Source organism: Danio rerio, chromosome 1, assembly GCF_052040795.2.
Source record: "Danio rerio strain M-AB ecotype USA chromosome 1, GRCz13ab, whole genome shotgun sequence".
Lineage (NCBI taxonomy): Eukaryota > Metazoa > Chordata > Actinopteri > Cypriniformes > Danionidae > Danio > Danio rerio.
Window position 1 is genome coordinate 8,152,592 of NC_141021.1, and position 288,358 is coordinate 8,440,949.

Sequence of the window (288,358 nt, forward strand, 5' to 3'; positions counted from 1 at the left end):
TTTATTAGCGGTGGAACTGTTTAAAAGGGGGGTATCATGATTATTTTGTCCGATCTCTTATCAATCTTAAGAACCTATAAAGTAGTGCTGCATGTATTTTTGCTCCAAAAAGTGTTTAGTTATTAATACTTATAAGAGAAAAATGCATTTTTGAGATTTCCTCTGGAAAACGCAAGAGGCAAAATGTGGGCGGAGTCAACAGTGTTTTAATTTGGCGCAGCTTCCACCAATGAGATCAATTATGTTCTGTGATATCACTACAAATATAACAAAGGGAAAATCTTCAAATACAACCAAAAACCAAGGGTATTTTAGTTTTGCATTTTTAATTACGTTTATTTTGATTCGATTTTTAAATTAGCTATACATTTCAGTTCAGTTTCAGTTTATTTCCTTAATGGTTTTGTTGGTTTCAGTGTAGTTTTTACCATAAGAAATGGCCATATAAGGAGTTCCACACCTAATGAAATCTACTAGAGCTGTGTTAAAAAAAAAAAAAGTTAAAATTATACCCTTTAAAAACCTAAATTGTAAATATTAAAGATCTAGTGAATATTATCTATTTCATTCATTCATTTTCTTGTTGGCTTAGTCCCTTTGTTAATCTGGAGTCGCCACAGCGCCAACTTATCCGGCACGTTTTTATGCAGCGGATGCTCTTCCAGCCACAACCCATCTCTGGTATTATTTCATTCCTTTCATCTTATTAAATTAAAAAATATATATAACAAAAATAGATTTTTGACCGGAAGGGAATATAAAAAATATGCCAGAGTAATCGGGGGTTCATTTCACTGTGTTAGGGTTAAATCAAGGACTAAGATGAAGGATAGTGAATGAGTAATTGTTATTTTATTTCACACTTAAAAAATAATGCTAGCTGTTTGTCTAAACTAATTATTTAAAATGAGCTGAAACAACACAATGCTTGATTATTTTTTAAACGACAACCTAATTGTTTTATGTCCACCTAAATCTGTAAATGTTACTTTTTTGTTGTCCCAAAACAGATCAATTGTATGAAACCCACAATTTTTTACAGTGCAGTTAGTTTTTCAGTTAGTTTACATCTAGTTCTGTTTCAGTTAGTTTTAGTTTTTTATTTATTGAAAGTTTCTTTATTTCAGTTAGCTAAAATTGTGTAGTTTTAGTCTTAGTTCATTCATTCATTCATTTTCTTGTCGGCTTAGTCCCTTTATTAATCTGGGGTCACCACAGCGGAATGAACCGCCAACTTATCCAGCAAGTTTTTACGCAGCGGATGCCCTTCCAGCCGCAACCTCTCTGGGAAATAGTCTTAGTTTTCAATTATTAAAATTACCTTGCCTAAATCTTGCCTTTTTTAAGCTATTTTAAGCCAGTGATAAGTGAAGAGCATAGATGGGCGTGCTACTATGAGAAGTGGCCATATAAAAAGTTTCACCCTTACTGACATCAACTACAGCTATGTTAAACAAAAAGTAAACGCACTTACCTAAATCTTGAATATTAAAGACCTGGATATTAATTAATTATTTATTTATTTATTTATTTATTTATTTATTTATTTATTTATTTATTTATTTATTTATTTATTCATTCATTCATTCATTCATTTATTTATTTGTTAAATAATTTATTTATTGATCTATTTATTTGTTTGTTTGTTTGTTTGTTTATTTGTTCATTTATTTATTTATTTATTTATTTATTTATTTAAAGTTTGGATATACATTTTTTTCTTTCTTTTTTTTGTGCAGTCATTATAATGAAGACATATAACAACTCTACATTTAAATTAAATGTAATATCTGCAGTGGTTAAAACAAAACCTGATTTTTTTCTACTGTTTTACATTTTTAATAAACATACTGTAGTCCAGATAATTGTGTAATTTACCACATTATAAGTAAATATAGCTCATGTTGTTAGAAAAAAAAAAGTTCCCCTATTCCCATATCAGACTGTTTATTCTGTAATTTGGCATGAGTAATATGCACATTCTCCAGTCATTAACAACAATAAAACAAAGCCAGTCCACATCATAACTGTGTCAACAGCAGTGCAAGCCCAGCATCTCTCACTGGATAAATAACACACTCACGCTGTTCATAATGACCAGCATATTTCTAAAGTCTTGCAATCCATCCATTTACTTTTATTAACCATTAACCAGCATTTCGTTCCCTCTGGCTTGTTCAACTCTTCTCCCTGCATCATGATCATTGCTTTAGCACAGAAATATCCAGTCATTAATGTCTTCCACGCTCCAGAAGTCTCTAATTCTTTAAACAGATAGAGGATAGGATGAACGCCACTTGGCTCAGGTATGCGGAGGTTTGTGGTAATCAACATTTCCATTGATTGACTGTCTAGTCCCAGAAGTAATTGGTTTTAAATGCACTTTTATTTCAGTGCACTGTAATTGTATTGATTGGCTCCATGCTGGCTCTCCTAAAGTAGCCAAATATATATTTAGATTAAAAATGCTGTTTTGTAATGATTGCTTTAAAAATTATCAATAAACTGTATGTGTGTGTCTATATATATATATAGATAGATAGATAGATAGATAGATAGATAGATAGATAGATAGATAGATAGATAGATAGATAGATAGATAGATAGATAGATAGATAGATAGATAGATAGATAGATAGATAGATAGATAGATAGATAGATTTAGGAGGGCAGATAATTCTGACTTCAACTGTAGACATTTGGCGACGCAGTGGCGCAGTAGGTAGTGCTGTCGCATCACAGCAAGAAGGTCACTGGTTCGAGTCTCAGCTGGATCAGCTGGCGTTTCTGTGTGGAGTTTTCATGTTCTCCCTGCGTTCGCGTGGGTTTCCACCGGGCGCTCCGATTTCCCCCACAGTCCAAAGACATGCGGTACAGGTGAATTGGGTAGGCTAAATTGTCCATGGTGAGTGAGTGTGTAAGGATGTTTCCCAGAGATGGGTTGCAGCTGGAAGGGCATCCGCCACGTAAAACATGTGCTCGATAAGTTGGTAGTTCATTCCGCTGTGGTGACCCCAGATTAATGAAGGGACTAAGCTGAGCAAAAAAATGAATGAAGGAATGAATGCACATACATTTCTGTGTTTAATAAGCTTTTATTTTATTAATAAATATAAAAGAAAATAATTAAAACTATTAACATTTTTTAAGAAAACATACTAACCTGGTATTAAATAATAATAATTCTATTTGATTTTATTTGATTTTGACTTTTTTTTTTTTTTTTTTTTAATTACCAATGTCATGTTACACTTAGCAAAGCTGACAGTCAAGTGTTCTTACAAAAACTGCCAAAGTAATTACAGGTTTAATTATATATATATATATATATATATATATATATATATATATATATATATATATATATATATATATATATATATATATATATATATATATATATATATATATATACATATATATATATATATATATACATATATATATATATATATACATATATATATATATATATATATATATATATATATATATATATATATATATATATATATATATATATATATATATATATATATATATTATATAAAACTGTTTTTATTATACTTTTTTGTGTAAAGTTAAATTGGTGGTCAAAAAACAGAAAAAAAAAAGTTATGTCCTTTAGTCTTGTATGTGTGCGGCTGGGCATGGATCTGACAATTTTCCACTCTCTCAGTATCAGGCTTATGTTCCTTTGTTTAATTCTCACATTTGTCTGTAAAACTGAAATGTTTCAGGACAAATGTATTTTAACACAATGTGACTGACTCAGCTTTTGTCTCATTCTGCTGTCAAACTAACTGTTAAGCAGGGAAACATATTGCCTGTCAAATTCTGGACTGTGTGGCAAAGAAAACAATGTTTTACAAATAAACATGCCTAAAAAATCTGCATCATTTCGGTGAGTTTCTGTATTGAACACAGCCAAATTGTCACCGTTGTCTTCTGTTTTCTATCAAGATACTCATTATGTTTTATTTTAAGCGCACCCCTAAAATGTTACACTTGCCCCTTGTGGTTCTTTGTTGCAAAATATCACTGTGCCATATTAAAGCAATATGATTTCACTTTGAGGGCGAAAGAAACTTCAGTTCTCAAACTTGACTATTTGTAAATGTATTTGTTGACATTTACTTTACATGTTAAAATGTTTAAGTCCAACATTTTTATCACATCACAAGGTCAGGACAGACGAATATATTTTTGGAGGAAGAAAAAAAAAATCTATTTGTTGTACCAGATTAATTGCAAAGCCAGACATTGAACACTGATTTGTTGGTTGGTTGGTTGACTGGTTTGTTGGTTTGCTGATTGGTTGGTTAATTGATTGATTGATTGATGTTTAATTTATTGATTGATTGATTGATTGATTGACTAATTGATTGTTTGTTTGATTGATTGATTATTTGATTGATTGATTGATTGATTGATTGATTGATTGATTGATTGATTGATTGATTGATTGATTGATTGATTGATTGATTGATTGATTGATTGATTGATTGATTGATTGATTGATTGATTGATTGATTGAGTGCAGTATTTCCATCCACTCGTTTTTATGCACATTCTGGGATGTTGCATTTAGAAAATGCTATGTGCAATAAATTCCTCGTGTGACTTAAAATATCTGAATAACTAGAGTTATGTCCACTATCTCAAACTTAGTTTTAGTCATTTAAAAAATGCCTGGCCCAAAGTCTGTTTTAAAAACTATTTTGTTCCATACATTACCATAAGATTTGCTATGCAGACGAGCACAAGATTACAATGCAAGATGAAATGGCTGGATTTGTTACTGATGTTGTCTGGAGGCTTTTTTTTTTTTTTTTTTCTGTGCAGCTCAATGGTTATGTTGGGGAATAGAGCTACAGTGGTTTCCCTGGTTAAAGTAACTTCTAATTTATTATTCATAATATGTGCACATGATTTGATGCTTCTGCTATTTTTATAAAAAATCATTTCCGTTTAAATCTCTCCACTGCTATTGATGTAATGATTCATATTTATATTCATGATAATCCATGGTGTTTTTGGACCTTTTCGGCAGGGTATGATGTATCTGGAGGAGAGACGGCTGGTGCACAGGGATCTTGCAGCTCGTAACGTTCTGGTTAAATCTCCAAACCACATCAAGATCACTGACTTTGGCCTCGCTCGACTGCTGGACACTGATGAAAAGGAGTACAATTCAGATGGAGGGAAGGTCAGTGTTTAGAACGTGCACTGTAAAAAAATATCTGTATGTTAGCAGTTTTCCATCATTTGTGATTCAAGTTTTTTTTCCCCCTTTTATTTATGATTTTGAATTGCAGTATGGGATTTTAATCTTTCTTCCAACAAAGTTTAACCTTGACAAGTTTGAAAAACTGACTTTAAGTAACATCTTTTTAAGAGTTTAAAGTGATATACTGTCTGCACTGGTGTTGTATATCACAGTTCAAAAATCTTGTATTAAACTGCAAGTAAATTTTCAGTTATTTGACAGATTTATTCATAGATATATTATTTCTTACACGTTGTAATATTTCAAACTTCTAAAATGTTAATAAAAGTCACTTTGTTAAACTTTAGAGTCAAATTTTGAACATCGAAAGTTGACAGAGTAGAGATCAACATCCCATAATGCATAATTCACACGTGTGAATCACAAAATACAGAAACTGTTAATTAATAGATATTTATTACACTGTATATAGCCTCATAACACTTGAACAGATCAAAGCAATTCTCAATTTTAGGTGATTTTGCAACTGTATTATAAAAAAAAACCTTCATTAATCCATAAGAATGGTCCTTGCTTGATTGTACTTCTAATTTTTATCCATATTACAGTGCTGTTTCTAAGTTTGAATTTTCTTTTAGATACGTTTTAATTATACATGATTGCATTAAAGAATATATCCTGATATGAGTGGTCTTTTATGCAGATGCCTATCAAGTGGATGGCACTGGAGTGCATTCATTACAGAAAGTTCACACATCAGAGTGATGTATGGAGTTACGGTGAGTGACATTTTTCCTTTGTTCTAGTTTGCTCTTAATCAATTAGTGCAGCACACTCTACTTTTTGATGCAAACCCTTACTAACCAAGGACACACACTGATTTGCAAGTCTATACTTTTCACTACATAGGATATTTATACTATATTAAGCTCACAGTTATAATAGGTTTATATCATATTATTCTAATTATCATGGCATTTTTGGTAGAATAGGATTTGGTATTTTAACTTGCATAATGGCTGTCACAGTGAAGATTATTTTTTTTTAATTCTTCAAAGAAACTATTATAGAAAATCTCACTTTTTAAATTCATTTTTTTATCATGTTAAAATGTTTATTTATTTATTTTATTTAAATAAACTGTATTTTTGGTGCAATTTATAGTTGATAAAATATACCAAATATTATCATGAAACTTAGTATTTGGTATATTATCACAGTGATGTCATTGAAGAACAATGTTTTTAATTTTTAAAGAAACTAATGGTGAAAATTTATTTAAAAAAACACTTTTTAAAAACTTATTTAAATCAACTTTCTACCATCAAGATCCTTTTGTGGAATAAACAAAAAATATTTATTATCATTATTTTTCTTAATAAAGTGTATTTTAGTGCATGCTACAGTTACTAAAATATACCTTAAAGCTTTAAATATTATCATGACTCTTTTAGTATGACAATATTTGATATTTAAGCTGACATTTTGACTGTCACAGTGATGCCATTGAGGAACATTTTGGATTTTTCAAAGAAACAATTAGTGAAGATTTCTTCAAAGAACCACTTTTAAATAGATTTTAATCTTCTTTCTACTAGCAAGATCCTTTTATGAAATAAAAAAAAATGTTATTTATTTTTTAATTAACTGTTTTTGGTCTAGGTTACGGTCAATAAAATATACTAAAAGCTTTAAATATTATCAGGAAACTTTTAGTTAAATAGTAATAGTATTTTAGCTTGTATATTGGCTGTCTCAGTGAAGATTTTTTTGTAATTCTTCAAAGTAACTATTATAGAAAATTTCTTTAAAGAACCACTTTTTAAATTCATTTTTATCATCTAAAAATGTTTATTTATTTTCTTTTAAATAAACTGTATTTTTGGTGCAATTTACAGTTACTAAATTATACCAATTATTATCATGAAACTTTTAGTATTTGGTATTTTAGCTGGCATATTGACTGTCACAGTGATGTCATTGAAGAACAATGTTTTAACTTTTCAAAGAAACTAATAGTGAAAATTCCTTTAAAAAAATGCTGTCTTTATGCTGTATATTATTATTCAGGAGTGACTATCTGGGAGCTGATGACGTTTGGAGGAAAGCCTTACGACGGGATTCCCACACGGGACATTCCAGACATCCTGGAGAAAGGCGAACGTTTGCCTCAGCCGCCCATCTGCACCATTGACGTCTACATGGTCATGGTTAAATGTGAGTTTTATACTGTATATAACTTTGAATATAATTAAAAGTATTCCCTGCTTTTTAAATAATAAGGTATTTCAAGGAATGACAGCAAAAAACACTAACCTTAATGTCCACAATATGTACAGTCATACCAAAACCTATTCAGACACCTCACATTATCACAGTTTATTCACTATAGTTTAGAAAATGGTAATAAAATATGGGTCGACTTCATAATTAAACTGTGTCAGCACATTTTCATCTTTATGTAATGTCTGTAACTGCGATTTAAAGATACAGTAGTGTAAGATATGTAATGAGTATGTACAGTTGAAGTCAGAATTATTACCTCTTATGTTTAATTTGAATTATTTTATATTTTCCTCAATTTCTGTTTAACGAAGAGCAGATTGTTTTAACACACTTCTAAATATAAAAGTTTTAATAACTAATAACTAGTGCTGTCAAGGGATTAAAAAAAATTAACTAATAAATTACACTTTTTTTTTAATTAATCTCGATTAATCGCATTTAAAAGACTGAAACTTGTAATTTTGGCTATTCAAATGTAAAATTAATTTAAACGCAAGACAAAAATTATTTAAATTCAAAATATAATTATTTATTAGAATTTTTGTTTAACTTGTAACACAGATTTCTTCATGTAAACAACATACCCACAATAAGCCATCAAGATCCTGGCTAGACAGCCATATTTATTACAGAAATAAAACACAGGCATGTTAATGCCATTTGAATTTCAAAACAATCAATGCCAATAAAGAAAAATTTGATTTCCAAGTTGTATTCTAAGTAGACTGCAAAAAAATAAAAATAAAGCCAAAATACAGGCATTGCAGATATGGAAAATGGAAAACTATTATAATAATGATAAAGTATTGAACAAACAGTTGCACTCATTGTAAAGTTGTATTGCTGTGAGTTGAGAACATTAAATACAAAGTAAAAACAATTTTGCTCAGTCGTCCTTTACATTCATCCAGTTGCTAAGACAGTCCAGTTCAGACATCCCAATCTCCCGGAAGTTGCGGGAGTATCCCACAAATGCACAGAGACTTCCGGATGCCCGCAAATGAATGATAATCTCCCGGAAATAGCACGTTTTCCGCCCGGTCCTTAAATACGTTGCACACCCCTTTCCACTACATCCCTCCTAGCTCTCCAGGTACGTCATGTGCAACTCACCCCCACCGCTCTTCAGGTACGTCTCGCGCTCACATGCCCCTACTCGATTACGTCGCTCACTCAACCCCTGACACAGACACACACACAGAAAGACACACAAAGCGACTCCCTTCAGATTCAACAAACATGATCACTCTGGAGAGCCTGGAGACATTAATTGTTTTATACTGAAACTTGCCTTCAAAAAGTGCTTCCTTGGTCTTATCCATATTTCTTTACATGTTGAACAAACGTCCACCACAACAGGAAGTAAAAAAAACAACAACCTGCAACTGTGTTAATTATGTTATTATGTTATTATTTTTTAAACGTGTTAATTATTTCAAATGAACCACATGCGTTAATGCACTAATTTTGGCAGCACTACTAATAACTAGTTTCTTTTATTTTTGCCATGATGACAGTACTATTTCACTAGTTATTTTTCAAGATACTACTATTAAGCTTAATGTGCCATTTAAAGATTTAATTAGGCAAGTTAGGATAACTAGGCAAGTCATTGTATGTTCTGTAGCTAAAAGAAAAACAAATATAGCTTAAAAGAGCTAACAATATTGACCTTAAATGGTTTTAAAAAATCAAAAACTGCTTTTATTCTGGCCTAAATAAAACAAATTAGACTTTCTCCAGAAGAAAAAAAATATATAGAGAGGAAATGCTCTAAAAATGCTCTGTTAAACATCATTTGTACAATTTAAAATAATAATAATAATAATAATAATAATAATTTTAACTTCAGTTGTATGAATTTCAATCAAAAAAATAATCAAACAAATGTTTTCTGAGACAACTTTTTTGGTTCGACTGTATCTTGCGCTGCCGTTCGTTTTATGTCCAGCCAGTGTTGCGGACTGTGGAAATAAGCAGCTGGGCGAACGCCGGGGTTCCTCAGCAATCAAATAATCACCGAGAGATGAATTGAGACGCCGATTGAACCTATTAATTTTAATTACATTTTGACTGTAAGCTGTTGTTTGTGATTCCACTCGCTGTGACATCTGTAACCCTGCGGACAATGAAATGCGCAGTATTGATGGAGATGAAACGTGCTGTGATTGCGTGAGTAATTGCTGCTCATTTGGATAATGCGTTTGACTGTGAGAACTGAAGGACATTAATTGGGAGGAAATAAGGAGCAGGCGCTGCAAGGTGAGGCCGTGATACTTCTGTCAGAGACATAATAGAGCAGGAAGAAGAAGTCTCGTTATCTATCTATCTATCTATCTATCTATCTATCTATCTATCTATCTATCTATCTATCTATCTATCTATCTATCTATCTATCTATCTATCTATCTATCTATCTATCTATCTATCTATCTATCTATCTATCTATCTATCTATCTATCTATCTATCTATCTGTAAACTGCTTTAATCTATCTATCTGTCTATGTGTCTATCCGTTAATCCGTCTGTCTGTCCATCTGTCTGTCTTTTATTTATTTTTCTGACAACAGCTTTTGGCTAAATTATTTGCAGATTACATAACTTATTTGTCTGTTTGTATTTTGTTCCTATGTTCGTTCGTTTGTTTGTTCATTTGTTCATTCGTTCGTTCATTCGTTCGTTCATTCATTCATTCATTCATTCATTCATTCATTCATTCATTCATTCATTCATTTATTCATTCATTCATTTATTCAATCAATTATTCATTGTTTGTTTTTTGTTTTTTTATTAATCGTACTTCATTATTTATGATTAAGAAAATTAGTTTTGTCCCTGTTTGGATCTTTTTTTTTTTTTTGCCCGTCTGCATTTAAACCTTTTTTAATGTTGATTGATTGATTGATTGATTGATTGATTGATTGATTGATTGATTCATTCATTCATTCATTCATTCATTCATTCATTCATTCATCTATTTGTTGTATCGTTCGAGTCACTCGTTGATTCAGTCATTGTATCATTTTTGATTAATTCATTGATTCACTTGTTGATTCATTGATTAACTGATTGATTCATTCATTCATTGATCCCTTGTCATTTATAATTATTTTTGTTGAAACATTAATTGTATCATTATTTGATACATTCGTTGTTTCATTTATTACTTAATTTGTTAATTATTTCATTGATTTTTCATTTGATGCATTAGTTGATTCTTTCATTGTATTTCCATTGTTTTTGATTTATTTGTTGAATAATTCTTTGATTAAGTATTTAAGTAATTCATTGATTAATTTGTTGATTCATTAGTTGATTCATTGATTGACTGCTTGATTCATTCATTAATTTTTTGTATAATTTTGATCAGTTTGTTGATTCATTTATCGTATCATTATTTGATTAATTTGCTCATTCATTCATTGTATTATTCATTGATTCATTCCCTGATTCATGTGTTTATTCATTTCTTGATTAATTCATTGATTATTTGATTAATTCATTAATTTGGAGTATCATTCTTTGATTTATTTGTTGTTGTACCATTATTTAATTAATTCGTTGATTCATTGTTGGATAAATTCATTGATTCATTTGTTGAATTATTAATTGATTCATTGATTGATTAATTATTTGATTCATTTGTTGGTTCATTTGTTGATTGATCAATTGATTCTTTCGTTTATTCATTTAAGTGTTTGTATAATGACTGAATGATCACAGTATTTTGTCATAATCAAATTACTCTGTAATGGCGTTTATTTTAATAATTTGTTTATTATCAATTTAATAATTTTATTTTTCAATTTTTTTCCTGTATTTTTCCCTTATTTGTAGAGTTTAATTAATTAAATAACTAGTTTCTTCTTCCATCTATCCATCTGTTTGTTTGTTCATTCATTATTAATTCACTTATGTTCTCTAATAAAATAAGCATTTTTTCAGAGTATTTCCTATAATATTTTTTCTCCTGCAGAAAGTAAACTGCATTGCAGCTGTGTAAATGACATATGCATTCAGCACTGGCATGTCTTACTGTCTTCACCTCCAGGCTGGATGATTGATGCTGATAGTCGTCCACGTTTTAAAGAACTCGCTGCAGAGTTCAGCCGTATGGCACGAGACCCGCAGAGATACCTCGTCATACAGGTGAGAATACAGTTATTTTTATATCACATCTCACCTTGAAAATCAATACTTTGTCCTACAGCACCCATTAAACTCAAGGTGATTGCAGAGAGTGATGGTGTGTTTTTTTTCTGATCTCAGGGCGATGATAGGATGAAGCTGCCCAGCCCAAACCACAGCACATTCTTTCAGAGTCTTCTAGATGAGGAGGAGCTGGATGACCTGATGGACGCTGATGAGTACCTGGTTCCTCAGACCTGCAATATCTCTACCTCTACTTACACGTCACGCACAACAATGGATGCCAGCTGGGTGAGAATTACTTTTTTTGCTTACTTTTCAGTTCATTGGATAAAAGCATCTGTCAAATATTTAATTTAATTTATTTAATTTAATTTAATTTAATTTAATTTAATTTAATTTAATTTAATTTAATTTAATTTAATTTTATTTTATTTTATTTTATTTTATTTTTATTTATTTTATTTTATTTGTTAATTTTATTTATTTATTTAAATTCAACTTAACTTAATAACTTAATCTAATAAAATTAATTTTTTAATTTCTTAATTAAAATTTTTTTTATTATTATTAATTTAATATTTAACTTATATATTTCATTAATGTAATTTAATTTAATGTAATTTAATTTAATTTAATTTAATTATTCTTTTACATAAAATTTAATTTATTTTTAATTTATTAATTTTATTTTTTATTTAACTTAATAATTTTTTATGTATTTTATTAAATGTATTAAAATGTATTTTATTTTTTTGGTTAGTTTATTTTTTATTTATTTTATTTTATTATTTTATTATTTTTTATGTTTATTTGATTTTTTCATTTATTTTAATTATAATTATTTTTATTTTTTTGTTCTCACCAAGGCGTATTACAACAAAATACATTAAAGAAAATAATTTTTATCAGTGATCAAGAACAAAATGAAAACATTAAAGTTGCTTTATCCCAGAATAGGGACACTATAGAAAGATGTAGTTTGGGTACTTTTGATTAAGGTGATGAAAGCTTCTTTTGTTTTACCTAATAAACTGCATTGACATAGCCTAGCAACCATCCAAAATACCTTAGCAACTACATAAACAGATACATTTGGCCATTTTCCACCACGATCTTGCAATCTGACACAGAAACCTCACTCACGGTTTCTTCAGGAAATTTACTATACTATTTATTATTACAGTTTTTTTGTGGATTGTCTTTTACAAATATAGTTCTCATTCATTTATTTGTGATGCTCTTGTGCCCACCAATCAATTTAAAGGATGATGGGATAAAGCTGGCCAGTATTACCATATGATTATTATTATTAATTATCAGTTATCAAGTCTAAAAAAAAAAAAAAAAAATTCACTGATCAAGTCATCAAAATGCTGATTTATCTGACGCAAATAGTAGGTGGTTTTCTTTGTATTAAAGTAAAACAAATAAAATTTGTATTTCAATTTTGGCCAATATTTCATTTTTTTTTCTTGACCACAATAAATATTTTGTTGTAGATTAAATTCAATTTTATAGTTTGAATCAAAGTTAAACTATAAATTACAAAAAAAAAAGTTATTTTATTTTACGTTGGTTCAAAGTGTCATTTTGTATCATTGTAGTCAAGAGCGTAATGCACCTAATCTTTACTTTTGCCCCCCATATAGACTCTGAGGTGTCGTGACAGGGTTTTCAGTCCTGAAGACGGGATGGGGGCTTGTTCTCGTGATGTTCCTGCTTCAGCGAGTGCTGTGTTTGTTCCTGTGAGCACTCAAGCTGCGGGACTGAACGTTCTAGAGGAACAGCACTGTAACGGGAGCCTGAAGAAGCAGCAGCCCATGTCAGGATCAGGGGATGACTGCGATGGCCAGCGCTACAGTGCAGACCCGACCGTCTTTCTCGGTGAGAGGAGTCTGAAAAACACAGACGAAGATGGATACATGAGCCCTATGAACAAGTCAACCTCAGGTACAGTACACAGATCACTCAAATTAAGCTGTGAAATGCAACCCAGGAGTGTTGGAAATATGTGCCCAGGGCTAAATTTTTTGAGAACCAACAAATATGCACCATGGAGTATATTTGCTGGCAGTTTTTGTGTTTATAAAAATCCACTAGAGGGCGCAGTCAAATGTTTCATACATGTCATTTGAATGTAAATCCACTAGAGGCCGCTGTATATAATTCTTTACATACTAATGTCTTTTTTAGTGCGCGTTCATTGTCATTGTGCATAATATATCAGCTTGATATGGACTTACCTACATACCACCTTTCCTAAACCCAACCGATAGTGTTTTCAAAAGCACACTAGAAAAGCCATCAGAACCACATGCTGCTTTTTTGGGTTTAGTTTTTCCTAGTTTCTGGAACTTCGTCGGACTTAAACTCTAGTCTGCTGTGCTCCGTTCATGTTGAGCTACTGAGCAAACCAATCTTAAAAAAAGGTTAGGTAAAAAAAATTACAACCTAAAAATAATTCTACTTATTTTTTTTCCCTTTTTTGCTTTGTAATATATTTGCATTTAATTATAAATAAAAATTTGTATTTCTTATTTTTCTATTTCACATTTGGGTGTACTATAGTTTTTATTTTGTTAGATAAGCTAAAGATTTGGCTTTAGTACTGACTAGTCTAATGGATATGCACAAATATAATATTGTATAGCTTTCTATAAAAAAAAATGAATTTAAAAGAGAGACTTAATTATGCTGAGCACTGTATTAGTCAGTAGGTGTTTTTTTCCCCAAAAATTATTTAGTATGACTATGGAACAAGAGGAAGATGAGTAAATGATAACTAAATGTTACATATACTGTATATATAACCAGATATAAGATATTTTAAAACTATTCGATAAATCATTGCATGCCTTTTTATCCGAAATCCACTTGGCATGGGCATGATGCTTCTGGGTCTGCATGAATTAGTTTGGTGTAAATCACCACTGAAAGTCTTTTATTACACATACTCTGGTCGATAATATTGCGGTCGCTCCATTTCAGCCTCAGATAGTTTAAAACAAAAGAGTGTCTGGAGTAAAACATTAATCCAAGCATGGTGGGTTGAGTGGGACGATAAATCAATAGATTCTGAGTTCCTCCATTACAAATTTTGGCAGCAGTTAATGGTCTCATCCTTCACCTCAGAGGCTTCAAACTAAAGAGTGCCAATGAATTGTGGGTGGTTAACTAGAAGTGGGCTACCCGCTGTTTCAGTAGTTAAACTAAAGCTAGCGGGCTGTGTGTTACTAACACAAACTGACTATTAAATTACCGTATTTTAAAAGACTGTTTTACTGCACGGAGTTTGAGTGATTTGTTTAATGCCTTTTAAAGAAGTTCTCATCCAGACTTTTTACAAATTTTAAAAGTAATTTAGTTATATTTTTAAATATAACACTTTAAAATCAGAAACAGCAATACAATATGACATAATATATCATTGTGTCCTTCTATGTTGATACTATATTGATTACTATATTAATATTTACAGTTCTAATGTTTTGTTTAAGCCTTTATTCTGAAAAAAAAATAATAATAATAATTATATATATATATATATATATATATATATATATATATATATATATATATATATATATATATATATATATATATATATATGTGAGCAATATCACACGAGTAGCAGTGAGATGGCTGTATATCAGCACTGGTGGGAGGCGTGCATTGGTGTGTTGTGTCCCACCAGTCCTGATATACAGCCATATCGCACTGCTACGAGTGTGACATTATGTTTATACAACAGTTCAACGACACAAGCGTGTGTATATATTTTTAAAAAATCAAACACGGAGAGTCCAAAAACCTGTTTGTATTAGGAACTATTTTCTTCCGCCATTCATTCACATCTGCAGCTCAGGTCAGAACCGCATAAACTGTTACTAATAAGCCTACTTCACTTTAGAGCTAGTGTTTGAATGATTCTCTAGCGAAATGTCTAATGTGATGACAAAACAGAGGATTTTGCTGACATTTTAAGATTGTATGGATGAACGTGACATGAAATGTCCTTTGTCTACAGAGATATATCTTTACAGTATTACAGTCTACAGTATTTCTCTCTTGCAATCGGGATATCACAATAATTAACCCTGAAAAAAGCAGCGCAATCACCACCAGGTCACTGTTGTGTTTGCGATAAGAAAAAATGCTAAACACATACGAGTATTTCTCATTTCTTTCTGCCAACACAACACACATTCCTAATATGCGAGTCCTATCTCACACGCAATAAACTACAATTATTTGGTATAAATACAGCACTACAACATACAAAAGAGAGAGATTGACTTAGAATATCACTTACCAGTTTAACAATTATTTGATCAGCTGTAGTTAAAACACAGTTTTAATCTTCTAAGGGCTTATTATACGGTCCTGTTGCCATCTTGTGGATAGACAACTTCAAACGTCTTTGGTCTGCTCAGTATGGCAGGCTATTGGCTGCAGACATGCTGTGTCTCTATTTTAAAAATAGGCGCTATTCTTATAAATAAACTGCATGAGTGCAATCTAAACAACTACATTCTCGACTAAAAAGCCTCAAAAGTACATTATGTTGTCCAACAGCTGCAATATTTGTCAAACTGTAGAGTGTCCTCTGCTTGTTGCTGTATGTGGGTGAAGTAATTTACACAGGTGAAGAGTGAAGAGACGATACGATGCTGTTACTGGCAAAATATAACACGGCTATAAGCCAATCAGATTAAAAAACCAGACAGTACTATTGTATATCAGTTTATATTATAAATCTGTTAATTTTATGCTTGAACTGTAAAAACTGGACTGAAGCAGTTTTATTTTACTGGAACTTAATGCAGGGCGGCATGGTGGCTCAGTGGTTAGAATTGTTGCCTCGCAGCAAGAAGGTTGCTGGTTCGAATTCAAGCTGGGCCAGTTGCCATTTCTGTGGGGAGTTTGCATGTTATCCCTGTGTTGGTGTGGGTTTCCTCTGGGTGCTCCGGTTTCCCCCACAGTCCAAAGACATCTGATATAAGTGGATTAGATGTATTTAAATTGGCCATAGTATGTAAATGTGAGAGTGTAGGAGTGTTTCCCAGTACTGGGTTGTGGCTGGAAGAGCTTCCGCTATGTAAAACATATAAAGGAATAATTGGTGGTTCATTCCGATGTGGGGACCTCTGATAATCAGAGACTAAGCCGAAGGAAAATGAATAAAGGAATGGAACTTTGTAAAATCTACATTGTAGTATGCGCTATAGAAATAAAGATAAATTGAGTTGAATTGAATATCCATGGGGAACCTTCAACATTAATAGAACCCTTGCAAAGACTACACTTTTGTTATAGTAGAAAAAGGCTCTTAGAATAAAATGTTCTTAAAAAAGAGAACAAAATCACTGAAGGGTTGTTTAAGGAACTAAAAATGGTTCTTGCTGCAAAAAGCATTTATTTTCAAGCATGAATGTGTTTTGACGATAAACTAAAAGTGACACTCTCTTCTGAAAGTACTAGAGATTCTTGCTCATTTGTTATGCTGCATATTTAGTATGTGAAGGGTAATTTAATCAGCTCATTAATTCTCATTCATATTCTGAACAATAACACAAAAGAATGCAATGAATTGTAAAATGTAGGTCAGGAGACTCGTACAAATGTAGGCCGAGATGTTCCTTTTAATGTCTGCAAAATTTCCTCTCTAAAATGTGTCTGTTCTGTAGTTCTGTCTGTTTAATAGCACTCAGACCAATAATTGTTTGTACAGTGCATTCACTGCATTAAGATCTGTAATATTCATAGATTATAGATGTACATACACTGCTTTGAGAATGCTCCTGTGATTTGACACATAAGGTGCTTACATGACATGAAATTCTGATTACAAGTATATGTTTTATTTAGAGTTCTGAATTTACATTTAGACTTCAGAATATAAATAATTAAATAAATTAATTATTATTATTATTATTATTATTATTATTATTATTATTATTATATCTGGTTGACTTGAATCAAGTTATTTAATATTCCTTTTAAAATTCCAAATAATAAAAAATGATAATAATAAATAAAAAAAAATATATAAATCAATTTTATTATTATATCTGGTATAATAATAAATAAAGGAATGAATAAATAAAAAAATAAATATTATCATTAATATTATTATATCTGGTTAACTTGATTCAAGCTATTTAGCTAATATTTAGCTAATCAAGCTAATAATGGTCATTATAAATATTATAAAAAATATAATATACAATAAGTTTATACAATATAAGAAATAAAGGCAAGCAATCAGTCAAATATGCAGAATGAGAGTACGAAATTACATAAATTAATATATTAACCTATCTTTACGCTCATCCAAAACAAGTTACCTGAGAACAAGTTATAGAATCAAAATAGCAAAGAGTCCTAGACAAGATGAATTAAATATCTCGTTTAACAACTATAGTAAGATGAGACCCATCTGTAAATACTTAATGAACTGTCTGATGTGCGTTGCTCTCACCTTGGTAGGTGTGCTCAAAGCACCCGCTGACTGCCTGGAGCTCAGACCTCTGCATACACTGCAGCACATGACAGAGTGTGTGGTCATGTTATGTGTGTTTTCAGTGGTATAAAGTGTTGATGGAGATCTTTACAGAATTGCTAGGTGAAACGCCAGTGTGGACGTGGATCATTTTCATTCTAAAATGCCATTTTAAAACTAAAATGCATTAGTGTAAACAGGCCCTGAGTGTGTCTGTGGTGGTTAAATAGTCCAAGTAATCAGTGAGCATAATCTGCAGCTGTGTCTGTGAAATCAAGGGGTGATCTAGAACTGGTGTGTGAGTGCTGGGCGTGATGGGATTTGTAGTTTGGTAAAGTGGCAGATCTGCAAATGCTGGGTATCATAACAACTAAATATAAAGAAGAACACTTTGAAAGAAATTTAGAAATTATGTCTTGGTAACCAAATAAAATAAATGAATAAAAAATTAGTAAAACATATAAAGTTACATATTTAAAAACTAAAAAATAAAAGCAAAACAATCACCTAAAATTTCAAATAAAAATAAAAACTGAAGGTTAAATAAATAAATATGACATGTTGGTGTGTACACATCTATACATACTATTCTTCTTTGAAAAGCATTTGTGGTGTATACCTTGATTTCTGTACACAATGTGTCATTTTTTATCATGCTGATTTGAATTGTCCTCTGTGCCTACAGACCATCTCAGTCCTGTCGAGGAGAATCCTTTCGTAAACCATCGGAAAAATGGAAACATTACTGCACTGGACAACCCGGGTTACCACAGCACACCTGACAGAAAATCCAAAGCCGAAGAAGACGAATACATCAACGAACCCCTTTACCTCAACGCATACAACACCACCGGTGGGACAAACCTGGAGATCATGAGGCGAAATGGATCCTCCATCCCTCTACAGATGACAACAGCGACCAGCGCCGCGAGCAGCCACATTATCCTCTCCACACAACCAGGAAAAGCCCATCACCACGGCCAGGGAACACATGTTCATTTCGCCATCCCACCTGTTCAACCCCCCCAAACCAGAGCGATGAGCCAAAACGGCCAGCATTCCCAGTCTTCACACGCCGTCGAGTCCAATTCCTCAAGCATGTCCGCCAATCCCTCTTTATTATCCCAAATCTCTCTCGTCAGTCAACAGATCCAACCTTGTCTGGCGAGTCAGTCTCAAGTACCGAAATCCACAGTCCCAAATAAAAGCATATCCGGCCTTCCTGGTCACCTCGTTTACCCGGTTAACATGCTTCAAACAGGACACACTGGGACTGTAATGGCTGATAGGAAGTCCAAGAAGAATTTCGATAATCCTGATTATTGGCAGCACAGTTTGCCTCCAAAGGTGACCCAAGCGAACCCTCAAGACCCAACGCAGACGTGCAAAAGCAAACACCTGTACAGACACAGCATTCGGAGTCGTTTGGCCGTGGCTGATAACCCGGAGTTCGTATCGGAGTTTAATAAGAGACCAGGACCGGTTCTGCCACCTCCGCCATACCGGCACAGGAATACGGTTGTGTAACGTCCAGGCCCTTCAGATTCATCTACCAGCACCGTACGTTACATTGGGATTACTGAATGACTTCAGGAATTAAGGAGACTTTAAAGGGAAAACTGATCAACCAAAGTGCCTTGAAACTATTCCAAAAGCTATTCCGTGTTTTTGTATTTAAATACGAATGTAAGCAGATGTAGGTCACTTAAAGGGACAGTTCACAATATTTTGGTTTCTTTTGTTGTTTATTTACCTTCATGTTGTTCCAAAAGACACTTTATTAATTTTAGAGACATACAACCAAAATTAATAAATAAATGCAGCTAGAAGGACATTTGCTAGAGTATTTGGTGGTTCATTCCGCTGTGGTGACCCCTGATAAATCTGGGACTAAGCTGAAGGAAATTTGATGAATGAATAAATGAATGAAAAATGACTTGCCCCTCTAATGAAAGTCAATAAAAATGTAATTAAAAAAGTAATAATAAAAATTTAACGTTGCAAAACATCCTAAAATGTATTTAGGGTGCACCAAATTTTTAACCAATGAAAACTATCCAGAAAAATGTCAATACTCTACTCGTATGCGTCTCATGTACCCAAATATGTAATTCTTCGCTTCCTCATTTTAAATGCAGCTAGAAGTAATTGCTGCTACATGGGCATGTGCCTAAGTATTTGGTGGTTCATTCCGCTGTGATGACCAACTAAGCTGAAGAAAAATGAATGAATGAATGCATTAATAAATAAATAATTTCTGTCCCTCTGTTCAAAGTCAATAAAAAATAAAAACAATTAATTATAAAAGTAATAATAATAATTCAACGTTGCAAAATTCCCAAAATATCCAAATATTTATACATATTATTCAAATTGACTGACAGCCTGATTCAATTTATAATTTGTATCCGAACCAATTAATTAAAAGCAATTTAATTTTTGATTCAGTTTGAAAAAGGTATAATTTTTTTTTATTCCCAAATGTGACATTTTATATTAATTCCCAAAAAGCCAAGAAACTTATTTTTATTCTGTTTACTTTATATCAAGGTTTCAGCAAATTTTTTACCTATGAAAATGGGTGAAAAATGTCAATATTCCACTTATATTCTTCTCATGCACCCAAATACATAATTCTTGGCTTCCTCAGATTTTACATGCAGCTAGAATTAATTGCAACTAGAAGGGGATATGCCAGAGTATTTGGCGGTTCATTCCGCAGTAAGCTATTTATGTTAGAGGTGCGACAAATCTGTAACCACAGAAAATTATCCAAAAAATGAATGAAAAGCATCAATATTTCACTCATATTCCTCTCATCTACCCAAATACTTAATTCTTGGTTTCCTTAACTTTTTATGATTTTTTTTTTTACATTTTTTAGGATAATAGTTGTATTTGAGTGTAATAAAATCTGTTTTATTCTGAAAACTACTGGTAACAATAATAAAAAAAAAAATAATAATAAATAAATAAATAAATAAATAATAAAAATGGGGCTGCACAGTGGCGCAGTGGGTAGCACGTTCACCTCACAGCAAGAAGGTCGCTGGTTCGAATAATAATAATAATAATAATAATAATAATAATAATAATAATAATAATAATAATAATAGGCTTCCAATAAAAATGGTGATGAATTAATTTCAAACATCTTATAATTTGAGTTTCAAAGATGGAGAAAGTCGTACTACTGATAATATTTCTTTCAAATGTAAAATCAAATATTTACAGTTTTTACAGTATTTCTTTAAAACATACGTACAAATAAAAAGTCTCTTTCATGAAACAAAAGGCTTCCAAAGGAGGTTCAGAAATAGTGATTGATTCATTTTTAAAATATCTTATAATTTAAGTTTTAAATTGCACAAAAGTCTTGGAATGACATGAGAGTAAATTATTAAATGAATATAAAGTTAAGGATTATGAGGAAAATATACTTTTAATTTCTGTTGACGTACAGTAAGTTTAAAAGCCTTTTTGAGCACTATCCATTCACCCTATACTGCTGATGTTGATGCCTCAAGTTATTTTCTCTTCCATTTCTGACTTGTGGACACAGAGACCTACAGTATGAGCGCTTACAAGACACTTGGATTACTCTTGAATCTGAATGAGAATGAGGAAATTGTGGATTGCATTCTCTTGTACCATAGTGGATTTAATAATGGACAACACTGGATGGATACCAAGGATTATTTTCTCTCACACTCTTCTTCATGTTTTTAAATGATCTCAGCAATTTTCTCCTGGTTTTGTACTCATGTAGGAGTTATTAAACAAGGCTGAGAATGAGCACGCGGGGCAGCCAAACCACACCTTGAGCTAACGGGAATTAAGTGCCTTCCTCAATGGCACAAAAGCATCGATGGACGTGCCAATGGAGCGAATTGACCATGGATTCGTCAATCGTTATGTACATATGTGTGAAATCAATTTGAATATATACAACTGAGCCGCCAGTGTGCAAACAGACTCACCCAGACCTTGTGTTGAAAATATGTTGTTGTATTTAATTCATCACGTAGTGAATTTATAGAAAGATTGATATATATATTCAGGACGGCAATATTTACTAATGTTGGAGGGCACAATGCAAACTCAAACTACTGATCTCCAATGGAGAACTTGTTTTTTTTTTTGGTAACAGTTTAACATGAATGGGTGTTCATAAGACATCATTAAATCATGACACGACAAATGTCATAAATGTGAATGAGATTTTATGCATGCTTATTGGAGTTGACTAAGATGACAGGGTTCGAGTCCTCTAAGAAACGGTTTCAGAAGCGAAACTCAGCCATAATGGGTTCCAAAGTGCTGTACATAAAAAAACATATAATACATGAATACATACAGAAACCAAAATAGATAATCTCACAACACATGATTAAAAACTAAAGAAAATAAGTGTGCTTTCAGTAACGTCTGAAAAGACTTGGAAGTTGGAGATGTTCTTAAGTAGAGTGTAAGATTGTTCCAAAGTCTTGGAGCGGCAACTAAAAAAGCTCAATCACCTTGACATTTCAAATGTGATAGAGTCGATCCTTAGAGCGAAGAGATCTCACATGTTGGGTTAATTATCTCAGAAAGCAGGTAAGTAAATAATAGGGTGAGAATGTGGTAAAATCTAAAAATGAAAGGTCGTGAGGGCTTTTCTTTTTCTAGATTGCTTTTGAAAACACTGTCAGTTGGGTTTACGGAAGGAGGAGGGTGGTTCAGTCGATCGGTCAGTCAGTCAGTCAGTCAGTCGACAGCGGCCTCTGGTGGATATACACATGAAGAACAGGCACAAATGGCACTCACAAAATACATTTATGATCTAAAAAAGCGTACACAGTGGCCTCCGGTGGATTTGCGAAAACAAAAGCTGCAAAAAACGAAGCTTCTTTGACGTATTTCGCACTCCCCAGAAATGTATATAGGGGTACATATCATTAATGAGCCTGGGTTGACAAATACATCACAACCTGTTTCTTGTCTTTGTCATGACAACATAACCAAGATAACAAAACTTGTCATAAATCTGTCATAAACATGACTGTCATGAAGCCATTATAAATATGTTATTAATTTTATACCAGCATCATTCATATTTTTTTGCACTTCAACTACAGTGGTACAAGCTGAATTTGTCATCGAAATGTTATTAAATACTATCGACGCTGTTAAAAATTATCTAACAAAGGCTCATTCTGAAAACAAACCTCTATGTACATTTCTGGAGATCGTGAATTATGTGGCCAGAGGTTTATGGCTGCATTTCGTCTTTTTGGGCTCACCAACTGACCGCTTTCTTTCGTGTGGATGGCTTTTCCGCTGTTACTAGTTTGTCCAGTGGCTCACCACATACATCGCCTGGCTTGTAAAGTAGAGCAGAGGCGACGAGGTTCGAGTCCAGCAAAGAACAGTTTTAGAAAGCAGGGGAAACAAAAACAAAAGCCAAATAGTTAAACAAACAGGTAAATAACAGGGTGAGAGAATGATAAGATCTGAAAAAGTGGTAAAAAAAAATCAAGCGGCTTTGAGAGATTTTCTTTTTGTGTATTGCTTTTGAAAACACTGTCGGTTGGGTTTAGAGAAGTGGGTGGGCGGTGGTCAATCGGTGCATTTAAAAAAAAAAACTATCCGTTGGGTTTTGAAAAAGGAGGAAGGAGGGTCAGACAATTGCTCAGTCAGTCAGTCGACAGCGGCCTCTGATGGATATACTCAAGAAGAACATGTGCAAATGGCACTCGTGGGGGAAATTTGAGATCTGAAAAAACATACAAAAACTGCAATAAACGTACCTCCTGGGGCATACTTGGCGCCCTTCAGAAATGTATATAGGAGTACATCCATAATGATACTGGGTTGACAAATACATTAGAACCTTTGTCATGACAACTTGACATAACCAAGATAACAAAAACGTGTCATAAATCTACCATAAACATGACTGTCATGAAGCCATAATAAATATGTTATAAATTTATAACAGTGTCATTCTTTTTTTGGACTTCAACTAGAGTGGTACAAGCTGAATTTGTCATCACAATGTCAGTATTAATGACTGTGTATTTATACAAGTAACGCCGCTTTGAATGACACAATTATTATGGCCCCATGACGATAATGTTCATGACAGATTTATGACAAGTTGTTATAATAAACAATGTGATCTTTGCATTCAAAACTGAGCAAATGACACAATGCCAGTCGCCATAAGCATGTATACAATCTCATTCACATTCATTGCAGTCTTATGTACACCTCTTCAAGTAAAGTGTTTTCATTTTGTTTTCTTCTCAGTGTATCTTGACAGAAAACACTTTTTTTTTGTCTGAAATCTATTCTGCTCTCAGTGAGAGTGTATCCGTACGGTGGCCAGGGAGGAAACTGTTCATATGTTTTATAAACTGTAATGGACGTTTGTCAATTCTTATGTCGGAGTGTCATAGCGAGTAAGTTGTGACGTGCAAATTTGGTTCCATGCTAATATTATGAGATTTGCTTTCCGCTGAACAGCCATGGGAGACGTAGCTAGATTTGTTTGCCTTTTTTTCTATTTGGGTTGTACTTTTGTTTGTTTTTGGGGCTTTTCCAGAAGATGCATCTCATCTCTGTTGTAATTCTATTTGGTGGAATGACACAATAAAGGTCTTGTTTGAGATTTGGAAGTTTTCTAGAATCTGAAATGAGGGTCTTTTGTTGTGTTGTACGAACAGCATTTTGTTAATTACAAGATTAACATGTCTGAACACCTTCAGGAAGAAGTACTGCTGTTTCTGAATGGTATCACCAACCAAACTTTCTCTGCTAGTAAGTGGATCCTTATTTTTTCTTACTTCAGCCATTTTAATTTTCAAGAGTTCACACATAGCTGATGATGGATTATAAAGTTTGTTTGGCATGCTGGCCCGGCAGAGAGACTGTCCCGGCACGTTTGCAAGACGAGAGGAAAGTTTGAGCTCAGGTAGATCTCGAGAACTCCCCTGCTGTAGTAGCTAATGAACAGATAGTGATTGCTCTTAAGAGATAACTAGTTACTAGGAGCATGTCCATGGTGTCGAAGGATTTCACATAAAATTTCACTAGATATTTTTCAAGAAACTTCTTTTCAACTTAAAGTGACATTTAAAGGCTTAACTGGGTTAATTAGGTTAACTAGGCAGGTTAGAGTAATTAGGAAAGTTATTATAAAACGATGGTTTGTTATGTAGACTATCGATGAAAAAAAATATATATAGCTTAAGAGGGCTAATAATCAATAATAATATGTATAATAATAATAATAAAATGGTTTTTAAAAAATGTAATTAATTATTTAATTTTAAATATTGTCATATATATATATATATATATATATATATATATATATATATATATATATATACATACATACATACATACATACATACATACATACATACATACACACACACACACACACACATATATATATATATATATATATATATATATATATATATATATATATATATATATATATATATATATATATATGTATGTATATATATATATATAAATATATATATATATATATATATATATATATATATATATATATATATATATATATATATATATATATATATATATATATATATATATATGATTTAAACATATTCACTTATGGTTCAAATTTGAATTACCCGGATAAGCCTGTGTTATTAGCTGTTGTTATCTGGGAATAACATACATTGGAATGTCACGACGGACCAATCGGAATCAAGTATTCTAGTTATCCGTGTATTTATATTGATTAATAAATGATTCATAGTGTGGAGTTATTATAAAGTGTTATCAAAAAAGAAACTCAAAAATGTTAGGAATCAGTTGAAGTCACTTGAAATTATATTTTGTTTTTGCTTGAACTATCACTTTGGGGCAATTGTGAAGGTCCAACCTCTAGCAAGGTGTGCATAATAAAGTGTCCAGACTGCAGTAGAGTTTCATTTCTGTCCCTTTTGCGCAAAAGACAGAGCGAGCGTGAAGGAGGTGTAGCTTTACTCCAGAGAGCCAGTAAATGAATCAATCTGTCAGCGCATGCAGCTTTCTGCCATTCCCCTCAGAGAATAAATGTCTCTGGATGTTTCCGTGTCTTCTCTATCTCAAAATCACAGAAGCGCATTATCCATACTTTCAGCCAAAATACCATCACTAAAATGATTTCCTCGCTTAGACAAATGTCAGCATTATTCTGTAGGGTTCAGAATGCGTGACTCGTCCTGCTCTTCAGTGATGTATGTTTATTTGACAGGATCAGTTAGTGAAACATTGCTGTCTCGCTCTACATTGTGTATGATGATCTTCACGCGCCTGCTGAGGCTCTTTGTCCTTTTAAATGTCTCCTTTTGTGTTGGCGACCTGTAATAAATGAGCGTGCGTTTAAAAGTGGCAGCTGTGTGAGAAGATTCGGGACAGAGGGATTTCCACACTCGCACCAAAACTGAGGATCGGCTCCAAACTTTAGTGTATGTACATCTGATACACTACCTGTTATGTATCGATACAAACAGTACAGCTTAAGTCAAAGAATTTATTTATTAATTTGTTTAAATATTTCCCAAATGATGTTCAATAGAGCAAGGCATTTTTCACAGTATATCTGATAATATTTTTTCTTCTGGAGTAAGTCTTATTTTGTATTATCTCGGCTAGAATAAAAGCATTAAACCATTTTAAGGTCAATATTATTAGCCTCTTAAGCAGTATTTTTTTCAACTGTCTGTTATACATTCTTTCATTCATTTTCTTGTCGGCTTAGTCCCTTTATTAATCCAGGGTCGCCACAGTGGAATGAACCGCCAACTTATCCAGCACATTTTTATGCAGCTGATGCCCTTCCAGCCGCAACCCATCTCTGGGAAACATCCACACACACTCATTCACACACACTTATACACTACAGACAATTTAGCCTACCCAATTCACATGTACCGCTTTGGACTGTGGGGAAACCAGAGCACCCAAAGGAAACCCATGCGAATGAAAGGAGAACATGCAAACTCCACATAGAAATGCCAACTGAGCCGAGGCTCAAACCAGCAAACCAGCAATCCAGCGACCTTCTTGCTGTGAGGCATGTTTTTTTTTTATTATTTACTATTATTATTTTTATTTTAGTTATCAACACCTGCTAGTGCCACGGAGAGCACATAAAATAAATTAAAATAAAATAAAATAAAATAAAATAAAATAAAATAAAATAAAATAAAATAAAATAAAATAAAATAAAATAAAATAAAATAAAATAAAATAAAATTAAATTAAATTAAATTAAATTAAATTAAATTGGGCTACACGGTGGCTCAGCAGTTAGCACTGTCGCCTTACAGCAAGGTTGCTGTTGTGAGTTCTGGCTGGGTCAGTTGGTATTTCTGTGTGGAGTTTGCATGTTCTCCATGTGTTGGCATTGGTGTCCTCCAAGAAAACGGGTCGGGTCTCCCCACAAGTTCTAAGAGATGCACTATAGGTGAATTGAAAAACCTAAATGGGCTGTAGTGTGTATGACTGAGTGTGTATGGATGTTTCCCAGTACTGGGTTGCAGCTGGAAGGGCATCCTCTGTGTGAAACATATGCTGGATAAGTTTGTGGTTCATTCTCCTGTGAGGACCCCTATGAATAAAAGGACTAAGCAAAAAGAAAATGAATGAATGAAAATAAATTCAATCCAATTAACCAATTTAATTCAATTCTGTATATATATATATATATATATATATATATATATATATATATATATATATATATATATATATATATATATATATATATATATATATATATATATATATATATATATATATATATATATATATATATATATATATATATATATATATATATATATATATATATATATTAGGGATGTAACGGTATTGTAAATACCGTCATACCGCAATATTAATTTTTTTCGATATTACCGCAGTCGCATGACTCTGTAAAACTATAGGTCTTCTGAGAAAATTTGCTCAGGCGAATGAAGCGAACGGGAGGTACCGGAAACTACAATTCCCATCAGCCCAGGCTTGGCCATAATCCCTTGCGGTCTGTTGTCGCTACAGATCCAGTAATGCGGAAATAAGTGTGCTGCTAGAAGCGGGGATGAAAAAGAGCTGGAAAACCCTAAAGCGGGTGTTGTCGCCGCGCGCGTACTGAATAGCGGTGTTGTTGCGCGAGTTCTTATCAGCTGTGTTGTCGCGCGCATACTGAATAGCGGTGTTGTCGCGCGAGTTCTTATCAGCTGTGTTGTCGCGCGCGTTCTGATCAGCTGTACTGTCGCGCGCGTACTGTAAAGCGGGGACGGAGCGTGTGTCGTGTCGCGGGGGCACTTTTGATCATTTTGGAAGGGAACTTTCTATCCAAGACTAAAAAGGGCATGTGCACTGCACAGGTTGAGCCCTGTGTGTGCACGTGCCTGCAAGTTGGGGAATACGACTAATAATCAGTCATGGGGACTGCAGAAACACAGCACACTGTTCAGATTGATGCAGACATGAGACCTCTATCTCACTCATGGTTTGCCCTCTCAAGTGGGGGAAAGACAATGCACAACGTTACCCACTGCTGTCAACCTGGGCCAAGTCATATCTCTCTTGTCCCAGAAACCTCAGTCCCAAATGAGAGGGTTTTTTTCTGTTGCAGGGGACATTGTAAATACCCAGAGATACCAGCTTTTACCAGATTATATTTATATGATAATTTTCCTTTAATCTGTGTGTCTGTGTGTGTGTGTGTGTGTGTGTGTGTGTGTGTGTGTGTGTGTGTGTGTGTGTGTGTGTGTGTGTGTGTGTGTGTGTGTGTGTGTGTGTGTGTGTGTGTGTGTAAATAGCAAAATAGCAAGATGTGGTAGATTATCACACTGTTATTGAGCAGTGTGTGACTTTATTTGTGTGTAAAACGTGCTCTGCATGCAGGTGACAGCGCGAGTCACTTTGTGGCAGAAATATGGCTTTGGTTCCCCAGTTTAAAGCACATGGACTGTGTGTAAGGGGCTGTGGGTGATGAAGTGTGACCTTGGATTACTGCCTCTTCAAAAGCACCATCATGACTCCGCTTTATGCCCTCAGTAGGGAGTTTGATGTGCCGTTTGCGCACAATAGTACGAAATTGGATTAGAGGAGAGAGCAGACGGGAATGTGTTTTAGTGGAAGAGGAGTTTGAGCAACTGAAACATTGTGAAGAGTTAGACAAGCGTGCCTTTCTGAGTGAAAGCTCTGCCGAAGCACAAAAGAAGACCATTTTTTTTTTTGGCGGTCTACTTTTATGCTAATTTTATTTCGCTTCAAAATCCATTCACACTAAAAGTGACATTTTAATCCAAACACAATTGAGAGCAGCAGTGTGAACAGCACAAAACCGAACCTGCACGAGTGTATGGTTTAACCTTTCTACTGAAAATAATGCAGGTCCATATAAAATGTCCTCCAGTAATATTGGCACCCTTGGTAAAATGCTGGGGGAAAACGTTTTTGGGTTTAACCTTTTCGCTCACAATCTTAGTAAGAAAGAAAAAAATGAAGACGCGTGTTTGTTTTTAAATGAGAGCAGTTTCTTTTCTTTTTTCGCTTGCCGTTGTGCTGCATGATATAATTTCTTGCACTGATGGTGGACATGAGCATTTGTAAAGTTCAACAACAACAATAGCAGCTCTTTTCTTTGGTTTTACAGATTGAGGAATAAACAAGTTTAGCCTGTGTTTTCTCATATGTATAAAAAAAGGAGGTCAAAGGTAAGACATGTACTGTTCCTAGTCACATAAAAATGCAAAGCATCAGTAAAGATATTAAATATGTTGAATTCCTAAATATACAGGGGTATACCAATAATTGTGGCAGATTTATAATGTACATATACACTTCATGGCAAAAGTCTTGTCATCGATCCCAGTTTACAACAAATAATAACTTGACTTCTAGTTGATCATTTGGAAAAGTTTCAGAAGGTGGATTTTTCAGATGAATCATCTGTTGAGCTGCATCCCAATCATCACAAATACTGCAGAAGACCTACTGGAACCCACATGGACTCAAGATTATCATAGAAATCGGTCAAGTTTGGTCAAGGAAAAATCATGGTTTGGGGTTATATTCAGAATGGGGGCGTGCGAGAGATCTGCAGAGTGGATGGCAACATCAGCAGCCTAAGGTAGGATTGGGCAGCCCAGGATTGGGCAGCCCAGTCACCAGGCATGAACATTATTAAGTGTGTCTGGGGTAAGATGAAGGAGGAGGCATTGAAGATGAATCCAAAGAATCTTGATGAACTCTGGGAGTCCTGCAAGAATGCTTTCTTTCCCATTCCAGATGAATTTATTAATAAGCACGGATGTATGGATGCAGTCCTCCAAGCTCTTGGGAGTCATATACAATATTCATTATTTTTCCACTGCAGCATGACTTTATATTTTATACTGTACATTATTTCTGTTAAGTGAGAATACTTTTGTCTTAGCAAAGTCAGACTTTACTGTCCTAACTAAAGAATTGAAAATCAAGGCATGATCATATTTTATTTTGTTAAAATAAGCGTATTCTAGAGGCTTTTGCCTTTCATATAAGCCACTTCTGATACCAAATGATCAACTAGAAGTCAAGGATTTTCCAAACCTTTCAACAAAAACTTTCCCCCTTTCCCACAGCTGTAGCAATTTCTAGCCAAGAATAATTGGTCATGTGGTTATCTCTATGATCACAGATTATTAAGATGTCGGTACAGTCATACTCTTTCAGATAAAATCTCTTCGAAGTGATACATTGAACTCAAATCAAATGCAGCGCTGCACCCAAAGCAAACCTTTGCAAACTCTGCGATGACGGCACATTGCCGCGCTCACTCAGGTGAACTAGTGGACGCATCGAGTATTACTATGACAAATGTTTTATGCACCGGATGCTCTTCCAGCCCAGCACTGAGAGTACTATAAGCTGTGGTTACACAGCACTTTTCTCCCCAAAGACTTCCATTCAGACGCACGCAAAAGCAGCAGACCAGAAATGCAAGCTCATGTGACAAGTTTGGCAGTTCGCTGCTTTGCGAAGTTCAAGCTTGGTGAACGTTGACCTACGAAATCGCATCACTTGACTGTGTGAGACCAATAGAAGATCAAAACATGACCTTTCTGTACAACAAGTAAAAACATGGACCAATCACTCGCTTTTTTAAATGTTTTATCATCTTGTTTAATCCCGCCCCTTTTCACAGTGCCATACGACAGAATTCTGACTGCAGCATAATTCATGAACCCCCAGTCCTGGGAAACACCCATATACTCTCTCTCATTCATACACACACACTCTCATACATTACAGCCAATTTAGTTTATTTAATTCACCTATACCACATGATCAAAAGATTAAAGAAGTCTTATTTTCTAAAGGTGAGATGTGAGCACTCAATGATATGATGCTAAACTAAAATCAGGTTAAAAAGGAAATTACCAGGAAACAAAACTGTATTTGGTGAAATTACATCAAAGCTATTGGCCAGTGCTTTGGAGAGCTTGCACATGTGTTCTCACACTCACACTCACACTCCCTGGTGTCTTTCTTTAGCACCACCCATCGTCATCAAACACTTTCCTCCTGGCAAGGTGAAGCTCTGCTGAAGTTAGATTATTAATGAGAGACGCTGAGAGATTCAAGCAGTCAACACCAGCCAGTGTTTGAAGCGTGCATGTGTGTGTGTGGTCAGTACTGGTTCTCCCTGGTGTGAAGCGGCCACAACAACTTTTCCAAACCCAGTCAGACCAATTAATCAGATTCACTCTCAGTGGATCTCTGTGTATGTGTGTGCGTGTGTGTGTTTCATACCTCTAATCCTCTGAGATTTTGCCTAACAAACATAAAGACACATTCAAGGTCTTGTACATCATAAGAGCACCTGAACCTCTCTGTTCTATTAAAAGATCCGATTCAGACACCAAAAAGTTATTTGACTGTAAATGTGTTATGTTATATTTTTAAACAATGTAAAAATAAATAAATAAATAAATGAAAATAGTTGATAATGAAGATAAAATATTAGTTTTACTACTATGTATATTGTTTAACAGTTGCCATATTATTACTGTGAATAGCTGTGCAATATTCTGCAATAACAGCACTCTTACAGCCTCTTCACTCTTGTGTATTACTCCACCCACACAGAGTGACAGCAGGTCAATAGACTCACTAATGTTTGACAAATTGCAGCTGTTGGAGAACATAATGTACTTTTCAGGCCTTTTTAGGTGAGAACAAATTTATTTAGATTGCAACTTTGTAGTTTATTTATAAGGATTGTGCCAGTTAAAAAGTGTATAGATTCAGAGATTCAGCGTGTCTGCAGCTATCAGTGTGTCATACTGAGAAGAGCAAAGACGGTTGTGCAACAAGATGGCGAGAGAGCTGTCTAATAAGTCCTTAGGGGAGAATTTATTTTTTTTTTTTTGTATTTCAATCTACATCTGATCAAATCACTATAAAACAGGTAAGTGACATTCTAAGTCGATCTCTCTCTTTTGTATGTTGTAGTGCTATACCATATTATTCTGGTAGTTTTGGCTTTTTCAGGGTTAATTATTGTGGTCTCCCGATTGCAACAGAGAAATCTCTGTAGACTGATGGCATTTCATGCCATTTAGCCTAGCAAAATCACCTGTTTTGTCATCCCTTTAGACATTATGCTAGAGAATCATTCAAACACTAGCTCTAAAGTGACGATGGTGAAGTAGCAATGGTTTCTGCTGTTCTGACGTCAGCTGCACATGTGAACGAATGGTGGAAGGAAAAAAGGATTTTTGATACTCAATATATACTCTATATACACAATTATGCCCTCAAACTGTAGCATAAACGCAATATCACACTCAAAAAATTACTTAAAGGGGCTAATAATTTTGACCTTAAAATGTTGTTTAAAAAATTTAAAACTGCTTTTACTCTCGCTGAAATTAAACAAAAAATTCTCCAGGAGAAATTTTTTTGCAGACATACTGTGAAAATGTCCTTGCTCTGTTAAACATCATTTGGGAAATATTTAAAAAAATAAATAAATAAATAAACAGGGGGTAATAATTCTGACTTCAAATGTATATATAATGCATTTACTAACATGAATAAACATTGAACAATACATTAATGGTGGTATTTCTTCATGTTAATAATGAAAATACAGTTGTTCCAAAGCAAGGATTTGGATGTTAATAATACATTAGTAAATGTTGAACTATGAATAATAAATAAATGTGGTACAATAATTGTTCATAATAAATACATTAACTAATGACACCTTATTGTAAAGTGTGACCAAGATATTAGAGCAGAAAATTATGAAGATGTGGCTCAGGTTTACATCAATTTAACTAATAAGGGGGGAAAATAATAAAGTAAGCTCTCGCAGAGTAAAGATATTTGAACAACTCAGGATTATACTGCCAAAGAACTATTCTTCTCTCTGACAAAGCTTTGAAACTTTTATTGAATATATTCCAGGAAAATTTTTGCATTCTCTCACTGTTTTATACATCAACATATGTTCATGAGCAGAATCTGATCTGAAGAGAGAAATAAAAGCTAAATGACATCCACTTTCACTCTATAATGTAGGTCAATCTGTACTTCAAAACAATGAATAGTGAGCGAACATCTAAACATTTGATTTCAACACTATATAACTATACCTCTGGCTTACATGAATGCTATTATAATGTCAGGGACATACTGGATGCAATTAATGTTGCATTATGAACTCTCCTTGGCAAGTCATAAAGCACAGGAACTAGTGAAGAGCTGGAGATGAATAGAGCGATATCTGTGAATATGTGCAGAACTGGTGTCACTAATTAATTCTGGCGATGAGCAGCTCTGGCATGAACAGACACCATCAGGTGCGCCTCACTGGAACACAGCAGAAACCCTGAGCTCCACAGATGAACTGATTTTATTAAAAGTTAATGCCTCTGGTGACCCGAGCTGCGACACGGCAAATCATCACCATCTGCATAGCAATGAAATCTGTTCACGATCAGAATCTTACCAGCATTCAACTGCTGCCTTAAGAAAGTATTTACAAAAGCTGCTTAAAACTTTGTGCTTTTTTTATGTTCAGATTGCTGTAGTGTGCATACTGTTGCTGTTTTAACATGAAAAGACACTTAAGCAGTTTTCTTTATGAAGCCAGCGCTTCTGAATGAACCCAGCAGGCACAGGACGTCCACAAAATGTCAGATTGACATTGTACCCCAGCGTTGTGAGGACGTTGCATTTTGTTTGGAAGTGAAAATCAGGTTGATGTCAAAACCCAACAAGTCAATGTCCAACCTAAAATCAACCAAATATCAACGTCTAATAATGTTATAGCTTGATGCTTTGTAGATATTACCACTATGCCATCTATCAGACTTTGGAGTTTGGTTGCCAAACCTGATGAACAAATGTCAGTATTTGACGTCAATATGACGTTGGCTTAAGATGTTAGTTCGACATTGAATTTTGGTCACTTTCTAACAACCTAAAATCAACCAAATATCAACTTCATTTGATGTTGTTTTTGAATGTCAAAATAGCACTGTCCTTAGATGCTGGCTAGACATTGAATTTTGGTCGTACATTGATTTTTGAAGTAGGTGGGTGGGTGGGTGGATGGATGGATGGATTGACAGAGTAAGTACTGTAGGTAGATTGGTGGATGGATGGATGGATGGATGGATGGATGGATGGATGGATGGAGAAGATACTGTAGGTCGGTTAGTCTGTCGGTCGGTCTGCCAGTCGGTGGATGGATGGATGGATAGATAGAGTAGGTACTGTAGGTAGATTGGTCGGTCAGTGGATGGATGGAAAGCTAGAATAAGTACTGTAGGTCAGTCGATGGAAAGATGGATGGATGAATGGATGGATAGATGGATGGATAGATAAATAGACAGAGTAGGTACTGTAGGTAGGTAGATCAGTCGGTTGATTGGTCGATTGGCGATTGGTCGGTCGGTCGGTGGATGGATGGATAGATGGATGGATGGATGGATGGATGGATGGATGGATGGATGGATGGATGGATGGATGGATGGATGGATAGACAGACAGACAGAGTAGGTACTGTAGGTAGATCGGTCTGTCAGTTGGTGGATGGATGGATGGACGGACGGACAGGTAATTTAATTTAAGTAAAACGGTCATTAAATTCAGTTGGTGGATGGATGAATTGGATGGATATATAGATATAGATAGATAGATAGATAGATAGATAGATAGATAGATAAATAGATAGATAGATAGATAGATAGATAGATAGATAGATAGATAGATAGATAGATAGATAGATAGATAGATAGATAGACAGACAGACAGACAGACAGGCAGACAGACAGACAGACAGACAGACAGACAGAGTAGGTACTATAGGTAGATCAGTCGTTCGGTCGATGGATGGATGGATGGATGCATAATGGATGGACAGACAGACAGAGTTGGTAGACACTAGGTAGATCGGTCGGTCGGTGGGTAGATGGATGGATGGATGGATGGATGGATGGATGGATGGATGGACGGACAGACGGACGGTCGGACAGAGTAGGTACTGTAGGTTGGTCAATCGATGGATGGATGGATAGATGGATGGACAGATGGACAGAGTAGGTACTGTAGGTAGATTGGTTGGTTGGTCGGTCGGTAGGTGGATTAATGAATGGGTGGGTGGGTTGGTAGGTAGGTAGGTAGGTAGGTAAATAGATTGAGTAGGTACTCTAGGTAGATCGGTCGGTCGGTGGGTGGATGGATGGAAAATTGTGCTTATAATACCTTTTTAACTCATTATGATATAATTATTATATTACTATTAAACAAATATAGAACATCATGTTTTTATAGTTTAGCCAATGTTTTAACACCCTAAAAACTTCAACATGAATATGTAAATATCTACATGGATGAGCAAATGAGCAAACTGCATTTATTCTCAAACCCATTCATGCATGCCAAGCCTCGCTACTTTTATTTTATTATTTTTCTTTCTCAGACACTCATTGCTCTTTCTTTCAGTTGTTACGTTCCTGCGCACAGCTTTTGAATTCCGGCTTAATTAAGAGCGTAATGAAATCCTCTGTTGTTCTGGAGCCACTGCTGTGAAAGCTCTGATTCGCCCAGATTCCAAACCCCAGTCAATTAACGCAAATCCAGTTGAACAGTAAATATTAAAGCGATTAATGGTTCTGAAGGCAGGCTGCTGTCTCACATGCTGGTTTATGTTGCATGTGGCATGTGATTTTTCTCCTGTGATCTCGGCAGAGTCTCAGTTTTATGTCTGCCAGTCTATCCTCCTACTTGAAGAAATATTCAGTTCATCTCAGTGGGCATCTTGATGTCAAAATGCATCAACAAACAGGTCAAGAAATAAATTAAAAATGCAAATTGATTTGATGTCAAAACCTTGACGTCTATTTGACATCAACACATTGATGCCCTTTTGACAACCAAAGCTTCAATTCCAAGTTTTAAACTTGCGCTGAATTTTGTTTCATTGCAAGTCAATGCAAATAACACATCAACAATTCACCATAGGCTCACTCTGAAAACGTAGACCTATATACGTTTTTGGAGAGCATGAATTATGTAGCCTAAGCTACTTATGGCTGCATTTCTTCATTCAAGCAAACAATATGGGGGCGGTCTGTCGACCTTCATTTCTCGCTAACCAGCTGATCGCTTGTATGTGGAAAGCTTTTCCGCTGTTACCAGATTGTTTAGTAGCTCAACACATAAGTCAGCGCACTTGAGATGCAAAAAGGAGTTGACCGTGAAGACATGGGTTTGAGTCTGGTGAAGAACAGTTCCAAAAACTACTGCGGTAGGAGAAGCTGCGTCAATCTTTTTGTTATCTAATAAATGACTTGTGCCTCAGAAGGTAATCCTGACACGCAGGAGGCGTTTGAAGGTGTCAAACGCGGAGCACAGACGCTCTTGATTCTGAAGGTCATTAATAATATAAAAACACTTATTACTTTATGCGCATATGCAAAATGCACAATAAAATAGGTGGATGGAAACATAGCTACTGGGAAACATCCATACACACACACATGTTTGTTTTTGTGAAAAGTGGGGACATTACATAGGTTTCCATTCATTTTATACTGTCCAAACCATATATTATATTGCCCTCAACCCACCCCACCCCTAAACCCAACCATCACAGGAGAATGTGTGCAGCTTTACTCTCTGATTAAACTCATTCTGTAGGATTTATAAGCATTTTGAGAAAGGGGGACGTCACCAATGTCCTCATATTTCAACTCCTTTTTGTAATACTAGTGTCATACCTATGTCATTGTACAGATTTGTGTCCTAATATGTCACAAAAACACGTACACATGCACACACATGCACACTCACACACACACACACACACACACACACACACACACACACACACACTATGGACAATTCACCAGTACAGCACGTCTTTGGACTTGTGGTGGAAACTGGAGCACCTGGAGGAAACCCACACCAACTATAATGCAATTATATATTTGTATAATTTTTTTTTTTTTTTATCTGTGGCTAGTATGTTTTGTAAATATATAAACAGATGTTTCAACATACTCCTAACATATACATTCTCTGTGAATTTAGTTTTCAAGTTGTTACTGCAAATGCCGCATCCATAAAGCTAGAACTGCTCAACTCATAAAGATACAAAACCACTTGTGGGAGAGCAAATAGTGAGGAAACTGTACATTTTTGTGTGAACTATCCCTTTAAATCTTCAGCTGATTCACTACAAACTAAACTGCTGGGTTTTAAAGTGTATGCAAAGCGATTATAAGTTTAGAAAGTTAAATTATACAGCTGCTGTTTAACTTCATAGTACTTCATTCAGCGCGAGAGGGGGGGACTTTTACTTTGACAGGTCTTCTGAGGAACTTTCAAAAACAGGGACGGAACAGGCTGATCGGGATGCAAAGCACAACTTAAGTTTGGGATGGCTTGATTGGGGTGCTCGCTGTGCCAACGTAACGTGATAGCATTGGAATTATGTCTTCTGAAATGTACTTGTGTTGGATAATTATGCTTCTGACAGGAAGTCCCATGGAAGAGCCGGGGCGGCTAATTTCAATAAGGGTAAACAATCGCTGGCACCTCTTTTGACGGCCATGTTTTAATTAGAGGCAAATCCAACACATGCGCTGACATTACTTTGGAGAAGGACGAGAAAATGAAAGCCTGCCTGAGGTTATTTATGACTGCCAGTTGGCACAAACACATGCACATAAACAGCCCTGTCTAGAAATGGGTTTTGATGCATTATTTGTGCGTATACAGTGTCAGTCTCTGCGATTAGTTTGGGATTAAGAACTCCTTTAGCAGACTGATTCGGGGTGATACATTAGCAGTGTGATAGATTTTCTTTATTTCTATTGTACTGTGAGATTAAAAGGCTGAGTGTGAGAGAATTGTCATGTATTAATCACCTTTTTATTGCCAGTGTGTGAACAGCTTGTTTGGTGAACAGACCACAGTTTAAGATTATATTCATTAAAATCCTCTCTTCAGCTTTCCAAATGTTCACAATCTGTAACTCGGGATTGAAACAAATCTGTCTTCTCACTAAATGCCATTCAAACAAAGTAAATAAGACAATGAGGTTCATATGTCTACAGGTCCACATCTTTAGCTTTTGAAAAGTTCACACACAGTAAAAATGCAATTGCTTCATGTTGTCCCAACACAAATTGACAGTGTTGGGCAAGCTACCTAAAAAATGTAGTGAGCTAAGCTATTAGCGAGTCTATTTAAAATGTAGCTTAACTGCAGTAAATGCTAACCTCTGGGAAAAGTAGCAAGCTAAGCTAAAAGCTATTTGGCAAAAGTAGCTTAGCTACATCTAAGCTATTTTTGCGATGTTTTTTAATTAAAGCAATCTAATCTTATTCAATCAAAGCTTAGTGATCAATAAAACTGAAACATATAATGCATAATTGTTCAGTTCAATTATTTACTTCAAATAATATGCTGTATGAAATTAAAGCATATAACAGCACAAACTAAAATTTCAATAGAACCAGGTGTACACATTTAAAATACTTTAGTAATTTATTGTATGGGAAATATTTAGGAATAAGCATTATATTGTTTTGTATATCTACAACTCTTCATTAATAAATTACACTACAGTTCATGAACTAGTAATTACCATAGTATACTTTAGCCTTTACTACAGTAAAATATATATGTTTACTCACAACTATATAAATGTTTACTCACAACTATATATATATATATATATTATTTAGTATTTCATCACTGTAAGATAACCAGCAATTGATTTAAAAGACAATAAATAACTCAGTGATTGGATTTGAGTGAGGTTTATCAGTATACAATTATATATAATTTTTCCAACAATTTCATTAATTCATTCATTCATTCATTCATTCATTCATTCATTCATTTTCCTTCCACTTAGTCCCTTATTAATCAGCGGTCGTCAAAGCAGAAATGAACCACACACTACTCTGGCATTTCTTTTACGCAGCGGATGCCCTTCCAGCCACAACCCAGTACTGGGAAACATCCACTCACATTCACACACACTCAGACACTATGCTCAATTTTGCTTACCCAAATATACCTATAGCGCGTGATTTTGGACTGTGGGGGATATCGGCGCACACGAAAGAAACCCACGTGAACACGGGAAGAACATGCAAACTCCACACAGAAATGCCAACTGGCCAAGCCGAGGCTCGAACCAACGACCTTCTTGCTGTGAGGCGATTTTGCTACCCACTCCACCACCCTTTTACTCAATGTAAACAGTAAGAGAGAGAGAGGTGCTACAGTACTCTTTTTTTTTTTTTTTAGCAAATACAGGATGTTACTTCCTAAATGCATCATCCACTGCAGCAAACTTAGACATTTCCCATCATTTCATCAGCTTCTTTTAGCAAATAACCAGTGGACAATCCGCAGGCAGGAGAGTCACAGCTATTGTGACCTCTTCCCAGACACACACACACACACACACACACACACACAAACACAGACACATTCACTATTAAAGTAATGTTTTTGCAAAGATTTAACACTCTGTTACATCCTGTGGCATTTTAATATTGTAGAGCTTGACCCAAAATTGAGCAGGTTGGTATGTTTCCACCTTATTTTTAGCTGTTTGAGTTTATCGATTCCAAATGGCATCCAGGCTCAAATTCATCTGTCACTTGCTGGAAGCCAAATTAGACTGCAGACAATACCGCATGACCTCATCCTTGAAAATGAAGAACAAAACCACACAAGGTTAAAGACAACACCACTGAGATGACATTATATGAATGTGCACTTCTGTATAGGGAAGACACAAATAAGCATGGCTTGTGTTTAAACAATGTGTAGTGCTTTATTAGCCATTGAAAATTCAAAAGACACTTATTAAATCTCAGTTTTTGTCTGTTTTTGGTCAATGCCATGGTGGTTACTGAAATCTGTGTTTACATTTGCACAGTGAACCATTTCTGGTCACATTATGTTCTAAAAGGGACAAAAATACATTGCATACTGTCATCATTTACTACCTCCATTTATTCCAAACCTGTTTGAATTTCCATCATCTGGTGAACACTAAAGAAGACATTTTGAATAATGGTGAAAACAGATTCACTGGATCCCTTATGTATTCAGCGATTCACTGATTCACTTGTGTTTGTAGGCTTATCTCTGATTGTCAGTCTGTTTTGACTCCTCAGAATGATTCACTTGATCACTTATATTTTCAGAGTGATTCACTGAATCTCTTGTGTTTGCAGGCTCATCTCTGATTGTCAGTCTGTTTTGACTCTTCAGAATGATTCACTTGATCACTTATGTTTTCAGAGTGAATCACAGAATCTCTTGTGTTTGCAGGCTTATCTCTGATTGTCAGTCTGTTTTGACTCTTCAGAATGATTCAATGGATCACTTATATTTTCAGAGTGATTCACTGAATCTCTTGTGTTTGTAGGCTTATCTCTGATTGTCAGTCTGTTTTGACTCTTCGGAACGATTCAATGGATACCTTACGTTTTCAGAGTGATTCACTGAATATCTTGTGCTTGCAGGCTTATCTCTGATTGTCAGTCTGTTTTGACTCTTCGGAATGATTCAATGGATCACTTATGTTTTCAGAGTGAATCACAGAATCTCTTGTGTTTGCAGGCTTATCTCTGATTGTCAGTCTGTTTTTACTCTTCAGAATGATTAACTGGATCACTTATGTTTTCAGAGTGATTCACTGAATCTTTTGTGTTTGCAGGCTTATCTCTGATTGTCAGTCCAGAAGAAAAAAAATATTATCAGACACACTGTGAAAATGTTGGGATATATTTGAAAAAGAATAAAAATATATTTTTTTTCTAGAATAAAGCAATGAAATTAAATGGTAACTACAGAAATAATTTAACTTATTTCTCTAGAGAACAAACAAGTCTCCTCTTAAGTTTAAAGGTTAAATGCATTAGTTGCTTTTTCATAGCCAAGATGTGCACAGATTGTCCAAAATAAACAAATAAATGAAAAATAACATTGAGACCTTCCATCACCCACTACAATAGGTTGTTTAAAGCTTGTCGACGGATTTTTCTGTGAAAGATTTCTTTTTCCAAGGAAAGTCAAGCCGTTTACACACTCACGAGAGCTTCTTTCATTTCTACTGTAAGTCAGCCACAGTCTCATGTGTGTCTGTTTGTATTTCTCGTAAGAAACTAGAGAAACATTTGAAGCAAAAATAAGACAGAGCAACCTCTGAGAAATACAATCTTCTTCTATGTCAGAGTAGATTAGCATGGCTTGAATTGGAAACATCATCTGATTAGTATTTGTAGAAATCTTTGGAACTGTCTGCACTTACAATGCCACCAGGATTTGATTTCCTCCATGCTTTAGATTTCAAGCATGCCAGTTTTCCTCTTTGTTTGCCTGTCTCCATCTCCCTCTGTGGGTTTTGTCCCTGTTGTTTTTACCTCACTGTCTGACTCTAGAATAGCAAATGAGAGAGTAATCGTGTCGTCCTCTCAACTCCTCGTATCTCAGATTTCCTCACAACTGTTTTCTTCTTCAGGGTTTGTAAACCGTGAGCTTCCTACGGCTGCAGTTGTGCACAGCATACTATAGACATGCTTGAAGGTTTCATTTGAACGTTGAATCAATCTATGTTCGCCAGAATCCAGAGGTAGCAGCTCACTAGTTTATAAAACAGTCAAAAGGGAAAAGTTCAGTTGCTCAGAGGCTGCTCTTCATAGCTCAAGAAACATCTCAGTTATATATATCGATTACAACTGTCAATTTTAATTGTTCTAAAATTACCTTTAAATAAGGAATAAAGTATATTTATTTATGACATAAAAATCTATTTATTTTCTTTAGATAACAAAATGAAAAACAAACATGTATTTAAAAAAGTAAAGTTAATGTAGTTCAGATATTATTTTCTTATTAAGTGCTAAAAGAAATCTATCAATTAATCTATCTGTGTATCTATCCAACCCATCCATCCATCATCCAACCCACCCATCCAACCCATCCATCCATCCATCTATCCATCCATCCATCCATCCAACCCATCCATCCATCATCCGACCCACCCATCCATCCATCATCCGATTTGACCCATTCATCATTCAACCCATCCATTCAATCCATCCATCCAACCATCCATCCATCCATCCATCCATCCATCATTCGACCCATCCATTCAACCCATCAAACCATCAGACCCATCTATCATCCAACTTACCCACTTATTCATCCAACCATCCATCTATCATCCCACCCACCCATCCATCTATCCATCCATTCATCCATCCATCCGACATCTGACCCACCCACCCATTCATGCATCCGACCCAACCATCCATCCGTCCATTATCAGTCCATCCATCTCCGAGCCATAAATCCATCCACCATCCTAGCCATCCATCCATCCAACCTATCCATGTATCATTTACCCCCCCACCCATACATCATCCGACCCGTCCATCCATCCATTCATACATCCAACCCGTCCATTCATCATCTGACCCATTCACCCATCCATCCATCCATCCATCTGAACCATCCGACCCACCCACCCACTTACCCACCCCTCCATCCAACCATCCATCCATCCATCAATCAGACCCATCTATCATCTGACCTGTCCATCTGACACATCCATCCATCATCTGACCCACCCATCCATCCATCATCTGACCCACCAATCCATCCATCCATCCATCAATCCATCATCCAATCCACCCACCTATCCATCCATCATCCGACCCCCTGATTAAACTTAACTATATGACATTGCACACATTATACCACAACCCATTCTCTGCTCATCCATGACTAACTTTACATCTACAACATTCATGATTTCATGGTTAGTTTAGTTTATAATTTAAATTCAGTGCAGCTCAGTTTCTCAAAACAGATTTGTGACCATTTTCCATTATAATCTCACCTCTGAGCTCAATCCGTTACCAGCATTTACAAGCAGACATTCATATTTAATCTCCTTGACTAAGTCTAAGTAGTTGTTTTACACATGTCTTAAACTTGTAAAGGCATGCATGGCCATTCAGAGATAGTTCTTGTTTTATTGTTAAAGTAATGAAATGTTCTTCAAAGGCTTTTCTGCATAACACATTGAGGGATAATCACCATAATCAGACTTTCCAGCTAAATGAGAAGCGTTTGAGTCGAGTAGTACTGCATGATTATTGTTTGAGAGTTTCAACTCCTGTCTGATTATAAAGGACGGCGGAGCCAGGGGGTGGTGCTGGCCAAATGGATATCATTATGAACCTGAGAATAATGCCTTGCTCCTAACCCCGGATTGTTCCTGGAGGGCATTTCCCGCAATTAAACTTTAGATAGCGCTGTGTGCTTCATGGCCAATAAGCAAAAGGGAATTAAAGCAGCAGTTGATACTTAAAAGCTAATCATGCATCAATTTGCTTCTAGTGGAAAGTCCATTTGCAGCATGTGTGGGGGTGCTTGAAAAGTTTATTGCTGGATCAGTCATTCGGTTCATGTTGTAAAGGCTGGTTTCACATAGGAAGTTTGGCATGAGAGTTATATTACAGTTAAGTTGGTTTTAACCCTTTAACAGGCATCGTAACTGCCTGGTTGGCCTTAAAGGAACACTCCATTTTCCTTTTTTTTTAACTCCTCTAGAATTGAGCTTTACCATTTTTAAAACAGTTTTCTATTTAGATGATCTCTGGGTCTGGCGGTAACATTTTTAGCTTAGCTTAGCATACATTTTTGAAATTGAATAGACCATTAGCATCTCACTCAAAAAAATATCAAGTTTTTTGATAATAATCCTATTTAAAATGTGACTCTTCTGTACATTATGTACCAAGACATGCCCTTCCAGCCGCAACCCATCACTGGGAAACGACTTGTTGCAATTCAATGAATTAAATTCGACAAACTTAATTTATGATAGTTTTCAGTAATAAATTAAGTGTAACAAGTTCTAGGAATTTATTTATGGCAAGTATAAGTATTGTTCACTATTAATAGTGAGCAATACTTGCACTTGCCACAAAACATAAAAGTATTATTATTATTATTATTATTATTATTATATTAAAATGAAGGAAACTGTTTGTATTGTAATAAAATATATTATATTAAAATGATTATATTGAATGATTTGTAATGTTCTGTTCTATTCCATTCTTGTTTACTTAAATAAATTAATAAAACTTGTTACACCTAAAAGAACTACATTAATCTATTACTAAAAAAAAAACTGTCATAAATTAAGTTTGTCAAACTAATTTAATTGTAACAAGACAAAGTAATTTGTTTAAGTTTTCACTTTTTACAGTGTTCAGTTTTTTTAAGCTCAAAGGAATGTTTCCTTCTTCTGTTGTACACAAAATAAGATAATTCCTTCAATTTAATCAAATGCTACAAGTGGCCTGAGGGTGAGCACATTTACATTTTTGGTTGAACTGCTTTAACTATCTTTAGAGCTTAATGGAAGCAATGACTTTTTGTGTCTGAAATAATGCACTTTGTATTTCAGCCATCAGCCTTGATGAGATGTTAGTTTATATATAACCTCCTTACGTCTGTCCTGTACAAAGACTCATCAAGATGCATAATTTAGATGTCTAACAAATGCCTTTACTCTCCTCCCCTCAGTTGCTCTGTTATTTTTTTTTCTTTGCTTCTCCCGGTGCTCCTTTAGATCCCAAATATAAACTCTGACACCAATCCAATGGACAGGTTAACTGACAAGGGCTTTTGTAGCTGCTGGAGCGCCTGGGGAAATCGCCTTTACACTGGCATTGGGAAAGAGCTAATGCGCCCAGAACTGCTCTCCGAGACACATATTAGTCTACCAGAGAATACAACTTTTTAAAAAATTTTTTTTAAAGCATACAGTGTTTTTTAATTTAATTCTGGGCAGTTAATACACTAACATTACATTTAATGTAACGTTAATAAGAAACACTTCTATGTTTCTGTTTGTACAGATAGCTCTTTTATATTTGTATACACTCCCTGACAAAAGTCTTGTCCAAGTTTTAGGAACAACAAATAATATCTTGATTCTAGTTGATCATTTGGTCTCAGAAGTGGCTTAAATGAGGCAAAGGCCTCTAGATTATGCTTATTTTACCAAAATAAAATATGATCATGCATTGATTTTTAATTATTTAATTAGGACAGTAAGGTCTGACTGTGCTTAGACAAAAGTATTGTCACTTAACAGAAATAATGTACAGTACAGAACATTTAGGATTGAAATGTAATGGGCAGCACAAATGTCTTGATATCTCAGGCTATTGATGTTGCCATCCACTCTGTAGATCACTCGCACGCCCCATACTGAATGTAACCCCAAACCATGATTGTTCTTTCACCAAATTTGACAGTAGTATTTGTGATGTATGTGATGCAGTTCAACAGAGGATTCATCTGAAAAATCTATTTTCATTATAGGTCTGTTGAATTAATTATAAACTAAATGATTTAGACTGGTGCTCATAATGTTACCAAAGATTTTAATTCCCAATAAATATATTTTTTAAACTTTCTGGTCACCAAATAATCCTGTTGAAACAAATGCAGATTATTATGCAGACATATTTTAATTCTATTTTAAATTCAACCCTGATATATTCACTGACAGAAATGTTAATTGTGGAGCTAACCAGCATATTTAAAATATTTCTGAGGATCACTGAAATTGCAATGATGTATAAAGTTCAGCATTCCATTACAGAAACAAATCACACTTCAAAATATTTTAACAGAAGTATTATTATTATTATTATTATTATTATTATTATTTTTGGTCAAATAAAGACAATGAATAAGCAAAAGGAAATAAAATTAAATAAATTTGATCAAATTCAACAATTAAATAAATAGTTTCTGCTTTGCAAAAGAATAAGAAAGTCTCAATTAAATTTGAATAATAATTAAAATATAATTATATATTTTATATAACAATCTCTGTTAAATCTGCATCACATTTTTTTTTCTCCCTGTCTCACCCTGCCATAATTCAAGAGCAAGGCGAGTGTGAGGTTTTTTTTTTTTTTTTGCCTCCCTCTCCTACAATGTATCTTACTTCCTTTTTCTAAATGCTACCTTCTGTGACCTGTCTTGCCCTGTAAATTGTGATGTTTGTGTATGGTCGGGGGGTTTTATTTCACTATACGAAAGTGTATGTGACAAATAAAGGCCTGATTTGATTTAATTTGATTTGACATTACCTGAACTGACCATTAGCACATCTACAGTTTTTAACGTGTAAATAAACTAAAATATGAATATTTTAACCTCACACTAATTTCCCTCTAACCATCATGAATGCAGTCGAGAAGATGCTTGCTCTCGGTCAGTGGTGAGATCTAGAGCTGTAATAATGGCATATGCATTTCTCTCAGGCTGTGGCACTACTGCACACAAAACAGCTCATGCCAGGGTTTGGGTGTCCCCATAGGTTGCCATGGTTACCGGCGGATGGGCACAATAGACCGTCACAATGAATGCTGAGTCTGCTGGTGGACTGAAGAGATAATGGTGCTGCTGCTTCCCTCTTTGACTCTTTCTGTCTCTCTGGCCCTCTCATTCTCCCCCGAGAGACTTTTTCCTCTTTCTAATTGCACTTGAACAAGCACAAAAGTTAAATCCTACAGAAAAGTCAATCTGTGGTAACCATCTGGAGGAAAAGTTCACGTTTTAATTTTCATGGTGATTCATTGAAGTGATTTACACAATAACATGAATCAGTGGTATTTTATAAATCAGTATGATTTGTGTTTTTATTTATTTATTTTAACTTTTTATTAATTTTTATTTATTATTATTTTATTATTTAATATTTTTTTAACAAATAATATAACTAATTTATATAATATACTATTTTTATAACTAAGTACAGAGTAATTAGATATTAAAAAGTTTGCAATGTTTGTAAGTGTGTACTATTGTGACATTGTGAAGTAGGGCTGGACGATATTGGCAAAAAATCTGTATTTTTACAGATGTTTTCTGTAAAAATCTCTGTATTTTTAGGATGAATGACGGTATACGATATATAGTATTTTCCCAGAAATTGTTACTTGAGAGTTAAAGCCTTTATTAAAACTTTTTATTAAACTTTTTTTGAGCAAAATATAATTTAAACACAGGGGTTTCCCTCCCTGAGGGTCAAACAACAAAAAATAAGGTCAAAAATCTTGGTGTGACTCTGGAGTCAGATCTGAATTTCAATAGTCATGTCAAAGCAGTCAGTAAATCAGCATGCTAGCATCTCAAAAACACTGCAAGAATCAGATGCTTTGTTTTTACTAAAGATTTCGAGAAACTTGTTCATGCTTTTATCAGCAGCAGGGAGGATTACTGCCTCCTCACTGGTCTTCCCAAAAAGACAGTTGCAGCTCATCCAGAACACTACAGGCAGGATTCTAACCAGAACCAAGAAATCAAAGCACATCACACCTGTCCTCAAGTCTTTACACTGGCTCCCAGTTACATTCAGAATAGATTTTAAATTATTACTACTTGTCTATAAATCACTAAATAGCCTAGGACCTCAATACATAACAGGTGTGCTCACATATTCAGATCACTCAGATCTTTAGGATCATATAAACTAAAAATTCCAAGAGTTTTAGTCTACTTGTCTAATTAGCCTAACCCTTTAAGCTGTATAGAAGTGTCTTGAAAAGCATCTAGTAAAATATGATTTACTGTCATCATGGCAAAGATAAAATAAATCATTTAATAGAAATGCGTTATTAAAACTATTATGTTTAGAAATGTGTTAAAAAAATTCTCTCCGTTAAACAGAAATTGGGAAAAAATAAACAGGGGGCAAAATATTCACTTCAACTTTATATTTAAAATGACCAAGATTAAGCCAGTATATCTAGCACATATTGTTGTGTTACTTTTGACCCACCCGTGTGTTACTTTCATCCCTGCTGATGGGGTCAAAAGTAACGACGTGTGACTTTTGTTTAAAGTGAAGTTATATTGGAATTGCTCTACATTGGTACAAAATAACAGCTGATTTTGATAGACTGCTGTCTAAAATATATTTCTGCTAAACATGATCTTTAAAAAATCTGATCTGATCTCCCCTACTGATTGGGAAAAAATAAAATAAATCATTCATAGAAATCAACCTAAAAATATGATCTTATTATATCTATTATTTTTTGGCAGGTTGACAGATTTTCCATCATTCAAGTGCTTTGAAAGGAAAAGAGTTTGAACATACTGCCTAACATCTGCTTTTGTGTGATAAAAAGAGAGTAGATTTGGGTTTAACACAGCTTGAGAGCGAGTGAATGATGGCAGAATGTGGATTTTTGGTTGAAACAACCTTTTTGAACTAAAACAAAACAATCCCTCCTGACCTTCCTTGATATACTAAAGATAAAATAACAACCGATCATGCAGTTCTGGATTTTGTCATAACAATCTATTTATAAGTCTATTTTTTTCCTTCCTTTTCTTTTCGTCAAACGTTGTTGGTCCAACATTCTACAGTAGCCTATATTCACATTAAATATGCTCTGAATGTAGGGCTTGCTATTAATCTTGTCACATAAATAGGCTAACGTTTGATTTAATAAGTTACTTTAATTTACTGGTTAAGACTCAAGGGATCAAGTGTGTAAAGCTAAAGCTGCAAAATAAACAGCAAAGTTTTAAAATCTAGTTCCTAATCTGGCTTGAAGGTGAAAATAGACTTTAGTTTTAAAAACTTGGGGTTTGAAATAGGTTCAAAGTTATGTTTCTGTGATAGTACACTGCTAGCATGTTTAAGTTAGCCTAGGCTACATGATTTAACACTGCTATTTTGTTTGCTACCATGTTTGATTTAGCACCCTGCTATTGTGTTTTAAATCTGGTAGCGTGCAGTGTCGAGTGGGTCGAGGAGTTGTTACAGTGTAAAAAATGTATGATCAATTAGTCCTAACACCATATGTTTTTAGGTCATTGTAAATATTTAAACTAAGTTAATCATGTTCTAACTTAAAGGGCTCTATGCACAGCTAGAGTTTTAAAGCCAACGATGAAAGCTTAATGTGAGTATTTTCAATTTCACAGGTTGTTTTTACAGCATCGATGTTGTAACGTAATCACAATACATTCCTTTAAATAGACTTAAGCATTCATTTAGTTGTTTAAGCGTAAAATGAGATGAAAGACTGTTGTATCCACTAGTGCCGTCAGTAGCAACAGGCTAATGCAGAAATTTCATTGAAAACACTGAAATAAAATAAGCTGTCATATTTTAAAGACATGGCGAGGGGAAATTGAATTTAATGCAGTGCTTTTTATATGATCTGAGACCCACTTCATATTGTATATCTACCAGCCATTGAAGATTGCTGATTTTTAAAGAAATCAAATCTTAAACGTGACAATTTTGTAATGGAAAAACAGTTTACTGTAAGCCATTGGTCTGCTTGGCTGAAAATGAAAAGTCTGTGTGTATAAATCAGATTTGATAAGTATTGCAAGCTGATTTAAGTCAGTTTAACATAATATAAGCTCGATTTGTAAGGTTATTTGATTTAGCTTAAAAATTTAAGGCAACCAGGATTTTTTTTTTTTTTACAGTGTAGTGTATATTATTGTATATTGTATTATGTTGTATATAGCCTAATAACATATAGAGGAATTACCAACCTATGTCACTCATGACATCACACAAGTTCCCGGTTGCAAACAAAGACAGGTTGCAATAGCGAACATGTGGTGTTGTGTGGTAGGATGCCAAATTCAAGCTCAAAGTCCAAGATAACAAAACTTTTACCGTACACCACACTGCTTTAAATGCCAACCGCAGATGTCTTTGGCTAAAAGAGAGCTGAATGGAGCGAGGACCTAATTAAAAATGCTCTGCAGTTCTTATTTCATGTCAGGTAAGTTCTTGCTATGCTGAATAATACACATTACTCGTTTTTGATAAGTTTGATGGTAAATAAATTGTGGACACTGATTGCCAAAATTGAAATGTAAGGATGTAAGTTTACATACCCCAACACTGCCATACAGGTGCAGTTTGCTGTCAGGATGCAGTTGTTTTGCTTGTTGATTATTATCCAGGCCTTGCTCAGCTCCGTCTTCTTTCCTTGTCTTTGGCTAGGCAGAACCTCGGTTTTTAGCACTACAAAGTTTTGAATCTAGTAACCATTATTTCTTGCACATGACCACGCAGAACAAAATTGTTGGCATCCAAAGACTTGTAGGCATTCTCTCTTGTGACATAGTTGTATTTCTGATGCTGGATGCTTGGCCATTTCATCTTATCCAATATCCATTGGGAGGGTGCTATCGCAAATGGACCGGTCAGACGAACGCCGCTCACTTTAACGTTAATTTTGCCGAATAACTATGCTTATCACTGAGTGACAAGCTGTTATACACTGAAATCATTATGTAAATAATATATATATATATTATATGTAATCAATATAATACAACAACAAACGTAAATGTAAATGCTAGTGCTCCCTTTTTTTATTTATCTGTAACCTCGCTGCACGCGCATCCTGAATGTTTACAAACCAGTATTCATCTATAGGCTATTTGATTGTAACTTTAATTGTAATGCAATAATGCACACCTTTTGTAAAGCTGCTTTGAAACAATAATAATTGTAAAAAGTGCTATACAGATAAACCTGAATTGGGTGACTGACACCAGCCCGCCAGTAAAATGAAAAGAGAAGAAAGAAGAAGAAATGAATGACTTTAATTTTGAAAGACATCTAAAAGCTGTTGACGCAGCAGTCAGACGCGGTTCATAATATGTGAGATTAACACCTCCTAAATGCCTTTTGAAACGGAATGCGGTCTGTTCATTTGCGAGGGGCGAAAGTTTAGTTAAATATCAATGTTGAAATGTGGAAAACGCAAAAAAACCCCAAATCTATTACTGGCCGTGTGGACCAGGTGTGATGTGGACACGACGCGCAACCGGTACACACGCACTCATTCACGAGCATGACGAGACTTCACGCGGCCGTGATCACTCAAGATAATGCCAGCCGCAAAAGAGGTTATTAAAAAGACAATTAACTGAGCAAAGGGCATCTAACTGAGCTTATAATAGAGCATTGAAAACATGATGTTGAAGAAGATGATTGTATGACTAACATCAAACACCTGAGTTGGCTTGCCAGGTAAAAATAAAAGTAGGTCTACAGTGTACTGTGTAAAATGCTGGGTCTGAAGATCATGCTAGTCATGAGAACTTTTAAATAACAATTTGAGGCTAACACAAACACAACATGTTATTTGTTAAGAAATAAAATATCTCTTGCGTAATATGCTTTTCATGTAGACTATTAATGTTATAATAATTCTTTCAGTAATGTATTTTAAGTAAACTGTGGAGGTTTACGCATGGAATAATTTATACAGTGAACTACTGTGAAAAAAAGGCTTGTAGGAAGCCATACAAATGATACGCTGTTTTAAGCCATTGTTGCATATTTACCATGATGCTAGCATGATTTATCACACAGCTGGGATGTTTTATAATGTTATTAACGTTTCTAATTAGCAAAAGGTTAGCATGCTTTAGCACATTGTTGGCTTGTTTCTAACATGATTTAACACACTGACAGAACGATTTATTACATTCATTAATTTTCTTTTTAGGCTTAGTCCCTTTATTAATCAGGGATTGCCACAGCGGAATGAACCGCCAACTTATCCAGCAAGCCATGACTGGGAAACAACCATACACTCCCATTAACACGCATACACTACGGACAATTTAGCTTACCCAATTCACCTATACCACATGTCTTTGGACAGTGAGGAAAACAGAGCACCAGGAGGTAACTCACACCAACACGGGGTGAACATGCAGACTCCACACAGAAATGCCAACTGATGCAGCCGAGGTGACATCCCTTGATTTATTACATTGTGTTTGCATAATTTAATACTCCGCTACCATGGTTCAACATGCTATTGTATGATGAAGACAATGTTAGCATTGAAAGAGACAAAAATAAGGGCAGCATGGTGGCTTAGTGGTTAGCACTGTTGCCTCACAGCTAGAAGGTTGCTAGTTCAAGTCCCAGCTGGGCCAGTTGGCATATATGTGTGGAGTTTGTGTGCTCTTCCAGGGTTGGCGTGGGTTTCCTCCGGGTGCCGCTATAAATTCCGATGTGGCGACCTCTAATAAATAAGGGACTAAGCCAAAAGAAAATGATTGAATGAATGAGAGACCAAAATACTGTATATAATTGGGCATGAGCTACAGACGTCAGACTTAATGATCATGCTAAAATAACTCGGTGAGAATGAGAATATAGAGGAATTAAATTTGTTAGTGACAAAAACTAAGACCATAAAACACTGAGGGCATAAAAGCCCACCCGGTTGATAGGATATCCACAAAATCCATGAGAAACTGGATGGAGGGAGAAAAAGATTGACCTGAAAAAGGGGAAAAAAAGAGACTCCGCTCTCAGAAAGTCCCCCGATGAGCTTAGGCTTTGTGAAAGCATCGTTTTTTTTTGCTGACACTTACTTCAAAAGGTTTGTGCGGTGTGTCGCTGTGTTTGTAGGAGCGGCTCAGACTGAGTGTGTGTTATAAAGTGGGTGAATTGCACCTTCCGGGCTGGTCAAATAGTGGCAGCCTCTTCCATTTCAGTGAGAGCCGTGTTTGATTGTGCTTTCCCAGAACTCTTCCCTGCAGGATCTTTTGATTTGGTCTTTTCAGGACTCCTCAGAGACTCGTGCAGATCTTTGTGTGATCAGGCAGTCTGATACGCTCATCTATTTCCAGCTCTAAAGTCCAAACATACCACAGCTTTAGTTGAAACACTTTTCTGGTGCAATTGAGTTTCAGGTTTAGTTTACCTGCAGTCACTTTTGAAAGAAGTCTCATCAACACTACATAGATTTTTTTTTAAGAAATAGAGTAAAATATCATTTTAACTGCTGGGTCAGTTGGCATTTCTGTGTGGAGTTTGCATGTTCTCCCCGTGTTCGTGTGGGTTTCCTGCAGGTGCTTCCCCACAAGTTCTAAAACATGTGGGACAGGTGAACTGGGTAAGCTAAATTGTCTGTAGTGTATGTGTGTGAATGAGTGTGTATGGATGTTTCCCAGTGATGGGTTGCAGCTGGAAGGGCATTCGCTGCGTAAAATATATGCTGGATAAGTTAGCGGTTCATTCCGCTGTGGCGACCCCAGATTAATAAAGGGACTAAGCCGAAAAGAAAATGAATGAATGAATGAAATATTCCTCACTGGAATGCTGACTTGAATAACAAACAGATACATTTAAATTCTGAAACTGAATTCCTAAAAAATAACGTTGATGCAATTTTTAGTGCAGATGAGATTGTTAAACTGTACTGTAATCAAATGTGGGCCTTAAAAGTATAGTTCACCCAAAAATTTTTTTTCTCATTTACTCACTCTCTAGTGGGTTCCAGACCTGTTTGAGTTTCTTTTGTAAAGAATGTTGAAGACAGGGTCTCTGTCTAGCCATTTATTTTTATATAGTTTTTTCATTGTATAAATGTTAATGCCCAACATTATTCAAAATATCTTATTTTGTGTTTATCTGAAAAAAAAAAGCTCATGCATTAAAGGAACTTACTGAGAGGAACTAAACTGTTACTAAACATTTTTGGGTGAAGTTCCTGTAAAATTAATCTCTTACATTGATAGTTTGCCCTCACAAATGTATATTCAAATGCAGTGTTAGGGAAGATTTTTGAAGAACATACCCAATGTAAATAATTATTTCAGTTCAATTCAGTTCATCCAAAAAAAAAAAAAAAAAACTTGTTATAAAACAGTTCGACGACATAATCGTATATATAAAAAAGAAAATCAGACACGGAGAGTCTCAAATCTTTTTGTACGAGGAACTACTTTTTTCTGCCGTTCATGCACACCTGCAGCTGATGTCAGAACAGCAGAAACTGTTACTACTACACCATCATCGCATTAGAGCTAGTGTCTGAATGATTCTCTAGCGTGATATCTAAAGTGATGACAAAACAGGTTCTTATGATGCATAATCTTATGGTGCAACCGTCTTTGCTCTTCTCAGTTTGACAGGCTGGTGGCCACCAACGTGCTAAAATTTAAAATAGACACTATACTTATAAATAAACTGCATAGTTGCAATCTAAACAACTACATCCTCACCTAAAAAGCCCCATAAGTACATTATGTTGTCCAACAGCAGTAGTATTTGTCAAACTGTAGGGAGATAGTTGATCTACTTTCCCTCTCTGTGGGCTGAGTAATAAACAAGAGTGAAGAGGCTGTAAGAGTGCTGTTATTGCAGAATACTGCACGGCTATCAGCCAATTAAATTGAAGGACCAGACAGAACTGTTGTATATATACAGTATGCTGACTTAATATAACAAACATTATGATGAATCTTAAGTTTTTAGCCAAAACCCATACTGTTCACCCTCAGAAAATGTGGTATGTAATGTACAGTATACAACACACGTTGTTTGAGATTATCCTTTTAAGAAGCTCAGTATTTCAGTCAGTAAGCTTGTAATGTAGACAATGGGACCTCTTCTGTAATCTATATTCTTTCCCTCTCTCTCTTCAGACACACTCCCTGAATAAGTGTTTGCTGCATCAGCACAGGTTTTCCCTTGAAGCTCAAAAGCCAATGTAAGTAAATGGGACAAAATGTCAAAGGATTTACGATGCTATGAATTAGGTGCCTAAATGGGAACTTACAGTTTTGTACTTTACATAAATAATGCTCTATAATGGGCTCTCGAATACTGTTTGGTGACATCTTAAATGTCCACTTTAGAAAGAACAGAATTCTTATTCTAACCTGACGGCAGAGACACATTGTTCACTGGGTTTAGTGCAGCAGCAGCTGTCGTTTTTTCATTTTGGACTTGATGATCATGTTTAATGTCATTTAGTTTTCAAGTTATGAAAGAAGTTATACAAGAAATCATTTCAGTTTTCACTGTCATGCTGATTTGGTAATTAAGAGGCTTTTATGATTTACATTATGATTTAATGTTGACAATGGCTGTGCTGCTATGGTGCAAATAATTGTTCTGTTGACTTCAAAAGAACCTACAGTTAGGCATGGTTTAAACGTTTATCGTGGTTTGTAAAAGTCAAGGTATTAAAACCACAAAAAATTATATATCGTTCCTAAGGTATATGCAAAGTTTTTTTAAAGTGTTTTTTTTTCTTGTATTGTAATGAAATCTGTGTTTTTGAAACTAACGAAGACCGCAGAAGTCAGAAAAAAATATTTAGTTTGAGTTACTGTTCCAAAATATTATACTGTAAGTGTTTTCTAAAATGAAATATATTGTGTTCAATGAGGAAAGAAGTTGTTTTTACCCTGACATTTCAAAATAAATTATTTTATAGTATTCACAATATTGTGATACAGCGAAACCGTGATATTTTTATCCAAGTTTATTATATCGTCAGAAACTTATAGCAGCCCATGCCTACCTACAGTATGTCAAATTTGATGTGCTCTATCATTAATTTCTATTTATTTCATTGCATGTAGACTAGGGCTGCATGATATTAGACATGGGCCGATATATGATTCTGATGGTATGATAACCTTGGATAAAATATTACTGTTTCACAGTATTGTGATCACTGGTCTAAAATATATTCTATTCATATGTCTTGGTAAAAAACAAAACTTTTTTCCCCTTTGAATTCAATATATTTTATTTTGAGAAACATTTAAAATATGTTGGAGCAGTAAACATGTCAGACTGAATAATTCAAATGAATCATTGACTTCTGCTGTCTTTAGTTTCAAAACACAGATTTAGAGAAATGGAGAGCATCAGCTGACAGTCACGCACCGCTACATGAACTGACTGTTTTGAGGACTGCATAGGGGCAATGGCGCCTGTAATGAAAAGTAAATAAATCGGGCCATTTTTATATTTATTTCAAAGTGTTTTCTTGCCTAAATAAAATGAAAGCCCAGAACTGTTTCACATTTAAGAGCAGGGGACATCCCCTGGTGGGCCGGCAGTATAGGTTGCATATAGAGAGGATCGGCTCTTTGAAGGTTGTCACCCTTCACAGAAAGATAAAAAAATACAGGAGAAATACGGGAAAAAACCCTTATGGCATGTAAAATACGGGATAATCACAGGAAAAACAGGAGGGTTGACAGGCATGTATTATTGTCGATGAAAAATAAACTCTGTATTTAAAAAAAATAGTCGAGGCAGTGTTAAATGAACAAAAACAACAGACCAACTTGTAAAAAGAACACGAAAATTAACTTGATTTCTACCTTTCTGATTTCTTTTCTGTAAACTTTCCTTTGTTAGCTTCCTGCAGCAACTTTTTGCGTCAGTCGATTTTCCATGCCACAAATGCTGTCAATTGAGCTAAACTTGTATTGAACCCATATTTCCTTCTGTAACTGTACAGCTCGGGACATCTGCAGCGGAAGAACAAATAGTCGATCTGTTTTACTGTCACATAAATAACAAAGCAGGCTTTCGCTCAGTTGATTTCGCTTTGCTATTGAATAAAACACGGCACCTCTATTTTATCCAATGACAACTTTTGGCTTACCAGACAACTTTCAAACCCATCCAGCATCATTTGTGCCAACTCAGCACAGAGTTTGTTGAAAGATAATACATAATCATTTCCCAAAATAAGACACTTTAAATAGGAATGATAATACAGAATGGATTTTGGTTTGCCTCGTCAGTACAGTGAGACCTCATAAATCATTAATACCTGATCAGTTCACACAAATAATGTTGAAAAGTCTAATTTATCAGACACAAACTCTGAATATGATTGCGGTCTACATATTCTTGAGATTTATTAATGTGGCTTGTAGCTGCCATGCCTTTTGGCTTCGCCTGCACACTATTTTATGGACTGTTATGCAACTCATATGGGCAACTCGTTCTGATTTAATGTGCTGATTAGAAATATCTGTCCTTTATCGTTACTCAGGCATCTGTACACTTCACATAAAGTGCTTTATGATTGTCTGGGGCAAATAGACGGCCAGGTTTCTAATGGTCGGAAGCGGTTCTCCATTGCCTTTGCAATTTTGAAGAACATTCTTGTTTCATTTCGTTTCTATCTTTGATGGATGTTGTCTGGCTTTTTGGCAAGCGGACCACAGAGATTTGTGTTCGGGACTCAACAAAGCATTGGGAAGAGCTACGTTAAGCAATATTTTCTTCCCATCAATCCCCCAAATAGAGCTGAAGCTTCTTATTCTGTTTATGAAATATGAAAGGCAATGCACGGTTTATCTGACATGTCCCCCTTATGCACTTTCTTTATGGTAGGGGCAATAGCCGATGGCAGTCGCAGCGAAAGGCAACATTTCATGCTCGGTTGCCCTGAGTGGGACAAATGAGGGTGACATTGAACCCAACCGGTTTCAAAGCCTCATTAAGCTGAAACGTGTGTTCTGAATCCCAGACCTTGCTTTCCCTCGTCCAATACGATATTCTATTATAATTCCAATCTGATGTACAGCAATCCTTTTTTTCACCTTTAACATAGGCAATCAGTCACAATGCCCCCCTCCTTCCTTAAATGCCCTTTTATGCTGTGATTGCAAAGTGAATTACAATAGCAAATCATTACGGTGACCAGGCCAACTATGCAGGCATCAATATAAAAAGAATGGGAGTTAATGTACTTAACACATTATGATTCATTCATTCGTTCATCTAGGGGTGCCCAAACTTTTTTGTATAAAGGGCTAAAAGCCAAATATGAATGAGAGCCGTGGGCTGAAGGTAAATACACCAAGCTATATTACGCTAAAGTTGCCATGGATAATTTACAAGTGGCAACATCCCACTCTCTCTCGTGAAGCTGATATGGAGGTAACTGAAACTGCAATTCATCGGAACTCCGCTAGGCTTGGCTCCAAAATAGAGCAGATTTCTATTGAGCCCAATGTTAAAATAGCCAACTTTACAGCAGAAAAAAAAGGTGATTACAGCCTGGAACAAAGAACGTTTTTATTTTATATAGCTAATATTACTCTTCATGACAACTGTGATGGGGTGGATTATTTTATAACTCATCCGTTTCCTTTGAGTTTTTTTTAGTCTGCACAATTAAGGGCATGGCAACTCGAATGACAGCTAGATCTCGCTGGTCGTCGTGTCACCTCATTGATTCCGGCTGATTAGCTGCTGAACTCGACATATACATCGTATTGAAATTCAGTAATATTTTACAATAAGGTTCATTAGTTTATGCATTTACTAACATGAACTAATCATGAACAACACATTCACAGCATTTATTAATCATAATTAAACATTTACTAATGCATTATTAACAACCAAGTCCATGCTTGTTAACATTAGTTAATGCACCATGAGTTAACATGAACTAACAATGAACTACGTTTTTTTTCATTAACGTTAACTTATATGAACAAATACAGCGGTAAATGCATTGTTCATTGTTTGTTCATGTTAGTAAATGCATTAATTAACATTAACTAATGAACCTTATTGTAAAGTGTGACCTGAAATTCTTGTATACTTATCATCTCTATAGATGTATTTGTTTTATTTAAGATCATTTATTATTTATAATTTTCTTTAGACCTGTAAATCACTCCAGAATCTGACAGATTTATTTGCTGTAGGGTCTAGAACAGTCATCTGAATTGTTGTCATACAGTGTTATGCTTGGATTTCATTAATAGCCTTGCATTTACTAACACAGACTATATTTGAAGTATTTGAAACTATTTAGCATTTTCCTCCTGTTGAAAAACGTCATAAGAACAATGTTTAGAGGCTCAGTGTGTTACAACAGTGTTTTTAAAAAGGTCTAAACACTTTATTTATTTAGTATACAACCAAGCACATGTGGTCAGAACACAAACAAATTGCAGGTAATGAAGTATTAGCTGTGAAGCTTACAGAAATAGGGCTGTTGTATGGAAATTCAATGGAATGTTGTTGGTTTTTATGCTATGGAAACTTGAATAATTTATTCTGGTCGTCTTGTGTCTTGAAGACTGTTCTGTTACAGTGCTAAACATGCTGGTAATTGTATACTCTGAAAACATAATATTGACAAATATTTAGTAATTATCAAAACCGGCTGTGGGATGTTTGCGCTCTTGTCTGCTCATGGCAAATGAGTAATAAATGGAAATAAAAGCGCGATGCCTTGGGCACACTGACTCCATTTGCTTCCATTCACTCCAAACGTTGTCAGCTTTCCAGTGTTAATGTGAATGGAGTGAATGACTCTTAATGATGATGCTGTTTTCTGTTTTGCAGCATGTCTTTTTTTGGAGTAAATTCATACACTGGAGTTTTTAGCTTCTCAGTGTATGAATTAATAAGCGGACACTTCATTTAGGAAGACATTTAAAATACAAACCTTATCATCATTGATAATCATACAGAATTATAAATTAAAATAATTAAAAATTAAACTATAAATTCATCCCTTAAATTACAATTCTGAACATTTGATTGAATATAGGATATTTAATGTATCTAAAATAAACAGAATTGTCATGATAATCAATAGTCTTCAGATGATACAAAAAACACACTGCTTTGACTTGTGCGCATAACGTTATTAATTTGTATTATGATTAGAGATACACCATTTAACTGGCAAATGGTATAATGTGAGGCATTTATGAGTGAAACATACTGCAATAAATTTCAGGTTGTATTGTCTTAGATGATCTCTGTATAATCCATATTATATGACCAATGAAATGCTGTTACTCCTGCAGTTCTTTGACGCCATCTGCTGGATTAAAATGAATGTGCGTTTTTATTCAGTGTTTACACCGTTTCAGGCCTGTACTAGTATTTTTATGTTGAATTATGTCACAAAAGTATGTTGTTCAGTTGTTTGCATCATGATTATGCAGTTGTGGCTTCTTTATTCAGCCTGTGATAAAGCAAATTATCACATTTAGCGGTCAATTTATTAGGTACAACTCACTATTACTGGGTTGGTCCCCCTTTTGCCTTCAGAACTGCCTTAATCCTTTGTGGCGTAGATTCAACAAGGTACTGGAAATAGTAATCAGATTTTGGTCCATATTGAAATGATAGCATCAAGCAGTTGCTGCAGATTTGTCTGCACATCCATGATGTGAATTTCCCATTCCACCACATCCCAAAGGTGCTCTATTGGATTGAGTCATAAAGGGATGGACATGGTCAGCAACAATACTCAAGCAGGCTGTGGCTTCGACACAATGCTCGATTGGTACTAATGGGCCCAAAGTGTGCCAAGAAAATATCCCCCAAACCATTACACCACCATCACTAGCCTAAATTGTTGATACAAGGCAGGATGAATCCATGCTTTCATTAAAACCAAATTCTGACGCCTACGAATGTTGAAGCAGAAATTAAGACTCATCAGACCAGGCAATGTTTTTCCAATCTTCTATTGTCGAGTTTTGGTGCGTCTGTGCGAATTGTAGCCTCAGTTTCTTGTTCTTATCTGACAGAAGTGGCACTCATGTGGTCTTCTGCTGCTGTAGCCCATCTGCCTCAATGTTTGAAGCTTTGTGTGTTCTTCTGCATATCTCGGTTGTAACGAGTGGTTATTTGAGTTACTGGAACCAGTCTGGCCATTATCCTCTGACCTCTTGCATCAACGAGGCATTTACGCCCACAGAACTGCCACTCACTGAATATTTTCTCTTTTTCGGACCATTCTCTGTAAACCCTAGAGATGGTTGTGCATGAAAATCCCAGTAGATCGGCAGTTTCCGACCATGCCACCTTCAAAGTCACTTAAATCACCTCTCTTCCCCATTCTGATGCTCGGTTTGAACTGCAGCAGATCGTCTTGATCATTTCTACATGCCTAAATGCATTGAGTTGCTGCCAGGTAATTTGCTGATTAGAAATTTGTTTTAACGAGCAGTTGATCAGGTGTACCTAATAAATAGGCCAGTTAGTGTATATTGAGGTGGGATACGGGTCATGTTAGGGACAAATTTGGTAGTATAGGTAGGTTTAGTGATGGGTTAAAGTGAAGCAGTATAGTTTAAATGTAAATACAGAAATTAGTTACAGATGTAATTACATGCAGGTAGTTAATCAATCTTAAGTACATTGTAAAAACATTTACACATTAAGGACATTATAACAAATGATTAATTTTAGTGCAAGTACATATCAGTTAAGGCCACTTTATATGAAGTGGGACCATTTTTTTTGGTTACTAGTAAAAATTATTTAAACATTAAAAAAAAAAAATTTAAATCAGTATTAAGTTGCCCAATTTGCTGTAGTAAAACATGGAATTAAAATCAGCCATTAAAAATCATAATCATGCATAACTAATTGTGACTAAATCACTGGACTCAATCTGAGATCACATACAGTACACTAGGTAACACAGACAAACGTTATGCACTCACCTCTTTGTGTTGGGTCTTCAGACGCGGTCAGTAAACCGGCCTGTGGCGAGCCTTCACATTCTCCCACTGAGAGCAAAAAGCAACACACAGCGTTGATTTGTTAGTCACAGCGGTCGATCACAGCCTGTTATGCACAGACAGCAGGGCTTCTGAATGGATCTGGAAAATATGGAAAGCGCAGATAATTGTGTTGCCTCTAACTTGTTAAATTGATTTGCATAGCTTGTTGAACTCCCCTTCCCTGGCATTATGGAGCAACAGAGCAATATCCTAATTGTTGGATATTAAGGGATAAAATAAAATATATTTATAGGGATATAGGGATATTTCAACCTAAACTCACCATACTCACCATTAAAAGGAGAGTTCATCCATAGCTGAAAATTCTGTCACCGTTAACTCACCTTTTACTTGTTCCAAACTTGTTTTATTTTATTTATTTATTTTGGTCGGGTAATGTCTTTGGTTGCTGAAAACGTTGCATTACTAAATTATTTAGGATCTTGCAAATGTCCCTGCTGGCCACTTTCTAAGGTTTGCATTCACAAGCTCATTGAGTAAACTATAGTATTTAGTCACTGTGATTGTTTGGACTGAGAGCCAGAGATGGATTTCTGCCCGCCTTCTCCACAGGAGAGCTACTTCAAACCGATCTCTGCTATTCACACACTTGACAGACTAATGGCAGTCTTTAGAAGCAGAGCTGGGACAAATACAAATGAAATAGATTCACTTAAACAAGCTGTTTACTTTTTGGTAATTAAAGGTGACCAAACAAAACATTTACTAGATTTACTTTTTAAACCGCAGCAATTTCTTTGCTGGTACATGCAGTTTTTATATAACTGATTTGTTCTTTTTTGTATAAGATGAAAAATAAAATGAAATGTAAAAAACAAATTAAATAAATATAAATAAAATTAAATTTTTTTTTATGAAATGTAAAAAAAAAAAAACAAATTAAATAAAAAAATAACTTAAATTTAATGGAAAATCTAATTAAATTAAAATAAATGTAATTTAAATATTAAGTTAAATTAAATGTAAAAAACTAAATAACTAATAATAAAAAATAAATACATTTAATTTTAAGATTAAAATTAAGTTAAATTAAATGTAAAAAATAACTAAAATTGAAACAAATTAATTAAAATAATGAAACAAAGTAAAATGAAATAAAATTTGTTTAATGTTTATTTCAATATTCAAAATTTTATATTTTCTTTCAATGCAAACTAATTTCACATAGTGTGCCGACAAGCCTCTAAACAATTTATTCATATTTTGTTATTATTTATTCAGGAGGGTTTTCTCTACAATTAATGGAAGCAAAGTCGAAGCAAAATATTTCTTTCATAATAATTGCTCTGCAGTTTTCCCAATTGGGTTGTAAATGGAGATCTGTGTTGTTAAATGGAAGTACATTAAACAGTATGTGCGCTGTACTCCATTCCCTGGACTTTATGCTCAAATGTCAAGGATGTGATTGGAGTTTAAATGATCTTTATTAAGCTCTCAATGTCTTGCCAGACACATTCAGATCTTACAACTTTCTCTTTATTTCATTTTGAGTGATCAACAACTGTATATGATAGAACAGCTTTCATTTAATTAGAAACTTTGTTTTAGATGTTTTGAGAAATGGACTCATCACCATTGTTGGAAAGCAAAGTATTTACAATAAGATTCCACTTGAATAATCAATGAACAAAACATTTATTACACATTTTTTTTCATTGTTGTTAGTGGTAGTTATAATAAAAAATCAAGTCATTGTTAGTTCATGTTAAATAAAAGTGGGTTAACAAGAACAACATTGTAATTTTAATAATGCATTATTTAATGTTGAATTATGGTTATATTGAATTATAAATCTTGTGTTGCTCATTCTTAATTATTTAAAATCTAATAATTGATTTATTTTATCTGTCATGATATACATCATATTTTACTAGATGTTTTTGCAAGAAACTAGTATTCCGTTTAAATTGACAATTAAAGGGGAAATTAAGCACTCAGTCAAGTTTACATTATTTTGTACATTGGTTTAAACTTTTATGAAAATATATTAATGGAACTATTTAGCAGAAAATGGCATGTTTTACTATAGCTTTTAGACCTACGGCGCAGCCATCTTGGAATATCGTTGTGTCTGACGTCACAGGGTTGGTTCCGTTCCTTCAGCTGAACAGATACAGTGGAAGTAATGGACTGAACAAAGCATAATTTAACCCAATGCGTGAAGTTGTGGATATATATATATATATATATATATATATATATATATATATATATATATATATATATATATATATATATATATATATATATATATATGATGCGGCTTGCGCCCTAGGTCTAAATGATCTAGTAAAACATGTCATTTTCTGCTAAATGGTTAAATTAATCGAGTTTGTTTAATACAGTTTCATTAAAATTTAATCCAAGTGTACAAAATAAGGTAATCTTGACAGTCCACTTAAGTTTTGCTAGGTTAATTAGGCAAGTTATTGTAATTAGACAAGCCATTGTATAACAATGGTTTGTTGTATAGCTAATAATAAAAAAAAAGCTTAATGAGACTACTAATATTGACCTTAAAATGGTTTAAAATAAATAAAAACTGCTTTTATTCTAGCTTAAATAAATTAAATAAGACTTTCTCCAGAAGAAACCAATAATATCTAAAATACTGTAAAAATGTATTAAATATCACTAAATATATGAAGAGGAATAAATATTTCACAGGAAGGTTAATAATTTTGCCTTTAACTGCACAAATTGTTTGTTTTAACAACAAGAAAACAAAAGTAAAACAATCTAAAACCTTTTGTTCAGTCGTTTGACACGTTTGTTCGTGTAAGACATGGGCTCAGTTGGAGAAAATGACATGGCTTTAAAGAATATAAGTCGGTTGAAGTCGTGCACAAGAGAAAAAGAAATGGAAAAGAAAGTCTCTTGAAACACTTAACTGGATTACTCTTCATGGCCTGACTCAACAGGGCTGGAACGCCGGATAAGCCGCTGCAGATGTGACTTAACATGCAAATGATTCCAAGAATTATTTCAATAATAATGTGCACAGGTTGGAGGTAGAATACTTTTTTCAGCAGAGCATCTAGCTCAATGTCAGAGCAGTCCCTCTTGTTTGATCGCTATGGTTACGCTGACCAGTGGCCAATCGGTTTGCTTAACACAACAAAAACGTGCAATCAGTGAGTGCCAGGCTAGAGAGAGAAAGAGAGAGAGCTCAGGGACTGCACTCGTCTTCCTGCTCATCTTTCTTCATCTCTGCCTTTCATTCTCTCGGTTCGGCGTGTTTTCTTTTCCCCAGGCCTCCTCCTCCTCCTCTCTCCTTCTGCTACTGATGTCTTTTCATGTCAGTTCATGACAGGTTCACTCTTGGTTCACAGATTCTGTTTAACTGAACTGATCTGACAATTTAAGTGAATTTATATTTTTAGTGGGGGAAAAAGCAAGTTTATTTATATAGCACATTTCATACACAATGTTAGTTCAAAGTGCACTGTAAAAAAAAATGTAGTGTTCCACGCAATGTGTTCATGCTGTCCCAACACAAATCGATTAAGTTAACATAACACATTTAGGTGGATTAAACATAAAAAAAAATCAGTTTCCAAAATAAAATCTCCAGAATTGTGTTGTTTAAGCTTATATTAAATAAAAGCAATTCCACGCAAATGTCAACCTTGCCATGAAAAATATCAAGTTTTCAGCAAAATAGCGAACCCCTTTCTAACTTTTTGTTTTGTGTAGGCTTGTATTGTACGCTACTGTAAAAATACACAAAAATATCTCTGTCAATGTTTTCAAACAATTATATTTTATTTACCAAAGTCACACAAGTGGCAATTTCATATCTGTCACATCCATAACGGAGAGAATTCACATCCATAACAAAGCTTTTCCCTCATTAAATGCAATAATGTAAAATAAAATATAATAAATAATTTTTGTTCTATAGAGAGACCACTTTTATCCTTTTGAATAGCATTGTTTCTTTTGGGTCGTGCAGTTTAATTCACAGAATTTCTACAAAGTACAGTACATCCGGAAATACTTAATAGCTTTTCACTTCTTTTTTTTTTGTTTATGTTACAGCCTTATTACTAAATGGATTAAATTAATTTATAACCTCAAAATCTCCTCAAAATACCTCATAATGACAATGTGAAAAAAACATTTTTTTTTATTGTTGCAAATGTGTATATATATATATATATATATATATATATATATATATATATATATATATATATATATATATATATATATATATATATAATTGAATTTATATTCAATTGGAATTTGCCACAAGACATTTGAAGGACTCTCAAACCATTAAAAAAAAAAAAATTCTCTGGTCTGATAAGACTAAAATTGAACTCTTTGGAGTGAATTCCAGAAGTTACATATGGAGAAAACCAGGAACTGCGCATTAGGCTGATACCATCCCTACAGTGAAACGTGGTGGTGGCAGCATCATGCTGTGGGGATGTTTTCCAGCAGCAGGAACTGGAAGACTAGTCAGGATAGAGGGAAAGATGAATGCAGCAATGTACAGAGACATCCTGAATGAAAACCTGCTTCAGAGTGCTCTTGACCTCAGACTGGGGCGAAGGTTCATCTTCCAGCAGGACAATGACCCAAAGCACACCGCCAAAATATCAATGGAGTGGCTTCACAACAACTTTGTGAATGTCCTTGAGTGGCCCAGCCAGAGCCCAGACCTAAGTCCTATTGAAAATCTTTGAAGAGATCTGAAAATGGCTGTACACAGTCACTTCCCATCCAACTTGATAGAGCTTGAGAGGTACTGCAAAGAGGAATGGGCAAAAATTCCCTAAGACAGGTGTGCCAAACTTGTGGCATCATATTCAAAAAGTTGTGAGGCTGTAATTGCTGCCAAAGGTGGATCAATAAAGTATTGAGCAAAGGCTTTGAATACTGATGTACACGTGATTTTTCAGGTTTTTTATTTTTATTAAAAATTAAAAAAATATATCTTTTTTCACATTGTCAATATGGGGTATTGTGTGTAGGATTTTGAGGAAATAAATTAATTTAATCCATTTTAGAATAAGACTAACATGAAAAAGTGAAGCGCTATGACTACTTTCCTGATGCACTGTACATATACACAGAGGATGGCTTAAATCACAAAAATATTATTCATTAGGTTTACAAAATTTTTTAAAGCTAAGTGATTGCAAACAATGTACTGTATATGGGCTGAATTTAAACAAATTAAATTACTACATCTAATGTTTGTTGCAGTTCGGCTCACTTAATTACTACAAAAAATAAATAAAAAATTAAGAAGGGCTTTGCACAGCACTGTACATTACACAATGCCATATTTACATCTTCATCACCAATGTTTAGAAGTATTCGCATTAGTCATGCTTTCCACGCTTCTAGCACGTGAGTCTATGTCCCTTTAGTGATGGATCAGGCTCTTCGCAGACACCGGGAGGCTTTGCTTTGACTGACAGCTGCTGGAGCTGCGCAGCCTGAGACGCATCTCCACACTACTGCACTTGTTCTTGGCTAAATGGGCAATACAGCAGGAGTCTGTTTCATTAGTGGACTCCTCTGAGAGAGACCCACACACACAAACCCTCATTAATTAGTGCAAGCCCATCACTGGCAGCAGCCTCTGAATCACAACCAGCTCTGTTTAGCTCAAGGAAACTCTGAGCCCTTCTGAACTCGCAGTCTTAGTCTGTTTTCATAAACACCTTAAATGAACCACTTCAAACTTTTTGTTTACCTTAGTTTGTTTTTATTATATATGCATTTTTAATTGGCGCATAACTCAGACTGCATTGTTTGTGGTGTACACTGTAAAAAATGCTGGGTTACACACTGTTGATTTGTGTTGGGAACTTGAAGGAATTAAGTTAACTTTAGGTTGCAAATTTAGGTTGATTGAACATAAAACAATGAAGTTGCCCCCCAAAAAACACAATTGTGTTGGTTCAACTTGTTTTAATCAAAAGTAGTTTGAACAAACAGCAAATGTCTTTTTTTTTAGTGTATAGACATGAATCAGGACTTATTAATTTATTTTTCTTCTGCTTAGTCACCATTTATCAGGGGTAGCCACAGCGGAATGAACCGCCAACTATTCCAGCATATATTTTATATATGGAAGGATACCCTTCCAGTTGCAACCCAGTACTGAGAAACACCTAAACACTTTCGCATTCACACACACACACTCATATACTAGGCCAATTTAGTTAATCCAATTCACCAATAGAGCATGTCTTTGGACCGTTGGGGAAAATGGAGCTTCCGGGGGAAACCAACATGGGGGAACATACACAGAAATGCCAACTGGCACTCGAACCAGTGACCTTTTTGCTGTGAGGCAACAGTGCTAACCACTGAGCTACCGTGCCATTCAAATCAGGATTATTGATGTCTTATTGCTTTCGTAAGCTAACATATTGATACATGTCACATGGTGGGGTTTAAAATGGCCAAAATGTCATGAGAAAATCTGATATAAATCTAAATGGACATGTATTTGGTTGGCTTAGAGCAGGGTGTGTTCAAACTCGGTCCTGGAGGGCCGGTGTCCTGCATAGTTTAGCTCCAACTTCCTTTAACACACCTTCCTGGAAGTTTCTAGTATACCTAGTAAGAGTTTGATTAGCTGGTTCAGGTGTGTTTAATTGGGGTTGGAACTAAAATATGCAGGACACCGGCCCTCCAGGATCAAGCTTGGACACCTCTGGCTTAGAGTCCGTTTTTATTCAATAAATCCAGTCAAATGTGACAGTAAAGATTTACCTTCACCTACATATTACTTTTTAGACTCAAAAATGGATAGTTTACTTTTTTACTATGAAATACAAAGAAATGGTAATGTTGAATTAATTATATATTTTATAATTTATAACTTAAACTTTTAATGACTGCTGAAGTAAAAAACATTGTATATACATATTTAAATGTACACCACAATTATTTCAAAACAAACAAATGACTAAATTCATTAAAAAAAAATAAATATATGGCAAAATTTAACATAAAAGTTTTTATTATTTTTTTTTTACTATTTAATGTAATTAATGCATTACAATGTTAGCAACTTGAATTATATTTAGTAAATGAATATATATATATATATATATATATATATATATATATATATATATATATATATATATATATATATATATATATATATATATATATTATGTCTGTTAGCAGAGCAATGATAGTCATATAGACTGTGTCTTTGACACAATGCTTAATTGGTACCAATGGGCCCAAAGTGTGCCAAGAAAATATCCCCCACACCATTACACCACCACCTGCCTAAACCATTGATACAAGGCAGAATGGATCCATGCTTTTATGGTGTTGACGCCACATTTTGCAGAGGAATTAGAGACTTTTCAGACCAGGCAACATTTTTCTAATGTTTTATTGTCCAATTTTGGTGAGCCTGTGTGAATTGTAGCCTTAGTTTCCTGTTCTTAGTTGACAGGAGTGGCACGCGGTGTGGCCTTCTGCTGCTGTAGCACATTCGCCTCAAGGTTGGACATGTTGTGCGTTCAGAGATGCTCCTCTGCATACCTCGGTTGTAATGAGTGGTTATTTGAGTAACTTGTCTTTTTATCAGCTGGAATCAGTCTGGCCATTCTCCTCTGACCTCTGGCATCAACAAGGCATTTGTGCCCACAGAACTGCCGCTCACCGGATATTTTCTCTTTTCAGTCTCCGGATGGTTGTGCGTGAAAATCCCAGTCAGTCAGCAGTTTCTGAAATACTCAGACCAGACCAGCTGGCACCAGCAACCATGCTACGTTCAAAGTCACTTAAATCACCTTTCTTCCCCATTCTGATGCTCCGTTTGAACTAGAGCACATCATCTTGACCATGTCTACATGCCTAAATGTACTGAGTTGCTGCCCTGTGATTGGCTGATTAGAAATTTTGCTTAACAAGCAGTTGCATAGGTGTACTTAATTAAGTGTCCGGTAAATGTATATACAACAATGGTTTCCAGCACATGCACAGGTAAAACTAATGAATAATTTTTTAATATGCTTAATATATTAATACTGCTCCTTCAACAGACATTTAACTGACTATAAGGAACTTTGCAAGTACATGTCAAATTACAGTAACCCTAACCCCAACCTAACAGTCTACGTTTAACTTAGCCTACTTTTAACTTAAATTCAACAAACAGACCATCAAAATAAAGTGTGTCCACTATTTAAAGCACATAATTGTTAAGGCTAAACAAACACACAAAACATATACTAACAGTAATCACTCCTCACCAAGCTACAGTGCATTATTTGTTGTAGTTAGATGTTGTTTCAGGGATGCCAACAGGGGATTTTTTCATTGCCATGTCCTCATAGAGCAGACATCATGTTTTATGGCAGACGCAGCCCTGATTTGGACACTCAAGAGTGGCCACAGATGGCAGATCGGGCTGACCATGTGCATACTGCCTATGGAGTTGGCAAAGCGCACAACTTACAGTACGTCCTGCCATTGATGTGCTTGTGAGAATACATATGGGCAACTAGTGGTCTCCTTGCTTCTCCCTGTTGTTTATATTCAATCCCGAGACACTAAAGACTGAGGCTGTCACAATCACAGCGTCTTCCTCATTAGTGCTCAGACTGGATAACCGTGTGTTTTGATGAGCACCGAGTCTTGTCTTCGGCGGTCCTGTTGTTGAGATTCGAGTTTCACAATAGAGGGACAGAAATGAATGGCAGGTGGACATGTTTATTCCCAGCATGCCTGTTGACGGCACACAGCTGAAAGCGTCTCCCTACTGCTGTCCAAGCTGCTCTGCTTTTTGAGACATGGTCAAAGAGCGTCAGAGGAAAGTTTTCCTGCCCTTAGCAAGACACTGAGGTCACATGAAAATTCAATGATGAAGTAGAACAACAGGCTTCTAGAGGTAAACAAAAAAGTGTTCATTTTCATTAAATGTATTTAAAGTTTGTGTGAAATCAAAATGTACAATGTTTATTTTGCTAGCGCACATTGTTGTTGTTCTTTTGGTGAACAATTCATCTTTTTAAGTTAATCCACTGGAAAACCAAAAAAATCAAATTCAATCATAGTCTGATCATTCCAGACCTCCAGCTTCCACATCTTGAGTGTCAGTCCTTCTCTGTTGACGTTAGTTTGACTGTTTTAGCCACAATATTTTGAAAGATTCTTTGAAATAAAAAAGATAGATGTTAGTTTTAGGCCCCATTTACACTGATACATTTTAGTTTTAAAAAATGCAAACGTTTTGCTATGGTAACACCTTCCATCTTCACTACCTTGGAGTATTCGAGCGCAGTAAACAAAGCATTTTGGTAACGCTGAAGATGTCATTTTGGTTTTTAAACGTTGATGCTTCGAGACAGTGTGGATAGGAGAAAACGGAGACATGGCTGCAGACATTCACTAATCTAATTGGGGCTTTTTCTCAATTAGGGCTACAACAATGAATTGTTTAAAATTGATTACGTAAATTTCATAATCGATTTGTCATGTCATGCGACGCAGAGACGTTTGATTATTAAAACAACTTTAGTTGAGCGCGGAGCGGATTAAACGCACTCTGCCTCTCTTGCACGCTGATGCCAGCAGACTTTGGCGGCTCATAGACAGGACTGAGCAAAAGAACGAGCTGAGGTAACGTTAGAAGAAAGGTACATGGTGAAGCAAAGAAATCTGTGTAACCCTATTCTTTGTCATATCATCACAGTTATGCAGTGTTTTTAACCGCCCAATGCTTATTTTATGTTTTCGACATTTAAATACACACAAGTACCAGTAAAACCATACATTTAGAGTTTGTAAAACACACAAGAAAGTCCATGGAAGTCTAACAACTAATTCAAATATAATTTGCCGATGTGTAGTATTCATATCAGATTCCATCTATTTCTCTGCATGCATTTTTTGGAATAACATGAATTTACGTGCTGAATTCTGTATGTTCTGCTTTTATGTCTGGTCTTCCTCTTCGTGGTTTTTCTCTTCGTCGTCATTTTCTTCTTGGTCTGGCCTAGTCTTAATCATTGTCACTGTCTTTCTCTTGGTCTGCGTCGTCATGGTCATCGTCTTGGATTTTCTCTTCGTCGTCATCTTCTTGGTCTGCTTCGTCAGCTTCACTTTGGACCTTCGCTTGGTCATCTGATTTTCTTAGTTTTTCTCTTCATTGTCATCTTCCTCTTTTTGGTCTGGCCTTAGTCATCATTGTCCACTGTCTCTCTCTTTGTAGTCATCTTTTTGGTCTGCGTCAACTGGTCTTCATCTTGGACTTTCGCTTCGTAGTCATTTTCTTGGTCTCTGTTATCTGATCTTCAGATTTACCTTGGACTTTCGCTTCATCGTCAGCTTCTTGGTATGTGTTATCTGGTCTTCATCTTCACTTTGGACTTTTGCTTTGTCATCATCAGATATTCTTTGTTTTTCTCTTCGTCGTCTGCTTCTTCTTGGTCTGGTCTTAGTCTTCTTCATTGTCACTGTAGTCAGCTTCTTGGACCTTCATCATTTTGGAACTTCGCTTGGTTGTCATCTTTTTGGACTTTGTTATCTGATCTTCTTGTTGATCTGGTCTTAGTCTTCTTCATTGTCACTATCTACTGTCCCACTCTTTCGCTGCGTCGTCTTGGGCATCTTATTTTCATCTTGGACTTTCGCTTTATCGTCATCTTCTTGGTCTTTGTCATATTTTTTCTTGGTCTTCCTCTTCGTCGTCATCTTTTTGAACTTTGTCAACTGATCTTTTTAGTCTTTCTCTTCATCATTTTGGTTTGGTCTTAGTCTTCTTCATCATCTGTTACATCATCATTGTCTCTCTCTTTGTAGTGATCTTCTTGGACTCTCTCTGGATTTTATCTTGGAGTTTCTCTTCGTCAGCATCTTCTTGGTGTTCATCTTGGCCTTTTGTCATCATCTGCTTGGTCTTCATCTTCATCGTCTTGGTCTTCTTTGTTGTCTCCAACTTGTTCTTCTTCTGTCAGAGTCGGGGATAGAACCCGGGTCTCTGGTGTGAAAGGTGAGACACGATACCACTGAGCTACTTGGAGGTGATGAATTTGATCAATTATGCAAGATTATGTTTGCTAATATAATCATTATTATAATATTTATTATTATAATTATTATAACAGCTCATATTATTTTTTTTCACTTGATAACACCTTGCCTAAATATATTTCTATTTTTAATTCCAATTTATTAAAAGTTACAAAAATATAATATTTAAATATTAGCATTAATTTTTGCTTTCATTGCTTACTTTAAATAGAGAAAGCTCTTGGTCTTGTGGCTTGTCAGGGGTCAGTCAGGGCAGATGATAATGTAGTACATGGCATTTCATTAAGCAAGTTGGCTTTGTCTAAGTGTCACTGGACTCAGACAGATGGCCTGCTCTTACTTCTGCTCTGTGGAAGTGTCAGTCCTGCTGTTCACACAAGAATTAATTACTCTACAGTAAGCTGAGAAATAACCTGATGAGTTGGACTGGCCTTGACTCTGTGGAGTCGTGTAACAAATAAGCTTACCTATAGGTACAGACAGTGTTGACTGTTGAGATCTTGAGATCATGTGATAAATGAGCTAAGTTTTTTCATATTTCTAAAAGTTACTTAGACTTTAATTTATTAAAAAATGTTTTTAATTTTAATGATATATATATATATATATATATATATATATATATATATATATATATATATATATATATATATATATATATATATATATATATATATATTTATTTATTTTATTTTTTTTTTTTCGTGTGTGTGACCACCATTACATGTTGTGCATTTCAAAGTGTTTAAGTATTATTTAAAGTTCTTCTAAATTTGTAATTATATTTCTTGGGTTACATATACAGTTGATTTAGACTGATCTCAGAAGTAATTTTAGGACAGTTATTGCTCACTAAGCAAAGCAACAAACTGCAACTTTTGCAGTATCTAGTAGAATAACTTGTAAAATATTATGTACTGTCATGCAAGCAAAAATAAAATAAATCAGTTATTATAAATAAAATATTGAACTATTGTTGAGAAATGTGTTGAAAAAAATCTTCTCCTAGTTAAATGGTAAAGTAGAGCCATTGTGGTCCAGTGGTCAGTGCGTTGGGTCATGATGTTGACGATCCGAGTTCGAAACTCACCATAGTAATTTTTTTTCCCTCTTCATTTTTAGTGTTAAGGCATATAATACTGTTTGGGTTACTTAGGTGTACATATAAATCAGTTATTAGAAATGAGCTATTAAACTATTGTTTAGAAATTTGTTGAAAAAAATCTTATCTTATTTAAACAGACAAGGCTAAACAGCACTGCTGTGGTCCAGTGGTCTGCACGTTGTGTTATGATGCTGCTGACCCGGGTTCGAACCTCACCTGAGTATTTTTTTTTCTTTCTTTCTTTCTTCATTTCATTTTTAGTGTTAAGACTTATAATACTGTTTGGGTTACTTAGGTGTGTGTATGTATGTATGTATGTATATATATATATATATATATATATATATATATATATATATATATATATATATATATATATATATATATATATATATATATATATATATTTATTATTATTATTATTTATAATATTTATTATTATTATTATTATTATTATTATTTATTTTTTATTTATTTTTATTTTTTTATTTTTGTATGAGTGTGACCACTGTTAAATGTTGTACATTTCAAAGTCTTTTAGTTGTATTTAAAGTTCTCCTAAATTTGTAAGCAAATTGCTTGAGTTACATATACAGTTGATTGAGACTGACCTCAGAAGTAATTTTAGGACGGTTATTGCTCACTAAGCAAAGCAACTAACTGCAATTTTTGCTTATTAAGCTGCAAACACCCAAAGCATGGCTGCTTCATCAAGGTGACAACCTTCAAACTTAAGTCTTTACAAGGAACTCTTCTAAATTTTCAAACTAAAATGAGAATTAACCTAACAAGTCTTTCTAATAATTTTAAACACCTAAGATTACTTTTATTGTCAACATTTCTCTTTCTTAATTCAATCCCATCATAAAAAGCAAACTGGGAACTGCAAATCCCTGAATCAGGTAGTTGAGCCAACTCCATTCCTTCATGTTGTCCTAACAAAAAACCAAAAGTTATGGTTTACAAATGTAAGTGGACTGAACATAGAACAAATAAATTGAACTAAGAAATGACAAAAAATTTGTTGTTTCAGCTCAATTTAACCGGGTATAAAAAAAGAAAAAGAGGTACTATAACTAGTAACTATCTCCGTTTCACCCCTGGAAATAAAGTGTCATGATACTGAAGTCCTTTTATACTTACTGCAAGTCCTTTGCAATAGAAGAATTCATGCAAGATTCAAGTGAGAAAGAATATCATATAGGCTTTGAAAGAAGTGAAGGTGAAGCTTCTTTAAAGTTCTGCTGAATCGCCTGCTAAGTTATAAGGTGTGAGGAAAAAAAAGAAAAGAGTTGGGTAATTAAATGCCAGTCAAATGAATAACTGCTATGCCTGTCATACTTACGCTGTCATAAAAGCCACCGAGTGATTTTACTGTGTAAGAAAGATCAGTTATTTAGATCATCTCAGACATTTAAGAGACACGAGCAGTGTATAAATTGAGCTTTAAAGAGCAGGATCAGCTGAAGGTAACAGACTAATTCAAAAATACATCTTCAGTACGTTTATTCTGTCCACAAACATTTGCACTTTTAAAATTGAATGCAAAAATTTCTTGTCAATACAAGAAAGTTAACCAAATGTGCTCACATTATTGTACATATTTAGTAATGCATAAAACAAATTAGTTTAGAGATTCTTGCTTTCATGCAGAAGTGTAAAAAAAAAGTGTAATGGAAACAACTTCATGGTTCACTGAACAGTGTAACACATATAATTTATTGGCATTTACTGAGCAGAGCCAAGTCATTGATTTCAGTTGCATTTAAGTAATTATGGGCAAACATATGTCTGAGTAAGTCAGACGGAGGGAGCTCAGTTTATCCACGCAAGATGCACATATACCTCAGAGATCAAGAGCACATGCGGTTATTTACATATGGAAATGACGGAAAAAATGTATTTGCATATGGAAATGATTATGAATTAGTGCGGGAGTATACATACTGTTTACTCACCCCATGTTCAAGTCAACCCCCGCAAGCTCCATGGCATAATTTTAGCATATATTACATATAGTTCTGGAGCTAATGAGTCTCAGTGTTACTGTGTGTCATGTTGAAAATGACTGAGGAGAACTTGTGGGTGAAGAAAAACAATAAAGTGGTAATACAGCTATAAATAATTACATTCTAATGATGTTTTAATCATACGTATAGCTGAAATCAAAATTATTCGCTCTCCTGTAATGTTTTTTTTTTTTTTTTGTCAAATATTTTCCAAAGGATGTTTAACAGAGCAAGGGACTTTTCACAGTATTTCCTAAAGTATTTTTTTTCTTCTAGAGAAAGACTTATTTGTTTAATTTTGGCTCGAATAAAAGCAGGTCTAATTTTTTTTTTTAACCATTTTAAGGTCAAAATTAATAGCCCTTTTAAGCAACCCAAGCTTATTCTGGAAACGTAGCCCCGCGGACGTTTCTGGAGACCGCGATTTACGTGGCCGGAGGTACGTACGGCCGTGTTTAGTTTTTTCGAGCGAACGCTGCAGGGCGGTGTGGCGCCGCTCCGCTCCTCCTCTTTGCGCTCTCCGGACGACGGCTCGCCTCCAAGTGGAGGGCTTTCCCGATGCAACCAGTTTGTTCGCTTAGCTCACAGCGTTACGTCGGCGGAGCGGAGCCCCCGGAGGAGGAGGAGCCGGCCGCGGGGACAACGACCGGGATCGAGTCCGGGGAACAGCGGTTCCAGAAATCAGGTGAGACGAAAAACGGAATCCGAAAAATAAGGGCGAGAATGCGGCGGGATCCGAAAACGCGGTCGAAATCAAAGACGAGGGCTTTTGCTTTTTTTTTTTCTGGACGGCTTTTGCAAACCGTCGCTTGGGTTTATGGAAGGAGGAGGAGGAAGAGGAGGCGGCTGGGTCCGCCGATCAGGCGGCTTTTCGTGCGAGAACAGCGTGGGCGCGAACGGCGCGCCCTCCCGAGAGGCGCCCGAGAAGCAAAAAAGCGTGCACAGCGGCCTCTCGCGGATCTGCGAAAAAAAACCCCGCTCGAATACGTACCTCCCGGGACGTATCTCGCAGTCCGCAGAAACGTCAGCGGGGCTACGTTTCCACAATGAGCCCGGGTTGCTTTTAAGCAATATATATATATATATATATAATTATTATTATTATTATTTTATTTATTTTTTTTATTTGGATGTACTCACAGTATGCTATCCATGCTATAAGTGTGAGTACTCTGAATTGGGCTCAGGTACGGTTCACTTGGCCGGCAATGGACTGGTTGGAAGAGGTGTGCCAGAGTGCGGATCTATATATATATAGTGCAAAATACACACAGTGCAAATACAACGACAGCATACTCCTACAAAAACAGGACAATGTAAAATTGGCAGTTTTCTGTACCATATAAGGTTCAACTTTTACAAAAAACTTTTACAGAACTGTTCTTTAAGGAACATAATTTGTACCACTGTGTACCTTTACTTTTAAGAGTGTATTTCTAACTGGAAATGTTATTTTAGATTAATATTCACTTGCATATATTTGAAGTATTTACCGGAATATAGCAGACATTTAGATGACATATCTATAAATCACAGACACACGCACACACACAGTAGGACTGTACACAGCGAAGCTAACATGATAAATGTCATGTTTCTCATGCATGTGTTCCGATAGACAGACAGATACTGAGACATGGAGGAGGCATTAAAATATCTGACTTGTTCACCTTCTCAAGGGCGTTTTGATTGAGCACTGTTTTACGATCAATTCTAAAAGACATGGCCCATATAATATCTATATCGCTATTCCCATTCCCAGGAAATCCTTGTAGCGCAGGGAATCTGAGATTCATATAATTAAACTTCAGCGAAACGCTTCAGGAAATCAGATGTTACGCTGGTTTGCTAAATAAGAAATGTCGTCTGTCTTTGATCTTTTATTTATCGGCCTCAATACTGCAGTCATTCTTGCCGGCGTATGATAGCGCAAATCCGAAATACAGCTGTTTGTTAATCCACATCTGTGTTGACAGGTGCGCTCAGATATGCTTGCCTGACCCCGCTGACAGTTTCTTGGTTGCCAGATTGCAACCCTTGGCAGGCAGACGTCGCATGAGGGAACACGGGGTCTGATCCACACCAGGTTTTTGTGCTGAAGCGTGCATGCTTTAATCGAAAAAATATCCAGTTTTAAGCTCAGAGCAATCCGACCGCAAAATCCACCCACCGCCGCATTGAACAATAGTGCTAATTGCTCTTGTGAGGTGGGCGTGGTGGCAAAAAAAGTTTTCGCTGGCATGTCTATCAGTCCTCTGTCTCGTTTAATTGAGCATTACAAGCTTGTAATTATCTTACAAAGTGATAAAAGGCAGGCGGTACACTTTTTTTCTTCTTTGTATCCGTGTATTTAACAGCTGAAGAGAAATTACTGGTAATAATTAGCACTTAAGTGATTGATTAATGCATCTGGGCATATAAATCGGTTATTGAAGAGGAATTAAGCAATAATTAACTGGGATTTGAGGGTATTATGTTGGAAAATTGAAGATTTTTGTTATTTCCCCCTATTTTTGTGCAATAGAATAGACAGAGAAAAACTATTTATTTTGTAATTATATTATGGGATGTTGATCTCTATTATGTCAATTTTTGATTATGGAAATTCTGTTCATTTTATCAAAGTGGCTACTACAAAATTTCTAGTTGTTTGAAACGATTTGTTGGGTGGCACGGTAGCTCAGTGGTTAGCACTGTCACCTCAGCAAGAAGGTCACTGGTTTGAGTCCTGGCTGGGCTAGTGCTAGTTGTGAATAGGATGAACTAAATTTGGCTGTAGTGTATGCGTGTGAATGCGAGAGTGTGTGGGTGTTTCTCACTGCATTGTGGCTGGACGGGCATCTGCTGTGTAAAACATGATGGAATAGTTGGCGGTTCATTCCGCTGTGGTGACCCTTAATAAATAAGGGACTAAGCCGATGGAGAATGAATGAATGAATGAATGAATGAATGAAACAATGTGATTTATAATAAAATAATATATAGAGGATTTACCCACCTACGTCACACTTGATATGGCACGGGTTCCTCTTTGCAAAAAAAGACAGTTTTTTTCCCCTAATGTAAATCTTATTTGAGAAAAATGCCATTGAAAAAACATGAATCAGAAACAACTGTAACATCACACTTGGCATCATTAATATTTAGGAAAGGTCCCTTTAGAGGTACACTGTAAAATGTGTTTAGTTGACATTTAAAAAAAAAAAAAATGAGTAAGCCTGTTGCTTTTAAACAATTCGCAATGCCTTAAGGTTGAGTAAATTAACTATATGCATTATTATAAAAATTAAGTTAGGCCAACTTAACAGTTTGAAAAAAAAAACACTAATTTAAGTCAGTGTGTTGCTTTTAAGGTTATAGGTTTAATCCAGTCTAATTAATTTAGACTGTTTATATTAAAGGTTGAGATAATACCGTTGACAATTTGCCCTGTGTTGTTGAGATTGAATGCAAGATGCTGTTACAATGTAAACTTTAGCTACTTTAACTGGCAAATTCTGGCTACCTAGATTACATTGCTAAGTGTTATGATGATTTTTTTCGTGGTGGTTAATATCAATTCTTACGATTGTGGTCATACACATTAAATTTACAAAAGATACATCTACTGTTTGTCAATACTTTGAATATTCCACAGTGATGCTGCTGATAAGCTCTTTTGATGCTGATTAGCTCTTTGGAATGTTATACAAATGCGCCAGCAACAGTTGTATCACATTAGTTCACTGTATTATATGTTAACTTTAAAAAGAGTAATATTATCAACAGTAAAATAATTGATGAAAATGTAAAGAAAAAAAAATCACATTCAATTCCCAATGATATTTCAGATTTCAGATCAGCGAGCAACACTAAATATTTCATTTCATTTTTATTTTATTTTACGGACAGACATAAAATTCTCCTGGCCCTCTGCTGCTTTAGTCCCTGAAAAGCAGGACTGTTTATTGAGTATTCTATCAGGGATTCTGGAAAGCAGGAGATGATGGCTGCCACACAATCATCTTAGGCTCTCTAAAGAACTTTTCCCACTGCTAACTTTTCAAACAAGATGTAATGGGCTTTGAACCAGCCATCAAAAACGAGGGAGTGTTTTTTGTTAGCCTGAATAGTTTATGTGGATTGGGGATTCTCTGAAATATTTGTTCTGATGCTTGTTCTCTTAGACAAAAAAAAAAAATAAATAAAATCAAATAAATAAATAAATAAATTGTTTGACGCGTTAAAACCAATTTCCACCATACTAGTGCTGGTTCTCATGCTACAGACATCTGCTAACAAATAGCAGTTAATGGTCTAATAATAGGCAGTTGATAAGTAGTTAATGGTGTGTGATAATGGTAATAATGCTTAGTGTTATCTTTTTTAATACAGGTACTGTATTGCTGACAGGTTTGGAAAGCTGTTTCACAGAGGGTCAAATGTAGAGCAAAAGCCAGGATGTTTTTTATTTATTTTTTATTTTTTTTGTGAACAGCTTGAGCACTTCCAGTGAGTCAGTTTTACGCTTGGCAGAATTATTTTTTTTCAGTCTCTGAAATGGCCCTGATATTCTTCAACTCGAGAGCAGATGGCATTGGAACAATTCCTTTTGGCTTTTTCTTTGCCACAGAATGACAAGCAATTTTTAAAAGCTTTCTGGAAGCCGCACAACCTTTTTTAGCTGAACAAAGTACACATTACCTCAGTGCTGAGTAACATCAATGTGTATCTGTGGTTGTGAGTTTGAAGAGTTGTACACTGAAAGCAAAAAATGGTGTGGGATCTATGGAAAACTATTTTCATTCTTCATTTGCTGGTAAATATAACAAACTGCAAATTTTGTAAATTATTTTTGTTTTGTTTTTGGTCTATCTATCTATCTATCTATCTATCTATCTATCTATCTATCTATCTATCTATCTATCTATCTATCTATCTATCTATCTATCTATCTATCTATCTATCTATCTATCCATCTATCCATCTATCCATCTATCCATCCATCCATCCATCCATCCATCCATCCTCTTTTTTTTGCTTAGTTCCTTTATTACAGTTTTTCTCAGTCGCTTTGGTGCGTTTCTCACACGCCAGTGTATTTCTGCACAACAGTTAATGCATTTCTCAAAACAATTAGTGCAAACTGCAAAACCTAGCTGGTTACCTGCAAAAGCGCGTCACATGCTCAAAATGGATAGTTCAATCCTCAAAAGCAAGTATTGATGTCAATCAAAGTGTCAGTGTCATCAAAATGAAAATTCCTGACACCATTGTTTATGAACAAGATAGTCAAATGGCTTTGTCATGTTTTCATTATGACAGTTTACTCTGGACATTTTTTCAATGCAATAAAGTCAGATGTTGGTGACACTTCTTGAAAATGCTCAAGACAGCACTATATACTATTTGCACAGCCATTTGAAAACTACAGTAAAGTTGGACATCACTGCATTTAGTGAGGTATCTGAGTACAAGACACTGAATATGTATATTTCACATTTTTACTCTGCATTTGCTCTTTACAATCCTAATTTATTCACAGCATTGTGCAAAAGAATAAACACACCCTTATTTACAACAAACATAAACTCCCTTTGGGTTGAACTGTGCACAACTGTAAACAATATTGCAGTACATATTGGACCTGAACCTGCAACATTCACATGTCTGTAAATCATTCATGAAATTGTTCTATTTTAAAGAGATTTTCAGGAAAATAAAGTTTACAATTTTTTTTTTATAAAGTTTGGTTGACCGATTTTGACATCAAGTTCAACAGTTTTGTATGTAATGACTCAAGTAATGAAATGAAGACTATTAGTTTTATATGGAATGACTATTCAGCATTTACAAGTTTAGTTAATTTTGACTGACATGACATAAGCAAATGATAATGTTATAAACAGCAGAGAGTTAAATGAAGCAGTTGAGGCATGTCCAAAAGCATTTGCAATTTGTTGAAAGGAATGAGAAACTGCTACTAGGATGTGCACAAATGACTAATTGTTTTGACAAATGCATGACCTGTTGTGCAAATGTAAATAGTGTTGTGAGAAATGCACCAAAGCCACTGAGAAAAACTGTAATCAGGGGTCACCACAGCGGAATGAACCACCAACTTATCCAGTATATGTTTTACACAGCGGATGTCCTTCTGCTGCGACCCAGTCGTGGGAAACACCCATACACTCATGTAGGGTTGGGGCGATGTTGACCAATTTGGCATCGTACAATGTCTAATGTGAAACATTGCGATGGACAATGGCATCATCGTCATAGGCTGGGGTGGTGGTGGTGGTTGTTGTTAAATAATAATTCATTCTTAACGAATTAAATAATTGTAGTCTACCATTTTTACTACCTGACCGTGTTTAAAAGGTTTAAAATCCAGGCTTGCAGATTGCTGGTAAACATGCACCATCACCTGGACTACAATTCTAACTTCTACTTCTAATTCTACGGACTAACATTCCTGTTCCTGGATCTCCAATGGTTGCACACACACAGCTGGTAGCTGATCAAGGACTGATTACAAGCACTATTTATACAGCTCACGTTCCCACACTCTTTGCTGAGTCTTGTTTCCTGTAACATGGATGCGGCTTTCTTGCAATATTCTTCTGTAGTTTTCGATCCCTGTTTATGCTGTTTGTCTCCTACACCGACCTTTCGCCTGGGACCACGACTATTTATTGGATTACCCTCATGTACCCTATTAATAAAACCTGACTCTTAGTGTTACAAAAGTGGTGTTCACATTAATGTGTATTAATTAATTAATTAAACACATAAACGGGTTATAGTAAAATGCTTAGTGTATTGTTACCACAGTATTATTTTTTTTTGTTTTATCCTCGATTTGCGATAACATATCTGAGCTGGAATACAATTTCTGCAGACAATGTGACCTTAGTCTTTTTTTATTGTTACAAAATGTAATAATTCTTGTGAAGGCACAAGTTAAAGTTCCAGCGCTGGGCTGCTGGAGGTCACAGTGAGCAATGCTGGCACTTTAAAAACGGCGGCCAATAAAGACGACTGAATGGTCAGGTAGAGGCTTGATTTTAGACGTGCTGTAAATTCTGGCCTTTAGTATTGAAGAATCTGTCAGTGTCAGCCTCATAAATTGACCCTCACTTTCCTGAACATATGCTGCAGGAAAGAGGAATCGCTCCATTAAATGAACAAATGTGAATGGACCAGTAAATCCCCAGGGAAATGGATGATGAATCGGACAGAAAGGGAAAGGTTCGCCCACACATGAAGGTACCATTTTTGAGACTTGAAGAAAAAGTTATTGACTGTAAAGGAGCCCAAACTAACTAGTTATATCAACCCTAAGTAGATGTGCACAAATCTACATTTTAACTAGTTAGTAGGAACACCAATTGGGCACACTTTATTTTAGGTCACTTTAAAGGGACCTTGTTTATTTTTTAGCTGTTCTCTAATGTCCTTTTATGATATTAACAATATTTCTTTTTATAAAAATCATACATTTGGAAAAGAGATATTTTTGTATAGTTTCGACACACCTATTGGAACAGAACTAAGAATAGGCACGGTGGACTGTTAGCTGAAGTTAACCCCCACTGTTATGATTGGATAACAGTTCATAAATTTGAAAGTCTGCTTTTTAAAATACTATTTAAAAAGTTATTGACTCTAAAGCAGCCCAGGCAAACTCTTTACTATTACATCAATATGCATAAAGTTATGTTTTCAACTAGTTAGTAGGTATAATAATTGGGAACACTTTATTTTAGGTCTCCTTAAAGGGATTGTGTTTATTTTTGAGCTGTTCTCCTTTTATGATTTTTTTTTTCATAAAAAATGTCATACATTGTTGGCAACCATAAATGTGGAAATAAGGGAGTTTCTGTATAGTTTCAACACACTAGTTCGAACACACCTAAGTAAATGCGTGGCAGATTGTTAGCTGAAGTCAACGCCCACTGTTATGTTGTTGTTACGATTGGCTAACAGTTCACATATTTTAAAATCTTTTGTTTAAAAAGGTTATTAAAAGCAGCCCAAACTAGTTCTTAACTATTGCATCAATCTTAACTAGATATGCACAAGTCATTTTCATCCACAGTAGTTAGTAGGTGCACTAGTTTGTTAAACTTATTTTTAATTTACCAACATTAAGTCAAATAGTTTTAATAGTTCAAAACAAAAATATTTACACAAAACATCTGGGGCCTCATGTATCAACGCTGCGTATGCACAAAAACTTTGCGTACGCCAGATTTCATGCTCACTTTTGGATTTACTAACAATGAAATGAACGTGAGTGTGCGTTGGTCCACGCCAACTTCATGTCTGGCGTACATGCAATTCTTGTGTGTTTGTTTTAATTCCATTGGCGACTCCTAGAGGCAATTATGTTAAATTGCACAGTAAAAAGTATCTTTGAGCCGTGCAATGGCAGCTGTAGGGGACGGGATCATCCGCATGTCTAGCAGGTATATAAGGTTTCCATACCATGCAGTTGACCAGCCAAACATTAAAGCGCTATTTGTAGCAATCACTGTTTTTCCCAATGTAATCGGAGCAATTGACTGCACGCACATTGCTGTAAAGCATACGAATTTGCATTCGTGAATCAGAAACATTTCCATTCAATAAATGTGCACATAAAATATGATGTTCAAATGCGCTTAACAAAATACACACTCTTATTAATGATTCCCACTTGTCTTCCTAATGATGAAAAGTAGGCAAAATCTGATATGTAGTGGAGAAAAAAAAAGAAGAATGAGTTCATCAGATGCTGGATTCGAACTGAGTTCATGCTCGAACATGTAAAAACATGTTGCCATGCGCTTTACAAGCTACGCCACTAATGCTGCTATAGACACTACAAAATTTTACACCTTTACATCAAACCGTTTCTTTTTTAATTCACTCATAGCGCGCTGTTCAGATCCCACTGCGTTAACCGCGTCAGCTAATCTCATCCACTCTATTTTTTTCTTTTGTTATTAATTTGGGAGGAAAAACTTGCAAATAACACCGTTTTTCTCCAGTCTATCTCAGAAAGGAGCACCTCCAATTCACATTCTGTTCAAAGTTTCTCTTTTTGATTGCTTTTGCCATTACTTTTTTCATTTGGTTTTGCCAAAGTAGAGTCATTAACATATTCATACGGGGGAGGAGGCAGGGAGGGGTTTTACGCTCATGCACGTGCGCTCAGTATCACGTTAAGTCGATGTACAAAGAGAATATGCGTGGGATTCCGCGTACGCAGTGTTTCATACATCTGAATTGTTTACTGCGTACACAATGTTTTAGTACGATTTCAACGCAAGTCTTCATACATGAGGCCCCTGACCTCTTTATAATAAAATAGTGTTAAAGAGACTCTTAAACTTGATTAATAACATGGTATAAAGTGTGTACAACTAAGTTAAATCAACATTTGTAAGGTGTGAATAATAATAATAATAATAATGATGATACAGTAAAACTGAAACAAATTATGATAATCAGTGGCTGTGATAAACAGTGGGTGTGATGCACAAGAAAAGAAACCAAAACGTTTCTCAGAGGATGACAAGTTTATGGAGAAAAGTAAAAAGCACTGCAGTGTTTGGGTGCTCCGTGTTTGTCTGAGGTAAAAAGTCTGCCGTAATCACTGAAATGTGTCAATTCCATAAAAAGTGTGAAGCAGATTGGTTAGTTCTACTTGCATAAATTGGAGGGCCCTTGCGGCATTCGAAAAAGATGAGATGTTTTCAACTAGGAGTGCCTGGTAAATGAGCACTATTTGCACCACTTGCATAACATGTGCGCGTCACTCTTGTTTGCTCGTCGTGCAAGTTGCATGCGTCAATTGGAATTGACTAACTTACACCCTAAGCTTGTTGGTGTTGCTTCCATGGCACGCACTCAGCAGCCACATTTAATAAAACTATAGGACATCATGCTAAAACTACATACCAAATCGTTTTTTTTTTAATCGATATTGACAATGGTGTTCGGTCAATAAATATCGAAATCGATTTTATCGCCCAGCCCTGTATTAACCTATTTTTTTATAACTATGCTAATATAATCATATTACCAAGTACTATAGTAAAAACTAAAGTGTACAGTATTTATCACAGTTTATCAGTTTAAAATATAGTAAATTCTACAATTTGCTGTAGCATTCATTAAAAAAAGTATATAAAATTAAGTGATAAAGAATCTTAATTAATAAATAAGTAATATATAGAATCAAAATTAAACTGTAATTTAAATACATTTAATACATTCAAAAAATTATATAAAGTAAATAAATACTATTATTTATGTATATATATATATATATATATATATATATATATATATATATATATATATATATATATATAGAGAGAGAGAGAGAGAGAGAGAGAGAGAGAGAGAGAGAGAGAGAGAGAGAGAGGAGAGTCTAATACACTACACTATATTATGATTCATAAACATAGTATTTACCTGGCTATAAAAATATATATTGAAATGAAACGGCATTCTAACCTCATCTGAGATGTTTTACGCCTTGTTTTCATTCAATTGTGCACATTTCTGACATTCTGTCTCTGTGAAACCCCTCTGTCATATATAGCTCTGTATCAATGATGGATCAGTTTCTCATATTAATTATATTTCAGCAGGCTATTCACGCATTATATTCACCGAAATCGTCTGGAATCTCACTCAAGGCCTTGGAGCAGTTTGCCATGGCCTTTAAATTCAGAGTTGGGTCTGTTTGTGAAATTGTGAATGTGCAGAGATGACTGCAGTCAGCAGCAATGAAGCTCTCTTTCAGTGCTTAATGAGACCCACGCGCTTCTGCAGCTCGCTAAAAAAAAGATGACGATGGGGAGAATGGCGAATTTCAATGCGCAGCACATGGAATATTAACTAGCGGGAGCGCCTGTGAACAAACAGGGAGTTATTTACACATGAAGTCGGGATAAGCTCACAGTATCTACATCTTAGGCAATGGTAAACAGGAATGTTCATGAACCCCTGGTGGGAAGATACCAGTTTGCACAAAGCTTTTAGGCAAGTATGTAATGTAACTCAAATTGCATGGTTTTGCATTGCCAATAAGGAAGAGACCGCAGATTATCCTTTTCTTTTCTTTTTTTTTTTTTTTTTTTTTTTTGATATCACACCTCAACCTTGTTTCAACTGATTTGTATTTGTTTGGCATTGAAAAGAAGCTAACGTACTAAAATTACCAATGTATACAACTTTACTATGATCAACTTGTAAATCAAACAGTCAGTCAATCAATAATGCTTATTGTTTTCTTCCTGATTTCAATTTAAGAATGTATTTAAAAACTAAACAAGGATACATTCATTTGAGTAGAAACATGTACATTGTGTACAGTTAATTCATTTATTTACTTAAAAAAAAAAACATTTATTTAATTACGTTTACGCTTAGAAGAATCTAGAAGGTGGGATAAAAAAAAAACTTTAAAAAATAAACAAATTAACGTAAGAGTTTTTTTTTTTTTTTTCAATTTTAATATATTAAATAATTTTCTATTACTTCTCCAATAAACAGATCTGGTTTTAAAAAGATTTAGATATCTGTAGGTGTAAATTTAATAGAAATATTGAACTTTATTGAAAGTTTTTTTTTTAGGATTTCAGACTTGAACATGTAATAATAATAATAATAATAATAATAATTAATATATATATATATATATATATATATATATATATATATATATATATATATATATATATTTTTTTTTTTACAGTCTTGAATGTATTTTAAATAATCTACAGTATAAGGAAAACAAACTTTAATTGGGATTAAAAAATAAACCTTTATAAATTAACTAACTAAATAGATTTTTTTTTTATGTTAATTAAACCAATGATATTACAAATACAAATATATATATATATATATATATATATATATATATATATATATATATATATATATATATATATATATATATATATATATATATTTGTATTTGTAATATCATTGGTATCAAAAAATAAATAAATTAATGTCTTAAAAAATGACTTAAAAAAGGGGAAAAAAGTACATATTTATATACATAATTTTTTTAGCTACAAATATTTAAACATTTTTAAGACAAGATTAAAAAAAAAAATTCAGAATTTCTGGAACTAATTGATATTATGATTTCAATTGTGTGTTGAATAAGTCCTGTTTTATTGCATCATAAATTAATTCATTACAGTTACACCGTTTAATGCAATTTCTATGCTTATATCTAGACTTAATATTTGATAAGACGGACAGAAGTTTACTTTATGTAAAGAAATGCAAACAACCACATTTTTTTTTTACATTTTTTGCTTCCATTTTGCAAATGTATGTTCCCTTATGGGATGCATTCATTCACCTCTCAATACCTCCTGCCTTTAAATGAGTTACTCCACTACTACTAATGCTTTTTCGTATCTCTCCTCTTGATCAGCTGTCACCTTCCATCTCTCCACACTTCACAGTCCGCCTGTGAAAATCAATGTCTGTCTGTCTGCTGGATGAAATCTCTTCTGTGAGACAGGTTAACATCACACATCCAGTCCTCATGTGTCACCTGTGAATCCCAGAGCTGATTCTGAATGTGGGACAGCTCATATTAGCTCACTCAGCACTTCAGCTTGAGGGAAAAAACACACACTGACCCTCTCTGTCCTCATTCAACCTGTGCTTCTTCTTTATACCAAATGAGATTTTGTAGTCCTTTGAGCTGTATATATATATATATATATATATATATATATATATATATATATATATATATATATATATATATATATATATATATATATATATATATACACACACACTGAAAATAGTGTTGCATGCAGAACTGTTGCAAACAATTTATTTGTGTTGAATTTAAACAAACAAATTAAGTTTAATAATGTTCAACTTAATTTGTTTGTTAAAATTCAGCCCAAATACATTGTTTACAACCACTTAACTAAAAAAAATTGAGTTAATCTAAGGAATCGTCTTTGAATTTTTTTTTAGTGTATATATCTTTTTTGTTTATAAAACGGATGAATCTTATTCACTAAAAAAAAAATTCAAAGTTGATTCCATGGAATTACTATATATATATGTATATATATATATATATATATATATATATATATATATATATATATATATATATATATATATATATATATATATATATATATATATATATATTTTTTTTTTTTTTTTTTTTTTTTTTTTTAAAGTTAAGTGGTTGTAAACAAACTGAATGTAAACAAATAAATGAAGTTTAACATTACTAAATTTGGTTGTTTAAAATCAACACAAAAATTGTTTGCAACAATTAAAACTGTTATGATAGTTTTATACTTTTATTTTTTATTTTTTTAAAATAGCTTACATTAGCAAATAAAACACAAGGTAGGCCTACTGAGCAAAAAGAGGATGCCTCTCAGACAATTTTAGAGGCTGTCATTCATTCATTCATTCATTCATTCTCACCATAATCAAGGTCTTGATCCCTTGTTTATCCTCATAGCATCCATGTGGGATTAAAAAAAGAATAGCATCTTAACTCTGTCTCTCTGTCAATAAATATAATGTATAAAACTATACATTATTTGTATTAATTCATAATATCTTAAGTCTGATAAGGTTTTTATATTAATGGACAATGCACAAATATTGATGTTTTACAATATGTAACATCATATTTACAATTTTAATCTGTTAATGAATAGTGTCCATTTATTTACAGTGAATTGCATTATGGGATGTTGATCTCTGCTCTGTTGGCTTTTGTTGTTGAAAATTATGTGCTACATTTTAACAAAGCAACTTTTATTGACATTTTAGTAGTTTGAAATGTAGAAGAAATATAAATAATATATAGAGAAATAAGTCTGTAAAATAACAGAAAATGTACTGGCAGTTTACACTGTTTTTGTATTGTGATATACATCACCAACCCAGACGCACTTTAAACTATTAAATATGTTAATAAAAGTCACTTTTTGAAATTTTGTAGGTTAACATTCGTCGAAAGAAAGATCAAAATCCCATAATGCAAAATAAAAATAAAAATAAAAACATGAATCACAAAATACAGAAGACTGCAAATTGATGGATATTTTTACAGTGTAGACTACAGTATATACACATAATATATTTCGTTTTAAATGCCAGGATGTATTCACTTTTACAAAACCCCAGTGTGAGTAATGGAGTCGTGGGCTGTTTGTCCTGTTGTTTACTCACAGTATAACAGATGACTTTTCAAAGTGTGTAATATTGAGGTCTACTGCAAAAAAACAAAACAACAACAACAAAAAAAAAAAAAAACGAAAGAAGTCTGCTTTTCTAAGGTTTGTCATTGTTGAAGTTTGGAAAAATGAAACATTTTGTCTTGATAATAGCTTTAGTTTGCTGCTGTTTCCTTTTTATGTCATCCCAAAGCTGCCGTAAGAAAAGCAAGTATTAAGAAAGTAATAATAAGTTTTCAGCAATATCACCGTCCTGCAATAAATACATCCCTCTGCGAGGTTTCAGCTCCCACAAGATCCTTACTGTAGATGAGAAATCGTATTTTTTAAAGAAATGTTGGATAATCAAGAAGTCTAAATCAGTTTTTGTTCTAGTTTGTTCTGGCTGTTCCCATTGTCAACTGGTGCAATGAAAGCTTGTATAAAGTATACAGTTGAAGTCAGAATTATGAAGTCCTCGTGTATGAGATTTAAGATTTGGGACTTTAAAGTTTAAGGTTTTAAATGAAAGCGTCATACTTGACGTCATTCGCTGTGGTTTTTAATGACACGCGACTTGCATTGACAGGTGAAAACCCAACCTGCTTACACTGCAGACACAAGAACACAGATCCAATTCATATCGGGTAAATTTCCACATATGAACAAGGCCTGAATCTGATTTGAGTAAATCGGAATCCATGTGATTTGTTCCTGCTTACATGTACATGGGCCATATCCGATCTGTGCCACATGGGAGAAAACAATCGGAATTGAGTCAATTGAAGAGTGCAGTGTAAAAGACCCCATTTAAGTCAAAATACCATCTTATCCATCAGATCATTTAAATTTGTTAGTGTTTGTAGCTCGATGTCTGATAGGTGCTTCTGGGGAACCATTTTTAAATTACATTAAAAGTATTTTATTGCGAGTGTGTATAATATAGCGTTGTCCACCGTGAGGGTGATAGTACTGATATACTGCACTCTGAAGAATATATGGAGACACAGATCACCTCAGGGCTTCAATAAGATCCTATTACTGCTGCTTTCCCTTCAATACCATCAGCACATACATTATAACTATACAACAAATAAAGCCACTCGGTTATAGATCAACCCCTAAACCAAATAAATGGAGCTTCCCTGAGAACTCAACGCATTTCAGTTCCAAAGCCCCACAGACACAATCTGATCAAATAACGCTTTGTGAAAGGAAATTCACCATTTGTCTTTGTAATTATGAAATATTTGCTGTGTCTCTGTTCACTTGTTGCAACTTAAGTTACCTATAAAAGACAAAGAGCTTCTGCGGAGCACTGATCTATGAATAGAGTTAATTGAGAATAAATATATATATATATATATATATATATATATATATATATATATATATATATATATATATATATATATATATATGTATATATATATATATATATATATGTATATATATATATATATATGTATATATATATATATATATATATATATATATATATATATATATATATATATATATATATATATGTATATATATATATATATATATATATATATATATATATATATATATAGAAAAAATAATAATGTAGTTCATATTAATATATTAATAATATATATATTATATATATTGGCTTTAGTGTATGTGTGTGAATGCGGGTGTGTATGGATGTTTCCCAGTGCTGGGCGGTGGCTGAAAGGGCATCCGCTGCGTAAAAAACATTTGCTGGATTTGTTTGTGGTTCATTCCACTGTGGCGACCCCTGATTAATAAAGGGACTGAGCTGAAAAGAAAATGAATGAATGAATGAATGAATAAAAAAAGGTGCTATTTTTAGACATTTATTTTTAACCGATTCCAACGTTTTATCTTTAGAAATTAGTTTGAGTCACCATGATTTTTTAATCACAACAACTGAAAGCATCTGTTATTCTGACATATTGTTTTTTACGTATATTTTTAAGTATTTTGTATTCTAAATTAACTTTTTTTAAGCTTAACTCTCATACCAGGCACTATTGGCTAATTGAAATGCCCTTATCGACTCTTTCAATGACCTCCACATGACCATCACTGCAACATCTCTGGGACTGAGATCAGTAACTTTACCAGTCAAACATCTCTGCTTTCCTCCTCTCTCTGTCATTCTGTCTGATCTAGTAGTGCATTAGTATGAATATGCAGTAGAATCACGTCCCTCGGGATGATCCTCTGAACTGAACCTGTCTGACTGAACACACTGCTTTATACACTCCCTCATGCCAGTTAACTGTAATGGGGCCATTGCAGATCACAGAGCTCATAGTGTTTACAGTACATCCGTGTTGTGTAATGTACTTTAAACAAGTAGTTCGTTACTAAATCACAAATTAAAAAAAGAAGAAAAAAAAAAAGAAATTTAAACTAAAACTGAATCAGTTTTAAGCTACAACTACACCAACAATACTCTGCTGTCTGATATGCTGAATATGTTATGATCTGAAATATTGGTATGGCTTTTTATTGCTCTTTTTCAGTTCATCTAGCAGATTTGACAATCTAAACTCGTAAATGTCAAAATAAATGTGCAAAAGCTTTCACTGAAGCGGTACACTTTCAAAAAGTACTTTTTTTTTGTACTTTTTAGGTATTAATATGCATCTTTAATGTATAATATAATGTATAATGTATAATAATGTTCATTGTATAATGAACAATTATTGATCATTTAGGTACTAATATATAACTTTAAAGTGCAATATGGACCAGTTAGGTACTAAAATGTAAGGGGCCCAATATGGACCCTTTAGGTACTAATATGTAGCTTTAATATACCAATATGGATCTTTTAGGTAATATGCGGCTTTAAGATATAAATTAAGGTACTAATTTATATGAAGGGAACCAATATTGATCCTTTAGATCAGGGTGATCAACCCTGTTCCTGGAGATCTACCTTCCTGCAGATTTCAGCTTCAACCTTGAACAAACACACCTAAACCAATTAGTTTAGAGCTGAACAGCACTTGGTAATTACAGGCAGGTGTGTTTGATATGGGTTGCAACTGAAATCTGCAGGAAGGTAGATCTCCACCAGCAGGGTTGGTCACCCCTGCTTTAGATATTAATATATAGCTTAAGGGACCCAATATGGATCATTGAGGTACTAATTAAGGGAACCTATATGGGTCTTTTAGGTACTAATAATTAACTTATATCCACAATATGGAGTCTGTACTAATATATAACTTAAGGAAACCAATATGGATTTATTAGGCATTAATTTGTAACTTAAGGGAAGTAATATGGATCCACAAGGTACTAATACTGTATATAACCTTAGGCAACCAGTATTAATCCATCATGTACTAATATAAAACTTAAGTGAACCAATATTGATCATTTAGGTACTAATATAAAATTTAAGGGGCCCAATATAGACCCTTTAGGTACTAATGTGTAGCTTTAAGATACCAATGTTGATCCTTTAGGTACTAATGTGTAGCTTTAAGATACCAATGTGGATCCTTTAGGTAATAATGTGTAAGGTATCAATTTAGGTACAAATATATATGAAGGAAACCAACATTGATTGATCCATTGATCCTTTAGAAATTAATATATAACTTAAGGGATCCAATATGGATCATGTAAGTACAATATATATATTATGGGAACCAATTTAAATCCTGTATGTAGTAATTTATAACTTAAGGGACCAAATATGCTTTCTTTAGGTACTAATATATAACTTAAGAAAACCTATATGGATAATTTAGGTACTAATATTTAACTTGTATGTACAATCCGGAGCCTGTACTAATATATAACTTAAGGGAACTAATATGGATCCTGTATGTACTAACATACAACTTAAGGGAACCAATATGCATCCTTTAGGTACTAATATATAACTTAAGGGAGCCAATATGGATTGTTAGGTACTAATGTATAACTTGTATGTACAATACATGGCCTGCACTAATATATAATTTAAGGGAGCCAATTTGAATCCTGTATTTACTAACATAACTTAAGGGAACCAATATGCATCCTTTATGTACTAATACATAACTTAAGGGAACCAATATAGATCCTGTATGTACCAATATATAACTTAAGGGAACCAATATGGATCTAGTATGTACTAACATATAACTTAAGGAAACCAATATGGATCCTGTATGTATTAACATATAGCTTAAGGGAACCAATATGCATCCTTTAGGTACTAATATATATTCAAGGTATACAATATGGACCTTTTAGGTAATAGTTTAACCTAAGGGAACGAATATGGATCCAGGAGGTAGTAATAAATAATTTGAAGATACAGTATAATCACTAAGTATTAACTTTAAGGTACCACTATGGATCCTTTTTTGTTAGAACAAAGTGTACCTTTTTAAAGGATATGCTAGGGACAGCTTATGTATACCTTTATTTCTGAGTGAATAAAAAAAAAGATGACTTGGGTTGACTTTACGCAATGCTACTTAAACTTCTACCTACAAATCTCAATATATAAAATAGAAATTAAACACTTTTGCTTCTTTAAATTTGAATCAATCTGGACCTTAAAGTTAATATATGTATCAATCACACAAAGTTTCAGAGTAATGACCTTAATGAAGAATTAAAGTAGTTCTGACAGCAAAAGTGGGTCAGTAATTTTGTCTAAATCTAAGAACTATTGTATAATTGTACATGCAAGCATTTAAATGATTGCATCACTGAAATCTTTGGCAATTACTGTACATGGTGGCTAATGAAGTACAGTAATCAGCTCCTTCTCATCTTGCAGAGCTTCCTTTTAGCCTAATCAGTTAATGCTAGAAAAAAATAAATAAAAAGGGACCATCATCAGTTGAAGGTGATGATAATGAGGAGGTTGTGGACGGGAGAGTTTTAGTGTCTGTTAATGTCAGCTGTTCACTGAAGGACTCTCACTGGAGACTTCGATTTTCCCCAAGATCTAAGCAGAGGAATATTATCTGCTTCAGTATACTGACAAGCCCGCTCATTTGGGGTCCCTTGACTCACATATCAAACACGCTTCTCATGGAATTGATTTTTGATAACCAAAGACGTGCAAGTTAAAAGAGAGAGGTTTTAAACTGTGTGAGCTCTGACTGTTCGTTCCTGGAATTTCTCCGAAGTTTCGAGTGACCTCAGTTGATCTGCGTGTCCTTACGACTCTCACACTCCAAGCTATTAGAGATCATTTGTCTCTAGAATTGACATTAGTTGGTTAGTTTTTGCCAGGTTGGTCCATTAGTGTCGATGAGAAATATCGCTCTGACTGAATGGTCTGTTTAGGGCCACGACACACCAAAGCCCAGCTCATACTATATGATTTTTAATGATCCTAATGATTGTTGCATGTCAGACTGCACATGATTCCCATATCACACTGCAAGACCTTTATATTATATACAAGTTTTTATATTGTCAGAAAACAAAGATGCGCCAAGCACAGACACATTTCCATTCAGTCATTTAGCAGACTCTTTTGTCCACAGCGACTTACAATTGAGGAGAATTTCAGCGATATACCAAGAAGTACACAGAAAGTGACAATTTGACAGACAAGACACGCAGTAAAACATACCCGGAGTTTGACATCATGCATCCGCGACACTTTTACTCAACCATTCTAAAAACGTAGTCCCGTGGACATTTCTGGAGACCGTTAAATACGTCCTGGGAGGTACGTATTTTTGCAGTTTTTGTTTTCACAAATCCACAAGAGGCCACTGTGTGTGCTTTTTTTGTATCTCGAATATCTCTCTTGAGTGTCGTTCACGCCCACACTGTTCTCGCATAAACCCACCAGAGGCCGCTGTCGACAACCGTCTGTCTGACTGACTGAATAACTGAATGATTAACTGAGCGACCAGCCAATCGACTGACCCACCCTCCTCCTTCCTTAAACCCAACCAATTTTACCGATTGACCCATACACCCACTTACTTCCCTAAACCCAACCAACGATTTTCAAAAGCCGTCCAGAAAAAGAAAAGTCCTTGTCTGATTTTTACCACATTTTTGGATTTTACCACATTCTCACCCTGCTATTCACTTGCTTTTTTGATTTTTTTCTTACCTGATTTCTGGAACCGCTCTTCCCCAGACTCAAACCCAGTTGTCATTGTCGTGGTCAACTCCTCTCTGCGTCTCAAGTCCGCCGACGTACACAACAAGCTAACTGGACAAACTGGTTGCAGCGGGAAAGCCGTCCACATGGAGGTAAGCGCAAAAAGAAATAGCATCACACCACCCCGTAGAGTTTGCTTAAAAAATAAAATGCATATGTTCCTCCGGCTACATAATTTGCAGTCTCCAGAAACCTCCACGGGACTAAGTTTACAAAAGGATATTTATTTTTTAAATCTTGAGCTCTTAAAAGCAGCAGGACTGTGGGTGTACAACCATCGCTTTTTGTCCAGTCTGTTTCAAAGTCACCAGTTGCGTTTTCTCTAGGCACGGTTGCTTCGTCTTTGTGCAAGTGAACGGGAGCGTTTTAACATTCGTGCACATCACATCACCTGTGCGTGCGAAAGATCATCCTCTCATTCTGTATTCATCTGCTTTCTTTTGCTAGCCCGATCACAATTAGTTTTGTCAGTCATGCTGCTTCTTGATTAATCATATTTGCACACATATTGGGCCATCTGTATTGTCGTACCCTGTTTTTAAGAAAACTGCACATAAAAAATTATTTTAACCAGCTAAAGTGGCTAGTGGGAGTAGTTGTCTTACCCGCCATAGTGGAAATCTACCCGCATTTGGCGGGTGTTAATGTCAAGCCCTGTATATATATGTGTGTGTGTGCGTGTGTGTATATATATATATATATATATATATATATATATATATATATATATATAAACAGTGTCATCAAAATACTCGCAAATGCCTCACTCCATCTCCTGTTAAAAATACAGTAGATTTACCCCCGGTTTCACAAACAAGGTTTAAGGCTAGTCAAGATTAAATTGCATGTTTGAGCTGTATAAACTCAAAATAACTTGCGGTGAGATGTCTTAAAATATGTCAGTGTCATATTTTATCAGCAGGTGCACACCAGTAGTATATTTTTCTGAGGCCATTTTTATAAATGTGGCTTAAATAGCCTAATTTAACTAAGGCCTAGTCCTGGCTTAATCTAAGCCCTGTTTGTGAAACTGGGCCTTAGTGTTTAACCACGGACTCCATCCAATACATGTATACTACTTAAACATTCAAAGTACTGCCGCATTCACAGATGAATTTCATGAATTGAAACAGACGCAGATATCCTTTTCGGTGTGACTCACACAAATGGCGCTGGTTCAGTTGATATGAGGCAGATCACAGAAGATTATACTATTGTTCTGTGCTTTTAAACAGGGCTTTTAGGTATTTATAGCTTCGTTAAAATATCCTCACCAAATTGAAAGAGCAAGACAAGTGACTGAAAGAGAGTGAGAAACAAAGATCCTCAGAATATTTTGGAATAATCAAATAATTGATCTCTTATCACAAGCAGAGCTCATGAAATTACATTTTTCTGATAGACGAAATAGCCCAAAAGGATTATCATTACACCACTGAAAACGCAAGAAGGCTGAACATAACTTGAAAATGGTGTTTTTGGGGGAATTTATTCAGATGAATTGACCAAGAGATGCAATCGTGAACGGTCTAATTTAGTAATGCAAGATGCAATTATGAAAATTTGCCTTTCTGTGTTTAATAGTTAAGGGATGTTCACCCCCAAAAAACAAAAAAAATTACCTCATGATTTTCTCTGCCTTGTGTGGTTTTAAACATTTTGACACTGCACTTAAATTTGTTGAACTTTAAAGCTAATTTGATTCCTTTATGTTGTCCTAACACAAAATGATATTTTTAGCGCAGCTAAAATATTTAACGGTCAAAAATTTGGTACAAAACTCTCTTTGGCTTGGGAATGTCAAACTATCTTCATTCAGGGTTAACAGTCCATTATCCACTAACTGAGTTGATTCATTAGAGAACACAAGAGCAAATAATGACAAATTAATAATTCATCAAATTTGACATCCAAGAGCAAAATGGACCTAACATTAGCATCGACGATTGACGCTTCACAGCTGTTGTGTAAACTCCCCAGATGCTCATAAAACTCCATCATTACTCCATTAGAACATTCAGCACTAATTAAACAAGCTTTCATGTTTCAATAGTTATGCAAACATTCAGATTTGGAGTTGTGTAGGTTGTGATCACATGCTACAGGCAGGCTTTTGTATTTTAACACATTCCAACACAGTATACAGGATTTAATAGTTCTACTGTATACATTCTTATAGTCACAGTTCAAACATTGTTACTTAGGAGTCATACTTGGTAGCACATTTGCCAACCTTTATTTTGTCCTTGAATAAAACAAGTCATCAAGGTATCATGTACAGTACAAATAATAACTCTCCGGGATGTCTTTTTTGAACTAAAAGGTATCAGATTATAACTTTTTCTCGGGTCTGTGTGGGTATTTTGCTTCAAATAGTCTGCGAAATCCCTTGGGAATGTGACGCAATTGCTGAAGCTAATAGCTGGTTGGAAAAGCATTAGGAGTGAAGCAGAAGCCATCAGCGTTGAGCCCTCGAGTGGAGCACTTACTGTAACTCCAGGTTGCTCCAGGGCGATTGCGCTTATAAACTGTGTACTGAAAGTCACTTTGGATAAAAGCATCTGCTAAATGAATACTTGCAACACCTTTCCATCTGAATGTCTGAATGTGAGGATTTGGTCATTCGGGCTGTGAAGCAAGGAAAAAATAAATAAATAAAGAGAATGAACTACTTGAGTGAATCAAAATGCTGTAAAAAGCATATATATATATATATATATATATATATATATATATATATATATATATATATATATATATATATATATATATATATATATATGTATGGGGGAAATAATTCTGACTTCAACTGTATATATAGTATACAGTAGGGGAAATGGGTATTGAACAAGTTATGTTTTTCTTCCTGGGAATAATATTTCCAAAGGAGCTGTTGACATGGAATTGAACCAGATTTTGCTAAAAGCCCAAAACAATACAAACACAAAAATAAAACAAGACAAAAAAAATCTAAAAAATGTGTTCCGTGTAATAACAATGAAATGGCACAAGGAGAAAGTGCTTAACTATTGATACTTATTTAATACTTTATATAAAAGGCTTTTTTTTCCCGGTGCTGGCAGCTTAAAGGCATCTCATGTGGAGGATGAAGCACAGACTTTAACAGAATGTAAAAATCTTTTGTTGGTCTTGTCTATCAAATCTGAGCTTTATTCTATATTTTCTATTGTATTCAGTTCAGGTGATTGGCTGGGCCATTCTACAGCTTGATTTTCTTTCCCTGAAAGTTTTTGAGAGTATCCTCAGCTGTGTTTTGGATTATTGTCTTGCTGAAATGTGGTTTATCTCACAATTCTGACAATTATCTCACTATTGAGAAACAAACTTAAGTTATGATTCTGTTGTAAAAAGTCAGAATTCTGAATTAAAAGTAACAATAACTTTTTTTTACTATTACTATATATATGTATACATGTATATATAATATTAATAATATTATTAATATTAATAAAATGAATAATAATAATAATAATAATAATAATAATAATAATAATACAACTGATGATACTCACATCAATAAAGTATAATTTTTTTGACGCTGTACAACAAATAATTTTTTTACAATCTTATGGGGGTTGGGTTTAGATAGTGATAGACGCTAATAAAATACAAATAATTTGTAATATAATAAATAATATAAATACTCCTCGAGAACATGGAATTGCAGCTGTATCCTATCTAGCAACTACAGCAGAAGAGATCTGAGCTGCTGGATTAATGTCATATTTATTTATTTATTTTATTTTCTGAAATACATAAAGGAAATCAACTTTTTATCTGGACAAGAAATAGAGACAATATTCTGGTAACTTGAACTGTGTATCTTACGTGAACAAAGTTATTTTCAAAAATAATTATTATTGCCATCTTCATTGACATTTTCATGTATTCTACAAACCTTAAATTGTATGTTTTGCTTGTAGTTATGTGTATCTGAATGTCTGAAACCTTAAATAAGCGGTATTCGTTTGAAAGGAGGGATAAATTGTGATTTATGACAAGCCCTGCACACCTCTTTCTGTGCTTCAGTATGCACTGTCAGATTTGAATTTTAGCAGTAGATGACGTGTGCTCTGAACTTTCTAATCACACCGGTGTGATCGTACGATTTAGGGAACAACCAAGGCTGATCACACCAGTGTGATTGTACGCTTAAGGTTAAGTAAACAGACTTTTATCATACATTTTTTTCAGGTTTCAAATGATAATTTGTAGAAAACCTCTCATGTGAAAAAATCATGGTAAAAACACAGTCAAAACTAGCTGAAAACAATCAAAATAGAATGCATTTTCTTTCATTTTAACTGCACGTTTGTTCACCAAAGAAACCAGAATCTTTCCATAATTGCTTTAAGAGTCATATTAACAGAAATCCCACATGCACCTCATACAATGAATTTGCCCTCTATTTACACCATCAAACCATATCTGTGTCTGAGATCACCACAGAGACTGAATGACACTAGAAAGATGACTAATCAGTCAGCTTTAATTTCTTTTGAGCAGATAATGGCCAGAGAGAGTCGCTGCCCTCATCAATCACCGTCATCTACTTTCTGTCTGCGTGTCTGTGTTAATTAGTCGTCTGCGAGGGCGCGTATGTGGAGGAAAGCACTGCGGCATTACTGTGCTCATCGCTGATCAGGTCAAATCAGAACATTTATATGAAGAGCTGATGGAAATGCACTTGATAGCTGTCACGTAGATATGTTATGCTGCATATGGAGCTTGTATTGCACTCGTTATAATCAATGAGGCCTTTTACACTATGGAAAAGAATTAAAAGCATCTGTTTTTGCATTTTTATTCCAATTTATTTTTCATCTTCGGTGAGCGCTCTGTATTATACATAGATTTGATTTCAGCCAATTTCTTGTAGTTTCCATGCTAGTGTTTTTCAAGCAGGGTAAAATGGCCAATTTCATATTTCTACCCCCCAAAAAACTTGTACCATACGTGGATGGAGAATAAATTACTGTTTCCAGATAAGAACAGATGTGCTTTTGTCGCTGCTGGGCCAAATCAGACATTACTTTTTTGTGCGTGCGCTGAAAAAAACAGCTGGTTCCTGAATGAAGCCATTGCAACATTGCTAATGTTACTAAGAAGCATGTTTCTTCAAAGACTAGCCCATCTGTGCAACTTAAATTCCAATTATAGTTGGTGCGGCTGGATAATTTAAGACAAATGTTGGGATATCAATCATGGGATGTGGATATGGCTTGGCCCTATCTGCTGTTTTTGTTGTAAAGTTGAGTAGTACAAGCTTTAAACAGACATCAATATTTCGACACGAGCACATTGTGAAAATGCATCCCCCTATACGTTTCTGGAGAGCGCGAATTATGTAGCCAGAGCCACGCATGGTTGCATTTTGTTTCTAAAACGAATGCTACAGGGTGGTGTGATAATACAGAGAGGAGTTGACTGCGATAACGGCATTTGAGTCCGATTAAAAAACAGAGCGACCTCTGGTTAATTAACGAAAATAAAAACTATAAAAAAAATAAATAAATAAATTTAAAAAAAAAAAACAGTCAACAGCGGCCTCTGGGTTTACATGAGAACAGCAATGGCGTCAATGGCACTGGCGTTAGAAATTTGAGATATGAAAAAGGTGAAATAACGAAAATAAAAACTGTAAAAAAAAAAAAAAAAAGACAGTCAACAGCGGCCTCTGGGTTTACATGAGAACAGCAATGGCGTCAATGGCACTGGCTTTAGAAATTTGAGATATGAAAGGATTACCAGCAACCTCTTGTGGATTTGAGAAACAAAACTGTATACAAAAAAAAAAGTTTGTCAGTCAACAGCAGTCTCTGGTAGGTTTACACAAGAACAGCAGGTGCAAATGGCACTCACGAGAGAAATTTAAGATCTGAAAAAGGGTACACAGTCATCTGTGGTGGATTCGCAAAAACTGTAAAAAAAAAAAATAATAATAATAATTCGGTCAGTCAGTCAACAGAGGCCTCTGGTGGATTTACACAAGAACAGCCGGCCTGAATTTCACTGGTGAAAAAAATTTGAGATCTGAAAAAGTGTACATAGCAACCTCTGGTGGATTCTCAAAAACAAAAACTTGAAAAAAAAAGTCTGTCAGTCAGTCGACAGCGTCCTCTGGTGGATTTACACAAGAACAGCAGGCGCAAATGGCACCCGCGAGGGAAATTTAAGATCTGAAAAAGGGTACACAGTCACCTCTGGTGGATTCGCAAAAACTGTAAAAATCGAAATAAAAATTTGGTCTTTCAGTCAGTCAACAGTGGCCTCTGGTGGATTTACACAAGAACAGCAGGCCCAAATGGCAACTCGCGAGAAAAATTTGAGATCTGAAAAAAAATTTCCCTGCTCATCAATTAAAAGAACTGTAAGTTTTCAACTCTTCTAAGGCATACAAATAACATAATATCCTTGCAAATATTTAAGAAGCTCTTATTCCAAGATGTTAAATAAGTATCTGATGTCCCTAGAGTGTGCAAGTGAAATATAGCAAAAATACCACACAATAATGTTTTATAAGTCTTCGGAACTGCCCCTTTAAGACTTTGATCCTAATTGTGTCGTTTTGGTGACTGCTTTAAATTCAAATGAGGTGCTATTTTCAAAAAAAGGGCGGAGCTACAAATGCCCATGTGTCAGCAATGTGGCAGATTCCAAAACAGGATCCACGTCCTATGCTAATGAGGGAGAGATGGTCACTAATGTGCGGATCTTTCCCCCTCTGATGACATGTACTAAGGTATAATGTCAATCAAAATGTTTCTGAAGACAGTTTTTATCAAGTGGGTTTATAAAAACATACATTTTTACCATTAGAAGCTGGTTATATTTACTGTTTCCAAACAACCGTGTTTAAACCCCTCATTAAAGTAATTTTTACATAATAGGTCCTCTTTAAACAAACATTCACTTATTCAAGTGTAAATGTAACCAATACACCAAGCTTTATTCTTCTAAACTATGTTTTCATTACATCAAGAAGACTGCAATTTTCCCTTTCGAAATGTTCGGTTTTCTTTTTCCATTTTAAGAAATCAATGGCTATGAAGAATCCAAAATCGAGTGCCATTAACCCCTCAAACCCCTGCTGCTTGGACTGATTGTTCTCAAAGTCAAGAATTCACCTTGACATCTTTCACCTTGTAATCAAACTCAGACATTTGCCACGTTCACCAGTTTCAATCGTCTTTTCCTCCAGCGTTTGTAAACTACACAATGACCTTTTCACTGTTTCAAAATAATTAAAAGTCACCAGTGTTGTTATAACTACCAAAACAAAAACAAAAAAACATGTTTCATAGTAAACCTTAAGTTTGAGCGGTGACCTTTTTTCTGCTCAGAGTTTGCTTTATTGTTTGTTAGTGATTAAAGTGCAAGGTTTGATGGACACAGGTAAGACTAAGGGTTATCGGTATTAGTGCCTGAACGCCTGTGGGAAGTCCATGACCTCCAACGTAATCTTGATTGGTCTCAGGAGCGCTCGCTTTTCTACACCAAATGTCATAGTTTAGAAAGGAAAGGCTTTTCTGTTGGATTTCGCAGGGCTTATCGCTTGATGTTGATGTGTGTTTCTCCTGTCTGTGGGTTGTTTCTAAACAAGCACATTAAGTAAGACAGTATCTGAGATAGTTAAGTCTTAAGGTGTGTGTCACTCCAGTAGATGGACATTTTAGAATATGCTGCAGCCTTATATATTGCAGCGAGACTTGATTTGCTTTGCGGAAGCTTCCCAACCCAATTTACAAAAGTGCATTGTTTAACATCAAATGAAAAGATGCTATGTTTTTAAAAATTCACTTCGACAAAACAATTGCAAAGTGTTACATTTCAGAAGTTAAGAGTTAAGGAATCAATATTTGGTGATTTTTTTTTTTTTTTTATGAAATGGATGATTTATGATTACAAACAGATGTAGTTTGTAATCCTGATTATATTTTAAAAGGCTTTAAATGACAAAAGTTTAGAGAAACTGAACAGAACAGAAACTGTTATCACACATTTATTGAATAAAACAAATATTAACGTTATACTCAAACCCATAATTAGGCCTGCCACAATAATCAATATATCATCTTATCGCACAACACTGGAACATGACTTCAATTATTTTTGGTGATGCAATATATATCGTCCATACATAAAAACCAACTCGAGCAACATTTAGGCTGCTGGAGGCGTCTATGTCAGTGTGGTTACAAAAAAAAAAAAAAAAAACTAATATTTATACATAATATACATATTGTGTTGTTTCAGCTCATTAGTCTGTAGTCAGTATAGTTTGAAGACGCAGCAAAACTATTTTACAGAGTGAAGTTTGATTAATAAATTAGACGTATAATTGAATTAAATATATCAATTTTGATCATAGAGGCATTTAATACACAAACTACTGAAAAACAGGCTCACCCGCAATAGTCAATTGCACACTGCATGTACTGTAATTCAGGGGTCCCCACCCTCATATGACAATATGAAGCTGATTGGTCAGTTCTTGTCATGTAACTTGCAGTGCTCTTGCTGGATTCTTAAGATGTTTTCAACTGGTTGCACCGCACAAGCCACATGCCTCCATTAAAAATAACGAAGCAGAAAAATATGCGGTATGTAAACGGCTGCCATCATTTGCGATCTCCAGCAGTTGATCTTCTTGCACAGACTTGGTGGATTCACCTGATTTGTTGACAAGTAGGTTGCAGATCCATTCCTTGGCAATTCACGGGCCTTTTCTCAAGACATCTGTGTCTAACTCATTTTCCAAGCTTGTGGGTTTAATTTAGGCGCTAGAGTGACCGAAATGTAACCAAGATAATACGGTCATGTTTCTAAATAAAAGATTTTTCAAAATAAAAGATCATTTAGATTCAGATAATAAATACAAAGGAAATAATTAAGGATTTCTCATGTGGGCCGATACCAATTAATCCACGGACTGGTACCAGTCCGCGGCCGGGGGGTTGGAGACCACTGCTGTAACTGATAGTGTTGACCAACTTGTGCGAAGCTCAATTATCCTGCTTTTCACAGTAAAACGGACATAATGTTAAAGTACTGTGCTTCAAGGATTTACTCACATAAACTTGATTAATTTCTTCAAACAAATACTAATTTAGCCGAAGAAACCAATTAAATTACATCGCACAGGGGTTTGTCAACTGTTTTGAAACCAACAACCACGATAGACCCTTTTCAGCCTGATAGAGATTGTCCCAAAAGCCAAAAGCATTTTCAGTTTCAGTGGCATTTATTTATTTATTTGACCCTCTTTACGCATTTTAACGTTATTATAATTTCCCAATGGCGAATATCCAGATACAAGAGCGAGACCTCTGAGCTATGTAGTCCAAAAAACTCATTTGTCTCGGAATTCAGGAATCACGGCTGATATGGCATTTGACACACAGACCAGCAGTTTATAGTGCTGAGCTTGTACTTTCCAGAACATGGTGGACATCGAACAGGGCTGCGACAACTGACACATTAGGTTGTTATGCAGAAAGATTGTCAGATCTCATTTCATTTGTGACTTTGCCTTGTTGTTTTGGGAGGCCGAGAATTCGACCTTCATTCCGCAAGCTTGACACACAATTCTCCTGAGAATATAGCATTACTCTATCAGTGTGAGATATACACATCTTTTACCGCCAGGCTGAGCACATACACTGTACTGCACACAAGCACAGGGAAATATAATGCTTACTACAAGCTAAAACAATCCAATCTAACACATTCAAGAGTGTCAGTATGATTAGATAATGTGATATGAATATAAATTAAACGTAATATCATTAGTTATTGGGAAACCAGACAAGAGAGTAAAATACAATTCCATCTTTCTTTAAAAAACGGAGATTAGAAGCCAATTAGGAGAGCAGGCACAGAAATGGAGTACAACTTTGTGAAAGGTTAAACACTCTTAACACTCGAAAAAGGTGAACATGCCAACCTCTTGGAGTCAGGTTAAATAATATTCCCAATTAATCCTTTCCCTTGTCAAGCCAACACACTGGTCTCCTTTATATTATTCCTGTTTCATAACATTTGGGTGAAATAATAACAAAACATGCTATTTATATTGTGAAAATATGGTGTTCTATAAAAATATAAATGTTCTAGAAAATGCTAAAATCATGCTAAATCATTTTATGATTAAGCTAACAATGTTCTCATTCATTTCATGACAATAAAATCTTCAATCTTTCAAGCTTTTAAAACTTGTTTTTAAAAACGCTATTCAAAAGCAACACAGTGACCATGATAAGTTCATATCAACCTTAAATGTTATCTAGCAATGTGCTAAAATATGCTAGCAACCTCATGTTATATTAAGTTTTCAACTCGTTAAAACATGTTAGCTACATGCTAGAATATGCTAACCGCATGTTTAAACAATATGAACTTTTTTAATCTATTCAGAAGCATTATGAAACATCCAAGTTAACCTCATTGTAAATCAAGGTTTTAACACATTAAAACATGTTAGCTACATGCTTGAATTTACTGTCCACATGTTTAAACAATATTATACAAGCTAGCACTATTCTGAAATATACTAACATCATAGCAACAGGACTTTTCACATTTTGTCAGTATGCTAAAACTTGTTAACAACATGGCTACAAATATCTAAAATGCTGACAGGTATACAGCATTTTAGCATAATAGGAATCGTGTTCTACAAAATCTTAGCATTGTGCTAAATCATGTTCTAATTAAGCTAGCAATGTTTGTCCTGCTGAAAAAAAAGCTTAAACCTGCTGGTTTAGCTGGTTGACCAGCCTGGTTTTAGAGGGGTTTCAGCTATTTCCAGCCATGTCGTAGCTGGTCAGGCTGGGAAATAATCAGCTTTAACCACCTTGACCAGCCTGGTTTAAGATGGACATGTCTAGTTTTGACTGGGCTCTCAACCTGGCTAAGATCAAGCAGGTTTTAGCTAATTTCCCAGTCTGACCAACTAAGACTAGCCTGGAAATGGCTGAAACCAGCCTGGAAATGGCCAAAACCTCTCCAAAAACCAGGCTGGTTTACCAGCTAAAAACAGCTAGCCAACTTAGGCTGGTTTAAGATTTTTTTCAACAGGGTGTACATTGTATGACCTTAACATCTTTAAACTTTCAAGATTTTAAAACATATTCAAGCTATTTACAACGAACACAGTGACCATTCTAACCTAGCTAACCATATTAACCTTAAATTCTATTAAGCTTTGGGCTAAAATATGTCAGCAACATACTGCCAACATTATAAAACACTCTAGTAAGTTAACATCATGGTTAAATCAAGTTTTCAACACATTAAACCATGATATGCTAACCACACGTTTTAACAATATTTAAAAAGCTAGCATTGTCCTGAAATATGTTAACATCATAGCAACAGCACTTTTCTAAATTATGTCAGAATGCTAAAACTTGTTAGCAACATGCTAAATCATGTCATAAAAAGTTAGCTCTATTTTACTTTATTTATCTATATGACAAACTGCATGACCTTAACATTGTAAATTGCTATTATGTTATATATTATTATATTAAATGTTGTTGTCTTTCAATTATTATAACGATTCTGAAATGTTTAGCAGTAATGTGCTAAAACATGCTAGCAACAAGCTGAAACATGTTAGACGTGTGATAAAACATGCAGCATAACAGCAATTGATAAATGAACAATTTGTTTGATCACCTTATCTTTCAGTAACTTCTGTACATTTGTCTACACTTTTTTCCACCAAAGGTCTAAATGATGTCACTTCCTTTAGATTGCATTCATAAATTGATAAATAGATAATAATGATTGTTTTATATATATATATATATATATATATATATATATATATATATATATATATATATATATAAAACAATAGCTTGTTTGCTATTCATTTATTTATTTATAATAACCATGCATTTATCAGACAGGGCTGTATTTGTTTTCCCTTTGTAGACAACATTCATTAGTCAGATAAAGACAAACATAATACACAGAAATGAACCATGTGTCGTTGTTAAAAGCTTTTTGTCACTGCGAACACTGGCTCATGATTGTGCCAAATGGCTAATGGGGTGAAGCAGCATTTTCATAATGAAAACCCAAAGCAATAAGAAAGAGAAATGAGTGTTCGTGAGGACTGTGACTGCGTCTTCCATTTAAAGCCACATTCGCCATAAAAACCCAAACACAATGTACTGCTCATTAAAAGCTTCGAAAACTGGAGATATCCTACTTGTTGATATTGAAACACATTCATTGAACTGACTGTTTGTCCCTTTATGTTCATTTCTATATTGACTGTTATTAATGCAGGAAAGTTATAAATGAACTTTGTGTGAACTCCAACCAGTAGCACAGATATCAAGCTCTCCTGATTTGCATCTTGTTCTTTTATGTATGTATTTGTGCATTTATTTATTTGTTTATTTGCACCACCGTGATGCTTCGTCCCATACATAATTATTAATTTATATTGTTTGCCCCATTCCAAATATGTCTAATCATAGAAGCAGTCGTTTACTGTAGCAAGCATATTTATATATTGTTGCACATTGATCACAGGAGTAGTTCTCATTATGAGGTTCTTTCTTTCTTTCTTTCTTTCTTTCTTTCTTTCTTTCTTTCTTTCTTTCTTTCTTTCTTTCTTTCTTTCTTTCTTTCTTTCTTTCTTTCTTTGGGATATTCAAAAAACAAATGACAGGTTCACAGGTCATTATACTAAAAATAATGGTAACAATAATCAAGAAATTGAAAGTGAATATGACATTCTGAAGCAAAAAAAAAATCAGAAATGCTAGTACTTTTCTTGACATTTTTATTGTGATGTATTTGTACTTTATTTTGCTTTATAGAATAGAAAAACTGGCACACACAAAAAGGTTGAAGGAAAATAATGATAGATATCTATCAGATGGATGGATGGATGGATGTATAGATGGCAGGATAAAACGGTAGATGGATGGATTAAACAATAGATAAACAGATGTATAGGTAAAACGATGGATGCATGCATGTATGGATAGATGGATAAAATGATAGATGGATGGGTGCACTGTAAAAAGTGCTACACTCACAAAGTTGGTTCTATCTACTTTAAATAATTGCAATCTAGTTAATTTTATTTGTTTTATACCAAAAAAATAAAATTTGCTTCCTCTTTACTTAAAATATATCAGTTTTTATATAACTGTATATTTTAAATAAAACTAATGCAATTTATTTGAGTAGATTTTTGTACGTGGTTATTGTGTAGAATAAATGTTATAAAAGTGAGTTGACACAGACAATTTATTAGAGCAGCTGTCGATGTGGGCAGGTGTTCATAAAACGTGATTTTAATAGTTTGGCGTGACTCCTTTTTCATTGCCCGGGATTTAGCAGGCAGACGCAGCTTCTGCAATGGTCGACATTAACTGCTCCCAGCAGCGGATCTGATTAACACGGTAAGTTGCAAATTTAGCCGAATGATAATTGTAAAGTCATGCAAAGCTGCTGTCTTCGCTAGGCAGGTGAGGTTTTAGCTTTGTAAATTGTACTGTAGCCTCAGGTATGTTAACAGTTAGACTGCTCTCACATGGAAAGCTAAGTTGGCTAACGCTAACCAACGCTAGTTTATACTAACGATTAAAAGTGATATTATTGAGAAAAATAGTGAAAGTAGTTTTAAAACACTTAGTAGGTAAAACTAACGTTGCAGAACCGATTAACAAGGTCACTGGTGGGCGGTCGGGGTGTGGGGGTTCAGTTTGTTAGCGCTAACTTAGCTAAAGTTAGCTCACCTAAGTTATAGCAGCACATTAAGGATGGATATTAAATTCAGAAACGTATGCAACAGTTAAGTAGTGTGTGTTTAACGTAAGAGAAAGTATAACTTAAAGTTTGTGTTTTAGAGATTTAGTCCATAAGTTTTTTAATGCTGCATAGTGAATAAATTACAGATTTACAATTTATTTTAACTTAAATTACATTTACTACTGATGTTTACAGAACCATTTAAATTGTATGCACTTCATTCTAAAATGCATGATCTTGGTCTTTAGATACCAAAGTGATTTTGTTACCTGTGGATCTTCAAACTTCACATCCAGGTAAGAAAAACATTAGATACAAGTACAGCTATAATTATTTGCAGGTAAGTAAAACATTGGTAAAATTGCAAACAATAGTGGGCTCCATAGAATTAACTTACATTTGATATCTGAAGATTTTTTTTATGTGTGCAACAGTAAAAACAGTATAAAAATATCCTAATGCAGTTTCTTATTATCTGTCAGTCTTTCAATAAAGCTAACTGATAACACTGAATCACTGAACTGTCATTTGCCAGTGACATTAAATTTGAAGAAAAAGTCAATTAAATGTAGCTTTAGCAAAAATTTAATGTAAACCTTAATGTAATGTGTAAAATGGCAATGTATTTATTTATTTATTTAATAAAATTTGTATTATGACGTGCAAAGTTTGGTGCAAAATGAAGATGACAATTAAATTATAGAATTTGTATTCTATAATTTTCTTATAGCCGTTTTCAAACAGTTTTAATATCTAAAATAAATACACATTCTTATGCTTTATAAGTTGCCAAAATGAACAAAAAAATGTAATACCTAAATTTTAACAATTCTGTGATTGACAGGAAACCACAATGACATGCACTGTTACACTGAGTAAAATCACAGTTTTCTTTAAAATTTGATAACTAAAAACACCTGGAATAATGTAATTACACAACCTCTATAACCTTTTTTTTATTTTTTAAATAAAAGTTAGGTAATTTTAACTAAGGTAATTTTTAACTGATAAACTAAGGTGTTTCATCCATGCATCATTCTCACTGGACTTTTGTAACTTCACTTGTAGTTATTTTCTATTCAGTATTTAGCTATTTAATGTTGTTTGGTAGCAACCACCTGAACTCCTGTTTCTTTTTGTCTCTACCAATAGAGTTGTGAGGAATCAGAGGTGCATGCGGCTGCCCACGGGAAAAATTTGCCATCAGCCCAACACAGTTTGGATTATCATAGGACTGTCAGAGGTTTGCCAAACCTGTCAAATGCATGATGGCTCCTGTTTGGACTTACCGATGTCCTCGACTTCAAGTATCCATCAAAACTGTATACATTTAAGATGTATTAGAGACTCTTTGTGGGACTGGACATTATGCATCCAAAATCTTCATCAAAATATGCAAATCTCCTCACTGAGTTGCCTTAGATGATTTCTCAATAGGATCTGGTATTATTAATGTTTTTATTTATGTATTGTGTATGTGTAGCCACATTAATGGCCTATTTTGTAGTCACCATTAAAAGGAACATTGATTGATATTGAATACATGTTATGGTCTTTAATCCATCTTCCCATTCTTATTTAATTGTTATTGACAGGAAAGTCTGTTTATCTGTGTTTACTAGTGTATATTGTGCTTACAATATAGAAACGCCGATTTATTTTCTGAGGTTACAGCCAGAAGTCAATTAAATTCGTTTTAAATGACATATGCATGGTTAATTTTATTTAGATCATTAAGTTCATAATACTTAATTAAAATGAGTACAGTCAACATATAGCAATGTATAAGTAAGTTAAGTTTAACAAAAAAAGTAAGTTTATCTGATTTGAGTAATTTTAGAAATATTATTTGGCTCAACTTAATTTTATTGCATTTGTTTTAAGCAATGTTTTAGTGTTTAAAATACTTAAAAAGGGCTGGAAGTTGAATCAACCTAAAACGTCCGATGCAACCACTTGCCTCACTTTTTATAAGTTAGATCTAAGTAACATTTTTTACAGTGTGTATAGACACATGGATAGATGTACAGATAAAAAGATGGACAGATGTATACATGTATAGATAAAAAGATGGATAGAAAAAAGGATGGATGGATAAAACAATGGATGGATAGATATCTAAATGGATGGATAAAATGATAGATGTATGGATGCATGGATGGATAAAACAATAGATATATGAATGGATAACTAGATAGACAGATAAACAATTAGACAGATTTGTAGATAAAATGATGGATGAACGGATAGACAGATGGATAAATGAATAAAATGATAGATTGATGGATGGGTGTGTAAATAGATGGCTAGATGAATATATGGATTAACAGATGGACAGATGTATAGATAGATGAAATGATGGGGATGGATATATTACTGGGAAATAGATAGATGTATATAGATGGATAGATAAAATGGTAGATATATGGATGATAGATATCTGGATCGATGGAAAAATGGAAAAAATGGATGGGTAAAACAATAGATAGATAGATGGATAGATGGATGGATGGATGGATAAATGGATAGATAAAACGATGGATGTATGAATAAAACGATGGATGGATAGATGAATAGTATACTTTTCTAATCATTTTAACATCAGGCTTTCCCTCTTCAGTATTAAGAAACTCTATTTTGTTGATCTCAGCTCCAGCATTATTCTAATAAATTCTTAATGACCTTTCAGTTGGTTACATAAGCGTTTCTCCTTTACAGTCACAAAATGAAAAGTTCAAAAGTATCACATTTAAATGTGCTTTTTGATGTTCAGTTGCTTGGATTTCAAAAGATTATTGCATGCAAAATGTAACTTTTGTTATCCTTCTTTCTTCTCTTAAAAAAAAACAAAAAAACATTTTGGGCAGAATGTCCAAGCTTCAAAAGAAAATGCAATAAGTGTAAACAAAAGGCCAGTAGGAAAGGTAGAGGACTAAATAATTTATGATTTAACAGAACCATTTAATGATACAACTTGACTAATATGTTTTCATCTCAGACATGCATACTGATGTATGGTTCAACAAATGGTTGAATATGTGTGTCCGATCCAGCAAATCTATTTCTTTAACTGTTTGTCATTATTCTTTCCAAATGTGCAAAAGATATTTGACATATTAGGCAAATGTTATCATTGGTGAGCAAAACTTTCCAGTTGAGATAGATTTATATAATTGTATATCTATATCTTGATTGATTGACTGATTATTTCACAATTATTTCAGAAAATCAACAATCTGAAAATCTGTGTCCAAATTGATGTAGCATAATGCTAAAGTGTAGCTTATTCATATTCCTTCGACTTACCTTCCGTCTCCAACAACAGGCTGATATGCATGCACGGTCAAAAAACACTTTCATGGTCTTATAATATGCATTTATTTTTACCTAATTATCCCAGCGACTCCCATATGAATCGTTCAGCAATTTATTTGCTCCCAAACCCCTCATTAACGCGTAGCTAATCTGCGCTGGTTGGCCCGATGGCAGCCTGTTGCGATTGGTCGACAGTGTTCAGAGTGAAACAGAGTGAAGTGCCCAGCACGGCTTATCAACAATATTGAAGTAGTCAGATTGCATAGTGTATGTGTGAGCATACCTGCCAACACTACTGTTTTTCCTGGGAGTCTCACGTATTTCAAACGTATCTCCTGCCACCCTTCCGTTTTGTTATTTATCCCACAAAACGTCATAAATATCCCAAAAAAAATCGTAATTTCAACCACCAACCCTGGTCCTGCTGATTCTTCCTTTAACAAACGGTCGACGAATCCCCTGTTTTAAGCGTGTAGATTCTAGAAGCACTCATCAGAAAAATGACAGGAACAGCACAAGGCAGGGGCTTTAATGCTGAGGTATTTTTGCAAAAATAAACCTCAACACTGACTCTTTACAGTTTCATCTTTGGGTAAAGAAAATAACACTAACTTTCCCCTCACACTTGCAGTTATATCCAGCTGAGCACAGCATCTACACGACTTGATGCAACCGGGATCTGCTACAGTGTTTGTAGGCGGGGCCCAGGTTTGACCTGTGACCTGTGAGTCTCGTCACAGTTTGTTTTGTCTTCTGATTGGCCAAATGTCCACCGGGGTTTTACACTAAGGAAATTTACGTGAGAACGGCGGAAACAGTGGTGTCTGAGGCTCACGGTATGCCCATTTCCATATACGGATCTTTTATTATTCTGCTATGCCTTGGCATACCCAGATTTCCACTATAGGAAACCTTTAATGTGAAGTGAATCTTTTTTAAAGCTTGGAGGGAAAAAAAGCAAATTAGATGCATATTTATCAGATTGTTAGAGCAGCTAACTGTAGTATTGGTAACCTTGTAACCAATAATAAACAAGGCAAGAATAATGATGAAGGCAGCTGATTGCCATGTGCCTGTAATGCTCAAGTCTATTCAGCAAATGTGTTTCCGTCTCATTTAAAAAAAAAAAAAAAACATTTAAAAACAATTTTTATTCTGAATTAAGAATTTTTTAAATCAAATTTTAGAATTTATTTTACTAGTTTTTCATGTGGTAAGTCAAATTGTTAATTAAATCTTTTACATTTTATTTATTTATTTTTACATGTTTAGAATGGATATTTGATGACTGACTGTGCTCTTTTTGCTATCTTCATCTAGTTTAAAAAGATAGTTCACCCAAAAATAAACATTCTGTCATCGTTTACTCATTCTGTCACAACATTTACTTGTTTAAAACCTTTTCAATAGTACTCCATGGCATTCAGTTTTCTTCAAAATGTCTTCTTTTGTGTTCAGAGGAAATAAAACTCACAAAGATTTGGACACACTTGAGGGATAATAAACAGTAAGTAGAATTTCATTTTGGGTGTACCGTCATTTTAAACGCAAGGTCTCAGGCTTGTTGTAATGGATGTCAGGATTCAAGTGTGTGCTGCTCTCCTTCAGTTTTTGGTCACAGGCTGTCCTTCCAGGATGACAGCTGTCTATAACACTGATGTTCTGCCTGCGAATTATCCAAACCGCCCTGGACAAGTCATTGTTTAATGGCTGTTTTAGGACAGAGACATCGCAGGACAGCCTTGAACTGAGGAAAGCAACTTTTTTAAGTAATAAGAGAGGCTCAGTTCAGACGGATAAAGCACAAGTTTAAAGCAAATGTTCTGGTCAACTGGGCCAAACATTCAATAGTATCTGGATGCAGACTTGGATTTGCAAACTAAGATTGCATATTTCAGACTTGAACGCAGACACAATGCACTCAATGGAGCTAGTGATGTCACTGTGAGAGGGAGGGCTAGGGGTGGGGTTAGGTGTGGGCATTAAAAACATTGCATGTAGCTCAGATTGCAATTGGTCAAGGTACATCCAGACCCCACTCCAAACATTTGTTCTTTCAGACTGGAAGTAAGCAAGCATCCTCATTCATTCACTTGAGGGTCAGTAAACAGTCAATAGATTTTCATTTTGGGTGTACCATCCCTTTAAATGCAAGGTCTCAGGCTTGTTGTAATAGATGTCAGGATTCAAGTGTGTGTTACTTTTCTTCAGTTTTTGGGCACAGCCCGTCCTTCCAGGATGACAGCTGTCTAGAACACTGATGTTCTAATTAATGAAGAAAGAAATTGAATGAATGAATAAATAAATAAATAAATAAGTTGATAAGTTATGTAATAAATAAACCAATTAAATTAAATAAATAAATAAGTTAATTGTTTAATACATTATGAAAGAAATTAATTTAAATAAATCATAAATAAATAAATACATACATAAATAAAAATAAATAAATTAATTAAATAATGAAATAAATAATTAATTAATTAATTACTAAAAAATATATATAAAAAACTTTTTATTAGTTAATTAATTTTTTATTAATTAATAAAAAGTTAACTGGGTAACAATTATGAAAGAAATGAATTAAAATAATGAATAAATAAGTTAATTAGTTGATTAGTTAATAAATAAACAAACTAATTAAACAAAATTCTAAGTAAATAAATAAATAAATAAAATTAATAAATAAGTGAATTGGTTACTAAATTCTGAATTAAATTAAATTATAAATAAATTAAATAAATAATTAATTAAATGAATGAATAAATAAATGAATGAATGTCATCCTAAACTCTTGACTGGATGACACTGGGACACTCAGTTTATAAAATAAAAACTTTAGACAAAAAACTAAAAAAAGAGAAAAAAAATAGAATAAATAAAGTTAACATAGAAAATGCGGTCAGAAACATCTCCAAAAAGGAGTACTGGATGGAAAGCTCCAGTCAGTGAACTAAAAGTTTTGCTGAAAACAAATTCATGATCAAGGAGACCTGAAGCAAAAAACAACCTCACATGTGAGAGGTGTTCAGGTTGAGCTAGCTGTTGAAATGACCATATAATGCTCTCATTGGACACTTAAGACAAACCTTAAAAAAGCCCTTAGTTCATGAGCATGATCTGATCTGATTATTAAAGAAAGATCAAGCATGGGAAAAGTAAGGGAACGACATTACTTTTTGATTAAAACGAAGTGTTTAAAAATGAATGGTTGTTTTTCCCAGGGACTTTAAAATGCTGCAGCGAGCTTTGCACTTTGTTGGTTCCTCAATTCCCCAAATCAACATCCTAAGTTGGGCATTAAGCTGGCGTGAAACTTTAGATGAATGTTTATTTCTCAAACACGCACGGATGCCTGAAGTGATATTCTGTTCTGACAACTCTTTATGAGATAAGAATATATATGAGACACTTTTATAGCATTATTCATAAAGCTTATAAAACAGTTTTTCATGATTTCCTGAAATCGTTTTTAGAAATACATGACTTAGATTTAGATACAGCAGTTGTGTGTATGTGTTTGTACGTACTGTATATGTAGTTGAAGTCAGAATTATTGTTATTTTTAAGTTTTTAAGTTCTGTTTAACAAAAAAAAGATTTTTTTTAAACATTTCTAAACATACTAAGTTAAAGAACTAATTTCTTATAACTGATTTCTTTTATCTTTGCCATAATGACAGTACACAATATTTGACAAGGGGCCCTATCATACACAAGATACAAGATGTGACACAATTTGTTGCTATTTTCAGATCAGTGCAACAGTAATTTTCATGTTTTGCACATTGTTTATATAGCAAATCCAAAATATTTTGTGCTACTTTGTGGACGCATGGGTGTTCCGGTCTATTAATAAGTTGTGTTAAGGCACATTGCTGCCGCGTTGCTATTTTGAGGAACTGAAATAGACAGCACTGTTGACCAGGTAAAAGCTGGTCTAAAGTCCAACACAAATATCTTCACATATGAAAAAAAAAACACAAAAAAAACAAAAACAAAAACAAAACAAAGGAATCAAATGTTACAAAAAATATCATTTTTTACACTCTCAGAAATAAAGGTACGCAAACTGTCACTGGGGGGGTACCTTTTCAAAAGGTACAAATTTGTACCTAAATGGTCCATAATAATACCTCGAAAGTACATATTAGTACCTAAAAAAGTACAAAAGTGTTCCTCTTAAAATTTGTAGGTACTAATATATACTTTTGAGGGACCAATATAGACCCTTTCAGTACAAATGTGTACCTTTTGAAAAGGTACCACCGCATTGACAATTTGCGTACCTTTATTTCTGAGAGGGTACATACAGTAAATATAAAAACCACGACCTCCATGCCTCATCTTGGGGGCCTTGTTTCAGTTTACTCATGACAATTTACATTTTTATAAGGGTATTATTATTATTATTATTATTATTATTATTATTATTTATATGTATATTTATATTTGTTTAAATTAAAACAAGTTCACATTTTTCCACCTGTCGGGATTTGGCGAGGATGCATTACCATATGGGGCGTAAGAACAGGATGTGTGTTTTGATATAACTTTTTGAGCCCACTACATTATTATTGTTCATTTAGTAATTTGCTGGAAATTACAACAGAATTTAGAAATAGTTTTTAAATAAATCTTTGCGCTTAACAAATGAAATTAAATATTAAATATATAATCCATCGTTTCTTTACTCCACGAAAGTAAAGGAGTAAAAAGTAAAAGTAAAGTAAAGAGAAAGTAAAGAGGCTGAATGAAGGAGGCTGGTTTTTTTATCCTCGCACTGCAGATGGTCTGTTTAACTGTTTTCTCGCTAGTGAAGTGTGTAAATAGCAAATGCACCATGGCATGACGCAACTGACTATTAAAGGGAACGGGAGATGAGACTCTGATTGGTTTAATGCACATTGTTTTCAAATAACACCCGTAACTCATTAAGATAATAAACAGAACCCTATTAGACCATGCACCTGAGCACAAATTGTATTTTTCTATCCTTTAAAATAGCAGAAGTGGATTCGGACATGTCATACTTAAGAATTTGCGCCTAGACTGTCAAAATAGATCCCTAGATGTTTTTAAAGATACTAGTATTTACCATTAAGGGACATTTTAAGGCTTAATTAGGCAATTTATGGTAATTAGGCAAGTCAATTTATAACAGTGGTTTGTTCTGTAGATGATTAAAAACAATAGCGCTTAAGGGGGCCAATAATATTGACCTTAAAATAGTTAAAAATAAAATAAAATAAAAACTAAATAAACGAGACATTCTCCAGAAAATAAATAAATAAACAATAAAAATAAAAATAGGAAAAACAAATAGAAAATACTGTGAAAATTTCCTTACTCTGTTAAATATCACTTCAAAAATATTAGAAAAATTAAAATTAAATTACATTAAAATAACTTTTTATTTTTATAAAATATAAATAATACATTATATAAAATGCACTAAAGTTAAAATAAATACAAACTACCTGTATATTGCTAATACTAAATGAGAAAACAATTATATAAAAATGCTAATGCTCAAACATTACATATGCTGTACAGTATTCGATTGCAAAACAAAATAAATAAATAAATAAATAAAATAACTGGATCCTGTACAGAATGTATTTTTATTTTCCCTTTATTTTTTTTCTCTAGCACTCTCTACATGATGTTTCCCTCTGGCTTAGTCGAGTGTAGCCAGAGGCAAGAGTTTTCTACTCAGTGATCTGATCCATATAATGGTTCATTTAGGAGATTCAGGGCAGGAATTATCTGGATTTGAGTTTGTTAATTTGCTGCTCAGTTGATTTTACATTCCCCTTTTTCATCAGAATCACAGTCATTTATTTGCCATTTGCTCCAGACGTTTGACTTGTGTGTTGCTCAGAAGGTAACAATAAACAGAATTTGCAGTCAACAAAGAGTGTAAATACTGAATATTCAACATCATCCTCTTTGTATCCATCAGGATTTGTGTGTAAAATTCCACCTATAGGCTTTTAGCATAAAATGCTGCTTAACTTTTTCCATGCCAGCAATTTTTTTAAAAGTTGCCAGCCAGCATTTATGATGATTTCCACCTAAATTTGACTGCCCTCAGAAAATTATATGCTAGCAATAGAGCCTATATATCAAAAAAAATCTTGTCATCATGCAAAAAAAAAATAGTACAACTAGTGTATTTTCAAGATACAGTTGAAGGTGGAATTATTAGCCCCCTTTTCCCTCAACTTCGGTTTAATGGAGAGAAGATTTTTGTTTTGTTTTGTAGACAATTGGAAAAAAAAATAGCTTAAAGGGCTAATAATTTTGATCTTGAAATAGTTAAAAAAAATTAAATCTGCTTTTATTCTAGCTAATATAAAACAAACAAGACTTTTTCTAGAATAAAAAATATTATCAGACATACTGTAAAAATTTCCTTTCTCTGTTAAACATCATTTAAGAAACATTCAAAAAAATAAATAAATAAAAGGGGACTAATAATTCTGACTTTAAATGTATATAGTTGTAATATATATATATATATATATATATACGTAAATTTTTTTTTTTACATTTCTCTCTCTGTCTTTGAAATCTTTTAAGCACAGACAGAAAATGGACAGTTATTATAAATGTTAGAGTCTTGTAGCCATGAATGTCCTCACCTCACAGCCAACAGCTAAAACATTATCACCAGCAACATGCATTTAACAAAAACAACACAGACACATAATTGACATGATTTAACTTTGATTTTAATTATAAATCAGGCATTAGTGTCCAAAAATGGTTAAAGGATATATTACTTCGCTCAAATGTAGTTTTTCCCTCTAACATCATCATGTTTGTCACTTGACTACTATGAGCATGTGTGAAGTAAATCAATTGATTTGTAACTAGTTCTTGATTTCCTGATTGTAGAGATTGGAAGTGTTACAACGGGTAGTGTTTTTCAGCCAACGATAAACTTTCGGTGTAAGCTTAATGTGATTGTTCACTTTCATAAGGTTCCTTTAACAGCATCGATGTCGTGATGTAATTAAAATACAATCAGCTATATAGATTTCAGCATTAATTAAGTTGTTCAAGAGTAAAATAAGATGAAAAACGCAAGTGCCGTCAGTAGCAGAATGTTAGCACAGAAACTTTGTACTGGGGTAAGATAAATTTCCATATTTTAGAGACCAGGTGCCGGAAATTTTTATTTAATGCAGTGCTGCTTGTCTGGTCTGATATCCACTTTTTTTCCACAAATAGACTTTATTTAGACGAGCCGCCCATGTATATTAATAGCCGCCCAAGTATATTTAGTGACTTTTTTTACTATTATTATCACTCTTAAACATTTCTTTGTATCCGCCTAATGTAACCAAACTTCCGAGATCGATTAAGTAGTGGAAAATCTTCTCTCGTTTACCCGTTTCGTTCTTTGTGTGTGAGACCTGTCAACATGAAATTTGTCCAGCCTGGGTTTCTCCTAAAATGTTCGGAGTTCAACTATTGCAATCTATTTTTAAAGCTTGTATGCGTTTTGCATCTTTTATTATTAAAGACTTTTCGCTTGCTTCACAGCAAGACTGAGAGAAAAAGTAAATAATAGATTTTTGAATCTAAACAATAATCTTTTAAAAATCTGAACGATAATCTGAAAAAAAAAACTTTACTATATACTCGGAGAAAACAAAATGACTGGTCTAAACAGGTAATATATGTACACCTTTTGTAATAGTTAAACAACTCATTTTGCCTTATTTAATACACATTTTAATCTTTAATTATGATCATTTTTTTAGAGGAATTGTCTGTTTTTATTCATTTTCTGTCATTTATTTCTCATTTGCTGATTGTTTTATTAATTTGATGATGTCAATATATTGCAAATGGCTAGTTCATATACATATCTAAAATGCTTTGACATTCAAGTTTGCTTTGAACTTGACAGAGAGAGAGAGAGAGAGAGAGAGAGAGAGAGAGAGAGAGAGAGAGAGAGAGAGAGAGAGAGGCAGATTTGACCTGTCAGTGTGCACATAGCTCCTGAATAGAATAAAAGTAAGAGTAGTAGTGGATTTCTTTTTTATTTCAACCATCTTTTTTTTTTTACTTTAACCCATTGAAAAAAAAAAGTGTATAACAGTGTCATAATAAATAAAATTCATTTATTCATTTTGTTGTCGGCTTAGTCCCTCTATTAATCCGGGGTCGCCACAGCGGAATGAACCGCCAACTTATCCAGCACGTTTTTATGCAGCGGATGCCCTTCCAGCCACAACCCATCTCTGGAAAAATAAATAAAATTATTATTGAAAATTAAATGATGTTTTGTTTGTCGCATCTAGTTAACTGTTTATGTGATGTGTTTCAATCCAGTCACCACCACAGGTATATTTAAACCTGTGGGAAGCACTTTATCGTATATAAATCAGGCAGTTATCACTGATTTTGAAAGAAATCAGATCTTAAATGTGGCGTTTTTTTTTTTTTTGTTTTTTTTTGGTGCAACAATTCATTAGAATCTCTTGGGCTGGGTGACTGAAAATTAAAAATGTGTGTGCATATACCCCACAACGCTCTCCCCTAAATAATACCATGTACACACTGGATATGCATGTGTGCAATATTCACAGGATGTTCATCCATGCATCACTATGCTGGGTAAATATCATTCTGCAGCACAACATTTTGTATATCCTGCTGTTGAAGATGCAGGATTTTCCCCACTCATCCAAACAGCTTCAATCAGTTATGGCATCCCAATACCCACTGTGTGGAAACACTTACAGTAGTTGCACTCTGGACTGCTGGAGTAGATCCGTCCTCTGGGATCAGCAGTGTGGAAAAGAGGCTAATAAATGAGCCGGCTCAAGGAGCCATTGATCCCACACACCACAGACTTATTTTCACATTAATTACATTAAGCACAGCTTGGCAGTTCAAGAGAGAAGCAGCTCTGATCTCCACATCTTCATCAGCCTTACACAGGTGAGGAATGAACAGGCAAACAATATATCACTAAATCTGATATAATCATGCTTGATGTGGATTTGCCTTAAGATATTTTGCCATGTGGATCTGGAGGTCTTCTACATTAGGTTTACATTCATTCACATCAAGTTTATACTAGTTTTGGATTTTAAATTAGTTTTAGTTTTTATTTCATTTTGACTTTTTTTTTTCAAATTAAGTTGGTTTTAACTAGTTTTTAGAGGTAGATTTACTCATTTTTATTAGTTTCTATATTTTGAAATTGCTTAGTTATTAGTTTCAGTATTAATTTTTTTAGTTATTAATTAATTAATTTAGTTTTTTTTATTATTTGTTAGGTGCAAGATTTTAAATCATCAAAATAAATATTATATAATAAAAACTCAGCCATACATTTTTTTAAATGTATTCAGAGGACGCATGAACACTATCATATACCACTACCATCTAACCATCCTCAAATTAAAATACAACAGCACACAAGATATCAACCTTAAGAAAAAATATGTGTGCAAGGCTGCTTCTGAGGTTAGACACACAGTAGTGATGGGAAGTTCAGAACTTTAACACGAACCTGATCTTTTGTGACAATCCTTCAATGTTAGGAGTAAACATATCAAACACATGTGGTCAGTATGATGCAGTCATAATTTCAGTCAGCTAAAACATCACCATGATCTAAAAATTTCCTACAATTAAGTTTTGCAACCCAACTGAATCATGATTCACTTTTTAAATTTCCGTTACACCTTTTTGTCGTGATATAAACTTTTGCTTCACAAGATCCTCTCATTTAAGCCTTCGGTTTCCCCGCGGTTGTCATTTACTGTTTGTGTTCGGTTCACTGAATCACTCATGTGCAGTATTATTGGTTGACCGATTCTCAAATATGATCTCAGTGTACTTGTCATGACTGGGTATCACAAAAACAAGGGAAAGATCCAAGTGCAGCAAAACACATTTATTATCAAACAATGAAGATCCTAAAAATTACAAGGGGACAGGCAAGGTACCTAAACCTAAACAAGTAGTGCAAAATTTTAGCACAAGATTGAACCAAACCAAAACTAAACAGGAATCCAAAAACATAGTGATGATACTAAACTAAGTGAACAAACAATTAAACCAAACACAAAGATCCGGACCACAAATAAAGCAGGACAGAACTAAAACAAAACATATCAGGGCTTATAAAGAGAGAAGTAATTAGACAATGAGGAACAGCTGGAACAAAGGAGTGATCACATGACTAGGATACAAAACACAAAAACCAAAACAAAAGCCGGTGCCCTTGAAGACCATCAGAGGGCACTGCACCAGGTGTGACAGTACTGTTCTAATAACTGAATAACTCAGAATGTATTGGTTTATTTTAGGTCAGAGGGGGTTATTAGGCATGTTATAAAGTAAGTAGTTTATGTATAAGTGTGCTTACTGGAAACACAAATCATTTCAAATGATTCAGTTTAACTTGGTGAACTAGTACAACCGCTTCACTTAGAAGATCTGGTTAAAAAGAGGGATTCGTTCGCGATTGCGATAACTATTACAGAAATAAAACCTACTATTGGGCACAAATGTGTTAAAGTAATAATTTTAAGTCTCTGTATTTAATGCTGTCAATTCTACCATTTCCCCTCATCGGTTTTGTTGCGGGAGCAACAGCGAGGACTGACTGGAGGAAAATTGGCTCGATCTGGCCAATGGCAACAGGATTACAGACTCTGAGGTGCTGTACGGGTCAAACACCTGCAGCGCGAATTAAATAGATTTATTTCTAAAAGGCTTACTGTAGGCTTATACTGAATACATTTACAAAGATGGAAACTAATGTTTTTGCTATAAATTTAAGTTTTGGTTAGTTTTGTATGTACACAAAACTGTTTCAGTTGTTAAAAAAAAATCTTATTTTTAGTCCAGTTAACGAAAATTATTTTAAATATTGTTTTTTTTTTCATTAACTATAATGACATTATTTCACATTCAAAAATCACATTCATTTCTCATAATATACAGTGCGCAGCTTAAAGCTCCCATGAAATGAAAATAAAGTTTAGATGTTAGCATCAATATTGTCAGTTTTTTAGGATATCTATAAGCTAGTGTGCTCCACAACAGTGACACAATTTGCGTTTAGAAGATATCAAACTGATATAAACATGCAAGGCTTGAAGTTTGTCACTTTCACTTGGAAGTCAACGGATTGTCAACGGATTCAATGGATCAACGGTTTTATTCATGTGACCTCATACTTTAGTTTCCCATCAAATCATGACCAATCAAAAGCTCTCTAGTATCTGAAATGCCCTGCCCTTTTCAATACGCTTCTCATTTGATGCGCTAAAGCAAAATGCTATTGGCTGGTTTTAAAAAAAGGGGAGGGGCTACACTATGTCCCACCCTTCTCTTCATGTTTCAGTTAAGATATTTATAACTGCTGCTTTCTTACATTTTCCGATGATCTTGTTTTGTGTTCAACAGTAGAAAGAAACTGAAACAGGTTTGAAACAAGCGGAAGATGACAAAGAATGATGGCAGAATTTGAACTGGCCCTTTAAGAGCATTATGATTTGACAGGATTCAGCATACTATACCCAAACTTCAGGAAGGATGACGTCTGGCTCTGAACAGTGTATTGTTCCAAAGCTAGTTACAAAATTATTTGAGTTCTAGTGTGTAATTTCATCTATTTTCAAGATAATTAGGCAGTGAGAAAATTGATGTCCAGCCAGCATGTTAATGTTAATTATATACATCAGTGAGCAAAGACACAAATGAAAATCCACAGAGAATAGAGAGAGGGAGAAAAAGAGACCGTTATACAATGAATAAGTCTTTCATATGATGCTCATAGATATACATTCAGCAGTCACAATCAAAATGTTATTTAAGTAAATTAAAGTGTTTAAATACAGTAAATACCAACCTAATCCAATGCCTATTTGTTCACTCTTCATAAAGTATCTACATGCACAAAAAAAAAAAAAAAAAAAAAAAAAAACAAGCTTTGAAAATAAATGTTATTAAGTGTTTATTGACACTCACATTAAGGTCTTATGAAGTGAAACAAGGATGTGATCCATGAATTGTCCGGATAGATTTTTTGAATAACTAAGAATCACATTTCCAGCTAAAAAGCTTCAGTAGACAAAGTTACCTACATCTTGGGCTGGAAGTGAGAAATTTAATTTAATTTAATTTAATTTAATTAAGCTGCAATTTTTGTATGTAATTGCATTTTTAATTTAATTCAATTTGTATTTATTTGTGTTATTTGTATTTGTTTTTATTTAATTGTATTTATATTATTTTATTTGAATTGTTTTTTAAATTATTTTTTGTATTTAATTACATTTAAATTTAAAATGTAATTACACAGCAAAATATGGGGACCCAAAACAACTCTATGGGTGTTAATTTCAACCCTTTGAAAGTGTCTCATGGGGTCCACTCAAAACAGACTTAAATCAACACTTTCAAAAGGGTTGGCACATTGACACCGAAGAAAGGGTTAATTTTAACTCTGGGCAGAGTTAAAATATGTAACTATATTTAACACCGCCTGGTGTAATATATTGTTATTTTATTCAACTCTCTTGAGTGTAAAAATGGTAAAAAAGTCAAATAGACTGTAAATTACAAAATAAAAAACATTTTATTTGAAAACATTCACCACTTCAACAATTCATTCAGTTTTTAAAATGCAACAATGTCAAATATGCTTTAAATGTTTTATTAGTACAGACAGTATCAACAAAATATGTATGACCAGTGCTCAAAAAGGCTGTTTCAGTCCTTTGGTCCAAACTTGATGTTTCATCAGAGCAATTTGAAAGTTCAATATAGCGTCACTCATAGTTTTCTTCTGAACTCATAGTTTTCTTGTGAAATTACATTTTAAACAACTTGGCGTGCAAATCTTTCACTTCTGGTGTTTCCTTGGTCCTCCATATCAAACACAGCAGTTTAAATGAAGGTACAAATGCTGTAAACTTGTGTGAAAACAAACTGGAGCTAGGAAATCTCATCAAGCATGTCCTGTGAATGAAGTGCTTCCCAGCCACAGGATGTCCTTTATATCCATGACGATGTAGCAGCTGCTGATCACTCGTCTGGTGGTTCCTGATGCACGGATATAGGGTGATGCTCATCTAAGAACTCTTCAAGACTCCAGCATGACTAAGAAAAATGTTTGAAAACAAATTGCAATCAAATTCTATGATATATTTAAAAGAACATTTAAAGTAAATAAAACATTCAAGAAATCTAAACTCACCTTTTGAAAATCTACATGATGATCCACAACTTGACTCTCCCAGCTGGTTGAGGTGACAGGATATGGAAAAGTAGAAAAAACACATACATCACTGTTGGATCTCCAAAAACAATTAGGTTAACCACTATGACTAGAACTGGAAAAACAGGCAGCTGTCTGTCCAGAATCCTGAATTTAACACAACACTTGGAGCAACATTTAGAGGAGCTTAAAATCTTTTATATCATTTAGTGATGCTGATTTCCCCAAAATATTGGCCACAGTGTAAAAAATATTCATAAACTTACAGTTTTCTGTAAGCGTGTGCGTGCATGTGTGTGTGCGTGCATGTTTCTTTACCAGATTCAACTTGTTAGGCCCTTTCAGGTCCAGTATTGACGCCACCTTTCCTGGAGTCTAGCAGATGTTTCAGGTCCAAATAGAATCTAAAATATTAGGATAAGCAGAAGAGGAAAAGTGCAAAGCAGAGCAAAACATTATTTAAGTAACAGTTCACCCACAATACAAAACTTATCACCGTCATGTCATTTGTTATTCTCTAATGCTCTAATACCCTCTCAGCTTATTGTGAAACAAATACAGAACTTTATCAAACATACCTTCATTATTATCACCACATATGACCAAGAAGGTGTGCTTGGTCATTTCACCAACTCTGGAAATACACCATCCGTCTCTAATCAGCCACCGTCACAGGGTCTTGTGTTATTGTATAGAGAACTGTGGCTGTTAAAAAACAACAACACATTAGTATCAAACACATATGCATAACCTTCAGATAAAAGAGAGAGATGAACATCACAAAGTATGCCTCACACTTTTTCAGATATCTTTTGATTCAGATGTTGATTATTGATAATAAATCTACAAATCAAACTTGTATCATCATTAGGCTGCTCAAATATGAATCAGTTGATTAATTTTACAGACAGGTGGCTGTTTACAACGCACTAAATTGTCTTTAATAAAAAGGAAATGTTGTGTACAGTACATGCTAAGTTTAGCCTATAGTTTTAAGCACAATATCATGCGGGAGAAAAAGCTTGACTAAGATGTTCCTGACTACAGAAATAGCCTAACTTACTAACGTCAGACATCCCGAGTTGGGAAAAGTCATTTTCGGGGGATACAGAGTTGATTTGTGGAAGGGAACGTTAGCGGGAGAGATGAGAACCTGAAGAGCAATGAGATGAGTTGCGCGCGACGTACCGAAAGAGCGGTGGGGGTGACTTGCGTGCGACGTACCTGAAGAGCTGGGAGGGATGCGGTGGAGAGGGGTGTGCAAAGTGTTTAATGACCGGGCGGGAGACGCGCGATTTCCAGGAGATTATCATTCATTTGCGGGCATCTACTTAGGCATCTGGGAGTCTCTGTGCATTTGCTGGATAACGTTAACGTTAGTCCCGCAACTTCCGGGAGACTTCTGTAACGTCAAATGTCTGAGAAAGTGCAAACGCGGTCATTTAAAGACATTAATGTTAACATTCCGACTTTAATGGTTGTCAACACTTAATATAATTCAAGCGTAACTGTTAACTTACGTTATCACGCGAGTCTATGGACTAACGTTAACGTTATATGGACGGCCACGAATGAACCAGTTTAAAAGGGCCGCGGTGTTTAAAATAACCAAATTAACGTACACGAATAACAAACAATCATATGTTTCAGTCAGGAAGCCTTTTACAAGTAAGCATGTTCATTTACTCACCAGATATGTTTTAGAAACTCCAGAGCTCATGGAAACCGTCCTGTGTTGCCGTTAGCATCCGGGCAGAGTAGGCTAGGCTGCTCCGGGGATTCCCTCGCTAGTTTGCTTCAAATTAAAGGAGAAGTGTCGATTTTATTTTACAGATGGGTAACAACGCACAAAATAGCATTAAGCGTGACAGAAATGTGTTGAACATGTACATTTGATGTTTTTATGCACTATGTATGCGTGAGCATATATAAAAACATTCTTGAAAAGAAGTCAATAGTAATGCAGTTAAGATAGTTACACAAACGACCATGAATGAACCGCAGAAGTTTAAAATTGTCACTCTATTCTAAAGTTATTAACTTAACAATATGTTTACAACTGTATTTCCTTAAAGAAAGTCAGTAAAAATACTAACATTTAGGTAGTTTGACTCACCAGTTGCTGTTCTAAACCTCAGATGGAAAATGGCGTCTGGAAAATTCTTTAGTGACTGGGGCTGCATGAATTCCCGGATGTTGGAAATAACTCCACCAAGTGTAGAAAAGATAACTCCTTGATTTCGCACTGAATAAAATCAATTCTAACTCTTATTATATTCATTTATCAAAATCTAACTCTTTAACGTCAACACTTTACTCTGAAATGCTTCAACACCGAGAATTTAACTCTGATGAATTTGCTGTGTACATTTAAATTGTATTTAAATTGTATTTCATTTCAATTGATTGTATTTCATTTTTTGATTTGTATTGTTTTACTGCATTTTTAATTTTATTTATATTATTTGTATTTAATTTGCATTTTTTGAACATTTTCTTTGCATTTTATTAACATTATTTGTATTTATTTTTTATTCTCTTGTATTTAATTGTATTTGAATTATTTATTATGTATTATTTGTATTTTATTATTTTATTTTATTATTCTATTGCATTGGATTAAATTGCATTGCATTTTGATTTAATTTAATTTGTATTCAATTGTGTTATTTGTATTTATTAGCATTTTTTATTCAATTGTATTTATTTAATTTTATTTATATTTAATTATATTTTATTTGTGTTTAATTGCACTTGATTGTATTTAATTTTATTTGATTTATAATATTTTATTTTATTTAATTGAATTGCATTTTTTTTATGTTTTTTATTTTATTTAATTAATTTTATTTTATTTTTTTTATGTTTGGGGTTGGGTTAGGAGGCATATACTATCCCTTTAAGTGTTTTACCTCCCAATATTTCTCTTCTTTTCCAAGCCACCCGATTTGATAAGGCAGACCAAAACCACAAAAAATATTCATATACACAGAAGTTTTCAATTGGTCCATTTTTACTATAGCCATTGTGTTGTATCAGACTTTCCACTGCTAGTAGAAAAAAAAACTGCAGAGATTAATAAGCCATGAAGACAAAGGGGCAGAGTACATGAGATTGTGTTATGGCCATAATATGCTACATTCTTTTTTTTTTTACACTACATTCACAAATGTATTTTAATGAATGAAATAGCAGCCACACATCCATTCCTCTGCTTTTGAATTTGTTGGTGTACAAATATAACACGACGCAGTCCAGCTCACAGTGCAAGATAAAAGATAGAGAGCGAGAGAGCATATTAGTAATATATCTTAGTTAGCATATAAGTATTAATTTGAGAACATAGTAAAAATCATAATTTTCCCCATTTTCTTATCATGTTTCCAGTCCAGTTTGGAGTCCAGCCAAATAAAGTACAATAGGATAAGGGAAGACCTGATGTGGGCGCTACTGAGAGTGTACTTAAAATAGATTACTCTGGGAGCCTGGGAAGACGATCAATAGGGATGTTGATTACAATAAGCCCCCAGACACTCAGACCACACATTATTTATCCTCTGTGTCTGCTTAAAAAGAATTAGAAATCTATGGTGCATACAGCCATTAATGCATCTTATCCTTTTGTGTGAAAAAAGGCAGGCGGCATATAAAAAAAGAGGAAATCCTGCCTGAGCTTTTGAGCAAATTAATTTCCCTTTGATGGGTATTAAAAGACTAGGCACAATGCAAAAATGACGACCTCCCGTCAAGTTCATTTATGAACATCGGCGAGATGTGGAACGATTTAGCATGTGGGAGTCGAGGAAGAATCTTTTGTCAATTTGCCTTTGTAATAAGATCAATAATAGGAAGTATACTGTGGTGTAAGCATGCATAGGGACATGGGTTGGTTTGAGGCTTTTAACAAGACTACAAAATTAAATTAAAATATGTACAGTTGTTCAGCTAAATTAAAATAGAATGTCTATTATTATTATTATTATTAATAATAATTCAATTATTATGGTCTATTATTATTATTATTTTATTAATAATAATAATAATAATAATAATAATAATAATTATTATTATTATTATTATTATTATTATATATTTAGTCACCAATAAATGCCAATATTAAATAAAGTAAATAAGTTATTTTATTTCATTTATTTTTTATTTAATATAACTGAATTTTAAATTTAATTTGTATTTAATTGAATTGCATTTATTTTAATTAATAATTTTTTATTTATTTTGTATTGTTTATATTTAATGTAATTGCATTTTAATATTTTGATTTAATTTGTTTTTAATTTAATTAAATTTTACTTTATTATCTTTGTTTAATACAATATTTTTTTTACTTAATTGGTATTTAATTGCATTTTTATTTTATTTAATTTTATCCATTTAATATTATAGATTTTTTAATTTAATTTGTTTAATTGCATTTCTATTTATTTTAATTTGTATTTAATGTAATTGTATTTTTATTGTTTTAATTTAATGCATTTTTTTTATTTAATTACATTTTTATGTTATTCTCTCTCTCTTATTATATGCCATTAATAAATAGTGTAAAGTATTTTATTATTTTTTATATTTAATATAATTTAATTTAAAACACTAAAATAAACACACACATGCTCACGCACACACACACACACACACACACACACACACACACACACACACACACACACACACATACACAAACTAATCATATTAATAAATGTGAAACAGTGCAATAAATATGATGTATAAATGGTATGATTAAAAATATTCCACAAAAAAAATTAAAAAACAAAAATATATTATGTGACTTTGACGCAAACACATACACATAGAAAATAAATTAAATTATTTTAAGGACAACATTTGCATTTAGGCTTCACAAAATTAAACTATACAGTGTAAACAATATTTATTTATTATTATTATTTATTTAAAATGTGTTTTATTTAAAGGAAAATGTGGCATGAAAATATCACATTTAAACAAGCATGCACAAGAAAAAAGCTCAACTGAAATGATGTGCAAACTGAGATGGATGGACAATGCAATGAGAGAGACAGTGATGGTACATTCACACCAGATGGGGATGAAGCGTCAAGCACGAGTGATTTACATGTTAACTCAATGCAAAGATGTGAACAGACATCCTGTGGCACTATTCACGCGTTTGATGCAGCACAACACCTTTGAAAGATCTAGTGGACTCAGACATGGTGCCGAAGGAGTTTATACTGCAAATTAATTGAATGTTTCTAGTCATCTCAACATACATCAATCAAACTGACTGAAATATTAAGTTTAACTTTGTAACTTTAAAAGTTGAGTTGAAACCTGATTAACTTACTAAAATAAGTTAAAGCAACATAAAAATGTTGTGCTGACTATTTGCCAATATGTACAATAAGGATTTTGTGAAAAAAAAAAAAAAAAAATTGTGACTAAAAATTATTAGGTGGCAAGTTTTGCATTATATATTATTATATTGAGTAAAATATTGTTTATGAATTTAAATGTATGCATGTGTGTGTGTGTGCGCTTGTGTCTGTGTTTGTGTGTGACGGAGTAAGAGAGAAAGAAAAGGGCATATGACAAAAGGATGCTTATATAAAATATGTAGAAGTTTAGCAAACTTATGTGGCCTAGTTCAAACAGACTTTGAATAGGTGTTGTGATGTCACATTACACACCGGATAAGGACGTTTGTATTGATAACTTGAGGCTTTGTACATCGGATAAGCACAGTCAGTTTGCAATAATGTTTTTGAATGTAAATCTATGCAGATGGTACTCTGTGGTGTGCTGGGAACAATATCCCAAGTGTCCCAAATATACAGGAAAAAATGCAGCAATTTTAAAAAAGTTAAATTTTTTTAGCGCTATATGCTTTAATTTTCATTAAATTCAGCGATCATGGAATCGCAAAATCCTGGAGGGTCTGTTTAATGGTTGCTGATCAAGAGTTGGTTAAGGCAGTTGATCCAGATGGTCGACAATCTTTGTAACCCATCCCAACAATTTTAAATATTTTACTTAAAAACCTAACAGACATGTTTACATAGTATTTTCATCAAGTCTATCATTAATTCTCAACTCGGTGAATAATCACACACCTTGATAGAAAGTCAAGCAGGAGAAATTGTAAATTCATTGAGCAGAAGAGTTAATATCGCAGCTCTGCATTTTATTATAGGACCTGACATTTATCTAAAGCTTTCAGAGTTAAGGCTGACCGGCTTTTGACCCGAATGTCAAAATATCTAAGATCTAGCGAATAAGATAGACTTTCCCATTATTCCCTCTGCTTCCTTATAATCTCTTTTCTACACATCATCTAAAATGTCAGCACTCTCACTGAAGCACTAAAGAAAAAAAAAAACATTTGATTTTGCTGGAACTATGGAAAGAATTATAAATAATTTCAGATCTGCTGAGAGACTGTGGAAAATTAGAAGAGGAAATGTAGCAGTGAATAAATTATTATTTCAATAGGAGCTATTTAAAGTGCACCTAGTTTCCCCTTTTTAAGATTTAATATTAATATTATGGCTGTTCTGAGTGTGCCAGTTTAGGTTCAGTTCAAAACACAATTCAGATTTGTATATTGTAATGTGTTAATGAGTGTTATGTTGGGGGCGTGTACACAGCTCAATGTTTTAGGGGTGTGTTGCTTCACATGAAAATTAGTTTCAACTTCCCGCCCAACTTAACAAGGGGGGCGGAGCCAAGATCTTCCCCACTTTGTGTATGGCAACATACAGGCAGACAGAGAGAAGCAACATAAGTGAGAGGACCAGCATTCAGTCGTACATGTACAACTCAAACACAGACCAAGCAGAGACTACAAAATAATTTGTGTCTTTTTTTAGTTTTACAGCCAACTGTGTGCTAGTTTAAAGTTCCGAGCTTGCTCTTCTAACCACGCACATTGGATTAACTTTGACTGAGGCTATAACTAAAGGGCATCACAAGTCGGATGCGCCGCGACACGGCACACTAGACATGCACATTCGCATGTTATTTAAAATGAATCTATTCAGATGGCGTTCTGTGGCATGGCAGAAATATAAACAATGTCCTGAGTTGTGGCTGGATGCTGCGTTTGCAAAAAAAAAAAGAGTACACCTTTGCAAACCCAACTAAAGTTACAAACAATGGCTGCAATGAGAGTGATCATGTGGTGAACATCGATCTTGTGTTGAGCCCAATGAGCCTTGCATGTAAAAATAGAGCAAGGGTGTTCCTTTGGTGACATCGCTTTGACTCGCACACTGAAAATGGCGGATGTGAAACAACAAACTGAGGATATGGTGATGCGTGCCTGTCAATCAATATTGGTGGGCGGGGAGACCACACTCCTACATCAGGTTGTGGTCGATCTCATAGCCTCTCTAATTGGTCCATCGTTTTTATGTTGTTAAACTAAAAAAAAAAGACAGGGTGTGTTTATATCACCCCCATATAACAGTCTATACACTATACCTACACATGTCAGTCCAAACAGCTGGAAAAGTAGATTTTTCAGTGGTACAAATATATGCATTCCTGTGCAAATGTATATCACCACAATGGTAACCTAAAAAAAAAAATCTTTCAAGAAAAAAAAACAATTTTTCAAGAGAAAAGTACAGAATCAATGGCAATAATACTGCAAATGTGTCAATATTAGGCAATCCATAAACACTTTATGACAGTACTTGTGAAACAAACATCACTACTTTTTATACAGGTATGCACTTACTTATTTGTAACAACATACTTTACATGCCAATTTGCACATACAGTTGCACATATAACATGTATAGTAATGGAACTGAACATAAACTTGTCAAATGCATATTTGCATTCACTACTTACTTTACCTTTTAAAAATATATTAATTTTCTGTTTCTTGTCCTGTCTCTAATTCTGTTGCATTGTAGGAGCTGTCACGAAATAAAATTCATTTTATGTGTGAACATTCTAGGCAATAAAGCTCTTTCTGATTCTAATCCTATTAACTTATTAACAGAAGCACTTGAAAAGTCTTTCAACAAACCGGCCACTTTATTAGGTACACCTTACTATTACCGGGTTGGACCTCTTTTGCCTTTAGAATTGCCTCAATCCTTTGTGTCATAGATTTAACAAAGTACTGGAAATATTCCTCAGATTTTGGTCCATGTCAACATGATAGCATCATGCAGCAACTGCAGATTTTTCAGTCTCCTTTTTCAACACATCCCAAATGTGCTCTATTGGATTGAGTTCTGGTGACTGTGGAGGCCATTTGAGTACAGTGAATTCATTGTCATGTTCAAGAAATCAGTCAGAGATGAATCCTGCTTGACATGACATGGATCGTTATCCTGCTGGAACACTGCGGTCATGAAGGGATGGACAGCAACAATTCTCTTGGAGGCTGTGGCATTGACAAAATGCTTAATTGGTATTAATGGGCCCAAAGTGTGCCAAGAAAATATCCCCCACACCATTACACCACCACCACCACCACCACCAGCCTGAACCATTGATAAAAGGCAGGATGGATCCATGCTTTCATGTTGTTAATGAATGTTGCAGAGGAAATCGAGACTCATCTGCTATGTGATTGGCTGATTAGAAATTTGCATTAAAGAGCAGTTGGACTGGTGTACCTAATAAAGTGGCCGGTAGGTAGTCAAAAAAAAAAGTTTGACTAAAAGTTGTCAATTATTTGTTTCAATTATTATTTTTTTCACTGTTGTGGCAGTACTATCATTTTAGCATTTCTTGAAAATGCTACTATATATATATATATATATATATATATATATATATATATATATATATATATATATATATATATATATATATATATATATATACGAGATCACTGGAAATTATAACATCCCAGTAGAATCTGCACAGCATAGTTCATTAAATACTATCTACAAAGACTGAGTGCTAAAGTGCTAAACCAGCTTGAATGCCTCCGTTATCTGCATCCAGTAGACTTGACTATCATGGCTCATAGTGTATAGTTACCTTAAAAGCGTGCTCAAGATAAAGTGGCCCAGTTCAGTTTGTGTTCTGTTACGTGGTCTCCCCATTCACTCTAATAGCTCCTCCAGCTACTGAATCGTAGCCAATAACAGCAGGTGATTGCAACCCCAAGCTGTCCAATTATTTTCCTGCCCAAGTTTCTATAGAAGTCTCCAAAGTGCAATGAGTCTTAACTGCTTAAATAGATCCAAGTAATACATTGTAGAAGGATGTTTCAGGGAAATAACTTTCAGAATAAATGTGCACCCCCCTCCACCCAGCTAATTGTTTAGCTGTGCCTTTAGCTGAAATGGGGAGAACATGCAAACTCCACACAGAAATGTCATTTGGCCCAGTAGGGACTTGAACCAGGGACCTTCTTGTTGTGAAGCAACAGTGCTAACCACTGAGCCATCGCACGGTTTTGGTTAAAAAGAAATATACAAATCAGCTAAAAGTGGTGCATATTTAATGTTCACCCTACAAAAAGTAAAACGAGAAACACTATGAAAGATGGTCATTGGTTCAATTCCCAGAAAATGGAAAACGCACAATAATGATTACTATACACAGTGAGCGATGAGCCGAAAGTGCAATGATTCTGCAAGGTCATTGAAAAGTCCATTTCCTCTGACTCGGTGTGGCATAAACGGCAATAAAACTGGAGCTGACGCGAATCTCATCACGAGAGCCGGGCAAATGAACAGATGGGTCAAGTTTTGTGTTGCACCGTTGACAAATGTATCTCAGTCGAAGAGTAAATGAGGGCCGATTTAGATCAGCCGCATTAATTCTAATTACATGTGGACTGTAAGCTGTTTTGCGATTCAGGTCTTTGAAATATGAACATCCTATAAATAGAGAAATATCAGTGGAGTTGAAATGCACTTTTGATTGCCCGGGTAATTATGACTCGTTTGAATGATGCATTGTAGTGTGAACAAAGGGTGGAAATTAGTTGTGTGGAAATGAGACGCCAAGCAGAAGGGAGGCCAAGCCTACAAAATTGCTGTCAGGACATCGGGACATTTCCACTACTGCTGTCACAAGGTCAGTGAGGCATGCTAAACCCTTACAAGAGCTGAAGACAAACCATTTTGTCATTTTTTTCTGTTACTGTACATTTTAACCAGTTATTTATTATTATTATTATTATTATTATTATTTTTACCATGTTCACGGGTTTTTTGTTTTTAAGTGGTTACAAACTATTTATTTGGGCTGTGTTTAAACAAATATGTTAAGTTGAACGTTACTAAATTTAATTAGTTTGTTTAAACTCAGCCCATATACACTCACCAGCTACTTTATTAGGTACACCTTACTAGTACCAGGTTGGACTCCCTTTTGCCTTCAGAACTGCCCTAATCCTTCATGGCATTGATTCAGCAAGGTACTGAAAATGTTCCTCAGAGATTTTGGTCTATATTGACATGATAGCATCATGCATGTACTGCAGATTTGGCAGCTGCACATCCATGATACGAATCTCCCATTCCACCACATCCAAAAGGTGGCCTATTGGATTGAGCTCTGGTGACTGTGAAGGCCATTTGAGTACAGTGAACTCCATTGTGATGTTCAAGAAACCAGTCTGAGATGATTCGTGCTTTATGACATGGCATGTTATCCTGCTGGAAATAGCCATCAGAAGATGGGTACACTGTGCTCATAAAGGGATGGACATGGTAAGCAATACTCAGGTAGGCTGTGGTGTTGACACAATGCTCATTTGGTACTAACGGGGCCAAAGTGTGCTAAGAAAATATCCCCCACACCATTGCATGACCATCAGCATCCTGAACCGTTGATACAAGGCAGGATGGATCCATGTTTTTAAGTTGTTGATGCCAAATTCTGACCCTACCATTCGAATATCGCAGCAGAAATTGAGACTCATCAGACTAGGCAACGTTTCTCCAATCTTCTACTGTCCAATTTTGATGAGCCTGTGCCAATTGTAGCCTCAGTTTCTTGTTCTTAGCTGACAGGAGTGGCAGGAGTGTGCTCTTCTGCTGCTGTAGCCCATCTGCCTCAAGGTTGGATGTGTTGTGTGTTCAGAAATGCTCTTCTGCACACCTTGGTTGTAACAAGTGTTTTTTTTGAGTTACTTTTGCCTTTCTATTAGCTGGAACCAGTCTGGCCATGCTCCTCTGACATCTGTCATCAACAAGGCATTTGCACCCACAGAACTGCCAGTCACTGGATATTTTATTTTTCGGACCATTCTCTGTAAACCCTAGAGATGGCTATGCATGAAAATCCCAGTGGATCAGCAGTTTCTGAAATACTCAGACCAGCCCGTCTGGCACCGAAAACCACGTTCAAAGTCACTTAAACCACATTTCTTCCCCATTCTGATGCTCAGTTTGACCATGTCTACATGCCTCAATGCATTGAGCTGCCGCCATGTGATTGGCTGATTAGAAATTTGCGTTAAAATGCAGTTGGATAGATGTACCTAGTAAAGTGGCTGGTGAGTGTAAATGGTTTGCAACCACTTGCTATATATATATATATATATATATATATATATATATATATATATATATATATATATATATAGGAAATTCAATAAATCTTATTTTTTTCATTGTACATTTTATACAAAATTGGTAAAATAAAATAAAAACACCTCATCTGAACTTAAAGATACGTTATTATAAATCTTTCTTTCTTACATTCTGTCTAGTTGCATTTTATGCAGATATTTTTTAAATCAATTGAAAATAACTCATCGCACCTTTTGCCTTTACTATTTTCCTCGTAAATGCCGGCATTCCTCCCTTTAGGCTGAACGAATGATTCAGACAGTAAATCCAGATTGAACCAGCTTCAGAGTTTGACGAATGACAAGAAAGTCCTGGAGAAATGCCTGAAATATAACCATGCCTTATCTAGAACAAATGAAGCGCCTCCATCTATCATAAATCCATAGGAAAATGTTTTAAAAAAAGCAATGAGATCCAACACAATCAAACCTTTTCATTTGTATCGGCAGAAGATAATCTATGAAGTGTCTGAGATATTCCTCGGAAAGGCGTTGATATTCCTTTCTTCTTCTGCCTGCGGTGAGAACGGATACCATATTATATTATATTAGCCTTCATTGCAGGCATTCATCACATCTACAAGCACAAGCCGTTATCGCATCAATAATCCTGCTTCGTTACAACAATATATCTTATGGACTACTTCAGATGCAAATTTGACTCTTGGAGACAGAATAAATGGAAAGGCTGAATGGTGTTGGAGTAATAGTGTTGGGCTCATCCCGTCACGTCCTTTGAGGGAGCAGTTCTGTTAAGCGTGCCTCTGTGTCACATTCACATTCAAATATTGCTCCTGAAAAGTGCTTTCCAGATCGTAAAAATGGATAATATTGTACATCGCTCATGCCTGATCGACTCCTCTGACCGTTTCTGATGATGGTATTGTCACGTTACAGTGGCTCTGTCAAATCGGTTGAGCTGCATGTAAAATAGAAAAGATTTTTGGTGGGATGTGCACTATTTTACAATGCTATTAAAAGTTAAAAAGGCTGAATGATTTAAGGTTGTAGAGTAGAGATCAAAAATTAAATGTCCATATGTAATCTAAAATATATATCTGCCATTTTATATGAATGGTTTTTAACCTGACCTTCATAACTAACTAACTAACTAACTAACTAACTAACTAACTAACTAACTAAAGACTGGTTTATACTTCTGCATCGAGTGATCAGCGTGACCCACGGCGCCTGCCTTGCGTGTAGCTGTGCATTAATTGACCTTATTCTAAAATGCTGAAGTGCGCCTGTTTTCGAGATTGTTTTAGAACTTCCGATTCAGTCGCCTATGGGAGAAATGACTAAAAATAATAAACGACAGAAAACGGTCAAATGTTTGCATGACTATACAGACCAAGTAGAATAATGAAATAAGGAAATATCAGTTTGCAACATCAAACAGCGAAACGAGCAGTTTTTAATGTCTAAAAATGAACGGAAGTGAATGAGACCGGAAGTCTCAAGCCAAAAAGATTCAAATGGCTGTGCCCGCTCGTATGCGGAGAATAAGTTGAATACTTTTACATACTTCTCTTCTGAGTCAAGTTTCTTTGTTAATGTTTTGTTTTTTCTGAACACTACCCAAATGTACAAGTAGCTAAAACTCTCTCATTTAGAGGCGGGAACCAGCGGATGTGCAACAACTTTAATCATGAGGTAAACACAAAACAAAAGTTTTCATCTGGGGCTCCTTTCATGGGACTCGACACTTGTAAGCATTCCCTCCATCAGGCTTGCGGCTATCAGCACCGCCCACACTCATCACAGCTACTAAGCCGACCAATCACGGAGCTTGAACTATACATCATTGCGACGTGTAGTTACATTTTTCAAGAGTTGCATGTCAGCGTTGGCTTCAGCATTGGCGTCAGCCACGGTGAGGGCTATATGACCGTGCAAAGGCTGCGGCGGAGCATACACATGTAAATCGAAGTCTTTACTGTCTTTACAGCCTTACTAACTTACAACTAACTTGCTAACTAAATAAATAAATAAGAATCTTTCTTACACTGAAAATATCTAACCACTTAGTCGTGACAACATCAGTTTTAAGTTAATAATGTCCTAACTTCATTTTATATGTTATGCAAGCTTTCTTAAGTCAGTTTAATATAATTAAGTTCAAATACCCATGATGTTAATTTGATTCAGCTTAAAAACTTAAGGCAGCCGGTATTTATTTTTACAGTGCACAGACTAAATCAGATATTGTAATATTAATGTAATATTTCCTAAGAACTGAAATATTGGAATTTTATAATATTTTGAAAGATTATTGATGTAAAATGATGAAACAATTCTACTTCTGTGAGCAGAAAATATCTATAATTAATAACTACTAACCCTATTTTTTTAATTGGTGTATAATTTAAATGGTTAATAAATAAATAAATACTGTACACATATGCAGTGCATACAAAGTATTGAGCAGCACAATGTTTGATTATAAAATGAATATTAATAAAAAATGTTTCTTAAGCACTAAATTAGAATATCATAATACTCTGAAATAAATTACGATTAAAAACCTGTAATAAGTTTGGTAAGGAAGAACCCAGATTTAAAAAAAAAATAAATAAATAATAAAAATAATAATAATAGTAATATTATGAAAAATAAAATATGATAACTTTATCTATGCACCAGGCAATTTATTAGAAACACTTTTGTGTTTTACATGTTTCTTTTTTTTGTATAGCTAAGGTTATTAAATATTTATAATTAGTATATTTTGTTCTATTTTCTATCGATATATTCTTCATATCTAAAGTTTTAAATATTTTATATTTGGTTGTACTTTGTACAGATATAATGGGTGATTTGGGGAGGCTAAACTGTCACATAGTGTATGAGTGTGAATGAGTGTGTATGAGTGTGTATGGATGTTTCCCAGAGATGGGTTGCAGCTGGAAGGGCATCCACTGCGTAAAACATGTGCTGAATAAATTGGTGGTTCATTCCACTGTGGCGACCCCAGATTGATGGGGGGACTAATCCGAAAATAAAATAAATGAATGAACTTATTATTATTCATTACTATTTATAAATTTAGCTAATTTAGCTACAATAATAATAACATGAACAAATTAAAATCACTGTCCTAGCCACGGTGGTCTATAATTCAAATATTTGATATAATAATAATAATAATAATTATTATTGTTATTATTATTATTATTATTATTATTATTACTATTATTATTATTGTTGTTATTATTATTATTATTATTATTATTATTATTATTATTATTATTATTATTATTATTATTATTATTATTATTATGGTTGTTGTTGTTGTTATATGTCTTGCATTTTCTTGTAAAAACTGCTCCAATTACATAATCTGCACACACTCCGGTGTGCTATTTTTAACTCAACACATGTATCCTCCAAACACTCAATGCTAACTGACAACATACTGACTTGACTGCTTAGCAAAATCACATAAAGAAGCAGAAATGTTTGAGCAAAACGGAAAGACACACACACACGCACACTTGTAGATTCTTCTGTGTATTACTTGAGTCTAGAATGATGAAACTCTTGCCTCCTGGCAAGGTGAAGTTATGCTGATAGTGCTGCTGGATAATTTACCAAAGGAGAGAAAGAGAGAGGAAGAGAATCAGACTATTAGGCTGTGGTGAGAGAGCTGTACTCCAGGAGCAGGCTGAAGTCTAGTGTTCAGCTACACCTGTGTGTGTGTGTTTGAGATGTGTGTGACTAATTTGACAGGACACTTCTTGAGCACCCCGGGATGCTGCGGCTTCCATCACAACATTCACGAGCTGCAGACAGGCCCATCTAATCACAAAAAAAAAGTGTTCTGAAAGCCACACACCACAGCCGAGCTCTCAATCATGTGCTGATATTCTCTGAAAAATGACTTGTATTACTGGATGTCATGTTCTCTATCTTTTTTGACCAACAGCTCTCCCCCCCTCTATTTCTAGTAATGTTATCTGCAGATAAATGAACTGTTGTGCTGTTGAATGAACATTTATGACAGCATTTGCGTGAGGTTTCATCATTCTTTCACCTAAAAAAAAGTTCTATTTTCATTTCATGGTTTGAAAGAGAAAGAAAGGTAGCATTTTTGTGATATGAAGGCTGTTTTAGAAAGAAAGGAACTTAAAAAAGAATAGCAGTGTTAACAATTGGGGGTATCTTTAGGATGTGGTAAAGTTAAAGAAATGCTGCACTTTTTTAGAGGTATAGTCTCATTTTACAACTACCCCAGAGTTAAACAGGAGAGTTTTAGCATTTTTGGATCCATTCAGCCAATCTCTGGGTCTGGCGGGAGCACTTTTAGCTTGGCTTAGCACACATAATTGAACCAGATTAGACCATTACCATCTTTCTGAAAAAAAAAAAAAAAAAAAAAAAAAAAAAAAAAAAAAAATATATATATATATATATATATATATATATATATATATATATATATATATATATAAATAAGAGTTTAGATAATTTTCTCATTTAAAGCTTGACTGTGTAGTAACATCGTGTACCAAGCCAGATGAAAAACTAGAGCTGCACAATATATCAATTCAGCATCCACATTAGGCTGACCGCAAGGTCTGCAATGTTATCTTGGGATTATATAGTTTAGCATTTTATATATATAAGAGAGCAAGCACTTTTACTATTTGTAACTTCACTCAACTTGATTGAACTGTTTCATAACACAAACAACTTTTTTCATAACACAAACAACACAATTTTTGTATAAGATCTTGTTTAACTGGTTCAGGTGTGTTTTTGGAACTAAAATATGCAGGTACCGGCCCTTCGGGACTGAGTTTGGGCACCCCTGGTTTAAACAGTGACGTCTATTCAGTGTTATTTATTTTAGATTTTTTTTTTTTCAGTTTTTTTTGCCTGAGTACGATTATACTATACCTTTAAAATTGATAAAGCACCGTTTATTTCACTGTTAATGTTGCTGTATTGCATTTAGTTATAATTGTAAATTGTTCATTACATTTCATGCATAATTTGCTTCCTTATAAAATCATGCCAATCAATCGAAACTTAACAAATTGTTTCTAAATATTTAGAAACAATATTTATTTGAATAATCTGGTGAAATTGTATTTATATTGCAATTTATATTATAGAAATACAAAATATTCCAATATCAGATTTTTCCAATCTTGTGGAGCCCCATGGGAATTGAAAAGTTGGTATGTTCTTGGTCGATATGTCTGGAAACATTCCGGCGTGTATATATATATATATATATATATATATATATATATATATATATATATATATATATATATATATATATATATATATATATATATATATATATATATATATATATATATGAGCAATATCATACTAGTAGCAGTACGATATGGCTGTATATTGGCACTGCTGGAAGGAGCGCGTTGGCTTGAGGCCACAGGCAGAGTGCCTTAATGCCATATCGCACTGCTACGAGTGTATATTGTGTAGATTACAAAGAAAATCAAACACAGAGAGTCTCAAAATGCTTTTATATAAGGGGAACTAATTTCTTCTAACCGTGCAAACAGCAGAAACTGTTGTTGATTCACAAACGTCACTTCAGAGCTAGTAATTGAATGATCCTCTAGCATAATATCTAAAGTGATGACAAAACAGGTGATTTTGCTCAGACTTTAAGATTAAATTTCTAAACATCATGAAATGCCATCAGTATGTAGAGATTTCCCAGTATTTTTCTGTTGCAATCAGAATGTCACAATAATTAATTAATGAACAAGCCAAAGCAAACACTACCAGATTACTAAAGTATAACCACAGCACTACAACATACAAAAGAAAGAGATTGACTTATAGGGCTCTATCTTGACAGACCATGCGCAGAGCTCAAAACGCAGGGCGCAAACGCTTTCAGGGCATGTCAAAACGCATTTTTTGCTAATTTACGGACGGGAAAATCTGATTTGCGCCGTGGCGCATGGGCTAAAAGGGTTAATTTTATTTTCTTAATGAGTTATAGGTGTGTTTTGAGAATAAACCAATTAGAGTCTCATCTCCCATTCCCTTTAAGAGCCAGCTGCGTCGCGCCAAGAGCGCATTCGCTATTTACAGGACGCAAAGTAAGTCTAAGTGGAAAAAATGAGCATTTCACAAGCAAACAGTTAACAATTTTTTAACAGAAAAATGTTAAACAGAGCATCTACTGCGTGAGAATGAGAGATAATGGATCACTTTCACTTTCGCTCTTTGATAGGGAAACCTTTACGCACAGACATCAATTAGCCTAAAAATAATTACTTTTGTTTGTTAAGCGGAAATATTTGTTTCAAAACTATTTCTAAATTCAGTTTTAATTTCCAGCAAACTAATAAATGAATAATAATAGCAAAATGTGCTCAAAAACCTGAGTTATATCCTAAAACACATGCTGTGCCCCATATGGTCTAAAACCTGACAGGTGGGCAAATCTAAACTTGTTTTTAATAAAACAATTATAAATATGGATATAATAAATAATACTGCTAATAATAATAACATTATACAAAAGCAAATTGTTATGAATGAACTGAAAAAGCCTCCCGAGATGAAGAAGACATAAAAGCAGTGGTTTTTCATATTTATGTAGGCTAGAAAATAATATGTTTTGTAATATTTTAATCCTTTATATTTATATCCTATATCTATTCTTATTATATCCTATATATATATATATATATCCTTAATATTTAATTTTTTTCATATGTAAAGATATTTGCCTATTGCTCTCTTGTGCGTGAGTTTAGACCGGGTTAGTTTTGGTCTAATGAAAAATCTATTATAGTTTCTCAAAATAGCAACGCGCCAGCGGTCCACCTCAGAACGCTTTCCTTTTTAGACCAGAACGCCTATGGGCGCATAAATGAGCGCTAATGCATTTGCTATTTAAACAGCGTAGCGCAACGCCTCAAAACGACTCTTGCGCCAAGCTGAAACTACCAAAAGACTATTGCGCCGCGTCTTGCGCCACACTGCGCCGGGTGTATCATAGGGCACATAATGTCACCTGTTTTATAATGAGTTGTCAGCTGTAGTTTAAAATGTATGTGAAATGTATTATTATTAAATATTTAGCTAACCATCAATATAAAATGTATTTGATTTTGTCTGATCTTTTCAGCTAATGCTATGAATGCTCTACTTTTTTGCTGACTTGGTCGTGCATTCCAGATTAGTAGAGACAGACAATAAGATGGCTTACTATGTTTTGGAACCCAGCCATTGGGGTATCCATACATCACTTTATTAATATTTAGCTGTCTGATCTCATCCCTTTCCATTAACCAGATATCGATAATCTTTCATTTCCAATAAGGCGTTTAATCTGAGGCTTCTCTTGATTAACCTTCTTGACTGTTTAGTGTTGATGGTGACATGTGCAGCATCTGTACTGATTTATTAGAGCAGCTATAGGAGACAGGGAAGCACTCGCTGGGTATGTGACTGCTTGGTTTCACCTGTCAGGAGTCCAGCGACAGCTACAGTCGAGCGTGTTGTGTGGAGGTGTTCAATATGACGGCTGCTCATGTTTCTGGGAGGCGTCAGAGCTCTCGACATGTTCAGGCGCTATCATCCTTTTCTTAAACACAGATTTTTAACACTCCGAGTCCTACCTAATATATCCTTTCCCTCTTTAATATCTGATGTATCTCTCTTTTTGTGCCTGCAAATGTTTTATGTGATATTCCAGTTTTGTGCATGAATACAAGTTGCATCGCTTTGAATAGAAACAGCTTTAGATTTATTTAGATTGAAGAACTCTTCATTCTTTAATAGATGATTTATCTCTCTTTTTCTGTGTAAGGGGTTTCAGAAACCTGACTTTCTTGAATAATTGTTTTATTCGGAATTATTTGTTATTTGGCAGGTTTACAAATTAACCTGCCTGTTGGAAATCTCTGATTAAGGCTGTACTCACACTAGGTACAGTTGCCTTGAACTGTGCCGGAGCGTGATTGTCCCCCCTCCCCTCTCCCCTGCAGGCCTGTACTCACACTGCATTTTGCTCTCTGAACCTGAGCTTGTTTACTGCATCAATGATGCGACTGTTCAGTTTAACAGAAGAGAAGTGCTTTCGTTCAGCATAGTGGACATTGCTTTAGCTTTATCGTTTTAGTCATTTATGATGCGGTGACACACAGTCAAGTATTTTGCCAAACAGATCCACCACTTTTTACGCTCATAAATTATCATAAAAGTCATCATGCTGCAGGTATTAACAGGTTTGCTGAAGGTGCAGCTGACATGCAGTTTGCGTCTTTTTATGGACCGATAGTTTGTGTTCATTGAAAAGTAAGAAAGATTAATAAATCCATATGAAACTCTCCCTTAAAAGCGACTTTGCGTCTTCAGTTTTGGACTCATAATTTAGAGATGAGCTTTGCACTCACACTACAAACGTACCATGCCAAAACCCAACCAAACCACAATTTGGCGCACCTCTTCCAACTGGGCCAGGGCTGGCAAACTGAACCGTGCCTAGGCCTGATTCAGAGCACTCACTTGTCAAATGAACCAGGAAACACGTCTGGGCACAGTTTTGATAGCATAGTGTGAGTGCATCTTAGGATTCTGATTATTTTATTGATTCAGAGTCTAAATGATTCCCAGTTCCTGCTATTGTGTCAACCAACTAACCAAAGCAAACCAAAACAACCAATCCAACCCAACAACCCACCCACCCACCAACCGACCGACTGACCAACCAAACTAACCCAGCCACCCAACTCAACCACCCACCAACCAACCAACAAACCACCCCCAGGCAACCACCCAAACCCAACCAAGCACTCAAACCAACCAACCAACCGACCAACCAAACCATCCAATCTAATCCAACTCAACCCAGCCCAATCCAAGCCAACCCAGCCCACTTACACACCCACCCAAACAAAACCAAACCAACCTACCAACCAACCCACCCACCCATGCAAACCAAACCAAATCCAACCAACCCAAACCAACCAATCCAATCTAATCCAAACCAACCAACAAGTTCAATCCAAACCACCCAACTAACCAACCAATCCAATCCAACCCAACCCACTTACCCACCCACCCAAACAAAACCAAACCAACCTACCAACCAACCCACCCACCCACTCACACAAACCAAACCCAACCAACTCAAACCAACCAATCCAATCTAATCCAAACCAACCAACAAGTCTAATCCAAACCACCCAACTAACCAGCCAACCAACCAAACCATCCAATTCAACCCAATCCAACCCAACCAACTAATCCACCCACCCACTCACGCAAACCAAACCAACCAGCCCAATCTAATCCAAACCAACCAACAAATCCAATCCAATCAAAACCACCAAACCAACCAACCAACCCAACCCACTTACCCACCCACCCACCCACCCACCCACCCAAAACAACACCAAATCAACACTCACCCAAACCAACCTAAACCAATTAACCAACCAACCAAATCTAACCCAACCAAACTAACCAACCCAAACCAAACCAACAAACCAATGCAACCCAAACCAAACCAAATTAACTCAATGCAACCCAAATCAAACCAACCAACCCAACCAACCCCAGTACAACCCACCAACAATGTACTTTAAATCAAGCATAAAAATTCATAAAAATCATACGATTTGTTTTAGATTTTGGGGCATATGTGTGTTCTAAAAGAACATTAAGCGAGCTTAAATAATGTGAGGTATCACTTTAAGCTTCTTAAAGAGATGAATTAGCCCCCGATCTCAAGGCGAAATGAATGGATTGTGTGTTGTGAACTGTGGTGGCCTCTGCTCATTTGCATTATAGCACAAGTTGGCAGCTCATTAAATGTGTTGTGACAGTGGCCTGCCCGACTGGCCCATAGCCGCCAATCCACACAACAGGAGGCTGACCCAACAGCAAATTCGCGCCACGCTGTCGTCCCCTACGAACACATGTACACAATTAAGCTCTTCCGGCTGAGTCGTCAGCTTTTCATTGACCCATCTGATTGCACATAAAACCCAAATAAAAGCAACAGCTATTCGGTAGCAAGGTCCTTAAAGGGTATCATGTCTGAATCTTAAATGTCCTGCTCGGTGATGGTTGGCGCTCCCTGTGCTGTCCTTTACAGTGGCTGGCAGCAGACCTCCCTCTTTGTTAAATGGAGGTGTCCAGCTGGATGTGATGTCCCATTCATCAGCCCCAGCCCAGCCAGGTTTGATAAATGACCTGGATGCTTTCTGACTCTCTCTCTCTTTCTCTCTCACACACACACGCACACACGCACAACCATTTTTGGCAGCCCATAGAAGGAGTCCTCTCGTGTTTCTTTCAGTCATCCCAAATTACACCCTTAAACATATTTAGTACAAATATGAGGATTTGTGAACATGAGGGAAAGGGGATTGCTTCTAAATTTGCACAGTTGTTTTGTTTTGTTTTGTTGTTGTTCTAGTTGTGTTTTGTATAAATTATCTTCAATCACTGCTGCTGTTGTTTGGAAAGAATAAATTGTTCTGGCTTTTCTAATCTTCTGCCAACGGTTCGTGTAAACGTTGCTAAAGCTTACTAAGGCTTAACATGCAGACTCTGGAAAGTAGATAAAAGGAGAAAACCAGGAACTGTCAAACTCCAAAAAACAAATCCAAACTGCACAACACACACGTGCGCACACACACACACACTATTAGCTGTTTTTGCATCAGATAGACTTTCTATGAATAAATAACTTTAAAGACTGATTACTGTTGTTATATTATGTTAACTTTCCGAAGGATTGTTTTTCCAGCATTTTCACAAGTGCTTGATGTGGCACAGTTGAACTTGGCCTTAAATACCACCATCGTCCACTGCATCTGACCTTGGTTTCTGTCATATTTGAACTTAAAAAAATGGAAGGCTGGTTTAGTAAAGGGTAGGGTTCATTTTCAACCAAACAAACTTTGCAGATATATTTACCACAAATACCAGTACATCTGTGATCATCCATCATGCTGTCTTTGACCAGAGTCTTTGGCTTCCTTCAGACTGTTTATACAATATCTAAAAAGCTTTATATTTTCAAAGAAGCATGTCGTGATGCATGCATGGTTGGTTGGTTTTCCGGTTGGTTAGTTTGCTTCTTGGTTGGTTGGTTTGCTTGTTGGTTGGTTTGCTTGTAGGTTGGTTAATTTGCTAGTTGGTTGGTTGGATCGCTTGTTGGTTGGTTGGTTGGTTGGTTGGTTTGTTTGGTTGGTTTGCTTGGTTTTCTTGGTTGGTTGGTTGGTTGGTTTGCTTGTAGGTTGGTTAATTTGCTAGTTGGTTGGTTGGATCGCTTGTTGGTTGGTTGGTTGGTTGGTTGGTTAGTTTGCTTGTAGGTTGGTTGGTTGGTTTGCTTGTTGGTTGCGTAGTTGGCTGGTTGGTTGGTTAGTTTGCTTGTTGGTTGCTTAGTTTACTAATTGGTTGGTTGGTTGGTTTGCTTGTAGGTTGGTAGGTTTGCTTGTAGGTTGGTTGGTTAGTTTGTTTGTAGGTTGGTTGGTTGGTTTGCTTGTTGGTTGCATAGTTGGCTGGTTGGTTAGTTTGCTTGTTGGTTGCTTAGTTTACTAATTGGTTGGTTGGTTTGCTTTATTGGTTGCTTAGTTGGTTTGCTTGTTAATTGGTAGGTTTGCTTGTTGGTTGGTTGATTTGCTTGTTGGTTTGTTAGTTGGTTCGCTTGTTGGTTGCTTAGTTTTTCTAGTTGGTTGGTTGGTTTGCTTGTTGGTTGCTTGGTTTGCTTGTTGGTTACTTGGTTTGGTTGTTGGTTGCTTGGTAGGTTTGCTTGTTGGTTGGTAGTTTTGCTTGTTGGTTGCTTGGTTGGTCGGTTGGTTTGCTTGTTGGTTGGTTGGTTGGTTGGTTTGTTTTCTGGTTGTTTGGTTTGCTTGTTGATTGGTTGGTTGGTTAGTTTGTTTACTTGTTGCTTGGTTGAATAGATGGATAGATTGACAGATGACAGATGTTCATTGATGGCCGTACACAGCGGCTGACCATTGTGTTGGTGTGTCCCAGCCTTTAGGATGCTTTTTATTGTAAGTGGTTTGAAGTTTTCAAATGCTATAAAGAACTTTTTAGTGCCACTCACCATGTAATTATCAATCAATACATTCTCAGTGCAGTACAAACAACATACAATGGAATAAAATGTTGTTAGATTCACATAAATCTCTTTCAGATTAAACTGAACACACTGCTTGCACCACTCATTGAGGTTTTCCGTTTGAAAGTCTCACAAACATGCAAGAACTTGATTTTATTTTGCAGAAATCTTTCCACACAGGCATACTTTTCTAACGAGGCTGCTTATAAAAATCATCACATTTCCTTTTCAAACATGATTCAAAGATGCTGAAATGGCCTCTCTGAATGTAATTCCCATCAACATATTCTCTAGCCGAAGCCTTTGCAAATAATTTTTGGTGGGAGGGGGTGTATCAGTTAGCATCGCTGCGAGCTCCAAGCAATTAGCATTAGCTCTTGCTCCTAATTGGACCTGTGTCAGCTAATTATACCTCTGACGCGAGGTCTCCTGGGAGGCAGGGCTGCTAATTTCAATAAGGCTCAACAAGTACTAGCTTCTCTCTGATGCTCGTATTTTAATTAGAAGCAAGTCCTACACACCGAGTGCCTGAGAGAGGGACAGAAAATCAAAGACTTTTACGAAGCAATCTGTGACTGCCAACTGGCCACACACACACATATATACTCCCATTTTTTTTTCTGACATTTCCACTATCAAGCAAATGAGGTCAGTCTTCTGTCGACACCATCACTTCAGATGGCCACCTTACCAGATATAATCTTAATTAATTTGTTATGTTGCAATGATGTTTAATATGCAATTTTTTTTAAATGTGTTGTTGGGACAATTAGCTATTCCAACTTTAGTTCTGAAAGCTGTCACATTGTTCTCACAGAATAACAGTCACATTTAAAGGGATAGTTCATCTAGAAATGATCAAATACTCTGTTTTTTTTTTTTTTTTAGACATGTCATTAGTCAGCCATATTGGTAATACAAAACATAAACAATGCAACTATACTGAACCCAATTAGAATATTTTCGTGATTATTACTGCTGAGAATTAGGTTATTGTCATGTTTGGGCTGTTACTAATTCATCATACCAAAATAGAAAAAAAAAAAAAAAAAACATAACAAATTAAGCAGAAGAGACAGAAGAAGAAATAAACTGAGGAACAAAAGGTGATTGTGGTCTGGATTGGTTTGATCTGCATTTCTGCCAGAGCTGTTGTCAATAATGCCTGAATCACTGGGATTGTGAATGCTGTTAGTTGGTTGGTATGCTTGTTCGTTGGTGGGTTCACTTGTAGTTTGGTTAGTTTGCTTGTTGGATGCTTGGTTTGCTTGTTAGTTGGCTGCTTGGTTTGCTTGTTGGTCGGTTGCTTGGTTTAATTGTTGGTTGTTGTTTGGTTGGTTGGTTCGCTTGTTAGTTGGAAGGTTTGCTTGTTGGTTGGTTAGTTTGCTGGTTGGTTGGTTGGATCGCTTGTAGGTTCGTTTGCTTGTTGGTTGGTTGGTCGGATTGCTCGCTTGTTAGTTGGTAGGTTTGCTTGTTGGTTGGTTAATTTGCTAGTTTGTTGGTTAGTTGGATTGCTTTTAGGTTTGTTTGCTTGGTTGGTTGCTTAGTTTGCTTGGTGTTTGCTTGGTTCGCTTGTTAGTTTGTAGGTTTGCTTGTTGGTTGGTTGGTTTGCTAGTTGGTTGGTTAGTTGGATCGCTTTTAGGTTTGTTTGCTTGTTGGTTGGGTGGTTGCTTGGTTTGCTTATTAGTTGGTAGGTTTGCTTGTTAGTTGGTAGGTTTGCTTGTTGGTTGGTAGGTTTGCTTGTTGGTTGGTTAGTTTGTTAGTTGGTAGGTTTGCTTGTTGGTTGGTTGGTTTGCTAGTTGGTTGGTTAGTTGGATCACTTTTAGGTTTGTTTGCTTGTTGGTTGGTTGGTTGGTTTGCTTGTTGGTTGGGTGGTTGCTTGGTTTGCTTATTAGTTGGTAGGTTTGCTTGTTGGTTGGTTAGTTTGTTAGGTGGTAGGTTTGCTTGTTGGTTGGTTGGTTTGCTAGTTGGTTGGTTAGTTGGATCACTTTTAGGTTTGTTTGCTTGTTGGTTGGTTGGTTGGTTTGCTTGTTGGTTGGGTGGTTGCTTGGTTTGCTTATTAGTTGGTAGGTTTGCTTGTTAGTTGGTAGGTTTGCTTGTTAGTTGGTAGGTTTGCTTGTTAGTTGGTAGGTTTGCTTGTTAGTTGGTAGGTTTGCTTGTTAGTTGGTAGGTTTGCTTGTTGGTTGGTAGGTTTGCTTGTTGGTTGGTAGGTTTGCTTGTTGGTTGGTTAGTTGGATCGCTTTTAGGTTTGTTTGCTTGTTGGTTGGTTGGTTGGTTTGCTTGTTGGTTGGGTGGTTGCTTGGTTTGCTTATTAGTTTGCTTATTAGTATTATTAGTTGGTTTGCTTGTTGGCTGTTTAATAGGTTGATTTGCTTGTTGGCTGTTTAATTGGTTGATTGGTTGCTTAGTTGGTTTGCTTGTTGGTTGGTTTGCTTGTTGGTTAGTTTGTAGGTAGGTTTGCTTGTTGGTTGCTTGTTGGTTAATTTGCTTGTTGGTTGGCTGGTTGGTTGGGTTGCTAGTTTGTTGGTTGGTTTGCTTGTTGGTAGGTTGGTTGGTTGGTTTGCTTGGTAAATCATTTCAGAAAAGACTGAAAAGTTCAAGCTAATGCTTGGTGCTAAAGAGGTCATGCTAAACACAGACTTTTAATAGTAGTTTTTTGATTCAAAATGTAATTTCATTCTGAATACTGTGTAAATATTTTCCATATTTCTGTTTGTATATTAAAGGTATAATGACATGCTCCATACCTTTTAGATAATAGTTCAAAATATGCAAATGTCTTAGCCTCCCAAAGCTTATGGTGGCCGAAAACTTCACCCTTTTCTGCTTACTAATTACTTTTCTGTATGATTTAGCAGCTTCCACACAATTTGCCCATGGTTTACACAGCATAAGAGGTGGAACAGCATGTTTAGTGGTACATTAACTGACATTCCATGCTGTTGTTTACATCCCATATTGCCAGGATAGCTGTGCATACAGATACCTTACCAAATCTTGATGTAAGTGAAAAACAATATTGATTTAAAAATATAGAGACTGCAAATTGATACAAGAGCTTTTACAAGAGCAGGTCATGCATTCAATTACTATTACAACATTGAAAGTGAAAAACACACTACCTGGTTACTCTTTAGTTATATTCACAACCATTTGGGATATTGATAACTAGGTAAATAATGAAGGATTAAAAATGAGCTTTCCTTAAAGCAAGCACAATGTGAAATTAAAGCTTGGGATCTTAAGAATTATTTAACTGTTTCTGTTTTACCACATTTCAGAATAATGCGAACTTTGTTAAATATGATAAATGAGTATCCTGTAGGTTCTCCACATCAAGTATCATTCAAGTAAAAAATAAAATGGCTTAGAAATAGTTGCTAATGATCGGTCTTCCACATTTTTAGGTGGGAAAAATTGATAGATTATAGAACATAAGTATTATTATTATTATTATTATTATTATTATTAAATATTAAGATTATAAATATACGCAAGTATTTATTTTTTTCACATGAATTTCTGCAGTGTGTCATCAGAGCACTTTTTTTAAGCATAATTTAGTGCTCCAAATTTGTGCTGATGAAGTTGCTAAGAAAGATTAATTAACTGTCAAAATAGTTTTTCTGCTGAAAGCTTTACTTTCATCAGATATACTGAGCTATTTTTTACATTCAATTCTACGCACAAATATATCACGTAGACTTTTGTTTAATGCTCTTATGGCTTGAAAATGTTGAAAATGTTGTATCAATATATAAAATTTATATATATATATATATATATATATATATATATATATATATATATATATATATATATATATATATATATATATATATATATATAAAATCATTCAATGCCTATTATTATGATTATTACTGTATTATTCAATATCCGTTACTTTACATTTTTGTAGATATGCTAAGATATTTAATCAAAGTTGCATGTTATAATAATAATAGTAATAATAATAATGATGATAATAATAATAATAATAATAATAATAATAATAATAATAATAATAATAATAATAATAATAATAATAATGATGATAATGATAATAATGATAACTTATTTTATAAAATAATGTTATATAAGTTTATAAAGTTTATAAAATTACTCCATGCTTTTTATTATGGTTATCATTCATTATCCATTAATTTACACTGTTGTAAATATGCCAAAATTTAAGATATTTAAAGTTTCATGTTCTATTATTATTATTATTATTATTATTATTATTATTATTATTATTATTAATAATAATAATAATAATAATAATAATAATAATAATAATAATAATAATAATAATAATAATAATATTAATAATAATAATAATAATAAATAAAATTTAATACTTATTTTTTTATAATGATAATAATAATAAAAATAATAATAGTCTTTGCACCTGCTGATTATATGTGCATTTTACAAATGCCCTAATATTGTTTTTTGACCTGTCCCCTATTAATCAGTTTGACAGTCTAGTCTTTTACCACCTCATTCATTCTAATGAGAAATAAAATGCACTTTTTTGTTTGTTTGTGTGTTTTTAAAAGACCGCAGAAAGGGACTCTATTTCCTCAGGGAAGAAGCCCATCATCTTTTTTTCTGCCACTTCAATTCTCTGTATATCAAACAGGAATGGACCTTTTCTTCTGAATGAGTCATTATATATATATATATATATATATATATATATATATATATATATATATATATATATATATATATATATATATATATATATATATATTTTTTTTTTTTTTTTTTTTGCAAACCTACATAGATCATGTATTGTTATGATAAGTACTGTAGCATGATTGAAATTATTGATTTTAGACAGTTCTTGTGAGGACTTTAACTACTTGGGAGGAACAATAATGTAGACTTGCGCTGTTTTGGTATTTTTGGATTTTAAAAAAGAGCAAAAGTCTGACAGAAAAAAAGTATCAAGAATAATCTTGCACTCATTGTTGCCCCCTGCTGCCTATGAAAAACTGAAACAAACTCAATGGATCAATTTAATCTTCCTCGTTTCACAAACACACCATTAACTCACTCAATTACCCACCTTTCTGTTATTAAAGGAATAAATACTTTTCTCCTTTTATATTCAGATGCAGTCAATTGGTTTGAGACAAAACAAGTGTGAGGAACTCTTGCAAATATTAACAATTTAGTTAAAAACAGCATATGTTGCCATGAAAAATAAATAATGCATTTTGTGGCTGAAGTAAAAACAGCCAGTTTGTTTCTATCAATACAGTATGCCATCTATTGTGTTTATGTATTACATTTATTTATTTTTATTGTTTATTGCAGATTTTCTGGAGCAATTTCACAGAGGTAAAAAAAAAAAAACTGACTTGACCCGTTGAGTTTAGGACCCTAAGTTGAGTTGAGTTAAGGGCCCTAATAAGTTACAAAAGGACCCTAGTAGCTAATTTGTCCCATTAAGTTGAGTTATGGACCCTGAAAAGTTAACAAAAGACCCTAATGACAAATTTGACCCATTGAGTTAAGAATTATAATAAGTTCATAAAAGGATCATAATGACTAATTTGAACCACTGAGTTGAGTTAAAGACCCTACTAATTTAACAAAAGGATCTTAATGATTACTTTGACTCGTTGAGTTGAGTTAAGGATCCTAATGACTATGACCCGTTGAGTTGTGTTCAGTGAGTTAGGGACCCTAATAAGTTAACAAAAAGAATGACTAATTTGACCAGTTAAGTTGAGTCAAAGATCCTAAAGACTATGACCCGTTGAGTTGACTTAAGGACCCTAATAAGTTAACAAAAGGATCCTAATGACTACTTTGACCTGTTGAGTTGAGTTAACGACACTAATAAGTTAACAAAAGGATCCTAATGACTACTTTGACCCCTTGAGTTGAGTTAACGACACTAATAAGTTAACAAAAGAACCCAAATGAATATATTGAACCGTTGAGTTGAGCTTTATTTTCATTCTTCTACATGTGTATATATATATATTCATTCATTCATTTTCTTGTCGGCTTAGTCCCTTTATTAATCCGGGGTCGCCACAGCGGAATGAACCGCCAACTTATCCAGCAAGTTTTTACAAAGCGGATGCCCTTCTAACCGCAACCCATCTCTGGGAAACATCCACACACAATCACACTCATACACTACGGTCAATTTAGCCTACCCAGGAGCACCCGCAGGGAGAACATGCAAACTCCAGGTTCGAACCAGCGACCTAATCTGCAGCAACTACACTAACTGCAAATGCCAGTACTTTTAGCATGCTTATGGTGTTATGATCGTTTATTTGGGCAACTAATTTAATTTAAAATTATGGCCAAAATTTTTAACCTAACACTATATATATATATATATATATATATATATATATATATATATATATATATATATATATATATATATATATATATAGGAGGCTCATATATAAAAGGCTCATTTTAGAAAACTGCTGATAAAAATAACAATCATTAAACAAATGTAATAAAACAAGTCACGACACTTTTAAAAATACATGACAAAACAACATAGAGTCCTCATCCATGATAGGAGTGCTGTCATCACTTCAATATCACACAGCTCTCAGCCAATCAGATACAAGAACCAGAAAGAACTGTTGTATAGATGATCATACAGCAGTAAAGTTTTGAGCTGTACATGAAGAGATGTAAACATCTCCTCTTCCTATCTGTGACTGTGATAGTGACCGGTCCTACTTTGACATATAGATAGCACAACGAACAGAAGTGTTGATGCAGTATGGGAGAATTTCTCTCACTAGAAACAGAATGTCAAATAATGGGTCTGTTCTGCAGAGGAAGGGCACTAGAGATCTTATAAGGGAAGCGTCTGCAATAGATGCCTCTCCAGTGCTCTGTCAGTGTGACTGTGGAGTAAAAAATGAAAGGGTAGCGCATCTCACGCCCCATTAAATCTTCATTCTCTATGTGAGACAGGAATAACTCAACAGGGCATGTAAAAATCCTTTAGGTTATTTTCCATTAGCGTGCAGTCTGTGAAGTCATTGAGTTTTCTGTATATGTTTAGTATCTTCAGGCTGTTAAGATTTTTTTTTTTCATTCCCTAAAATGTTACAACTTGCCAAATTGAGTGTAGAACACTTTGTAGCTGAAAATAGGTTTAAACATAGAGATCTTATTATGGCTGTGCAATATGACCATCTATATCTAATTGTCAAAGTAAAAGGTCTTTTGTTTCATAATACACTTTATCCTTAATTTCATAATGTCACAATTATATACTGTTTACAGTAAAAGTTCTTAATCATTTGGATGAGCAATCTGAATGCAGTTACAGACATGAATCGCAGCATGGTGATATAGATGCAAGCTTGAAGGTTTAATGTTTATGCTTTGCATTTTATTTATCAATACGTGGGTGTCATATACACTCACAGGCCACTTTACTAGGTACACCTGTCCACTAGCTTGTTAACACAAATTTCTAATCAGCCAATCACATGGGAGTAACTCGATGCATTTAGGCATGTAGACATGGTCAAGACGATCTGCTGCTGTTCAAACTGAGCATCAGAATGAGGAAGAAAGGTGATTTAAGTGACTTTGAATGTGGCATGGTTGTTGGTGTCAGACGGGCTGGTCTGAGTATTTCAGAAACTGCTGATCTACTGGTATTTTCACGCACAACCATCTCTAGGGTTTATAGAGAATAGTCCAAAACAGAGCAAATATCCAGTGAGTGGCAGTTATGTTTACATAAATGCCTTGTTGATGTCAGAGGATAATGTCCAGACTGGTTTGAGAAAGACAAACAGTAACTGAAATAACCACTCGTTACAACCAAGGTATGCAAAAGAGCATCTCTGAGGGAACAACAGTTTAAACCTTGAGGCGGATGGGCTACAGCAGCAGAAGACCACATCGGGTGACACTCCTGTCAGCTAAGAACAGGAAGCTGAGGCTATAATTTGCACAGGCACACCAAAATTGGACAGTGGAAGACGGGAAAAACGTTGCCTAGTCTGAGACTCGATTTCTGCTGCGACAATTGAATGGTAGGGGTCAGAATATGGCATTGAAAACATGAAAAAATAGATTTATCTTGCCTTGATTCAATGGTTCAGGCTGGTGGTGGTGGTGTAATGGTGTGGGGGATATTTTCTTGGCACACTTTGGGCCCATTAGTACCAATTGAGCATCATGTCAACACCACAGCCTACCTGAGCTCAGTAAAGAAGGCTAGGTGGAATAGCGCTATTTACTAATGTTTTGTTGTTAAACTAAATACTTTACATATGCTATATATATATAATAATGTAAATAAATAAATAAATAATACATTCATTTAAAAATTGAAAAAAAAACAATGCATGTAGATGTTTTTTATGATTATTTTTATATGTATTTATTTGATTTAAAAAATCTGTAAATAATATAATGAATAATACTTTTTAATTCAATTTAAATAAATAAATAGACAGAACATTCACATAAATATGGGAAAAATGCATTCAGATTTTGTTACGGTAAACTCATTGTAATTCTACAATGAGTTTCTACTGATTCTACTGTAAAAAGGGCAGCTTTTATTTATTTATTTTATTTATTTGTTTGTTTGTTCGTGCATTTCTTTCTTTCTTTTTTTCTTTATTATTTATTTATTTATTTATTCATTTATTTATTTATTAGCTTTGCTTAAAAAAAATATATCTAATGCTACACTATAAAAATGATTGGGTTCCACACAATGTATTCATGTTGTCCTAGCACAAATTGATTAGGTTAACTTAACAAATTTAAGTGAATTGAGAATAAAACAAGTAAGATGTCCCCAAAAATCTCAAGGATTGTGTTATTTCAGCTCATTTTATCAAACTAGTTTGAACTATAGCAGTATTTTTTTTTATTGTGTGGATTGGATGATTGACAACAACGAATATTTACATAACTGAATAATTATACATTATAGACATGCTTCAAGCTATTTCTTGTTTATTATGCAGCTTGCAGAGCAAAGTAACCTTTTTTGACATGCATTCAGATGCTTCATAACATCATATAACTTAAAGTTACAATAAAAGGTGTTTCTTATGTCACTCATTCTCGAGGGCTATTTTATGCAGCAATTCCCAACAACCCTGTTTACAACAACAACTTCTTAATTTCATGCTTAAACGTCCCTTCCATGTTGGAGTTTATTGTTTAGTGATGTGTTGAATGTTTTTTTGTTTGGCAATATGCTATTGTTTCAGCACTGTTAGGCTAATTAATCACTCGGCTCTATCAGAATAATGAATTAACACTTTTCAGAGAAGCTGCCAAAAAACAAAGAGCTTGGGTCAGTTTACACCGCTTCCCATCACGCTGCTTGTCGAAAGCCTTAAATAAAAGTTAAATGATTGGCATTGGAAATAAAGGGTTTTAAAAAGAAGCCTACTTTAATAAAGCTTTATATGGGTGTCGGCTCAAAGTAACTCTGATTTGATTTTATGATTCATTTAAAGCAGGGGTGCCCAAAATTATTTACTTATTTTTTATGAAGGGCGAAAAACCAAACTTGATTAAGGCTAGTGGGCCTAAGATAAATATAGTTTCAGTGGATAATTTCCTAATTTATTTAATAATATTTAAATATTATATTATTTGTTTATTAAACATATAAATGATTAGAAAACATTGCTTTATATTAACTAATATGTAGTTTTTTTTTACATTTTACAATGAACTATTACAGTAAAAAACTAATTTATAAGAGAATTACACTAGTTTCGCCTTGATTTGCTCGTTGATGTCTTCTGCATAGTCCTCTATCCATTGAGTGACAGTATTTATATACAAATCTGAATCATTTTCAACATTTAATTGAAGCATTTAATTTTAGTTTGCTTTTTTGTGCCTCAGCAATATTACTAACAAATTAAAGCTGCAAGCAGCGATGAAAGGGACCTCGTACTAACAAAATATGTTACGTCAAATTAGAAATATCAATCACTGTGTTAAAAGCATTCACCCCAACCCTCTCCATCATTCTCACTCTCCTCTCAGTTGGGATGGTGGGCCAAGTCAAAGGTTGCATGGGCCAGCTTTAGCCTGCGAGCCCTACTTTGGGCATCTCTGATTTAAAGGGACAGATCACGCACCATTTAAAATGACCTTGTTATTTTCTCTCCCTCGTGTGATTGTTAAACCTTTATTAGTTTCTTTCTTCTGTTGAACACAAAATTATATAGTTTGATGAATGCTGGGTGCTGGGACCAATTGGTGTACGGCCTCTATTTCTGGCCAATACAGCTTCAGTTTGTCCTGGGAATGATGATACAAGTTCTGCACAGTGGCCAGATGGATTTTGAACCTTTCTACTGGCAGAATAGTGACCTGATGCTGGTGGAGGAAAACATTTCCTGACTCGCTCTTCCAAAACACCCCAAAGTTGCTCAACAATATTTAGATATTGTATTGGTAATATTGAAAATCTTCTTTGGGATTTCTCCACACAGTAACTCTCCTGAAGGTTACTCATACACGAAAGTGCTTTTGACTCTTCCAAGTGCACACATATGAATGAGAGACTAGGAATCGAACCTACAACATTTCTATTCTATGTTCAAGTCCCTAACCATTAAGCTACAACTGCCTGTTAAATCTGATGACATGTCTCTCTTTAGTTGTATTCCTTTGCAAAGCTCTTGTAATTGTTATATTGCCGAAAGTCATCTATATCTACTATCTAGTTTATAAAGGCATGTTTCCACTGAGTGGTATGATACGGTACAGTTCGGTACGCTTTTATAGGCGTTTCCATTGTCAAAAGGTACCTAAAAGCAAATCGAACCGTACCACTTTTTGGGTACTCTTTGCAAAGTGTACCTAGCAAGACAGAGGGGTACCAAAAGGCAGAGCTAGATGTGCTGCTGTACACTATTGGTTCACAGAGATACGTCATCAATGCATACACAAGCAGAAGAATTAAAATACACAGCCGAGACATTACAAAGTAATAATATATACATAAAATAGCAAGTCATGGTCGACTCGAGCCCAAACAAACCTTGTCGTCGTCTTGATGAACAGCCACAAACCCAGTAAGAAGAGCAGAATACCCTGTGCAACATAGTTGTTTGCAGTTGTTTACTATATCTGAAATAACGAATTATTAAGCTGATGATAATACCTGCACGTGATTATTGAAGTGCTTCTGACATCCAATGCTTTCAGAAACAAACGCGAGAGTGAAACGCGAAAAAACAAAAAAGCCGGAAAAACAAAGGTGCAAATGATTCTTTCAGCAAACTAAACCACAAACAAACTGCCTGATTTATCTATTATCATAACCTTTAGGACTATTATTAACTCGGAATGACGTAATTACTCTTTAACAGAGGTTACATGTGCTGATGAAGATTAAAGGTACAGATGAGGGGTTTGCTCTTACTGTGGGCTATATGTTGCATGTTGTTTTTGAACCCAAATGAGGGCTAAATGTATGTTGTATGTAGTTTTTCTGTAATTGGTAACATATCTGAGACTGTAAGGGTCTGTATGTGTTTGTATTTGTTGCATTTATTTTAGAAAATGGCAGACGTTACGGTAGGCTATTTCGCACTCATTCAGATCAATCATTGATCTACAGTTATAATCAAATCATGTTCAAAGAAAGGTTTGTAATGAACATTTATACACAAGTGTTTATGTATAAAGCATCTGTTTTGTGAGAAGTGTTCTCATATGATATGTGAACGACCCGTATGATTTTACTGTGACATTTCCTCGAGCGAGAATGATGTCGACTGAAACTTTCTGTTGTACACCACGCAGAACCAAAAGGATACCATTGGTACTCTTTTGGCAGTGGAAACAGTAATGTGCCACCTTTCATGGTATACATTTACAGTATGTTCTTATTTTCATCCATTGGTCCAATTTCATACATAAACATTCTTAATCTTAAACTTTTTAAGAAAATTGGTTCTTTTTCACCAAAGGGTTCACCAAAAATATAATTACTGTTGAAGCACCGCTTTGGAGCATTAATGTTTTAAAACAGCTGCTGTTCTCTCACATCATTATCTTCCTTCGCAGTTATTTCAATCCTTCTCTGTAATATTTCCTATTGAATTCTGTTGGCGGATTTACTACTTTTGCTAAGGGGTTTCACACTTAAGTATTTGCGAGTGTAGAGGATTTGGCAGCAAGTTTTCTCTCTGTGGAGATTGTGCAGGTGTGGGTCCTCGAGGCAAATGTGGCATTTATGATTTTGATTCAGTGTTTAACTTTGATTTGGCATGGTTAAACTCGTAATTGAATAAGACAGTTTTTTGTTAAACATTTGCTTTAAAGCGATAGTTCACTCCAAAATTAACATTGTCTAATCTTTACTTGCTTCAAGCCTGTTTGATTTTCCTTACTCTGTTGGTCACAGATTTTGGAAGTGTTGGAAACTAGTCATTGTGTTTTTTAATGTTATTTTCCAACAACTATGGGTTTCAATGGCTACTGGTTTCCAACATTTTCCAAAATATCATAATTTGTTTGAAGAATCTCATAAAGCTTTAGAACCCGGATGAGCAAGTGTTCATTTTTTGGTTAAACTTTCTCTTTAACAAGCCTGGGAAGTGTTCAAATAGCTACTTTTAATGTGTTTCAGGGTAGTGTATTATTGGAAAAACACACACTGTATGAATTCAGTTTGACGGCTGCTATTTTACAATAAATAAGAAGATTATCCAGCGCTGCTTAAACATAAACAGCTGTGAAACCTAAACGTGTAGTTTATTTATTTACATTTGGTTTAGTTGCGTTTTGTTTTTGATTTGAATGATGGGTGTTTTTATTTGCTTGTTTGTTTGTTTGTTTGTTTGTTTGTTTGTTTGCCAGTTTCAGAGATTTTATTTTATTATTAATATTTTTATTGTAAATAATAATACAGCTATTTATAATAAATGTATAATTTATATTACAAATTACTTTATATCGAAAAAAAAAAAACCCAACAAAACTGCTTAAACTTAAACAGAGGTCAAACCTAAACACAAGTTTATATACTTTGTTTAGATAAGTTTATTTTTTTTATTTGAATGATTATTTGATTTTCTTTCTTTCTTTCTTTCTTTCTTTCTTTCTTTCTTTCTTTCTTTCTTTCTTTCTTTCTTTCTTTCTTTCTTTCTTTCTTTCTTTCTTTCTTTCTTTCTTTCTTTCTTTATTTATTTATCAGTTTGTTTATTTGTTTTCCAGTTTCAGAGATTTTATTTTATTATAAATAATTTATTACAAATAATTATAAAACTACTCATAATCCATTTCTAATTTATATCACAAATACTTTATATTAAAAAAAAAAAAAAAACACTCAGCACTGTTTAAACATAAATAGCGGTCAAGCCTAAACATTTAGTTTAGTTTAGTTTTGTTTATTATTTGAATGATTGATTGTTTTTATTTATTTACTTACTTACTTACTTACTTACTTACTTACTTACTTACTTACTTACTTACTTACTTACTTACTTACTTACTTACTTACTTACTTACTTACTTACTTACTTACTTACTTACTTACTTACTTACTTACTTACTTACTTGTTTGTTTGTTTGTTTATTTATTAATTTATTAATTTATTTGCTTGTTTGTTTGCCAGTTTCTGAGATTGAGATTGTATTTTATTATAGATATTTTATTTAGAATTAATTTTGAAACTACTTATAATCCATTTATAATTTATATTACAAATGACTTTATATTGAAAAAAAAAAAAAAAAAAAAACACTCAGCGCTGCTTAAACATAAACAGTGGTCATACCTAAACATTTATATACTTTTAGTTAAGTTTTTTTATTTTGTTTCATTTTTTTTACTCAATTAATTTGAAATTTGATAAAATTAGTTTGTTTACAATATTGAGTAATTTTATTTTATTATAAATTAAAAATCAGGACAGCATGGTGGCTCAGTGGCTAGATTAAATAAAGTAGAATTTGTTTTTGGCAATTTTATTTCAATTGTATTTTTTATAAACAGAACAAATTGGTGGATAAATTCAATTTCCAATAAAAAATCTAAACGATCAAAATTTTTTTTTCTTTTCACCTCACAATCCTAAATTCAATACCACACCATCACTATCAAACCAGTAAAAACACTTGTTGTGTTTGAGTGTGAGAATGCATTAATGTGCAACCTTGTATACGTGTCTACATCCTGACATCACTTAATAATTGTGTCTTCTGATTCTGTGAGAATCAGCCTTGACTGTGGAAAAGAAAAAAAACTATATTTTTCTGCCTGAGAATTATTCATGTCTGCAGAGACATAGAGAGCAAACAGTTTCTTTCTTCTCCCTTTACTCTAAATACCATGTAGTTTAACAGAAAACGGGGACTAGGTTTTCCCAGTAGAGCATCCTGCTTTACTGTATGATGAAATACATGAAACACACACTTTCTAGTACAGACAGACAGCTTGCTTTAAAGCACTGACAAAAGGGTTCAGAAGGGCAGAATGCCTTTAAACAATGTCTGCTATTATTTGCACTCTTTTCATAATCTCGTATAATTCAGGTTCCTGTTTTGATATTTGCATTGTTTTGATGAAATATGTGATACAGTAAAAATGCCTCATAATATTTTCACTATTTTCTAATTTTGTTCTGTTTTTGCCTTGTATTCTAGATGATGTTTATATTTGTATATTAGCATTACTCGTGTTTCTCTTTAATTTTAATTGTGTTTGCAATTCACTTTGAATAAAAGCATAATCTAAATAAATAAGTGAATGGATTTACAGTAACATGGTGAGATTATTATTTGCTGAATTATGGCTTCTACTACACAATTATATAGCTGACTTGGCAACACACTCATTCTGAAAACTACCCCCATATACGTTTCTGGAGAAAGCAAAATACCTGTTTGGAAGAATGTTTGGCTTCGATTCGTCTGTACACAAGAAGGAAAGCTACGGGGGCGGTGTGACACCGACGCCGACGGCTTCTGTTCCTTTTTCGTGCTACCGGCTAATTCCGATGCCACTGGTGCTGCATAAAGAAAATATGGTTAATTTAAAGCAGGTCGCACACCATAAGCGCTGCACGTCACCGTTTTCAGGGAAAAGGGTGGGTTTGGTTGGTTGGTGCTTTTGAAAACACTTTTGGTTGGGTTTAGGGAAGGGGTGGATGAAGGATTGGCCGGTCAGTTAGTCAGTTGACAGCAGCCTTAGGTGGATTTATGTGAGAACAGCAGGCGTGAATGACTTTCGCAAGAGAAATTTGAGATCTCAAAAAGTGTTTACAGCGGATTTTGGTGGATTTGTGAAGACAAAAATTGCAAAGATAGGTAGATACATAGCTCCTGGAAAGTATTGCGCACTCTCCAGAAATGTATACAGGGGAACGTATTCCCAATGAGCCTGAGTTGCGTAATGATTTCTTTTAGAATTCTTTTGTACTGTTTACAGTTGTATCACTGCAAAAATGCTGTTCTTACTTCTTTTTTGTCTCTTTTCTAATCCAAATATCTTAGCATTCTTAAATCTAGAAATATTTACTAGACAGGCAAAAGTGTTGTTTTAAGAAATTAAATGCCAAAATAAAAAAAAAGAGTTTCTTCTTAAAACAAGCAAAATAATCTGTCAATGGGGTAAGCAAAATAATGTATTTTTCTTTTTTCTTTTGACATAAGATTATTTTGCTTACCCCATTGCTAGATTACATTGCTTGTTTTAAGGAGAAACTCACTTAATCTTGTCTTATAATTTCTTTAAAAACACAATGTTTTTGCTTGTCTAGAAGAGGCTTTTTGATTTAAGAATTTTAAGACATTTGGACTAGAAACAAGATAAAACATTAAGTAGGAAAAGCATTTTTTGCAGTGTAGATCAAAATGTACTAATTATTCGGTTAATATTATGATATGTAAATAGTATTCTGGGTCATACTATCTATCCTATTTGAATACATTACTCCACTGGTATCACTTATGACTAGAATAGTCTGAATGTTATTTTTCAGAACATTAGAGGGATTCTTCCACATAGGTTTGCTGTACTCAGGTGCATAGCAGGACAGTTTTCTGGCTGAAATGGGCCATGTCTGTCTGAGCCAGCAGCAGCATTTCATGCTCCAGCGCTTTATAGGTGAGACAAATGATAGTGACATTGAAGCGAATTGTCCGCAAAATCCCACTCAATCTCACTCGAAGGTACACTATGAGTTTCGGATTGTTGGGGCCAAATCTGTGAGAATTGATTATTTGCAGCATTATTACACATTGACGTTCCTTGGCTATTGTTTTAGTATTATTATTTGCTCGTTCTGATTTATACAGTTGAAGGCAAATTTATCAGCCCTCCTGTTTAATTTTATTTATATTTCAAATATTAAAGTAACTTTTTTTTTTTTTTTTTTTTAACTGAGCAAGGGAATTTTCACAGTATTTCCTATAATGTTTTTTTCTTCTGGAGAAAGTCTTCTATATATATATACATATTATTACCCCTTTATTGGATGAAACTTGCCTAATTAGACAAATGTGTCTAGCTATAATCTATTAAACCCTGAAATTCCACTTTAAGCTGGATACTAAGAAAATAACTGTTAAAACAGTTATCATGACAAAAAAAAAATGTTATAAGGAATTAGTTATTAAAACTATTATGTTGAAAAAATGTTTCTTTATGTTAAACAGCACTTGAGAAATGTAAAAAAGGATTAAAACTTTACAGGAGGGTTAGTAATTTTGTCTAGGAAATGCTTCTTTATATAAAAAATCTGTAGAAATTTGGACTAAAAACAAAGCAAAAACTTAGTATTAAATATATATATTTTTTAAAGTAAACTATTCAGGTCATTCTCCTTATGACCTCTGGTATAGGGCTGCACGATGATGGCTAAAATGAGAATAATTTATTTATTTATTTATTTGCAAAAAAAAATAAAGATCACCATTTTCTCCCGATTATCTACATAACTAAAGCACTAAGCCGAAGAAAAATTAATGAATGATGAATAAATTATAAGCAAAATCAGGATTTTGACAACAAAAAACATTTGTTGCTCATCACACTGAACTTGTGTTTTTGTGTTGGGAGGCACATCTTTTGAATGGTTTACTAACCTCCAGGAGCGTTTTGAGTTCAGCTTATGTGCCCTGCACACCCAGTGTTGCCAAATTAGCGACTTTGTTGCTAGATTTAGCGACTTTTCAAAAAAGCGACTAGCGACAAATCTAGCGACTTTGTGTGTTACTAGAGATTTTATAGACTGTCATTTGTCTGTACTGTACCGTCCCTACTCTTCTCAACGAGCTACAGGTGATGCCGCTGACCCCTCCCCCACCTCAGAGCACTGACAGGCGGCCCAGTCCTCGTACAGCAGCCTCTCCCACCTGCAGCCTGACAGCAGATCACCCCTTCTGCGTACCGACGGCAAATGATTTAGCACCGGCAGTGTGAAGTAATTTTCCCTTGTACAGTCAAACCGATCTGCTTCTCCTTTATTTTATCAATTTAATATGACCGTTTATTCTTTTCTTGTTCACAATCACAGATATTTTAAGTGAGAGTTTCAGAAGTTGTCTGAGTTTATTACGTCTGGTGCAAATTCACTACACATCTATAATAATATACTGTATTCAAACAGCAGTAAATTTAGTTAAAAGGATATGCTTACATAAAGGGTAGTGCAAATATAAATACCCTTTGTTGACCATAGGCTGTTAAACAAACAGAAATGGTAGAACGTGATGATGTCATTAATATGCAAATTAACGTGTGACGTAATCCAGCCACATTAGCAACTTTTTGAACAGAGCTTAGCTCCTTTTCATTGAAAATAGTTGGCAGCAGTGTGCACACCTCCCATTTTAACCGCGTGCTATGCCTTGCATTTTTGCAGTTGCGCCCTGTGCGCTCACAGATGAGTAAAAATAAATTAACTCTGAGCAGAAAAAGCATGCTACATCAGTCGCGTCTTTTTCAGTCTGCAATTAAATGAAAGCAGAGGCAGTGTTTGTGTTGTCTTCGGAGACTTTTAAAGATGGAAGAGAGGCTAGTGGTCACTGTTTCAAGTAACTTTACAAATCTTGAATATCACAATATTATTAAATATTACAATTATAACAATATCAACAGCAACACTCGCGCACAATATTCAGCTGATAGTCGTTGTCTAGTGACATAAAGCACACCCCGCTGCTTTTTTTCTTGTCACTAAAAAGGCAGTGTGGTGCGCCTCGCGTTATAGGAACGTAAAAGCACTTTCTGTGTGATTGGCCCCGTAGTTTGTCCAAATTTTGCACCTTTTTCAGCTTATTTAATTCGTTTCTATATGATTTAGCAGCTTTCTCGTTTCAACAGCACAAATAGGCAGAAAAATGTTCCCAGTAGTACATAAACAGTCCAATACATGCTGTTGTTTACATCTGAGTACATCGCCAGTATGGCCACACATGAATACAACTGACCAAATCTTGACATCAAGTGCAAACCCTCTATACGTGTGCATGAAGATTGTAGTGTATTGCGAAGGACTGTCTCCATTTAAAAACAACCAACACTCCTTTATGACCAGAACGTTGAGCCTGAAGGTCAAGTTTACCCTTGAGCATCTCAGCTTATCCCAGCGGTCATGCTTCTTTTGTATTTTTACAATCACCTCTATTAATCAATTTATAATTTTTTTTTTTTGTTGAAATCATATTTAAAAAAAAATTAAATGACTGATTAAAAACCGAAAATCTGTGTTGATGAACGTAAGAAATGATTTAAATTCTCTGGTCTGCAGCATCTACCACACAGCACAGTAAAAAAAAAAAAAAAAAAGACTCTTGTAATGTTTTTGCAAGGCATAAAGGATCAGATGAACATTTTAAGTAGCATTATCTCTGCATACAATGTGTTGATGATTATATTTAATTCGTTTCTATATGATTTAGCAGCTTTCTCGTTTCAACAGCACAAATAGGCAGAAAAATGTTCCCAGTAGTACATAAACAGTCCAATCCATGCTGTTGTTTACATCTGAGTACATCGCCAGTATGGCCACACATGAATACAACTGACCAAATCTTGACATCAAGTGCAAACCCTCTATACGTGTGCATGAAGATTGTAGTGTATTGCGAAGGACTGTTTCCATTTAAAACAACCAACACTCCTTTATGACCAGAACGTTGAGCCTGAAGGTCAAGTTCACCCTTGAGCATCTCAGCTTATCCCAGCGGTCATGCTTCTTTTTTTCAGAATCGTTATTTTGCTATTATTGCCATAACCTTTGGACACGGAGACGAAGAGGATGTGCTCGCTGAAAATACAAGCAGATGGAGACGAGCATAAGCTCAGTGACAGAATCAGTGTTTCGAAAAACAGACAGATGGAATGTCGAGTCCTAGTGAATAAATACAAGGACTGCTGTCATATTTTTAGAATATTAGATGTGTGAATGTTCAATCTGGGTAGATGCGGGTTAGTTCGCTGTAACCCACTCAGCTTTGACAAATACTCTTTTACTGAAGGCTTCAAGTTATTAGTAAGATTAGGAAGCGATTACATCACATTTCTCATGGTTACATGTATTACATGCAGGCCTTCTGGCTATGCTTCATAAATAAGTGTGTTTTTTTTTTATCATGCAAACTGCTGTAATCTTTCAGAAACCTAAAGGGATAGTTCACAAAAATGGTTGTTTCCTTCTTCTGTTGGACACAAAAGATATAGATATTTTGCAAAATGCTGAAAATCTGTAACCATGACTTTCATAGTATTTGTTTTCTTTCTACTATGGAAGTCAATGGTTTCTGGTCTCTAACATTTGATTTGATTTGCTTTGAATTGGATTTGATTTTGTTTTGTTTTTGATTCGAACTGATTTGAATTGGATTTGATTTTGTTTTGTTTTGTTTTGTTTTGTTTTGTTTTGTTTTGTTTTTGATTTGATCTGATCTGATCTGATTTTAATTGGATTTGATTTTAATTTACTTGTTTTGATTTGTTTTGATTTTGATTTGATTTGATTTGATTTGATTTGATTTGATTCGATTTGATTTAATTTGCTTTTGATTTTGATTTGTTTTTTATTTGATTTGGATTGGATTTGATTGGATTGGATTTGAATTTGAATTTAATTTGATTTTGATTTGTTTTTTTGAATTTGATTTGATATGATTTTGATTTTGATTTTGATTTTATTTTTAATTTTATTTTTAATTTAATTTAATTTAATTTAATTTAATTTAATTTAATTTAATTTAATTTTGATTTGTTTTATTAAAAATACACACCAGAAACAATTCTTTAAACAAAATCAATTTTGACACATTTCTTTTGTATTTTTACAATCACCTCTATTAATCAATTTATAGATTCAATTTTTTGTTGTTATTGTTGTTGAAATCATATTTTAAAAAAATTAAATGACTGATTAAAAACCGAAAATCTGTGTTGATGAACGTAAGAAATGATTTAAATTCTCTGGTCTGCAGCATCTACCACACAGCACAGTAAAAAAAAAAAAAAAGACTCTTGTAATGTTTTTGCAAGGCATAAAGGATCAGATGAACATTTTAAGTAGCATTATCTCTGCATACAATGTGTTGATGATTATACTGTTTAAAAAACACCCTGGTAGTATTTTGAAGCTCCACTTTTGAGATATACCGTACTAGCAACAATAATCAACAAATCTCTAATTTCAGGTAATAGGTGCGTTTATCAAGCCATAAACATGCTTTGGCATTATAGAAATGCACTGCTTCTACACAATATTTAATCCATCAAGCTGTAGCAATAACATTTGTGCATCTCATTTTGATTTCAGAACTTTACTATACACTACAAGTTTCGTTTTCGCAAGAGATGTGCTTCAAACTGACCTTTCCGTCTGCTAGCACAATCCAGAGATAATTAATCGAAGCGCTGAAACTCAGTTTAAAAAATCTCGCTCACTTCTGGCGTAATTGAATAATTATACAAGAAAAATCTGCAGACTGTAGCGCTGACTCAGTAGCGGTTTTACCTGAGGGAGATTCCGTGCTTTCAAGTATTTCCCCTACTGTTCCTTAGCATTGAGTCCCAGACTTGACCCGAGTCTGGAGTTTGGTACTGTCCGTCCAGTGTACCTCAGGTCAAGACCAGCTCTGTGAAATGGATAGCAGGCACCTTTAGAGCTTTTCGATACTCGGTGCTAATGTTTTTCACATTTTGTTCAGAATGATCTCATTAAGTCTTTACATCCCCTGAGATATCTAAAGGATTTCTTTCTCTTTTTATAAAGGGTTAGGCCTTTAGGTATGCATATTTCTTGATGTGGTTTCAAGTGAGTTCTTTCATCCCTGAGGGGGTAAAAAGTATTAAGCGCAGTAATTGCCGTCTGGCTTTTTTTCATCGTGTGATGTGGATTTAGGCTGCTGTTGTTGAAGAGAGGTGTATTAAATGGGTTATGTTGTTCTTTCCACATTACTGGTTGAACTTTTAAACTGGAATGTCAAGTGTGTGTGTGTGTGTGTGTGTGTGTGTGTGTGTGTGTGTGTGTGTGTGTGTGTGTGTGTGTGTGTGTGTGTGTGTGTGTGTGTGTGTGTGTGTGTGTGTGTGTGTGTGTGTGTGATAGCGGTGAAATGACTATGATCAACGTTTGTGTGTAGATAGAGCATAAAGTGTCCTAAATATACTGTGTGTTCATATTTTAAAATAAATAAAAATCTAAATTAATTTTTTTGATATGAAGCTATACAATGTTATATTTGCGCATTTACATTAGTCAATACTGAAGCAATAAGGGAGATAATCTTACTACATAACTTATGATAATGGTCCAAAAAATTAGTACACCAAAAGTCATATGCTAGAGAGGTAAACTGCGCTGACGTCATCGACTTCAATGGCTAGCATTGCACCAGATCCCCTTAAGTGGTTTCTACATTTTATGCACATATGCATCACTTTAAAAAAAAAAAAAAAGTTATTTACATTTAAGTACACAGTATTTTGGATACCCAAGCTAGGTATTTTACATTGGTTCATTTTCATATTTTTCATATGGTTCATATATGACACGCGTACAAGTTATAGCTCAAATGAAAGCTCTTGCCGGTGCTCATATGGTTCTAGCATTTTTTTTACTTGATTATATTCACATGTCAAACAGTTGTCGAATGAATTAGGGTGTTTTTATAGCGCAGAAGTGAAAACAATACATTTATGATCACTAAGCAGCCCCAGATAGCACAGACAGCTGTCATCTCTTACCTTATGCTGTGCGCTTCAGGGCCATTTCTACTCTGTTTTTGAGGTGATGTGCATAAGTAATGCTTTTATATGTCTGACGTGGTCAAAACACAGTGAATTATGTTTGATCAAACAAAAGAATAGTGAAATATGAAAACAATGATTGGTCCCTGTGGCTTGTTTAGCACCTCTCATCAGTTGGAATACAATAACTTTTGCATAGATTATGGCAGAAACCTTTTTCTTTTTTCCTATGATTACAGACATTTGCAGGAACCACCAAAATTAATTACAGCACCCTAGACCACACACAACCTAAAAGGTACACTTTCAAATTTGAGTTAATAAAAAAAAATACAAAAAATACCTCTTTTTTTATGAGGTTTATTATAACGAAGACAGCATATACAGTTATTTTAAACACTTTCAATAGTGTTTTATGAAAATTCAAAGGGTTTTCTTTAAAATGACACCTACATTTTGCATTTACAACTCTGCATGGGGACTTAAGAATCTTTTAAATTTGGGTAGGCAAAATCCAGGCGGAAATCCCAAAATAACAGCAGAGTTTAAATAAAGCAGGATAAAATGGCAACGATTGGCCTATCGCTAATGGCTAATCAGAACTCGGGTGACGGGGATTGGTGTGATTGTGAATAGGAAGAACCTGGCCTGGCTGTGACCACATATATATATATATATATATATATATATATATATATATATATATATATATATATATATATATATATATATATATATATACACTAAGCTAGAATGGCTGTAGTGTGTATGAATGAGTTTATGGGTGTTTCCCAGTACTGGATTGTGGCTGGAAGAATTCACTGCGTAAAACATATGCTGAAATAGTTGGCGGTTCATTCCGCTGTGGCGACCTCTGATAAATAAGGGACTAAGCTGAAAAAAAATGAATGGATGTATGCACGGTTGCTTGGAATTCTGTCATGTTGTTAACACAGAAATAATGGTTATTTCTAGACATTGCTAGACACCCACATGCATTTATTCATCCATAACTCTTTCATTTTAATAAATTTCATTTCAGATATCAAATGATGCACATAGGTCATGAGTTCACAAGCTCCTGTGCTACAAACAGATTTTATAAGTTAATTTTTTTTTTTTTTTAAATCTCTGGTATAAAGGCCTGCATGGTTCAGGCTCAGTTTAGAACTGGTTCTCAACCACGTTTCTGGAGGACCACCGGCTCTGCACATTTTCCATGTCTCCTTAATCAAACACACCTGATTCTGATCATCAGCTCATTAGCAGAGACTGAAAACTTTTTATGGGTGTGAGAAACGAAGGAGACAGCCAAAACAGGAAGTGTTAGTAGTTGAGAAACACTCGTTTAAAACATATTCAGACCTCTTTTTCAGCAAGCAGTTTTTCTCCAATCTAGACAGCAAGCCAGCTGACTAGGTTATGTAATAGAGATTTAGGACACTTGTTTGTATCTACAGTACACTTGCAAAAAAAAAAAAAAAAAAAAAAAAAGAGAGAGAGATTCTACTTTACAGTAATTCTACTCTTTTGTTCAAAAGTTCAAAGATACTTGTTAATTTAAAGGGAGTCAGAAGGGGAAAAAAAGAAAGTAAGAGGATGAAACATTAACAAAATGGCCCAAAGAATAATGAAGTGTTGCGTGGAGAGAGAGCAGACGCGATGAAAAGAGGAAAAGAAAGTGATTTGCGAGGAAACCCTTTACAACTCTCCCATTCTCCTCTAATGGATGACTTCCTCAGGCAATGAGGCGCCGCGGCTAGAATACCAAATGAGCTTGGTGAGTTTCGTGGAATCTTGAGGATGTTTGTTAAATTTGAGATGTGTCTCCAGGAACATCTGAGGATCATTAATAGACTATTGTTTTGCTTCCATGGGTTTCTCTGAAGTACTGATCCGTTCATTCTCTGCTAAAACTGATACACAAGTACATAAGATCTTAATTAGTCACCACATCGCAACTGTTTATTAATGTATTGTAGATGTATTGCTAAACAGAGGGTTATAAATGTCAGGGAAAATCAATCGATTCTGCTTTAAGCTTAAATTGTGTTTTATTTTTGTTTTTTGTTGTCTTTACTAATCTCATAGCCAGAGTTGAGGGTAATGCAAGTAATGTAAGTTACATAATAATATAAAATAATACATAATAATATATATGAAAGTAATAATAATAAGAATCATAATTAAAATAAAATAATAAAAATAAATAAAATGCACTGCCAACACAATTACTTTTCAGGAGATACATTTGTACATCATGTTACATTATGTTACATTATAGTTACCTAAAATTACAGTGGTGAAATAACTTCTAAATATATATATATATATATATATATATATATATATATATATATATATATATATATATATATATTTGTCGTAATAATTTTCCACCTCTTCAGAAAAAATATTTCTTCATTTGTAAACATGCAGTCATTTTTTCCATTATATAGACCTGTTTAAGTCTCTGAATCCACTGAGCCACATTTGGAGAACCTTCTTCCGTCCAACGTACTGTTTAGGGGCGTCGCTATACCCAATTTACTGGGGCATGTGCCTCAGTAAACATATCCAGTGCCCCAGTAAATGATTTGAGATATGATTTACTTCATATGTAAAGTGTGTTTATTAAGAGTGGAAATTCCAGAATAAAGACGTTATTCTCTATGTGCAACTAAACCAACGCTGCTGAAAGCAATGTAGATTAATCAAAAACCAAACTGATGAATCTCCGTGTGCGCACAAAACCATACCAACACGCCTCACTCGCTGCTCCTGCTAGAGTAGGGATCACCAAACTTGTTTCTGGAGGGCTGTTGTCCTGCAGATTTTAGCTGCACCCCTAATCAAACACACCTGAACAAGCTAATCAAGGTCTTACTAGGTATACTTGAAACCCCCAGGCAGGTGTGTTGAGGCAAGTTGGAGCTAAACCCTGCAGGGCACCGGACCTCCAGGAGCGAGATTGACCCCTGTGTTAGACCCTGACGCGCTGCTCTTCTCCTGGTGCGAGTCACGGTTGTTAACATGCAATAGAATTGTCTATAACATTTCATTCATTCATTACTTTTCTTTTCGGCTTAGTCCCTTATTTAACCTAAATTTAATGAATAAATTTATGTTATTTATTTAGAATACTAATTGTATATTAACAATAATTCTTTTATTTATTTATAATATTTTTTTGTATAAAGTGACACACACACATAGTCATCACACTCTGTCTATCATTCACACACACACACACACACCTCTCATTCACATCACGGGAGTGATATTATTAGACTGCCCGCTCCCGTCCAAAATTAAAACAGTTACCGACTGCTCCCGCGCTTTGTTTGGAAATTTTTTCCCATGCTGCAGAAATCTGGTCGGGTCCCGTGGTACAGCCACGAGAATGCAGACCTCTACTACATACTATATATTGACAATGCATAACTAGACTTTACCTGTAAACAACTGCTCTAAATAAAAATGTGGTCTGGTTATTTTATTCATTTATTTATTTTGGTAAAGCTACCCTCAAACAAATTACCATTGCTGCTTGTTTAAACTACTTTTTTCAAAAGAGTTGAAGCAATACAATTCTTCAGTTTATTTATTATTTTTTTGGACAACTTAATTGTTCTATGTTCAATCCATGTAAAATTGTAAAAACAACATAAAGGAATTGTGTGGAACTCTGCACTTTTACAGTGTACAGTACAGATATATTGTATTGTTTGGCCTTTGCATAAAACATGTTTGTTTAATTCAATTTTTTTTTTTAACAAAATATGGCGTAATATATTCTTTACAAACCCCTTTTCATTTTAAAGTACCATTTTCTGTGGTAGTCAACAGGTTCTGTAAATTGAGCTTAACTTATATTGACCCAGAGATAGGCTTTAGCATGTTGTCCTGTGGAGAGTTGATGTGTCTCATGAGGTAATTAGGAATTTCTCTTGCTCCAAAATGAGGACTGCTGCTTTCTACAGAGTTACAGTGATGGTCTAAAACTGTGGTCCTTGGTTCATTAACTCTGTCCTCAGAGAAAAACCACCAGCACACACAATCCTGTTTTAATTAGCACAAAGCTATCGCTACCCTTTGTGACTGATTAGCCTGAGTAATGACTAGCCACGCTCAAGTTCCCTCAGTGAAGCTCAAACTCTTTCCACTGACACCTGAAGCACTCAGACAGGCCCATGAGTAATATAAAATACGCTGCTAATCTCTTCAGTTTGTCTCTTGTCTGCTTTTCAGGCAAGTTTGTAGAAGCTGAATAACATTTTCAGTCAGCCACAAAAATACATAGCCTTAAATTTTTTAGACTTGTGACAACAGTCAAACAGAATCTGCAGACTTGTACTGAAATTTCTGCAGATAATTTAATAATAAAATACTGGTTTTCGCAGAATGATTTTGAGAGTACACTGATCAGAAATTATACTTGAACCAAATTTTGTCAGTTTGTTAAAACTAAAATTATTATTATTATTATTATTATTATTATTATTATTATTATTATTATTATTATTATCATCATCATCATTATTATTGCTAATAGTATATTTATTCTCAAAGTATAATTTAAAAATTAAAAATCAAAAATATTTATTGTGTTCAAGTAATGTCAACAAAAAATGACATTCACACAAAGTAAAAACTATATGTTCCCAGAATTCTGTTGAAAATGAACACTTAAATTTATATATTTTTGTTGTTGTTGTTGTTGTTGTTGATATTACTATGTTTATTTATTTAATTTTTACTTGAATTATGTACATTTAAGTTTTATGTTTTCTAAATAATGTTTATTGCATTACTTTAATTTTAATGGTGTTAAATGTGTGAATGACACTAGGAACTTCTGTATATTAGTGTGTTTCTCTTCTTCTCTGTTGTGAACATATATATATATATATATATATATATATATATATATATATATATATATATATATATATATATATACATTTCTAATCATAATAGTTTTAATAACTCATCTCTAAGAACTGATTTATTTTATCTTTGCCATGATGACAGTACATAATATTTGACTAGATATTTTTCAAGACAATTCTACAACTTAAAGTGACATTTAAAGGCTTAACTAGGTTAATTAGGTTAACTAGGCAGGTTAGGGTAATTAGGCAAGTTATTGTATAATAATGGTTTGTTCTGTAGACTATTGAAAAAATAAAATAGCTTAAAGGGGCTTATAATTTTGTCCTTTAAATGGTTCATAAAAAATTAAAAACTGCTTTATTTCTTGCCAAAATAAAACAAATAAGACTTTTTTCCAGAATAAAAAACATTATCAGACATGCTGTGAAAATTTCTTTGCCCTGTTAAACATCTTTTAAGAAATATTTAAAAATAATAAATAAATAAATTCAAAGGGGGGCTAATAATTCTGACTGTAACTGTGTGTGTGTATGTGTGTGTTTGTGTGTGTGTTTGTGTGTGTGTGTGTGTGTGTGTGTGTGTGTGTGTGTGTGTGTGTGTGTGTGTGTGTGTGCGTGTGTGTGTGCGTGTGTGTGTGCGTGCGTGTGTGTGTGTCTGTGTGTCTGTGTGTGTGTGTGTGTGTGTGTGTGTGTGCGTGTGTGTGTGTTTGTGTGTGTTCGTTTGTGTGTGTTCGTGCGTATATATATATATATATATATATATATATATATATATATATATATATATATATATATATATATATATATATATATATAGTGGCAGGGATATGAATAATGTTTGGCCTGACAAAAAGAAATGACCACTCATTTGTTCATTCTAAATGAATCAGCAATTTTTAATGAATTGCTTGAATGCATGATTCAGTGAATCACATCATCAAACAGTGACTTGCTGTTGCCATCAGTTCAGGTGTCTTATTTTCTAATCTAGGATAGGCTTAAACCAGCTATGAAAAAACACCCAAATTTGAACAGGAAAAAATACATTTGAAATTTAAAGTGTATAATTATTGCAGTTTGCTTAAATAAATTAGATCAAATAACCACAATTAAACCACTTATTAATACCTGCACCAGGCATACAAGAATTAATCAAACCTGTATTTGCTTTCTCAGTGCATATTCCAGATCTTTTGATAAGTTCATTATGATTCACAGCTTCAAAACTTGAAGCTCATTTCTCTAAAACTTTTCTGTCAATCTCACTTCAGGTATGGAAAGCGCATTTTCATATTTCTATCAGTTTCAGCTGAACAAAATCACTCCAAAGCATTACTATTTTTCAATTCAATTTATGTTGATTTCCATAGCGCTTTTACAATGTAGATTGTGTCAAAGCAGCTTAAAGTTCTAGTAAATTAAAACTTTGTCAGTCTAGTTTTCAGAGTTTAAGTGTAGTTCAGTTCAGTGTGGTTTAATTTTCACTGCTGAAAGTCCAAACACTGAAGAGCAAATACATCGATGTGCAGCTCCACAAGTCCCAAGCATAGGTTCTTTTAAAACGGTATTTGCTATTATTATTACTATTATTTAATGACTAAACACTGATCTGCAGTCACATACTGTAAAATGCACTAGGCAGGTTAGGGTAATTATGCAAGTTATTGCGTATTGATGGTTTGTTCTGTAGACTATCAAAAAAATATCTTAAAGGGGCTAATAATTTTGTCCCTAAAATGGTTCATAAAAAATAATAATAAAAACTGCTTTTATTCTTGCCGAAATACAACAAATAAGACTTTCTCCAGAAGAAAAAATATTATTGGACATACTATGAAAATTTTCTTGCTCTATTAAACATCATGTAGGGGATATAAAAAAAAAAAAACGAAAAAAATAAATAAAGTGGGGCTAATAATTCTGATGTTTTATTTAGTAAAAAAAATATTTTTAAGTTGAACCAAAATAATTCAATTCATTTGTGGTTTATAAAAACATGTTTTACCTTTAGGTAATTTTTCCCCCCTAGGTCAGAATAAATATTTTGATTAATATTAAATATTTTTTTTTCAATTTCAACCAAGTCAAGACTATAATTTGAGGGAACATTATACATTTAGCTGTAAGAAATTACTTAAATTGTTTAGGTTGTTCAAAAGCAAAACTATACTTTGTTGTTGGGGGTACAACCCAGGCTCATTCTGTAAACGTAGTCCTGCGGACGTTTCTGGAGACCGCGAAATACGTCCTGGGAGGTACGAATTTGTGCAGTTTTTGTTTACGCAAATTCGCGAGAGGCCGCTGTGTCCACTTTTTCGCATCTCGAGTGCCATTCACACCCACGCTGTTCTCGCCTAAAACCGCCGGAGGCCACTGACGAGTGACCGTCTGTCCGACTGACTGACTGACTGATTGATTGAGCGGCCAACCGGCTGACCCACCCTCCTCCTTCCTTAAACCCAACCGGTTTTATCGATTGACCCACCCGCCCGCCCACTCGCTTGCTTCCCTAAACCTAAGCAACAATTTACAAAAGCCACCCAGAAAAAGAAAAGCCCTTGTCTGATTTTGACCGTGTTTTTGGATTTGACCACATTCTCGCCCTGTTATGAACTCGTTCACTTTATTTTTTGGATTCTGTTTTTGTCTTACCTGATTTCTGGAACCGCTCTTGTCACCGTCATCGCGGTCAACTTCCCTCCAGGTCTCCACTCCGCCGACGTACACGACAAGCTAACCAGACAAACTGGTTGCGGCGGGAAAGCCCTCCACACGGAGGTGAGCTGTCTGCCGGCAAGCGCAAAGAGGAACGGCGTCACACCGCCCTGTAGCGTTTGCTTAAAAAAATGAAATGCAGCCATACGTACCTCCAGCTACGTAAATTGCGGTTTTCAGAAACGTTCGCGGGACTACGTTTTCAGAATGAGCTGAGGTTGGGTAAAAAATATAAATCCTAAATAAAAAAAATAAAAATCTACACTGGATCAAATTTAAAAAAAAATCATAAAATAAATAAATAAAGGTCTATATAGTCAACAATATTTTTACTTCATGTGAATGTCATTTTTATCTTGACTACAATAAATATATTTTAGAGATCAAGGAGATTCAATTTCAAGTATGCAATTTGGGGCACACTGAATAGCACCATTAAGAGAATCAAACCTCACATTGCAGCTAATTATCATGCCAAGATGAAATGTTTCTGCTCTGGAGCGTGCCGTTTGCGGTGGAAATTTCATAATCAAAGATTAGCATGCATAATGTTTGAAATGACTTCTGATTTACTAAATAACTTAGCAATGAGCATCCTAAAGTAGAACCAGAATACAACCGCTGTTTTAGCTCTCTGTCGTGGTGTTAATTATGTTGCAGTTCGCTTTGTGTTGATCTAATATACCGGCGCTATCGTTATCTGGTGCATTGCAGTCTTACAGAGTGATAAAATGAGGTGTGAAGGATTTAGATAATGTGTAAATTCTCTTTGAGTTGGCTTGGCGGCAGTGGATAGATCAGGGTGCAGTTGGCAGTGTCAGGTAGAGATGTAATGAATAGCCTGATTAGCTCTTTGGCAGGGACGCTCATGCAGATGGTAGGCACACTTTCCTCTGCCCTCCCCGTTCTCTCTTTTTCGACTCCAGGATCTCTCATTAATCAGTGTAATTACCAGACAAAGAAAACATATTAGGACATTTAACCCTTGTGTTCTGCTAATTTCTCATAAACGGCATGACCCACGTTCAGTAATCTCACCTGTGCCTCTATATTTGACTTTTGTGTTCGCCGGGGATTGTTTCTTGATATTGATCTGATTTGTGTTGCACAGGTCAGAGATGACTGTAATACTTTATAGTTTTTAATATATAGGTTTGCTGTTTTTCTTAACCCTTTAGCCTGAAGTATGGGTTTTCAATGTCTAACTCTGTAAGCATTCCCTCCTAAAGAAACAAATCCCCTTAAGTTTTTAACTGGGTTTCTGTAAAACTGGCTTGTAAGTCAATTTTCATGCTGGAACTCTGAGATTTGCTTGCATGTTTGCAATGACTCATAGCAAATATCATGGAATTTTAAATGGTCACTTTCACAACACTGTGTCAGCACAGCAGTATGCGATGAAACATATTGTTTCCATGTCAAAAAAGTTTTAGTCCTAACGATCCGCTTTTGCAACGATTTATCAAAATATTTTTTAAAAATATTTTTTCAGTATGTTTTCCCATGTTGTTATGACATTTTTTAATGTGTTATGCGGTTAAGCATTTTATAATGTGTTATCTTTTTTTATTCATTTATTTTCTTTTCCCTTTATTAATCCGGGGTCGCCACAGCGGAATGAACCGCCAACTTTTCCAGCACGTTTTATCCAGCTGCAACCCATCTCTGGGAAACATCCACACACACTTACTCACACTCATACACTACGGACAGTTTAGCCTACCCAATTCACCTGTACCGCATGTCTTTGGACTGTAGGGGAAACCAGAGCACCTGGAGGAAACCCACGCGAACGCAGGGAGAACATGCAAACTACACAAAGAAACGCCAACTGAATGTTGAATGTGTGTGTGCTATTGAATCTACAAGCGATATATGGAGGAATTGGAATTTCTTTGGGAAGAATAAAGTCGCATTGACAGTCTCAACGCATTCAGATTCTTCAAAGGTCGTTCTGACAGAATGGTTAACTGTAAACAGAGGGAGCACAGCGTAACCGCCAACTTTACAGGACATATTGTATTCCCTTCAGTGCTTTTGAGTTTCATCACCTCTGTGTGAGAGAGAGGTCTGTCTTTAAAGGGCATCACACCAGAGACACACACACACACCTGAAAACACTCAGGAATCTGCCGGATTGCTGCTGTCTTTTGTACCTGTGTCACTGTTGTAACACAATTCTTGTGTTAATTTAAAAAAAAAACAACAAAAAAAAACTTGCAGTTTTTTTGCAAACTCATTTTCCAATCCCAGACTGAGCTGCATGGTGTTTCTGGTGGTTTCAAGGGCATCGATGCAGAGTTGCATTGGAGTTTCTGGAATGTTGTTTTGCTGGTGAGTATTGCTGAGTTGCTAGTTTGTTTCCATTTGGCCAATGATGCCAAGTTTATGTCTGTGTTTCTTCAATTCTAGTTTGGAGTGTCCCCAGTTGGTACACACTGACAGTTTGCAATAATAACCTGTACTGTAGCCTACATATATTTATTTTCCCCATCACAAGTTTGCCGTTAAAATAAAATTGTGTACCATTTCCCACAAAAAAAAAAGTTTTTAATGAACTTTTATTGTTTTTTAATTGCATTGTGGAGTCACTGTCATGATTTTTTTTCAAGTTATCAATAATAACAACAGTAATTTTATAAAGTTTATGGATTTATATATATATATAAGTATATATATATATAAATATATATATATATATATATATATATATATATATATATATATATATATATATATATATACAAATATACAAATATGTAATGTCTGAAAAGGGGTTTTGAAAGGTGTTTTGACAGTTCAGAGCCACCGTACAAGTGAAAAGCTAAATACAGATGGTATAATTTACTTTGGAAAATGTGGCATACTTTTTTCTTTTCTATTTTCACCCTTTTTTAAGTAAATCAAATCATATCTTCAAGTTAAATCAAACATATATTTTAAGTTGTACTGAAAACCTTTGAGGGTTTTGCATATGCATTTGATGATGCTTTAATGGAATGAAACTGTGAAATATTTATTAAATTAATTCAGTTTTGGAGATTAAATTCATTGATGTCCTCATATTACAGTGAAGCTGTTACATGAAAGAAAAAAAAAAAAACAAGCATCTTACTGTACCATTCATATTTTCATTGCACACTGAGCAGCAAGCTATTGAACATTGAACAAAACAACATTTATTTCATATACAGATTTTTTTAAATCACATGCGCTCTGTCAGCAGTAAAGGTCAGGCCCCTTGAGATCAATCCAAAATGGATCTGTGTGTTAATCCTGATCTCTGTTGACAGGTGTCTTGAAATGGGCATGAGTGGCGTCGGTGGCAGATTATCTGTGCCAGCCTCACACCCGCGGCTGCCACATCCTGCATATGGAGAGTCAACTGTGCCAGGTTTGACACCCTGCCATAATTGAACTGCTCTCAACCCAGAGTAAACCCCCAGAGCCTGTGTGTTTCCTCTTCACATCTAGCTCTTCTTCTCCAAAATATACTGTTTGAGCTATTTGTTTAAGAACTGTTCATAGTAATATAATACAGTGATTATTAAAATAAATAAAGAGTGTTCAATACACTTCAGCCATCAAAGGAATTCAAATTTAAACCTATGGTTACAAAATGATCTAGGTGCAAAGTCTAAAGCGCATGGCGCCAAAGCATTAAGTGCATTTCCCAATCTGCTATTTTAAGAATGCAAACATATGCTCTGCACCGCAACGAATGGTCTAACAGGGTTGTGCTTATTCTCTTAATGAGTTATGAGTATGTTTTAAGCATAACATAGATTAAACCAATCAGAGTCTCATCTCACATTCCATTTAAGAGTCAGTTGCGTCACGCCATGACGCATATGCTATTTACATGGCGGACTTTGTAAGTGAAAAAACTGAATGTTTACTATCGAGAAAACAGTTAAACAGAGCATCTGCAGTGCGAGGATAAAGAATGAGCCTCCTTCATTCAGCCTCTTTACTGTCTCTTTACTTGACTTTTACTCTTTATTTCTTTACTTTCATGGATAAGGACATGGTGGAAACTCACTCCAGCGGACATCCATTCACCTACATATTTAGTTTAGTTTGTTAAGCTCAAAGATTTGTTTCAAAACTATTTCTAAATTCAGTTTTAATCTCCAGCAATAAATAAACAATTGATAATGTACATACAGTTGTATATACTATGTATATACAGTTGAAGTATAGATTTTCCAAATTATGTTAACAGAGCAAATTAACAGAGCAAGGAAATTTTCACAGTATGTCTTATAATATTTTTTTTCTTCTGGTGAAAGTCTTATTTGTTTTATTTCGGCTTGAATGAAAGCAGTTTTTAATTTAAAAAAAAATCCATTTTAAGGTCAAAATTATCAGCCACTTTAAGCTATTTTTATTTATTCGATAGACGCCTAATTACCCTAGCCTGCCTAGTTAACCTAATTAACCTAGTTAAGCCTTTAAATGTCACTTTAAGCTGTATAAAAGTGTCTTGAAATATCTAGTTAAATATTATTGACTGTCATCATGGCAAAGATAAAATAAATCAGTTATTAGAAATGAGTTATTAAAACTATTATGTTTAGAAATGTGTTGAAAAAGTCTTCTCTTCGTTAAACAGAAATGGGGGAAAAAATAAACGGGGTAAAATAATTCAGGGGGCTAATAATTCTGACTTCAACCAAATATATATATATATATATAACTTCTCTCAGTCATCTTTTAATCAAGCAAGTTTCTTGTGTCAGCCCAATGATTGTTTGGTGACATCACAGATCAAAGCGAGAGGTGGCAGTAACGCACCAAAAAGTTGGTTGTCGACCACCATGAAACAGGAAGAAGAAGAAATCATCATTCTCGCCATCATATGGCTTTACTTTCATCGGCTAGACACCAGCCTAACAGCTCCGTGAATGTCAGTGCCGTCACTTGATCCGCGATCAGTAAATGTAGCTTGTGTGGATTCTACTCCGCTACTTGCTTGAAATAATAGCTTCGCTACAGAAACGATATTTGATTTAGAAAATAGCAATGCTACCGCCACGCTACTGAGAAATATAGTTAAACTTGCTACTACCTAACACTGCTAATAGATACTGTATTCATAAAGCTAACAGAACTAAAACTAATATCTAAAAAATCCCAATCTTCACAGGACCTTTAAAACCTAAAATAAATGTCTCCACTGACAATACCTTATTTTATCAAGTGAAATCTGGTTTAGTAGCACAAATAAAGGTTAATATTTCCTGTTAGAGCCATTTATGGGTTGCAATTTTCTTTTGCACCACTAGAGGGTGTATATCGTATTTATGCTCTCCTAACGACGAGCTGAGGGGTATAGAAGAAGGTCAAACTAACTTTTTGACCGGCATGGCTGTGAGAACGGGTTTATATTTGTTTTGATGTTTACTTTTTAATTTTGTCAAAATGGACAATGAATGGATTGGAATATCTAACTTTATTTGCAAAGGTATGGACATTTCACTTTTTTGTTGAACCGTTCAAGCAACAAACGCGTCAGAACCAACGACCAAAATATGCGCATCTACATTTCCAAAATAAGTGTTTTTCCCACTGCATGGCTCTTAAATCCAGATTCTTCCTTCATACTCAGACTGATTCCTTCAGAATCAGACTCATTCTTCCTTCCTTCATTCATTCCTTTCTTTCTTTGTTCAGTCTTTATTTCTTTCTTTTTTTTCTTTGTCTTTCTTTATCAATCTAAGTATTGCAGTTAGCTGTGACAATATGTTTGAAGAGAGTGAATTGTGAATGCTAACACACACACACACACACACACACACACACACACACACACACACACACACACACACACACACACATTCACACACACAGCAGGCTCATAGCCAGAGGGCAATATTTCACCCTCTTGATCTGCTTTCTGTTCTCGTAGCAAATAAAGTTTACCACTAAGATTGCTTCCCGTTTCCATGGCTTGCATCCACGCACCGTGCGCTCTCCACCGATCTGTGTAAGTACCAGTGGCTTTGAATTACTTTGCTTTGAGAAGTGATGGTGTCTTTTGAAAGCTCTTTCATTCTTTCGCCCAGCAGAAATGTGGAGGAGCGAAGGCAAGAGGTGAGACAATCTTTTCAATGGAACGTTCAGCCAGAGAAATTTTTAGGGAAGAGGATTCGAGACAGCTGTTTCTTTACTCGTGTAGGGCCGTGTAATTGATTTCTCTTTTTAAGCCTTTCCTCGGAGAGCATTATGTTACAAAAGCCTTCTGTCACAGTTGTAAAGGAGTATTTTACGCTTTGCTGTGTGCCACCACAATAACAAGCAATGCTGCTGGATTTAGAAAGCTGTTGCTCATAGGGCAAGCGCAGGCCAGCGGAGCACAACAGGACGAGCTGCAGATCTGGAAAAGTGCAGCAGGGCTGTAGTTCAGGATGTGAGTTTTACACTGGTTCAAATTACACATTAGGAAGATATAACCCACGGCTTATGCAAGATAAACAGACTTTCTGAAATCCACACTGTCTCAGAGATGACACTGTTTTGCTGTTTGCAAGTCGTTTTCTCAGCTGGTGCAGACAAAACCTTTCCTGGGCCTGTGAAATTGGCAACGCAGGCTCATTTGGGGATTCTTGCTCAGGGCTACAGCATTTATGTGCCCTGGCATACGTCAGGCTGCACGTTTAGTCAACATTCTCTCGGTTACAGTTGGTCCAAAATGCAGCCGCCAGATTAATAACAGTAACTAAGAAAAGATGTCATATCTCCCCTGTCCTTGCCTCATTGCACTGGCTTCTTATATAATTCAGAGTTGATTTTAAAGTTCTTCTTTTCACTTATAAAGCATTGCACAATTCTGCCCCGGCCTATGTCATTGAACTTATTAGGCCTTATACAGCTTGTAGACCGTTTAGATCCCATGAACAGTTTCTTTTGTCTGTCCCTCGGTCTCGCTTCAAATCAAAAGGTGATCAAGCTTTCTGTGTTGCGGCCCCAAGGCGCTGGAACAGTCTCCCTCTGAACATCAGGATTTCTCCTTTATTGGATGCTTTTAAATCTAATTTAAATTTAAAGTGATCTATATATATACACAGTTGAAGTCAGAATTATTAGCCCCCTTCACATTTTTTTTCTTCTTTTTAAAATATTTTCTAAATGGTGTTTAACAGAGTAAGGGAATTTTCACAGTATGTCTGATAATATTTTTTTCTTCTGGAAAAAGTCGTATTTGTTTTATTTCAGCTAGAATAAAAGCAGTTTTAAATTTTTTGAACACCATTTTAGGGACAAAATTATTAGCCCCTTTAAGCTATATTTTTTCTCGATAGTCTACAGAACAAACCATCATTATACAATAACTTGCCTACTGTAATTACCCTAACCTGCCTAGTTACCTTAATTAACCTGTAAGCCTTGCCTTGCATACACACAATTCTATATCTCCATATGGTCTTCATATCCGGGACCAGGCCATATCCTGAGCTGCTGCTCCGCTGGTGGTCATGGGGGAGTGGAGAGCATGAGACTTATTCCAGTGACGCTCCAGCGACAGACGAGTCTTCGGTGAGGCCAGCTTCCAGCCTCCACCGCTGAGACTGCAGCTCTGCACAAGACTTTTGGCCAGCGGAGAAATTAAAATGGTCGTGGCGAACTGAGTCTGGTTTCTCTCAAGTTTTTTTTCTTCACTCTCTTAGCGGTGAAGTTTTTTTTTCCCTCTCCGCTGTCGCCACTGGCTTGCATGGTTCAGTATCGGCAGAGCCATGCATCGATGAATTTGCTCTTCAGTGTTTGGACTCTCAGTAATGATTTTAAACCACACTGAACTGAGCTAAACTGAACTGAACTTAAACACTAAAAACTGAACTATCCTGATTCAGTTACTATGACCATTTATGTGAAGCTGCTTCGACACAATCTACATTGTAAAAGCGCTATACAAATAAAGCTGAATTGAATTGAATTGAATTCATATTTATTTTTATAGCGCTTCTCCATTGGAGAGTATTTTTTACTGTGTACGCACATTTACAGCTTTGTTCATACGCAATGTTTTAGTATGAATTCAACGGAAGTCTTTGTACATGATGCCCCCGATCTTAACTTCACACAGAAATAGCAACGCGTGTGCCATGACATCACTTTGTTGCAGAGATGCTATTGGTTAAATGCCGGCAAAGTAGAACATGAAAGCAGCTTGAAGCGGAAAGCACGAGTATGTCTGCGGTCTGGAGGTATTATAAAGTAGATTATGGCAACATTGCCACAGCAAACTGTGAGATATGTAAACTTGGGATTGCAAGAGATGGAAAAAAGACTATATTTAACACAACAAACCTGGTAAGGGACCTCAAAAATAATAAATAAAATAAGGAACATACTGGATATGTTTCTTCGCTCTTCTTTATTCCTTTTATTTATTATAGAAGTATTGGATCTGGTTTCGATATCTGTATATACTCAAAATCAAATGACTCACACTCGAGGGCAAAAAAAAACCTGATTGGGACATCCCTAGCTTTAACACACATATTGCAAAATCAAAGTTGTGAATCGCAAAAACACTCCGTAAGCCACTCAAAATGGCATTAAAAATCACAACCATGACCAAGATTTACCAGTTGTAAATGCTGTAAAAGGAAGTTCTAAGCATCCTTCCGGAAGACGCTGGTCGTTATGCAGCATTGAAGAAAAAGGTCTATAAAATCAATGTGACAGGGTGGTATAATGCTGCTGAGACAAGCTATACTGCTGACCGCTTGCTTTTGTATGGTTGGCTATTCAGGTGAGATAAGTTTGCTCGGGTTTGAGTCCAGAGACGGATGGTAAACCAGGGTAAACAAAAATAACCCCCCTCCCAAAAAAGCAGTGTGAAATAGTGGTAAAAGCACATGGTCATGATGCCCTTTTTTTTTGTAAGAGTGTGATGTACAAAACTGATAAAAAATAAAATTAACTACAGTAAGTCAGAATTTGCCAGGGTTATGAAAATTTCAGGCTTGACTGTATTTACAATTGTGTCTCCAGTACTTGTGTTCCGCCATCAAGTTGCTTTTGATTGCAAGAATGTGTTGACATTGTCCATTATCTCCACTATTTATCCTCTCAAATAAGCTATTGTCTGTCTCTTTTCCTCTAACAAAGGCTCATTACTATCTCTGGCTGTCTCTGAGCCTGGAGGGAGACCCTGATAGAGTCTGAATGAAGCCCTGAGGAAGAGACAGGCATGTTAGCATGGCATCTAATTGATTCTGACTGACCTTTCTCGGGTCTGTGGAGAACTAGAGCTCGGCTAAGGACGTTCAGGTGATTTAATGCACTTGCATTGATAAGTGCAATATAATCAGAATGAAGGTCTTTCCTGCATTACCTTAAAGGGATTTATTTATTTATTTATTTACTCATTTATTTATTTATTTATTTATTTATTTATTTATTTATTTATTTATTTTTGAAAACATAATTTGATTGAAACATTTTTTTAGTTTTCTCTTTTTATGTTTTAATCAAATTGTATTTGTTAATAATAATAATAAGAATAAGAATAATAATAACAATAATAGTAATAATAATACATTATTATTATTATTATTATTATTATTATTATTATTATTATTATTATTATTGCTATTATTATTGTTATTATTAATAATACTAGTTATTGATTATTATTATTATTATTATTATTATTATTATTATTATTATTATTATTGTTAGTATTTATTTTTTATTAGTAGTAGTATTATTATCGTTGTCGTCGACATCGTCATTGTTTTTGTTTATTATTATTATTATTATTATTATTATTATTATTATTATTATTATTATTATTTTACTTAACTACGATCAAACAATTGTCGAATTATTGTGATAACCAGTAATAAATAGTAGGAGGTCACTATTCACACATATATATATATATATATATATATATATATATATATATATATATATATATATATATATATATATATATATATATATATTTTTTTTTTTTTTTTTTTTGGGAAAGTATTTAAATATTTTTTTCTACTTCATATTCTGAATTTTATCTGCAAACAACAGAGGAGAACAATTACTGTTGCATTATTAATATTGGTTTCATAAGACACATTTACTACTGTCACATAGTAAGACATCAACACCAAACAATCCAGTCCAATCAGCGATCCAATCAGTCGCATTGTCTTTCAGATTCTGTGGCTGTTTGAAACTATTAGATCTAAATTGTGTTGTAATACTTTGAATGCCTCTTATGTGAATGAGTATGAGTTCTCCCTTTGGGTGAATAGAATAATTAATAGAAAGGCTCTTAGCGCTTTAATTACAGCACACATCTGCCAGCTCCACATCTGGTGTGGTTGCCATAGCCCCAAACAATGTGTGTACTTATATTAAACACTAAAGGGAGGTAGAAGTGGGTCACGTCTGTGGCATTTTTCTTCTTTTTTTTTTCTCTCATGGCCTTCTTGAATCTAAATGGTGGACACAATTTTAACCTTCAGTTTCGAAAAGGGCTATAGTTGCTAAACAATTGTCTTTTATGGATTTACAGAGCCTAGCTTGGTCATTTCCAAGCCTGTTGTGTTCATGGACAAGCAGTAGGTCGTTTACTGGAGTACAACTAGAGTTGAACCAATTGAGAGATTGTTTTTTTTTTAATTAATTGATTAATTCATTCATTTATTTATTTATTTTTGCTCCAAACTTCCAAACTTGGTATTTTGCCATTTTTTTCTTTATTTAGTTGGTCCAAACTTGTGAAACACAATGCATTTTTAAAGTACTAAATATGTAAATGTAGATTTAAAATGAAAGTTTACCCACAAATGAAAATTGTGTCATTGTTTACTGGACTCACCGTTGCAACCCAGGCCTTATTATGGATATGTACCCCTGTATACATTTCTATAGAGTGCGAAATATGTCTCAGGAGATGTGTTTTTTTGTTTTCGCGAATCCACCAGAGGTCGCTGTCAACTGACTGACTGACAAACCGATTCGCCCACATACCTGCTTCCATAAACCCAACCGATAGTATTTTCAAAAGCACAGATTGACCCGCACACCCACTTCTCTAAACTCGATACTAAACCCAATAGTGTTTTCAAAGCACAGATTCACCCTTGTGGCAGTCTGATTTTTACCACGTTTTCAGATCTTACCACATTCTAACCCTGTTATCTACTTGTGTATTTTATTTTTGGATCTTTTGTTTATGTCTTACCTGCTTTCTGGAACCTTTATTCGCTGGACTCAAACCATCATCGTGGGGACATTGGATTTTGTTTGGAAATGAAAATTTCCAACGTCAAAGTCCAACCTAAATACAGCCAAATATCAACATCTAATCATGTTACACCTTGACGTTGTGTGGACGTTACCACTATGACATCTATCAGACGTTGGATTTTGGTTGTTTTTGGCAAATTGGAACTTTTTGATTCAGTGGTTAATTCGTATGAATTCCTATGATCTCATTTGTACAATTTAGTACGATTTGCTTATCCCCCAATGACGGTTGGGTTTAGGGGGCGGGGTTGGGTGCCACTCCTCCTTTTTAAAATTATCAATTTTTGTACCACTGAACTCATACAAATTTGTACAAATTAGCCACTAAACTGACAAAATGTAAAATAGTTATGTTTCTTCTTGAGATCAGGCTGGTATTTTAAACAATTTCTTAGAGTGAATGTAACTTTATATGTGATAATAAACAGTTAACATTTTAATATAAGGCAGTAGATAACAGCGTGAAATGTTTCTGCAGGCACAGGATGTTAACATGATGTCATAATGACGTTGTACCCCAACATCGTGGGGGCATTGAATTCTGTTTGGAAATGAAAATCGAGTTGACGTCAGAACCCAACGTCAGGCTCATGTCAATGTCCAAACTAAAATCAACCAATTATTAACATCTAATCATGTTACACCTTGACGTTGTGTAGACGTTACCACCATGACATCTATCAGACGTTGGATTTTGGTCATTTTCCAACACAGCCAAAAATCAGCCAAATATCAATGTAATTTGACGTTGTGATTGGAGGTCAAATTAATGTTGTACTTAGATGCTGTCCAGACATTTAATTTTAGTCGTTACCACTATGACATCTATTACATGTTGGATTTTGGTCACTTTCTAACACAATCTAAAGTCAACCAAATATCAACGTAATTTGACGTCATCATTTGACGTCAAAATAATGTTGTCCTTAGACACTGTCTAGACATATAATGTTGGTCGTTACAACTATGACATCAATCAGATGAACGATTTTGGTCACTTTCTAACACAACCTAAAATCAACTAAATATCAACGTAATTTGACATCATTATTGGACGTCAAAGTAATGTTGTTCTTAGACACTGTCTTAACATTAAGTTTGGTTGTTACCACTATGACATCTATCAGACGTTGGATTTTGGTCACTTTCAAACAAAAACAAAAATCAACGTACTTTGACATGGTTATACATCAAAATAACATTGCCCTGTCTAGACATTGAATTTTGGTCACCTGACATCATGACCTAAATCTAATCTAATAAGAACATCTTATGATGTTGTGTGCCTTATGGGGCTTAAACTAAAGTGTTATTGTCAAAGCTGGAAACCTGTATCCAGTGACTTCCATCGTATTTGTATTCCATCGTATTTTCTTACTCAGGAAGTCAATGGCTACAGGATTTTAGCTTTCTTTAGAATATCTCATTTTGTAATCAACCAAACAAAGAAACTTAAACAGATTTAAAAAGCACTCGAGGGAGAGTAAATAGTGAGTAAAATGTCATCTTCATTCACATTAAATAAAACACTGTATAGATAAGTCTTGTGTTTGGGCACTTTTCATTGTACCTCAAATTTAGGCAATTGCTTGTAGCATGATATCTATCTGAAACTAGAGTAAACATCTATTATTAATGTACTAGACATGGTCTTCAGTCAGCTAGAAATACAAAAATACTTACACATTTCAGAAATCTAGCTGTTTAGTGACCGAGGTAATGTAGGTCTCCAGCATCCACTTAGAGAAAATGTAGCCCATTTGTGATATGACAAGTAAACAGCCCTCATGCAGGCCACAAATCTATGAAATCCAACAGAAAGCAGGGCAATGTGAAGTTTGTTGTTCAGGATGTGATTTCACGATGTCTATATATTTTACACTAGCAGCCTTTGCTATGAGTCGCATGAGGCTCTTATACCTGAGATACATCTGCTTGCTTTGTTTATACCCTATTTCTGTGTTATGGAGTGTTTATTTCTTTTTCCTCAAAATATTCTTCGTTTACATGTCTTAATACACTCTCAGAAATCACTGGGGCAGTACCTTTTCAAAAGGTACATATTTGTACCTGAAGGGTCCATAATGGTACCTTAAAGGTACTTTTTAGGTACAATCGGGTACTAATATGTATCTTTTAAAAAGGTACTGCCCCAGTGACAGCTCCTGTACCTTTATCTCTGAAAGTGTATGCGCTATGTCGCATTAAAATACTATGGCGAAGGAGGCGAGGGAAAGTAAATAAACCACTTCGAAAGCAGAAAATTTGGTGCTTGTGAGTTTGCTGGACAGTCTTTTACTGACACTAAAAAAGGTACATCACTACCTGTTTCACTACTAGGGAGAAATGCTCTAAAACTCCTCTGCGTCCACCCCTCTCCCTAAATTTCTACATTTGACCCGCTGGCATGTTCGTGAGGTAACTTTTCCCCTCCTCCAGGCTGTTAAAGCGATACTTGTGGATCCAGACATGAGCGTGCCTGTGGTGCAAGTTTTCTCCACTGCGTCTATTATGGATTACCTGTGATAACCACATATTATGCACATATAGAGTAGACTGTAACTGCGGCTGTTCTTCCCGCATCACTCATCAGTGAACAACGCTTTCATTTTTAGAGCCAATCGCAGCCCTTTTTGTTGAGTGGGTGAAGACAATGACCAATCATAGGAGTGTAAGACCTCACTTGTCAGTGCTCAAAAAGCAGGCAGGGTAATATTTATGTATGTATGGGAGTCTTTTTCATGCGTCTTAGATGCAATTGGAAAAAAAAGAATTACTCATGTCTCATCACAAAGGAGCAAACAAAACTGACATTAAGCCTACAGTCCTTGCACAACTTGCAGTTTTATCTGTTATCTCTTTCTCTTTCTATAGTACTCAATTTAAACATGAGGTTTTGGAAACCAGAATTAAATTTAGCAGGAACGGTCAGGTCGGTTAGAAAACCGTTCTAAGCGGGTAGCAGACGAACAAAGGCTGAATGTACGGCGGGAGCGGTCAGGTGCAAAATAAAATCTTGCCGGAGCGGACACATCCAGATCTCTACCCCTAGCTGGCAAATTCAATGAAAGTTTCATGTTAAAATATTTATTGAGTAAGCCTAACGACAATCTTGTCAATAATCAAATCCCTAAGTCTGGATTTCTGCAATCCTTGATATTTGGATATTTGTAATTAAAAGGGCCATAAATAAATATAACGAAAACCGTTAGTCACAGAGTGGTTATATTTCTAGTTGACGTGGAAATTCATTACGCTTTTCATCTTAATCATATTTATGTTCAAGATTGTAATTTCTTCTTTGGAATGTTGTCAGACTCTTGTGATGTAAGACATGTCATTACCATGCATGACTGTAATGGCGGTCTGTAAACAGGATAATTAGTCATCATTTGTGCGCCCTCAAACATTTCTGTCTGCACAAATTATAAACGGATCAGTCAATTGATCCCCAGAGCCGAGTTTTAACCTCATGTTAGATCCACTGATGCTTTTTTATCCTTACACCAATGCTCAGATGTGTATATTCTCCTAAATGCGGCCTATAATTGTAGTGTGTTATAGTTCATAATGGACCAGTAATGATGATGGCATGTAATGACCTCTGAGCCCAGTAGCATTCTCATTTGACTTATAGTGTGGACTAATGCATGATTAAGATTTAAGTATTACAGTCTCTTTATTTGGTTTCTAGATTTCTCTGTGATATCTATGGTCTATTTTTTGGCAATGTTGTTGCCCCTGAAAATGAATTAGAGGTGACGATGTACAGAGAGAAAATTATTGATTAGAAATTTCAGTATATATATATATATATATATATATATATATATATATATATATATATATATATATATATATATATATATATTTATTATTATTTTTTTTTTTGGCTGATAGCTGTGATAATATTCTGCCAGTAAAAGCACTCGTCCAGCCTCTTTGCCCTTGTAAATTACTCTCCCCACATACAGCAACAAGCAGAGGACACTTTACAATTTGGCATATGTTGCAGCTGTTGTGCCACAAGATGGCGACAGAGGCCGCAAAATAAACCCTTACAAAAGGTAAAATACATCGTAATTTTAAACTGCAGCTGATCAAATCATAATAAAACTAGTAAGTGACATTCTAAGTCGATCTCTCTCTTTTTTATGTTGTAGTGCTGTATTTCTACCATAGTAATTGTAGTGTATTGAGTGTGAGATGGGACTCATCTTAAAGTCCTTAAACCGGGGATGGTCATCTGTTTTTAATGAGTCTCCTGTTTTCAATACTGCAGACTAGTTCAGTATACGGAAAGAAAGAAGAAATGCCCGCATGTGTTTAGCGTTTTTTCTTATCACAAACACAACAGTAATCTACTAGTGTTTGCTTTGCTTTGGCTTTTTCAGGGTTAATTATTGTGATCTCCCGATTGCAACAGAGAAATACTTTGAAATTTCTCTAGACTGATGGCATTTCATGTTGTTCAGCCTTATAATCTTAAAATTAACTGTTTTTACTTTAGACATTACGCTAGAGAATCATTCAAATACTAGTTCTACAGTGACTTCGGTGAAGCAACTATTTTTGTTGATCTGATGTCAGCTGCAGATGTGAATGAATGGCACAAAAAAAAAAAAAAAAAATATATATATATATATATATATATATATATATATATATATATATATATATATATATATATATATTAAATATAAATTCTAATTATTATTTTTTTTAAATAATTCTAATTATTATTTTTTAAATAAAATGATATCAATTTTAAAAATAAAAATAAATTGAGCAAAGTCAACAAATATTTGAAACAAAGCTCAAAATTATGAGATGTATAATGAATAAAACTCAATAAAATGATATACTGAAATAGAAACTTAAACTAAGACAAAAATCTAAATTGTGAAACTAATAAAATAAAAGTTTTTTTAGAAAAACAAAATACATAAATAAATGAATAAATAACTAATACAATAAAAAAATAAATTATGTTATTTAAAAAAAAAATCTTCTGAGGCATAAATGACTGGCATGAAAGGTAACAGTAGCTGTCTTGCAATCAAAACAATAACCTTATTTTATTTTCCCCATAATCATACACATAATGTGAATGAAACACCTGCAGAACATGTAGTTCCATCATTTATCCTCTGCATTTGTTCTTCATCCACCAGTATGTACCTCCTGCTCTCCATCCTCTTCCCCTCTTCTGTATATTAGTGTTATTGATCTGTGGTGCATGATGGCCTTCACAGGGCCGCTGTGAGCTGAATTGTGTCGGTCTTTCTTATTTCTCTTGTCGCAATGTGACAGAACTGCTCTGTGCAAATGCCTCGAGCTTCACTGTGGCTTTTCTAAGTTGAGATTTGTGATGTACCCAGGTCAAACTAATTTGGGGTCTTTTTTTATTCCGTCAATCAGTTTTAAAAAGGTTATTATGTGCAAATTGGCATGTAAAGTGTGTTGTCAAATAAGTGTGTATGTGTATAAAAAGTGTATAGCAAGTAGTGATGTTTGTTTCATAATTAATATCATTAAGAGTTCATGAGATGGATTGCCTGAGGGAAGAAACTGTTTTTGTTAGGGGTGTTAAAAATTAATTGTTTATTAATTCGGTATCGGTTTAGTAATAATCATAACCGGCTATTGTGTACTTACGTCATTTATCTCTTAGGTGCTATGTCGCCGTAGCTTACAATGACGAGGGAGGCGAGGGTGAGTATTTGCAATGAAACCCACACTCCAATGGGCATAAAGAATGGAGCTTACTGAACTGTGGTATTGTACTTGGGAAAATGATCACATTTCTTTAAAAATTTCAAATCAACATAATCATAGTATTTTCCCCTGGAAAATACCAATGAGGTATGAAGCAAGGTTATTTACCAAAAAAAAAAAAAATGTCTTGCTCTATATTTTAAATATATATTTTCTATATCTATATTTATGAATATATAATTGTGTATATATATCTGTAGTTTTGATTTTAATTAAGTGTGCCAACCAGTGGTGGAAAGAGTAATGAAAAAGCATACTCAAGTAAAAGTACCCTTACTTGCCCAATAATGTAGTGCAAGTAGAGTAAAAGTATCTGTTGTAAATATTACTCAAAGTATAAGTAAAAAGTAGACCTTTCAAAAGTACTCAAGAGTAGTGAGTAGTCAGTATTACGCTGTTAAAAGCTGATGCATTTACATGTAATTTGTGCAGGGATGTGTAAACGTAACATTCTGTAGTGCATTTAGTGGTCTTCCTATATTTGTTCCTTCCAACATTTCATCCATTGTTTGTTTGTGCTGTCCTTCCTTCATTGAATTGTTTGTTCATTACTTCCTTCATTCATTCGGTCCTTCCTTCTTTCCAACCTTTATTCATTCGCTCATTTATATTTTCACTCATTTCCTTCAGTAGGTCATTTGTTCATTTGTTCGTTCATTTCTTCCTTTCTTATTTTGTTCAGTTCATCCTTGAATCCTTACTTTATTTATTTGGTCATTTGTTTGTTGGTTTATATTTTTGTTCCTTTTTTCATTTGGTCCTTTGTTCTGTCCTTCCTTCATTCATTTGTTTGTTTCTTCATCCATTTGGTCCTTCCTTTGTTCTTCCCTTTAATTTGTTCACACATTCATTCGTTCTTTCATTCCTATTTTTTGTTTCTTCCTTCATTAGGTCCTTTGTTCATTCATTCGTTTGTTTTTCTCTCCCTTCCTTTCCATCCTTAGTTTGTTCAGTCCTTCCTTGAATCATTCCTTCATTCATTTGGTCCTACCTTCCTTCATTAGTTCAGTTCTTCTTTCGTTCGGTCCTCCCTTCCATTTGCAAGCAAGGCTGTATGGTGATTTTAGTCATCATGCAGTTAACACTTTTTTTTTCTTTTTTTTTTACAGTCAACAACTATTTTCTCATCAGTGACATCCAGTCTATCAAAAGTCTGTGCGTCAATGTGTGTAAAGATTTTGGACATCTTCTTGGACATGTTTAATGTTTTTAAAAAGTTTGCTGCATTTATAAAGCGCCCATGTGTTGATGTTGTTACTTTATGTTGTTACGATTTACTTTCCATGTGCGATTTGATTGGACAGGAATCAAAGGACTGATTTTTCCACTTTAGCCAATCACCATAGACAAGAAATAAATAGTTACTACAGGTTAAAGGAAAGTCGTGGAGTAAAAGTACAGATACTACACTAAAGGGACTCAAGGGAAAGTAAAAGTACACATTTTTTAAATGACTTAATAAAGTACAATTCCTGAGAAAAACTACTCAGTTGCAGTAATTTGAGTATTTGTAATTGGTTACTTTACACCACCAAAATATAGTTTAGCACTATTGTGCTCACAGCGACTTGGGTTTGATTCCCGGCTCAAGGTCCTGTGCCGATCCTTGCCCTCCCTCTGTTCCCAATGCTTTCTTGTCTGTCCCCCTCTATCCTATCCCAATAAACCCCTAAAGATAATAATAATAATAGTGTTATTTTATTTTTATTGCAATTCTGAGTGCGTATGTGCATGTGTCTGTGTGTGTGTGGAACAAATAAGAGAAAATTAAAATTGAGCTTTTTATAAATATTTAATTTAAAACTAAATCAATTTAAACTGTAAAACTTTAGAAAAGAAACTTGAACAAAATAAAGTGGAAAAAAAAACATTTATGAAAAATAAAATTTATGCTAAAATATCACCGTTCTGAATATATTGTCTATTTGTGTACATATGCTTTTTTTAAAATGTATTTGCCAGTTTGCACATACTTGCCACTGCATAAATCTTTTTGCACGTCCTTCACTTTTGATGCCTAGAGCTTTACCTCCCAAAGCAATTATACCATACTGACACAGATGTGCTGTTGACTTTTGAGAACAAATGCAGGAAAAATTGAGAAGCAAAGGCATACTGAGGGCAACACAATACAGTGTTTGAGTCCATGTGTTGTTCATTGCTGCATTTTAGCATTGGCATGCTGTGATTTAGTTATTAATGGAGCTTAAAAGAGCTGCGTTCACTTGAGTGACCTTTCAGTTCTGATGTTTTCCATCAACTCCTGTTCACATCATCTGATGAGGGCAGGAAATGAGGTTTGGCTCAGGCAATGCCACAAAGAAAAATCATTGCTGACGCTTGCATGCAAGTTTTAGCTGTTTTTATTTATGTATGTTTGTATGCACATTTTAGCTATTCTACATTTGTTGTGATGTGGTTTATTTATTTATTTGTTTGTTTGTTTGTTTGTTTGTTTGTTTGTTTGTTTGTTTGTTTGTTTGTTTATTTATTTTTTCTGCCTGCAAGTTTTAGCTGTTCTATATTTTTTTGTGATGTGGTTTTAAAATATTATTTATTTATTTATTTATTTATTTATTTATTTATTTATTTATTTATTTATTTATTTATTTATTTATTTATTTTGCCTGTACGCGTTAGCTATTCTATCATTTTTTGTGATGTGGCTAAACCTATTATTTATTTATTTATTTATTTATTTATTTATTTATTTATAATTGCACACACATTTTAGCTATTTTGCATTTATTGTGAGGTTGTAGCATTTATTTATTTATATATTTATTTATTTTGCCTCCAAGTTTTATTTATTAGTTTAATTGATTTATTTTATATTCTATATTTTTTTTTTTGTGATGTGGTTAAATATTTTATTTATTTATTTATTTATTTTTTGCATGCACATTTAAGCCATACATGTATTTTGATGTGGTAACATTTATATATTTATTTATCTATTTTTTTTATGTCAGTTTACTATATTGTTCATGTGTGTTTGTGTTATTGTACTTTAGTATTATTATTATGCCCCTTTTAATTGATCCCAACTGAAATAACATTAGTAAAGAGGCAGTTTTTCTGCTATCCTACAGAATAAGACTTTGTATTTTGTTTACATTTCTTCTCTTATTTTAGTTATTCAGTTTTCAGTTTGCCTATTCACTAGTCCAACAAGCTGGTGCTTACTCAGATCACATAAATCCACAAACCATTTATTTTAAAGAATTTAAATTGCATGAAATTGTCAAATTGCATCCCTCCAGCAACTTCATACAACAATTGAAAATGCAGTACAATCAGACTAATCAATCATTCACTTTTTACATTTAATTTACCATCAAATTACATCTCCATAGCAACTACATGCTACACGGTTATTGTACAAAATAATCAGAGCAATCATTAATTCCCTTGTAGCCTATATTTAACATTATTTCACATGAATTGTTGAATCACATCTCAAGTTTATAATAATGCTCAATCGCTTGCAGCCCTGCATTTGTTTGTCTACAATGATAAAGTCACAGCAAGGAGGGATAGCTCACAGGGAGACTTAGAAATACCCAGTTTGCTCTGGAACTGAATTACTTGCGTTCGATGCAGAAAATTCTGCTTCATGATGACCAATTTGAGAAATTCTTCTGAAAGTCACAACTTGTTAAAAAAAAAAAAAAAAAAAAAAAAAACAGTGACAAGCATTAACAGGGTTAAATTGACCAATTATCTCAATTTCCCAAATAATTTGTCCTAAATAGTATTCAAAAATAAACTTACTATGTATTAAATTGTAGTATGTTGAAGAGAGTTTTCCAAAATTTCCTTAGTTGGTCCACTGCCAGAGAAATTAAGTACTCTGGCTGCATTAAAGGAGTTATCCCCTTGTTGGTGTGGATTTCCTTTGGGTGCTCTGGTTTCCCTCACATAGACGTAGTATAGGTGAATTGAATGAACTATATTTGTCATAGTGAATGTGAGATTGTATGGGTGTCTCCAGTAATGGGTTGTGGCTGGAAGGGCATCCACTGCGTGAAACAATATTTGGCGGCTCATTCAACTGTGGCGACCCCTGATAAATCAGAGACTAAGCTGAAGGAAAATAGATAAATGAATAGCTATGTTAAAATTATCGTACATGTTTCCTAGGAGGAATCCCCACCACCATTTTCAAGTGCATTCCACTTTATCAAGTGAACGAAGAAAGCTTAAATTGACAAACCTTCAATACCTCGATTTTGATCAAGGGATTGAGTCCAGTTAATATGTCCACTCCAGAAGCTTTATGTCCCAGAATCCAATGCAATTTTCACAACGATTTTGCTTAAGGATTTAGGGCATCCCCTATAAACCCTTTTAGATGTTACACTAGTAGTGGAAACTTGTGTGATGTAATCAATCTTACTGGAAATTAAGAGAACCTGTGCAAATACCTCATTGATCTTTTGTTGTATTGTTATTTTTTGTCCGCTCACAGTCACATCATGCCGGCAGCTAGCTTTCTGCAACTCTCACATGGTCGGCCATTACCGGTCAGTACCTGGATAGAAGACCAAATGGGAAGCTAGTTTGCTGCTGGAGGTGGTGTTAGTAAGGCCAGCAGTCTTTGTGGGTCCTACCACCCCAGTATAGTGTAGGGCACTCTATACTGCTCAATGAGCGCCGTCTTTCAGATGAGATGTTAAACTGAGGTCCTGACTCTTTGTGGTCATTCAAAATCCCAGGATGTCCTTCAAAAAAAGAGTAGGGGTTTAACCCCGGCATCCTGGCCAAATTTGCCCACTAGCCTCCTCCATCATGGCCTCCTAAACTTCCCCAAATCTTAAATGGCTATACTTTTCATCCACAATTTTTTGTAACAATTAACTAACTTACTAGCTTAATAGACTAGTAAATAGCTGCCTATTATTAGTAAGTAAGTAGAAGTTGGTTTTAGGTTTAGGGTAGGATTAAAGCTAATAAACTAATGAACAATACTAATTATACAGTAGTCAATAACATTGTAAAGAATTGTGATCTAAATTAAAGTGGTACCTACAGTTGAAATCAGAAGTTTACATACACTGTATAAAAAAGCCAGATGTTTATGTGACTAAACTTTTTCTCTTTTAGGTAAGTTAGAATTATCAAATTTGTTTATGTTGTGCTTAATAGCAGAATAAAGAGAGATATTATTTTGAGAAACTGTCATAACTTTTCTTGAAAGTCAAGTTTACATACAATAAGATTATTCTGCCTCTGAAAAAGCTCAGATGATGGTGTCAAGGTTTTGGAAGTTTCTGATTGGCTAATTGACAACATTTGAGTCAACTAAAGGCACAACTGTAGAGTAGTATTTAAGGAAAGCCTCAAACACACTTCCTAGTGTGACAACATGGGGAAATCAACAAGCCAGAATCAACAAAAAAAGGCCGATTACAATTTGCTAAATTACACTGGGAAAAAGACATAGCCATAATGAACCTTGTTACATTTGGAGGAAAAAGGGGAAAAAGCTTACAAGCCTGGAACACCATCCCAACTGTGAAGTATGGGGGCGGCAGCATCTTGCTGTGGGGCTGTTTTGCTGCAGGAGGGGCTGGTCCACTTCACAGCATTGATGGCATCCTGAAGAAAGAAGATTATGTAGAAATACTAAAGCAACATCTCAAGACATCAGCCAGGAAATTAAATCTTGGCCACAAATGGGTTTTCCACACAGACCATGGCCCTAAGCATACTGCCAAATAGTTAAAATGTGCTTTAAGGACAACAGAGTGAATGTTTTGGAGTGGCCATCACAAAGCCCTGATCTCAATCATTTTTTGGGCAGAGTTGAAGCTTGTGCGATCAAGACAGCCAACAAATCTGACTCAGTTACACCAATTCTGTCTATTGTGAGAAGCTTGTGGAAGGATACCCAAAACATTTGACCTAAAAAAATACCAAAGAAATTTATGTAAACGTACAAATGTAAATGATTTAGGTTATCCTAACGGACCTTAAATAGTAAAGGTGTAGTATCAGACATTTTTTTAAAAACTGGTTATGTTCCTTTTTTAGAGTGTATGTAAACTTCTGGTTTCAACTGTATATATTTCACCTTGTTTGATAAGTATGTAATAAGATTTCCAATCCATTTAAAATTGTTGATATTAATAATCAGGTTTAATTTAATTAGAAAACTCAATTATTTCCCTTTGTCAGTTAGTGTACTCGTACCTTGAATTGCCTTTTTGAGCATTAACATTTATTTATTTTTTTGCTATCATCATGTGTGATGTATTTTCCAGAGCACTGGTTTGTACCTTCCAGATTACGAAAGACTCCTGGCATCTTTAAATGTTAGATTAAAAGTGTTTGTTGGAGCACAGAGTTGCGGGATGTATTTAGATGATGCATCACTTCTCGCTGTGTGATGCCCCACACACTAAATTTGGCTTGGTGAGATCTTGGCAAAAGCCACCGTTACATACTTGGGTGAGTTGGATGCGGTACACAGACCCTGGTATCAGCCGAAGTCGAGGAAATTTTCCATGTCCTTTGGCACAGCATGCTAATAAATGAGTTTTTGCCAGGATTTTGCCAGCGGGGTTCTCAACTTCTCACTGTTGCGACTAAATATGTTATTTCACTTTTCCTATATTTATTCTTTAGCCATGGTTTTTGGGGTTGTTGGTAGACATGGTGTTTACTTTGACCTCCTTGACCTAAAAAGAGCCTGAATTGCACCTGATTTTGCTCCTCTTGTCCTGACACAAGCTGAGATGTGTTATTATGAGGAAAGACTCGTGGAAACAGAAATAAATTAAACCAGCCGCAACCTTTTTAGTCGACTTGCATCGCAACAGCAGGAGAGCTGGAAAAGGAGCCAAAAGAGTTGGCGTCAAAAGTAACACGCGGCGCGATTGCACAAACACTTTACTTGCTCGCTTTATCTGCGCTCCTGCAGCTTTTGTGCTGTTTGTTTAGAGCAGCTGATGGAGCAGATGGCCCAGGCCCGACTGCGGAAGGTGTTTGATGGGTGGAAATAGGTGTATTTAATTACACGTCAAATCTGCCACCTCAGTATGGGCTAATGCGGGCTTTGTCTGTTCCTGTGCCCGCAGCCTCTGTTCTTTCAGCTCACCTGGCTTCTCTCCGCCAGCCAGGATGCATCTACTCAATTATTTCTTGAATGCAGAAGAAAAAAAAGGACATTTAAGAGAGATTTAGTCTTTGAGCTTTAATATACTGAAGCCAATTTCTGATACATAAGAATAAAAGTGAATCACAGCTGTTACATAAACGCATTAAGACATACCAACTTAAGCCGTAAATTAGACAACACATCAAATGTCACAATTATAAAATACTAAGTTGCAATTCTGAGATAATCATTTATTAATTTACCTTCGGCTTAAGCCCTGGTCAGATTACACAATTTTGTCACAATTTCGGCACAGTTTTCTTGACCTAGGGCAGTGGTCACCAAACTTGTTACTAGAGGGCTGTTGTCCTGCAGATTTTAGCTCCAACCCTAATCAAACACACCTGAACAAGCTAATCAAGGTCTTACTAGGTATACTTGACTACATCCAGGCAGGTGTGTTTAGGCAAGCTGGAGCTAAACCCTCCAGGGTGTCGTGTGGATTTGTAAATGACGAATAGGCATTGTGACCAGTGTTGGGGATAATGCATTGCAAAAGTAATGTATTACAGATATATATTACTTTTTCCTGTAACGCAGTAGTGTAGGGCATTACATTTACATTTAGTCATTTAGCAGACGCTTTTATCCAAAGCAACTTACAAATGAGGACAAGGAAGCAATTTACACAACTATAAGAGCAACAATGAATCAGTGCTGTAGGCAAGTTTCAGGTCTGTAAAGTCTTAGAAGGAAAGTATTAGTAAATTATTATTATTATTATTTTTTTTTTATTTTTTTTTTTGAGTACAGTTAGTGGTATATCCAGAGAGGCAATTGCAGATTAGGAAGTGAAGTGGAGACTAAATAGTTGAGTTTTTAGTCATTTCTTGAAAACAGCGAGTGACTCTGCCGTTCTGATGCAGTTAGGGAGTTCATTCCACCAACTGGGCAGATTAAAAGCGAGAGTTCGGGAAAGTGATTTTTTCCCTCTTTGGGATGGAACCACGAGGCGATGTTCATTCACAGAACGCAAGTTTCTGGAGTATACTAACACATATTCAGTAACATTTTACTCGGTACATGTTCAGTAACAAACTTTTTGGCTGCAAGACATTAATAAATAAAAGTACCGCAAGTAAGTTCTATTTCCTTCTTTGTGGTTAGTGAATATACGCATGTGTTGTCATTATTCTCCCTCTGGCTATTGGAACTTTTTACTCTGAACGTGGAATGATTTCAGTCTCTGAGGTCGAGGCTTTTGGCTCAGCCTGGTTCGCAGTAATGTTAAGCCCTGACACGCAGTGGAAGAGCGGCAAATAGATGAAAATGGCAGGAGACAGTACATTCACGTACCACATGGTGGTATTTCACGGACAAATATTGTAAGCGCAAAAAAACTGCATCTTGTCATGGCATTGGAGTTTACATATAGGCCTGTTGTGTCTAATCTGAATATACCCAAGATATTCAAAGTTTTGCCAGATAATCACTTTAACTCTACTATACTTGGCACTGAATCATATAGCAGACTGGTTTTGAAGCATGTCACCTTAGATGTTGTTCGTCATTCTTGTTTATCTAGTAGATAACTGACCAACAAAAAGTCCATTTTTAAAATTGAAATTAAGAAACTAATTATACCAAATGAAATTAGTTTTAAAAATATTTTTTTTTATTAAGAAAAATATTCATTCCTTCATTCATTCATTTTATTTTCAGCTTAGTCTCTTTATTAATTAGGGGTCGCCATAGCGGAATGAACTCCCAGCTTATGTTTTATGCAGCGGATGCCCTTCCAGCCGCAACCCAACACTGGTAAACACCCATACCACATTTTCACACACATATACTCTGCTGCCAATTAAGCTTATTCAATTCACCAATGACGCATGTTTTGTACTGTGTTTGAAACTGAAGCACCCTGAGAAAACCCGCACCAACACGGGAAGAACATACAAACTCCACACAGAAGTGCCAACTGACCGAGCCGGGGCTCAAACCAGCAACCTTCTTGCTGTGAGGCGATCGTGCTGTCCACTGCACCACCATGACGCCCCAAAATATATTGTTTTGTTTTTTTTTCTTGCTTGTGCCAGTCCACTACTCAACCATGTGGGTGGATGATTTATTTAGCTCTGTGGAAAATAATCATTTAATTAATGCTTCACTGTAATTGTATCACAAACCTCTGTCAAATATTTGCTTTTTTTTTCTTTTAATTTGTCATGAGCATCTTATTTTTCCTCAGTGCTGATGTGCTTTCATTTTCTCCATCTCACTCACGGCAAGTTCAGGCGAAGTAGTGCTTAATAAGCAACCCATGGCTGTAAAATATGCATTTAGATATAAAAGAAAATATCTTAATATTAAAAAGGAAATATACGTTTGATCTTATCAGTGTCATAATGAATGCCCTTAAATAATGTAGCCTAGTCAGCAAGCATCAGTGTTTATTGAGATTGACACAAGATTAAAAAAAATGAAATTGCTAAGACAAGAAATACTGTTAAAGCAGCACTTGTGAGTGCTTTTGGAAATAACGCTCGTCTTTGACATCACAGGATGAATGATCAGAAAGGAATGTGTAATCTGACACATTTGTTATCCACAAAAAGTTAAGATTTTATCAAGACAAAATCAAGTCCCCCAAAAAACCTGTGTAATAAGACCATAAGTGCCAACAAATAGTTAATATCCTAATAATAAGCAGGTAATAAGCCAGTTGTAAATGGTGTGAATAGTTACTTAATATAAAGTGTTACCTCTCTTCTTCTCTCTTTTTTCGTTTGTAAGATAGAATGCACTCTAAAGGTCAGTATCAGAGGCCAGAATATCCAGAAGAAGTCTAAATTGTAACTTTTCATCCAATTCAAAAGCCACGCCATTACTCGAGAAAACTTCTTCTGTGTTGGACGGCTCAAAAACATCAGTAAGTTCAATCAGCAAGTGACTGGTTCAAGCAAAGGTGACAGCATGCATCATCTCTGTTGTGCTTCTATCAAATAGGTGTTTCATTCTCCACAGCACGCTCAGCTCAGCAACGCAACCGTGTGCGTCTTATAAACACTAACACGACGAGCAAGGAGAGATATCAAGAGAACCGTGAACAAAAAAAGATGCTACCCTGAGAAAGCATCCGAAAGTGACTGGGATATGCTGCAAATGGAATTAAAATGAATACTGATGTAGTGTATCGCTTTTGGAAAATTCTACGAAGGCTTGTATGAAAACTGAAAATACTAAATGGTTTCAAGGAACACATTTGTACTGCAGGCTGACACTTCAACAGGCTTTTACAAGGGCTTATCTAAATGGTAGGCATTAAAAACCCAGGTAAACAAGATGAAACTTGCTGCAAAACACGCTGGAATGAGGATTTTAAACATTTTCTTATTATCCATCTTTGTCTGGTTGGCCTTGTGGTATAAATATTCAAGAGCACTGTTATCAACATTAGAGGATCACTGTTGAGTCCATTATTTATAGTGCATGTTAATTGTGCTCTAAAAACAAGTGTGCATTGTTAGAAAACACATGCATCTGAATATCTCACACATTTCATGGTGCATAGAGGCTTTAAGGTCTCTTTATTTCTGTAGACCAGTTTGTTATCAGATACAGTCAAATCTGTGTGTATGGATGTGGATGTAAACGTAAATGTTTCGTTGAATCGATTCCTCTTACTGAATCTGCATTGTAATACATTCCACCTAAAATATACTAAACTGAATATTTGATGCCAAAAACAGATTTCCATAGCAGTCAATAAAGCAAAAATGTAAAATGTGTTACTCGTAACGAAAAAATAGTTATAGCCATATTTTAAATGCATACTATTATCTAATAAACAAAAAGTACATATTTAATATTTGCTAAGCACTACTGAAATAAACCCTGATGAGAATCACTGGTATCTAAGGAATGCTTAGTACCTCAAAAAAAAAAAAAAAAAAATGTGTACTCATTTATGCTGAACACTGTAAGTACCAAACAGGCCGCCTCACGGGGGGAGCAGTCTTAGGAGAGTTTCCCAGACTTCCCTCTCCCCAGACACTTCCTCCACAGGGATCCTGAGGCGTTCCCAGGCCAGCCAAGAGACATAGTCCTGTGTCTTCACTAAAGCATCCTCCCGGGTTTCTGTGCCTGATGATCGGGTTGTCATGGTCCTAACCTTCGACCACCAACCATCTCAACCAACGCACTGGCCCCTTATGGCTCCCCCTGCAGGTGGTGGGCCTGCAGGAGGATGATCCCATGTCTCTCCTTCGGGCTGACCCCGACGTCTTTCGTGGAATAAAACCAAGCACACCTGGCACTCGCATATAAGCCTCAACCCCAGGCCTGGCCCCAGGATTGGGCCCTGGCTGCGCCATACCAGGCGATGTCACGGTCTTTGCTGTTATTACTCTCATAAGGGATTTTTGAACCACACTTAGTCTAACCCAGGGGTGTCTAAACTCATTCCTGGAGGGCCGGTGTCCTGGAGAGTTTAGCTCCAACCCTAATCAATATACCTATATCTTACTAGATATACTAGAAACTTCCTGGCAGGTGTGTTGAAGCAAGTTGGAGGTAAACTCTCCAGGACACCAGCCCTCCAGAACCGAGTTTGGACACCCCTGGTCTGACCTGTCACCTCAGACCTTAAATTGGGAGACCCTACTAGGGGAATAGACCCGAATAACATAGCTCTTAGGATCACTCAGGCACTCAACCCTCTCCACCAAAATAAGGTGGCGGTTCATGGAGGAGGTCTATTTAATAGGAACTATTTATATATTTAATACGCAGGCCTACTAGTATTTAATAAGTGAGTACTGGTTTCTAATAAATAGGTAGGCCTACCCATATCATCTAAGATTTTGTTTTACCCTGGTGAGTTTTTGTTTTAAAATGCACATGTTTTGTTTTGGTACACCTGGTATCCACACTACTCTGGCATCTTCGAACTACGAACATAGAGCATTTTAAAATGCATTTTAGATTTGAAATGCAAGTGTTCTGTTTTGGTGTGGACAGGCTGAATAACAAACATATTATAATGGGCAATCACTCTGACTGATCTGGACTATTGCTTATCATTCCCTGATTCGTCAAGCCCCTATCATATGACCATTAAACAGTCAGTAGACTGCAAGTATGGATGCCAGCGTATGTGCATGCCCAGAAACATGCATCATGTATTTTAGGCTATAAAGTGTGGATGGAGATCATATTTCTGAAATGCAGTAAAAAGGCCAATCTGGACAAAAATGCATGTATTCTAAGACAAAACTCTCTATATGTAGAATACTAGTAACATAAAAATAGATACTAGTATACTATTTAGTTTAAATGGCTTGCAATGGATTTGCATAATGAACTCTGAAGGCAGTCCAGAATTTTTCAATTAAATTTAATGTCACCTTTGCCTATAAGAACAGAGTTAGACCCAAGAATGATGAATCCACCAGACCACTCCTTCCTCACAGGCTCTCATAAGCCCCCCCGTCTGACTGCCACTTCCTGTCTGGCGCTCGCAGTGCTTAATGAACTGAAGTGTGGCTAATTACAGCGCTATCATTTCAAAATGGAAACTATAAACATTTCCATTAGCTCCGGCGTCATTAGCACAACAATTAGGCATCTGGGGGATTGATAAAGGATATTACTCAGTACGATGTCGCGCGCTACTATCAAGCCACACACATACCTCTGTATATCAATATCCACACGCATGGCTAATCTCCGGGCACTCCGGTGTGTGCATCTGCTGCAGTCCCTCAGGATTTGGGGCAGATGCTAATTTGTCTGCTGGAGGGAGAAACTGGTATATGGAGACACCGGGAGAGGTTCTGCGGTCCCTGATGGAGGCTGTCACAGACCACACCTGCTGAAGAGTGCCTTGATCAACATCTGAATCAGCTGCTGCGTTCAGTGAGAGCCAATGGAGAGCAATACATGATTATTTTTAAACTGTGGTTTAGTGACATGAGTGTGAAGCAATAATAAGATCAGTGAGACGATGAGCCGAGCGCTCATTGGATGTATTTTGTGGGACAGACTTAGAATGAAATGTTGTATGACTGATGTTGGATTTTATGGGCTATAATCTTGGAAAAGTGGCACATGGTGTTATTTTTATCCATAGATCTAAATTTAAAAGGTTAATTGTTTTTTATGAACTTCTTAGATGGTCTTCTCACTGGGGAAGAGCTGACTCATTGATGTGTATATACACTTTCTTTCTTTGAAGGGAGCCTAAAAGTGCAAACTGGTTGGTTGTGTATGTCAACTTGATGTCAGATTGATGTTGTTCTCCAACGTTGTGGGATGTTGCATTTTGTTTGGAAATTAAAATCGGGTCGATGTTAATATCCAATGTCGAACAAATGTATATTGGTTACTTTCCAAAGCAACCTAAAAACATGCTGTGTTTGCACCAAATGCGCAAATGAAACAAATTTGACGCACAAAATGTTCATGCGTCTATTAATGCGCAAATATCATGATTTATTCGCGTGCAAATAGACACGTGACCATTTTGAGTTTACTCACTTCATTCGCATGTGAAATTCACTTGTTAGACTTTACAATAGACACTGATTCACAGCATGGGAAGGGCTTCTGTCTGTTTGGTTACTCTAGCTTCGTTGATAATAGCTAACATGGATTTTATTGAGATGATAGCTTTGTTTATTTTCTTTAGGAACAGCATATATTTGTTTAGTGCCATGCTGACTAATAGTATCTGGATGCAGCCTTTATGATGCAAGCTGAGACTGCATCACTCAGTAATGCAATGTCAGACTCAATGCACTCAATGGAGTGAGTGACGTCACTGTGATGGGTGAGGTTAGGGGTGGGGTTAGGTGAGTGCATTAAAAAGCATTGGATGCAGCTCAGATTGCACTGCACCGAGTCTGCAGCCAGACCCCTCTCATGCTGACTGCACTATATACTTTCAGAGGTCCGCCAATCTCTGTGAGTTCATCAACTCCTCTAGAAACTATACCTGGATGATGAAGGCTTTCAGCAGTACTTCAGACTGAGCCGAGCCCAGTTTGATGAACTGTTGTCTGGTGTGGGCAAGAGGATTTCCCCTACAATAGCAAGCTAATAATTAGTTAACGCAATGCGAATGTATGCTGAAATTAAAATTTTCCAACTTAAGGGTTTTGTGCGAAACACACAATACTCGTGCTGCTTGCGCCCCCTCGTTTACGTAAAACACAATGCAGAGATACTTGCCAACACTCCAGTTTTTCCCAGGAATCTCCTGAATTTCAGACCCATGTCCCGTATTGTTCTGTCTCCCGGAATGGTACAGTCTGATTGCAGTGGCCGTCTGAAACCTGGTGCATGTTTACGCGCACCAAACCCCCTCCGCGCTCTTCAGTTTTCACGTACAAAACCCCCTGCCCCCCTGCTCATCAGTTAACGCAAATCCCCCCCCTCCCGAATCAAATGTTGGCAGGTATGGGTGCAGAATGTCTATTCATGTCTTTGCATTGACTTAACCTGTGCAGTAAATCACTCGTGCTTGACGCTTCATTCACGTCTGGTGTGAACACAGCCTAAAGCCTGGTTTACACTTGGGCGTCAACTGATCGGCGTGACCCATGCTGTAAGCCTTGTGTGTAGCTGTGCATTTATACTTCTGTGCTGTTTGTGTTGCTCTGCGATAACACTTTAGAAACGCTAGCTGGCAGTAGGTGTTTATGTTACACTGTGTCGAGTTTCTTCGCGAGTGTTTTGTTTTTTCTGAACGCTACCTTAATCTACAAGTGGCTCAATCTCACTCATTTTGAGGCTGGACTCTGTGAATGTGCAACAACTATAAACATAAGGTAAACATAAAACAAAAGTCTCCATCCGGAGCTCCTTCACGGGACTCCACACTTGTAAACACTCGCTGCATTGAGCTCGCGTGGCTCTCACCTCCACCCACACTCATCAGCGCTACCAAGCCAACCAATCACAGAGCTTGCGCTATGCATCGCTACAACATGTAGTCACGTTTTTTGAGAGGTACACGTTTGCGACTGCCATGGCAAGGGCTATGCGATCACGCGTAGGCTACACCGTGGCATATGCATGTACTTTACGTAGAAGTATAAATCAGCCTTAATGAGGTTACCGCTTGACGTTGTGTGGACGTTACCACTATGACGTCTATCAAACATTGGATTTTGGTTGCCATACCTGACGAATAAATATCAGTGTTTGACATCAATATGGCATTGGTTTAAGATGTTGGCTCGACATTGGATTTTGGCCACTTTCCAAAACAACCTGAAGTCAACAAAATATCAACTTCATTTCTAGTCATTATTGCACGTCAAAATAACATTGTCCTTAGACGCTGGTGACCTAAATAGAACCTAATATTAACATCTTATCACATTGTGTGTCTGCTGGGGTGTTACATATCATTAAAGCTGGTAAAAGAACACAATGAACAGACAATGCAACAAATAAATGTCACTTATGTTAGCTTTCTGTGCGTTTGTTTGCAACATTCTAAAATACTGTACTAGTGTTTGCATTTTCGACATGCGACTAATCAACATATTACATCACTGGTTCTTTTGTGTTGGGTTAGGGGCTCTGTACTCTGAACTAAAGCACCTCCAAAAGGCATGTACTATTCACAAATCTTACCATGATAATTGCCAAAAAGCGGGATTACCCGCTAATTTTGGATCATGCTGTTTCTGTATTACTCCATTGTAAATGATGGGATTATTCACTGCATTTATTGCTCCCAAAACCCCCCTAAAGTCACCTCCTCAGCTAATTAAATCCTGTTTCAGAGAGAGAGTTTATCAGGCCTGTTTGCTTTCTTTGCATCGGTGTGTGAAGTGCTATTAGGAGCCTGATTCTGTGGCGGCACTTTGAGTGCATCAGTTGCTAATCTCTTAATACCTGCTTGTACCTCATTTATCTCCATGGTTTTATATAGCAGTGCTTGGGGTTTTATGTTGTCACTACTGCTTGTCCTGTGAACTCATAGTCTATTATCAAGAGTGCAGTTTGCTTGTGGCATGATTGATTCATCAGTAGCTATTGATGGTAAAGGCTTTAACCAGCTCTTTGCTAAAGTCGGTTTAATCAGAGAACTGACCCCTAAACATAAAGAAACATTGAAAACAGCATGGTGTCTCAGATTGAGCCTTTGTGTTTGACTTATTTAATATGCATTATACAAAATGTTTATTTATTTATTTATTTATTTATTGCAACTTGATATGTTGCTTATGTTCCTGCCAACTCGCTTTTAGATTATTAAAAGGCCTATGTCCATTTCAACAAACAGATAAATTATTAATTCCTACAATATTTGTATTGTGTCCAATTTCATTTGACATTTTCCAACCCTTCTTTTGAGCTGTTCAGTCAAAACACTATTATATGTCAATAATGGTAAAAAATGATAAGAAAAACTTTCTTTCTGGCTTTGCTCAAATCCTGGCATTTAGGATGCCTACAATCTACTACTATGTATATTTATATACACAGTGTCAGGCACTGATTATGCCTTCAATTGTTTTCCATTTTCAGAAATGTATTATTATTATTTTTGTAGCTACTATTATTTCATTACATTTAAATTGTTTTAATGTATCTTCATTTAATTTAATTTTAATTTATTTTAATTAAATGTATCGTAATATATTTTATTTTACTTTACTTTATTTTAATTTAATTTTATTTAATTTAATTTTATTTTATTTTTATTTAATTTATTTTAAATTAATTGTATTAATTTATTTTATATATATATATATATATATATATATATATATATATATATATATATATATATAATAATAATTATTATTATTATTATTATTATTGTTATTATTATTATTATTATTATTATTATTATTATTAATGTTATTATTATTATTATTATTATTATTATTATTATTATTATTATTGTAGCTACTTTTATTTAATTCAATTTAAATTGTTTTAATTCATCTATTTCATCAATTGTAATTTGTTTTAAGGAAATGTATTTTTATAAATTTTATTTTACTTTATTTCAATTTCATTTTATTTTATTTTATTTATTTATTTATTTTAATTTAATTTATTTTATTTATTATTTTTATTTAAAAAAAACGTTTAATTTGATTAAATGTTTTATTAATTTGATCAGTTTATTTTAAATGAATATAATTATTTATATTTGTTATATTTGATTTTATTTTTTTCTAATTTTATTTGATTTTATTTCAATTTTGTTTTATTTTTATTATTTAATTTAATTTAATTTAATAAAAAAGCTGACATTTAACTAATTGAATAGACATAATCTGAGAACTGTTTAATGGAATGTAACAACTTCTGCCCCATCTCTGCTATATGCATTCACTCTAGTGCTGGCTTTACAAAGCATGCTCAATTATTGACCAGCACATTTACAACAGAAGTTCAAGTATAGAGTCATTCTTAACACACGCACACACACTTTCCATGTTTTCAGGATGAAATGATTGTTTTGCAGAAACACACAGTGTGCCAAATCCTCTGTCTCTCTCTCCACAGCTCATTGGGTCTCAGTGAAGTGCATGTAGGGCCACTTGTCCTCAAAAATGACTAGAGCTATACTTGCACTGAGAGGAGGGCTAAAACCTCTTGACTCCTCTGCTTTTCCTCTTTAGCAGTGGAGACTCTACACTTTCTAGCCGCAAACTTGTCTGGCGGTGGTCTTAGTGAGAGGCAGTGAACCCGGCGAGAGGGAACCGCAGCTCAAGAGGGCTTGTGAGCATAAAAATGCAACCATTTCATTATCCTTGCGACATGGAGTGTCCGTCTAACACACTGGCATTAGCATAATTGCAGCTTTTTATGAGGAAAATTAGCACACTGTTAGCACATGCCAGCTTTCAGTTCATTACAGTGTGTGTGAGATCATTCGCTTCAAGAGAAATTAAGGATTTGCTGATAGGAAAAATTTAGACTGAAAATATACACTATTTCAGAGCTTAACTTCAGTCTAGAAGGGTTGTGTTTTGTTGCTGTTGTTGTTGTTGTCAAAGATATTCATGTACCCAGTAATTTGAGCTAGCCTTTTTCTTGTATTGTACTTATTTAACCCAATGCATATTCACTTGTACATGTAGTAGTTTAGTTAAGTTTTAGATGTTGTGGAAATGCAATATTTAAGACATAATAGTTTGCTATACGTTATGTTAGGGATAAAATACATGCAGAAAACCTGACAGTTTTTTTTTTATTTATTTATTATTATTTTTTATAAATTTGCAACAATTTTAAAAACTTTTTCACATTGTCATTATGGGGTATTGTGTGTAGAATTTTGAGGAAATAAACTAGTTTAATCCATTTTGGAATAAGGCTGTAACATAAAAAAGGGGGAAAAGTGAAGCGCTATGAATAGTTTCCAGATGCACTGTATATTACTAAAATGTTCAGATAATGCCAAAAGTACTATAATAATTTTTCAGATAATGCAGGGATTATGTAGATCTGTTGGCGGGGGCAGATTGGCCATGCAATTCTGGCAAATGCCAAAAGGGCCGGACCTTTTTTGTGGACCAGTCGGTTTCTTAAAAAAAAAAAAAAAAAACTTTTTGTATGTATTGTTTGTAGATGTTAATATGATGATGATGATGGTAATATTATTAATAATAATTAATGTTAAGCATTTGGCCCAATCGGCAATGGTCAGCTGGTTTCGAGATGGACTATCCAATCTGACCTAATCAGAGGTTATGCGGACGTGATCAAAATCTGCAAGAATGTCAAACAAACAGTAAAACATACTAATTTATAAGAGATGGGCTGTAAAAAAAGGAAAGACGATGCTGAAAAGCTCAGAGAAAGCAAAAAAATGGCTCTTAAGTCCTAAAACATTTGCTTGATAAGTTGATACGTAAAAAAGGAATGAGTGAAACGAATGTAAATGTATACATTTGTTATAAACTGGTTGGTTTTTTTCCAGTTACTTTTTTGTAACTGTACACCAATATAAGTAGTGAATGTGCATGTCTGTGGATGGGGTTGTGTTGGTGTGGTATGTGGATGTGGCTATAGTGCCAGGGCTGTTTGTCCCAGTCCGCCCCTGTCTGTGGGTCATAATTTGATGCATTACAGATCCATATCACTTTGCCAAATCACGTCATTTAAAAGTCCTTACAACCCACAACAGTGAAACATCCAAAACCCACCAATTTATTGACAAATATGGATTTACAAATATGAAAATTACGCCATTTACGGATAAATGAACACTAGAAAGATTTTTTTATTATTTTTTTTTAAATAAGTCTTTAAATGTGAAAACCAAAAGACAATCCACTCAATTCTTAAATAAAAATGTGAAAATGATACATTCTTATAGATACAGTGTCTTGTTTGCTGTTTGATGGATTTAGAATGACGTGAGGGTGAATAGATAATGACAATATTTTTATTTTTGGGTGAACTGTTTTGTTGACCTGCATATTTCTTTAAGGCACGCTTCAGTTGCAAATGTGCAGCCTACCTAATAGCAGCTGTCAACACAGTGTCGGCAAGAAGAAGAGGTTATCAGATAGCATTACCCTACGGTGTATTTGTGACAGAGGACTTTCTCCAACACCACTGCCGCTGCGGGCTGTGTGTCATTTTGATGAACACTGAGAGAAGTGCAGTGCCACACTCTTCCTGCTCGCAACTTAGACAGTCACTTATGACTTTTATGACACTGATGCCATTTAATGCATCATAACCAGCTGATATTCAATTTCAGACCCCGAGATGCAGTGTGTTTTCTATTGATCAAATCTGCTGGGATTCGAAGTTGGAGAGGGCCTTTGGAAATGGTTTACGGTGGATTAAAGCATGGTGCAACACTTTGTCACTTTTATCAGGACTTGAGTGACCGTTATAGAGAGACTCGAATCCATCCTTTAATAAGGTGTAAGCGTAATTGGCCGTTTCTTCAACTGTGGACGCTTTTGGCACTGTCAACTTTTTTTTTTTTTGGAAAATACTTTCTTAATTCCTCATTTTAAATTTGTTTTTTTATACTGTTCATAATAATCATAATCATAATCATAATAATAATAATAATAATAATAATGATAATAATAATAATGTATTTATAAACATACTAAATTTACTGCTATTGTTTTTGTTGTTGTTGTTAATAATAATAATAATAATAATAATAATAATAATAATATAATGATGCATTATTATAACTATTATTACATTTACTGCTATTGTTTTTGTTAATAAATAACAATAATAATAATAAAAACTATTATTATTATTAATATTATTATGAAGAGTATATGAAAAACAACTACCAAATCTTACAATTTATTAACAATTTTAATAATACATTCTGCAAAAGGATAAAAAATTGACTTACTGTATAAATAATTACCTGGAATGCTGACATTATTACAATATGTTGACTCTTTTTGCATTATTTGGCAAATTAACAACTTGAATAAATGACAAAAAACATCCTGTTCACATCTTTTTTATTCTTTATTTTCTTTCTTTTTCCCCCCTGTGATTGTTGCCTTGATAATCAAGTACTCTAGGTTTTGGTCAAACTGTATTGGGAAAGAAAAATGTGTTGGAAATAATGGTAAAACTATAGACTTGTATTTTATTTTATTTTATTCAACAATAACCATGTTTCAAAATAAATATTTTGGAAATAATGGAAAAAAACTATAGAAGTGTATTTGAATTAAATTTTTTAACCATTTTTATACCAATTTTATACTATTTTTAATATTAATTATGTTTATTTGCTTATTATTAATTAATTAATTTATTTAATTAGTGATTATTGTTATTTATTTATTACATTTCAAAATAAACATGTTGAAAATAATGGCAAAACTATAGAAGTGTATTTGAATTTATTTATTTAGTTATTTATTTATTTATTTATTTATTTATTTATTTATTATTTTTATTATTATACTTATTATTATTATTATTATTATTTTATTATTTATTTCACTTTTTAAAATTAATTTTAATTCTTTATTTAATTTTTTTAGCATTAACCATGTTTCAAAATAAATGAAATAATAAATAAATGGTTTCAAAACTATAGAAATGTATTTTAATTTAATTTTATTTAATTTTATCAAATGTTTTATTTTTATTTTATTTTATTTTAATTTAGTCAACATTAACCAGTTTTTTAAAATAAATGTTTGTTGCAAGCCATTCTCACAAGTATGCCACTATACATTACTAACATACCAAGACCGTGTTAATGCTATGCGACAAGTAGAAATCTGTTAAAGTATCCATTGACAAAAAAAAAATTGCCTGTAGTTGAGGAATTTCCCTATCCTCCAGTTTTTTCAGCGAATCTTGTTAGTTTTGGTTGCTTGCAGCAGTTTTGACATTTGTTCTTGTCTGCAGTCACATAAATGTGAGTGTGGCTGAGTTGTTGCGAGATATAAACACGATTCCTTTAGCGTATAAAATGCTATTACAACTTTGAAAAGTAAGAAGGTGGTTTTACCTTGTGCTGCACTGACTCATGTCTCGAAATCAGGCTGTAGATTATAGATGGATCATCAGCTGTGCCAAAGACTTTGAATTATGGGAGGCTTTTAGGTCTTACTGACGTGCATCGTCGTCTGAGAAGATCAAGAGATTGGAAAAGATTCTGTTCAAAAGCATTAACCTTCAAGAAAGTCACAGGAGAAGTAATAATAATAATATTAATAAAATAAATGTCTCTAAAATGTCAAAAGATCACAGCAAGATCTTTATTTTTAGAATATGTGCGAATTATTAATTCCTAACAATCCATTTCCTGGAATAGTGTAATTATTAATGTGTTCAATCATACTTTACTTCAGAGCAGTAATGTATTTTGCATTGTAACCCCCCACACACACAAAAAGCAAGCAAACCCAACAGATCACACTTGCACTTAAACATCCCCTACCTTTCCATTCACCCCTTTATGGGTGACAATTAAAAGCTCTGTTTTGAAGTAAGTCCATTATGACGGATTTGTGTAGCAGATCAGAGCTCTTGCCTCCAGTTCATGCCTGTATTAAAACGGCCATTCAGTGGTGTTTAATTTATGAGGCTTTTCAAATTGTTTCCCTTTATGGATTTTTAATATCTGCCTGTGACAGATGGTTTTGGGCAAATATGCGCAGCGTCATATCGCCCACCACAGGAGCAGAACAAACAGATTGCATTAAACAGTCGCAATGACATTTATATTGTTTTGGCTTTGATTGAAATGCAGAGTGAGTTGTTTTGACTGCTCGCTGCTCCTCAACTTTCACAGCTCGGGATATCAAAAAAGGTCTTTGCAAGCGTCGCCCCAGACAGAACCCCAACCATTTCCAAGACTTTGAGCTTCAATAAAATCAACAACAACACCAGAGTTTTCAAAGTCGATGATGCCAAATGTCTACAGCGAGAAACAGCGTGATTGATGTCTTGCTGTATTAAATGATAACGCTGTCCAGATTGTACTTAGCACAATTACAGCAGCGCAGATGGGCTACTTTATCAAGAAAATAGTTTGAGCATTATGCCAAACTACATAGTCTTCTTAGTGGAAAATGGGATTCGTTTTGGCGTTTTATGCATTTATGCGTTCTGGCTAATTATGCATATATGCGGCTTGTTTGTTAGCCTTGTGGATGATTAGCAGGAATTGGCTTATTTATGTCATTCAAGGATCTTGATGATGATGATGAACATTGTTCTCATGCTGGTCTCATTGCTGGTATTAAGCACAATTTGCATGATGGCCTAATAACAAAGTCTTCATTCGTCATTGAGCGTTTTGGCCAATACATGGTAATTACGGATCCATTAGTGTTTGTGCAGAGGATCTTATCAGGTAAACAGATAACATACTGCATGTGGTATTGAGTTATATTGACGTGGTAATCCTGCACTGACATTGTTGAGAATCATATGCAAGTCCAATATACATGCGAACAAAGCTGAAGGCAAAATTATCATTAAACATCCTGTGATTGTTATTTTTTTTATTAGTAAATATTTCCCTAAGGATTTTCAATGGACAATGGGAGTTTTCAATGTACATCCTATATTATTATTATTATGAATATTATTATTATTATTATTATTATTATTATTATCATTATTATTATTATTATTATTATTATTAGTAGTAGTAGTAGTAGTAGTAGTATATATATATATATATATATATATATATATATATATATATATATATATATATATATATATATATATAGTTTATTATTAGTGTATTATTATTATTAATATTATTATTATTTATTTATTTATTTATTTATTTATTTATTTATTTATTTTATTTTTTTTTTTTCTGAAGAAAGCCTATTTTTAATTTGGCTGGAATAAAAGCAGTTATTATTATTATTTTTATTATTATTATCATTATTATTAATATTATTAGTAGTAGTAGTAGTAGTAGCAGTAGTAATAGTGGTATTTATTTTTTCTGAAAAAAGTCTAATTATAATTTGGCTGGAATAAAAGCAGTTTATTATTATTACTATTATTATTATTATTATTATTATTATTATTATTATTATTATTATTATTATTATTATTATTATTAATATTAATATTATTAATATTATTATTATTATTATTATTATTATTATTATTATTATATTAATTAATTTTAATTAATTAATTAGGCCAATTCCTTCTATACACACTCATTCACAAACCAATTTATTTTATTTTATTTACCTATAGCGCTAGTCTTTAGACTGGAGCACCTGAAGGAAACCCACAGCAACTTGGGGAGAACATGCAAACTCTACACAGAAATGCCAGCTGGGACTTGAACCAGCAATCTTCTTGTTATGAGGCAACAGTGCTAACCACTGAGCCACCATGTCACCAGATTATGTTACTATAATTATTTTATTATTTTTATTATTATACGTTTATATTATTATACCACCTTACGATTGATTTTTTCCAATTGGCTAAAGTACAAAACTGAATTGCTTAGTTGAACAAATTAGCTTAGTTTAACCTTTTAAATTGCACTTTAAGTTCAATACTAGTATCTTGCAAATTAACTAGTAAAATATTTTGCTCCATTGTTGGGGTAAAGACAAAATCAATTAGTAACTAGAAAATAGTTATTAGTACTGTTTTGTTTAAACAAAATGTGTTGATCAAATATTCTCACTGTAAACAGCCTTTTAGTAAATACTTTTAAAATAATAACATTTCATGGGAGAGTTTATATTTTTGCCTTCAACTTTGTGTAAATGGCAAGGCCTGATTTAAAGAAATGTGAAAAATCTTAATGAATATTTTTATTTTAAATCAACCGCAAGCCACATTCCAAAACACCTGCAACATAGATAAACTTTAAAAGAAATGTTGTGAATATTTTTATGCCAGCTTGAGGGCACTATAGATCATATGTTGTTTGGACAAACAACCACTTTTTTTTTTCAAAGGAGTTATAAAAAATCAATTTAAAAAACAAAAAAGCTAGTTCATCTGAAAATGAAGTTAACTCACCCTCAGGCCATCCAAGATGTTGGTGACTTGCTACTTTGTTAATTAATTTGTTTTGTTTGTTTGCTTGTTTGTTTCTTTCTTTCTTTGTTTTGTTCATATATTTTCTATCGGCTTAGTCCAAGGATGGGCAAACTTGATCCTCGAGGGCCGGTGTCCCTGCAGAATTTTGTTCCAACACTAGTCAAACACACCTGAACAAACTTATCAGTGTCTTCAAGATCACTTGAACTCTGTTTGAATAGGGTTGGAGCTAAACAGTGCAGGACACCGGCCCTCCAGGACCGAGATTGCCCACCCCTGGCTTAGTCCCTTTATTCATTAGGGGTCGCCACAGCGAAAGAACTTCCAATTATTCCAGCAAATGTTTTACGCAGCGGATGCCCTTCCAGCTGCAACCCAGTACTGGGAAAAAGCCATACTTTCTCACATTCACACACAATCATAAACTATGACCAATTTAGCCTAACCAATTCACCTATAGAGCATGTCTTTGGACTGTGGGGGAAACCTGAGCACACAGAGGAAACCCATGCGGACACATGGAGAACATGCAAACTCCACACAGAAAGGCCAACTGGCCCAGCTTGGACTTAAACCAGCGACTTTCTGGCTGTGAGGCGAGAGTGCTAACCTCTTAGCTACCGTGCCGCCCATATGTAAGTCTCAAGTCCTTCCTATTTGTCCAATATTCATTCTTATAGTCAATATTAAAGCAAGGCAAACTTACTAATGTCAAAGTAAAACAACTTAATGTGCAGTTAAAATAAACACTCCAGCTAATTCCAAATTCAATTTAGATAAAGCCCTTTAAATTATCCTCATTGCCATCAGTCTTGTGTAGCAAGGCCACTACAATGTTTGTTACAAGCTTTCAATGGAACCAGGCCTTTTTTTTTCTTCTTCTTCTTCTTTTCTTTTTTTTTTTTTTTTGGCCCATGATGTGTGCCAAGATGTTGACATATTAGCATCCAAATCCAACTGCCAGTTCACCATAGCTCTAAACATGATCAGGTGGTCTAGGAAGGTATTAAATCTGTCCAAGTCCTTTTCATTGTGTAATTAATTTGGGAAATAGATATTTGCTAAATTCTAGCCTCGTTTGATTAGCAAGTGCCTGGGCCTGTTGATAAATTAAAATGCAGGACTGGAGGAAGGAAAAGAGTTTTCAGTCAAGGGTTTGCAGATCACCTAGGGCTTCACAATAGAACTGCAGAGTGTTTGTGAGATTGCTAAAATACTCTTGGCAAATTAAAATAATTGAAAAATATGTTTTATACATATAATTATAGTATTTGTAAATATGCTATTATTTATTTATTTATTTATTTATTTATTTATTTATTTATTTATTTATTTATTTATCTATCTATTTATTTATTTATTTATTTATTTATGTATTTATTTATTTATTTATTTATTTATTTATTTATTTATTTATTTATTTATCATTTCATTATTATTATTATTATTATTATTATTATTATTATTATTATTATTATTAGTAGTAGTAGTAGTAGTAGTAGTATTAGTATTATTATTTATTTATTTATTTATTTTTATTATTATTTTATTTACTGCAACTTTATTGTATCATTATTGGCTGTTGTTGTCGTTGTTGTTCATGTGTATATATTTGTATGTATCTATGCATTATTCACTTATTTCTTACAGTTTTAGTGTATTATTTATTTATTTATTATTTTTTTATTTTTTTATTTATTTATTTATATATTTTTATTTATTTACCTCCCACAATGACCTCTATTATTATTATTATTATTATTATTATTATTATTATTATTATTATTATTATTATTATTATTATTATTATTATTATTATTATTGTTGTTGTTGTTGTTGTTAATAATATTTATTTATTTATTCATTTATTTATTTATGTATTTATTACAGCTTTATTGTATTATTATCGGTCATTATTGTTTTTGTTTGTTTGTTTGTTTGTTTGTTTGTGTGTGCATTTTTATGTATTTATTTATTTACTATTGTATTATTATTGGTTGTCGTCATTGTTATTTGTTTGTTTGTTTGTTTAATTATTGTTCCCACAATAAACTTTCTTCTTCTTCTTCTTCTTACTATTATTATTATTATTATTATTATTATTATTATTATTATTATTATTATTATTATTATTATTATTAATAATAATAATAATAATAATAATAATAATAATAATAAAAATAATAACAACAACAACAACAAGAATTTTTAAGAATTGTTAAGTACATCATTAATATAAGCAAGTAAGTGTGACTTTTGCTCACAGTTTATTTTCATTTGATTATTGACTAGGAATGCTGCAGAAGAAGTAAAACACATAACAGACTTCAATCAGATGAAGATCAGCCTGTGGTTCGGTATATACTTGTGTACGCTGTGCTATTGATGTACAGTCAGAGGGTTGTGAAATGCCCACCGGGTTAAAGCAGTGTGTGTGGAATACTAAATGACTCAAGTTTTTGCATGACACATTTCAATCGTCAGCTGGAAGGATTCACACTTTACAGCCAATGTTTTAATGAATGTGTAGGGTTGGTATTGATTCTGCAGTAAAACCCAGTTAAAGCACATCTCCTGCATGGACAATAATGATTTGCATCATCAGTCCCCGTGTGGCTCTATTTGCTGACACGGGTGCCACTTTTTTGAGGCACTCAGATGAATTTTTTATGACTGCAGAAGCCGTCGCGACCAGCATGATGAAACTGGCCTGAGACTCTGTTTTCTGATGATTCTGATACAGATGTTTGACTGAAAGGATTTGTGTTTGTGTTACTCAGGCCAGAGTGATTATGTGATATGAAGACATTTGTGCTCCACAATAAATACATTTCATGAATGGCAAATAGAAAGCAAATGTAGAGTGTGAACACTCATCTATACAATTTTCACTTCCATTTATTTATGACAAAAACATTATTATTATTATTATTATTATTATTTTTTTTTTTTTTAATTATTATTATTAAAAAGACCCTTATTAAAGTATTACTAAAGAAAGATTTTGTTAATTTTGAATTTATATAATATTTTAATAAAGTAATTATCTATCTATCTAATTATTTATTTATTTATTTATTTATTTATTTATTTATTTATTTATTAAATATTTTTTTATCTTTTTATTTATTACTGTAATAAATACATATGGTATTATTATTATTATTATTATTATTATTAATATTTTAATTATAATTTCTTCTTCTAAGTTTTTATTAAAAGCAATTATTATTTTTTTATTTTTTATTTTTTATTTATTTAAAACTAATACCTATTGCATTATTATTATTATTATTATTATTATTATTATTATTATTATTATTATTATTATTATTATTATTATTATTGTAGACAAATCAAAAATAGCTAAAAAAGATTTAGTTGTTTTTGTATTTACAATGCATTTTAATAAATTGAATATTATAATTATTTATTTTCCATTATTTATTATTATATATATTTATATATATATATATATATATATTTTTTTTTTTTTTTTTTTTTTGTATATTTTTCCTCCAATTACTGTTTAACGGAGAAAAATTTTTTTCAGCACATTTCTAAACATAATAGTTTGATAACTCTTTTATAATAACTGATTTATTTTATCTTTTGTCTTGATGACAGTAAAAATATTTTACTAGATATATTACAAGACACTTCTATACAGCTTAAAGTGACATTTAAATTCTTAACTAGGTTAATTAGGTTAACTAGGCAGGTTATGGTAATTAGGCAAGTTACTGTATAACGATGGTTTGTTCTGTGGACTATTGAAAAAATATATCTTAAAGGGGCTAATAATTTTGACCTTGTTTTTTTTTTTTTTTTAATAAAAACTGCTTTTATTCTAGCTGAAATAAAACAAATAAGACTTTCTCCAGAAGAAAAAATATTATCAGACATAGTGTGAAAATTTCATTGCTCTGTTAAACATAAATTGGGAAAAAAGAAAAAGAAAATCTGGGGGTGTGGGGGGGTCTAATACTGCACTGGACTGGACTTCAACTTTACATGCATACATACAAACATGCATGAATAAGATAACAACTGAAGTGTATTGTTATCATTGTTAGCATCAATAACCTGTTAACCTATTTGACCAAATATGTAATTAGCAACATATTACAAATTAAAAAAAAAAAAAAAAACACTTTACTGTACTGCATGGCATGTGTACATACTGGATCTTTTTCCAGGAGGAAAAATAATAAATGGAATTTTGCTGAGAACTCTATTAAACCTCCTGAACTACGCCGCAGCGTCTGTATCTTCCTGAAGGGCAGGTATGATGATTGCTTTGACCTGATACAATCAGGCCTCAACATCCTGACAGAAATATTTTGTTTTCAAGAACTAGTGTTGGAAATAGTCGCCACATAACGGGTCAATTGATAAATCGAAAACAGTTTATGAGATATATAATGGCTGGCTGGCAGGTCTCTTGCACCAAAGTTCACCTGCTCACTCACTTGTATTTATTTAACATTTTTAAAAATATATATTTATTCATTCATTCATTCATTAGTTCCTTCGTTCGTTCGTTCGTTTATTTTGTTTATTTATTTATTTATTTATTTATTTATTTATTTATTTATTTATTTATTTATTTATTTATTTATTTATTTACTTATTTATTTATTTATTTATTTATTTATTTATTTATTTAACATTTATTTATTAATTTATTTTTGATGTATTTGTTAAAATATTGAATATTTGTTTATTAAACATTTATAATTTATTTGTTAAGTATTTAATTTATGTAACATCTATATTTATTTAATATTGATTTATTTATTTATCATGAATCTATTTATTTGTTACTTTGACATCTGTATTTGTTTAAAATATTTAATATTTATTTATTAAAACATTAAATATATTTATTAAATATTTAATTTATTCAACATCTGTATTTATTTAACATTTATTTATTTATTATGAATCTGTATTTATTTATTCATTTATTTATTTAACATTTGTGTTTGCTTAACATTTTTATTTTATATTTATTAAAACATATTTAATATTTATTTATTAAAACATTTAACATTTATTTATTAAATATTTTATTGAACATCTGTATTTATTTAACATTTGTATTTAGTCATTCATTTTTTATTATATTTATTTATTTGTCTGCTTGTTTAACATTTTTTTATCATATTTTTATTTATTTGTTTATTTATTGATTTATTTACTTGTTTATTTATTTGGCCTGTGATAAAAGCAGTTTGTATCAGAGAAATGCACATTTAAGCATTTAGCATGGTTTTGCATTAATGATAGATTCAGTTTACTTTAAAGTAGATGTGTTTAAAGAGAAATTAATGAAAACTGCTTATAATGTATAGCCACAATTCTGAAATGAGTCATTTTTCTATAAATAGATAGAAATGTTACTTTTTATATGCATTTAAATATACTACAGGTCTGTTAAATGTATGATTTTGACTGGCTATTAAACAATAAGAGCCAATCATCAATGATAACCATTTTCTTTTAAACAATTAGTTTCCTTAACAATTTTATGTTGATTAACTATTTTATATACCGTACATATTCCTGCATGAACTATTTTTGTTTTAATATTTTTCAAGTGCATATGGAGAAATTAATGATCTGAATAAGAATGTATTTTTTTCTATCAGTTACTACAACAATAGAGTCGATCATGTATCCTCTTTGGCATATTTATTTTAGTAGATGTGAACAGCTTTTAGAGTAAATCTCTGAGCTGCTGTCTCGTAATCACAGCAATTTTGCAGCATCATTAAATGATGATCAAATGATAAACAGTTTTAAATTGTACATCCAGATGTGCAGAGTAATTGAGTACACCTTCAGTATTTCAAACAGCAGCTGTACTTTTAAAGCAAACCACAGTGTTACAGATAAAATCTTTATATATATATATATATATATATATATATATATATATATATATATATATATATATATATATATATATATATATATATATATATATATATATATATATATATATATATATATATATATATAATCTTGTGTTATTATTTTGGGGGTGCCATGTGTGATTACCGACAGTCTATTTTGGAGCCAGATCAGTCTCAGAAATAAAACATTTACAATATAATATGCATATATAATTCACATTTACAAAATTCAATTATTTTATACAAAAATCAATTGCTAAATTTTAAACACAATTCACAAACATGCTAGTTCAATTCGTTATTCAAAACACAATTAATAAATATACAAATTCGATTTGTAAATTCAAACGTAATTTATAAATATGCAAAACACAATTTGTAAATTCAAAAAACAATTAGTAAATTCAGAAAACATATCATAAATATGCAAATCCAATGCGTAAACTCACAACCCAATTCATAAATGCACAAATCCAATTTGTAAATTCAGAACACATCATAAATATGCAAATCCAATTCTTAAATTGAAACACAATTCGTAAATGCACAAATTCAATCTGTAAATTCAGAACACAATTCATACATACACAAATCCAATTTGTAAATTCAGAACACTATTCAGAAATATGCAAATCCACTTTGTAAATTCAAAACACAGTTCGTTAATGGACAAATCCAATTCAAAATTCAAACAAAATGTCCATGTTGAAAATTGAAACACAATTGGAAAATGCAAAGCATACCTCATAAATACAAAACACAATTCGTAAATGGAAAACACAATTCATAAATTCAAAACACAATTCCTAAATACAGAACAAAATTCGTAAATGAAAAACACAATTTATAAATTCAAAACACAATTCATAAATGGAAAACAATTCGTAAATTCAAAACACAATTCGTAAATACAGAACAGAATTTGTAAATTAAAACACAATTCATAAATTCAAAACACAATTCATAAATTCAGAACACAATTCATAAATTCAGAACACAATTTATAAATTCTGAACAAAATTCGTAAATGGGAAACACAATTCGTAAATGGAAAACACAATTTGTAAATTCAAAACAAAATTTGTTAAGGCAAAACATTTATTCATTCATTCATTTTCTTTTTGGTTTAGTCCCTTTACCAATCTGGGCCAACCTATCCAGCAAATGTTAAACGCAGCGGATGCCCTTACAGCTGCAACCCATTTCTGGGAAATATCCATACACACTCATACACTACAGACAATTTAGCTTACCCAATTCATCTGTACCGCATGTCTTTGGGCTGTGGGGGAAACCGAAGCACCCGAAGGAAGACCATGTGAACGCAGGGGAGAACATGCAATCTCCACACAGAAACGCCAACTGACCCAGCTGAGGCTCGAACCAGCAAACTTTTGCTGTGAGTCGACAGCACTACCTACTGCACCAACGTGTCGCCTAAATGCAAAACACAATTCGTAAATTCAAAAAACAATTCGTAAATACACAAATCAAATTCGTATATTCAAAACAATTTGTGAATTGAAAACACAAATTGTAATTCAAACACAATTTGTAAATGTACAAGTCCAGTTCGAAAAAGGAAACACAATTCGCAAATAGAAAACACAATTCGTAAATTCAAAACAAAATTTGTAAAATCAATACATAATTCATAAATACAAAACACAATTTGTTTATTCAAAACACAATTCGTTATTACACAAATCAAATCCATGTATTCAAAACAGTTTGTAAATTCAAAACACAAATTGTAAATTCAAACACAATTCGTAAATACAAAAATCAAATTCGTAAATACAAGACAATTCATAAATTCAAAACATAATTCGAAAATACACAAAACACAATTCATAAATACACAAATCCAATTTGTATATTCAGAACACATATTGTAAATTCGAACACAATTTGTAAATATGCAAATCATAATTGTAATTTCAAACACAATTCGTAAATTCAAAACAATTTGTAAAAACAAAACAATTCATAAATGCACACATCCAATTAATTTGGGAATAATGAATATGTATGATTTTTACTTGTGAGTTCACAAATCATGTTTCAAATGTACATATTGGTTTTGTGAATTTATGTATTGTGTTTTGAATTTACAAATTGGATTTTGTAAATTGTGCTGTGCATATATGAGTTTTATTTTTGCAAGCATTATTTTTGAGACTGATCTGACTCCATAGTCTATAAGCACATTATTTGTAACATTTTCATATTATTTTGTAAAGCATCATCAAGGCTCAGAGATTTTATCTTTCATTTGAGTACAGCGCTTCGCCTAATCTAATTGTGCGTCACGTAAAGAGATGGAAGTGTTTCTCTGGCCTCCTGAGATTATTGGCACACGGGTGTTTAATGGCTTCTTTGATGACAGTGTAATGTCTACTTCCCGCCACCATTTCTCTGTGGCTTCTCTCTACACAGCCTTGACTCATAGCCTTCATAAGCAGCTAATATGATAATAAAGCCCATAACTTTAATTGCACACCGTTCACAGATCATATGCTCTCCATCACTGTCCTCCATCACACACTTCTCCGATAGGGAATAATGCTTGGATCCAGATCAATTTCTTATGGTGGTTATTGGATACTATATAGTAACCATATACTGTAGCAAGTAACCATATGGAAAATAATATTGTTATTTATTATATAGCTATCTTTCTAGCTGTCTAGCTGTCTGTCTTTCTGTCTGCCTGTCCATCCATCCATTCCTCCATCTATCCATCCATCTCTCTGTTCATCTCTCCATCCATCCCACCATCCTTCCATTGTGCCATCCATCCCCATTGCCATCCATTCAACCGTCCTTCAATCCATACATCCATTCTGTCATCTCTCCATCCCTCCATCCATCAATCCATTCATTTATTTTATCTCCCATTCATTCACCCATTCATCCATCCATCCATCCATCCATCCATCCATCCATCCATCCATTCAACCATCCCTCTGTCCCTCTGTCCCTCCATTCATCCATCCATCCATCCATCCATCCATCTTTTAATCCCTCCCTCCATCCATACATCCATCCAACCACCTATCCCTCCACCCATCTATAAATCTCTGTCCATCTATCCATCAATCGATTCTGCCACCCATTCATCCATCCATCCATCTATCCAACCACCTATCGATCCACCCATCTATAAATCTCTGTCTATCTATCCATCAATCCATTCTGCCATCCCCCCATCCATCTATCCCACCATCCATCCATCCACCCATCCATCCATTCTGCCATTCCTCACTCCATCCATCTTTGCCCATCCATCAATCCATCTATTCAACCATCCATCCTCCTCTCTCTTCATCCATTCATTTTGCCATCCATCCATCCCTCCATTCATTCATCCATTCTGACATCTCTCATCCATCTATCTATCCATCCATCTCTCTGTCCATATATTCATCTATTCTGCAAACTATCCATCCATCTCTCTGTCCATCAATCCATCCATTTATTTCTCCATTTATCGATTCATCCATCCATATCTCTGTTAATCCATCCATTCTGCTATCCCTTCATCCATAAATACATTTATTCATTCTGACATCTCTCATCCATCTGTCTGTCCATCCATCCATCCATTCATTTATTCATTCATCTTTCTGTCCATCCATTCATCTATTCTGCAGACCATCCATCCATCTCTTTGTCCAACCATCAATTCTTGCATTCCTCCATCCATCCATCCAACCATCCATCCATCCATCTACCCATCCCACCGTTCATCCATCCCGAAATCCATCCATCTATTCTGCCATCCCTCCCTCCAGCCATCCTTCCATCTGTCAATATGCCCATCCCTCCATCTATCCCACCATCCATTCATCCTCCCATTCACCTATCCCACCATACATCCATCCCACAATCCATCCATTTATCCATTCTGCCATCCCTCTCTCCCTCCATACATCCATTCGTTCATACTTACATCCATCCATTAACCAATCCATATATCCATCCATCCATCCCTCCATCCCTCTCTCTGTTCATCCATCCATTCTGCCATCCTTCCATTCATAATCCCATTCATCAATTCTGTCATCTTCTGTCTTCAATTCCTCCGTCCGTCCATCCATCCATCCATCCATCCTTGCATCCATCCATCTCTGTTCATCAATCCATCCTTTCTGCCATCCCTCTATTCATTAGTCCATTCATTTATCCATCAATCATACATCCATTATTCTATCCATCCACTCCTCCATCCACATATATATCCATCAGTGTGTGCTTATGACATTTTTTGAAATGGTTAATATTAAAATATATTTTGTTCTTTCATCAATAACATTAATCGTTAATAATTATATTTAATAATTACATCTATATTATCTGCATTAGTGAACTTTTCTATTCTTATTAAAGACTTATTGAAAATTGAATGTCAATACAGTAGCGAGTTTGTTTGCAACTGTTTTTTATGCACGTACTATGTGCTCTTGTTGTTTAACTCCATTAGGACCAAAGCCAAAATAAACAAAGCAAAATGCAAAAAAAATCTAACTTTTCCATCCATTCCTCATCTGCTCACCATCTAAACACACATATGTGTTGAATAAATAGCAACCACAGGCACCATCTCTTCGCAGTGTCTGTCACGTTAATGAAAATAGTCATGTTCATTAGAAGAAAAAAAAGTGGTTGAAAGCTTGGAGCGGAGGAATCAAATTCTTACCTAGTACTTAAAATCTTATGTCCACCCCTTGGTTTTGAAAGCCAATATGCTTCTTAAGCTTTGCCTTGAGTGTCCTCATATGTATGCGCATTTACAAGCCCCATGTTGTGCATTAATTCAATGGCCTTCATATGTGTTTCATTTTCACGGTCTTGGCTGCTCGATTGATGATCATGCAGGATTCATTTTTCATTGACACCGAGCTCATTTGGAGTTAAGTATATTGAATTTACTTAAGAAATATATGCACATTGATTGCCTTGAGATTTTCAAGTATTTTTTTTTAGATTGATAAAACCTAATACATGTTATGAAAATATTATGTTTGTATTAGTAACTAGAACATGTGTGAGATTGTTGACACTAGCTTATTCTGCCCTATACATTTCTGAAGCTCGCGAATTATGTAGTTAGAAGTACGTATGGCCGGATTTTGTCTTTAAAAAAAACGCTACAAGGCTGTGTGATGCTGTTCCTTTTCATTCTTACCAGCTGATCGCTTTGCCTGTGAAGCTCTAAACTGAGCTCAGGTACATTCTATTTTCAATGATCATTTTTGAGATGTTTCAGCATCTTAATTGGAGTTCACCTGTGGTAAATTCAGTTAATTGGACATGATTTGAAATGGCATACATCTGTCTATATAATGTCCAGGGTTGACAGTGCATGTCAAAGCACAAACCAAGAATGAAGACAAAGGAATTGTCTGTAGACCTCAGAGACAGGATTGTCTCAAGGCACAAGGCTGGGGAAGTTTACAGAAAAATTTCTGCCGCTCTGAAAGTTCCAATAAGCACAGCGGCCTCCATCATTCATAAGTGGAAGATTTCTGGAACCACCAGGACTCTTTCTAGAGCTGGCCGGCCATTTAAGATGAGTGATCGGGGGAGAAGGGCCTTAGTCAGGGAGGTGATTAATAACTCAATGGTCACTCTGTCTGAGCTCCAGCCTTCTTCTGTGGAGAGAGGAGAACCTGACAGAAGGACAACCATCTGTGCAGCAATCCACCAATCAGACCTGTATGGTAGAGTGGCCAGACTGAAGCCACACCCTGCCTGGAATTTGCCAAAAAGCATCTGAAGGACTGTCAGACCACAATAAACAAAATTCTCTGGTCTGATGAGAATAAAATTTAACTCTTTGGAGTGCATGCCAGGCGAAAACCACGCACTGCTAATCACCAGCCTGATACCATCCCTACAGTAAAGCATGGTGGTGGCAGCATCATGCTGTGGGGATGTTTTTCAGCAGCAGGAACTAGAAGACTAGTCAGGATAGAGGGAAAGAAAAATGCAGCAATGTACAGAGACATCCTGAATGAAAATCTGCTTCAGAGTGCTCTTGACCTCAGACTGGGGTGACGGTTCATCTTCCAGCAGGACAATGACCCAAAGCACAGTGCCAAAATATCAATGGAGTGGCTTCACAAAAACTGTGTGAATGTCTGTGAGTGGCCTAGCCAGAGCCCAGATCTAAATCCTATTGAACACGTCTGGAGAGATCTGAAAATGGCTGTACACCATCGCTTTTCATACAACCTGATAGAGCATGAGAGGTACTGCAAAGAGGAATGAGCAAAAATTCCCAAAGACAGGTGCGCCAAGCTTGAGGCATGTTATTCAAAAAGACTTGAGGCTGTAATGGCTGCCAAAGGTGCATCAACAAAGTATTGAGCAAAGGCTGTGCATAATGATGTACATATGATTTTTTCACATCGTCATATGAGGTATTGTGTGTAGGATTTTGAGAAAATAAATTAATTTTATCCATTTTGGAATAAGGCTTTAACATAAAAAAATGTGAAAACAGTGAAGCGCTTTGAATACTTTCTGTATGCATTGTATACTGTAAGCCACTGATGCTTTACCATGTTTTCTTATATTTTAGTGTATACCAGATCAGTTTGTGCATGCAAAAGGTCTGCAAAGCTCATTATCTTCTGCAAAAGGGATGTATACGATATAACAGACAAGAGTGCCTAAAATCTGCCTAAATACCACGTGCATCAATCTTAATTTAGATTTTTTTTTTCTTGTTTTCGAACTGTCACCTGTCAAGATGTCACTGTATATATTAACTGCTTTCAAAATCTGCCTCGGGGCAATATTAATGTTGTTGTATCATGCCATACAATTCTACCACATTGTTTCCAAATATATTGTCTCCAAGTGCAGCCAAGACGAGGGTGGATATTCAATGCTCTCACTGCTGCATAAAGTACAGGCAGCTCTCATTGTCCATCTCTTTGTTTCTAGTAAAAACAAAATTCAAAGCAAAAAAAAAAAATTACATTCTTAATATGTTGTAAAAATAGATTCATTACTTTAAAAAGATAAATAAATAAATGTGATGTTACTGGCATCACAGTAAGTGGGGCAGTGGGTACGTTCGCCACACAGCAAGAAGGTCACTGGTTCAAGCCTCGGCTGGGTCAGTTAGCATTTCTGTGTGAAGTTTGCATGTTCTCCTTGTGTTCGCGTGGGTTTCGTCCGGGTGGTCTGCGGTTTCCCCCACAAGTCCAAAGACGTGATACAGGTGAATTGGGTATGCTAAAATTGACCGTAGTGTATAAATGTGTGTGAATGAGTGTGTATGGATGTTTCCCAGTGATGTGTAGCAGCTGGAAAGGCATCCATTGCGTAAAACATATGCTGGATAAGTTGGCAGTTCATTCCGCTGTGGTGACTCCAGATTAATAAAGGGATATCTGCTTAATAAAGGGATATTTGTAGTTTGTTCAAACTACAAATTTAAAATCAGCTGAAACCACACGATTCTTGAGGTCTTTTTGGGGACAGCCTAATTGTTTTACGTTCAATCAACTTAAATTAGTAAAAACTTTAAGAAGTTAACTTAATTCCTTTATGTTGTCCTAACATAAATCAATTGTGTGGAATAGGGTTGGCAATCGAAAATCAATTTCGATGCTGCAATCGAATACTTAGATCAAGAATCGCATACTTGCTATAAAATTGAAATTCCGATTCCTGTTATCAATTCCTGTACGTGTGCACATTTTTAATTTTGTCATTTGACAATCTGCCAGGAATTTCCATGCTGGTGAGCATCTTGAATTAGCTGTCATCTAAACATTATTGTGATCTAACATGGAATGCAACAAGCTCAAAAGGCTACAATGGCAAGGCTAAGTGTGATCATTACAATTACAATTTAATCACAACCAACATGCAAAGCATTTGCGGTTGGTTCACAAACTTCAAATTAAAAGAATAAACCAGGCAGGGGCATCCTAAGACAACATTCTGGAATACCCGGGGGGACGAGGGAGGGTGTGTCCAGAATGTGCTGTTAGCCTGGAAAGCAAATGTTGTCAGGGCTTTGTCACTTTTGTTCCACGATACTTTCATCCCCACTCTCCCCTATTTTATTTTTTACAATGGAATTAAACTAGGAATTGATAAGAATCGAAATTGATAAGCTCAATTGAAATTAGAATCAGAATCAATAAAATTCCAACAATACTCAATCCTAGTGTGAAACCCAGCATTTTTTACTGTGTTGAAATCATTTTTTAATAATTATGCACAGAGTTCATTTACTTAATAATTTTAAGTCATTACTACCTTTTACACATACAGACCTTTCCGGAAAATGACCGCAAATTTTCCAAAAAGATCTGTATGTGTGAACAGGCCCTTTTTGAAAATATCGGTAAATTAGTTTCATCAATTTTCCGTAAAGAGAAGTTGTAACATTACCGGTAATTTTCTGGAATGCTGTGCTGTGTGAACGCAGAAGAAAGATGCCGGAAAGAGCATGTTCACATCTAGAACGCGCTGACTTGAGATGTCTACTTTAGCCAATCAAAACATTCAGACGCTTTCACATCTACGGTGATTATGAAGATTAAAACCTTTGAGTATTTTTTCCTGACACATTTAGCTGCTAGATGTTTGTCAGATAACATTTCTGTTACTTCTTAATGCCAAATTGGTAAAAATACCAATAAAATGCTTATGATAAGCCGTTGTTTGTTTACCTTCAAGCTCTGACGCGTGTGCACGTAAAGCAGCCGGTGAACGCCAGCACACACACACATTTTATGATTCTCGACATGCAAAAGTGTTTTCATCGAAGTTGTTCACAATACTGATCCATCACCAGAGTTTGTAATGTAGTTAAATGTTTACAAATATAAGCGCAGCCGTTTCGAGCTCACTTCTGGTTAATTATGTCAGAATTTACCGGGATTTTGGAATGGATGTGTGATTGGTCTTTTCTGTAAAAATACCGTAACGTCCTTACCTGTGTGAACAGCGCTTTTTTAAATTTACCTGTATAGTCGTTACGGAAATTTTCTGGATATTTTCTGGTATTACTATGTGAAAGGGGCCAATGATAAGTTTACTCACTATTTTAAGTCAAGACAATCAGCTAATCGGATTTTACAGGGCATGTTTTGTTCACAATGTCCAGACAAAGGCTTAATGGACATAACTTCTTAAACATTTAAAATTGGGATCTCACTGTTGCACATTTGCAATGTTTTGATTTGATAAACAGGAAGTGTTTTTTTTTTTTTTTCAAAACTGTTCTATGAAAAACAAAAAATGTTTCCCGTCTTTATTTTTAACAGTGTGCTTGAAAGAAGAGTGACATTATATATTTTTTAATGAACACTTATGTCAAACATTAATTGCACCATCAACACCCAGTTTTCATGTGTTCGATTTCAGTGGAATGACTTGGTTAAATGTGTGACATCGGACAATGCTGTACAACAAATAAATCCAGCTTACCGATAATGAGGGATAAAAGCTGATGAATGACTTCCAGGTGATTAATGATATTAAAGATTTGCGGTGGTTCTCTCTGACCGATTGGTCGCGTTATTTGCATGGCTGTTTGTTTTAGTCTCAACCGTGGCAAACTGCCATGTTGGCTGAATATACATAATAATCTCTAGCGGGATCAATGGAACAAAATTGCGGGGTAATTAAAAATTGATTATAAACCACAAGGAGAACTTGAAATGATGGATATCGAGATGTTAATGTCAAAAAAGGATGTTAGGGTTCACAAAACATGAGCGTTCTCTAATAAGGGATATATGTTGAACTTTACACCTTTAAAATCTATCGCCATGCTCACATTTGTAAATCTCTTTAATGGTGTTGGGAGGAAGTGATGTGGCTTGCATTTCAAACTGATATTATCCCGATATAGAAAAAAGCATATTAATAATAAATTAGTTACATTAGTAGGCGGCAGAATATTTAAAACTAGCTTCAAACGCTGCTTCACTTTTTAAAAAGGCGTCCTCTGAAAACCGAAGTATAAAAAAAAAAAAGAAATCTTGTGGCAAAATCCAGTGAAGATGAAAATAAACAAGATGCCAGCATCTTCTGCTGCTCTGATGAAAAATACAGAAAATATTTCAACATTATATAACATGCAGAATCAACACAGATGCCTACACACTGGCCAGTAATCAATGGAGATGATATATATATATATATATATATATATATATATATATATATATATATATATATATATATATATATATATATATATATATATATACAGACTAAATAAACTCAAAAATAAACATGCTTGACTAAATGACTGGTTTGTTAGCAGTGTGTGAAACATAATCCTTCACATGAATCCCTATGTGCTTTTATAGCGTTTGTTTGCTGTGAAGCTCTTTTTTTTTCTTGAAGTGATATAGTGTTTGCTTTACTCTAGGCATCTGATGGACATGACGGAGTGCAGCTCAACCATTTGTCTCAATTACAGGCCAAATACCTCTGAAAAAGGCAGTGAGTGGCATCTAATGGAGTCCTGATTGGTACGTTTGGACTTTGTGTTTGTCTCTGATTGTTGTGTCCATGGCCAATGAACTGTTTGGTTCTGTTCCTTTTCTCTCTCGGTTTTCTCTTGCTCACCATTCGCAGATAAAGCCAGCAGAATAGAAGGAATTTGCAGTCTTGTTTTTGACATTAGAGTTTGGATCTGTGTATTTTAAAAATGTAGAAAGTTAATCAAATGTTATGAATTGGTCATTTGATGGACAGTACTATTCGAGTCTCAGACCACTATTATTTTTGTTAACAAAAATGGTTTTAAGCAGTGTTAGGGGTAATTAGTTGTGAATTAATTAGCTAATGTAAATGAAACAGTAAAGTAAGAGATTACTTGTTCCTTTTTTATTTCATTTTTAATTAAAGTTACTGATATTATGCTTGCCCTAAATACTGTAAACAAATCTAACTTTTGTATATATAAATTAATTTTGAGAAACAGTAATTTATTTATTCATTTGCCTTAGGATGAGTCTCTTTATTTCAAGAGTTCACTTTGCTGATGATTGATTATAAAGCTTGTTTGGCATGCTGTCCTGGGAGAAAGCCCTTGAGCTCATAAGATCCTCAAGCCCGGGGCTCCCTCCTGTTTGCAAGGCGAGAGGGGAGTTTGAGCTCAGGTAGATCTCGTAAACTCCCCTGCTGTAGTAGCTAATGAACAGTGATTGCTCTTAAGAGATAACTACTTACTAGGTGCATGTCTATGGTGTATTTATATCCCTGTGTTTAGTTAGTCCCCTGTCTGGTCTTAAACATCATTCCTGTGAAGTTCTCCCTGTGATTCTTGCGTGGATATGTCCAGTGCTTGTAGTAAGTGTCTTTGTTAATAAATACGTGTTTTGAAAACACCTGTGATTTCAGTGCATCACTATAGTAGAGAATGAAAACGTGACAGTATGTCTGCATTTTCTTTAGGGCGGTATGACGCAGATCCTTTTTGCGCTTACCAGCTGGCCGCTGACTTCCATATAGACTGCTTTCCTGCTTTTACCAGTTTGTCCAGTAGCTCGCCATGTATGTCAGTAGACTTGAGGTGCAGAGAGAAGAAATGGTTGAAATGGCAATGGCAAAGAATTGTTTCAGAACGCAGGTAAGACAAAAAAAGAAGCCAAAACATGAAATAAACAAGTAAATACCAAATCTAAAAACATGGTAAAAAAACAACATGGTTTTGAAAACAATTTTGTTTGGGTTTAGGGAAGCGGGAGGATGGGTCAAATGATGTTTTTGAAAACACTATTGGTTGGGTTGATTGGGAAAATTTGAGATCTAAAAAAATCGTACTCAGCAGTGGATTTGCGAAAACTGCAAAGAAACGTACCTCCTGGGATGTATTTGGCGCTCTAAATGTATATAGCAGACGTTTTCATAATGAGCCTGGGTTGAAAATCTAACACAAATAGCAATTTTTACTCTATAAATCAATCTTGATGGTTATACTGTGTAAGACTTTTTTTTTCCAACGTCAAACTTCTAAGTAGCAAAGTATATCTTACAGTACATATAACTTCCTTGACAGATGTCTGAGTCAGAGTAAGCTAGCATTGCAATTTATGCATCTAAACAAGAAAATTTTCGCAACCATTTACTCAGACTTTGTAATAGCTATCCACCGTCCTCCTCCATTATTTATCTAAATATAATTGCTCCAAAAAAATAAATATCCAAGCTTTATATTTGTCTAACAGTGCGCTGAAGTCCCATGTGGCCGCAGCTTCTCAATTTTCCAGCAACCCCACGATCCTCTGCTGCCAGACGAACCCTTGCTCTATCTACAGCTGTGAAGCTCTGTTCTCTATACAGCCCAACGCTGACATTATTTATTCATGCGCTGCTGAGCGGAAGTCAGATCTGAAACACAGGAGGCACGAGCGGCTCATGAAAGAGCTGCTGCTAGTTACTCATTCATTCACTGTGGTAGAAAACCTCAAACGCTGATCTAAATGAATGCAACAATGCATGAGTAAAGCGTGGGTCCCCGAAGAGGGGAAATACATTTAGTGTTAAGGTGGAGGCTTTCAGGTACATCCACCCCTCTTGTTTATTGAAGAAGAAAATATACAGTTTCTGAGGTTCTCTGTAAATCTGAGAGTCAGTCATTGGTTTATAGGCATCCCGATTCTGTAGACAAAATAACATTCAAATTCCTACCAAGGGCCCTATCATACACCTGGTGCAATAAGGCGCAAGACATGTTTTGGCATGATTTGTTGCTTTTTTCAGACCAGCGCAATCCTTATTTTCACGTTTTCCGCCACATTGTTTAAATAGCAAATCCATTTGTGCCACTTTTTTGGACTCATGGGTGTTCCAGTCTATAAAGGAGGTGTGTTAAGGCTCATTGCTATTTTGAGGAACTGAAATAGACTGCGCCATTGACCATCTAAACCTGACCCTTAATACTTTTGTGCCATGCACTTTAGACTTTGCACCTAGATCATTAAAATAGAGCTCATACTGTAGGCTTTGATAGATTGTTAGTAAATGTTGTTGCTGTTCGACCACCATCTCCACGCCAGATAAATACGATCCAACCCCGGATACCAGATCTTGTCAGAAAATGTCAGATACTCCAGGTATATGGACAACAAGTCAGCGGAGTTTCAAGTTTCCAAACCTGTTAACCAGTTTTCAACTGAATTAACAGTCTCCTATCAATATAGGAGTTGACTGAGAAAATCAGAGAGCAGCAGAAGCAGGAGACAAATGATATGATGATAAAGAAAGAGCTGAGTTTATTGAATAATCTTAGTTGCGTATGATTCAATGGTCAGACAAAGTATGAATGCAACAAGTGTTGTTATACCACAAGCAACAGCAATGGGAAATAACTGCTTTAAAACAATGTCCAGAGACAATAAGACCTTTAAATGAGGACATTCTCTTATCTCGTACTCATGAAAACAAGTGTCGCTTAAATCCACAGTCATATGATCAACCCAGGCTCATTCTGAAAACTTAGTCCAGCGGACGTTTCTGGAGACCGCGAAATAAGTCACGGGAGGTACGTATTTGTGCAGTTTTTGTTTTCTCGAATCCGCGGGAGGCCGCTGTGCATGCATTTTCGTATCTCGAACGTCTCTCGCGAGTGACTCCCTTAAACTGACCACAAATATTTCAGGAGTTCGCATTTAAATATTGCTTGATAAAATTAGCAGGTTTGGCATGCTGTCCTGCAAGAGAACCCTGAGCTTGGAGATAATTGAGCCCAGGGCTCCCACCTGGTCAGTGAGCAAGTAAGAAGGTACAAGAAGGTTGGAGGGTGGTTCTTCAAAAATGAAGATGAAGTAACCTGGCTAAAGAACTGACTGTGGAGCACTCCAGAGCAACCGGAAACTGACTCGTCTATTGTCTTTTAGATGGGGGAATGTAAAGTGCATCCAGAAAGTATTGATAGTGCTTCACTTTTTCCAAATTTTTTATGTTACAGCCTTATTCCAAAATAGATTAAAGTAATTTTTTTCCTCAAAATTCTACACACAAAACCTCACAATGAGCATGTGAAAAAAGATTTTTTAAATTGTTTCAAATTTGTTACAAATAAAAAAGCTGAAAAATCACATACATCACAGCCTTTTTGAGCAACTGTTTTAAGCAATTGTTGCAATGAGGATTTTAAGGTAAGGTTTAAGTTATTATTAGGTATTATTTATTATTATTAGGTATTATTTAAGGTATTATTATTATTATTATTAATAATAATAATAATAAAAATACAACAATAAGGAATAGTTAGTGGGTTTCTGTTGACTAATATTGTTACCTAATTTCAGTGTGAAAGGCTTTTCTTTTATTAAATGATAGGTATTGAAAGTTGTGAAGTTGTAGCGCTCTGACTCATGTTTCTGACTGTTAATTTGTTTGCGGCATCTATTAAGTGAGGGTCTCTTGCTCTCTAATGCATGTGGCTTTAACATCACTTTCATTTGCCTGTCTTATTGAATTTACTACGCTTCCATTAAACCTGATTGCATTTTCGTGTCACCTCTAAACAGTATCAGGGGAGATTTTATTAAAAAAAAAAGAGAGAAAAGAGCCTCCATTACCTTGCAATTTAGCAGTGGCATCTTGATGCATGAACCGTGGAGGTACACAATTGAATTGTTTACTGAAAATGTGGGGGAAAAATGCCTTTTCCAGGACTTTTTGCATTATGACCATTCTTTCTGTTCCTCATGTTCTCTCTAATGCTGTTTTTCTTTCATTTAACTTGAATAGGGAATGTCAAAAATGAAACCTCCACATTTACCTAAGTTATGTTTTTTTTTTTCTTTTTTTTTTCAAGCAGCATCTACACATTTACACTACAAACACTTAATGTTGCTTTTATTTTTTTTTCAATTTTATATTTTTAAAATAATAATATTAATATTTCATTTTTATTTTTAAAATAATAATAATAATAAGAATAATAATACAACAACAACAATAATAATAAGAATAATAAGAATAAGAATAAGAATAATAATAATAATAATAATAATAATAATAATAATAACAATAGTGTTGTTGTTGGTGGTGGTGGTTAATTTATTAATAATAATAACAATTATTATTATTATTATTATTATTATTATTATTATTATTATTATTATTATAAAAATAAGTATTATTTTTATTATTATTATTATTATTATTATTATTATTATTATTGTTATTATTATAAAAATAAGTATTGTTGTTATTATTATTATTATTATTATTATTATTATTATTGTTATTATTATTAATATTATTATTACTGTTATTATTATTATTATTATTATTATTATTATTATTGTTGTTGTTGTTGTTGTTGTTGTTGTTGTTATCATTATTATTATTATTATTATGTTGTTGTTGTTGTTGTTGTTGTTGTTGTTATCCATTGGATCACTGGTTTAAAACTAACACTAGAACAATTGTGACCAAATTTCAAAACAGCCAACATAACAGTGTTATTAAGCATCTAATTAGTTAGTTATGAAATACATTAAATAATATTTGAAGTGTGAATCAGTCTTGATCATTAAAAACATATACTGCTTATCTGTCAAGCCTACATCATAATGTTATATCCGACTCTTATAATTTTAAAGAGATTCAAAAGCCTCTTATTTATGCTAATGGAAGATATCTGGAGATTGAAGCAAGTCCCTGTGAGTTTGTTTTTGCTGCTGTAGGTCCAGCTGGTGTGTGTCGGCTCCCAGAAGTCATTATGTATGTGCAACACGGTACTGCAGATTCACCCAAGCATACAGGTGGTGGACAGATTGTATCTGCACCTCAATAACAAGTCTTTTCACCTCTATAGAGACTCTTCTCAGTCACTGCAGAACGATAGACATGGACAACAGATGATCTCGATATAAGCCCAAAGCTTTTCCGTCTTTTACAGATCTAGAGATCCCTTGAGGAGTAACAGATAACTGTGATCTAGATGCTAGACAAAAAAAAAATCCTATTGGGTGTATGTGCTGATAATAAAACAGATTATATATTGGATTTCGATTATATCTTGGTTTATTTTTTAGAATCTAAACATGCTATTAAAATGGACAGCTGAGTTACCAATGGCGGTTTTCTTAATACAGGTTAATTCTGAAAATGTACCTCATATACATTTCTGGTGATTGCTAATTTTGTAGCCAGAAGAATGTATGGCTGCATTTTGTCTTTAAAATGAACACTACGGGCGGTTTGATGCTGTTCCTTTTTGTGCTTACCAGCTTACGGCTTACCTCCATGTGGACAGCTTTCCTGCTGTTACCCGTTTGCCCAGTGGCTCACAGCATACGTTGACGGACTTGAGATGCAGAGAGGAGCTGATCGCCATGATGGGGTTCGAATCTGGATAAGAACGGTTCCAGAAAGCAGGCATTGTGTAGGTTCCATTGTGCAGTTATTCATTTGTTACGTTTAGTAACACCTCGAGTTCGTTGTCTGTCCACAAAAATACTTCTCTTGCTTTCTTTGCCATCGCATTCATTGTTCAACTGGCGTTTGTTGACTAACAATAATGAAATGCCGAGCGAGACACACACTTCCTGTTTATACTAGAAAGCGCATGCCCAGAGTGCACAAATTGTCACGTGATATACGTTTTTGGTGGCGTAGTGTGGACGGAGATACGTTCAGAAACACTAGATGAAACCAACCCAAGCTCATTCTGGAAACGTAGCCCTGCAGACCTTTCTGGAGACTGCGATTTAGTTTTTTTCGAGCGAACGTTGCGGGCGGTGTGGCGCCGCTCCGCTCCTCCTCTTCGCGCTCGCCGGCTGACGGCTCGCCTCCGAGTGGAGGGCTTTCCCAATGCAACCAGTTTGTCCGCTCAGCTCACAGCGTTGCGTTGCGGAGCGGAGGCCCCGGAGGAGGAGCCGGCTGCGGGGACGACGACCGGGATCGAGTCCGGGGAACAGCAGTTCCAGAAATCAGGTAAGATGAAAAATGGAATCCGAAAAATAAGGGCGAGAACGTGGCGGGATCCGAAAATGCTGTTGAAATCGAAGATGAGGGCTTTTGCTTTTTCACGCGAGAACAGCACAGGCGTGAACGGCGCGCGCTCCCACACACAGCGCAGCCGCACAGCGGCCTCTCGCTGATTCGCGAAAACAAAAACCGCTGGAATACGTACCTCCCGGGACGTATCTCACGGTCCGCAGAAATGTCTACGGGGCTACGTTTCCACAATGAGCCCGGGTTGGATGAAACGGTAGTGTGGGTGCGGATCGTTTTTGATCTAAAACGCCGTTTTAAAAATAAAACGCACTAGGGGCCTTAGTCTGGCACACTATGCACTGTGTACTTATGCACTTACAAACTCAACAGCATAGTATATGTCTGTAGTGTCATCCTAAACACTAACACACAATGTTTTTTCACTTAGCAGAAATTTAAACCGTTTCCCTGATGACGTTTGATGCTTGCCAAATTAGTGAAATAAATGACCAAACTACCAAATAATACCATAGCCATGAGTATAACCGCATGCATCAGGAGACGGGATAATCACTCTAGTAGGGAAATTTTGCTTTCACAATCCAAAATAAATAAAGTAATCCAACATCAGTGCTCAAAAGCTCCGCCCCTTACATTATGTGAGCAAAGCAGCGGCTGTTCAGTGCCTGAAGTGTCCAACATTCCACACTTCATTTTAATGGTTGAACAAGTGCATTACATGGGTATTTAAAGTGCTCCAATTCTTTGGAAGATGTACAGAGCTGGTGGTCCTCCAGGAACGTGGTTGAGAAACAGTGCCCTTGTGGATATTTCTCAAATTACAAAAGACAGAGGCTTACTACAGTTTGACTGGATGGCAAGGTTCCAGGCTTCTCATTTGGTAAGCCATGTTTAAAACCTTTAGGATAAAAGGAAATTGAACAACTCGGACATGGAGTATGATTGAATTATGATCACAGGGAACACTGATCATAATTAAATAATTTTTATTCATCTTAAATCGTCATGATGACGCCTCTTATGCAAAAGAGTGCTTGATTGCTTGAGGCGAAGATGGTACAATGCATTGCGTAATTGGATTTTATAGCTGATGATGGCTTTTTGGTTGAGCCTGCGGTGGATTATCTACATGCTAATTTGTGAAATGCAGTTAAAATGCACTCAGGGTGACTGTACTGTTGATCTGTTGAGACTGCAAATCGTCTCAGTGCAATCAATGCCAATTCAGGACTGTGAATACTCATTAAGTATTTTGTTTCACTTTCTCAAAAGAAAATTAAATAAATTGCTGCCTTAAAGGTGCTGTATGTATGTTTGACACCCAGTTGTTGAACTAGGTATTGCACTCCTGGTTTAAAACACACAAGATTGCCAGATTGATGACATAAACAGGAGCGAGTCTGACTATCGAGCCTATGTAAACCTTAGGTGAGCAGGTTATATTGTAAATGTCATGTCATTTTATTTCAGTTATGTTAAATAAAAGCTAAATAACAGAAATTTATATTTTGGAAACAACAGAATAAACTGACAACAATCACCTCAGGTACACCTCATGTGCTTTGTTCAGTGTTAAATGCTAACAATGTGAGTTTTAATGTCAGTTGACATGACATTTAATACCATATACTGAACGCAGCAACAGATGCTGCCAGTTCAAGCCAACATATATCAGTGATTCAGCATGTTCATTTAACCCCTTCAGACCCTGTGTCCATTACAATGGACATCACGACATCCCATTTTTCTGAAATTTGGAATATAATTCAGGTCTGAAGGGGTTAACAATGTTAAAGAGGTTTCATATGTATTAATTAGATTATAAACCTTACCATTTCGCTGGAGTGCAGTAAGTGCACTATTCCGTGCTTCTGAATAGCTGTATTTAAATAAATGTCGTGTTTTGTCTGGTGAAAACAGCCAAATTGCTTATCACTGCGTATCTCGTCACATTGTTGGGACACAGGGTTACAATATAACCTGCTCACCTAAGGTAATATTTATATTTATATTATTTTTATATATTATTATAATTTTTATATTTATATTTATAATATTTATATTATTTGCTAATTAATATCGTCATGTGGAACTCTGAATCTGCATCTCATCACGGAGTTTGCTACTGAATGTTGCGTTTCGATCATGGACACATGCTTTGAGAGCCTTTCTGACTGGATAAATGACATACGTGACATACCTTTTTAATCAAGGCAACCCAGGATACTGAAATATAATTGGCTAAACATACAGGGAGGGTTAAAGGGACCAAAATAAAGACAGACGTTCCAGAATATCTGACTTCAGCATTGTCTTTCAGAAAAACAAGAATGTTAACTTAGCATTTAGCCTTAACTTTATTAATAAAAAAAAAAAAAAGAAAAGCCCTAGCCTGATTTTTATCACATTTTCAGATTTTACCACATTCTCACCCTGTTATTTATTTGTTTATTTTATTTCTGTTTTTGTCTTATCCGCTTTCTGGAACCATTCTTCACTAGACTTAAACCCCGTCATTGTGGTCAACTCCTCTCTGTGTCTAAAGTCCACCGACCTGCATGGCGAGCTTCTGGACAAACTGGTTACAGTTGGAAAGCCGTCCATATGGAGGTAAGCGGTCAGCTGTAAGCAGGAAAAGGAAAGCCGTCATACCTTCCCGTAGCATTCATTTTCAAAACAAAATGCAACCATACAGTATGTACTTCTGGCTACATAATTCGCCATCTCCAGAAATGTATATAGGGCTACGTTTTCGGAATTAGACAATGTTGGATTCTAGCCGGATTAAGCTTGACTTGTACAGAACCTAGAATATTCCTTTAAATATGAACAAACTTTATAATTTTGCATTAATAGCACATTCGCAACTTACAAAAACAGCATCATCCATTGTTTTTCTCCGCTCTTTCAAACACAAGACCAGCCTGACATTGTCAGCCTCCCTGCCCTGGGATTGAAGGTCCAATGTTCGTTAAGCAAAAGTGAAATTTCTATCATTTTCATTCCACTACTTGCCTCTGAGATAGTTCATCGTGTGGGCGGTAATTACAGAGGAAGTCAGGGAGCATGTTTGGAGAAAAACAAAAAGAGAGAGAGACAGAGCTCCTCCACTCCTCCATTTGCATTGTTGGAGGACTGTACTTAAACTTTGCGACGTAATTACAGGGGACTGCCCGCATAAAGTGTATAGACTGATAGAGGATGAACTCTGACTGCCTGTGAACAAGAAAATTGTTTGTTCTGTGACTCCTAATGTGCTTTCATTAAAAGTAAGGTTGCATGAAGAGTGAGTAATCACTTAGCGGATGCTTTTAACAAGGACAATCACCTCTGTTGGACTCCTTATGTGGACTCAAATTGCCAGCTTTCTCATTTGGGCAACTGAACTTTATGCACTCTGTTACGCAAGCTCCAAAAAAAGTTGCTATACATTATATGAGATGACATCTTTACTGTTTGCATATTATTATTATTATTATTATTATTATTATTATTATTATTATTGTAAGGAATTAGTTCAATTGCAATCGAATAATCATTTGAACAGGGATTCAAAAGAATTTACTCTTTAAATCCAAACAAACGAATCTTCCAGCCATCCTTCAAACAACAGTTTGCTTTAATTACAGCTATTGCTACCAAAAAAAAAAAAAAAAAAAAAAAAAAACATTTATGTTTAAGCAGAGTAGCAAGATGGAAGTTTAGACATTAGATTTAAAAATATGCACAGGCACCTTTCTTTTTACAAAACTACACTTTATTGACTAATCTTACAGAAATTAACACCTAACACAAACACACATTCATACATGTTAAGAGTAAAGGAAGAAAAAAAGTTTAAGAGAATTTAATGATGGAAAACCTCTGATTTTGTAAGACCAAATCAAGCGAATCAAAAATAATCAATTAAACTCTTTAGGGTTGCAATTAGTTTGCACCAGTTCAGATGGAGGTGTTACTTCTGTTCCTTGTGTGATGTGAAGAAACTACCTCTGAGCATGTGGCTATTGTTCTTTGTCCTTGCGAGGCTCAAAGTAGGGTGGACTCAGTCGTTTCAAGTTTTGAAAGTGGCAAAAAGGCGAGTAAACTTAACCAGACTCTTGGCAGAAAAGAAAGAAAGAAAGAAAGAAAGGAAGGAAGATAGGGAGGGAGGGAGGGAGGAAGGAAGAAAGAAAAAAAGAAAGAAAGAAAGGAAGAAAGAAAGAAAGAAAGAAAGAAAGAAAGAAAGAAAGAAAGAAAGAAAGAAAGAAAGAAAGAAAGAAAGAAAGAAAGAAAGAAAGAAAGGTATTGAGATGGAAATGTCTGAGCTGTACCCCATTTTGTCTGGGTCTCGCCTGCTCCTTGGAGTCCTCTGGGGTTCTCTGTGTTGGGTTCAAGTCTTTCTCTGGTCTGGGCCTTCTTCTCTGGCCTGGGGTTTTTCCTGGCTTAGTGTTTCTTCTTCTGGAGGTTCCTTTTTCTTTGGGGTTTTTCTGTTTCTGGTCGGTGGCCTTAGGCACATGCTTTTATAAGGATGGTTTGTACCCACCCTCCAGGGCCAAGTTGACCAATGAGAAGTTAAACTTCCCTGAGGCATGTTTTATAGTCCTTTGTTCAGAAGTGTAGTGATTTGCATAGGTATTTTGATGTAGACTGAGGCAGAAATGTTCACGTTTCTTAAAATGTTAATATGTTGCACACATATTAAGATGAAATGTAAACCATTGTTCAGTACACCAAATTAGCTTTGCAGGGACATCAAACAGGAAACTCCTCACAGAGTTTCCTCCTCACGCGAGGAAACTCCTCACAGAGTTTCACGGTTTATTTTGCAGAGTCCCACTCAGCTGTCATTCGTCCTTAATTTAATTTATGATTATAAGCAATAAGATATAAGCAAAAAGCTGCACTTTTATTTTGAATGGTGACACCCACAGACATTGTCACTCACTAAATATAAATCAGAGATAAGACTTTCTCATACATTGCCTTTGGCTTATGTGTTATAGGCTTTACATTATAGAGAGAAATAACAGATAAACCAGGACTGCTGTTTAGTAAATTTCCTGACTGATAAACAGCTCTTGTTAAAAGTTAACTGGCTTTCACTTTCGTTATTGACATGAAACACACATTTACCGAAATGACATCCCGTTCTACTCCTAATTCTCTCTTCATATAGCCATATATGCCTATTACATATCCGTAATACACTGTGATTATAGCCTGGTTCAGATCATACTGCTTTCTCACTACAATCGGTCCGCTCAAGAGTTTGTTTTAGTCGACCCGAGACTACCTCATTCAGGCGATCTCGGACTTGTTTTGGTGCGAATCTGAGCATGATTGCTAGATTCACATATGCCAAACGAATCGTGCTACCTGGGAAAATGCACCAGGTTGCAAAACAAGAGTCTTGGTGTGAAAGCACCCTTAGTATCGCAAGTGCTAAGACAGCAGAAATAGAATAGGAAAAAACACATAAAACTGGGCGGGGTTTTGACACAAAGTCCCTCCCTGAAAAATCAGAAGTCATCAATAAAAATTTGACAGAAGCAAGAACATATTCTCTTTCTGACAGCCTATATGGAACTGAAATTAAGATTTGATAATAGGAAAAATGCTAGAGGAGAAATGGTCGTGCCCAACTGAGCCTGGTCTCTCTAGAGGTTTTTTCCTTCACTTTCGTCAACGTTTTATTCCTTACCACTGTTGCCACTGGTTTGCTTGGTTTAGGACTTGTGGAGCTGCGCATCGATGGATTCAGTGTTTGGATTTTCAGCAGTGAAAATTAAACCACACTAAAATGACCTAAACATAACTTCAACTGAAAACTGGACTGACACAGTTTTAATTTTAATTTGCTTTGACACAATCCACATTGTAAAAGCGCTATAGAGATAAAGATGAATTTTATTAAATTAAATTGAATAATGGGCGCTTGTTTTCTTATACAAACTTCAAGCACTGAATCAGTCTGGAATATCTGACCAATCAGAAAACAGTAGGCTTCTAGTCTGTCTATTGCTCTATTGTTCTACTGTTCTACTGCTATTACTAGGCTCTAAATGGGCGACGTTTAGAATGACCTTGGTTGATTTTAGACATTTTCAAACATTTGTTTCAGTGAGAAAAGAGGTGATGCGTCAATGTATATTACATGAAAATGAAAGTGTTTTTGGGACCTTGGTTCCACATAAAACTAATAAAACAGGGAGACTTTTTCACTCTTAAAAGCTTGAAGTCTATACAAGTCCTATGTTCAGTGGCATTTTAGCATTGTTCATAACACTTGCCATAAAAAAAAAAACCTTCTAACGTAAGGCAACAGCATAATACCTTGCCCTTTATTCTAACAACAGATTATTTAGTAGGTTTTTTAATGCTTGTTTTACTGTGTGTTTAACAGCATATGTAGGCAGCAGACAAGTCAGCTCACAAGTTTATGCTAATGATTATGTAAAAATGCCTTTCTTTTTTTTGCCTTTTATTGTAATGAAGTGCATAATGTCCATCCACATCCCTTCTGCTAATGTAATAACATAAAAATGTTCATATTCTAGATATTTATGTGAGGGTAAAGTTATATAATGACTTTTTCTCTCTTCTAAATGTATTCATCCACACTGCCGGAGATATCATAGCAGTTCTTGTCATTGCTTTGATTTCAGAAAAAGAAAGATATCGATAAAAAATGCATTCATGAAATTTATTTGAGGTATAATTATTTAGTCTCATTGTTATTGTTTGTTGTCTTCATTGGAGTGTGCTGAGGCTGTTAATGAAATATTAATTAGATATTCAGTGCTTCAAATTGTGCCAGGCACTGGTTGCAATCGTTGATCATTTATCTGCCAAGATTTTTAATTAAAAGTAAACATTAGTTTCTTAATGTTATAACAGAGATAGGTGATTCCAATTTACCCGTGTTTTCTAGAAAAAAAGTGTTTTAGTTTTTTGTGCAAAATTCAGTTAATTTAATATGCATATTTGTATTTTTGCATTTGTATTGATGTATAAGCAAGCTAAAAAGTCTATACACTCAAATTATTTCTGCTTCATGTTCAAACTGCTTATTTAAAATATGCTGAAACAACAATTTGAGATTTTTTTAACAACATCATTTTTTTCCACTTACATTTGTTACAATAACTTTGAAACAACATTTTTTGAAGGGTTACACTGCTCCGCCATCCAACACCCCCCAATACCACCGGTTCCCAACACCACCCACCTCCTGCTCTCCACTTTTCGTGCGCAACACCTCTCCATCCTCGGATAACATGACATAACATCCACGCGGTTTACAAATTAAGCACTGGGATCCACTAACTTATTTCCTACCGCACCCCTGAGAAAATACTTCTCTGTGTCAGAAGATCATCAAGGACTTTTAAAAAAATTTGGAGACCTTTTCTGGTGTAGCTACCTTACATGCTTTAATATATAATATATTTATTTGTTTTATATTTCTTAAATTTTTGTTTATTTCTTTCTTCCTCTCTTTGGAGCTAATGACATGCCAAAACAATATACTTTTGAATTGTGCTAATTTGAATTATTAACAATTGTAATTAATAAAACTGAATATTTATATGCTATTAAACATGTTATGAATTTCTTAACTTGAATTTGAATTTCTTATCTTTAATATTGAACATCTAAATTGAAAGACAACTGACTTTTTGAAGTCAGATTTTTATAGACGTATTTCCAAACGTCAGGTTCTGAATTCATAGATTGCAGATATTGGGTGGGAAATTCAGATTGTCATATTCAGATCGCACAGAAAGTAGGTAAGGGATGATCTACAGGGAGGAGTAGATGGTCAAACTAAGCATTTCGGCCAATCACAGAGCTGCGCAAGTCTGCTATTGTTTGTTTGGCTCAGGGGGAAGGGGCTTCGCTAGGGCACTTCAGCTCATTTTGGAAGGGCACTTTCTTTCCAAGACTAAAAAGGGCATATGCACTGCACAGGTTGAGCCCTATGAGTGCACGTGCCTGATCTGCAATCTATGAATTCAGAACCAAGAGAATCTTAAGTCTGGAAATGCATCTATAAAAAATTTACTTTATTTTAAATTTCAAATGTTTAAGTTAAGAAATTCAAATTCGAAACATGCTTAGTAGCATATAAATATTCAGTATTATTTAACTACAATTGTTAATAATTCAAATTAGCGCAATTAAATTTCAGATTGTTTTGGCATATTATTAGCTCCATACGCTCTTTCTTTTTTTGCCTTTGATTAACCTGAAAAATGCTGTTAATGTTTGTACAAAAAATGCTGTTAATGTTTGTTCAATTTGACATGATACAATATAATTGTTTTACATATATTTAGAAACAAAGAATTTTAAAAAGTTGATTTGTCAACAACAAAAGTTGACAGAGGTCAACATACCTTAATGGAATAAATTACAACCATAAATAAATGAATAGCACTTGTGAATCACAAAACACTTAAACTGTTCAGTTTGCATGTTCTCGCCGTGTTGGCGTGGGTTTCCTCTGGATGCTCCGGTTTCCCTTCACAGTCCATGTACTATAGGTGAATCTGGAATAACTAAATTGGCCATAATGTATGAGTGCGTGTGTAAGTGTATGGGTGTTTCCCAGTGCATTTCCAGGAAAATGAATGAAATTGGTTTGAAAGGCAGTCATACATCAGCCTGTTAGTTTTCTTCGCTAATGTTTCAGGGAAATGTGTGCAAACAACGGAAAGCAGTGTGAGTGAATAAGTTTCAGTATCATATCGAGTGTTTTTTTGTTTGTTTGTTTGTTTTGGAGGAGTACTGATGTATAGGAGAGCCGTCTGAATGGTTACCACAGGAAAAGTAGACAGGGACAGTCATTACTCTTCCTTATTGCTTTGGTTTTCATTTGGGAAACGCTTCCACACTCCATTAGGTATTTGGCACAATCATGACCCAACTAAAACTGACAACGGGCTTTGATTGCCAGTCATAATTTACTCTTTTAATATCCTATTAGACTTTATCAAACAAATAAATATTGCCTGTGTGTAAGGGCGAAATACGTAACTTTTCAAATTCTCATTATACGAGGGGAAATGAAAAACAGCATGTTCTTTGATTAGTGTTCGCAGTTGCGTGCATGTAAATACGGGATCAAGCACACATTTTTGTTTCATTATTTCTTTCGTTTCTGGATGGACACTGATGTATGGTGCAGTCAAATTTATGTAAACTAAGCTAAAATAACCTGATTAAATTATTAAATGTGCTTAAATTATACATGGTTCATGTGTTCTGCAACAAATTATGCAGTCATTAATGCAATAAATGGCCATCGATTGTCATAGTACATTCTGAATGCCTGAATTTATTAATAAACTTAAGGACATTTTTAAATATAATGTTTTAAGTTTACAATAAGCTGATTTGGGTATGTGCTGATACTTAAATATTTCATCAAATGATTCTTGTTTTGAATATGGTTTGTTAACTATTATTGCATTTTTTTACATTTAATTTACTTTAATTTAATTTACTTTAATTTTATTTTGTTTTATTTTATTTTATTTTATTTTATTTTATTTTATTTTATTTCATTTTATTTTATTTTATTTTATTTTATTTTATTTTATTTTATTTTATTTATTCATTTATTCATTCATTTTCTTGTCGGCTTAGTCCCTTTATTAATCCGGGGACGCCACAGCAGAATGAACCGCCAACTTATGCAGCAGGTTTTTACGCAGCAGATGGCCTGCCACAACCCATCTCTAGGAAATATTTTTATTTATTTTATTTTAATTTAATTTTATTTTATTTCTTATTTTATTTTGATTTATTTATTTTTGTTTGTTTGTTAGTTGATTCATTTAATTTTTTTATTATTATAGTATTATTATTTATTTATTTATTATTATTTTTAATTTAATTTTATTTTATTTTATTTAATAATTTATTTGTTTTATTTTATTATTTTAATAAAACTATTTATTTTAAATATTTTTTATATTTAAATATGTTTATTTATTTTAAGATATTTTATTGTATTATTATTATTATTATTTAATTGTGTTTATTTATTTATTTATTTTTTATTTTAATATTTTCATAAAACTGTTTATTTTATTATTATTTTTTTTTTATTTATTATTTCGATTTAATTTTTATTAAATTCTTGTGTTTTATTATTTACTTGTTTATTTTATTATTTTAATTTATTTTTTATTATATTATTTTTTAATTTTTATTTATTTTATTTCATTTCTTTATATTTTATTTTTAGCATATTATTTTGATCTTTTCATCTGCAAATAAAGTGAGTTGTGAATAGGATTTTACGATTTTAACTTGTGTTTATAAAACTCATAACTTGTCGTTTTGTTTTGAGTTTTGTTTTTATTTTTTGTTTTTTGTTTTGTGTTTTGTTTTGTTTTGTGTTTTTTTTTTGTTTAGATTTTTGTTTTGTGTTTTGTTGTTCTTTTTCTTGTTTTGTTCTTTGTCTTAAAATAATTATATAGTTGCCTGCATGACAACCTAATTCATATAGATTAAAAAACATTAAAACATTATTTAGAAATATTAATAGAAAATGGTACATTATTTATTAATTTATTTACAAACTTTAGTCAATTTTGGCGTTATTTTAAAATGACTTGTTCACTTGATTAAATTATATTTTTAAATGTATTTTATTTTGTTTGTGCATTTATTTTATTTTAAGATTAATTTAAAATGGTTTTTGTTTATTTTTTTCTTTTAAAGTGTTTTTTTATTTTAAGATTGTTTTATTTTACTTTAAAGTTTGTTTTTATTTATGTTGATGTTTTTTATTTATTTTATTTATTCATGTTTCTTTTACACAAGCTTAGTATGTATTTATTTTAAAGTGTTAGATTATGTATTTATTTATTTAGTTGTTTATTGTTTTATTTATATACATTTTTATTCAATTTTTATTATTCATGATTATTTTACGCAAGCTTACATTATTTATCCTAAAGTTTTTTATTATTTGTTTTAATAATATTTATACTTTTAATGCTGTAATCATCTACCAACTTTTTCAATAACTTTTTAATGTTGTATGCTTTTATCTCCAAACTTTTTCTCAGACCCCCTTGCTCTCCCTTTTGGGCTCCCATGTATAATTTTGTATTTAAAAAAAGGCAAAGGTGTGTGAAGAGACTCGAATCATAAACTGTAATCTGTATACAACACAACCGAACAAGCAGACGCGAGTTAAACAGAACTGATCTGATAAAATCTGTATTACTGAGGACACACAGTGAACATCTCGTCTCCAGTGTGTTTGAGCGCATGCCGTACAAATGTACCTGAGAGAGCGGATGGAGATGTTGACAGCCTGAGAGCTGTGGTTGATGTAATTAGAGAGATAATAAGTTTGTGGTGTGTGGGATCAATGGCTCCTTTAGTCGGCTCCCATTCATTTGCCTCTTTTTCCACACCATCCATCAGACCAGACATATCTGCACAACAATACAGCCATGAACATTGTCGCAGTCAAAAGTTAGTACATTGATTGATTAATTAATTAATTTATTCAATACTTTATATGTTTAGCAAAAATATTTTTAAAATAGGAAATTATTATATTTCATTCATTTTGTCATTGCTCTGTTTGTTTGCTTGTTTGTTTTCTTTTTTATCTTTTTTTCTTTTATCTTTTTTCTTTTTAAATTACCTGCCCAAAAGTAATCTTATCTATCTATCCATTCATCCATCCGATATCCTAATGTCTTGTTTGAAACTTGAAACCAGATTTTTATCTGGCTTGTTGATTTACCTAAACTTGGTTTAATAAAAAAAAAATATTAAGCACTTTTATATTATTTTAAACAGTATTTTTACTTGTATTTTATTAAATTTTATATTTTAGTTTTATTTAATTATATTGTATTTTGAAGTTTATTTTTATTTTATATTTCATAGTATATTTTTACTTCACTTGTATTTTTATTTAATTTTATATCTTATTTCTATTAATTATATTATAAATTTAAAGCTTATTTTTATATAGTTTTTGTTTTATAGTATATTTTTACTTCACAAAAATACATGTGTATTTTATTTAATTTCATATTTTATTTCCATTTAATGATATAATATTTTAAAGTTTATTTTTATTTTGTTCTATTTTTTATTTTGTAGTGTATTTTTTACTTCACAAAATGCATTTGTATTTTATTTAATTTCATATTTTATTTCTATTTAATTATATTACATTTTAAAGTTTATTTTTATTTTGTTTTATCTTTATTTTATAGTATTGTTTTACTTCACAAAAAAATGCATTTGTATTTCATTTAATTTCATATTTTATATTTTATTTCTATTTAATTATAATATATTTTTAAGTTTATTTTTCATTTTTGTATTTTGAAGTTTAATTTAATTTTTATATTTACTTATAGTTTATTTTTGCTTTATTTTACTTTTTTACAGACGGAAATCCATTTATAGCAGCAATGCTCCAGTATGCTCCAACAGAACATTAAAAAGTGCCAAATACTCTGTCACAATACTAATGTGGGTGTTTTTAAGGTCAGGCCAAAAGACCCTCAACTTCATTGACATTTTCATCTCTTGAAAAGACTGAGAACTGATTCCTAACCCTAAGCATGAGTGCTAACAGTTATGCATAATTTAACAAGCACCCTTTATAAGAATAATAATCATCATCATTATTATTATCTGTTCTCTTTACAGACATGATCATACAGAAAACATACAGCTCATATTCCCTCTCCAGCAGCTCTTTTCAAATTCATATTCTACAGACATCAGCCTCTTTGTAAATTCCAACCTTATTTTATTCAGCTGTAAATCAATATTTCAAACATAAGATCATTCCTCTTGGACTCTACAGAATCCTCCAAACAACAGTTAAAGCACTCATTAAAAACAGCTTCATCTTTAAAACTGCATTGAATGAGCCACATCTGAAGTTAATATATGTCACCTTTAATCCCACATCTATTGGATTATAGGGCTCTTTATAGTTTCAGCTTCCTTCAGTGTGTAATGTTGCTGTTTGTGTGTAATGTAAAGTCTCTCCAGCATGAGTTATTCTATATTGCATAATATATCTAAACTTCCTCAATTGTGTTTTCTTACGGGAATGTAAACTTCACTGTATATTATATTTAAATATTTACTTCACCAGGGTCCTGGCTTGGTTAGGTTGTGTTCAATTTTATTATTTTATTATTATGCTTTTCAACAAATACAGAGTACATACAGCAGGTTTAACAATAAATCCAGTCATCCATCTTTACTGATTTACATAGAACAGGCTGGTTTAATAAGAGCTTTTAAGCACTTTAATATTGATGATTTTGATGTATTTTAAGCATGTTAATCAAAGCCCAGGTCAGTAAGCAGTATAAGTGTTAGAAATAAGTATATTTTATTCTATTCTAAGTCAATTTAAGTTTTTACTAAAGTTTTGATTCTATTTTTATTTAGTTTTTAATATTTATTTCTATTTTAATAATTTTTTTACGTTTATCTTTTATTTCTTTTTAAGTTATTTTTTTTTATTTTATTAAAACAAAGATTATTTTAAATTTAAAATTCATTTTTATAGTTTTGTAATATTTATTTTTATTTTATTTTATTTTAAAGTTTGAACTTTTATTTTAATGTAATGTTTGTTTTTATTTAATTTGATCGTTTATTTAATTTATTTTTATTTCAATTTAAAGTCCTTTATTTTATAAAAAATATTAATTTTAAAAACTTTTAAAAGTTTAGTTTTTATTTAATTTTTATTTCAAGTTTAAATATTTTTTTTATTTTTTTTATTTTTGTTTTTTTTATTTTTTATTTAAAGTTTATTTTTACTTTACAAAAAATGCATTTGTATTTTCAGTGGGTAAAAAAGGAAAAATTGAAAAATAAAGTTATAAAGGCACTCCAGCAGGAGTTATTCACGTACTCTTTCTGAACTGTTTTTTTAAGGATTTTGGTTTATTTAAATCACATTAAACAAAGCCCTTGCCAGTAAACAGCATAAGTGTTATAAATAAATGTATTTTGTTTAATTTTAAAGTTTATTCTTTCTATTATTTCTTACTTTTTCTAAATGTTATTTTTAATTTAATTTATTATTATTATTTAACATCCAATTTTATTGTATAGTTTATTTTATTTTAAAGTTTATTTTTCAATTAATTCTAAAGTTTATTTTTGTTCTAATAAAATAAAAATAAAATAAAGCTATTCACGCACTCTTTCTTAACTTCATCAATTGTACATCAGTGTTTCTTACAGGAATGTAAACACAGTATCCTCAAATTAAATAATTACCTCCCAAATGTCGAGGTCTGGTTAAGTTGTGTTTGTTGTTTTTTTTTTTTTTTTTTTTTTTTTATACCCTTCTCAACAAAGACAAAGTACAGCATGTTTCAAGATAACAGTAATCAAATAATAAACTTAAGGCTTCTAGTAATGCAGAAAAAAAAAGTTTTTTATTATTTTTTTTATTATTACACTTTAAGTATAAACAGTTGAAGTCTTTTTTTTTTTGTTGTTTAAATATTTCCCAAATGATGTTTAACAGAGCGAATTAAATGTTCACAGTATATCTGATAATATTTATTTTTTCTTCTGGAGAAAGTCTTATTTGTTTTATTTCGGCTTGAATAAAAGCAGTTTTAATTTTTTTTTTAAACAGTTTGAGGTCAAAATTATTAGCCCCCTTACGTCCGTGTCTGGAGCGAAGTGACGCCATGCTACTTTTCAGTCTAGTGGATTTTTTTCAAACATGCCGAGCCTTACCAGCATTTGATGACAAGTGTCCACTCTCATGGACTGCAGGCTTTAAATGAGATGAAATGCTCAAGAACCACTAAAAACATGGGCTGACATGTGATGTTCATTGTAATGGACACAGGGTCCAAAGGGTTTTTAAGGACCTGTTAGGAACAAAAATGTACCTTTTGAAAATGTGACAGATTTTGTACCTTTATTTCAGTAAGTGTATATAAAGAGCATTATACTTGACGCCAATAGCGTAGTGGTTAAGTGCATCAGCAGATAGCACCATGGTGCTCACAACGACAAGTTTGATTCCCAGTTTGAGGCCCTCTCTCTGCTCCCAATGCTTTCCTGTCTGTTCTCTATTCTATCCCAATAAAAGGTAAAAAACCTCCAAAAAAATATTTATATAACTCATTAATTAATTCATTCATTCATTCATTCATTCATTTATTATGTATATGATACTTTGAATGAACAGATTGGCATTTCCTTCACATTAAACTTTAATTTTGCATCTTGTGTTTTCCTGGCCTGTGTGCTGTGCTAACAGATTCTAGTTACAGGTTTAGATCGACACATTTAAATGTTTACAAAGTCACAACAAGCAATTCAGTTTGATGATCCTTATCACTCTGACTTCCAAATTGCATCTATTTCCACTAAATGAATTTGTTGACTGCACTCAACTGAATGGGCAGCTCTGCTTGACTGATTGATATATGAACTCATTTGCTTGCTAACTGATGTATTGCTGTATGATTTATTTTGTCGGGGTGAGGCAGACTATGTTTCGTTCATGAACATATTTATTGGTGGATGGGGAAAATGATCTAGAAACTGTCCGGTGTACAGATACACTGTGTTTGCAGTATTTTGGTTTGATTGACTGACCTGGGAACAGAAGCTTTTGATGAGTTTGCATGTTTTTAACCTTGATTATTTTGTAGCAACTTTGGCAAACTTAATGTTAGTTTTTTTTTTGTTTGTTTGTTTTTTCATTGGGTTAATGATGAATTGTGTACTTAATAAGTGACACACTCACAACAAGTTTGTAAAGACAAAAGCAAAGTGTATCATTTATGCTCAATAGTCACAGCAGGCAGAATTGGGGAAAAAATTAATGACTTGAAAATTATTTTAAAAAGTATAGGAAACCACAGTATATGCATTTTTATTATTCTGTGCTTTCTTTTAACCTGTTACCGAATTTATACATAAAACAAATATAATTAAAATAATTCATTACTGCTTTTGGGGCTTACAGGGAAATGCGTTTAATTTCAGTTTAAATATATGTGAATTATATTTACAGAAAAATGTAATAATAATAATAATATTAATAACCTTTCAAATGTTCGAGGCCAGTAAATATAGGTTCATATATTATATTTATGCTGGCTTCATCAGAGGAAGACTGCATTTATTGAATTATAAAAGACCAATTAATTTGAACTGTAATATTTTGTTCGAATTTCAAAAAAATATCTATTACTTTCCATATAATCAAATTTTTTTTAAATGTTAATGTTAATAAAAAATAATTATACTGTATAAATATAATAATAGTAATAATAATAATAATAATAATAATAATAATAATAATAACAATAATACTAGTATACAAACACACATACCCACATAATATTTAATTATGTATTTATTACCAAAATAACTATATTCTTAGGATGGCATTTATTTATTTATTTATTTATTTATTCATTATTACTTAGGATGTCATTTATTTATTTATTTATTTATTTATTTATTTATTTATTTATTTATTTATTTATTTATTTATTTATCAATTTATTTATTAATTTATTTATTTATTATTTTAACAAAATAATATTTTCAAGATGATTTTTTTTTCATTTTTTAATTAATTAATTAACTAATGTATTTATTTATTTATTTATTTATTTATTTAATTTACCAAAATAACAATATTCTCAAGATGGCACTATTATTTTATGTATTTTCATATTTATTTATTAATTTACCAAAGTAATGATATTGTTTAATTATTTATTTATTTATTTATTTATTTATTTATTTATTTATTTATTTATTTAACCAAAATGACAATATACTCAAGATGGTATTATTTATTTATTTATTTATTTATTTATTTATTTATTTATTTATTTATTTTACAAAAAAATAACAATATTTTCAAGATGGCACTTTATTTATTTATTTATTTATTTATTTTACCAAAATAACAATAATTTTAAGATAAGTTAATTTATTTATTTATCTATCCATCCATCCATTTATACATCCATCCATCCATACATACATACCAAAATAACAATATTCTTAAGATGACATTGCTTAAGGCAAAATGCAAAACTAATTAAAGATCAATCCATTTTAAAGTTGAATGTAAAATATTGCATTTATTCAACTTTTATTACATCCCTAAATACTTTTAGTTTTAAAAACAATAATTTTAATAGAAAAAGAAATCTTAAAATTAGAAATATTTTAACTCTATAAATTGGAGTTGCATTGTATACAAAAAATAAAATAAAATAAAATCAAATCAAACCCTACCCCCAACCTTATGTTCTTAAAAAGGAAAATGTACATTTTAATGCTTGAACCATGAAGGAGCCTTCTGTGACCTTTAAACAAAGAGGTCCAAAGAGTTAAGAGTATAAACAATAAATATCCCACATCACCAAATATATACGTTTAAAAATAGTAACATATAGTCTTTGGCTTTTGTTTAAACACAGTTTCTCCTGCAGAACTATATAAATCATTTAAATACAGAACGTTATAAAGAGCAGAATGCCTTATCAAAGAAGGTGGTCTTGAACTTGACAGTCTTGGTTTGGGCTCTCAAAGATTCATCCCACAATTGAATTCTCACCCTCTGTCAAACACCATTATTAAATACGAGCCGAGATCTCCAGAGCAGAACACCCACAGCTTCATGGAGAAACACAAAGCACATAATGAGAGCTTCTTCAAGCACAGAAAGCCTGATGTGGTGCTGTGCTGGAGATATTGTTTAGTCTCCCACAGTTCAGCTTGTGGATGGAGGCTGTATCTGGACTTATTCTGCCAGCGGTGTGTGTTTTCGAGGTTATCGGTCCTTCAAATCATCCATGAGATGATCCTACTGTGTTCGCCCACTGCGGCTTCACCTCCGTGCTCTCCTCTATTGAGGAATGGATGCTTGATAGTATGGAGCCAGATCAGTCTCAAAAAAAAATACATTTACAAAATAAAATTCATACAAAATTCACATTTACAAAATTATATTCGTAAATACACAAATCCATCTGCTAAAGTCACAACTCACCAATACGCAAATTCAATCCATGAATTCAAAAACGCATTTTACAAATATGAAAATCCAATTAGTAAATTAAAAATACAATTGGTAAATACTGTACACAAAACACATTTGCACATTTAAAATTGAATTTGTTAATATACAAATCCTTTTTGTAATTCAAAACCTAATTCATAAATATGCAAAAACTATTTGTAAATTCAAAACAATTTAATCCAAAACATAAATCCAATTTGGGAATTTAAAACGCAATTCATAAATACACAAATTCAAATCATTCATTAATTAATTTTCTTTTACTTAGTCCCTTTATTAATCAGGTGTCGCCACAACGGATTAAACCGCTAACTTATCCAGCATATGTTTTACGCAGTGGATGCCCTTTCAGCTGCAACCCATCTCTGGAAAACACCCATAAACTCTCATGCATACACATACACTACATACAATTTTGTTATTCAATTCAACTATACCGCATGTCTTTGGACTGTGGGAGAAACCGGAGAACCCGGAGGAAACTCACGCCAAGACGGGGAGAACATGCAAACTCCACACTGAAATGCCAACTGACCCAGCAGAGGCACGAACCAGCGACCTTCTTGCTGTGAGGTGACATCGCTACCCACTACACCGGCCACAAATTCAATTAGTGAATTTATAATACAGTTCATAAATAAATACAAAATACAATTTGTAAATTTAAGACACAATTTGTAAATCAAATAAAATATGGAAATTTTATTTATAAATTTAAAGCCCAATTTGTAAACACAAAAAACCATTTGCTAAATTCAAATCACAATTCATAAATATGCAAATTCAAAACAAAATGTGTGAATACACAAATCCAGTTCGTAAATTCCAAACACAATTTATAAATGTGTAAATACAATTTTTTAATTCAAAACACAATTCATTAATATTCAATTTATTTTTGTAAATTCAAAACAAAGCTCATAAATGTACAAATACAATTTGTAAATTCAAAACACAATTCGTTAATATGCAAATTCAATTTGTAAATTCAAAACACAATAAATACACAAATCCAATTTGTAAATTCAAAACTCCATGCGTAAATATACAAATCCTATTAGTAAATTCAAAACACAATTTGTAAATACACTAATCCAATTAATTTATTCATTCATTTTTTTTTTTTGGGCTTAGTCCTTTTATTAATCTGTGGTCACCGCAGCAGAATGAACCGCCAACTTATCCAGCACATGTTTTTATGCAGCGGGTGCCCTTCCGCTCTCATTTACACACATAAACTACGGACAATTTAGCCTACCCAATTCACCTTCACCGCATGTCATTGGACTGTAAGGGAAAGCGGAGCACCCGGAGGAAACCCACACAAACGCGAGGAGACATTAATCCAATTCATAAATTTGAAAACACAATTCATAAATACACAAATATAATTAATAAATTCAGAACTTTTAAATATGCAAATCCTAGTTGTAAGTTTAAAACACAATTCATAGATATGCAAATCCAATACATGAATTCAAAACACATTTTGTAGGTTCAAACACAATTCGTAAATATGTAAATCTAATTCGGAAATTCAAAGCATGATTTGTAAATTCAACCACAATTCAAAAATGTACACATACAGTACAATTAATTTAGGGAAATATTTTTTTATTTTTACTTGTGAATTCACAAATCGTGTTTTGAATTTTCATATTGGATATGTGTGTTTATGAACTATGTTTTGAATTTACAAACTGGATTTAGTACATGTGAGTTGTGCTGTGCATGTATGAGTTTTATTTTTGTAGATGTATTATTTTTGAGACTAATCTGACTCCATATAGCCGTGTTCACAGAGAGCGCAGCTGCCTCGTTTTAAAAGGAATCCATTTCCAAACCTCATGTGCAACATGACTGGGGAACTGCTAGGAAAATGAGTTATTATGGCACGATGGGAAAAAACATCATGAGGTGGACTGATGTTATTTGTTAAAGAAGAGGGGAGGATGGTTAAATTCATCAAGGGTGGTTTGTTTGTTCGATTGAATAAATCTTTTGTAAATGTGCTACTTCGTTTAAGGGTGTTGAGAGAAAACAGGTTTGTGATAACTTGTTTAGAGCATCAAATGAAGGAGTGAGATTGGAGAAATTTGCAATTGCACAACTAACAATGTAAAATAGGTGTTTAGTTTTATTTGTTAAGATGCTGTTAGGCTTAGTGGGTATTTTTACATGACCTGCACTGCGTGTGGAAATGCTCTGAAGTAACACGCACATAAACACACTTATAAATGACATACTTTATTTCATATTGTAAAAAACACTTATTATATTGTCTTGCCTAACCAGAAACCCAACCTTACAAAAAACAATGGGCAAATTTTGACATAAAAATGTTTATAACATTCCTTAAACCATACATATGCAAATCCAATTTGTGAATTTAAAACACAATTCATAAATATACAAATCTACTTTGTGTCCATATAAATAAGTACGCACAGACAGACACACACAGAGATGCATTTATATTTTGATTATTTCATATTTTGAAAAATAGAAATTATTTTACATATTATAAAGTATCTTTAAAAAGCACCTATTTTACCCCTTTTTCAAGATTTAAGATAAGTCTTTTGTGTCTCCAGATTGCGTCTGTAAAGTTTCAGTTCAAAACACTTATCATATTATTTATTATACTTTTTGAATATGGGAATTTTCAGCTCTAAACACACTGTAGTTGTTTTGTTCCCTGTGCCTTTATACACATTAAAATCCACAAAGCTATGGATATCCGTTATGTTAATGTACAAAATAAGCCTGATTTAACGTCCACAACCCAGGATTGAAGCGTCTTTTTTATAATTGTACTGATATGCAGCTGTGGTGACGAATTACAGCGATTTTACTGTATTTTATTACAAACATGCACTTTTTAAAAACATTTTAAACTTATAAAATTCATTCTTAAGGTGCAGATGATCACAGAGAGCTGAACAGATCTTTTAATCCCAGTTGCTTTGCTCAAGTCCTGTCATTGTCGAGACATGTTATTACGCAACTGTCAATCAATTCTGTGGGCGGGGAAACCGCACTCCTATGTCACGTTGTGGTCTGCCTCAAAATGGGAGGGATTTAGATTCCTTTTTTACATCAAGAAATTTGAAAAAAGAGACTTATTGTGTTTAAATCACCCCAATATGACTGTAGACACACTGTACCTAAACACAGTTCTGTCCAAACAGCTCACAAAAAATATTTTCATTATACCTACACTTTAATGTAATGCTTATAATGTTTTATGTTAACTTTATATTTACTTTAGGAATAGTAAATTAAATGGCTACAGTTATATTAATAATTTAAACAAAATTAAACTAAAAATTATAAACAGTTATATCAGCTTGTTTCAACATCAGTAAGAATACTTTAGCCACATATTTTTTTTTTTCATCACTAATGTTTTCTAAAGCAGGTCGCACACCAGAAGCGCCGCTTGGCGCCGCGACACGGCGCGTACATGACAGATTAAAGTATCGCACACCAGACGCGCACATTCGAATGATATTTAACATGAAACTAATCAGATGGCGCTCTGTGGCGCGGCTGAAAAATGAACTGCGTCCTGAGCCGTCGCCGGGCGCCGCCGACAGCCGCCGACTTGCGGCGCCGGTGTGTGTATCCTGATAGGAACCTATGTTTAGAATTCTAAAATACATGGCGCTGCGTGGCGCTGCGCGGCGCGCCGCCGAGCGGCGCTTCTGGTGTGCGACCTGCTTAAGGGTGCACTCACACTTGGTACAGTTGCCTTGAACCGAGACAGGTGGCCTTCTTGCTGTGAGGCGACAGCACTCCCTACAGTGTCACCGTGTCGCCTTTAATTATATTGTTTTTTAATTATTTTTAGTCATTTGGGATGTGGTGACAGACAGTCAAATATTTCACCGAACAGATCCACCACTTTTGACGCTGATAAATTAGCATAAAGTCATCATGCTGCATGTATTAGGAGGATTGCTAAAGGTGGCAGCTGACATGCAGCGAGGGGTTTGCCTCTTCAATAAACTACAACAGTTAGCATTCATTAAAGAGTAAGAATGATTAATAAATCCATATGAAACGGTCCCTTAAAGTGACATCACATCTTCAGTTTTGAGCTCAGATGCTCTTTGCACTCACACTAAAAGCGTACTGCATCAAAGGCCAACCAAACCGCACTCTGGCACACCACACAACCAAGCCAGGACCGGCTAACTGAACCGCACGGTTCGGATGGCACAGTGGGAGTGCACCCTATTTTTTTTTTCTTTGCAAAATTGTTACATCCCTTCTATTAATTATATACAGGCCCGTGCAGAGACTATCCAAAGGGCATGTGCAGGAATTTTTTTTAAGAGAAGGGGGGTGCACTGTAAAAAATTTGACCTTAAATTCACAGTAAATTACTGGCTAATAATTGCATTACTTTCACAGTAAATTACTGTATGTAAATTCACAGTAAATTATTGTGAGGTAGTTCACAGTAATTTACTGTGGTTTTGTCACATTAAATTATTGTGAAATTACAACCATATATTGTAACTTTACAGTAGATAATAAAGTCTGTTACTGTAATTTCACAGTATTATCTTGTAGAATTAACTATATTTTACTGTGAATTTGCAAAACGATTACTGTGATTTAGCAGTAGGTTGCAGTTTAAATACCTGATTTAACTGTAAAGTTACAGTTATATCCCGGATTACTGTAATTTAACAGTTTGGTGCTGTAAAATTTCAAAGCAATTTTAGGTCACACAAAAATGAAAATTTTATCTTGATTTACTCACCCTCAGATTGTTCCAGCTCTGTTAAAATGATTTTTTTTGTTAAACACAGGAATAAAAATATCAAATTTTCCTCTTTGTGTCCAAACAACCTGAGGATGCGTAAATGACGACAGAATCTTCATTTTTGGGTGATCTGAAAAGACTCTAAAATCAAAATAAAAACAAACACACATACATTTTACAGATTTATTTAACAGCTTAATGACATCTGTGTAAACATTTCAGAAAACTTTCAAAAGGTGAAGGTGAAGCCTCAAAAAATACTATAAGAACATATTAATAAAAAAATCTGACATCATATGTAGCATACATATAAAAAGCAGTGCTTCAGAGTGCTCTCTCTCTCATTTTATATATATATATATATATATATATATATATATATATATACACATACATACATACATACACACATGAGAGAAAGAGAAAAAACTTCTTGCTAAATTAGGCAGTCGTCTATTCAAGGTCAATCTTTTTCCTTATAATTTTACACACTTGCTGGTTGATGTGTCTTCTCTGCTTCTTTGACTTCGTCTGTCTTCCATCTCCAAACTGGTGCCCAAAAAGCACCTATAAGCAAAAGGGCAGACAAACAGTTAGCTTCATACAACACTACTGGGACACTACTGCTGCACTAGAGAGCAAAATTACTGTTAGCTCAGTTTGAACATGCTGACAATACTGTAGCTCAGTCAAACTGCAATCATTTAAACAAAAACATCTGAAAAACATTTCCATCACAAACACAAAATAAAGAACAGTCCAACAACAAATAGTGGTTTTAATGACCTAGGCAGAGCATTTTAAAACAGTTGATTTGATTTACACCTTCTGTTTACAGACTATAATCTAATGCTGGGTTCACACTTATTGCAAAGTTAACACATGCATCACAGTACTTGCTCTTGAATACTAGCAGGATGTTTCTTGCATCAAGCTAATTTTTCATGATTTAAATATTAGGAAGATTTTGCAAAAAAAACTTGATTGAAGTGATACAGCACTTGTGTTGTATTCATTTCAATCAAGTTTTTTGCAAATATTTCAAATATTTTTCAACGTTTTTTGAGTTTCACTTAATTTGTGCTGCCCAGTAAAAATTTCCCACTATTTATGCATTTGCAATGATTTGTATGTAATCCACTCACCTGAATAGGTAACTTCACATATGATATAAGAGCCCCATCCTTTTAAAGACAGCTTCCCCTCTGGTCTCCAGCACAGACAAACAAATTGTGTCTGCAACACGGCCCTTTATAACAAGGGGACAAGGGGAGTCATGACTTGTGCTCCTATACATTCCTTGTTTAACCCCCCCCAAAACAAGCCCTCAGTTACAATATTTATTGTAGACATTACCTTAAATTCCAGAGTGCAAAAGGCATCTTCAGCATACTTCAGTTTCAGACCAGATCCAAAGTCTGTTGTGAAATCCAGGTGAGGTCCCATGACCACTCGACCCTCCGAGTCCAAGGAATAAGACTAAAAGGAGGAAAGAAGGACTAAATTAGAGGTGTTTGTGAATAATTAAATTTGTTTGTAGAAACAAAGTTGACATTCCATGCTCTGCCTATTAAAAACCAAGCAAACAAACACACATGCCCAGTAAAATTGCTAATAAAAATAAAAACTATAGTTTAAAAAAATCTTTGTCTAATATTTACTACTACTGGAGGTACTGGTGGAACTTCTGGAAGAAGAAAAAGAGTTTGTACAAGAAACTGCTCACAACAAATCTGTGAAAAACCTGACATTTAAAAATCTAATAAAAAATGAGGAAGGCATCAACATTACCTTTAATAATCAAGCGAGGGGTGATTGGTAGCATCAGTGTTTCAACATCAATGGCTGTGGCTGCAAAAAAATATGAATATAATAAGAGTAGAATAAGACTCAATCTAACACACGCACACACATACACATACTCTCTCTCTCTCTCTCTCTCTCTCTCTCTCTCTCTCTCTCTCTCTCTCTCTCTATATATATATATATATATATATATATATATATATATATATATATATATATATATATATATATATAGGTTTAGATTGTGATAATGAATTTAGGTTATATTTGTGTGCTCAGAATTTACACTCACCTCACACTTCAGCTATTATCAGGTACACCTGAACACCAAAAAATAAAATCTACAGTTAGTGACAATATACAATTAGTTCTCATTAGTAACAGTTAAATGTTAGCACTGCATTAACACCAGTGAGAGATATACAATATGTACTGTATTAGTGTTAGTTTAAAAGAATACAACTGAATTGTATTATAAGCCTAATTTTATAAAACAGTTAAGACTTGTTTCATAATGAGTTTAGTTTATTTAACTAACTTAACGTTAACGTTACAGTGAACAAAATTAACGTAACGTTACATGATGGTGACTAACCGTAACGTTAACTTAAGTGAAGGTCAGAGCTTACCTTAACTTTAGTCATTTCACCTTTACTTCAGTCTTGTACTGAAACAGAAAATGCAGTTAACAAGAAGTTAATTAAAGAAAATTCCCTTTCTTTTTTCAGGAACTAACGTTAACGTTATGCTAATACCTCAGAAAACACTACAATCACCATCTGGCGTCGTTAATTTCTTGTTTTAAAAAAAGGCGCGCTTAAACCCTGTACGTTCGAGTACAACTGAAGTACTCGGTAAATTCCTGTTAAATGACATGCACTATACAGAAATACACATACAACAATCATTTAACGGACAAAAGTCATATTTTAACACTTACCGAGGATGAATCCGTTGGGTGAAGAGACGACGGCGTTGTCTGTGGTGATGGCGCTTGTTTGCGGTCGAGTCGAGTCAGTTCTGTTAAATGAATCGGCTCCTTTAAGTGAACAGTAAAGAGTCGAATTCGGCTCCTTTAAGTGAACAGTAAAGAGTCGAATTCCCCTGAAAACGATTCCGTTTTGTATAATATTGTAAGACGCAAACATATAATTCATTAATATTTCATAATATTGCTTGATTCGTGTACTGCTTGTACACGAATTGCTTGTTGATGACTAAGAGCTCATGAACACGTCTGATAAAATATCTGAATCTGATTCAATGTCACACGAGTCCTGAACCGAAGCAGTGCACAAGTAATATATTGATTGAAATATAAAGTTAATTATTTTCTTCGCCATTCAAAATATTACATATCTCTGATTTTAACAATAAGAATAAAGTTCGATTGGAGTGTATTGAGAATTATTATTTTTTTACTCCCAGGATTCATTTTGCACCAAGCTGCATCAAGCTGTAATGGTGGATGAGAAGGCACATAATATTATAAATATTGCTTGTAATATGTAATGAAATAAAGTTTTAACACTTTTTCATGCGAGAATGTAGTTCTTCAAAACTCAAATCTGTGGATTGTTAGTAAAGATTGTGTGTAATTTTAAGTGTGTTTTGCCGGTAGCGGAGATCTATGACCTCCAGGCGGCAACGGCGCTCATTACTCATGTATCCGCCAAGAGGCGCCTGTCTTCAGGCTAGACATTGGGACAATTGCCCCGTCTTCGATGGCTCTATTTGCGTCCGAAAATGAAGTTTTAACTGTTTTTCATGATACAATGTAGTTGTTTAAAACTCTAATCTGTGGTTTATTTATATAGATAAAATAATAATAATAATTTATATATATATATATATATATATATATATATATATATATATATATATATATATATATATATATATATAAATATATTTAATTCTGAGATTAGTGACCTCCAGGCGATGACAGGTGCCCAATACTCATGAAACCGTCTAAAGCAGACATTTACCCTGACATTAAAATAATTGTTGGCTGTTTAACAGTCTTTGGTTTCATTAATTAATTACTTTTTATTCCAGTTTATTATGTTTTGGCTAAGCACACAGTTGTTCATTAAATATTATTTCCTATTCTATGTTAACTGTATAAAATTAAATAAAGGTGCAGTACAACCAAAAAGATGTTGGTAACCAAATCGTTTTGGGGGCTATAACATTCTGTTATTATCTGTTAAAAGTTCATTTGTATTAATTTCTACGTTGAATTAAAAAAGGTTTGAATTTCTATAACTAACGTGCAAAAGATATAGCCCTTTTCACAGTAATTTGCTGTAATCATGCTACCTGCCGTAATTTCACAATAAAATTATGAATACAACATATTACTGTGAATTTTTCAGTTAAATACTGTGAAGGGATACTAATGTAATTTACTGTGAAAAATTACAGTAACTTGTTGTGAAAACCTGGAAATTTTTTACAGTGTGGGGTTATGGGGGTGTTAAAAGCACAAAATCAAAAGTAAAGGGTTGTTGTCACACGCGTACTGAAGAGCGGTGTTGTCGCGCGCGTTCTGATCAGCAGTGTTGTCACGCACGTATTGTAAGGGGGGAGGGGGGAAGGGGTGCGCGCGCGCATGTACTCAAGAGCGGTGTTGTCGCGCGCCTACTGCAGGGCGGTATGTGTCGCAGGGGCACTTTTGATCATTTTGGAATGGCACTTTCTATCCGAGACTAAAAAGGGCATGTGCACTGCACAGGTTGAGCCCTATGTGTGCATGTGCCTGATTATATAACATGGTAGTTGTAAAAATTACCTGATCGTTCTGAAAAAAAATTATATAATGCACAGGATTTTATCACAACCTTACAACAGTTGTAAGCTCATTTCAAGATATTAAGTGAGGATTGTGAGAAATAGTCAGAACTGGAAACAAAATAATAACATAATCTTGCAACTGGAAAAATAAAGTAATTTTAAGAAAAGTAAGAAAAAAGCACACAAAAAAATCACCTCAGTGACCTCAAGAGGGAGATGAAGACAATATTAAAATTTTTAGTTATCTCTGAAATAAGTCCCGCTTAAACTATTTAAATAAACCGTTAGAAAAATTAACCTCGAACAAAAATAAAAAATAAAAAAAGAAAAAAAAAGAAAGAAAGAAAGGAATTGCTAGTTCATATCCCGCCATTCTGAATTCATATCATGCAATTCGAACGTGTTTTTGTGAGTTTTAAAGTCACACAACAGGCTCTCATATGAGACTCAATCTCAATTGTCTCCCATAGTAAGTGCCTTGCAGTTTCTCCATGTTTTCGCTACCCAAGGGACAAAGAGAAAATATTTTCTTGTATCATCAACACAGACTGCACAGATCTTCAGTTTGTCTTTTGCAGTGTGTTTGCTAGTTCAGCTAGAACTGCTGCAGAGATTTGATTGTGGAAAACAGGACTGATTTCAGCTGAAGTCCTAATCAGACATTCTGTCTGATCATCTGTCCCTGATAGTAAAGCACGTTCTCATCGCAGACGCGCTCAAAGTCAAATGCATACATTATAGTTTAATGCAAAAACATAAATAAATGAATAAAGATTTATATGAGTGCAGGGAATAAATAAGAGCTTTATGATCAAATCGCTCCCAAGTCTCTTTCAGACTGACAGCCATTAATTCACTGATGGGCGGCTGCTGGGTACTGCGCACAAATTGCTGTCAGTGCGATGAAAAAAGCTATTTATTTCCATGTTTTCTGGATTATAAATCACTTTTTATATCATTTGAAATGGTCTGCCACTTATGTTCCTAAATTAAATTACTTAATTTAATTAATTTAATGGTAATGTATAAATTAATATATTTATTAAATATTGTAGTTTGTTTTACACCACAATTTGCAAACAAGTCAGTGTAATATTTGCTTGTATTAATTTACTTCACATTGGTGCTTTAAACTAAATAAATAAATAAAAATTGCTCAATTTAATAAAGGGACTTTTATTGAAATATTTGATAGAAACAGACATCAATGTCTCAATATTTTATATATTTTTGTATTGATTATTGTAGTATTCTCACAATACAATTTGCAAACATTTCAGTGTATTATTTGCTTATTTATTTTATTATTTATTTATTTTCCATTGCTGCGTTTAAATAAATAAATAAATAAAATAAAAATAGCTCAGTTTAAAAAGGGACTTTTATTGTCGTTTTTGATAGAACAGACATCAATGTCTCAATTTTTGTATTGTATTTTACAATCACTTGCGATTGTAATATTTAGTTGTAATAATTTATATTTCAATGCTGCTTTTAAATAAGCAAGTAAATAAATAAATAAATAAATAAATAAATAAATAAAATAGCCCAGTTTAACAAAATGACTTTTATTGTCCTTTTTGACAGAACAGACATCAATGTTCCAATATTGTATATATTTTTATTGATTATTCTGGTATATTTTACAATGCAGTTTGCAAACAATTCAGTTTAATGTTAGCTTGTATTTATTTTTCACTGCTGCTTAAAAATAATAATAATAATAAATGATAATAATATAAATGTAAAAATAAATAAAATAAAATAAAAATAAAATAAAATAGCCCAGTTTAACAAAGGGACTTTGTCATTTTTGACAAAACAGACATCAATGTTCCAAAATGTGATTCAGCATTAAAAATAAATGGAAAACACTCATAAATCCCAAGATAAAGGAAATTAATATGCGAATAAAATACTGAAATGCAATAAAACTACTTGTTTTCTGGGAGTATTCTTTAAAGTGTACTTCTTATAATCTACAAATAAACTATAAAAAATTTTATTAATACAACATTTATGAAATTAGTCACAATAAAACATAATTGCAACTTTTTTGTCCACTCAAATGTATATTTAACAAAACAGTGGGCCATAATATTTTTAATAATACTATTCAAGCTATTTTAATTGTTGGTTGCTAATCAGTGAGAGAAGAGACTTTTAACAAGTATGAAATATTATTAGAAATAAAATATACCATGGCGGCATGGTGGATCAGTGGTTAGCACTGTCGCCTCACAGCAAGAAGGTTGCTGTTTCGAGTTCCGACTGGGCCAGTTGGCATTTCTGTGTGGAGTTTGCATGTTCTCACCATGTTGGCGTGGGTTGTTTCCTTCTGGTTTCCCCCCACAAGTCCAAAGACATGTGCTATAGGTGAATTGATTAAACTAAATTGGTATGTTTGTGTGAATGTGAGAGTGTATGGTTGTTTCCCAGTACTGGATTGTGGAAGGGCATGCACTGCGTCAAACATATGCTTTAATAGTTTGCAGTTCATTCCGCTGTGGTGATTGCTGATAAATAAGGGACTAAGCCGAAGGAAAATTTCCAATACCCAAACTTTAGGTAGCCTGTTCCTGTGAGCTTTCATTCAACAACCTACTGCAATCCCTAATGTTTATCCAAACCCGCACTTAATATTTGAAGGAAGCATGTTACTAAATGTTTTATGCTAATTAGTTTCATATTAGAAGCACGGAATGCCATTTCGTACCATCTTGGAATAAAACATTGCAGTGCTGACTTGACCAAAAAAAAACCCAGCTTGAATATTTATGTAGATGAGCGCCGCAGTCTTCCAATTACCCCGACGGATCAGCTCTACTAATAGATGCAGAAGGTCAGGATCCGGAGACTAGATTTGGTGGATTAAACAGGCTGATTGGATTGGTCACCCCTGGATGGTCCGGTTTGAAAAGAGCTGAGGTGTCATGCTTGTAGATTAGAAAGCAACACGACTAAAAAAAAAAATAGTCCCTTTATGTGGGATAAAATATTTCATGTTTGTGCTTTTTTTTTTTTTTTTTTTAAATGAGGGAAGCAAAGAGATCGGCATGAACCAGAAACCTTCTTGCTGTGAGTTGACTGGCTAACCACTGAGCCTCTGTGCCACCCCCTACTACTATCACTTTATCTGTGTACAGTATTTTGTTGCATGTTTAGATGCAGTTTAAAGTAATATCATTAGCCAATTATAAATATGCTCTTGCTGAAAAATGATTATAGCTACTATATTCATTTTGATGAACACATATACATATTTTATGTGTAAACAGTGGTCAATGTTTTCCTTTAACACTGTCTGTTTCATCCTAATCTTTGTCCTTTGTGTGGATCTCTTTTGAAAGCAGCTGGGATTATTGACATTTACTCATGTAAATTTTGTGAAAGGTATTGTTTTATGCCTGAGTAGTGACATTTCTGAGGATGTGGTGAAATTGCTTCATGAAACAGCAGATAGAACAGGGGAGTCTTTTTCTGTGCTCGTAGGGTCTGGAATATTTTGACTCGCAGGTCAGATGTTGGTCAGCGTTGGCTTGGGAAAGCCAACTGTAAATGTCAAGCCACGTCATTTTTTGAAGAAATTTGTAATTAAAAAAGCTTTACCTGAGTTCAATGCAAATGCTTAAACAGCTATGTCAACATTTATTTTTCTTTTTTATTCAACTATTTAGCATGCAGTGCAGCGAAAAAAAAGCATCCTTAAGTCGATATATTCAACTGAAGGTCAATACATTTTAATATTGTTTTCATTTCCCTGGGAAACAGTATCAAAATTAATAGGTGTAAAAATAATATTAAAAATTACTTCTCTCATATGTAAAATTGTGAAACTAAATTAAGACTAGGACATATTATTGCAATTTAAATAACTGTTTTGTGTTTTAAAAAGCAGTTGATTACTTACTCCATTCTTCATTTTGTATTTTTTCATTTATTTATTTATTTATTTATTTATTTATTTATTTGCTAATTTATTTGCTAATTTATTTGCTTATTTATTTGCTTATTTATTTATTTGTTTGTTTGCTTTTTTATTTTATTTTGTTATTTATGTAATTTATTTTTATTTATGTAAAATTATTTATGTGAAATTATTTATTTATTTTTATCCGCTGTGAAAAACATGGGTATATTTCGCTGTAGCGAGGTGACCCCTGATTAATAAGGAATTAAGCTGAAGGAGGAAGGAAATATTTATTTATTTATTTGTTTGTTTGTTTGTTTTTTTTTTTTTTATTAAATCATTTATTTGTTTGTTTGCTTATTTATTTATTTTATTAATTAATTTTATTATTTATTTTATTTTTATTTATATATTCGCTCCAAAAAAAAAACATATGCCAAAGAAGTTGGGGGTACATTTCACTGTAGCAAGGCAACCCCTTGATAAATAAAGGACTAAGCCAAAGGCGGAAGGAAATTTATTTAATTATTTATTTATTTATTTATTTATTTATTTATTTGTTTGTTTGTTTGTTTGTTTGTTTGTTTGTTTGTTTTTAAACCCTCTCAAGGCCACTCTCAGGGTGTTTCATGCAACGTTTAAGAAATGTTGACCCAATATTATCAGTTGCTGTCAAAAATGACACCTGTCTGCCATGAAACGACATCTTCTGCTTACTATAGAATGAGAAATTGCCGTCTGTAACTCAGACACATCATTAACACTGTTGGAAATATCTGAATCTCGCATATTTTTAAAAGCACAATGTCAAAGTGACCGCTTGAATCATATCACCCTTCTCCCGCAACACATGTGCACAGCAAATTTAAACAACAATCTTTCCCCAGTGTGCATTTTGTCATCCGCGACAGCTGTGAGTGAGTGACAACTGTGCTGTCAGTCACCTGTCAGTTTGAAAGGCTTTGGGGGAGAGAGATACCGCTGAAGTGAAAGACCCTTGCGTGAGATATCTGTTGAATACTCTAGAAACTGTCACGACTAGAAAGAAAATACAGTAGTAAGATCAGGTAATACTTATTGCAGTTTTTTGTTACACACATTTATCACCTTTAAGTGTAATGCATCTATTTGAATTCATGAAAACAAAATGTATTGTTCATTTAAGACAAGGAGGCTCAGTGGTTAGCACTGTTGCCTCACAGCAAGAAGGTTGCTAGTTCGAATCCCGGCTGGGTCAGTTGGGATCTCAGTGTGCAGTTTTTCAGGGGCGATTTTTGGGGATTTTCATTTTAGGGGGTGATTTATTTGGATTTTCATTTTAGGGGGCTCAGCTCCTTATAAGGTAAAAAAAAAATAATAATACAATTTTTTTTATATATATATATATATATATATATATATATATATATATATATATATATATATATATATATATATATATATATATATATATATATGTATGTATGTATGTATGTATGTATGTATGTATGTATGTATATATATATATATATATATATATATATATATATATATATATATATATATATATATATATATATATATGTATATATATATGTATGTATATCTATATATATATATATATATATATATATATATATATATATATATATATATATATATATATATATATATATATATATGTAAAGTGTAAAGTAAACTAAAATCACAAAATATAGAGCAAGGCATATATATATATATATGTGTATATATATATATATATATATATATATATATATATATATATATATATATATATATATATATATATATATATATATATATATATATATATATATATATATATATGATAAAAATATTTTAATGCCTTGCTCTATATTCCCTCTATATTTATATGCCTTGCTCAGTGGTTAGCACTGTTGCCTCACAGCAAGAAGGTTGCTAGTTCGAATCCCGGCTGGGTCAGTTGGGATCTCAGTGTGCAGTTTTTCAGGGGCGATTTTTGGGGATTTTCATTTTAGGGGGTGATTTATTTGGATTTTCATTTTAGGGGGCTCAGCTCCTTATAAGGTAAAAAAAAAATAATAATACAATTTTTATTTATATATATATATGTATGTATGTATGTATATATATATATATATATATATATATATATGATAAAAATATTTTAATGCCTTGCTCTATATTTTGTGATTTTAATTTACTTTACACTTTACTTTTCGTTAATTTTACTTTACTTTTTACTTTACACTTTACTTTTTTACTTTAGATTTTACTTTACTTCATTCTTTACATAACTTTACACTTTAGTGTACTTTTTACTGTACATTTTGCTTTACTTTTTACTTTATACTTTACATAACTTTACAAAACTTTTTCACTTTACTTTACACTTTTCTTTAGACTATACTTAACGTTACTTTTTTACTTTCACTTTACTTTACTATACACTTTAATTTACACTACTTTACATTTTGATTTTACTTTACACTTTAAAATTTACTTTTTCTTTACTTTTACTTTACACTTTACTGTACGCTACACTTTACTTTTGCTTTACAGTTTACTTTTACTTTACACTTTACTGTACTTTACTTTGTACTTTACATAACTTTATTTTACTTTTACTTTACTTAACAGTTTACTTTTGCTTTACACTTTACTTTACACTTTACTTTACACTTTACTTTTACTTTACACTTTAATTTACTTTACACTTTACTTTACTTCACACTTTACTAAGCTCAGTAACTATGATCAACAATAACATGATCAACAATACAAATGATCAATTGTCATTGTCTTGTTTTGAATATATAACATTTTAAGGTAGAATTGTCATATTTTTATACTACCCTCCATTAAATATGATCTTTGAAGTAATAATAATAATTGTTTTCAGAAGAAGCAAAATGGCACACAAACCTGATTAGAAAAGTTGTAAATTTACACACACACACACACACACACACACACACACACACACACACTGACAAAAGCATATTCAGTTGCCATAATTGGTCAAAAAATGTGACCCCAATATCATAAATGAATATCTGGTGATGCATTCTAAGGAGCTGTCACAATTTCAGTGATTGCCCTCATACACCTTTATATCCATCTACCCTCCTCTAAACGACTCACACACGCATTTTAATCCACCATTAGCATAAAGCCATAAATCATTGAAGAGGAGGCCAACTAAGTATTATGACACAGTGACCTAGAGATGCTGTGAAGGTAGCGAGCAAGATGGGAGGATGGAGGAAAAAAAAGGAAGGTAATGTAGAGATGCCCTTACCTTTGCCCTCCCAAACACTTCACATTCTGATTAGATGTCACACACATTTAAAAGTCTGGGAGGGAATGTAACGAGACAGGGCCCAGCACGTAGCACTGATGCACACCTCTACAGGAATGCCCTTGAGGAAAGTGTAAGTGGGCGGATATGTTGTATATGTTGCCAATGCAATGTATTTATTATTTATGACACACAGTCTGAGTGAAGAACTGTCAGTGAACTTGTCAGTGGATTTTGGACACTTCAAACTGAATTGTCCGGTATTGAGTGTGAACAAAACTTATCTTTGGTGAACTCAGGGGACTTTTGGAAACATTAATTTATTTTATCTTAGTTTTTTTATTTAGATTTGTTTAAATGCTTGAAAATACTTGTGTTAAATGTGCAAGTTTTTCCCAAAGATGGGTTGTGGCTGGAAGGGCATCCGCTGCATAAAAACGTGCTGGATAAGTTGGCGGTTCATTCCGCTGTGGCGACCCCAGACTAATAAAGGAACTAAGCCAAAAAGAAAATGAGTGAATGAATGTGCAAGTATATTTTGCCACTTCCGAATACCAGAAGTGTTCAGTATATGTTCGTTTCAGAGCAAAAAAAAATAGCCAACAATGTATTACCTAAAATATATTTTTATAAACATGCATATACACATATATTTTCTTTAGATAAATTTTTTTGGCCTGTTTATATATATATATATATATATATATATATATATATATATATATATATATATATATATATATATATATATATATATATATATATATATATATATATATATATATATATATATATATATATATATATATATATATATATATATATATATATAAATATAAATACTTTGCTTTTTAACAGCACAAGAACATCTTTATTTGATGTCTAAAATTAATAAAAGAAAGGAAAATACTTTTAAGAAAGCAATAATTTCACATATTTCTTTATTTTTACAAATAGCAGATAGTTTATATCTCCATCCACATTATATTCTAAGGATGGAAATGTATGTTCTTGAAATTTTAAAAACAATTGTTGGCATGAAGATTGAAACTAACTATATAGAAAATGTGGGTGACACAGTGGCACAGTGGGTAGCGCTGTCTCCTCAGCAAGAAGGTCGCTATAGTTCAAGTCCTTCTCGTGTTCGTGTGGGTTTCCTCTGGGTCTTCCGGTTTCCCCTACAGTCCAAAGGCATGTGCTGTGAATTGAGGAAGCTATTGTCCGCAGTGTATGTCCTGGTCCTCCAGGTTGTGGGTTAATCACTGGACTAACAACCCACCTTATATATACTAGATGTTACAAAGCCCCAATACATGGTGTGGCTATCTACTTTGATATAAAAGTCCCTGGAAGTAAGTGAGTTACAAAATACATTTTAATTATATTTTAAGACATTTTTATGAAGCATTACTTGCACATACTTATTTAATTTTATAAAAAACAGATACTTTACATCTCCATGATCCACATCTTATTGTGAGAATGGAAATATATTTTCTTAAAATTCTGAAACAAGTTTTGGTGTGAAGATAAGATTGAAACTAATTATATTTCTTTAGCCTCAAAGTTAAGAAATATATTCAACCTATATTTAAATTATATTTTAGCAACACACTCCATGATGATCCAGAACAAATGAAACAATATATTCTTAGTGTTCCTGGACGACTTAGTGTTTCTTCACAGATATGTTTGTGTTCAGTGCATAACAAAGTAACTCAAAGCTTTTATTTTTTATTTTGGGTGGATGTGAATATAAGAAGGGTCCTGGTGTGGCCGATGCTCAAGGCTCTGATTTCCATTACAACTGTCCCTGTGTGCAAATAGCAAGTTCTCCACAAAGACTGGGTTGATGTTTGCCCAGCCACAAAAAAAAAAGCCAGCCTGGTTATTTGCTCTGCTCAGCACAGTACTTGCTCTGTTCATGACTGTGCATCTTTTATACATTCCATTCTCAGATCAGAATCAGGTTCCTGGAGGTATTTTAATTTTTAATCATATAGTTTTTTTGACATCAATGGCAAGACTGGCTCACACAGATGAGACCAATTCACCAGCTTGTTGGATATCCTTGAAAATCCAGACACCAAGATGTTGCTATGAATTCAGTTAAAATAGCGGTCTGGTAAAACAAATAAATAAATAATTAAAAAAGTAGTAAAAATACACACTTACCTTTTGTACACAATAACACTTATTCTAAAACTGGTTGCATTTTTTAATCACTGTGTAATAGCACTGAGATTCAAAACTATAGTTTTTATTTTAATATATTCTGTAGTGTAACTTATAACTGGGACAAAGCTGCATAAATGCTCAATATTTTTCATTATTGTCAAAGTTGAAAACTGTTAATTTCTTTCTTTTTATTAGTGATTTTAAAAGCATCAAAAGAGCATAAATTATGCTATGAGATGTTTTCAGACAAATCCATCCATCCATCCATCAGCCTGTCTAAAAAAAAAACATTTAAAATCCATTTTTTTAAATATATAAAAAAGTCAACAAATCTCTAAAAAATAAAAATAAAAAATCTTAGAAAATCTCTACAAAAATTTTAAAGTCTAAAAAAATTTAATAAAATAAGTCTAAAAACCTAAAAAGTCTAAAAAATAAAAAAGTTCTCCATAAATCCCTAAAAAATCTGTAAAAAGTCTACAAACCTCAAATTTTTTTAAAAGTCCAGAAATATCTAAAAAATGTTAAAATTCTAAAAATCTGTACATTTTTAAAGTAAAAAAAATCTTTAAAGTCTAAAAATAAAACAAAATAAAAAACCCATAAAATGTCTAGAGATCTCTAAAATAATCTAAAATAATTATAAATCTCTAAAAAAAAATTTTAGAAGGTGCGTTTTGAGTTATTTAAAAAGTTTCCAGTTTTAAAATAACTGAACAACCCAATCAAAAACTAAAAAGAAATCTTAAAAAATCTAAAAATTTCTAAAGACATTTTTAAAAAGTCAAAAAATTCTAAAATTCTCTTTTAAAATTAAAAGTAAAAGAAAAAAAAATCTTTAGTCCAAAAATAAAAAAATCTAAAAAGTTTAATCTCTAAATAAAAAAAAAATTTAAAAAACTTTTAAAAAGTCTAAAAATCTCAAAAATATCTAGTTAAAAATCTTTTTTAAAAAATTTAATCTAAAAATTATTTTTTTTATAAAAAAAAGATTATAAAGTTCTAGAAAAATAAAAAATTTGCAGAAATCTCTAAAACATCTTAAAAAAATCTTTTAAAAAGTTTTTTTAAAAATCTCTAAAAAATCTTTGAAGAAGGTGTATTTTTAGTTATTTAAGTTTGCCAATTTTAAAATAACTTAAAAACAGTCCAAATGTATAAAACCTACATGTGTACTTCTAAAAACCAACATTAGCATATCAAATTAAACGTATTGTTTATTATATATGGTTAGTAGAATAAAAGTTCCTCTAAAAAGCGTATTTTCAGCATAACAACAAATATAGTTTGTCAGTTGAAAAAAAAAGAGTAAATATGTAGAAACATACTGCACTTCACACTTGAAGAAAATGAATCCAGCATTAAGAATGTGCATATGCAAAACCCGCCAGCATGAAATAAAAGACTGATTATCAGCATTCAAATTCCAACCGCATGTATAAAATAGCAAGGCTTGAACTTGTTGTCTTGCGAGAGCAAAGTGTTTGATCACGATTTAATCATAAAAGTTTGCTTTGAAAGAATTTTGAATACAAATCAAGGGTGAAGAAGTCAAGGGTGAGGAAAAAATCGATCAATAGGATCTGTTTGCCTTTATACACCCTGCCAGTAAATGTGGACTTCTCTTGACCTTCACCTCCGAGTCTGAAGAGCAGAAAGTGGCGAGGAATTACTGGCCCGAAGCCATTCTTCCTCATGTGAAAGCCCTGTTCTGTCCTAAAAGAAACAGTGGAACGTATTGATCTGCACAAAACCCCTCAGTGGCCTTCTGCAGTTCATCATGGAGCCGCTGTTAGGTTTTCAGAGAGTGGACATGAGTGCGTTTGCTCAGTTTTTATTGAAGTGTTTTACTCTTTATTGTCTAAAGCTAACACACTCTTTATTCTTTTATTCTCCTGTTCTGTAAAACCCTTGTTCTGTGTAATGCGTTCGACCATCCTGGGACTTGTTATAGGAGTTGCATCATTGCTCTTTTGTTGATCTTGATTGCTTCTATTGTCAGATGAGTCTTTAGTCATGCCCAAAGAAATGGCTAAAGATTAATCTTTTTCATCAGCACTTGACCTTCTATTGCTAACACTCTATTCAGTTTTCTGCAGAATAAGAAATATCACACTAACCATCTACTGTAACACTAACCATTTATATTCTGTTTTGTATTTAAAAAAATAATTTATTAATTTTCCTTTGGCTTAGTCCTTTATACATCAGGGGTCGCCACAGTGGAATGAACCGCCAACTATTCCGGCATATGTTTTACGCAGGGGATGCCCTTCCAGACGCAACCTGGTACTGGTAAACATCATACACCCTCACATGTATTGTAAAATGTAGCATTCACACATACAGCATGTGCAGTGCCATTGATTTGATCTCATGATGAGATGATGCCAACGCCCCATTCACACCGGGCTTCAGTGTCAACGCTTGACAGAGGGCGTGTCTGAAGTTAAGGGCTGACACAATCGTTATAGCAGCGTCAGCCAATGAAATTAGTCAGCAATAAGCCACTGTCTGAGCTAGTGTATTTGCATACAGCGATCTGATTGGTTGACGCTTCCGTCGACGCTTGAAAAATTGAGCAAGTCTCAACTTCTGCAGCAAGCAACGCCTCTGAAGCGCGCCGCTGGATCCACAATGCAGTTCGGCAGCACCTGACGTCACCCATTAAAAGTGAATGGGAAGCGTTGAAGCTGACGCCCTGTGTGAATGGGGTGTAATCCTGGACCAGGCCGTATCCTGAGCAGATGTAGTGGCGGTCAAGGAGAGCATGAGATTGATTCCTGAAAGACCCCAGTGACAGTCGAGTTTTCGCATTGATCCTGTGGGCCAGCCTTAACATCCGCCAGTGACATACTTGCACCTGCAGCTTCTCTACGATAGTCATCCAGCATTATCCAGGCTCCGGCACCTAGACTGCAGCTCTGCACAAGAAGTTTGGCCAGAGGAAAAATGGTTGTGCCCAGCTGAGCCTGGTTTCTCTCAAGGTTTTTTTTTCCCTACACTTTTGTCAATTGGTGATTACGAACAATTTAGTTCATCCAAATCTCCTATACCACATGTTTTTAACCTGTGGGGGAATCCGGAGCACCCGGAGGAAACCCACGGCCAACACGGGGAGAACATACAAACTCCACACAGGAATGCCAACTGGCCCAGCCAGGACTCAAACCAGCAACTTTCTTGCTGTTAGGCGACAGTGCTGACCACAGAGGCACTGTACAGCCTCAAAGGTCAATTTATTTTTATTTTTAAAAAATCAACAATATATTGTCATATTGTTGTAATTCAAAACAACATATATATTATTACACGGCTGGCTGAAATTGATTCTGATTGGTCAGTGGCAGTAATCTAAAGTTATTCAAAACTATCTCATGCAGATTTGTAAATTTTTGCTTTAGTGGCTAATTCATATGAATTTGTATTATCTCATTTGTAGAGTATAGTATGATTTGCTCATCACCCGTTGACAGTTGGGTTTAGGGCTGGAGTTTGGTGCCACACCTCCTTGAATAATCATGCATTTTCATATGACTGAACTCGTATAAATACATCATATCAAAAAAACATAAATAGTTGAATTTCCTAATGAATGTGGCAGCAGAAATCGAGACTCATCAGACCAGGCAATGTTTTTCCAATCTTCTCTTGTCCATTTTTCTTGAGCCTGTGCCAATTGTAGCCTCAGTTTTCTGTTCTAAGCTGACAGGAGTGGCACCTGGTGTTTTAGCAGCTTCTGAAATACTCAGACCAACCCTTCTGGTATCAACAACCATGCCACTTTCAAAGTCACTTAAATCACCTCACACATTCCTTACAAAACAACATCAAAAACAAAATTATGCCTTTGAATTTGTTTTATTAAAATTAAATAATATTACTCTAAAATAATTTTAAAAGAAAACTATTATTTTGTTCATTTAATAAAACATGTTCTGACTTTATTTGACAGAAAAAACAAACAATACACTAATCTGTATTTTGTTTCAATTAAAGTATTTTTAATATTTATTTATTCATTTATTTTCCTTTGAATTACTCCCTTTTTTAATCAAGGGTCCCCACAGCAGAATGAACTGCCAACTTATCCAGCATTTTACGCAGCGTATGCGTTTCCAGCCGCAACCCAGCACCAGAAAACACCCACACACTCTTGCATTTACACACATACAAATACAGCCAATTTAGCTTATTCAATTAACCTGTACCGCATGTCTGTGGACTGTGGGGGAAAGCGAACGACCCGAAGGAAACCCACGCCTTCAGGGAGAGAACAAGAAAACTTCACACAGAAATGCCAACTTCGAACCAGCGACCTTCTTGCTGTGTAGTGACAGCGCTAACTGCATTTTTTTTAAATATGTGGGTACCTACACCTCCCTTATTTTTAAACACACTATCATGCCTTTCTAATTTGTTTCTAATAATTTTATTCCGTTTTTTTTTCTTTTGTTTCTTGTATTCGTGTTTATGTAAAGCACTTTGAATTACCATTGTGTATGAAATGTGCTATATAAATAAACTTGCCATGCCCTCATAATAAACAATATCTTATTATGTTAAAAAATATAGATTAGTGTTTTGGTTATTTATTTTTTAACGTTATATACATCCATTGGTGTCAGTACATTTAGAAATGTCATAACAGTTTGGATTTGGAATTAGGTAAGTAAAAAATGACAGCATTTTCTTTCAGACCAATAATAATGATAATAACAGTAAACTGTTTTCATTGTTTCTTTTTATTGTTTATTGTTTAATTTTGTTGTTTTTAATGTTTCTGTTTCTTTCATCTTACCAACACCACATTACACTCCGCTAATAAGCTCCAACAAGCATAAAAAAGTGTAAAGAAAACAAGGGAATGTAAAAGCATATAGTGTGTGTTCAGCTTCAACTGTGTGAGAGACCTGCTGTGAAGAAGATCAGTGCTCTCGGAGTGAACTGGTTTGGTCCTGCTGAGTCACTATTAAGAGCTCATGCTTGATTGTTATGTGAGGGCCTCTAGTGGTTAGGGACTGAACAGGTTAATAGAGTTCAGCAAGACACAGATGCATCAGTGCCACATCATATACTGGAACCAGCTCATATGGAGAGAATCAAAATGATTTCAACTAATAATGGTATTTTTTATTTTTATTTATTTACTTAATTATATTATCACACTGGAATCTAGGACACAATCAGAGAGAGGAACAATTTATTAAAAAAAGAAAATATATATATTTTACGGAATGTATTTTGACATTAATACTATTTTTCTGGTTTTATCTGGAAATCAATAAATTTAATATTATTATTAAGTAGTTTATTTTACCTGATAGCTCTGTCTCTAAACAGAGAAATGCACAATCAACACAAATACAAATAATAATAATAATAATAATAATACAAACATATCAACTAATTATATTTCATTCATATTCAATGATATCCACAATAAGAACTATCCAATAATAATAATAATAATAATAATAATAATAATAATAATAATAATAATAATAATAATAATAATAATAAAGCTAGTTTATGTTTATGTCATTTCTAGATTTTTTTGTTTCTGGTTGTCAAAACTTTTTTTATTTTTAATAAAAATAAATGAATAAATAAATACATCAATAAACAAAACAAATAAATTCAATACATAATAATTATTTAATAATAAATAATTAATTAATAAAATAATAATAATAAATAAATAATAAATAAATAAATAAATAAATAAATAAATAAATAAATAAATAAATAAATAAATAAATAATTCCAACATATTTCCATAAATAGTTTGCAATTGTCATTTGTTGTCACCTTGCCTACTGCAGCTTTTATTTTTATTTTTTATTTTTTTACTTGCTTGAGTCAGCACATAACAATAAACAATATAGATTCTCAATATTTGGAGCAAAATCTGTTGTCTTTATGTAGAAGTATAATATTCAGACATCGTAGGATTGTTTGATTAGCCATAAAATGTATATTAAACATAAATATACACAATAAATGAGGTGAATCCCTCACAAGAAGATCCTCATATTAGTTCATCCTCTTTGTCATGACAAATTCAAAATCCTGACATAGCAGGTGTATATGCTAAACAGCCATATGGAGGGCGTGGTCTCGTCTGCTAAAACGCATCTTTTGACCATTCCCATATCAGATAGGCGGTGCTCCGCACAAAATGGGCGTGTCTTTACGCTCAAACCGAAGTTGTGAATCCATCGAGGTAATGAAATGGTTACAAGTCCTTCAGTCCGGATAATCAACCACAATTACTTAAAAAAAACAGCTAACAGCCCAAAAAGCCAAACAGTCCAGCTGTGATTATTGACAAAGGATGTGCTCTGAAACGAAGACGTGAGTGAGTGCGCGCGCTGGAGACTCAGACGCTGGACTGTCAATGCCCGGATTCTCTATTGATCATGCTAATGTGTGGGGATATAACTTCTTA

At 34.1% G+C, this 288,358-nt stretch overlaps 3 protein-coding genes and 2 long non-coding RNA genes across 24 annotated transcripts in view; 3 read left to right on the forward strand and 2 right to left on the reverse strand.

Annotated features, from left to right (window-relative positions):
* The window catches only part of erbb4a (erb-b2 receptor tyrosine kinase 4a), a 267,096-nt gene extending 246,543 nt beyond the window's left edge, over nucleotides 1-20,553 (forward strand). The window contains 7 exon segments of the mRNA NM_001143751.3: nucleotides 5,054-5,209; nucleotides 5,934-6,009; nucleotides 7,301-7,447; nucleotides 11,569-11,666; nucleotides 11,787-11,957; nucleotides 13,319-13,619; nucleotides 18,857-20,553. Of these exon segments, the coding sequence (NP_001137223.2) occupies nucleotides 5,054-5,209; nucleotides 5,934-6,009; nucleotides 7,301-7,447; nucleotides 11,569-11,666; nucleotides 11,787-11,957; nucleotides 13,319-13,619; nucleotides 18,857-19,698 (1,791 nt within the window). The 3' untranslated portion in view covers nucleotides 19,699-20,553.
* Nucleotides 20,554-51,412: 30,859 nt separating this feature from the next.
* LOC147846669 (uncharacterized) lies at nucleotides 51,413-239,730 on the forward strand. Of its 14 annotated transcripts, XR_015476143.1 has the most exons (7): nucleotides 51,458-51,847; nucleotides 55,270-55,334; nucleotides 183,806-183,906; nucleotides 186,424-186,501; nucleotides 186,581-186,608; nucleotides 207,458-207,589; nucleotides 207,667-208,448. XR_015476143.1 is itself a non-coding variant. In XM_087236660.1 (5 exons), the coding sequence occupies exons 2-5, from the start codon at nucleotides 183,886-183,888 to the stop codon at nucleotides 188,053-188,055; spliced, it is 225 nt and encodes a 74-aa protein (XP_087092786.1). In that variant the 5' UTR covers nucleotides 182,361-182,846; nucleotides 183,806-183,885; the 3' UTR covers nucleotides 188,056-188,837. The 14 variants fall into 14 exon arrangements, 2 of the variants coding, with proteins under 2 accessions (XP_087092786.1, XP_087092785.1); XR_015476136.1 differs by lacking the exons at nucleotides 207,458-207,589; nucleotides 207,667-208,448 and adding an exon at nucleotides 83,455-83,562 and having other exon boundaries at nucleotides 51,454-51,847; nucleotides 186,584-187,346; XR_015476134.1 differs by lacking the exons at nucleotides 51,458-51,847; nucleotides 55,270-55,334; nucleotides 183,806-183,906 and adding exons at nucleotides 185,860-185,979; nucleotides 189,630-189,791 and having other exon boundaries at nucleotides 186,584-186,608.
* On the reverse strand, nucleotides 126,378-129,214 carry LOC147846670 (uncharacterized). The gene is made up of 6 exons (XR_015476145.1): nucleotides 129,155-129,214; nucleotides 128,729-128,833; nucleotides 127,617-127,743; nucleotides 127,357-127,442; nucleotides 127,018-127,060; nucleotides 126,378-126,920 (listed from the first exon to the last, which is right to left on the reverse strand). It is a non-coding gene; the product is annotated as an uncharacterized LOC147846670 (long non-coding RNA).
* A 27,188-nt stretch (nucleotides 239,731-266,918) lies between the features above and the next one.
* Nucleotides 266,919-270,756, reverse strand: LOC147846671 (uncharacterized). 7 transcript variants are annotated; one of them, XR_015476161.1, is made up of 8 exons: nucleotides 270,681-270,756; nucleotides 270,370-270,407; nucleotides 270,033-270,060; nucleotides 269,726-269,785; nucleotides 269,291-269,413; nucleotides 269,080-269,183; nucleotides 268,427-268,501; nucleotides 266,919-268,075 (listed from the first exon to the last, which is right to left on the reverse strand). It is a non-coding gene; the product is annotated as an uncharacterized LOC147846671 (long non-coding RNA). The 7 variants fall into 7 exon arrangements; XR_015476164.1 differs by lacking the exon at nucleotides 266,919-268,075 and having other exon boundaries at nucleotides 268,104-268,501; nucleotides 269,726-269,779; XR_015476166.1 differs by lacking the exons at nucleotides 266,919-268,075; nucleotides 270,370-270,407 and having other exon boundaries at nucleotides 268,104-268,501.
* Nucleotides 270,757-288,135: 17,379 nt separating this feature from the next.
* The window catches only part of si:ch73-383l1.1, a 262,319-nt gene continuing 262,096 nt past the window's right edge, over nucleotides 288,136-288,358 (forward strand). The window contains exon 1 of the mRNA XM_087236667.2: nucleotides 288,136-288,358. This exon is cut by the window's right edge and continues 91 nt beyond it. The gene's annotated coding sequence lies outside the window, so the exon portion shown is untranslated.

Excerpts from the sequence above, each read along its gene's own strand:
- LOC147846669 (XM_087236659.1), top strand. The coding sequence starts at position 185,944 with ATGAATGGATTGGAATATCTAACTTTATTTGCAAAG. Across the intron at positions 185,980-186,423 it reads ATCTAACTTTATTTGCAAAG|CAAATAAAGTTTACCACTAA; the intron begins GTATGGACATTT and ends CTGTTCTCGTAG. Across the intron at positions 186,609-187,957 it reads TGGAGGAGCGAAGGCAAGAG|GCCATATCCTGAGCTGCTGC; the intron begins GTGAGACAATCT and ends ATCCGGGACCAG.